General features: G+C 43.0%; 3 protein-coding genes across 7 annotated transcripts; 2 read left to right on the forward strand and 1 right to left on the reverse strand.

The window, feature by feature from the left end:
• The first annotated feature begins 5,537 nt into the window (after positions 1–5,537).
• On the forward strand, positions 5,538–30,555 carry ARPC5 (actin related protein 2/3 complex subunit 5). The gene is made up of 4 exons (XM_089683973.1): positions 5,538–5,777; positions 11,912–11,984; positions 21,980–22,156; positions 27,832–30,555. The coding sequence occupies exons 1-4, from the start codon at positions 5,584–5,586 to the stop codon at positions 27,892–27,894; spliced, it is 507 nt and encodes a 168-aa protein (XP_089540099.1). The 5' UTR covers positions 5,538–5,583; the 3' UTR covers positions 27,895–30,555.
• Positions 30,556–55,213: 24,658 nt separating this feature from the next.
• NCF2 (neutrophil cytosolic factor 2) lies at positions 55,214–100,477 on the forward strand. Its single transcript, XM_089683974.1, has 15 exons — positions 55,214–55,519; positions 60,557–60,639; positions 66,267–66,375; positions 69,865–70,002; positions 71,549–71,656; positions 71,923–71,982; positions 72,679–72,722; positions 79,499–79,640; positions 82,678–82,740; positions 83,511–83,619; positions 85,252–85,295; positions 87,270–87,424; positions 91,437–91,542; positions 97,229–97,385; positions 100,064–100,477. Exons 1-15 carry the CDS (start codon positions 55,346–55,348, stop codon positions 100,147–100,149), a joined length of 1,578 nt encoding a protein of 525 aa, XP_089540100.1. The 5' UTR covers positions 55,214–55,345; the 3' UTR covers positions 100,150–100,477.
• A 3,914-nt stretch (positions 100,478–104,391) lies between these two features.
• Positions 104,392–226,218, reverse strand: SMG7 (SMG7 nonsense mediated mRNA decay factor). 5 transcript variants are annotated; one of them, XM_089683976.1, is made up of 23 exons: positions 226,042–226,218; positions 194,939–194,970; positions 187,714–187,831; positions 169,896–170,028; positions 169,649–169,820; positions 167,803–167,874; positions 165,710–165,860; positions 165,493–165,628; positions 163,083–163,245; positions 156,588–156,744; positions 154,742–154,812; positions 147,241–147,301; positions 146,081–146,200; positions 143,808–144,243; positions 139,559–139,682; positions 139,064–139,455; positions 129,464–129,856; positions 122,491–122,640; positions 119,009–119,086; positions 118,742–118,901; positions 114,560–114,730; positions 114,323–114,474; positions 104,392–106,059 (listed from the first exon to the last, which is right to left on the reverse strand). In XM_089683976.1, exons 1-23 carry the CDS (start codon positions 226,068–226,070, stop codon positions 105,946–105,948), a joined length of 3,585 nt encoding a protein of 1,194 aa, XP_089540102.1. In that variant the 5' UTR covers positions 226,071–226,218; the 3' UTR covers positions 104,392–105,945. The 5 variants fall into 5 exon arrangements, with proteins under 5 accessions (XP_089540102.1, XP_089540101.1, XP_089540104.1 ...); XM_089683975.1 differs by having other exon boundaries at positions 119,009–119,089; XM_089683978.1 differs by lacking the exon at positions 122,491–122,640.
• Positions 226,219–288,358: the final 62,140 nt, after the last annotated feature.

Raw genomic sequence — 288,358 nt, forward strand, 5'->3', positions numbered from 1 at the left:
AAAAAAAATCCAGACAATCACATTGGCTGATTTGGAAAGAATTTATTTGCAAATTATGGTGGAAAATAAGTATTTGGTGAATATGAAAAGTTCATGTCAATACTTTGTTATATATCCTTTGTTGGCAATGACAGAGGTCAGACGTTTCCTGTAAGTCTTCACAAGGTTGGCACACACTGTTGCTGGTATGTTGGCCCATTCCTCCATGCAGATCTCCTCTAGAGCAGTGATGTTTTGGGGCTGTTGATGGGCAACACGAACTTTCAACTCCCTCCAAAGGTTTTCTATGGGGTTGAGATCTGGAGACTGGCTAGGCCACTCCAGGACCTTGAAATGCTTCTTACGAAGCCACTCCTTCGTTGCCCGGGCGGTATGTTTGGGATCATTGTCATGTTGGAAGACCCAGCCACGTTTCATCTTCAATGCCCTTGCTGATGGAAGGAGGTTTGCATTCAAAATCTCACGATACATGGCCCCATTCATTCTGTCCTGTACATGGATCAGTCATCCTGGTCCCTTTGCAGAGAAACAGCCCCAAAGCATGATGTTGCCACCCCCATGCTTCACAATAGGTATGGTGTTCTTTGGATGCAACTCAGCATTCTCTCTCCTCCAAACACGAAGAGTTGTGTTTCTACCAAACAGTTCTATTTTGGTTTCATCTGACCATATGACATTCTCCCAATCCTCTTCTGGATCATCCAAATGCTCTCTAACAAACTTCAGATGGGCCCGGACATGTACTGGCTTAAGCAGGGGGACACGTCTGGCACTGCAGGATCTGAGTCCCTGGCGGCGTAGTGTGTTACTGATGGCAGCCTTTGTTACGTTGGTCCCAGCTCTCTGCAGGTCATTCACTAGGTCCCCCCGTGTGGTCCTGGGATTTTTGCTCACCGTTATTGTGTTCATTTTGACCCCACGGGGTGAGATCTTGCGTGGAGCCCCAGATCGAGGGAGATTATCAGTGGTCTTGTATGTCTTCCATTTTCTAATTATTGCTCCCACAGTTGATTTGTTCACACCATGCTGCTTGCCTATTGCAGATTCAGTCTTCCCAGCCTGGTGCAGGTCTACAATTTTGTTTCTGGTGTCCTTCAACAGCTCTTTGGTCTTCACCATAGTGGAGTTTGGAGTGTGACTGTTTGAGGTTGTGGACAGGTGTCTTTTATACTGATAACAAGTTCAAACAGGTGCCATTGATACAGGTAATGAGTGCAGGACAGAGGAGCCTCTTAAAGAAAAAGGTGCAGGTCTGTGAGAACCAGAAATCTTGCTTGTTTATAGGTGACCTAATACTTATTTTCCAACATAATTTGCAAATAAATTCTTTCCAGATCAGCCAATGTGATTGTCTGGATTTTTTTTTCTCATTTTGTCTCTCATAGTTGAGGTCTACCTATGATGCCAATTACAGGCCTCTCTCATCTTTTTAAGTGGGAGAACTTGCACAGTTGGTGGCTGACTAAATACTTTTTTGCCCCACTGTATATGGGTAAATAAAAACCAAGAGTTAAGTATGAGGTTCTGTGTAATGATAAAGTAAAAGTTAGTCTAAATGTGCCAGAGATTTTATTACTCTGTGTTAATAACAAGAATATCAGATTGGATATATACCTCACGGGGGAAAAATTGGGTAAAAATGGAAGGTACACTAAGTGAGCCACAGTTAGGTAGGATTATTTGGCTCCCACAACAGTTTTGTACGGTTGCTGAAAATACAAGTACTTTAACACGGAATGTAATTAGGGTTTGGGATGTAATTCATAAGCAAAGGGGAGTGGGAGTATAACTGTTAAAACCTTTGCTGGGAACATGTTTTTTTCCAACTGGGGAAAGATAATATTTCAGGAAAATGGATAAAAGATAGAAATGCACGGTTAAAAGATATTATGGAAAATGGGGAAAATGTTCTTTTCAAGATTTAAAAAACAAAAAGATTTATTTTTTGTCTTGGGTGAATGGCATTACTATCAATTAAGACACTTTGTTGCAACGCTCCCACAGCCATTAAGGGCAGTGGAGGACATGTATCCATTTAAGCATATGTTTAGTTCAGATATAATACAAAAACCTGCTACCTCTAGCATTTATAAGACTCTTAGTACAATATCTGGATCTGTTTCGCCACCGTTCTTGGAACAAAATTGAATGGGCAGAAAAGAAAGAAAACATTTAAATAAACACATGGTGCTATGGATATGAATACAGTAGAAATTAATTATAAATGTTTAGTAAGATGGTATATTACACCTAGTGTGGCACATAAGCAACAATTATAGAGTTCACTTTTATGTTAGAGGGGATGCGGGATTAAGGGAACAATGGCACACATATGGTGGGATTGCCCCAAAATACAAGAGTTTTGGCAAGTAATAATTCAACAAATACAGGAGATACTGGAGTGTAGTATATTTAAAGATCCTTGGGTTTGTTTATTCCATAATACTGAGTTTACAGTGAAACAACATAAGAATATGACGCTATTTCATTTAATAAATGCAGCTAAAGGACTGATCCTTAGATTTTGTCAAGCGCAGGAGACCTCAAAAATAAAAGATTGGATATATAGAGTGGAATATATGTACAGGATGGAGGAACTATACCATATTGGAGAGGACAACATTGAAAATTAAAAAAAAAACATGGGAAAGATGGTGTGAGTTTAAAGCATGGTGTGACTTTGGCTTTGGCCAAGGATGATTGTTTCTGCTGTAAAAAGTTGCACACAAGTCGCATGTGTATCATTCAGGTGTGACTTTCATGCAACTTTGGAGGGTTTACTTTGAGGTCTATGGCCCTCAAGTCGCATGAAAGTTGGAATAAAGTAGTGCAGGAACTACTTTCAAGTAGCACAGATATGAATGGGGTGTGACTTGTCATGAGTCTTTAGACCCCAAAGTCGCATGACAAGTCAAACAAGTGTGAATGGGCTCTTGCTGTTATAATTGAAAGTAGTGAAAGTAAAAGAAAATCCCAAATGGTGGGTTGCCCCTGAGAAAGTAGGTCCCCTGTCATACCTGCGCGATTTCAGGTGTGATTTGCGAATTGAAATTGCACCTGGAATTGCATCTAATGAATGTGAATGTCAGTGTCTTAACATGTGTGATTTGCTGCAACGTGATTTCTAAAGTAGTTCTTGCATTACTTTTTCTGTAGTTTTGTTGCGATCTCACATACATAGAATACAATGGAAGCTACACTGCAAATTGCAAGAAATTGTTGAAAATCTTCACAAGTAGCAATAAAGTCTTCAGAAATCGCACCTAAAATTGCGCTAAAATTGCACACAAATCGAGCGATTTTAAATTGCATGGTGTGACTGGTGACTAAGCCCTGGTTCACAGCTGTGTGGTCATGCAGGTGCAGGCACAAGAGCCCACTTGGGAAAGAAATCCCTGCACTACTTTGGAAATCGCATCCCGCACGGGAACTGAGGTTCCCAGTACAGCTGCGATCTCCAGTGTGGACGGCATGCAATTAGAATTAATGACACCTACCTGCGGGTCCCGCATTCCTCTGTGTGGGTGGTGCGGCTGCAGGTATTTGTGCGGGTCCTGCAGCGGCACCACCCGCACAGATGTGAACCAGGGGTAAGTCGCCAGTCACACCGTTGTGATTTAAATTTGTGCAATTTGTGTGTGATTTCAGAAGCGTTTTCTGAAGACTTCTGAAGATTTTCAATGATTTCTTGCAATTTGCTGTGCGGTTTCCATTATATTCTATGTATGTGAAATCTCAATAAACTGCAGAAAAAGTGATACAAGAACTACTTTAGAAATCGCACTGGTATGACCGGACACTAAGGCTTCTTTCACATGAGCGGACTTCACCAGCAGGTCCACCTGCTCAGCAGGGGATGTGTCCACTGATGCCCACTGAGCAGGTGGATGACAGGCATCAGCAGAACGGACACAGCCCATATTCCTCAATGGTTGGTTGGATAAGGGGGTACCATCAGTCCTCCTGTACGGGGCCCAGGCCAGCAAGGGGGCCCAGGTAGCTGGGTAAATTGGTTCAGGGAGGGTGATTGGCATGGCGGGGGGAAGGACAGTTACTAGTACCGATCCCTACATCTCGTGCCCCCACCCCCACAGTGCTACCAGCTTCCCTCATTTCCTTTCCACTGGCAGATGCAAGAACACAATGGTATCCTTCAGAATGGAGAATGGGGGAAGGTCACATTTACCAGCCCCTTCCTTTCCTGAATGAGCACAATGAGCGATTGGTACTGATCACTTGCTGTGTTCATTCATAACTGAAGCCTAGTAAACTGTGTTTTATTGGGGGGATCCTGTCAGGTTGGCTGTATGGGGCCCAATGGTCTCTAACAGCAGCCCTGCATGGAACTGCCAATCCATTTATATCCAACTGTCATTTCATCTGATTTGCTAGACCAGTTGTCTCCAAACTGTGGCCTGGGGGCCAAGGGCGGACTGACCATTCGGGTACTCTGGCACTGCCAGAGGGCCCAGGTTCAGTAGGGGGCCCCATGAGATGTCGCTGGTACCTTTCATAGGCTTTTTTGGGTGTGGTTTGAGTATGGGCGAGGATACAGTTGCCCCAAGATTTACTATTGCCCGGGGGCCCCATGAATTGTCAGTCCTCCCCTGCCAGGAGCCAGATGTGGCCCATTGCTTGCCCTTGGGGCACTCTTCCACCAACTGATACCGATCATGGAGCACCATTCCCTCTACTGACACCATCAATGGGGCACTATTCTTCTCATTGATATGAACAAGGGACTACTATTCCTCCCCTTTAAAACCAATGATGGGGCGCTGATGCCGGGGCATTTTCTACTCCCACTGACCACAGTCCGGCCCCACCTAAAGCCTGAAGGACAGTAAACTGGCCCTTTGCTTAGAAAGTTTGGTCTTGGAGACCCCTGGCTTAGAAAGTTTGGAGACCTCTGTGCTAGATGGGTGGGAAATGGATCCCCCACCTGTCAATTTATATCCGCCACTCCATAGAGGGCAATTGATGGTCCGATTGGGTCCTCCTGAAAAATAAACAGGCAGATCCTATCAGTCCGCCCACGTGGAAGGGGCCTGATAAAGGGGAAATATTCCAACGGGGAAAACCAGGTATTCTCTTACTTTGGAGAGATTTCCTGTCACTTCTTGTTTCGGCTCTGGGACAGGAAGTGAAGGGAAATCTCCCCAATGGGACACAGAAGGCAAAAAAACTTGACAGGTTATAATCCTTCTTTATCCAAATTGCAATAATAGCGTTTCCTTTAGTTGTACTTTCATGTCGCTGGGACAGGGAGGACATCTGTCATGGTGCTTGGATATCAGTAAACCACAGAGGGGTTCTAACCCTCCACACCCTGAAAAGCACACAATAAAGGCAGCAGTGTTCTCTGACTGTGCACTGTAAGAGGTGTTCTGATGTGACATAAATCAGATCGGCTGTGCCATGGTCATGTGATGAGGATGAATAATCTACTACAAGCGGGCTGGAGCTCCCCTTTATGAAGCCCCGCCCACTCCCCCCCTCACGGCAGGGCGGCGGGTGTCAGCCCATACACATCACACACAGCCAGACACAGGAAGCCGGCAGTCAGAGCGGAAGCCGCTGCGCATGCGCACTGAGCCTGACCGCTCCCTGCCTGCTTCACGGCGTTCCCGGTACAGGATGTCGAAGAACACGGTGTCTGCCCGCTTCCGGAAGGTGGACGTGGACGAATATGATGAGAACAAGTTCGTGGACGAGGAGGAGGCCGGAGAGGGGCAGCAAGGACCGGATGAGGGGGAGGTGGACGGAGCTATCCGGGGATATCCTTTTGTGTGTGTCCCGTGAGAGAGGTGGACTGTGCCCAGGTGAGAGGGCAGAGGAGGCCCCGTACCCGTGTACACGGAGCAGGGCTGTCTGTAGGTGTGCGCTGTGTGTGATCGTTCTGTACGGGTGTGTGTGATCGTTCTGTACGGGTGTGTGTGATCGTTCTGTACGGGTGTGTGTGATCGGTGTGTGTGTGATTGGTCTGTAGGGGTGTGTGTGTGTGTGATCGGTGTGTGTGTAGGTAGGTGTGTGTGTGATCGGTCTGTATGTCTGTGTGTGTGATCGGTGTGTGTGTGTGTGTGTGTGTAGGTAGGTAGGTGTGTGTGTGTGATCGGTCTGTAGGGGTGTGTGTGTGAGATCGGTGTGTGTGTGATCGGTCTGTATGTCTGTGTGTAGGTAGGTGTGTGTGTGATCGGTGTGTGTGTAATCGGTCTGTATGTCTGTGTGTGTGTAATCGGTCTGTATGTCTGTGTGTGTGATCGGTGTAGGGGTGTGTGATCGGTGTAGGGGTGTGTGATCGGTCTGTAGGTGTGCGGGTGTGTGTGTGATCGGTCTGTCGGTGTGTGTGGGTGCAGACCAGGGGACACTTCAGTGGGGAAACTACAAGTCCCATCATGCCTCTGGGAGTTGTCCCTTTAGCTTTCAGAATCTTGCAATGTCTCATGGGAGTTGAAGTTCCACAATGGCTGGAGAGCCAGGGTTGCCTACCCATTGGTGTAGGACATTGCTTTAGGCAATTCTTGCATACAGATGACTTACCTAGTTTGTATACTAGACACCGGTGTCAGTCCTACACTTATTAGAGGCTAATGCCATCCTTTGCACCACGTTACATTTTATACCCGTATTTAAGGTGTAACATGGTGCAAATGCCCCCCTCTCCTTCCTGTGACAGCATACAGGGGGTTCTTCTTCACCACAGCTGTGCTTTTTGAAATAGGCAAGGGTGTGTGGTGCTCTTCCTGCACAGCTCCATGATTTATGCATAGAGCAGAATGACCTACAAGACCCATCTGCTCCTTGGACCTGCAGTTCACAGTGGACCATGAGTGCAGCGATGAGCTTTTCTTCTGAAAGCCTGTACCTTTGTATGGACAGGGAGCTGGAGGAAAGCCTGTACCTTTGTATGGACAGGGAGCTGGAGGAAAGCCTGTACCTTTGTATGGACAGGGAGCTGGAGGAAAGCCTGTACCTTTTTGTACGGACAGGGAGCTGGAGGAAAGCCTGTACCTTTTTGTACGGACAGGGAGCTGGAGGAAAGCCTGTACCTTTTTGTACGGACAGGGAGCTGGAGGAAAGCCTGTACCTTTTTGTACGGACAGGGAGCTGGAGGAAAGCCTGTACCTTTTTGTATGGACAGGGAGCTGGAGGAAAGCCTGTACCTTTTTGTATGGACAGGGAGCTGGAGGAAAGCCTGTACCTTTTTGTATGGACAGGGAGCTGGAGGAAAGCCTGTACCTTTTTGTATGGACAGGGAGCTGGAGGAAAGCCTGTACCTTTTTGTATGGACAGGGAGCTGGAGGAAAGCCTGTACCTTTTTGTATGGACAGGGAGCTGGAGGAAAGCCTGTACCTTTTTGTATGGACAGGGAGCTGGAGGATAGCCTGTACCTTTGTATGGACAGGGAGCTGGAGGAAAGCCTGTACCTTTGTATGGACAGGAACGCCTGTACCTTTTTGTACGGACAGGGAGCTGGAGGAAAGGCTGTACCTTTTTGTATGGACAGGGAGCTGGAGGAAGAGTGCAGGAGCCTGGCCATGATGCATTTCTTTAGGATGGGCTTATCCTTTAAAGGTAAAATCCCTTTGGTTTTTAAGGGTTACTGCCCTTTGTACATCAAGTGTCGACCTTCTAAAGAGAAGTTGCGTGCACCGTGTAGAGGAAGCATTGTGTGACTGATGCATACTTCTGCTTTCTTTACTTCTCTACATGTTGCGGGAAAACCCCCCCCAAACCTCAGTATTTCAGACTGGTAATGAATGTTTACACCCATTCGCAGTGCAGACTACAATATTCCTCTTGTGTTGGTATAGTGTATACAACTGTTGTTATAATGTGTGCTTGCCTTCTGCAGAGTATTGAACAATAGGTGGAATGTGTGCTCCCAGGACGTGTTGTGCTCTGTAACTCTCCACACCTTGCTGAGACCTGGTAGTGTGTCCTATGGATGAGTACAGGGTGTTCCAGCCACTGGGAAGAAGGCATGCTGTGTCTTGCTCGCAGTTTCGGAATGCAGGAAGTGGGTGCTTCAGACTTCAGGAAGATGGAAATTTAGCCATGTTTAGCATTTTCCAGTTGGCTCCTTCCCTGTTTGCTGGCAGAAATGATAGTACCACTTCTACGCCTCATTTTCTAAAAATAGTACAGAAAAGGAGCTTGTTCATTGCGGAGCGTGTGTAGGTTCAGCTGCTGTGTTCTTAAAGATCCGGCATTCAAGTAATCTGCTTGGAATGAGAACCAAATGTGAAGTATCCAGTCTGCAGATTAGAGCATAGTTGTGATTTCCTAAGCAGCGTAGTCGGGGTACGGCCTCATACTCGCAGCAGCTGGGGTACACTTTGTGCTTGTGTGCTGACTGATTTGTCATGGTGTCTGGGCCTGGGGAGACTATAGCTCTGGTATATGTTTGCTCGTTTGGACTATGAGAGTGGAGTGACCCTCATTCCCCCCCAATCTACCCCTTTATGCTCTAGTTTCTGTAGTTACTTACAGGTATGAGCCTTTTCAATGCTTCTATTGTTTGTCAGTGTTTATATAGCTTTAATGAGCATTGCTAACCACTAGCCTACCGGGCACTTATACCCCCTTCCTGCCCAGGCCAAATTTCAGCTTTCAGCGCTGTCGCACTTTGAATGACAATTGTGCGTTCATGCAACACTGTTCTTTTGGTGGTATTTAATCAGCTCTGGGTTTTTTATTTTTTGCTAAACAAACCAAAAACAACAAAGTTTTGAAAAAGGAAAAAAAAAGTTTTTTCTTAGTTTTTGTTATAAAATTTTGTAAATAAGTGATTTTTCTCCTTCACTGATGTGCGCTAATGAGGCTGCAGTTATGGGCACTGAAAGGCATCACTGATGGGCACTGAAAGGCAGCACTCATATGGCACTGATAGGCAGCACTGACTGGCACTAATAGGTGGCACTGAAAGGCAGCTCAGGTGGGCACTATGTGGCATTGATGTGCACTGGTAAACACTGATGTGGAATTGATTAGGCACTGGCAGGTGGCATTGATGAGCACTGACAGCTGGTGTTGATGGACACTGACAGGTGGCACTGATGGGGCTACATTGATCATCGGGGCACACTGATGATCAGTGTACATGTCCCCTCTGAGGAATGCGGATTACCGGCTCTCTTCTCTCCTCTTGAGCTGTCAGCGTGACAGCTCGTGAGGAGAGAAATACCGATAACCGGCATTTCCTTATTTACATGTGATCGGCTGTGATTGGACACATCTGATCACATGACCGAGCCAACATCTTCGGCTCTTTCCGTTGAATGGTGATCCGCTGTGTCCAAGGGACACAGCGCACCACCGATTGCCCTGGAGCCGAGCCCATGCGGTTAGAGTGGGAGGACGTCAGATGACATCCTCCTGGAACGAGAGGACCACCTTGCGCCCGTTGTTTCCTTATATGGCGGGCGGGAGGCGGTTAAAGTATTATTTAGCTCTCATGTGTAAGAGCATATAGTGTTACTAACCTTAGTACCTACTGTGTTTAAATGATAAGTTCACCTTTTGGACAAAAAATAATAAATGTACATTTTTTTTTTCTGCAGAAAAAAAAAAGTGCATTTATTATTTTTGTCCAAAGGGGTCTGTAAATCGTTGCACCAGCAATCGGTAGATCTGTAAATCGTTGCACCAGCAATCGGTAGATCGCTGATGCCATGCAGGTCTCTTGCAGACCCGTCAGAATATCTGTTTGCCATATGGGATGTACAGCCAAGCAGCTATACTGACAGAAAGCTTCAATGAACTACCACAGCACCCTGGTATTTCATGGAAAACTACAAGCTCACAGCCACTAAGGCTATCAGGACTTGCAGTTCATTCATTCACGGAAGTCTATGAATGAATGACACAGCCGTGTGGCTGGAGCCCCACGTTGTTTTCAAATATGACAGATAATACATGGAGACGTTTCCCCCTGCAATTTGTCGTCGGGGGGGCGGCTTCAGCTATGGGAACATGTTCCCAAAGGAAAAACCTATTCCTTTTAAAGTGAAACTTTTTTTTTTTTTTTTTTAGTAACAAACATGATATACTTACCTGCTCTGTGTAATGAGATTGCACAGAGTGGCCCAATCGTCCTGTTTTTTGGTCCCCCGTCGGTTCTTTTGGCCCCCTCCTGTTCTTGGTGTGCTACCATGGGAAGCCGCTTCCTATTGTGCAACACTTGCAGGCTCGATCCTGAGCTGTGCTGCTTGCGTCCATAGACAGCACAGCTTGGCCCCACTTTTTGGCCCAAAAAAAAACATCTGAAAAACACAAAACATTGGCTGTAAAAAAAACAAAACACAAAAAACACTTCAATACATGCTCACGTGTGAATCTAGGCTTAGGGTGGCCTTGCAGAGTCAGGGTGGAGCCACCCTTTCATGCACACTTTCCAAATTTGACTATAGCTATGTGCCCCATACTGCTGCTTATCTACTGTAACCAAATGACTGCAGTTCCTGAGTTTGGCTCTAGGAGGAGGGGTAGGGCATGGCGAAAGGAATAATGAGATATGTAGTCACAAAGAGAGTGATCATGTGACCTGTCCAGTGTTCACTTCCTGGCCGGAAGTTCAGGAAAGAGCTGTTGAGCAATCCAGAGTTAGTGGTGGAAAAAAGTTTGTGTAATGCTTTGCACCGTATTTTATTATCATTTAAGAATATATGGAAGTAAAAAAAGGTAACTTTAAATAGGAACTACACTGTACCTGAGCAACATAAATCAAAATAGCAATTTTTATTTTTAATATACAGCGCTAACTCCCCCATCCATCCCTGTCTCTGTGCTTTATTTTACTGAAAAATCACTTTTAAAAACACCCCACGAGCATTTGGCAATCTTGAGTAAGGGCAGATGATTCGTGTAGCATTTACTACTCTGCCCTTAGCTCAGGCATGCAGTTAGGAGGGTGTGTTTAGCTGAGAAAACCTTTTCTTCCTCCTGAAGATGCTTGGGATGTATGACATAATTTGCCAAGGTCTGGAAACATGGAAGTAACTGAAGAAATGTAAAAAAAAAACAGTTTAAAACAAGTAAATTGGATATACTTTCCTGTTTTCTAATGCTAGCAACATAAGGATTAAAAATAGTCAATGTTGATTGAGAGTGTTATACTCACTGTGGAATCTAAGGGGTTAATCCTCCACATTATGTAAAAAGGCTGTTTGATCCTGTCTTCTCTGATCCTCCTTTTTCTTTTATTGTCCCCAATCCATCTGCTGATAGTACAGAGCCTTGGGGGCACTCTGAACATGCTCAGTTTGTTGTATATTGCTAGAGGGTGCATCTGATCAGCACGGGGCCAATCAGCACTGTCCAAACAGAGGGTCAAGAGTCATGCAGCCCCATAGGACAATCAGGAGAATGAAAACTTCTCCTACAAGATTTACCAGTGCTCGGTCGGACTCTGGTAGAAGTCACAAAACTGCTATATAATGCTAATGAGAAAAGCTATTTAACAGTTTACATTTGCTAAAATAATTGCATTTCCATGTCCTCTGTTCTATGGGAGACCAGATATAGTCACACCTGGACATTTGCATTGCTAAAGCTCAAAAAACACTCAGTTGATATCCATATGTATAAGCCCTGAAAGTCAGGTGGGTAAAGAATATGGCTGCCTACTGAATAGCTAAGGTAGCCAGTCCCCATGGATGGTAATTAAACTGTACGTGTGAATGTTTGGTATACAAATACAACAGCTACCAGAGGTGAGCCAATCAAACGTCCTGATTACAGATCTAGGTTATTAATAAATAATACAAGGCAGATGACAGAATAGGATTATGAATTCTATTTGTCATGCATGGAGTGTACATCAAAGTTGCATGTACATAGAAGACACACCCAGTGATTTTCCTCTTTTTACTGTGTTTTTCTCCTTTGATTTCCTTAACCCCCTGTGCACAGGGAACATGGTAGGTGCTCTACATGCTGCTTTAAAGAATCCACCTATTAATACGAAGAATCAGTCTGCAAAGGTAAGATCTCTCCAATAATTGTATATACAGAATATGCACCTGTCTTACTGGAGGATTGTTTCAATTATTGACTAATAAAGTCACAAATGAATGTACTCACAAACTGAGTAGGCCATGTGACGCAACACTGCTGAAATATAACGAATATTCAGACTTAAACCATGCTAATGTGCCTACATGTGACAACCTTTTGGCGATTGGCTGTTCAGTCTCTGATGCACTTCACCAGAGATTACCTTCTATGCGGCAGTGGAAGGAGGATCACTTTGGGGGTTTCATTTTAAATGCAGGTTTACCTTGTAACTACCAAGAGTTCATTGTATAAACACCACAGCTGCTGAAAGTTCACATCAGTCTGACAGTGGTGTGCATGCACTGGCTGCTGCAGTGAGATACAAAAGGCAAAGAACATGACTAAATCTAGTTTGGTTTTCCCTTGTTCAGTCCATGGGATGAATGAGAGAAAATCAAGCATTTGTGTTCAGCAGCTGTAGTACCTGAACAAAGCGGCACAGCCAAACATTCATTGCATCTGATTGGATGCATTCACAGTTTGCCTGATAATTTTCTACCTGACTCTAGATTTTTTTTTTTTTTCTGTAGTTTTTATAGGTTTTGGTAAAATACTCTACAAAACAGATCCTTTGGGCATTCCCCAGCTCAAAGAAAACATAACATAAAAGAACAATCCCAACTGTAGTCACAACTTCCGTACCGCTTGATCAACAAGGGTAGGAGCACCCACATTACCAAGGTGGGCAATCAGGCGGTAGAAGTTAGGCACTATCATAGTGTTTTCAGAAATATAAGCAAGAACATTAGGAGTAGAACACCATAAATAATAAAGTGCAGTATGAGCAATGTATAGTCCCAGGGAGATGCTAAAAGGTGAAAAGGGGGTACACGAGGGGGACCACCAACTCAACCCCTGTATAATCCCTCCACCTCAAGGAACATAGAATTCACTCACCATTCACTTTAGTCAAGCACAGTATCATCTGTAGCATTAGTAGTAGAGGGAGATTCGATCCAAATATCCCAGACCTTATGGAATTTTTTGTTGCAACCTCAGGAGAGATATGTCAATTTAGACATTGGGATCACTAAATCGACCAATTTCTTCCTGCTCTCTACAGTAGCGGGTCTATCTGATTTTCCACACCACAACAATTTTTCTATCATAGAACAGAAGTAGACCCAGAAGTGTTCTAGATGTCCTAGAAAAGGCTAGATGGTTGACCAAGCCCAGTAGATAAACGGCCACTATTTTGAGGGACAGGAATTGTGGTTACTGAGCAAATAAACTGTAAGATATTGGCCCAAAATACGTGTATGCGAGAACAGGACCAAAATACATGAAAAAAGTCTGCAGGCATGTCTCCACACTGCCAACAGTTAGGTTCTACAGTGGGGTAAATACGGTGTAGTCTGTGCGGTGTAAGGTAGGCCATGTGAAGAATTCTGCATTGAATTAGCCTATCTCGTGTGGTCACCAGTTGAGTAAAGGTGTAATCCCAGGCATCCTCTCTGTCCAGATCTGGCACTTCCACCTGCCGCTGGGGTTGGAAAAGCTCAAGACCAACATGCACTGATGGCTGGAAAGCCCTGTAAGTTGTGAATAAAGGCTTTGCCAGGTCACCTGCTTCAAAATGATGTAGAATCTTTACTACACAATGAAGTGTAGAGTCCAAATTGGGAGAAGTAGGCATGGCGCAGTCTGTAAAAATCGGAAGAATAAGGAATTAGGGAGCTTATGGTTTTGTTTTAGTTTATCAAAGGTAATTGGGGAACCCCTGTCACAGATGTTAGTCAAATATTTTATACCATGTGATGCCCATATAGAGGGATCAGGGATAGTCAAGAATTCTGGATGTTTTGGGTTAAACCAGAGCACAGTAAGTGGGGACCAAAAAGCAGAAGTCGAGGTGCCTGCGGGCATGATGATCTGTCAAGCTTTGATTACTGTCCTCATCGAAAGAGTGAGAGTCAAGAAGGGGAACCAAGTGCCAGGATATGGAAGATTACAAAGCGCTTCATAGGAGCATAATTGAGCGACTTGGTGGATTTATAAATTAAAGTAGACCTATAGGCAAACCCTTCTTCTTTTTTTTTTTTTTCATTTTGGATAGAGTAAGGAAGGGTTATAACTCCAGTCAGATTTTTTTTTCCCCTCCGTCTTTGTCTTAATGGGGAGATTTCCCTTCACTTCCTGTCCCATAGCCAAACAGGAAGTGAAACAAAATCCCTGCAAATTGAAAAATTGAAGGCACAGAGCAGAAAATTGTCAGTTGAACTGAAGCTACATTCATTCAGATGCAGCTGCTGTTCAGATATTCTGGCAGGTGCCAGCTATGGTTGCCAGAATACAATAGACACAGTAGGAGATTCCTCCATCCCCACTGTATAGGTTGAACGAAAATAATCCATGCTTGTACTGCACTGTCTGATTCCTATACTCCCCCTTTTTTCCTTTTTTTTTTTTTTTGCGCCATGAACAGGGTTACTGTGGGGTCAATTCACTAAAGGTTGCCGCATGCACGTGACTCGTGCATAAATTATCACATAATATAACGAGTCAGTTCATCAAAGTAAAATATTGAATGTGCGGTAAATACTGCACATTTGTTAAATTAGATAAATACCACAAAAAAATTAGATAAATCATTAAAGTCAATTCATTAAAAAAAACAGATTTGTTATTTATCACTAGGTGTTTGCTGGCGGTATTTTAGAAATGTACAAAATAACAATTCGAGGAACTCTGCACTGGCCAGAAAGTGAAAAGTATACAATGTATCAGTGTACAATGTTCTCCTCTGAGCTCAGGAATGAAAATAAATTGTAGTGTGCTTTCATTCAAAAATGATCTTTCTCTGATGAAATGTTACAATGTTTTCATAGTTTCACCGTATTGCTGTGTGCATACTAGTGTAATGTTAGTCTGCAAAAACAATTCTGAAAAAAAACACCAAAAATAATGCAAAATTGAAGTGCTAAATATCGCAGAACATAAATATTTAACGCATCCGGTAAATAACACGTTTTTTAAGTAAGTTGACTACTTTTGCAATAAATAGCGCATGAGTTATTATAACTCAAAAAACCATGCAGTATTTATCTCATACCCCTGGTTCACATATCCATGTTCTTGCAGTCTGCGTTTTGCGTGGGCACGAGAGCCCATTCATTTGATTGGACTCCCAGGACACACAGGGAAGAAGTCCCTGCACTTCTTCTGAAAATGCAGCCCGCACAGGAACTTCGGTTCCCAGTACAGTTGTGATTTCCAGTGCGGGCGGCGTGCCATTAGAATTAATGGCACCCGCCCGCGGGTCCGCATTCTTCTCTGCGGGTGGTGCGGCTGCATGGATTTTTGTGTGGGTCCACAGCGGCACCACCACCACAGATGTGAACCTAGCCTTAGTGAACTGACCCCTGTGCGTCTTATGTGATGCCAAATTCAGGTGTATGCTGTTTGCAAATTCCAACCTGGAGAGAAGTCACAGCTGTTTCCTATCCCTCAATACAATGTAATTACCTCTGATCCAGTGAAAGTATGAATTGCACAGTTGAATGGAAGGGGTGGCCAGAGTTTGCATACACCTGGATCATACAGATATACTGAACCCATTGTTTCACAGAAAAAAGTACGTTCAGGTTTGTAAAGATGCATTCAGAGCAGAAGCTTCTGCCAGTGAGAAAGTGTCCCATAGAAGCCTGTGAAGTGTATAGACGTGAATGTGATTCATGTGCGTTTTATTCAAAGGAGGCTTGGCAGTTAGTCAGAGGAGGATGGAGCCAAGCCACAGCTCTGTGTCCCATGGACACATTGAGTGGGGACTCGGTAGCGACCATGCACCAGTGCCCCCATAACAAACAGCTTGCTGTTGGGGGCACTGGTCAAAATGGAGGAGCTAGGAGTGCCAGCAGGGGACCTGAGTAGAAGAGGATCGGGGCTGCTGTGTGTGCAAAACCATTGCACAGAGCAGGCAAGTAATACATGTTTGTATTTAAAAAAAAAAAAAAAAAAAGAAAAGCTTTAATATCACTTTAGTTTAATGATTTAACATGAAACTTAACTTTATCTGAGCACCACAAACTGAAAACTCTCTATTTTAATTCATTTTTATTATTCAAAGCAAGCTCGCCCATCTGTTCACGTCTCCGTGTTTTACTTTGTTGAGAAATCACTTTGAAAAACACCACCTAATATTTCTGGCCATGGCTATCTTGATTAAGGGCAAATGACTAATGTAACATTTACTTACTGGAATCCATCTGTCCTTAGCTCAGGCATGCAGACAGGAGGGTGTGCTTAGCTGAGAAAACCCCTCCTCCAGATGATCAGAAAAAAATGCCATGAAGAGACTCCTGGAATGTTGGACATAATTTTGGCCAGAAACGAAGAAGAAACTGAAACAAAATGGGAAATTTTTTTTTTCCAATGTGTAAATCTACCTTCCTATATATTTACTAATGCTAGCAGCATACGGCTTACAAATAGCTCATGTTGATTGTATCTACTGTTAAAATCTAAAAAACCCAACTGTTCACATCTGTGCGCTTTTTTCACCGATGCACCTTCCCTGCATGTCAAAAGCGCGTGTAAAATAGTCTCCCTTAACCCTTTGACGCCGACGTCGCACAAATATGCGGCCTTACGGAACTGGGCTTTTTTCTGTGAAGCCGCATATTTGCGTACCTGTCTGTTTTGGGGGCGCGCTCCCAGCACAAAGACCGCAGTATCACTGAGAGACCTGGGTCCCGTTCTAATGATCGGGACCCGGGACTCCCAATTTCGGGTCAAATGAACGCTGTGATAGCCTCTGATTGGCTATCACAGTGATCAGTCACTGTGCAGCCCGGCCCCCTTGCTTTTTTTCTCTCTCTATGAATGGAGGAGAGAGATACATTGTATCTTTAACTCCTGGCATAGAGAGGGAAAAAAAAATTGGAAAAAAAAGATAAATATTAAAGAATAAAGAAAAATACCTAGATCAAGGTTTGATCTAGTTCAGTGCCAGGGTTAGTGTTTGGGTCAGGATCAAGGACAAAGGTCATGATTTAAAAAAAAAAATTGGTGTTCGTGTCAGTGTGTTTTTAGGTAAAAAAAAAAAAAAAAAAAAAAAGACAAAAACAAAATGCGCACTATTGTTTCTGGGCAGTATTATGGGTACAAACAACAAATAACATACACATATATGGTATCGCTGTGATCGTCAAGAGCTGGAGAACTTCTTTTTTGTTGTTTTTTGGTGGTAGATTATGGTCGTAACAAGAAACACACAGCTAAATAAAAATAAATTATATTTTATTACTATTTTGGGCCAATTTTCCTTTGATAATAAAAAAAAATCAGGAGCTATCCATTACCATTTACCACCAAATGAAAACCCAATTTGTCCTGAAAAAATCAAGGTATAATCCACCTGGATGTACAAAGTAGTTGTGATGATATGTACGGTTTTACTAACACATGTCAACGTTGCAGAATTGTGCTTAGGCATTTAGATTTGTTTTACCCTTAGGCGTGAAGGGGTTAAATGATAAGCAGCTATTCACTGTTCACATCTGTGCGCTGCGATTTTATACAGTGCACTGTGCTTTTGGAATAGTTTTGCTTGCTGCATCTTCTGTGCGTTTTCTGAAAAATACACCTTCCGTGTTAGATGTCACATGTCCATTTTTCCTAGGTGTTAGAGGGGGATTGTAATCTAGAAGTGCAGTGGTTGAGGTGCAGGGAATGAAGCACCTTGGGGCTCAGTACTCCCAGGTTCATTGTGGTAAGAAGGAAAGAGGAGGAAGGGGGATGGCTTGAGGGTATGGGTTTGGTTTTTTTAATGAAATATTAGATTGGTTTATATGTGGTATTTCAGCCTATGTTGTTAAAACCTACTGGCTGTCTTACCTTCAGACTACAGCATTTTTTTTTGCAGTGGTTTAGTTTGTGGCTAATGAGCATCCTACTTAGTCATGTCAGACTACTGGACATTTCCTTCCTTTTCATGAGCATCTCATACTTGCTCTTATATTGTTATAGACCAAAATGGCCAACTATGTGAAAACTCATTTGCTGAAAAGAGTTCATTAAATGTTTCTATTTTATTATTTCCTTAAATCTTGGCACATGCCTCATGTTGTTGTTTTTGGGGAGTTGTGTGAACAGGAGATGCAGCAATAGAACACAGTGCAGAGGGACAGTCCACGGTGTAACAATATGGCACAGCCAGGGTTAACAGTCCACACAGTGAAACTAGGGCATGGCAAGGTGAGCTGATCCACAGGGCAATAGAATGGCACAGCAAGGGTTAACAGTCCATGGAGTGGAAATATAGCACAGTCCACAGGGCAACAATAAGGCTCAGCAAGGGGAAATGATCATCAGGGAGGTAGTTTGGCACAACAAGGGGAGAGACAGGAGGGTTCAAGTGCTCATGCTGAGGATGCTGGATGACCCTGGGCCATGGGTGACACATGACTGGTTAAAGATGGTCTGTGGAGGCAGGTCCTAGGCCAGGTGTCTGCTGGGTCCAGAGAAAGGGAGAGGAACGATGGGTACCCTGGCCATGGATTGGAAGCTGAGGAGAGCAGTGGACACTGGCAGAGAGACGGTTGGGTAATGGGAGGCAGGGGCAGCTCCTGGAGGCTCAACCTCTGTCTGAGGTCCTCACAGGCCTATGGTGGCATCCAGGGGGACTGGCAGAAGAATTAACCACTGTTCCCCAGGCTGGGTAGATATACCTGAGCCTGGGTGTGATCCTGCGGCGCAGGCAACCTCATGCTTAGCATCAGATTGCCCAGGAAGCAGGCTCCGTCCCCTTTCTGTGCAGCTACATTAGGCATGTGGCCAGGGACGAACTGTTTGTCTCCAGCAGGGCACAGCGCAGGAAGAGGAGCATGCTCTGCCTGCTTGATCCTGGCACCTGGGGGAACGAAGTCTGCGGACAGTATGAGGGAATACACATATTGGCTTCAGCATGGGGCCTGGTGCCTCGCACACAGGAGGTATGAGGGGCAGGTGTTGGCTGCATGTCTCCTCACACATGTATGTGGTATATCGAGGGGGTAGACAGGCACTGTGACAACCATTGTAAGTGCAAACTGTATCTATCAGTAGCCCATTTAAAAGGTATATTACAGATTAAAGCTGACCTCTGGGAAGTAGACAAAATCTACCTTTGCAGTGCTCTGTCCCTGCAAGGGTTAAATGCTCACCGCAGCGTCCCCCATGTGCTTGGGCTGCATTTGGTTGTTTGCTCCCCACATACATTGCAAGGTAATGGGCCTTCCCTGTGTGTGATGACACAGAGCGACTGCGCACAGCCCACTAAAGCCTACTGGATAGAGGATAAGGTAAGAAATACACCCCTATACTAAACAAGCATTTACCGAAATTGGGGGCCCCACTGCAAGGATAGATTTAGTCAAATTCCCAGAGTTCAACCCTAAAGTACTCTTGAGTTCCAGAATGGTGCCTACAGGCTCCAAGACAAAATACTGCCTGTGCATTCTTCTCAAGCCAGGGTGCCCCAAATCCCAGCAAGTGTTGAGACTTCAACATAGGGGTACATTTACTAAAGGCAAATATACTGTGCACCTGCTCCAGAGCTTAGTAAATGAGGTAAAGCTTTGCTTTGCAAATCATACCCAAACACATACAAGGAAATCGGCAGAGCATCCCTTCAGATCTAGAGCAACTGCACTTCCAGTGCACAGTATGTTTGCCTTTAGTAAATCAACCCCATAGTATCACATGCTGGCCCCTCCACCTCCCTCTATTATTTATTGGCTTATTATTGTGGGGTGCTTTATTGGTATGAGGGGGTAGAACCAACCCAGACTGCTACCCGTGTACATGTCAGTTGCAGCAGCTTGTGATTTGTGGCACCCAGCCTATGTTACTAGAAGTGTGTAGGGTACAAACAGACCTATTCTAATAGAAAGGAATGTACAGTAGAAGCTACTTTGCAGGCCAAGACATGACAGACTGAAAAATGTTGTTCCTGTGGCCAACTTCTCCCCAGCAATATGCTGCTAATTGATAGTGCAGCTTACATGGCGCTAGATAATGTAACTGCACATGCTCCTATTGCCTCTTCTTCTCAGCAGCCCTGCACGCCCAGCAGCCCTGCACGCCCAGCAGCCCTGTTCACCCGACTTGCTCAGAGTAGTGGTAGCCATGTACAGATACCATTCTTGTTATTTATCCATGCATGCTCTACTATAAGAAGTATGGGACTCTTATGGCTGTTTTGTATTTCAAAATATGTTGCTGTTTTCTAAAATTGCATTGTTCTATGACATCAGTTTAGTTTAAAGTGACAGTAAACTCTGTTTTAACAAAAGAAAATTCTATTCAAGTCTTAACTCAAAAAATATTTTTCTAATGCTGTCAGCTGCCTCCTCAATTTTGTGATCCCAATTGCTGTTAGAGAATGGCTATGTTCCTTCTCTATGGCCTTACTGTATGTAAGAACATAACCACCCTCTCTTACTTGTCACCGAGATGGACTAGAGACTACGGGGTGAGCACTGTAGTGTTAGAGCAGTGCACATGACCACAACTATGGTGGTACTGCTTGTTCCAAACAGAAGTGAAGAGGAAAAGGGGAGGTTTGAGAGTTCACAGAAGACATTACAAGGAGGCTGAAAAACATATTTAATGACAATTTGATTACAGGGCCATTAAGTAATGGATGTGTATGTAATATTTTTTAGATAATAAGGATAAAGTTTAGTGACACTTTACTAGTGAAGGTATTTTTAGGACCTAGTTGTTGTGGCCTCTGCATCAAGTGATTTGGATTATTCAGTTTTAAATATACACGCCTAGGGGCGGACTGACCATTCGAGCACTCGGGCACTGCCCGAGGGCCCAGGGTCAGTAGGGGGCCCCATGAAATGCCCCTAGTACCTTTTTTTTTTTTTTTTTTTTTTTTTATTTTTTTAATAGGCATTTTTGGGTGTGCTTTGAGTGTGGGCAAGGACACGGGCCCTATGATCCCCTATTGCCCGGGGGCCACATGAATTGTCAGTCCGCCCCTGTACATGCCTAAAGTGTAAGCTGAATTTGGGCCTAAGCCATGGTACAATTTCAATTCTTTTTCTTTCCAAATCCTCTCCAGGGCTCTGACCCTTCTTAAGATAATTCAAAGGGTTCTCCCTTTTGCGCTCTCTGGAACCAGAACCCAAGCTAGAATTCTGCTTGATGATGAAGTTTGGTATTGCCCGTCTTCCAGTTTATAACTGGTGGGTACGTTTTTGTATGATAAAGACTACACATCAGTAGTCCCAACTGTAGGCCAGCAGCTAGGTCTATTAGTGGAAGGTAAAATTAGAAATAATCACACTTTATTTCCGCAGGAAATTTATGTAATGTGAAAGTTAGCTTTAAAGTGGTTCTGAAGGCTGAAGATTTTTTACCTTCATGCATTCTATGCATGAAAGTAAGAAACCCTCTCTGTGCAGCAGCAGCCCCCCCAATACACACCTTAGCCCCCTCTCAATCCAGTGATGTGCGCTGGAGTCTTGGCTCTCCCGGGACTCCCTCTTCTCGTTTGCTGAGAAAGAAGCAGGAGCCATTGGCTCCCACTGCTGTCAATAACAGCCAGTGAGCCAATGAGAAGTGGGAGGTGGCAGGGCCGACTCACGGCTCGGTGTTTGAATGGACGCATGGAGCAGTAGCTGCCCCATAGCAAGCTGCTGGCAGGAGGCAGGGAACAGGAGCGTTGATGGAGGATCCAGGCTGCTATATGCAAAACCACTGCACACAGCAGGTCAGTATATCATGTTCATTTTATTTTTTTAAAAATAAGCCTTTAGAATCACTTCAATTTTTGTTGTTAATACCAAGATGCTGCTTTCGATCACTATGTGTTGGACAGTAGGAGTTTGATCAAGAACTTCCAAATACTTAATACCTACATATAGATGTATACTAAGGGGACACTTCAGAATACATATTTTCTAACTTCTGTTGCTTTTCTTTATGACAGGATCGAGCGGAGAGTCTTGTGCTGAAAGTGCTTGTCTTGTTCAAAACAAATGAGATAGAGAAAGCAGTTCAGTCACTAGAAAAGAATGATGTGGACATGCTAATGAAATACATCTACAAGGGCTTCGAGTCTCCATCTGACAACAGCAGTGCAGTCCTACTGCAATGGCATGAAAAGGTGAGACTCCAGCAATTAAAGAACCATATATATCTATAAACTGTTATGACTACAGCCAGGACCGGAACGAGGGATGGCAGGAGGGGCGGCTGCCCTGGCCGCAATGGTTTATTGCAGGGATTGGGCACCCTGTGCTGAGTTCCTTCTGTTACAAAGCTGACAGGAGTAGTGACAGCGGCATCACTTCTCCTGTCAGCTCAGCGCTGGGAGCAACCAGGAGAGTGCTGGGAGGAGGTGTGGTGTGTGCACCCCCAAACGAATCCCCTAAGCTAGCACATCATGACCTGGAAGGAAGAGGGGCACAGTTTAGTGTCTTTAGTATCCTGGGTGCTGGATGACTTTGTACCAATACTGACTTAAGCAACAGTCTTTCACTGTTCTGATTTGTCTAAATTTGACAGAAGTGACATGCTAATTGGCACTTAAGGGTTAGCATTGCTCTTTGCACATACTTTTACATTTTAGGACGATTTTACACATGGGACGATTACATGTGTGCCCTGTGCAGGGCTGTGTTTTAGCAACACAGGGATGCACATGTGTTGGGAGCATCCCTGTGCTGGCAGCCCTATTGTGGTCTATTGAGACACAGCTGCTGTGTCCCAATATAACGTTCACTGAAGCCCGCCTCACCACCTGCCCCCTGGACCCTATCCCCTCACAGCTCCTCCAGTCACCCCCACCCCCTCATCATTCGCTCTCTCACCCACATCTTCAATCTCTCCCTCTCCACCTTCCCCTCCCCTCTAAAGCACGTACACATCACCCCGATACTCAAAAAACCCTCCCTTGACCCCACTAACTTTAACAACCTTAGACCAATCTCCCTCCTGGCCTACAATCGCCTAAGCACCCACCTCACTGATAACAACCTCCTTGACCCCCTACAGTCTGGCTTCTGTCCCCTGCACTCCACCGAAACCGCCCTACTTAAAATCACCAACGACCTGCTAACCGCCAAAGCCAATGGCCACTATTCTATCCTGCTCCTCGACCTCTCCGTGGCCTTCGACACTGTTGACCACCCTCTCCTCCTTGCCAAACTGCACTCCCTTGGCATCAGGGACGCTGCTCTCTCCTGGTTCTCCTCCTACCTTTCCCAACGCTCCTTCAGCGTCACCTACAACACTGCCACCTCCCCCCCCTCTCCGTTGGGGTCCCCCAAGGCTCTGTCCTTGGGCCCCTCCTCTTCTCCATCTATACCTCCTCCCTTGGCAAACTTATTCACTCCCACGGCTTCAGTTACCACCTCTATACCAACGACACCCAAATCTACCTCTCCACCCCCCACCTCACCCCCTCACTCTCTGCCGGCATCGCCCATCTCCTAAACGACATATCAGACTGGATGTCGCTCCATTTCCTCAAACTTAACATATCCAAAACCGAGCTCCTGGTCTTCCCCCCACCCCGTGCCCCCCCCCCATCCTCTCCATCACTACTAACAATGCCACCATATCTCCCACCCCACACGCCAATGTCCTGGTTGTCACCCTGGACTCCCACCTCTCCTTCCTACCCCACATCCAACTGCTATCTAGATCTTGCAGGCTGCACCTCCGCAACATCTCCAAGATACGCACATTCCTCACCCCAGACACCACCAAACAACTCGTACACTCCCTCATCATCTCACGTCTGGACTATTGCAATTCCCTTCTCACTGGCCTACCCAAACGAACGCTATCCCCACTCCAGTTGATCCTAAACTCAGCGGCTAGACTCATCCACCTCACCAACCGCTCCACATCTGCCTCCCCCCTCTGCCAATCCCTTCATTGGCTCCTGATTGCCCAATGCATAAAATTCAAACTTCTAACTCTGACCTACAAAGCCATTCACAACGCCGCCCCAAACTACATAACTGACCTGATACCCAAATACTACCCTACCCGTGCCTCCGCTCCTCACAGGACCTCCTACTCTCTAGCTCCCTGGTCTCCTCCTCCCACGCCCGATTGCAGGACTTCTCTAGGACTTCCCCATCCTCTGGAACTCCCTACCCCAATCCATCAGACTGTCACCTACCCTCCTCACCTTCAGGCGCACCCTGAAAACCCTCCTCTTCAGGGAAGCCTACCCCAACCTCACCTAACAACTAACCTCCTCCACTCCTCCCGCCACTCCATCCCCCACCGCCATTTCCTCCTCTACCACCTTCCCCTCCCTCCTAGATTGTAAGCTCGAAAGAGCAGGGCCCTCGAACCCTCGTGTATTGTATTGTTACTGTCTTGTCTCATGTTCTGTCCCCCCTTCTAATGTACAGCGCTGAGCAAACCCTTTGGCGCTATATAAATACTGTATAATAATAAGATGCCTATTGCTCAAATAGTACATGAACTTCTTTCCAAGCATATTTGGGAGTTTTGGACCTCCATAGAGTTCACTGGGAGTGCCTGAAAAAAGGCATGTTGTGCCAAAGATTCTTCTGTATAGCAAATCACTCCTAAAGCATACAAAAAAAACTTAAAATTGACAGAATACGTTCCATTCCAGTGTGAATGTAGCCTGAAACCTGTAGTGGGTGGTCTGATATGGGAAAAGTGACCAGTTCCTATAGTAGTGAGCCCCCCCCCCCCCATCCCTTACTATATATTTTTTTTTGTATGGATTACAGCTTCTCCACCTTCCAGATTACACCTCTCAGAGCTTGAGCTACCAAGGCAATATCAAGTTAGGAGGGTTGTGGGATGTGCTTACCCTTATACAGTATTTTCTATTAAGTTTGGGGGGTACATCAGGGTAGTGTGAAGTAGGGTTAAGGTACAGTGGGGCACCTTGAGGAGGGGAAAAAAAAAAGTGGTGTACCTGCCCTACAAAGAAAGTGTTACTTGCATTTCTTTCTTCAGGTATAGTTTTAAAGCAGTTGTAAAGGCTCAAGGTTTTTACCTTCATGCATTCAAACCTTCTGTGTGCAACAGTGCCCCCAACCCCTTCAGTACTTACCTGAACCCCATCGAGATCCATCGTTCTGCACAACAGCCTCGGCTGTCCCTGGTTTCTGCCTCCTCCTTGACAGACAGCAAGCGGGAGCCATCGGCTTCAGCTGCTATCAATCACAGCCAGTCAGCCAATGAAGAGAGGGGGTGGGGCCAAGCCACAGCTCCATGTCTGTGTGAATGGACAGCAGGTGCACCTACAGCAAGCTGCTTCCTGTGGGGGCACCCGACAGAAAGGAGGAGCCAGGAGAGCCTGCGGGGGACCCGAGAAGAGGAGGAAAAAGCAAAAACACTACACACAGCAGGTAAGTATAACATGTTTGTTATTTTATTTTTAAAAATATATGAACGTTTAATATTGCTTTAAGATAATATTCCTAGTTTTGGGAAGTAATCCTGATTGCCAAAAGCCACCTTTTTAGGTGTGAATGCCTTTATGTGTAGTTGACACTGGTCGATAATCTATTGCTTCCTGCGAGATGAGAATGTTTCAAACAAATTAAACCCAGCCCAATTATCTGTTGTCCTATAGGTGCAATCATTCATTTTTGCTGATTTAACCAGCAAGAGGCAAAAGTTCTCAGAATCCAACCTGTTTGTGCATTGAGGGATCCGAAGGTTTATGCAAAAATAACAAGTTGGACCATAACTGCATCTGAGCTTGTGCAGCCAATTTGGCACCGATTTACAGTTCTTAATTTGAACAGATGGATTTCCGTTTTATGGACGGTTTAGTCATTGTGAATAAATATCTCCATAGTGATGAAATGTAAAAGGCTCATTCCATATTTTAATGTGGTTATTTCTGTTATAACTAAAGTCTGGTGAACTAATTTGCCCATTAGCTTTCTTTATCTCTTGGGGACTCAAGCTGTGAGGTTTCCAGGCTGTAGTTCCTGGCTGTGTTCTGCCAACTTTGATGTTCCAAGGAAAATTGTGCTGCAACAAAAACAAGCTTACTACATAGAGAAAGAAAGATGATCTGCAATGGCGACTAATATAAATCTCTCCAGTCAACGTTTTGTTATGGCATGGCATACTGGAACAGCCATTGGTGATCTCTGGTGACAGAGATCAACAATGGCAACCCCCATATTTTCTTTAATGACAAGCTTCCTCTCAATCCTTTTTGCCTCTGTAGGAATTTTCCTAATCCAACATGGAGAGCAGGATCACTCTTAAATGAGCATGACATAGGTGCAGACCCTGGGACCTTGGAGAGATCGTACTATTGCAATTATTACTATACTATGAGGGACCTAAAAAAAAGCTCAGGCTTCTTGCTGATTGCCTAGCTCTGATTCTGCAATGGGGTGTACACCAATGCGAAGGGACTGCTGATTCCACGGATAGCAGCGATCCTTTCTTAGCCTCTTGCCTAGCCATGTAATATGCACTTGGTGCTTACTAATGTTCAATTAAGTGAATAAAATAAGGAATAATTGCAAAATTTCGTTTTCCTACAAAATGCAATGTAATTTTTGAGGTAGGTACAGCTGGGCATAAACTTGTCTGGCCTAATAAACCATGTTCACTTGCTGTAAAGCCGCATACAGTCATGTGGGAAAAAAAAATAAGAACACCCCATGGAAATTGTTGAATTTTTCAACTTGACTGGCAAACTTTAGATCGTTAGAACAGTGTCTACAGATAAAGGTGATTCTTGAACAAATTACATGTGAAGTGGACATGGTGTATTTATTTTCGTGATTAAGTTAACAAAATGCAGATTTGTCATATGGAAAGAGGACTCAGATCAACAATTCCACCGAATGGAAAAACATGACCTAGATTTCCAGCAACTGCTGGATGGTCCAGGACTGGCCAGCTCTGTAAGTCCAACCCTGGAGCTGACAGTTTGATGCTAAGTTATCTGTAAGTACCCCACAATTTCATTGTGAGGTAACCCTTGCAACAGTTTGGGTCAAAGTGCTTGCATCCACAATGCACAACCCTTTTAACCTGCATGGGAGGTGTGTTAAGAGAGCTTTTGCTGTCCAAACAACACTGCAGCAAGATTGATTTCCACACACAGATTTTAAATCATGGGAAATTATTTGGAGCCCATTTATGGTGCCTGCAAGGTAGCAATGGACGTTTGCTGAGAACTGAACATGGCATTTTAGGAGAGAAACCTCATAACAACTGTGAAGCATGATGATGGAAATGTTGTGGTCTGGAGTTGCATGCTGATCCAGAGCCTGGGCAGCTTTCAGTCATTGAGTCCGCTATATAAATTCTACATCATATGAAAGTGTGCTTGATGAGAATGTGGTGCCATTTCTTCAAAAGGTGAAGTTGAATCAGAAATGAGGCTTTCAACATAATCTGAAGTACTCTAGAAACTCACAAACATCTTGCAGCGGAAAGAATTTTGCATGGAGAGAGTGGGGGGCAGTTACACAAAATACCTACAAGAAGTAATTTCTGCTAGAGGGCAATATTTGTTTTTGATGCCAAGGAGGTACTTGCTTTTTCCAAAGTAAACATTTACATATATGGATATTTTTGTTGAATAAATGATTGAAAAGGCATATTTTTGTATCTTACCTGTATGGATAAAGATATATAATGCTTTCTTGATAACATGTTGAGAAAAATCGACAATGTTCATTGGCTGTGCCTGATTTTTCACATAACTGCAAGTCTTGCATGTATTGATTTCTCATTAAATAATATGAAGTGACTTCCCTATTTAAGACTGTTGTCTTAATTTTCGAATTGTTTTCTTTGCAGGCTTTGGCCGTGGGTGGAGTGGGTTCTATAGTCCGGGTTCTGACTGCCAGGAAGACGGTTTGAATGTTCAGCTGGTTACGATCTATTGAAGAGCTGGTGCCAAGACCAAAACCCTGAACCGCAGCAGCCTTGCTGTGGCCGACCAACCCTCTATCACTGCCCATATTTTTTCTTTCTCCCTCGCCCTATTTCATTTTTGATACACTTTTGAAGTCTGCAGTACCTGTGAGAGTGTGCTGTGAGTGCAGTGCTTTGTTGATATGAGTGTTAAGTTATCAGTACACGCCCTCAATGAGCTGGGCTCTATTGAACAACCATCACCCTTCTTATTTGTACAGGTTGCAGTGATATCTGCTTCTTGGTGAATTGTATTGCGCCTTATAACCTCATTCTTGTCAGGGCTAATTCCCCACAGCTTGGCTCCCAAAGCTAGCTGAAACCCTCTTCCTTTACCTCCCTGCTTCTGCCACACCTCTACCCCCCCACTATTTGGATAGTTTTCTCAGGGGTGGCATTTTGCAATCTAAGGATTTTATACCATGGAACATCTTCCAGAGACGTAGCTAGGGTCACCCAATGCCTATTTGGCAACACCTGGATTGCATCCAACTCCCTCAGGTCCTAGGTGTATAAAGGGATAAATTTATGCAGTAAACCTTCTCACTCTGCTGCTGTGACATCTTGGGTTCCTTTCTTTAACCAACAAAATGAGGTATTGTCTACTTCAAGTTCACCAGTCACACACACAGTGGTGGAGCCATTTAGTGGGTCAAGTCAACCACAGACTGGCATTGTGCATTGATATAGCAGTGCGGCGTTGCTGGTTTCTGACAAATTGTTGGACTGGATAATATGCATTTAGCCATTACTTGCAAAATGGCCACCTCCTCTGTGTGTAGGGGACATATGCCTTCTTTAAAGAAAAAGTACTGTGTAATTTAAAAGAAAAATGGTTTGCACTTATTATAGATTTTGGTAGACTATAGATCAAATTCTAAACTTTTATGTGACTCTGGGCATATTTCAGATTGCAGAAAAGTGTCAGCATATGCTTGTACTGCTCCTCCACCTATGACCTTGGTCATTATCTGCTTCAGTAGAAAAATGAAAGGCAAGACAGAAGCCCTCTAGCATCCAGTCGGCTTTTACTCTTTCCCTTTTTATAGGGCTGATTAGAAAATGAAAAGATAACTCTAAACAGTTGTGAAGGTACAAAATATATATTTTATCAGGCACTTTTGATTATTAGACTCACTGAGGTTGGGGTTTCTAAGGACAAGTGAACTTTTAGTACACTTGTCCTTTAATCCATTCCCCACCACCCCCCTGAGTGCAGGCTGCCTGTTAAAATACTTGCCTTCCTCCTTGTTCCAGTGATATTCACTGTACATCCTGCTCAGAATCCCACAGTCTTTGCTCAAAAATGTTCACACTGTGTATGCTTAATGAGAAACCCAGCTTTACATTTTCTGAGCGATTGCTTTGCAGTCCCAGGATTGGCTGCACAGTGAATTTAGCTGGACCAGGGAGGAAAGATATATGCAAAAGTCCACCTTTCCTGTAAAAGTTGAACTTGGCATCTGAAAAGGGGTAGACTGACCATTTGGAAACTCGGGCACTGCCCGGGGTCAGTAGGGGGCCCCATGAGATACCTCTGGTACCTTTTTCATAGGCTTTTTTGAGTTTGGGCAAGGACACAGGGGCCCCATGATCCCTTATTGCCCGGGGGCCCCAAGAGTTGTCAGTCCGCCCCTGCATCTGAAGCCAAGTTCAGCTAAACTGGATCTTGAAAGAAAAGTGTGACTTTAAAAAAACCTATAGGGAGATGGTGGGGCCAAGCTCAACGTTTACAGGAAAATTTGGCTTTGCGTTTAACCTTAGCTGCCTGTGTCTGAATCCTACTGATCATTTTGACCTTTTTTTGCACTGAAAGTAACCTCTGTTGTTAACCAAATACTATGTTATAAGTAGGTAATATTGTTACAGGTTTACTTAAGATCTTGGAAAAGCCTCTTTTTCCTTTGTCTTGCTGATCTTCCAAGGCTTAGCTGGATTTGGTTAACAAGCATTTAAAGCTAAAGTCCATCTCTAGTATTACAATTTACAGGGTTTGATTAGTATTTAAAATGACTAATAAGCCAGACTAATGTACCAGACACAGCAATGGGGCTGGGTATTTTTTGGCATCTCCATCAGCTGTTTTCCCAGGATACTCTACCCACAAATACTTGATGAACAGTCATATGGATAAGCATGAATGCTGGAGGATGTCAGTCCCTGAAGCAATTAAGAAGCAGCTGCTATAGACCGCTACATGTCCTACCAAGAAACCTCACATGTTGGTGTTTTGACAATCTGAAAGTACCCAAGTGCAGAGTTGGCTTTAGGGCCTCTGCCTCTCTTCCAACAGGCTCACGGTTGTAAGGGTTAGGGAAATTGCTGGGAAAGTAATCCATGTAGCAGATAGTCATGCAGGTCCCCTGTATTCTGCAGAGCAGAGCTTACAAATGGACTTGCTGCAGTACTGTCATGGGTATGTTAGCGTGATTATGAAATGGAAAGCACCTTGCAACCACATACCCACAGAGGTTGAAGCCTTATTCCCATATTTGCTGCAGGGGCCTGTAATGTTGACACTTTCATGGCCAGGCCCTTCGCACTGATGTAATGATACTTTGCTTTTTTTTTTTCTTTTTTTTTTTACAAATTAAATATTGATTTGGATATTTGTGTTCATGTGTTTTCATTGAATTTGTTCAAAATTATATATATTTTCACATAATGTATTTTTCCCGTAAAGAAAGTATTCCGGATTATTTCAAAGAAAAATATGGGAATTGTTTGTGGGTTTTTTTTTTTTTGTTTTTTTTTTTAAATCATGTTTACCTAGGTGGATGCAGCATCAATCTGTTGCTGCATCTGCCCCCTGCCAGCTGTAAGGGTGAGAACTTGAGTTATCACAGCCATTCTGAGCAGAGCAGTGACTGTCAGTATTGTGCTTGTGTGCTCTAAAATTAAGTGAATTAAATCTATTTTTTTAGACAGAAAATTTAGATTTAATAAGTGTTATTTTGTGATATAAAATATTGCAACTGCCCCCATTTAATTGCATAGCGTCTCTGCTTTTGCTGTGCAACCACCATCACTTGAGCAAGTTGAACTGCGCATTGTGAATGGACCCGCAGCCTCCTGGGAGCTGTGATGTGTCCCAGGAGGGTGGGGGGGGGCAAACTTCCACTGGACTTGCCTAGGTGCGTTAGAGTGGGTACCTGCAAGAACTAGGTTCCTGAGGAACCTAGCTGAAGGTCCACTGTAATAACCTCTCCTGAAAGGCCAGAAGCGACTGGGCAGTCTGAGCCACTGCATTTATCTGGCATTGTGGCTACTACTGGGGCATCTGCCTCGGCATATGTAACCAAGGACAATTTTGCTTCAGCCTTAGCGGGGTTAGAATATAAGATCACTGGGATGATTGCAACGGTTTCTCAGGGAACTAAGCGGGATAGATCCCCACCACTAGAACCACCAATCCTGGAGCAGGAGTGGGTGGAGGATGAGGAAGAACTAGATGAAGGTCAGGTAGGAGAATCTCTATCTGAGGAGTCACTGAGGAGAAGCAGGGGGTCTCTGCCTCCCAGTCTCCGATTTTTAGTCCAGGACCTCACTGATATGGTGCGATCTGGATTCAAGCTACCTCTGAGGTTACTTATTCTCTGGGCAACTAAGAGTACTCAGGCTTTTCCGGTGCATCCTCTTCTGGAGCAAATTATGCTGACTGAGATCATCCAGACAGGGTATTTGTTCCACCAAAGAGGTTTTCTTTTTTGTACCCCATGGAAGAAATGTTTAAGAAATGGGGTTTGCCTATAGTGGGTGCAGCTGGTTCATCCCTGAATAAATCTTTAACATGTCCTGTGACTAATGTCTAGGTTTTCAAGGATCCAGCAGATAAGAAGCTGGAGTCTCTCCTTGAGGCCTTCTTCTCTATGGCAGGTTCTGCCGCACAGCCAACAGTGGCAGCTATTGGTATTTGCCAGAGTCTTTCTGACCGTGTCAAGTGAAGGCTTGATAGATAGTTGGTACAGGGGCAGTACTCAGCCGAGAATTTGGAGAATGTTCCGCATGCTTGGTTTTGCAGTTGATGCTCTTAAGGATTCAATTCAGCAAATTTCTTGCTTGGCCCTCTTATCAGTGCACATGTGCAGGGTTTTGTGGCTGAAGAGTTGGTTGGCAGAACTGCCATGCAAAAAATTGTTGGCAGGTATTCCTTTTCATGGAGAACGACTGGGGAAGATTTGGACAAATATATCCAAAAGATTTCAGGGGGAATGAGTTTTCTTCTACCCTTTATGTATTTATTGGAAAGATCAAATGTACAAACCAACAGTACCAAAAGATGAAAGATTGAGCTCCTAGGACAATATTCACGTATGAACCTAGATAACATTGGCATTGTAAAGAGAGATTGAGGAATCGAACATTGCATACATGTGGGACCAGAAACTCCCTCTGATGTAATCTACAAATAAAAATGGTAAAGCGTGACAATGGACAGAATTCCAGTACATATTTCACTAAGAAAAGCGATTAATAATGAGCATGACCAAACAGTAGTCAGATACTAAAGTCAGATACATCAAAAGGTGATATTGGAAACAGAATGAGAGAAAATGAGGGAAAGAGTGAAGTAAAAGAAGGCCAGCCATGGTCCTGCTAAGGGACGGAGAGTTATTGAATCCACGGATCCCAAGTTTTGTTGAATTTTGAAATATTGTTATTGAGAATGCAGGTGAGTTTGTCATTAACCATGATTTAATTCAGTTTATTTTTAACATAGTCAAGTGGTATCGCCAATCGTTCCCAATGTTTAGCAGTAGTGATTCTTGCAACCAGGATCCTATAATTTGGTTGATTCCTGAAGGTAACTCTTGAAAAAGGGCTGTCTCTGGGGAGCTGTGGATATTCACTCCCATCAGTAACTAGAGTTAAACAAACATTTGGATCCAGACACCACAGGGCATTACCACCAGATGTGGCACATGTTTCCCTCCTGTCCACAGCGCCAAAAACAGGAAGGCGATGTGGTAAGGTGTGTGGGAACCAAGTACCATTTTAAAAGTATTTTATAGTTAGATTCTATTAGTGTTGTATTGATAGAAATCTTGGACAAAGTGTAAGCAGTGTCCTGCCAATCAGCTAATTCTAGGGAGATATTTAAGTCCTGTTCCCAATGAACCATGTAAGGGAGCTTGGTTTTTGGATCAGTAAGGGAAGTATATGTAGTGGATATTTGACCTTTCAATGTACCAGTAGCTTGACAGGATAGTTCAAAGGAAGTGAGCGTTAGGGGTTCGTTCAACAATTTAAGTTTGGATCATATAAAGGACACAATTTGATTAAATCGAAAAGTCTAACTGGATGGGAGGTGATGTTTATCTCGAAAGTGTTGTAAAAAGTACAGCTGATCCCCATCTAAGCAATCCCTGATACAGAGAAGGCCCTTATTAATCTACAACTGTAATAAAGGCAGCGTAAGCCCAGGTATGAATTTAGGATTACAGAAGATGGGCTAAAGGGGTATGGGGAGAAGATAGAGATTTATGGATGTGCAGCCTGTCCCAGACAGCTAAGGAGTAAGATAATGTACAGTATAAAATGGGAGGATGTAATCAATTGGGAAGCCACATCAGAGAGCCACTGGCATAAGGATGACAAGACTGGGCTTCAATAATAACCCATTGGGATTTAGGGCCTTTGGCTGTAGTGTAAGAGAGCTGTGTCATCTGGGATGCTTTAAAATGAGCCAGGAGGCTGGGAAGTCCCAAGCTGCTATGTGTTTACTTAGGGTATAATATTGATTTATCCAGGGGCATTTATTCTAACCTTTAAAAGGAAATCCCACCGCCCTTATTTTAACCACCTCCCGCCCGCCATATAGTCCAATGACGGGTGCAAGTTGGCTCTCTCGTTCTGAGAGGACATCATATGACGTCCTCCCATTCTCACCGTGCATGCGCGGCTCAGGGAGCGCGAACAGCGGATCACCGATCACGGAAAGAGCCGAAGATGTCGGCTCGGTCATGTGATCAGCTGTCTCCAATCACAGCTGATCACATGTAAACACGGAAATGCCGGTTATCGGCATTTCTTTTCTATCGAGCTGTCACGCTGACCGCTCAAGAGGAGAGCCGATGATCAGCTTTCCGCGGAGGGGACATGTACACTGATCATCGGCACTGATGATCAGTGTGCCCTGATGATCAGTGTAGCCCCAGCAGTGCCACCTGTCAAAGTCCATCAGTGGCACGTGCCAGTGCCGATCAGTGCCACATATCAGTGCATACCAGTGCACATCAATGCCACATGTCAGTGCCCATCTAAGCTGCCTTTCAGTGTCATCCATGAGTGCCACCTATCAGTGTGCATCAGTGCTGCCTAACAGTGCCATATATCAGTGTCCATCAGTGCCCATCACTGCAGCCTCATTAGCGCACATCAGTGAAGGAGAAAAATCACTTATTTACACAATTTTATAACAAAAACTAAGAAAAATTTTTTTTTTTCAAAATTTTCAGTGGTTTTTGGTTTAAGAAAAAATAAAAAACCCAAGGTGATTAAATACCACCAAAAGAAAGCTCTATCTGTCACAAAAAAATTTCATATGGGTACAGTGTTGCATGACTGCGCAATTGTCATTCAAAGTTCGACAGCGCTGAAAGCTGGAAATTGGCCTGAGCAGGAAGGGGGGTATACGTGCCCAGTAGGCTAGTGGTTAAGGTGTCTGGCTTCAGTTGCTGGCCCTTCATCTACCAGTCAGTCATTTCTCCACACACGTCCCAGCCTCCAGAGGTAGAACTCAGAATCAAAACCCAAAGAGTGTTGGGGCTACTAGGTTATCTAGATGATCTCTTGCTCAGAAGTTGGTTTGAAGCAGGATGTGGTCCTTATGATGCAGATCCTGGAACAGCTGGGCTGGGTGCTCAACTTCAAGAAGTCTACCCTGGAACCAGTGCAGAGCCTGAAGTATTTGGGATTGGCCCTAGACACAGTTCAGGCAAAGGTATTTCTTCCTCCAGGGAAACGTTGCGCCCTGAGGCAGGAGATTTGAAGTTTAAAAGCCAAGTGGTATCCTTCAATTCGCTTCTGTATGAGGTTGCTAGGGAAGATGGTGTCCTTGTTCGAGGTTATTCCTTATGCCCAATTCCACTCCAGACCACTGCAAAGGTACATTTTGACTGTTTGGAAAAAGAAGATTCCAGCCCTGGATTACTGCATATCTCTGTGTCCAGTGGTACTGCGAAGCCTGAATTGGTTGATGACTCACAATTTGGAGAGAGGGAGATCCTTTCGGCCAATGGTGTGGAAGTTGGTAACACCAATGTCACCCTTTCAGGTTGGGGGGCTGTCTTGGAGAAGGCTACAGTTCAGGGAATGTGGCTTCCACAGGAAAGGGTTCTACCCATCAATGTCCTGGAACTTTGGGCAGTGAGACTGGCTCTGAGGTATTGGACATCCAGGCTTCAGGGTTGGCCTGTAAGGATTCGGTCTGACAATGCCACAGCAGTCGCATACATAAACCACCAGGATGGTACCAGGAGTCAAGGTACTCAGAAGGAGGTGAACTACATTCTGACCTGGGAAGAGCGATATGTTCCAAGTTTGTCAGCAGTGTTCACTCCAGGTGTAGAAAATTACCAGCAGTTGATTTCAGGGGAATGGGCTTTGCATTCCGATGTTTTCAAGGGAATCTGCCAGCGATGGGGTTGATTCGGGAGGAGTCTATCCCGGTGATACTGATTGCTCCGGCCTGGTCCAGGAGGGTCTGGTACGCGGACATAGTGAAGATGGCAGTAGATGGTCTGTGGTCCCTGCCATATCGGCCAGACCTGTTGTCTCAAGGTCCTATATTGCACCCAGCTTTATGATCACTAAATTTGATTGCTTGGATATTGAAACCCAGATCCTGAAGGATAGGGGAGTGTCAGATCTGTCATCCCCATCATGTTGGGTACTAGAAAGGTAGTTTCTAGCAACATTGATTACAGAACCTGGAAGGCTTACATTTGCTGGTGTGAGGTCCACAAATGGCACCCACAAAAGTATGTGATTGGTAGGGTCCTGTTGTTTCTTCTTGCAGAAGCATTTGGCTGTTGGTACCATTAAGGGCCAGGTTTCAGCATTAGCCATTTTTTCTCCAGAGGCCCATTGCTTCTCACTCTTTAGTTCGCACATTTTTACAGGGAGTAATGTGTACTGCTCCTCCTGTCAGGATGCCTTTGTGTCTTTGGGACCTGAACTTGGTTTTAGAAGTTTTGCAGATAACACTGTTTGAACCTATTGGAGAGATTTCACTGGTCCTACTGTTTCTAGTGGCAATCACTTCTGCAAGAAGGGTGTTGGAGCTGGCAGCTCTATCTTGCAGAGAACCATTTCTGATTTTGCAGCATGATAAAATGGTGTTGCGATCTCAACCGCCTTTTTTACCAAAGGCGGTTTCTTGTATTCATCTCAATCAGGATATAGTTCTGCCTTCATTCTTTCCTATTTTGTCTGTGCTGAAGACTGCACTGGACTGACTGGATCAATCACTGGTCATAGGTGGGTGGTTGCTTGGGTGGGTAGGGAGAAGTCCCTCCAGTCAACTGTACCCAATGGTGGATATTAGCGGTAAACCCTCTTAAGGGTATGGGCTGCTGCCTTTCTGGTACGGCCTTGAGGTCATTTCCACGCGTATACTTGGAATAGTAGAAAGGAAAGAGCGCCTGATCTCCAAAAGAATGCACTTTTGTTGGTAGACTAGAAGGCATTTATTGAGAGTATCAACAAATAAATGCCTCCTATTCTACCATCAAAAGTGCAGGCATTCTTTCCTCAGTCAGCAAGAGAAAGTTCTCTGCATAGCTTGGATGTGGTACACGCTGTAAGGGTCTTTTTGAAGGTGACAGCACAGGTCAGGTCAGATCAGATGCTCTGTTTGTGCTTCTAGAGAGGCCTAGGAAGAGGCAGGCGGCATCCAAGGCGACTATTTTACATTGAATCCGCCAGTTGATCATTCAAGCCTATGGTTTGAAAGGTAAGGTCCCACCCTTTCGGGTGAAAGCACACTCTACCAGGAGTGTGGGGGCATCTTGGGCAATTTGCCATCAGGCGTCAGTAGCTCAGGTTTGCAAGGCCGCTACATGATCTTCGGTTCACACATTCACAAGGTTCTACCACATGGATGTCAGAGCCACAGAGGATTCTGCCTTTGGCCGCAGTGTTTTGCGGGAGGCTGATTAGGTCCTGAGGGATTATTGATGGGGGCTAGCATGGTGACACCCTCCACTCAAATTTCTTATTGCCTTGGGACATACCACATAGTTATGTATAGCCTGGTTTGTGTCCTGTGATGTATGATACAGAAAACTGGATTTTTTTCTACATACTTACCTGTAAAATCCATTTCTTGGCGTACATCACAAGACACAGAGGTCCCCCCCTATTTCTGAAATGTCATTATTTGGTGCAAAAACTGAAGTACTTCCTGTGTAGGAGGGGTTATATAGGGGAGGACCTCCTCTCTGACTGGTCGGCCATTGTCCATTCACCTATAGGTGGCATATAACTCACATACAGTTGCAAGAAAAAGTATGTGAAGCCCTTGGGATTACGTGGAGTTTTGCATGAATTGGGCATAAAATGTGCTCTGAACGTCATCTAAGTCACAACAATAGAAGAACACAGTCTGCTGAACATAATACTACTTAAACATTAGATGTTGCCATGGTTTAATTGCACATAACATGTAAACATTCACAGTGCAGGGAGAAAAAAAGTATGTGAACCTTTGGACTTAATAACTGGTTGACCCTCCTTTGGCAGCAATAACCTCAACCAAACATTTCCTGTAGTTGCAGATCAGACCTGCACAACGATCTGGAGTAATTTTGGACCACTCCTCTTCACAAACTGTTTCAGTGTAGCAATATTCTTGGGATGTCTGGTGTGAATCGCTCTCTTAAGGTCATGCCACAGCATTTCAATCGGGTTGAGGTCAGGACTCTGACTGGGCCACTCCAGAAGGCGTATTCTGTGCTGTTGCAGCCATTGTTTTGTTGAATTACTTGTATGCTTTGGGTCATTGTCCTGTTGCATCACCCATCCTCTGCGGAGCTTCAGTTGGAGGACAGATGGTCGTACGTTTTCCTGCAAAATGTCTTGATAAACTCTGGAATTCATTTTCCCATCAATGACAACAATCCGTCCAGGCCCCGAGGCAGCAAAGCAGCCCCAAACCATGATGCTCCCTCCGCCATGTTTTACAGTGGGGATGAGGTTTTGATGTTGGTGTGCTGTGCCTTTTTTTCTCTACACATAGTGTTGTGTGTTCTTCCCAAACAACTCAATCTTGGTTTCATCTGTCCACAGTATATTTTGCCAGTAGTGCTGTGGAACATCCAGGTGCTCTTTTGCAAACTTCAAACGTGCTGCAATATTCTTTTTGGACAGCAATGGCTTCCTCCGTGGTGTCTTCCCATGTACTCCATTTTTGTTTAATGTTTTCCTTATTGTAGATGTGTCAACAAAAATGTTAGCATGTGCCCGAGATTTCTGTAGGTCTTTAGCTGACACTCTGGGATTCTTCTTTACCTCATGCAGCATTCTGCGCTGTGCTCTTGCAGTCATTTTTACAGGACGACCACGCCCAGGGAGAGTAGCAACAGTGCTAAACTTTCTCCATTTGTAGACAGTCTGTCTTACCGTGGACACATGAACATCAAGGCTTTTGGAGATACGTTTGTAACCCTTTCCAGCTTCATGCAAGTCAACAATTCTTGATGGTAGGTCTTCTGAGAGCTCTTTTCTGCGAGGCATGGTTCACATCAGACAGTGCTTCTTGAAACCAGTAAACCCAAAACAGGTGTGTGTTTTTTAAGGGCAGGACAGCTGTCAGCAACACATCCAATATCATCACACTGATTGGAGTCAAGGTTGGCTCACTCCTGGCTCCAATTAGCTCTGGGAGAAGTCATTAAGCTAGGGCCTCACATACTTTTTCCTCCCTGCACTGTGAATGTTTACATGTTATGTGCAATTAAACCATGGCAACATCTAATGTTTGTGTAGTGTTATGTTCAGCAGACTGTGTTCTTCTATTGTTGTGACTTAGATTACGTCTAGAGCACATTTTATGCCCAATTCAAGCAAAACTCCATGTAATCCCAAGGGGTTCACATACTTTTTCTTGCAACTGTAGTCATGAATAGCCTGCTCTGTGTCCTGTGATGTACTCCCAGAAATAGATTTTACAGGTAAGTACCGTATATACTCGAGTATAAGCCGACCCGAATATAAGCCGAGGTACCTAATTTTACCACAAAAAACTGGGAAAAACTATTGACTCGAGTATAAGCCGAGGGTGGGAACACCAGTGGGAAGAATCGTGCCTCATCATTGGTGTCAGTGGGAGGAATAGTGCCCCATCATTGGTATCAGTGGGAGGAATAGTGCCCCATCATTGGTGTCAGTGGGAGGAATAGTGCCCCATCATTGGTGTCAGTGGGAGGAATAGTGCCCCATCATTGGTATCAGTGGGAGGAATAGTGCCCCATCATTGGTGTCAGTGGGAGGAATAGCGCCCCATCATTGGTATCAGTGGCAGGAATAGTGCCCCATCATTAGTATCAGTGGGGGGGAATAGCACCCCATTATTGGTGTCAGTGGGAGGAATAGTGTCCCATCATTGGTGTCAGTGGGAGGAATAGTGTCCCAACATTGGTGTCAGTGGGAGGAATAGTATCCCATCATTGGTGTCAGTGGGGGGGTGGAGGAATAGTGCCCCATCGTTGGTGTCAGTGGGGGGGAGGAAAAGTGCCCCATCGTTGGTGTCAGTGGGGGGGAGGAATAGTATCCCATGATTGGTGTCAGTGGGGGGTGGAATAGTGCTCCATGATTGGTGTCAGTGGGGGGTGGAATAGTGCCCCATCATTGGTGTCAGTGGGGGAGGAATAGTGCCCAATCGTTGGTATCAGTGGGAGGGAGGAAAAGTGCCCCATCGTTGGTGTCAGTGGGAGGAATAATGCCCCATCATTGGTATCAGTGACACCAATGATGGGGCACTATTCCTCCCACTGACACTTGCTGACCCCTGTTCCAGTATGGTGCTGCTGCAGCCAGCATATGTGGTTGCAGCAGCACCTAAGCACAGCACACTTACCTGCATCTCCTTCACTCGATTTTTGCGGGGTCGCTCAGCTCCGCCTCCTCGCCGGTGATTGGCCGCCTGTGTGCCTTTCCTGAGCTACAGTTCTGACGGCCAATCACCGGTGAGAAGGCGGAGCCGAGCAGCCGCGCGAACATCCAGTGGATGAACCGAATGAAGGAGCAGCCGCGCTTCCTGGACTGGATCGTTGTGGGACCGGAGCCAGGTAAGAGACAGCAGCCCCCTGCCCACCCCTGTACTTACCGTAGTTTCCCTTCTGTTGGAAGGGGGGGGGAGCCATCTGCAGATGTTGACTCGAGTATAAGCCGAGGGGGCCGTTTTTCAGCAAAAAAAATGTGCTGAAAAACTTGGCTTATACTCGAGTATATACGGTATGTAGAAAAAAAATCCAGTTTTTCCTGTTTTGAGGCCCTGCATTTGTGTAGGGCTCTATATACATAGTACTGCCATGTGGTGAATAAATGCTGGGTATGTAAGAATTTTCTATGTTAAAGGGAGCCTTTACGTTCTCCATTAACACAAAGATGAGTACCTTTTAAAGTCCACATGATTTGTATAGACCCCCATACCTTTTGATTAAAAAAAAAAGAACAGCAAAACCAATATATCCAGAGAAGCAGCTGCTGCTAAGTTATGCAAATATTGACTTATTCACAAATGTCGACACAGCATCCTGTTGCTAATGCCACATTCCTACATCCTCTGCACCAAGGTCTGTGTTCCTGTTTTCATCTTCCAAATTGCAAATGACAGCTTTGCCCCTTGACTTTGATGTGATTGTGAAAACTTAATTGTCTTTTAAATAGTTGATATTTGCCATCAAATTTCTGGGATTAAAAAAAAATATATAGATACCTAGGTGGATGCAGCATCGGTCTAATGCTGCATCTGCCCCTGCCCCTGCCACCACTTAGACTGAGAACTGAGCGTCCAAAACTGCTAATCACTCAGTGCAGAAAGACGGTGACTGTCAGTCCCTGGCTCTCTGCTTTACCCCTTCAGAGCTCACTGGAGCGCTGGGTTGTGGAGGGGGTGGGAACGGCTGGCTCAGGCTCTCAGTGGGACACCAAGAGGTTAAGCCAGCTGCCGTTCAGGAATCTAGGTGGCTGACAGTGGGCTTTAGCCTGCTGTCTCAGCTGAATACATGTCACAGGAGTGCAGAAGTAAGTGCTTTGCTGTCACCCACAGGAGAAGTAGGGCCAAAACAGCTTGGTTAAAGGATAAGTTCACCTTTGTAAAAAAAAAAAAAGTTATAAATGGACATCTTTTTGCAGGTAAAAAAATGTATATACAGTTGTGTTCAAAATAATAGCAGTCAGACATCACTAACCGGATCAATCACTGTTTTTGGTAGAAATTATATTTCTACATGGCAAATAATTTACTAGCAGTGTAGTAGAGTAATAGAAATCCAACCGACCCAACAGTCATGACATGCATGCTGCTGATTCTGTGTAATTGAATCACTAATTGAAAGGGGCATGTTCAAAATAATAGCAGTGTGGAGTTCTATTAGTGAGGTCATTCATTCTTTGAAAAACAGGTGGCAATTATTGCCCTTATTTAAGGAAGGAAGGCAGCAAATGTTGTACATGCTGCTTACAGTGCATTTCTCTTTGAAATTCTGAGGAAAACGGGTCGTTCCAGACATTGTTCAGAAGAATAGCGTACCTTGATTAAAAAGTTGATTGGAGAAGGGAAACATATAAAGAAGTGCCAAAATTGATAGGCTGCTCAGCTAAAATGATCGCAAATGCTTTAAAATGGCAACCAAAACCTGAAAGACGTGGAAGAAAGCGAAAAACTACCATTCAAATGGATAGAAGAATAGCCAAAATGGCAAGGACTCAGCCAACAATCAGCTCCAGGACGATCAAAGAAGGTCTAAAGTTACCTGTGAGTACTGTTACAATTAGAAGACGTCTATGTGAAGCCAAGCTATCTGCAAGAAGCCCCCGCAAAGTCCCACTGTTGAAAAAAAGATGTGCTGAAGAGGTTACAATTTGCCAAAGAGCACATTGACTGGCCTAAAGAGAAATGGCGCAACATTTTGTGGACTGATGAAAGTAAGATTGTTCTTTTTGGGCCTAGTGGCCGGAGACAGTGTGTCAGACGACCCCCAAACACTGAATTAAAGCCACAGTACACTGTGAAGACAGTGAAGCATGGTTGTGCAAGCATCATGATATGGGGATGTTTCTCATACTACGGTGTTGGGCCTATTTATCGCACACCAGGGATCATGGATCAGTTTGAATACATCAGAATACTTGAAGAGGTCATGCTGCCTTATGCTGAAGAGGAAATGCCCTTAAAATGGGTGTTCCAACAAGACAACGACCCCAAACACACCAGTAAACATGAACATCTTGGTTCCAGACCAACAAGATTGACGTTATGGAGTGGCCAGCCCAATCCCCGGATCTTAATCCAATAGAAAACTTGTGGGGTGACATCAAAAATGCAGTTTCTGAGGCAAAACCAAGAAATAGAGAAGAACTGTGGAATGTAGTCCAATCATCCTGGGCTGGAATACCTGTTCACAGGTGCCAGAAGTTGGTTGTCTCCATGCAACACAGATGTACAGCAGTTCTCAGAAACAGTGCTTATACAACTAAATATTCATTAAGTGATTCAAAGGAAAGCAAAATCTTCAAACATTTTTCAGTTTATATAGTGAATGTTTGAGTTTGTAAAGAAGAATACAAACACTGCTATTTTTTTTGAACAGTCTAATATTCACTTTTCTTTAATTTTTTTAGAGGAACAACACAAATTTGATATATTTTTCTTCATGTTTTGATTTGGAATAGAATGTGTAGTGTTCCCAATGCATTTGTGTGTATGGAAATAAAAGCTATTAGAAGGATTTTGAGCTTTATTCACTTTTTTCAACACACTGCTATTATTTTGAACACAACTGTATAATTTTTTTTGTACATTTCAGCCTGTAAGGCATTGCACTTGCAAACATAAATATCGGGTGCCATGCCAGAATCCTGCAGACTCTCAGTATACTATCTGCCCATACATCGTACAGGTAGGCACTCACTGAATGACAGGAAGGATCAACAAACTAGAATGCTCACCAGAGCCCTGGTAGTTCACTGAGAACTACAAGCCATCCACTATATAAACGGGTGGAACATGTAACATATTCCCAAAAGTGAACTGATCCTTTAAGCCATCAGGTTTGTGTCCAGGGCAGGCATCCCCTGGCTGGTGCTGTGAATGCCCTAGCGATTCCTTGGTTTTTGTTCAGACTGGTGAAGAATGGATTCTGTTGATCCTCATCCCCCCAAATTGGCCCATGAAAACTTGGTACGCAGACATGCACAGACTCCTGGAAGACAAGCCTTGGCCTCTTTCAAACAGGCCAGACCTGTCAGAAGGTCCTGTGTTCCACCTTGCTTCTCAGTGGATGGCTTTAACAGCATGGATCATAAACATCAGGTCCTAAAATATAGGGGCATTTCTGCCTCTGATTCTCACCTTACTCAAAAAAATCTGGTAGGATCAACTATCACGCCTGGAAGGCATCTCACCATTAAGGATCTCATCATTAAGGTGGCCTTTTGGTGGCCACTAGGCTTGTCTCCGAGTTAGCAGCTGTCTTCTAAGGAGACTTATCTTACAATAGAAACAACTGAGACCCAGACGCTCTTTCCTGCAAATGGTGGTCTCTTCTTTTCACCTCAGTGTGAATATTATCCTTCCATTATCCTTCCTTTTCTATGTCCAACCCTGAAGCACACCATAGAGATTTCAACATCTTCCTTCAGAAAGTCTTCTCTGAATATCCCAAAAGGGACATTTTGCTTCCTCCATTGCTAAGTGGCTGAAGCAGATCATTTCCAGGGCTTATACCCTCACGGAAAGGGTTACTCCATTCCTTTAAACACAAAAATTGCAGAAGGGAAAGTTTGCACCACATAAAACAACTATGAACAAAATATGTAGTCATGGACTTCGTGTGGACATATAGAAGAGAAATTGAGTACCGTAAAAAAACAACTTTATTATGTACCAATAAAAATCTATAGCACAACATTAAAAATTACTCTCCACTTGGGGGGTTCACAACGCAAAGATTCCGATTATAGTTAGCATGTGGACTCGATGCATTTTGTGAATCCTTCCTCGGGAGCACATGTGACAGAATCAGTACACTGGACCTTCCTAATCTTTAAAGGAGTAATATCAGCTAATAAGGTAGACTGTATTTCATAGCATGTGCATATTGCCTATAGAGGTGCAAATGAGTAAGCCATGGTGAAGTCACTGACTCTTGGGTGGGAATGGCAGGTACATTCAGTAAACAGCCAATGGTCTTATACATATAATCTTAAAATAGAAGGACCAACTTCCCAATGGGGAACCATCCAGACCGAATGTAAGTAAGTCACCATAAAGACAGCATGGTAATCAAAGTCAAGGTGCATACACTATATTGCCAAATGTCTTGGGACGCCTGCCTTTACACACACATGAACTTTAATGGTATCCCAGTCTTAGTCCATAGGGTTCAATATTGAGTTGGCCCACCCTTTGCAGCTATAACAGCTTCAACTCTTCTGGGAAGGCTGTCCACAAGGTTTAGGAGTGTGTCTATGGGAATGTTTGACCATTCTTCCAGAAGCGCATTTGTGAGATCAGGCACTTGCTCATCCATGTCTTTATGGACCTTGCTTTGTGCACTGGTGCGCAGTCATGTTGAAACAGGAAGGGGCCATCCCCAAACTGTTCCTGCAAAGCTGGGAGCATGAAATTGTCCAAGATGTCTTGGTATGCTGATACCTTAAGAGTTCCCTTCACTGGAACAAAGGGGCCAAGCCCAAACCCTGAAAAACAAACCCACACCATAATCCCCACCCCAGCAAACTTTACACTTGGCACAGTGCAGTCAGACAAGTACCGTTCTCCTGGCAATCGCCAAATCCAGACACATCCATTGGATTTCCAGACAGAGAAGCGTGATTCATCACTCCAGAGAACACGGCTCCTTTGCTCTAGAATCCAGTGGTGGTGTGCTTCACTCCACTGCATGTGTTGCTTTGCATTGCAAACGTTCAGTGTCCAGCTCCCCCCTCACCCCCCCTTATACTAACCTGAGCCCGATCCCAATCCGGCAATTTGCATGAAAGCAGATGCTTTCCTGAGTGTCTAACAACAAAGATAAAGTAGCACGGGATCCTCATTAGAATGATAAATAAATGTATAACATAAAAACAACAGGGGCCACAGACCAGGATGCCCCACAAGGATGCTTGCTCAAAGTTGATTCTGCCTTGTATGTGGAATTTGTGAACAAAATTGGAATATTGAACTAAAGTGGAGAGTTAAAAACCAGGCGTTGAAAACAGGAGTTAAGACAGGAGTCTTCTAGCCTGTAAGTAACATCTTAAATTTCCTATGGGTAATTATATTGTAACAGGGATAATGGGTGCTAGCAAGGTTGGAGGTCTTGCTCAGTGCACAGTGTATCATATGTATACCAAAATTGTGCACCAGTTCCAGGATACATACCGCTGTGACAGATGTGAGCAGGTTGCTATTCTAGAAGCTCACATTGGAGATCTGGAAGAGCAAGTTGCACCACTGAGCAAAAAGGACAAACTTGAAAGAAGCCTTCTGCTCACCGAGTAGGTAGTTAATGGGGCTGATGTGGAAGGGTAAGTCAGGATTATCAGGTAGGAAGATGGGATAATGTAGCTAGGGGGAGAGGTAGGGGCTCACAGAAAAGGAAGGCCAGTCCTGGGTTTGAGCACAGATTTGCCAAGTTAGTTGAAGATGTGAAGGTGGCAAACACAGAGGTGGCAGCCCTGGATGTCACTGCTACCCCTAACAGCTGGGAGAGCAACCCATCTAGAAAGTACAGAGAAGGGCAACCAAACTGATAAGAGGCATGGAGGAGATCAGCTATGAGGAAAGATTAGAGGAACTGAATGTATTCTCTCTTGAGAAGAGGAGATTAAGGGGGGATATAATCAACATGTAGAAATACATCAGTGGTTCATATAGTGAACTCGGTGTAGAGCTATTCACCCTGAGGTCATGACAAAGGACAAGGGGGCACTCTTTACGTTTGGAGGAAAATAAATTTAATCTCCAAATACGGAAAGATTTTTTTTACAATAACAGTTGTGAAAATGTGGAATAGACTCCCTTAAAAGCTGGTTCTGGCCTGCTCATTGGATTGCTTTAAAAATGCCTGGATTCTTTCCTAAATGTACACAATAAAACTGATACTGTTATTTGTACATAAAGTTGATCCAGGGAATATCCAGTTGCCTCTTGGGGGATCAGGAAGGAATTTGGATTATGCTTTATTGGCGTATTTTGCCTTCCTCTGGATCAACTGTGGGTATAGGATTGTGTATAAAGGATTGTATATTTTTTTCCCTTTTAATGGTTGAACTAAATGTGTCTTTTTTAAACGAGACTAACTATGTAACTGTAACAAATAGCACACTTACATGTTCTAATCTTGACAATCAGCATAGATAGAAGGTTTTGAACATGTAAGTGTGCTATTTGTTTTTATGGAATGCATTTATTTATCATTCTAAAGGGGATCCCGCACTGCTTTCTCTCTGTTGTTTGAGCTCCTTGGATCTTCCGGGATCTTCTCCTGGCAAGCTGCAGGATCCTTGTGAATTGGAATTGACCTTTGTCCACATTATGCTGACATTATAGGCTGCTGATTTGTGGAAACTGGACCTTGCAGTGCGCTATAGTGGTTTGAGCTTTCTTCTGGTTCTCTACCTCCTCGTTGGCTGAGACACAGCAGCCGCAGCCATTGGTCAGGCAGGACTGAGCAGCACTCTGTGTGTCTCATAAACACACAGAGGCAGCTCAGGAGCAAGCACACACAAGTGCCCCCAGAACAAGCAGCTTGGTCTGGGGGCACTCTGAAGGGGGAGGGGCCTGGAGAGCCAGCAGGGGACCCAAGAAGAGAAGGATCGTTTATGCTCTGTACAAAACCACTGCACAGAGCAGGTAAATATGACATGTTTGTTATTAAAAAAATAATAATTGGAGTCTTTACAGTCACTTTAAGGACATCCCATGGCCTATGAATATAAGTCCCGTGTCCTGTACCTACAATTAAGATAATGGGAATGTTAGCTTATCTGTAAATTCAATATATTGAAGTTCAGCTTGCTATGAAACTGGAGTCCCATGGAGTGGGTTGGGTTATATGAGATTGCACTGGGGACATTCCCAGCAAGACATTTACCAGTGGCCATTCACTGCAGCATAGCGGAGTTCCACTCACGCTGTCAAAAAATAAAAGTCAGGAGCTACAAAAACTGTAGCTGCTGACTTTTAAAAAACAGCCACTTACCTGCCCCTCTGCCCCGCGGTATGTCCCCTGCATTCCGTTTCACCGGCCGTCCTGTATTCCAGGAGGCCAGCATCTTCAGTGTGGGCACCCGGCTATGACAGCTTGTGGCTTCACAGCCGGATACCCACTGCACATGCGGGAGTAGCGCTGCGCTTCATGAATGGCCCCATCGTCTTCTGGGACCTGTCATGTGTCCCAAAAGACTATAGGGAGGGAGGGAGGGAGGACACCTTCCACTTCCGATTGCCTAGGCGATCGGACCAGAAGTGAGAGCGGGTACCTGTCAAATTCAGGTACCCACTCCCCCCCGCCCTCCAAAGGTGCCAATCCTTAATGGGGAGCGGGAGAGCAGTCCTTAAAGAGTAACTTCACCTTTTGGGTGGAGCTCCGCTTTAAACAGCACAAACCCCGAATGTGTGCAGATGGATTTGAAATAAAACCAGCATAATATGGAAAGTGCAACAACAGAACTCACACTCTCAGGCCTCATGTATACATGAACTCCCCTAGACGTTTAGCTCTTCTGGTAGCAGAAAAATGCCCAATATGGCAAAAACACGTGTAAATGCGGAGCCATGTTTAGCGCTTGGATATTCTTTCATTTGATTGGTCACAGTATTTTCAATTGACATGAATAAACACCCATTCGCTAAACACAGCTAGAATTTAGATGCATTTAAACATGTTTTTGCAGTGATTTTTGGCCAAAACATTCCTCTGCTCTGCGTTCAGGAGCAGAACATTTAACTGCCCCTAAACTCTGCTGCTCGTAAACTCTGGTAAAAGCCTGTGTGTACAAGGACACATAGTGGTTTTCCGACTAAAGCTGGAGAGTGCAAAATCAGGCTCAGTTCTGCATAGAAACCAATCAGCTTCTAACTTCAGCTTGTTCAATTAAAGTGTTACTAAACCCACAACAGTAAAATCAGTCTGTATATGCAGTAAAGCATTCTTGCTATACTCTCTGTGGAACCTAAGGGGTTAATCCTCTACATTGTGTAAAAACGCTGTTTGATCCTGTCCTCTCTGATCCTCCCCTTCTTCCAGTGTCCCCCTCTTATCTCCTGATAAGACATATTATGTGGAGACACTCTGCACATGCTCATTTTAGTGTGTATTGCTAGAGAGGTTTTTATTTTTCTTGGGAGAGTGCATGTGATCAACACAGGGCCAATCAGCACTGTCCAGACAGAGGTTAGGGGTTCTGCATCCTCCTAGAACAGAATGAAAACTCCTCCTACAAGCTTTAATCAGTGCCCAGCTGAACACTGATAGAAGTCACAAGACTGGTCTAACTGCTGATGAGAAAAGGTATTTAGCAGTTTATATTTACTAAAATAATTTCATTTCCATGTCTAGTGTACTGTGTGAGACCAGACAGAGTGAATGCGGGGTCCTGGGTTTAGTAACACTTTAAGCTTTGGCAATAAAACCTGGAAGCTGATTGGTTTCTATGCAGAAATTAACCTGATTTTGCAATCTCCAGCTTTAGTAAATAAACCCCATAGGCTTGTATTGAGTTGAGTTCAGGGGCTTTGGCAAAAAAACACCACAAGCTCCTAAACACTCTTAGGAGGAGCAGTATACATGAGGCCTAAATATATCGATCTCTGTGGTTTAATTCAAACTTTATCTTTGCTCTTTCTATTGCTTTACTGAATAAGCTGCAATGTATTTAACAACTTGATATTGTAAAATGCAAACTTGGAGTTACATTGTTTCCATTAGGCAAGATCTTGTGGTACTGCAATATAAATGTTTCTCCATTAAGTGTTGCAATAATGTAAAGGGAAGAAAAGATTTCCTCACTGAGTTTTATTGCTAATGACCTTTCAAATAAACCATTTGTGTTCCTTTTTATTAGGCTTAAATCATATTGAGAGAAGGCCATATAAAGTAAGAAACATTTTTAGAAATAGGACGTTTTCAGAACTTTCTTAAAACTATTCAGAAATAAAAGTGTTAACAGTTTATTTATTTTTTTTTATCAATTAACAAAATGGAAAGTAAATGAACAGAAGAGAAATCCAAATCAAATCAATATTTGGTGTGACCAGTGGTGTATTTAGGTTTCATGCTGCCCTAGGCAACACAAAAATTGGCTCCCCTCCCCATGGGGAGACCCTGACACTGACCAACCCCCGCCCCTCCCCAACGAAGAAAGCCTGACGTTAACCAACAACACCCCAGCTCCACCCCTACCAAAGAGAGCCTTCCACTACCACTGCCCCCCATACACTGGCAACCTCCCCCCCACCCCAGCAAGAGATAAGACACTCACCTTTACAGCTCCGGACATCCCCGGGAACAAGAGTCAGGCTCTGCATACACCATCAAGCAGCCCGCAGCCTCTCTCAGATCCCACCTAGTCTCCATGCTGTGTGTGTCCCTTCTTTCTTTCCTTCTTTTGGGGGGGACGCTGCCCCCCTGAAAAATGCTGCTGCCCCCCCCCTGAAAAATGCCACCCTAGGCAAATGCCTTGTTTGCCTTGTGGTAAATACACCCCTGGGTGTGACGACACTTTGCCTTCAAAACAGCATCAATTCTTCTAGGTTCACTTGCACACAGTTTTTGAAGAAACTCAGCAGGTAGGTTGTTCCAAACATCTTGGAGAGCTAACCAGAGCTCTTCTATGGATGTAGGCTGCTTCACATCCTTCTGTCTCCTCATGTAATTCAAGACAGACTTGATGATGTTGAGATCAGGGCACTGTGGAGGCCAAATCATCACTTCCAGGCAGGGGCGGACTGACAACTCATGGGCCCCCGGGCAATTGGGGATCATGGGGCCCCTGTGTCCTTGCCCACACTCAAAACACACCCAAAAAGCCTATAAAAAAGGTACCAGGGGCATTTTATGAGTCCCCCTACTGACCTCGGGCCCTCGGGCAGTGCCTGAGTGCTCGAATGGTCAGTCCGCCCCTGCTTCCAGGACTCCTTGTTCTTCTTTACAATGAAGATAGTTCTTAATAACATTGGCCGTATGTTTGGGGTTGTTGAATAAATTTGGGGCCAATCACACACCTCTGTGATGGCATGATGGATAAGTATCTGCCTGCATTTCTCAGCAGTGAGGACACCATTGATCCTGACCAAATCACCTCAATGTGAAGAAATGCAACCCCAAACATAGAAGGAACCTCCACCATGCTTCACTGTTACCTGCAGACACTCATTGTTGTATCACTCTCCAGCCCTTCAGCTATAAAAATTTGACTTTTGCTACAGCCACATATTTAAAAATTTGACTCATCAGTCCAGAGCACTTTCTGCCATTTTCTGCACCCCAGTTCCTATGTTTTTGTGCATTGTTGAGTTGCTTGGCCTTGTTTCCTTGACAAAGGCAAGGTATTTTGGCAGAAATTCTTCCATGAAGACCCCTTCTGGCCGGACTTCTCCGGACAGTAGATGGGTGTACCTGGGTCCAATGGTTCCCTCCAGTTCTTTGCTGATGGCACTGCTGCACATCTTCTGATGATGAAGGGAAGTAAGCAGGATGTGTCTTTCATCAGCTGTATTACATTTCCTTGGCTGACCACAGCATCTACCGTCCTCATTGTTGCCCATTTCTTTGTACTTCAAAAGAGCTTTATGAACTGAATTGATGCTGGTTTGAAGCCAAAGGGTAATCACACCAAATATTGATTTGATTTAGATTTATCTTCTGCTTGTTCACTTTGCATTTTGTAAATTGATAAATATAAACAATTAAAAAATATATTTTTAAAAGCATTCTTACTTTACAGCATTTCTTCACACCTGCCTATAGAACTGTACATATTTATATACCTCTTTGAAAAATTTAATTTTGTGATAGATGGACACTGTTATATTTAGCTCTGTAAATAGTATTTAAAACGGATTTATAATGGGATACATTTAGGTCTTTTCAGGCTGTTGAAATAACCAGAGCTTAAAGTAATTGTAAACCCTCACTTTGAAAAACAACCCATTCAGTTTAAAATACAAATGAATGGCTGGGGTGAGTGTGAGAATATTTATGTGAACACATTTTAGGGATAATTGTAGTTCAGCTTTAACCACCTTCCGCCTGCCACATAGTCCAATGACGGACGCAAGGTAATTCTCTCGTTCTGGGAGGACATCATATGACGTCCTCCCATTCTCATCGCGCATGCACGGCTCAGGGAGTGCGCAGCGTGGTGATCGGCGGTGCGCTGTGTCCCTCGGACACAGCGGATCACCGATCTATGGAAAGAGCCGAAGATGTCGGCTCGGTCATGTGATCAGCTGTGTCCAATCACAGCTGATCACATGTAAACAGGGAAATGCCGGTTATTGGCATTTCTCTCCTCACGAGCTGTCACGCTGACAGCTCAAGAGGAGAGGAGAGCCGGTAATCAGCATTTCGTGGAGGGGACATGTACACTGATCATCAGGGCACTGATGATCAGTGTGGCCCCAGAAGTGCCACCTGTCAGTGTCCATCAGTGCCAGCTGCCAGTGCTGAACAGTGCCACGTGCAAGTGCCACATCAATGCCATATATCAGTGCCTACCAGTGCACATCAATGCCACATATCAGTGCCCATCTGAGCTGCCTTTCAGTGTCACCCATCAGTGCCAGTCAGTGCCACCTATCAATGCCAATCAGTGCCACCTATCAGTACTGCCAATCAGTGCCACCTATCAGTGCCAGTCAGTGCCGCCTATCAGTGTGCATCAGTGCCACCTATCAGTGCCCATCAGTGCCGCCTATCAGTGCCCGCCAGTGTCTCCTATCAGTGCCAGTCAGTGCCACCTAACAGTGCCGCCTATCAGTGCCATATATCAATGCTGCCTTTCAGTGCCCATCAGTGATGCCTGTCAATGCCCATCAGTGCCACCTACCAGTGCCTCCTCATCAGTGCCCATCAGTGCCACCTATCAGTGTCCATCAGTGCAGCCTATCATTGCCCATCACTGCAGCCTCATTAGCGCACATCAGTGAAGGACAAAAATCACATAATTACAAATTTTAAAACAAAAACTAAGAAAAAACATTTTTTTTTCAAAATTTTCAGCGGTTTTTGGTTTGTTTAAGAAAAAATAAAAAACCCAGAGGTGATTAAATACCACCAAAATAAAGCTCTGTCACAAAAAAATGATAAAAATATCATATGGGTACAGTGTTGCATGACCGCGCAATTGTCATTCAAAGTGTGAGAGTGCTGAGAGCTGGAAAATGGCCTGGGCAGGAAGGGGGTATAAGTGCCCTATAGGCTTGTGGTTAATGTCTCTTCTGTTTTTCTGTGGGGTTTTTTTGTGTTTATTTTTTTGCAATTATTATCTTCATTTTAAATACAGTTTTTAAATATCTGTCACTATTGTTTTTTCTTTTACCAGGAGGTATTGTTTTAACCTCTTCGCACCGGCAGCACGCAAATGTGCAGCCTCCCGGTGTCTGGGCCTTGACGCCAAGCGGCAGCACATGTGTGTGCAATTAAGAAAAACATATGTGCTGAGAGTTCACCCTGCGTGCTCCCAGCACACATGTCCGGTACTCAAGGAAAGGTCCTGATCTCCTCTTTCGATTGGGACCTTTCCCGATCATGTGACCGCAGTGACAGCAAATCACGGCGGTCACATGACCCTAAAACCCCACCCCGCCTCCCGGTTTCTGAAACCCTTAAAGGGCCAGGAGGCTCTGGCGTCAAGAGGTTAAGCTGAAGTTGAATCTGCTTTTATTTTACCCTTCCTGCTTCCTACTTTCCCCTTTCAATATGAAAATTAACATTTTGAAATAAACCCTTTCAGATTGCATTACATACCTTATTTTAGACCCAGTGATGTTATCACTAGGTCTCTGTGCTTCTCTGTACAATGCAGGCAGATAATGTCTGATGGGAGGGGCTATGTATAAGGCCCTGAAAAAATCACAACATGCTGCCTCAGTACTCCTCTCAAGAAGGAGTTAAGCAAATATCAAAATGACTTAATGGGTGGATGTCAATCTGGAGGACTAGAAGTACCTAGACACGGTGCATTTTACTGCAAACCAACCTAGGTAACATCCACATGTAATGCTGAGACTCTGTAATTGAAAGAATTGAAATCCAATTAATGAAAGGCTGGGAAAGAAATGGTACATGATTCTGGACGTCTTTAACCACTTGCCCTCCTGAGGATTTACCCCCCTTCCTGACCAGGCCACATTACGGCGCTGCATTACTTTAACTGACAATTGCGTGGTCATGCAACACTGCACTCAAATTAAATGTACATCCTTTTTTTACCCATGATTAGAGCTTTATTTTTGCGCTATAAAAAAAAGACTGACAATTTTGAGAAAAAAACTATATTTTTGACTTTTTGCTATTAACCACCTCCTGTCCAGCCAAACGGTGGCAGTGGAGGGTCGGGTGGCCATTTATAAACAGCCTCCCCGCCCCTTGCTTGTGCGCACTCCCTGGGAGCACGCAGTACCGCGATCTGGTGCCCGCTGTGTCCTCCGGACACAGTGGAACACTGATCGCCATACGGGACCTCTGTGCAAGCTCCCGATCATGTGATCATTGATTGGCCAATCAGTGATCACATGCAGAGTAGTAAGCAAGATGTTACTTCTGACATCATTGCTTACTACATGTGAAATCTGTGAATGAGCACAGAGGTCACATGGTACAAGGCTATTCACAACAGCCTTGTACCATGTGACAAGCTGTGACCAATCACAGCTCACACTGTAGTTCTCAATGGCTGCAAGAATGCAGCCAGAGAGGAGAAATGATTGCTTTTACAGCCTTTATGGGTGTAAAAGCAATCAGTGTAAAAAAAAAAAAAGAAAAAATCTTCATCACCCCCCACAAGTAGTGGTGACACTGTACTGCTAGGGTGACAGTATGTAAAAAAAATAATAATAATAATAATAATATAAAAAAAATAAATAAAAATGTAAAAAAAAGTTTAAAAATTATAATTTTTGGTTATAAACTAATTTTTTTTTTTTTGTTTACTAAAAAGATAACGGAATACATTTTGCCCAAGATTTACAATGAAAAATTATTTATTTGCAAAATTTTATAAGAAAAACACTATTTTTCAAAATTTTTGGACTTTTTCATTTACATAGCAAAAAAAATAAAAATCCCAGTGATGAATAAATAGCACAAAAATAAAGCTTTGACTGTACTTTTCCTGTGGATCACAGGAGTGCAGTTCGTTCTGCACTCCTATGACCCATTTCCAGCTGACAGCTGGTTTAAGCCCACTGTTGGCTGAAGTCACTCAGCCGGTCCAGGCTGGGGAAAGATCCCGACTTTAAAGTCGGGATCCACCCCAGAGCCTGGAGTGGCACCTGGCTCAGCCTCTCAGCAAGCCAATGAGAGCCTGAGCCAGCTGCTCCCTCCCCCTCCACAGCCCAGCTCTCCATTGTAAATGCAATGGGGTTGATTTACTAAAATAAAATAAACTGTTCACTTTATAAGGAAAGTCGCACTTTGTATAAGAATTTTGTATTGTTTGGGAAATTCACTTTGCAAAAACTACCCATTCACTTGCAAGGAAAATTAAAAAACACCACATTTACTTGGCTCGATGATGGAAAATTCCCTTGCAAAGTGGACAGTCTATTTGCCTTTAGTACACCAACCCCAATGTGTGAATGTGCCCATGCCATTGTTATTGTCATTCATTCAACATACAAGATTGTTCAATTGTCACTTTGCAATCATTTCAGGTTATTTGTTCTATAGCATTGAGAGCACTGAGTTGACACGCAGGGTTAGCTCTAATGAGCGTTGAATGAGGAAGACAAATAATTGAGGAAGTCGTTACGTAGTCCAGTAAAGCAGTTTCAGAATCTCTTTCTAAAAACTACAGAGAGTTACGTTGCTTCCTCTTGTGTCATCAACACATTCTGACAACACCACACATGACCGAGGGCTGTGGGTGCTGAAAAGGCACCAACAGTTGTGTGGAGTATTCAAGTTTTGGAAGGACCTCTGATATCAGGGTAACCTCAGAGATGGCTCTTGTGGAAATTATGCGGCTTTGGAGTGAAGGAGTGGCTGCAGCAGACAAAGGGGACTGGACAGGAGCCCTGAAATCCTTCACCATCATCACAGAACCTAGAGCCAAGATCTGCTTCAACATCGGCTGTTGCCACCTTGTGATGGGAAATTTACAGGGGGCAGAAAAGGTGAGTAATGTTGAAGGAGAAATACCATTCATGTGTCATGGGGCTTAATGAGATACTAAAGACTCATTTACAATTGTGGTTGTGAACTAGGGAAGGGGGGGGGGTAGTAAAAACAAACGATTGGGCCCCCTACTCTTTGAGCTGCAAAGGTAGTGGACATGGCCAGTACCACTTGTGGAATGCGAGCCATTCAAGAAAGGGCCACGCTGCAACCACCCTGCAACTGTGTGCAATGCACTTGGTCATGGTGTAGCATTTAAAGGGTTAAAATAGATGGGTTAACACAGGCGGTGAGGAGGAAAGAGATCATGACGTGTAAAAATGGCCTTAGGGTAGATATTTATAAGGTCAGATTGCTTCATGATCTAAATCAGTGGTCTTCAAACTGCAGCCCCTGCAGTGAAACCCCTGATCCAAATAACTCAGTACTATGGCTATCCTAGTAACATGGAAGAGTCCATGCTCTCCATCTTTTTTGTGGAATTGAAGAAATTGGTGAACACAGACTATTCCTTCCACTGACACCAGCAGTGGGGCACTATTCTTCCCACTAACACCAATGATGGGGCACTATTCCTTCCACTGACCCCAACAATGGGGCACATTCATCCCACTAATACCAATGATGGGGCACTATTATTCCCACTAACACTGAAGATGGGGCATTATTCCTTCCACTGACCTCAATAATGGGGTACTATTCCTCCTACTAATACCAATGATGGGGCACTATTCCTCCTGTAATACCAATGATTGGGCACTATTCCTCTCGCTAATACCAATAATGGGGCACTATTACTTTCATGTATACTACTGATGGGGCACCAATCCTCCCACTAATACCTTTGAAGAGCCACTATTCTTCCCACTAATAGAGTTGATGGGGCACTATTCCTCCCACTTATACCATTGATGGGGCACTATTCCTCCCACTAATACCATTGATGAGGCAGTATTCCTCCCACTGATACCAATGATGGGGCACTATTCCCCCACTAATACCAATGATGGGGCACTATTCCTCCCACTAATACCATTGATGAGGCACTATTCCCCCACTAATACCAATGATGGGGCACTATTCCCTCACTAATACCAATGATGGGGCACTATTCCCCTACTAATACCAATGATGGGGCACTTTTCCTCCCACTAATACCATTGATGAGGCACTATTCCTCCCACTGATACCAATGATGGGGCACTATTCCCTCACTAGTACCAATGATGGGGCACTATTCCTCCCACTAATACCAATGATGGGGCACTATTCCCCCACTAATACCAATGATGGGGCACTATTCCCTCACTAATACCAATGATGGGGCACTATTCCCCCACTAATACCAATGATGGGGCACTTTTCCTCCCACTAATACCAATTATGGAACACTATTACCCTCACTAATATCAATGACGGGGCACTATTCTTTCCACTAACCACCACCTTGAGACTTTGTTTACTCCAACTGACTCTGGGACATTTCCTACTCCCTCTAATCCAACAATGGGCAAACTACGGCCCGCGGGCCGTATACAGCCCGGCGGACCTTTTAATCCGGCCCGCGGAGCTAGGCTCCGGCTAGGCTCCTCTCACAGTCCGCCCTGAAGACCGGTGTAGCATGAAAATCTGTCTCCTATGAGGATCTGTCCCCCTCGACGTATCTGCGCATGTGCCGGAGATCGCCGATCGGCTGCTAATGCCTGAAACTGGCACATGCGCAGATACGTCGAGGGGGACAGATCCTCATAGGAGACAGATTTTCATGCTACACCGGAACGGCGCGGGAACACGGCGAGAGGAACGCGCGGAGCAAAGGTAAGTGAATTGACACAGGGGGGACTTGGGGACTTAATATGGGGGATGAATAAATATGGGGAATGAATTACTATATGGGGGATGAATTACTATGGGGGATTAATTACTATATGGGGGATGAATTACTATGGGGGATGAATTACTATATGGGGGATGAATTACTATATGGGGGATGAATTACTATATGGGGGATGAATTACTATGGGGGATGAATTACTATATGGGGGATGAATTACTATATGAGGGATGAATTACTATGGGGGATGAATTACTATATGGGGGATGAATTACTATATGGGGGATGAATTACTATGGGGGATGAATTACTATATGGGGGATGAATTACTATGGGGGATGAATTACTATATGGGGGATGAATTACTATATGAGGGATGAATTACTATGGGGGATGAATTACTATATGGGGGATGAATTACTATATGGGGGATGAATTACTATGGGGGATGAATTACTATATGGGGGATGAATTACTATGGGGGATGAATTACTATGGGGGATGAATTACTATATGGGGGATTAATTACTATGCTTACTATGGGGGAATATTACTATACTTACTATGGATGACACATACACATCATTCATCTACTCTTGGTCCGGCCCCCGGGTCCAATATATGAACCCATTGCGGCCCTCAAGTCAAAAAGTTTCCCCACCCCTGCTCTAATCCCATAACATTTGAAATATAGTAAACTGGCCCTTTGTTTAGAAAGTTTGGAGACCCCTGATCTAAATAATTCAGATCACATAAGGCTATCCTGGTAACATAGAAGAGTCCATGCTCTCCGTCCTTTTACAGATTGGAAGAAAATGCTGAACACAGACCTCCCATTATATAAACTTACCTATGAAGAAACCACTGAAATTTTAGCTTATCCACGCCCCCCCGGATCAAATCTGATTGTATCTTCTCTATGCAAGACTCTGGTGTTGCATGATTTCCACCTTTTTGTTAACATGTAGAGGTCATTGCTGGTTTACCCTTTTGCTGACTGAGCCATTTTTGCATTTTTTTTGCACACAGGTTAAAAAAATAATTTTAGGCCTGAAGATTTAGTTAAAAACATTATATGTTTTCTGAAAGCGGAGACCCTGGAGAATAAAATTGCGGTAGTTCTAACATTTCCATAGGCAATACTTTAAAAGCCCCTACAAGTCATTTGTTTAGGGTTGATCATGAATAATGGCCCTAACATTTTTGCCTTCACCCTGGTGTGGATGGTGATATGTAATGTGTAGCACAATCAATATTTTTGTACACAGACACACCTAGCTTGTGTATTTATATTCATATGTGTGTATATATGTGGATGGACTCCAATTTTTTTTTTTTTTTGGGGGGGGGGGATGGGTAGTTGGGTGTAACTTTATTTTTTTTACACTAAAACTTTATTTATATCACAAAGCAGACCAGACATCTCCCATTGGATACATATTTGTTGTGACAGATACTCTTTATTAAGACTTCAGAGGCCTATTTGACCCCTAATGTACCAGAGGTGAAAGGAAGTGATTGGAAGAGCTGTACAGCTGGGGGTGTGTTTTCAAATCCCTGCTACTGCTGACATATGACATACGTCAGTGAAAGGGTAAACTTTATACCATCCTTGTTTGCTACAACTGTGGCCATATTGACTTCGACAATTTTGTAAATGAGACACAATAAGGATTGTTTCATTTTACAAATTGTTTGACTTGTTTCTGTATTGCTATTAAACTCAATAAAAATAATAACTCAATACAACAGTATTGGCAGTATTCAGGAATTAATTGTTCATCAAGTTCTACATTCATAAAAAAAGTGCACCATTAGTTGCATTAAGTGCAAAAAGTATAAAGCCAATCACATGGGAAGGAAATTACATTTCCAATGGTACTCAAGGGTGTACAAAAGCATAATTAAGAGTTAAAGACCAACTACAACCAAAATGTTTTTCTGTTGGGATATTTTGTCTGTCTGTGACTCCATTGGGGAGTTTTTTCATCACTCTTTGTCCTTGTATCCTCAAGTGGAAAAGCAATTGTCATCAGGAAACAAAATTAAAAATCTAAGAGAGAGTCTATTCCTTCCCCACAATATACAAAACAAAGTAAAACATTTTGGATAAAGTTTTAATAGTTATCCATGGTTTTCAGAAGAGTCGTAGATGAGATTATGTTTAATTCTACCTCCATAATACTGTTGGTTTTGTTATATATAATATATATATATATATATATATATATATATATATATATACATACATACATACATACTGTACACTATATGTTGCATGTTTCAAAAGTTATTTAAAAAGAGGAATTGGCCTGTCTGGTACACAACTGTTAAACATAAATCACCAATATATACAGTATATTTTCCAGGGAAGGCCATAAATTAAATTAATTTAGAAGGGTAATAATCAGAAAACAATTGAAGCTGTTACCTTACTAAAAAAAATAAAATGGCTTTATTGATTGCAACATTTTTTAGTCAGCTGCTTGAGTTTGCTGTAGTTTTAGTAAGTTAGGCCCACTGAGTCACATCTAAACAAATCTGAAATGTAGAATACCTAGCCCAGCACTATTAACACGTAGCTCGTACATTAGGTCCATCTTGGTAATGCCGAGGTGTCCAGAATAACCGCATGTTCTGATCTGCAGAAACTTCCTAGGTAATATGGGTCAAGCACCTTCCCCCTGCCAAATCCTAGGCTTTACTATTTTTATTTATTTCAGGTACTTATATAGCACCATCAATTTACACAGTTCTTTACATGTATATTGTGCATTCACATCAGTCCCTAACCTTCAAGGGGCGCACAATATGAGGTCCCTCACATTCATATATACACATAATAGGGCCAATTTAGACAGGAGCCAATTAACCTACCAGCATGTCTTCGGAGTGTGGGAGGAAACCAGAATACCCGGAGGAAACCCACACAGGCACAGGGAGAACATGCAAACTCCAGGCAAGTGGTGCCAAGGTTGAGATTCGAACCAACAACCCTAGTACTGCCAGATGGAAGTGCTAACCATTTACCCTATAGGTCTGTTGCTTTTATGGGAGTCTTCACTGGCCAATAGTGAGGCATAAGATGATCTAGAAAGCAGGGCCACTACAGGTTTGTTTAAAAAACTACAAGGTTCAACTTTAAAGCACAACATTAAATAATGATTATTTTATAACACGTACAAACATTGCTGTCTTTTAGGCCTTCACTAGTACTGTTGAGAAAGACAAACATTTGGCTGTGGGGTATTTCCAGCGCGGCTCCGTCTTCTTCAAAGAGGGAAAGTAAGTAATAGTACAGGCTACAATATGTTTTATCCATAAAAGTACCTTGCTGTGGGTCAAGAACTCTTCTTCTTCAGATGCATTCATGCTTGAATTTCTGTACTATTGCCAGCATTTGAAGGGTTAGTTCACCTTTACCAAAACACTGCCTAGGTGGATAAGGGTTGTCTGTACATCAAAAGCTGTGCAGCTTTGAGTAGATAACTGGGTCAAAATAACTCTAAAACTGCAGTTGTTGTAGGATCTTCCTGGTCTGCAGTGGTCAGAAAAGTACCAAAAGTGGTCCAACTAAAGAAATGAGTGAACCACCGACAGGGTCACGGACAGCCAAGGCTCATTGATGCACATGGGGAGTAAAGGCTAGCTAATAATCTGATCTAATAGAAGATATACTGTAGCTCAAATCTTTGAAAAAGCTGGTTGGAAAATGCTGATTCCGATAGAAAGGTGTCAGAACACACACAGTGCATTAGTTGCGTATGTGGCTGTGTAGCCGCAGACTGATCAGGGTGCCCATGCTGACCCATGTCTACAGCCAAAAGAGCTTACAATGGGCATGTGAGCATCAGAGCTGGACCACTGAGCAATAGAAGAAGGTGGCCTGGTCTGATGAATTCAAGAATGGTTTAAGGAACACAAGAAGTTTGATGTGTTGAAGTGGCCCCAAATTCTCTAAATCTCAATCCAATCAAGCATCAGTGGGATGTATTGGAAAACCAAGTCCAATCCATAGAGGCCCTATCTCACACCTTACAGGACGTAAAGTGTTACTAAATTCAGGACCCTGCATTCACTATATCTGGTCTCCCACAGTACAGAGAATATGGAAGTGCAATTATTTTAGTAAATATAAACTGCTAAATACCTTTTCTCATCAGCAGTTGGAGCAGTCCTGTGACTTCTATCAGTGTCCAGCCGAGTACTGGTTAAAGCTTGTAGGAGGAATTTTCATTTTGCTCTGAGAGGATGCAGAACCCCTGACCTCTGTCTGGACAGCACTGATTGGCCCTGTGCTGATCACATGCACGCTCCCAAGAAAAAAGAAAACACCTCTCTAGCAATACACACCAAACTGAGCATATGTAGAGTGTCTCCATACGATATGTCTTATCAGGAGATAAGAGGGGAGCACTGGAAGGAGAGGATCAGAGAAGTCAGGATCAAACAGTGTTTTTACACAATGCAGAGGATTAACCCCTTAGGTTCCACAATAAGTATAACAAGCATGCCTCACTACACTTCAAGAATCTACTACTGATGACTTGGTGCCAGATAACACAGCATACCTTTTAGAGATCAAGTGGAGTCCATGCTTGGATGGGTTATCTTGAGTGGTCACAATGTTATGGCTGATCAGTGTAAAGAACAAGCTGGGTTGATTTATAGAACAAGCAAGGTGCAAACTATATATGGAACAAACAGCTGCAAGCGATTTAAAGAACAAGCAAGTTCAAATCTATCTATAGAACCCACTGGATGCAATCTATTTATAGTACAAGCTGCCTGCAATCTATTTATAGGACAAGTTGCATGCAGTCTATTTATAGAACACACAGGTACATATTATTTATAGAACAAACTGGGTGTAATCTATTTAGAGATGGTGCCACCCCATCCTGTCTTGATGCTAGGACGTTGTTAATACACTCCCAGTTGATTCAAATCCCCGCACATGTGCTCTCTCCCTCTCCTGCCACAAGAGCTGAGGTCAGCAATAATGCAATGGAGGAGATAGTGGACTACGTATGTTCAAGGGTTTGAGAGCTTGCTCCTATGAGGATGGAGGTGAGCAGTAATGGCTGGGAGTGTCTTAGCCATGTCATAGCAACAAGGCAAGATGGGATGATGCTATCTGTGGGAGTTTTTCAGTCAGACTTCTGGAAGTATGTAAAAGGCCTACACCTATAGCAAGGGCATTATCCAACTTTAGTCAAAGCTGCACAGTTTGATTTTACCTACAAGTGTCCATTACCTGTATAGGCAGTTTTCTGGTAAAGAGGAACTAATCCTTTAAAAACAAGAATATACATTCTTTTATTACGCAAGACCCTATTTTTACTAGCCTTCAGCATTCTGAATATAATATATACACTATATTGCCAAAAGTATTGGGACGCCTGCCTTTACACGCACATGAACTTTAATGATATCCCAGTCTTAGTCCGTAGGGTTCAGTATTGAGTTGGCCCGCCCTTTGCAGCTATAACAGCTTCAACTCTTCTGGGAAGACTGTCCACAAGGTTTAGGAGTGTGTCTATGGGAATGTTTGACCATTCTTCCAGAAGTGCATTTGTGAGGTCAGGCACTGATGTCAGACGAGAAGACCTGGCTCACAGTCTCCACTCTAATTCATCTCAAAGGTGTTCTATCAGGTTGAGGTGCAGGCCAGTCAAATTCCTCCACCCCAAACTCGTTCATCTATGCTTTGCTTTGTTCATCTATGCTTTGCCTTGCTTTGTGCGCTGGTGTGCAGTCATGTTGGAACAGGAAGGGGCCATCCCCAAACTTCCCACAAAGGTGGGAGCATAAAATTGTCCAAAATGTCTTGGTATGCTGATGCCTTAAGAGTTCCCTTCACTGGAACTAAGGGGCCAAGCCCAATCCCTGAAAAACAACTCCACACCATAATCCCCCCTCCACCAAACTTTACAGTCAGGCAAGTACCGTTCTCCTGGCAACCACCAAACCCAGACACGTCCATCGGATTTCCAGACAGAGAAGCGTGGTTCATCACTGCAGAGAACACATCTCCACTGTTCTAGAGTCCAGTGGCAGCGTGCTTTACACCACTGCATTCAACTCTTTGCATTGCACTTGATGATGTAAGGCTTGGATGCAGCTGCTCGGCCATGGAAACCCATTCCATGAAGCTTTCTTTGCACTGTTGTTGTGCTAATCTGAAGGCCACACGATGTTTGGAGGTCTTTAACTATTGATTGCAAACAGTTGACAACTTCTACACACTGAGTGCTTCAGTATGCGCTTACCCCGCTCTGTCATTTTATGTGGCCTACCACTTCGTGGCTGAGTTACTGTTGTTCCCAGTTGCTTCCACTTTATTATAATACCACTAACAGTTGACTGTGGAGTATTTAGTAGCAAATAAATTTCACAGATTGGCTTATTGCACAGGTGGCAAGAGCAACCCATTTTTTCAAAAATGTTTATACTAGTATGGAAGTGATTGGAACACCTGGATCCAATGATTTGGAGGGGTGTCTCAATACTTCTGGCAATATAGTATATACAGTTGTGTTCAAATTAATAGCAGTCAGACATCACTAACCTGATCAATCACTGTTTTTGGTAGAAATGATATTTCTACATGGCAAATAATTTACTAGCAGGTGTAGTAGAGTAATAGAAATCCAATAAACCCAACAGTCATGACATGCATGCTGCTGATTCTGTGTAATTGAATCACTAATTGAAAGGGGCATGTTCAAAATATTAGCAGTGTGGAGTTCTATTAGTGAGGTCATTCATTCTTTGAAAAACAGGTGGCAATTATTGCCCTTATTTAAGGAAGGAAGGCAGCAAATGTTGTACATGCTGGTTACAGTGCATTTCTCTCTGAAATTCTGAGGAAAATGGGTCGTTCCAGACATTGTTCAGAAGAACAGCGTACCTTGATTAAAAAGTTGATTGGAGAGGGGAAAACATATAAAGAAGTGCAGAAAATGATAGGCTGCTCAGCTAAAATGATCGCAAATGCTTTAAAATGGCAACCAAAACCTGAAAGACGTGGAAGAAAGCGAAAAACTACCATTCCAATGAATAGAAGAATAGCCAAAATGGCAAGGACTCAGCCAACAATCAGCTCCAGGAAGATCAAAGACGGTCTAAAGTTACCTGTGAGTACTGTTACAATTAGAAGACGCCTATGTGAAGCCAAGCTATCTGCAAGAAGCCCCCACAAAGTCCCACTGTTGAAAAAAAGATGTGCTGAAGAGGTTACAATTTGCCAAAGAGCACATTGACTGGCCTAAAGAGAAATGGCGCAACATTTTGTGGACTGATGAAAGTAAGATTGTTCTTTTTGGGTCTAGTGGCCGGAGACAGTTTGTCAGACGACCCCCAAACACTGAATTCAAGCCACAGTACACTGTGAAGACAGTGAAGTATGGTTGCGCAAGCATCATGATATGGGGATGTTTCTCATACTACGGTGTTGGGCCTATTTATCGCATACCAGGGATCATGGATCAGTTTGAATACATCAGAATACTTGAAGAGGTCATGCTGCTTTATGATGAAGAGGAAATGCCCTTGAAATGGGTGTTCTAACAAGACAACGACCCCAAACACACCAGCAAACGTGCAACATCTTGGTTCCAGACCAACAAGATTGACGTTATGGAGTGGCCAGCCCAATCCCCGGATCTTAATCCAATAGAAAACTTGTGGGGTGACATCAAAAATGCAGTTTCTGAGGCAAAACCAAGAAATAGAGAACTGTGGAATGTAGCCCAATCATCCTGGGCTGGAATACCTGGTGCCGGAAGTTGGTTGACTCCATGCAACACAGATGTACAGCAGTTCTCAGAAGCAGTGCTTATACAACTAAATATTAATCAGTGATTCAAAGGAAAGCAAAATCTTCAAACATTTTTCAGTTTATATAGTGAATGTTTGAGTCTGTAAAGAAGAATACAAACACTGCTATTTTTTTTTAACAGTCTAATATTCACTTTTCTTCATTTTTTTTTTAGAGGAACAACACAAATTTGATATATTTTTCTTCATGTTTTGATTTGGAATAGAATGTGTAGTGTTCCCAATGCATTTGTGTGTATGGAAATAAAAGCTATTAGAAGGATTTTGAGCTTTATTCACTTTTTTCAACACACTGCTATTATTTTGAACACAATTGTATATTCATATACACGCAAATCTCACTTTTAATAGGGCAATAGCAGCACTGATGTCATATGTGTTTTTGAGTTGAGCTCAATATTTAATGATTGGTCTTCACAGATAAGCTTTTCTTCTCTGGCAATAAGAATTTGAAAAAAAAAAAGAAATTTACTTTTGGTACCCATTGCATGATTCTTAAACATTACAGCAGAATGATCCAAAAACCTAAAATTTGTTTGTTGATCCAAACATTAGTGCAAGTCTACATCAGAAGCTCACTCTGAATTTTAGGTAAAAGTCCTGACCTAATGCCATTGAGATGTTGTGGTGGGATATGAAGAAGGGGTTGCAGGCAAATATGCAAAAATATCTATGGACTGAAACTATTTTGTATACTGGAAAAAGCCATTAATACTCCTAGGTTCCAACAGTGCCAATAGGTTAAGGTTATTGTCAATAGAGGAGGTTTCACTAGTTGTAAGTGGCCTTGATTGTTTAATCTATTTCTCAAATAAAGATATGAGCATATAAAATGTTGTGTGCATTGTTTGTTGAAAGACATCTCTATATTTTTCCTAGTTTTTACAAATTACATTTTAAGAGCCTTCCATGCCATAAAATTGTAGAATACTTAAACTGAAAACTATATTTTAAAAGGCTTATGTATGGTATCATCAATCATTGTCATACAAACATAATTCAAGCTGATCCATGACTCCAAATACAAAGATTGCATATCCAGCTTACATTTAGGTGTAATTTGCAATCAGGTATCAAGAAGCTCTTCAGGACTTTGTTCGCTGCTTCACTGAATTAAGAGGAAATCAACTGATTGACTACAAGATTCTGGGCTCGGCATTTAAACTCTACAGCTGTGAGGTGAGATACCGTAATACTGCAGAATCGTTGGTGTGCAGCAGTCATCATGCACAGTAAGAAGGCATATGTTTGCCTTCTGCAAGCTTCACCTGGTTTTATTGGGTCAATAGGGTTGGGCTGAGACATTTATCCTGAAAAAATTCTGCTTCAAACTTTGGTCACGTACTGCCTACAGACCAGAAGCCTTGGCATTTGTTCACATGATCTCTTGGAGATCTTAGAATAGTGGACTGTCTCGCACTCCTATGTATATTATAAAATACCTTGATTCTTGAGTAAGTATATTAACCACTTGCCTACCGGACACTTATACCCCCTTCCTGCCCAGGCCAATTTTCAGCTTTCAGTGCTGTCGCACTTTGAATGACAATTGCACGGTCATGCAACACTGTACCCATATGACATTTTTTTCACACAAATAGAGCTTTCTTTTGGTGGTATTTAGTCACCACTGGGTGTTTTATTTTCTCCTCTATCAACAAAAAAAGAGCAAACATTTGAAAAAAAAAGTTTTTCTTTGTTTCTATTATAACATTTTGCAAAAAGGTAATTTTTCTCCTGCACTGATGTGCGTTGATGAGGCTTCACTGATAGGTAGCACTGATAAGCTGGCACTGATGAGGCAGCACTGATATGCAACAATGATGGGCACTGATAGGAAGCACTGACTGATGGCACAGGTGGGTGGCACTATAAGGCACTGATGGGCACAGGTGGGTGGCACTGCTGGGCAAAGGTGGTCGGCACTGCTGGGCACTGATCATCAGGGCACTGATGATCAGTGCCCTGATGATCGGTGCCAATCCGTCCTCTGATAATTGCCAGTTATCGGCAGTACTTTCCTCACGCTGTGATAGCGTGAGGAAAGTGGAGCCCATAACTGGCAAGTGCATTTATCGGTATTTATTGGACACAGCTGATCACGTGGTAAAAGGGCGCTGTGATTTGCCTTTTACCACATCACGTGATTAGCTGTGTCCTTAGGACACAGCGATCACAGAGATCGCCGGGGGCACACAGGAGGGTGCGTTCTGGGAGGACGTCATATGATGCCCCCCCTGAATTGGACAACCGCACTGTAGCTGTCATTCGGCTATAGCGCGGTTGGCCAGTGATTAAAGTGGTAGTAAACTGCGTTCTTTGACTTTTGCCTACAGGTAAGCCTATAATAAATCTTACCGGTAGGTAAAATGAATATCTCCTAAACTTGCACTGTTTGGGAGATATTCCAAGGGGCAGTAGCCAGAGACATCACTGACGCATGCGCTCTGAAGGAACGGCATACCTGTACTGTTCCTTCAGAGCTGTGTGCCATGCATGGGAGTGAAGTCATTGCGGCTTGGCCAGTCAGGCAGCTGGAGCTTGGGAACCCAGAAGGAAGACCAGTTAAAGCGTGAAGCCCTGTCAGCGGTGACAGTGCCCCACTGGAGAGCTTCGTTTTAAGGTATTTCATAATGTGCTAGTATGCAATGCATACTAGCATGTTATGATATTATCCTGCAGGGGGAAATCTTTTTTTTCTCCCAAATTTTGTTCAGCACTCCTGAGTCAGTATTCATTCATTCCTTGGTTCCACTTCGCAGTGTCTTCCCAGGTGGAGGTTTCTCTTCTGCACACCAGAAGAGGAACCTGGAGGTGGATAGCAGTGTGGATGAGGTCCATCATGTGTGAAAATTCTACGTGTGATCAGCAGTTAAACAACCTCAGAAGAATTGATGGATCTTCATAGTTGCATAGTTAGTTTGGCTGAAAAAACACCCAAGTCCATCTAGTTCAACCAATAAAAAGGAAAAAAAATGTATACAATCCTATATACACAGTCCTATATCCACAGTTGATCCAGGGAAGACAAACATCCCCAGCAAAGGATGATTCAATTTGCTCCAGTAGAGGTAAAAAATCCTTCCTGATCTCCCAAGAGGCAATTAGACATTCCCTGGATCAACTTTACCTTGAAATGTTAGTATCCAGTTATATTATGTGCATTTAGGAAATAATCCAGGCCTTTTTTTAAAGCAATATACTGAGCTAGCCAGAACCATCTCGTGAGGGAGTCTATTCCACATTTTAACAGCTCTTACTGTGAAGAAACCTTTCCGTGTTTGGAGATTAAATCTCTTTTCCTCCAGACATAAAGAGTGCCCCCTTGTCCTCTGTGATGACCTCAGGGTGAATAACTCTACACCGAGTTCACTATATGAACCACTGATGTATTTATACATGTTGATCATATCCCCCCTTAATCTCCTCTTCTCAAGAGAGAATAAATTCAGTTCCTCTAATCTTTCCTCATAGCTGAGCTCCTCCATGCCTCTTATCAGTTTGTTTGCCCTTCTCTGTACTTTCTCCAGTTCCCCAATGTTCTTTTTGTGAATTGGTGCCCAAAACTGAATTGCATATTCCAGATGAGGTCTTACTAATGATTTGTACAGGGGTAATATGATATCTCTCTCTCTGGAGCCTATACCTCTCTTAACCACTTGCCAATCGTGCTATAGCCAAATGATGGCTACAGTGCGGTTGTCCAGTTCTGGGAGGGCGTCATATGATGTCCTCTCAGAACACACCCTCCTGCACGCCCACAGCGGCGCTTACCCGATGCTCTCCATGATCGCTGTGTCCTACGGACACAGCTGATCACTTGATGAGGCAAAAGGCCAATCACAGCGGCCTTTTACCACGTGATCAACTGTGTCCAATGACACAGCCGATCACTATGTAAATACAGTTGCTGCTTATCAGCAACAGTTTCCTCACACTGTTACAGTGTGAGGAAAGTACTGCTGATAACCGGCAAATGACAGAGGACATCTGCACCGATCATCAGAGCACTGATGATCAGTGCCCAGCAGTGCCACCCCCCAGTGCCCAGTAGTTCCTCCCATCAGTGCCCAGCAATGCCACCCATCAGTGCTAACCAGCAGTTACACCCATCAGTGCCAAGCAGTACTGCCAGTCAGTGCCATCAGTCAGTACTGCCCGTCAGCATGTTGTCAATCAGTGCTGCCCATCAGTGCCCATCATTGCTGCATATCAGTGCAGCATCATCAGCACCTCATCATCAATGCCCACTAGTGCAGTCTATCAGTGCCCATCAGTGCTGCCTATCCATGCCACTTCATCAGTGCTGCCTGAGTTTTGTGACAGGTGTCAGAAAGCACGTATTATATGTTTTGGAGAACCATTGAGTTGTTTTAGAGTTGTGACTGTGCTCTATGCACTTGCTGCCATCCACATATATATTTGATATGCTGTGATAATTTTTTTTATATGTGTGGACATTGTACAGCCTGCCGGTTGACTAACTTAGTTCCCTGTGACACTCACAGAATCTAATACACTATGTAAGCCAAGCAAAATTACTAGCAACTCTACCAACAGACAAGAGTGGCTTGACGTAAGGAGAACCCATTGACTGTTCTATGAAAAGTATTTTTGTGTAATTGCTTTTCTCAGAGTCATAATGAATTGGTGACATTTATTTTCCAGATCCTATATAATGTTGCACTAGCACACGCGAAAGTGGGGAACTGGGCAAAAGCAGAAGAGAATCTCATTCTGGCCCTCAGTCAGAAGGTAGAACCAAGGCATGGCACCAAGATAGAGAAAGCAATGCAAGAAATCCTGGTATGTATTATTTTGCAGGAGATATAAGTATAGATCACAGCAGGGGTGGACTGACAATTCATGGGGCCCCCGGGCAATAGGGGACCATGGGGCACCTGTGTCCTTGCCCACACTCAAACCACAACCAAAAAAGCCTATGAAAAGTACTAGGGGCATCTCAAGGGCCCCCTACTTACCCCGGGCCCTCATGCAGTGCCCGAGAGCCCAAATGGTCAGTCCACCCCTGGTTCAGAATGTAGAGAAGAGCTGGGAACCTGACTTATTCCATTATAGTTATCATTTTACATCAGCTGCATCCAATGTGGGCATTGTAAGAGGTGGTAAGCAGGTTTTAACCATCCCACCACAGAGGAAGCGGTAATGATTGTACATGTAGTCCAGGGCAGCGACACACATCAAAGCCGTGTGACATGTGGCCAGGTCAAGGTTGTGTAGAAGCAGGTAAGATCTCCCTTGGTCCTGTGATTGGTATTTCACTAGTCCTTTAATGTATTTTGGACCACATAATAATATTGATAGAAAAGAAAATAGCTAGCTGTGCATCTAGTGTTTATATACAGTATGTGGTTAGTTTAAGGTTGAATTCCAGGATGTATAGTCAGAATTGCATCCAAAAGTGGTTATAAAGCCAAAAGATTTTGTTTACCTTAATACATTGTAATACTATTGCACAGAGCAGGTAAGTGTAACATGTTTATTATTTCAAAAAAAATTAACCTTTACAATTTCACTTTAAGTGAAAAGACAGTAAAAGGTACTGTATATAAATCCACAATCCACTAAACCATTTTTAATTTAAAAAAATTGAGATTTACACTGACTTTAAGTAGTGTAACATTGTTACATGAGATTTAAACATACATCTCTAGTCTTCACCAGATTATTTTTGCAGTTTAAAGTGAAACTTCACCCTCTCAATCAACATGGACTATGTTTAATCCTTATGCTGCCAGCATTAGTAAATAGATAGGCAGGTATATTATATTTACTTGTTTTAAACTTTTTTTTTTACATTTCTTCAGTTACTTCCTGGTTTCCATGCCTAGGCAAATGATGTCATACATTCCAGGAGTCTCCAGAAAAGGAGGGAGGGTTCTTAGCTCAGCCTATCCCTGAGCTAAGGATAGATGAATTCCAGGAAGCAAATGACACGCGAATCATCTGCCCTTACTCAAGATAGCCACTGCCAGAAATGCCAGGGGGTGTTTTTCAAAATGATTTCTCAGCCAAATAAAGCATGGAGACATGGATGGATGGGGGAGTTTTCTCTAAATATTAAAAATAAATGAAATAGCATTTTTAGTTTGTGTGCTCAGATGCAGTGTGTTCCAGTTTAAGGTTCTATAATATCTTTGGCTTATTTAAAAATGTCTATGATTATTGCATGGGGATACTAGATTCCGGAATTTGCCTCTTTCGTAGACTTTTGAAGGGTGCCTGGCTAGTTAGAACAGCCTAAAATAAATTATTAAATCAGCATACTGTAGCAACATTATCAGTGAACTGCAGAATATTTTCTACTATCCATTTATTATTTATACTACAGAAACAAAAAGATTTTCCACTAACAGAAATGCCAAAAGGTCGCCTATTTCAACCGAATGAGAGGCTTGTGGAACAGTTGGAGAAGAAGGACTATTTGGGTAAAGCTACGGTATGCTTATTACCATTCACACTATTCAAATGGTGTAAATGTTCATTTTCATTTCCTCAGGTTCTCCTCTCTTTTTAATGTCTTACTTGATAGTATGGAGATCTTTTAAAATATTACTGGTTTATGGTCCATGTGAATGTCCCTTACTTCTGTTGTGATGATTTCTGTGTATGAATGGTGCTGTTACCTGTACATTATTATATTATAAATTCTATATATTACCTGTATCTATGGAGGACTTAGTGCTGTATGTTATTATTTCATAGGTTGTGGCCTCGGTGGTTGACAAAGACAGTTTCTCTGGTTTTGCACCCCTACAGCCCCAGGTATAGGTGAATTGTTTTTGTTTTAGTGAATATTGTGCCATGCAAATGGTGCCTGTGTTGGAGATGGAACATGGCAACTTGCCAGTTTGTATGTCCTGAGGAGGGGTGAGATTCATAAGGTGTGAATGGCATCTAGGTGAGATAAATATCAGCTCTTCTATGTTTATCCACCTACCCTCCATTAGAGTTGTGCCAATTTTCAGACTAAACTCGTATGCATAAAATATTAAATAACTCAAGAAATAAAATGCTAGATGGGAGAATCAGCCAGCTGAAACTTCCTAACAAGGTGTCATATAAAGAACAGCTATGGAATAATTATGAATCATAGTGACTCAGCATATGAATAACAGAAAAACACCACTTTTCCTGAAAAAAAAAATAAATAATGAAAATTGTATGACTTACCGCTATAATAATCAATTGTAACAACGCAACTACAGTTTTTTAAAGGCATAAATAAATTCAAGCTTTGCATCCTTTCAAGCATTGTAATGGGTTTATGGGAGTGCTGTGAACACAATTCTGTAAAGAAAACCCTCCAGAAATCCCATTCTTACTTGTTTTATTGTTTCACTGATTTAAAGTGGAAACAAGTGACAGTTATTTAAAATCAGGGTTGGTTTTCTAATTTATTTGTGATCAAGCGGTATAAAGTTTTGGGTATATTTTTCATGCTGTGTTTTCATTTTACAGAGTGACAACCCACCACTTCGTCCAAAGACCCCTGAAATACTTAGGTAAATAATATCTATAGCTTTTTTTTCCATTCTGTTTTGGATAGAGCATGGGAGGATAGGAGCCCTATCAGAATTTTATTGCGGACTGTTTGAGGTTTTTTTTGACTGACATTTTTACCTCTAGCTGTACTGGTGACCTTTGCAACTGGGACTAAAAGTGATGGCATAAGCCAAAAATGTTCAGTTGGCACCAGACGAGAAACAGAATGAACATCCTCCAGGGGACCCTTGTTTTAGTGACAACTGTCTAAAGCAGTGGTTCTCAACCTTCCTAATGCCGCACCCTTTTAATACAGTTCCTCATGTTGTGGTGACCCCCAATCATAAAATTATTTACCCAGTAATTATAATTCATGAAGTGTCGTTTTACCTCCAATACTGCTGCTTTTAACACAGTAGCTGCTTTCAACACAGTAGCTTCTCTTTACACATTGGAAATGTGTTTTCCGATGGTCTTAGGCGACCCCTGTGAAAGGGTTGTTCGACCCCCAAAGGGGTCGCGACCCACAGGTTGAGAACCACTGGTCTAAAGGTTCACCCCCCACCATTTTGAAAGGTTTAATTATTTCTTGTTGTGTCCAATACAGGAAGTGTATAGGAATTATTATTATTACACAGGATTTGTATAGCAGCAACAGTCTGTGCAGTGCTTTGCACCACAAGCAAGACAGTACATTTACAATACAATTCAGTACAAGCGGTTTAAAAGCCGTCTGAGAGCTTACAATCTAAAAGGAAGCAGTATTCGGTACAAAAAGGTAATAACTGAAGAATGAGTTGATGGGAGAAATAAAAATATTCAGTTGTTAGACAAATTTGGGATAGAATTCCCTGAAGAGATGAGTTTTCGGAGATCAGCTAAAAGGTAGACAGAGTAGGAAATAGCTGGGCAGATTGAGGTAGAGAGTTTCCAGAGGATGGGAGAGGCTGAAGATGTCCTGGAGATGAGCATGTGAGGAGGAGACAAGGGAGATAGAAAGCAGGAGGTCTTGGGAGGAGCAGAGAGGACAGTTTGGCTTATAGAGTTGTAAATGACTTTGTATGTTGTAAATATTTAGAATTGTATTTGTTGGGCAATGGAAAGACAGTGGAGGGACTGGCAGAGAGGGTTGAAGGACATGGAGCAGTTCGTAAGATGGAGTCTGGCAGCAGCATTCAAGATAAACTGAAGGGGGATAAATCCTATGAAGAGGTAGGCCTATGAGGAGGGAGTTGCGATAGTCAAGATAAGAGATAACAAGGGAATGAATGAGTTGCTTGGTGGTTGCATTAGTTAAAAGGAGACGTATTTTGGAGATGTTACAGAAGTGAAGCCTACAGGGTTTGGACAGCGATTGGATTTGGGGCTGAAAGGACAGGGCAAACTCCAGGATTACACTCTGGCATTATTAACCACTTTCCCCTCTGGAAGATTTACCTCCCCTTCATGACTAGGCCATTTTTGCTATACGGCGCTGCATTTTTTAGCTGACAATTGAGCTGTCATGCAACGCTGTATATAAATTAAATTTATGTAATTTTTTTCCCCACAAATAGAGCTTTCTTTTGGTTGTATTCGGTCACCTCTGGATTTTTTTTATTGTTTGCACTGTAAACAAAAAAAAACAAGACTGAAAAAAAACTATATTTTTTGCTTTCTGCTATAAGACATATCCAATAAAAAAATTAGAACATCTAATTACTTCATAAATGTAGGCCAATATGTATTCTGCTACATATATTTGGTAAAAAAAAAAATCCCAAAAGGCGTATATTGATTGGTTTATGCAAAAATAGAGTCTACAAACTATGGTATATATATATACTGGAATTTTTCTTTTATACTTGTAATGACGGCGATCAGTGATTTATAGCAGGACTTTGATATTGTGGCAGAAAGTCTGAAACTGACACTTTGTGGGAATCAGTGACACTAATACAGTGCTCAGTCCAAAAAATATACACTGTCAGGGGGTTAAATATCTAGGGTGATCAATGGGTTAACAGTGTGGCTAACCAGTGTTTTTGTGTACACAGTGTGGTGATTTTACTAGGCAATGTGGTGGATTTTATTCCCTGCTTGGTAGGGAAAGAAAAATCCAGCAGATCCCCACTGACAGGACACAGCTCTGCCTTAATTACATAGCCAGAGCTGTATCCTGTCATTATCTTCACTGATCAACGGGTGCCGACAGTCATCCATTATCTGGCACCCGTTGATCGGCTTCTGCTGTGACTAATCACAACAGAAGCGGCATGCATGCCTCCCCTACAACTGGAAGTGCAAAATCACACACACACACACACACATACATATATATATATATATATATATATATATATATATATATATATATATACACACACATTTATATGATTTTGCACAGAACAGCCACCCTGTAGCAGTACATCTGCTATAGGGAGGTTGGGAAGTGGTAAATCTCGATGGAAAAGTCAGGAAGAAGGGCATGGGCAGGGGGCAATATTAAGAGCAAAGTATTGATTTAAGCATCTTTATTACAGATAGATAATAGGTAGTATTATATATTGAGAGATGCAACATATCTATAGAGTGTATAGAGTTATGTCGTTTGTATATGGAACAGCAGAGTGAAGGGTTAAAGAAAGCAACCCCTGTAACGCAATATAAGAAAGAAGGAAGGTGGTACTGGTATGCTCCCAGCTGAAGTCACATAACAAATTTAACGTGCAGGGTGGATTTAAAAAAAAAATGTTTTAATACAGTCAATCTACTCGCACTATATGATACAACATTTATATTGTAGTTAATGTGTATTTTTCTGTCTACTATTGCTCGTGGTACTCTGCATCTGTACACCACGTATTTTTTTATATACATCCATCTGTAGTAAGGAGGTTGAGAAAGACTGCTCTAGACCCAATCCCTTTTCAGGTGTATCTTTTTCCACTGATTTAAACTTCTCCTGTGACTCTCTATACTCTCTGTACTCCATACAGGATATGGAAATCAGACACATATAGCTTAAAACTGTTTTTATTAAAATAAGTATTAAGATACTGGAGAAGTTTAATTGAAGTGTATGAATAATAGCACAGCTGATATTTTTATTGGCTTTAATTATGGCAGTGTTTGTGAACCCCAGGTTTACCGCACACACACTTTAAAGTGCTGCAATAATGGCGGATGTTACATTAATTCAATGAAATTATGATAGCTTTATTGTTATTAGCTTATTATAAGTTGGCATGTATGCAGGGCCAGTGCTAGATTCCACATGGAAATATATGTAAATATATTGAATACAGCCAAAACTGTAGTATTTCAAATATATGTCAATATATTTGGGAAGAATATTTTTTAAATATATTTTTCTTCCATGTGAGCTATTTTGCGCCCTAGGCAAGAGCAGATACTTGCCCCCCCCCCGCGCCACTTGCCCTGCTCCTCATTGACTGAATACCTCTTCTTCATTCACGGGTTGGCATGGGTATGATGAGCGATGTTTGGGTGGTATGTGGGGTCTATGAGGAGCAGTGTCCGGGTGGTATGTGGGGTCTAAGAGGAGCGGTGTCTGGATGGTATGTAGGATCTATGAGGAGCGGTATGTAGGGTCTATGAGGAGCAGTGACTGGGGGCGGTATGTGGGGTCTATGAGGAGCAGTGATTGGGGGAGGTATGTGAGGTCCATGAGGAGAGATGTCTGGGCAGGCAGTATGTGGGGTCTATGAGGAGCAGTGATTGGGGAGGTATGTGGGGTCTATGGGGAGAGATGTCAGGGCAGGCAGTATGTGGGGTCTATGAGGAGCAGTGATTGGGGGAGGTATGTGGAGTCTATGAGGAGAGATGTCTTGGTGCCGCGGTATGTGGGGGTCTATGAGGAGCGGTGACTGTATGCTGTATGTGGGGGTCTATGAAGAGCGTTGTATGGGGAATATGAGGAGCGGTGTTGGTGAGGTGAGGTCTATGAGGAGCGGTGTTGGGGCAGTATGTCAGGGGTATGAAGAGCAGTGCGGGGGTGGTATATAGAGCATGAGTAGTGGTATGTAGGGGGTATGAGGTGTCCAGGTGGTATATGGGGAGTATGAGGATTGGTGCAACATTATGACTGGGTGAGCTCTCCCTGGTAAGGTGAGGAGGGGAGTGTGGGAAGCTCCCAGTAGGGTGTTGGATGGAGCAGGTTTATGTTAATGAGGGGTGCGGGGAGCAACTCATGGTGAGGATGGAGGTGTTGTAGCCATTTTGGAGTCAGTGCTTAAAATTGCTGGAGGAGAGTTCAGTATAGCCAGGATGCAGCCCTCCAGCCCATAGTGAGGGCTCTGTGATGGCTTAGAGTGCTCGTAGTCCTGTTGGTTGGGGGTGTCGGTCCTAGTGGGACAGTGAAGGTATACAGCTAGAGGGGTCCTATTCCGATGAACAGGGATGTGGAGCAGGCAGAGAGTGGGGAGCTCTGTCTACAGCGCAGGACTGGCTGTGAACAGTGGTTGGGGGATCTGGTGTTTGTCCAGCTCCAGTCCAGACGTTGTTGGTGTGGATGAGGATGGAGGACAGACACAGAGTAGACTACAACTCCAAGAACCAGAGGAAGAGCCTGGTTGGCTGAGCCCAATGTGGATGTGATGTACAGTAATCGGTTAGGCTATGTGCCACAGCTTTGGATCCGTAGCCAGGATCTATTGGTATCGGTGCTGGGATTATAGGACTGTCAGGTGTGGTGGCCAGCTTGCTGCATTGGCCCAGTTACCCTGCTGTACCAGGCCAGTGATGAGGGGGATTGAGCCTCCCGGAGCCTTGTGGTGTGGGTCAGGCATGAACAGCAGCCCTCAGTTCCACAACTACCAGGCTTCCATTCCTGAGAACGAGCCAGGGATGTGGGTGATCTCCATGACAGTCACCGATCAGGACCTGGGCGAGGTGGGCTGGCTGGAGTACTTCATGGTGGCTTTGCTGCTTCATGTGTATGGGCTGTCCCCCCCCTGTATGCATGTATGCATCCCCTACAATAGAAATACATTTTTGGTGAGATATTCTTTTAAAGGTTGAGGACATGGAAAGGGATGCTGGGCATACAGCATCTCTTATTACAACATTAAGAGTGATCATGGGGTGTTAATGAAGGCAGTTTTGCATACTTACCCAGAAGTACCAGATATGTCCTTTGCTCTTGGCACTGAATAATGTGGCAAGGGAGCAAAGGAAAGATAAGCGTATGCAGGTGGGGGAATTAAAGCACATGTGCGCATTGCAAACAGGTTTGCTGTAAAGTAGCCACATTTGGGTTGATTGGATTGCCAGAAATTTAAATTTTTGGCTGTGGTTTCAGTTCTCTGATGTGTCTTCGAACCTGTCCATTCAATATCAGTGGATAGTTTTTGAAAGGTCCTGAAGGATGTATATGGGGGTTGGGTACCAGTGGAAAATGTTATAGAACAACCTTTAATCACTAGTACTATTTCTGTATCTGGTCACCTCTAGTATACAGGGGTGTAGTATAAGGGTGAGAACAATGGGGTTCAAACCCTTCCCAGAGCATCTCTCAGCAACACAGGAGCAGCAGCTAGGCTACAACGCGTTTCTAAAGCATTCTTTACATTTTTTTCCCAATGAACTGAAGTAGGTAACCTCAATGAAGAACCCATTTGATTCTTAGTTTATTCATTATGAGCAGGCTAAGCTTCCATCATTACACAATCAAGGTGAGGACTGGGTCGTGGGAACTCAGTGTAAACAAACCTGAGGTCACCTCAGTCACAATATGACTCCAATAATGTATAAGATCTCGAAGATAATACTATCACCATCATTAAAAGGCATATAAATAGAAAGCAAAGTAACCTATAGGGATGTGATCAAATATAAAACAATATTATTATTATACTGGATTTATATAGCACCAACAGTTTGCTCAGCGCTTTACATTATAACGGGAGACAATACAGTTCAATACAAGAGGGTTAGGAGGGCCCTGCTCCTTGGAGCTTACAATCTAGGAGGGAGGGGCTGGTGGTACAAAAGGTAATAACTGTGGGGGATGGACTGGTAGAAAGAGAAAATTCCATTATTAGCTGAGGGCAGGATAGGCTTCCCTGCAGAGATAGGTTTTCAGAGATCGCCAAAAAGTGGGCAGAGTAGGCGATAGTCTGATAAATTGGGGTAGAGAGTTCCAGAGGATGGGGGAGGATCTGGAGAAGTCCTGGAGAGAAGCATGGGAGGAGGAGACAAGGGAGCTAGAGAGCAGGAGGTCATGGGAGGAGTGGAGAGGACGGTTTGGGTGATATTTGGAGTCAAGATTGGTGATGTAATGTGGGGCAGAGTTATAAATACTTTAGTGTCTATACATTTAAGTTAAAGAGTGTATGTCTAGTGACTCTCTATGTATAAAGATAAAATAGAGGGCTAGGGGAACAAATACTATACAGACTAAAGCTCCATGCACACAAGCGGTTTTTTAAGCTAAAAAAAATACTGAGAAAACCACTGGATAAAAAACCCCCCCACAGGTAATAGCATGTTTTAGTAGTGTTTAGGAGTGTTAGCGTTTTATTAGCATTTTTACAGTACATGTAGAGGGGGAAAAAAAGTTATTAGGAGTGTTTTAGTAATGTTTTTATTTCTGCTGGAAAAACAAAAAACTCAACAAAAACAATTTTTTTCTGCTCCTAGACGCTGAAGCTCAAAAATGCATTTTTCCAGCAGAGAAAAAAAAAAGCTATATTCTTCTAAACGCTGCTAAGTGCCCAAAGCTGAATATTTTCCTCTTCCTGCCCCTGGCCCTTCTACTGTATACATGGTTTTGATGGTGTTTACTGTCTCCAAGGACTTTGCAGGGAGAGCCTCATCGCGTTCTGTTTGAATTTACTCCAGAGACCATAGAAGAGATGGAAGTCATGCCAGGGAATATCGTCTTTGTGCTTAAAAAAGGGAATGACAACTGGGCTACTGTGCTGTTTAATGGAAAGGTAATCAAAGCTTAGAGGGTTTTCATACAATTGTCCATGTTCATATAATGCAGATTAGGGAGCCCCGTTCTAGATATTTAAAGAGCAACTCCACTTTCGTGGGAATGCAATATGGCTACCTGGAGTGGTTCTGGACACAGATAGAGAACAGAACACCCCTTGGAGATGTCATTTCCTGCTTGAGCGATTGGCTCACTGATTTTCCCAGAAGTCTGCACTAAGATACAAGTCATATTTTGAGCATCCCCTGCAACAAAAATGTCATTTTTGGTGAGATACTCTTAAAGGGAAAATCACATCTAAAGAGATGCAGACCCTGCCCCTTTGCTCAGAGCCCTGCAGATGCAGTAGCTGATTATTATAAAACCACTCCCATACAGATTCACTCTGCACATGGACACAGTCAACTATTTCTTCATACTAACAAATGGTAGGAATCTTCAACAAAGTGTGTTAAAAACTCTGCAATGTACATAGATCAGGGCTTAAAATGTCAAGTCCTGAGCTACTAGCCAGGCCTTAAGAGTTACTCGCCACCAACAAACACACACAGAGACACATATATACACACACAGGCACATACAGACACGCATACACACAGATACATGTACATACACAGAAATACACACGCACAGACATGTACGTACAGACACAAACATGTACACACAGACACATGTACGTACATACACACAAACATGTACACATACACATGTACACAAACATACATGTACAGATACACACATGTACATACACACAGACACATGTACATGCATACACAGACACACACACACACAAGTACACACACGAATGCTGTGAAGTGCTCTCTTCTCTCCCATGAAGCCACCACTGGCTGACATAGAGGATCATGTGACCAGAGTGAGCTGACACACACACACCCTATAAAAAGTTGCAGTACTTCGTTGTTCACTCACAGATCCGGGTACTGCACTCTAGGGGGAGGCAGAGAGCACAGCACACACTCCTTGCTTTGCTTTCACTGTGCTCAGCTATTGAGCAGTCTGACGGCTCCCAGTACCAGTGACAGATCCGGCCTGAGCTCCGAGCCTGCTCAGCAAGACAGCTCTGGGGGACTCACTCGCCCCCATCATAATTTCCACTCGCCATTGGCGAGCAGGCAAGTGGAAATTTCAAGGCCTGACATAGATCACCCAGAGGGGAATTTTTTTTTTCCTCAACAAAAGTGGAGTTACTCTGTAGAGGCTTTGGGATAATGTCAAAGACAATAAACTTTCATTCCAACTTGGAATCACTTAAACTGAACATGTGCTTTGCGCATACATGCCAAGCAACAAGTTAGACAGAGCATGCAAAACAACAGGTTAAATTTTAAGCTGGCCCCACCAGTTGCACAACCTACTTTCTCTATTTCCACTCAGTTTGGCAAAGAGTATGGAGAGCGAACCATGTATTTATAGTGACAATTCCCAGCTTGGAATTGAAGACTAAGGGCTAAAGACTTTCCCCCTGCTGCATGTGACGGCCCTCTGTGCATGAGTGCCGATCACTAATCACCAGTTCTGCCACGTGGAAGGGGAGTGAGGGACACTCTTCCATAACCAGGTATATTTCTTTGCATCTGAATGGACCAGTGGAGAAGTGAAGGAAAGGCAGGCATGTTGTGCTGGTGGAGCCACTATTAAAGTGAACCTGTTGCTTTGCCCTGTATAGGAAAACTCAAATACCCATTTATGTGCTGTATATACACACACACACACACACACACACACGTATGCATCAGGGCCATTTTATCAGTAATTCAACTGCATTTGTGAAATTGGACCGAATGCTCACATCTGTTTCTCAAATTATTATTATTATACAGTATTTATATAGCACCAATAGTTTGCTCAGCGCTGTACATAACAATGGGAGACAGTACACGAGACAGTACAGTAACAATACAATTTGATACACAAGGGGTTAGAGGGCCCTGCGATTTGGAGCTTACAATCTAGGAAATAATTAATAGATGCAGTTATATAATAACCTCATCCAAGCACAGATTTTGTTATTGCTAATCTGGGTTTTCCATCCTAACCATCTGACATCAGATATTGATTAAATGTGTCACTCCTTTTCATTTGCAGAGTTAATCATGAACAAGCTAGGGCTTAGGTTATGAACACACCTAAATGTTTTAATGACCACGGTCCTTGGCAGAAACTAAATACCCATTCTGTCTCTCTCCCTTTTTGCACTTTTTTTTTTTTTTTTTTTAAATCTACAGGTGCTATAAAGCATTGCACCCATGATCAGCAGATTGTGGATGCAATGTCAGTCTCCTGCAAAGTACCTCCAATATGGGCAGGCAGTTACTTGAGAGCAGGACGATCAATGAACTGCAAAAAAGAAGTGAACAAAAGGACCCAGCAATCCATCCTCTACCCATGCTTTTGAAGTTTCACATAAAATAACTACACATATAAGGATTTAGGACTTCACGGTCTATACTCAGGACATTGACTCAAAAGTATTGAGTATTGTATCACCATGACAGACAAGCAAGTAGAATTTTTGGAAGAGAACAAAAGACGTCCATGCTAAAGACAGCGCTTATTCATTGCCCAGGGTAATGAATAAGTGCTGTCTTTAGTGTGAAAAGCTTTTACCTGCCAGTCCCTCACTTTATTTCCATGGTCTGTATTGATTTTATCTTGGTTCAATAAAGTGGATTGTTTGGAGTGCAGACGAGCGAACGTCTTTTGTTCTCATCTATGCAGAACACGAGTTGGGTTAGCACCTACAGGAGGAAATATGCTTGGATATTGGGAGTCTCTCTACCTTGAGCAGCGGTAATACATATAGAATTTTTGGAAGGTCACAATCACATACTACCTTTATCTCTCAGCACACACTTCCTTTTGTATTCCTTTTACATTAGCAATCCTGAGGGCATAGATATTACACATGTATCAGTGTACCATTTTTTGTGTTTCAGTGCAGAGAAAAATTATAAATTACTTCTATTAAAATATTTTATTCTTGTTTCTTTTCTGTGCTTCTCATATGTGTTTAGAAAGGGATAGTCCCATGCAATTACCTGGAGCCAGTTGAGTTGAAATTTCAGTCCCAAATTCAGGTAAGCATATGTTACCTCTTAGTAAAAACTAAAACTTTCAGGATCCTAGAACTCATGGCTTTAAATTGGTTGTAAACCTCAAATATGACAAAGCATATCCCTCTATATTGTGTGCCTATCTCAATCCAGAGCACTAAGTGTTCCTCTGCTATCTGCATGAATCATTTCTGATGAGTTTTCCTGACACCAAGAGAACAATGGTGGCAGGAGAGGGAGCTCCAGCAAATTGACAGCATTGACTCTGTGCCTGTGAGCCTTGTGAAGGGGGGAGTGTGTTTCTTCCCTCCAATCAGCTCTCTCTGACAGTCCCAGCTCCATGTACAGAGTGGTGGGGAGAACTGTACAATCAATGGTGTTTGAGCACTCAGTTCTCAGCCTTAGAGCTGGCGGGGGGCAGATGCAGCATTGGTAAATACGATTAAAAAAAAACAAAAAACAAAAAAAAAACAACTCAATACTTCTCTTTTAATTAAATTTAAGCAAGGAAGATGAAGTATACATAGCTGCTATGTTGAAAATTCTATTATGTCAGGGCATGCAGACTAGTCAGTGGACTTTCATAGGAGGAAGTTCTAGTTTGCCTAGCAATTTAACTAAGAAATGACTCGCCTGCCTAAGTCAGATCCCAAGATTGGTATGTGGGGAATGCTGCAAGACCTCAAAACACGTTGATTCATTGCCTTGTATGGAATCTGCTCTATCTTCATCTCTATGTGGAGCAAATGAAGGTGAAGATGAGAAGTTTTTTTCATGGTTAACTTGTTTTACAGGCAGCAGAATCAAAACAAGATGAAGGATCAGCCAATGGTGGTTCAAAAGAGGCTGACATTCCAGCACCACCAACTACTTCTGCCCCTAATGTACCTAGGAATCACCAAGGTAAGGCTCTTTGAAAGTTGCTTAGTTACTCTAACTTTTAGATCTTGTTTGTTAATATAAAGATGACGAATGCTGAGAGTTGTAGGAAACCAATAGCAGGTAACCTATTATCTGGTGTGACCACATATAAAGATTACACAAGAAAATATACCACCATTTAAGTGAAAAAAAAATCAATTTCTTGTGAACACACCAACACAATCAACATAAAACATACTGCATGTAAATCCACAATCCAATAAACCAACCAATGAAACACACATACAGTGAAAACGAACCCAACATATATTATAGTGCAAAGATCAGTAATGTAATGGGCAGCTAGCAGTCCTCTAAAACTGAGATTTTCGTTTTTGGTAGATGCTGAAGAGATTTACCACGTTCTGATCTCTTATAGCTCTTGAAGACTATTAGTTAGAAGTCTGCATTTGATATCCTGGGTCTGCAAATCTGCTACGGTCATTATGAGGGATTAAAACTCTCTGTAGGATTTTGTATGTAATGAAGAATGCAGCTTGAGAAGCTGAGACACACAAAATGGAGTGGAAGCACGTAACACTCTTTGGTGAGCAGGAACAGTTGGGAAATACGGCTTGCTGTTGAAGTATCCAAGACATACAAGAAGACAGGGACTGAGCTAGCCAATTAGCCCCTAACTATAACTAAAATATGACTTTCAGGAAACTAAGACTTTAACTTTATGAAAGACTTGCTGGCATATGTATGACTGACACATTCAGGCCTCTGAACTGTATAACTAAGAGAAGACCTAATTCATTATGTGTGTTTTACGAGAACATCAGGGGCGGACTGACAACTCATGGGGCCCCTGGGCAATAGAGGATCATGGGGCCCCTGTGTCCTTGCCCAAAGTCAAAAAAGCCTATGAAAAAGGTAGCAGGGGAATCTCATGGGGCCCCCTACTGACCCTGGGCCCTTGGGCAGTGCCAAGTTTCCAAATGGTCAGTCCGCCCCTGGCGAACACACATATATTTTATTAATATAGGAACAGTGGTAACTATTGTTAGAACTATTTCAGTTAATCGCAATTCAGAAAAAAAGGTAGCAAACAGCTGAAGATGTATTAAGGGGTTAAACTAGGGTGTTCTGGCTTAGTATAGCAAACAATGGTACATCACAATCACTATGAATTACAATGCAATTTCCAATTCTTTATAAGGTCTTCCTCATTTTATATTATGTAAGAAATGTTTTGATTATAACCATGTTCCTATTTTGAATAAATATTCTGTAAATTGTAAGATACTTATATGAGCAGATGATCTTAACTTCCATTTTTAATATGTTTGGTAAACCTTTGCACAAGCAGAATTTGTGTTTATTCCAATCACAAAGCTGAACTTTTGCACTGGTCTGGTGGTACATGCTCATTTGGCTCACCTCAAGTGTTACACTGTTGTACATGTATCACCAGACTGTTACTCTTAGTTTAGCTCCAATTTTGCCTATGTAAAAGAGTATGGAAAGCCAAGGATTCCCCTAGGCTGAGGAAAAAGTAAGTATTTTACTAGGAATTTGAGGGTTATAAAAGTAGTGCGAGTCATATTTTGTGTACTCAAGTTCAGCTTGTAGGGTTTGTGCCATCACTGACAACCATGTCTTTCTTTCTAGATAAACAAGCCACACCTAGCACCAGAGAGAAGTCATCCTCAGCTGTATGTTCATTAAGAGGTTAATTTGGTTTTGAAACCGCAAGCTACATTTTTTGTAACAAAATCAAAAGGAATATACCACCACATTGTATATTTAGGGATTGAAACTCTCTTCTCAGCCAATCAAGTTACATTTGTCACTCTGTGAGATTACGACAAAGTCTGGTTGATTGCTATGGGCCTTTTATTATACAAAGGCTGGCTTTCTTGACAATCAATACAAACATGTAGTCATGTTAATTCCTTACCAGTATCTGTTAATGTTAATTTATTACCAATTGTTTTACACAATTAAACACAATACCAACATTAAAAACAAATGTATAGGAAATACTGGAAGGCTGGTGGCGTGCAGTTTATAGTACTGCCATTGATACCCAGTGCACAGGAGAATATGGTTACCTGATACTGCACTATTTTGTGGTTACGGTGGAAGTATGGAAAAAAAAAAATCAAACCTAGCCTCCTGAATAGAAGGCAGCTTTTTCTTACTTCTGGACAGCCATATGACTGATCTAAAACAATGTTGTGAAATTTGTCAAATGGTTATTGATATGGGCCAATGTTGAGCACAGTGACTGTGTATTGCTTTACTAAAGTGTGTATTATCAAAATCACATGGGTTACCACAATGTAGGAAACAAGACAAGAGGTAAGAGGTTTGCCAACCAAACATGCAATGTGCCTTGGAATTTATTAGCATAGACTTAAATAAATCCACCAAACATTGATAGACCACTGTTAGATGGCCAATGTTGGTTTGCACCATCTCCTGATATCTTATACATCTTAGAGACACCAGGAGTAAATGGTAAATCATTGGTCAGGGTTATTACATAGCCAAGTGAAAGAGTCTATCTATCTCCTACAACTCATTTTCTCGAACATGTAAAAAAAAAAAAAAAAAAAAAATTATATATCTACTACAGTCAGGGACATTATCCATTACATATAAAGGAAGGTTGGTGTCACAATGTGATGATAATGGGGGAGATTTACTAAAACCGGAGCAATCAAAATCTGGTGCAGCTGAGCATGGTAGCCAATCAGCTTCTAACGTCAGCTTTTTCAGTTAAGCTTTGACAATAAAACCTGGAAGGGAATTGGTTTCTATACAGAGCTGCACCAGATTTTGCACAGTGCAGTTTTAGTAAAATTACCCCCAATACCTTAAGGTAGCCAATAAAAGGGCATCATTTCAACTGAAAACCTCCCTATTCACCAAATATAGAAATCTTTGTTCTGGGTGAACTTAAAACACTTAGAGGCATATTTAGAAAGCCATGAATGTGACTGTCACCAAACATTCACTAGTGGTGAATCAGTCACTATCATTTAAAACACATGCACAAGGAAAATTCACCTGCAGTTAATATTTGGTGAATGTTAGATTCACTGCTTTGTAAATACTGTATGTACTTAACTTCTAGAACCTGAAGACAGTATTTGGACGAGGGACTTGGTTGTTCAAATGGAGTTATAAAACAAAAAAAAAAAAGCCTCGAGTGAGATATGTCCCTTGTGCTGTTGAGTCTTGTTTAGCAGAAATCTTACCCCTCCAACGCTACCCCAACTCCCCCCCAGCCCAAGAAAATCACAGCAGCAGGGGTTGATACAAAGGAAGCTGTAGAAGGCACTCCACAAAGAATAACTGACTGTGTCTGCCCTTTCCACCCAGTTCTTCTCAATAGAAGATGTCACTATAGCTTCTATGAATGAATTGTGATCTATGAATGGAGGGGACAGACCTTTCCATCATTCGCCCATCCATTCATAGGAGCTGTTATCACCACACCAGAAGATAATGGCAGCGGGGGTAAGGTGGAAGGCAGGAGAATGATTTTTACTAAATGAAGACACAACAGCACAAGGGACACATCTCACCGAGGTATGTAATGTCCCTTTTGTTTATCTTTTTATATAAATTTAGGCTAAGTCTTTGTAGATTCTCAAATAATTTTTCTCTCTTGTCCATAGGAAAAAGCTGCAACAACAGCAGCAGCATCATATCTTGTAAAAGTGTATTACAAGTACACAATAGCCATACAGGTATCTCACCAGCTTTGCTATGGAGATCTGCTGATTCTTGTCAGCAGCAAACTGAAGTTGACGCCTTCTACTATCATACTCAGGTAAGCTCTTATTAGAGAATAGTAAAAGAATCAAAATGAAGAATACTAAAAATCCATTAAACAGATTGACATCCATTATAACACAGACTTTTAACATTTAAATTCTCACTTAAATATTATTGAGCACAAAACGTATCAGAGTTGCAGTCAGTCTTTCTGTATAACTCAGTCAACTAAAACATCACTTGGAGGCTTGAATTATTGGAAAGCTTTGCTAGACTGTCATAGTTACATAGTTAGTCTGGCTGAAAAAAAGACAAAAGTCCATCCAGTTCAACCAAAAAAAAAAAAAAAAAGTTATAATCCTATACCCACAGTTGATCCAGAGGAAGGCAACCCCCCCACAGCAAACCATGATCCTATTTGCTCTTGCAGGGGAAATAATTCCTTCCTGATCCCCCGAGAGGCAATCGGATATTCCCTGGATCAGCTTACCTATAAATGTTAGTATCCAGTTATATTCTGTGTATCCTGGAAAGAAGTCAACAAAGATCCATTATCCCCTGCACTCAAAGACTCATATCAAACGGGTGTTAGTAACAAACCGTGTGTTCATCCACTGGTGATCAGAGGCTGTGCAGCTCCATCATGAAGCTGGGGAAGCTTGACAAAACTGTAGAAGGAGATGAAAGAAATAACGCACAAACCTTGCGCATTACCTCAATAAATAGTGACTAATTTTATTTAGGAAATATACTCACAAAAGTGATGGTAAAACAGGCATTAGTAAACCATAATCCACACAGGATTACAGGTAAATCCAAAGGGGGAGGGGGGGAATACAAGCTAACGCGTTTTTGTGCGCGCTTTCATCTCCTTCTACTATCCTGGAAAGAATCCAGGCCTTTTTTTTAAGCAATCCACTGAGCTGGCCAGAACCAATTCTTAAGGGAGTCTATTCCACATGTTCACAGCTCACTGTGAAGAAACCTGTTTTTGGAGATTAAATCTCTTTTCCTCCAGCCAAAAAAAGTGCCCCCTTGTCAATTAAAAAAAAAAAATCTACATACTGAAATTTAGTTGTGTTTTATGTTTCACTGCTCTTTAAAACAGACTATTTAACCTGAAGTGGTATGTGAGGTAGATGGTACATTTATCCTATACTCATTCACCTATACATAGTCATAGACCTAAGGGTACAAGCATGCAAGGAAAACACAAGAAATTATTACAGAATAATGTACACCATAGAAGGCTTGTGCACGTTTCAAAAAATAAAACACATAAGGATGATATACTAGAAGCAGATTTCCCATATGACTTCATAATCGCAAGAGGGTCCAGAGCTTCCGTTCTTGAAAGAACTAGGGTTTAGAAACAGAGTAGAGTTTCTGTAAATCACAGATTCAGTCAGGTTGACAGATCCTAAGATTTTAAATGTGGGATGGTGTGGTAAACATAGACTGCTTGAATGCTGGGCAGTTCAGATAGCTAAAAGCTGGCACACTCCATACAGTGTAGCAAGCATGAAGAATATATATAGATTTTTTTGCTTATTGCTGAATATTCTGGCTTGTCTACCATCAATTACACATTTTACCACCAAGCACATCTTTATTAACAACTTGCCCTCCTGAGGATTTACCCCCCTTCCTGACCAGGCCCACTTTTTGCGTTACGGTGCTGCATTACTTTAACTGACAATTGGGCGGTCATGCAATGCTGCACCCAAATGAAATGTACGTCCTTTTTTTTCCCCCACGAATAGAGCTTGGTGGTATTTGATCACCTGTGCATATTTTATTATTTACTACTATTATTTTAGAGATTGCAATTTTGGGACTGTTACCTATACCCTGAGTGCTAGCTGCTATACTTTTACTCATATTGATATATATATATTTATTTTTTAATATTGTATAATGGCCTTTAGCGCTCGCTCTATTATCTTTTTGCATACGCTGACACTGTACTAATAGCCATGGGCAGGAAGGGGTTAACATGTGGGGCAATCAAAGGGTTAACTGTGTGCTGTTTTACTGTAAGCTGTGTGTGCACTTTCAACTGTAAGCACATTGCTTTGTATGGCTCTGCTATGCACAGCCATACAAGACAGTGTGCAGGAGCTGATAGGGGAGAGAACTATATTGTTTACATACAGTTCCCTCCCCTGTCGGTAATTCTCAGCAATCATCGTGCACCGACGAGTAATCACCGGCCAGGACCTGGTGATTGACAGCTGAGGCTGGGAATAGCGGTGCGGGTATGCGCCCCCTACCTGGAAATGCAAAATCACGTATATACAGGTGAAACTCGAAAAATTAGAATATCGTGCAAAAGTTTATTTATTTCAGTAATGCAACTTAAAAGGTGAAACTAATATATGAGATAGACTCATTACATGCAAAGCAAGATAGTTCACGCCGTGATTTGTCATAATTGTGTTGATTATGGCTTACAGCTCATGAAAACCCCAAATCCACAATCTCAGAAAATTAGAATATTGTGAAAAGGTGCAATATTCTAGGCTCAAAGTGTCCCACTCTAATCAGCTAATTAAGCCATAATACCTGCAAAGGGTTCCTGAGCCCTTAAATGGTCTCTCAGTCTGGTTCAGTAGGAATCACAATCATGGGAAGACTGCTGACCTGACAGTTGTGCAGAAAACCATCATTGACACCCTCCATAAGGAGGGAAAGCCTCAAAAGGTAATTGCAAAAGAGGATGGATGTTCCAAAAAAACCATATCAAAGCACGTTAATAGAAAGTTACTGTATGTGGAAGGGAAAAGTGTGGAAGAAAAAGGTGCACAAGCAGCAGGGATGACCGCAGCCTGGGGAGGATTGTCAGGAAAAGGCCATTCAAAAGTGTTGGGGACTTTCACAAGGAGTGGACTGAGGCTGGAGTCAGTGCATCAAGAGCCACGACACACAGACGGATCCTGGACATGGGCTTCAAATGTCGTATTCCTCTTATCAAGCTGCTCCTGAACAACAAACAACGTCAGAAGCGTCTTACCTTGGCTAAAGAAAAACAGACCTGGTCTGTTGCTCAGTGGTCCAAAGTCCTCTTTTCTGATGAGAGCAACTTGTGCATCTCATTTGGAAACCAAGGACCCAGAGTATGGAGGAAGAATGGAGAGGCATACACTGCAAGTTGCTTGAAGTTCCAGTTTGAAATTTCCACAGTCTGTGTTGATTTGGGGAGCCATGTCATCTGCTGGTGTTGGTCCACTGTGCCTCATTAAGTCCAGGGTCAATGCAGCCGTCTACCAGGAGATTTTGGAGAACTTCATGCTTCCTTCAACAGACTAGCTTTATGGGGATGCTGACTTCATTTTCCAGCAGGACTTGGCACCTGTCCACACTGCCAAAAGCACCAAAACCTGGTTCAATGACCGTGGAATTACTGTGCTTGATTGGCCAGCAAACTCGCCTGACCTGAACCCCATAGAGAATCTATGGGGCATTGCCAAGAGAAAGATGAGAGACATGAGACCGAATGATGCAGAAGAGCTGAAGGCCGTTATTGAAGCATCCTGGTCTTCCATAACACCTCAGCAGTGCCACAGGCTGATAGCTTCCATGCCGCGCCGCATTGAGGCAGTAATTGCTGCAAAAGGGGCCAAAACCAGGTACTGAGTACATATGCATGCTTATACTTTTCAGAGGTCCGATATTGTTCTATGTACAGTACTTGTTTTATTGATTGCATGTAATATTCTAATTTTCTGAGATTGCGGATTTGGGTTTTTCATGAGCTGTAAGCCATAATCATCACAATTATGACAAATCACAGCTTGAACTATCTTGCTTTGCATGTAATGAGTCTATCTCATATATTAGTTTCACCTTTTATGTTGCATTACTGAAATAAATGAACTTTTGCACGATATTCTAATTTTTCGAGTTTCACCTGTATACACGTGATTTTGTGCATCCCTGCCGCCCTGTAGCGGTATATGTGCTATAGGGGGGCGGGAAAGCGGTTAATGGCCGACTTTCTACACCAAATCCACTCATGTATAACTTGTTCTGCAAAGGATTAGTAAACCAAACTGTCATCTGTTTAGTTTCAGAGATGGAGAAACAGACGTACCACTAACTACAGATAATGTGGAAAGAGCATGGGAGCTAAGCACAGACAATTGCCTAAAACTCAAGTGCACGGATGTATATGTAAGAATGACTGTGTGTGTCCTATTGTGGGATAGGGTACATGGGTAACATGCAGGAGTATCCTGTACCAATCATTTTCACAGGAATGGAGCATTGTGTAATGAAGTGAGAATGATCACTACTACAACCCCTGGCAAAAAGTATGGAATCTCCACTCTTGGAAAATGTTCATTCAATTAATTGTGTATAAAAAAAAACAAAAAAAAAAAAAACAAACAATCACAGACATGCCTCAAAACTATTTCAATTTAACATTCCATCCTTCTGGCTTTAAGGAACACTTAAGGGAAAAAAAAAAAGAGAAAGAAGGAAAACTGTAGTCGGTTGCAACTGTTTTTGCAGATCATGCAGAGGAAAAAAATATGGAACCACTCAATTCTGAGGAAAATATTATGGAATCATGAAATAAAAACAAAAACCCTACAGTACACCACTAGTACTTTGTTGCACCACCTCTGGCTTTGATAACAGCTTGAATTCTCTGAGGCATAGATTTAACTATCGACAAACAGTATTCTTCATCAATATGGATCCAACTTAATCCTATTGCAGTTGCCAGATCAGCTTTGCAGGTTGGAGCCTTGTCGTGGACCATTTTATTTCCACAATAGATTTTTAATTGGATTGAGGTCCGGACTATTTGCAGGCCATGCTATTGACATTACATGTCTTTCTTGAAGGATAGTTTTCATGGCTTATGCCCTATGGCAAGATTCATTATCATCCTGAAAAATGTCATCGTCACCAAACATCCTTTCAATTGATGGAATAAGAAAGGTGTCCGAAATCTCAATATAAACTTGTGCATTTATTGACAACTTAATGACTGTCATCTCCCCCGTACCATTACCTGACATGCAACCCTACATCTTCGATTGTGGAAATTTGCATGTTTTCTTCAGGCAGTCATCTTTATACATTTCATTAGAAAGGCACCAAAGTTCCAGCATAATCACCCTGCCCAATGCAGATTCGTGATTCATCACTGAATATCATTTTCGTTCAGTCATCCACAGTCCATGATTGCTTTTCTTTAGCCCACTGTAACTTTTGTTTTTTCTGTTTACGTGTTATTGAAGGTTTTTGTTTGCCTTTTCTGTATGTAAATTCCATTTCCTTTAGGCGAGGTCTTACAGTTCGGTCACAGACATTAACTCCAGTTTCTGCCCATTTTCTCCTCATTTGTTTTGTTGTGCATTTTCTGTTTTCAAGGCATATTGCTTTAAGCTTTCTATCTTGACGCTTTGATGTCTTTGTATTTGGTCCAGATTTTTAACACAGCTGACTGGGAACAACCAACATCTTTTGCAACATTTCGTGATGATTTACCTTTTTGAAGAAGTTTTATAATCCTCTTCTTGATTTCAACAGACATCTCTCATGTTGGAGCCATGATTCATATCAATCAGCTTGGTGCAACAGCTCACCAAGGTGTGCAAGCACTCTTTTCTGACAAATCCATGTCAGCACAACTGGGTAAGGGCCTCATGGTCTTTCAAGGCAAGCATCTCAGGCCATACTTGGGAGATCTTTCATCCTTCACACCTCAGATTGGGCTACATAAATTGCCTCCTTCCAGCAGGTCAGGTAGTCTCAGTTGAACTCTCACCCAATTTCAAGTTGGGTTTCTGGACTGGTAGCAGTCAGAGGGCCTAGGTCAGAAGATATGGATTAGCCCTGTATGAAAGGGAGCCTAAATTTGTGGTTGGAGAACTAGAATCTTCTGCGATGTCATTCCCATCTGACAACCTAGTGGCTGGGGGTGCAGTCAGACACCAGCACAGTAGTTGGAGAGCCCTAATTCAGGAGCAATGGGTTGAGGACCAGTGGTCTTTTTCAAGGGTCCAAGATGGTGTCCAACATCCTGGAGTTAAGAATGGAATTTCAGGCTCTTAGCCTTCAGTCACCTCATTCAGGGTGGACCTGTCCTGGTGAAGTTAGACAGCACAAAGACTGTGGCCTACATCCAGAAACAAGGGGCACTCAGTTTCTCCCTCCTGAAGGTGGTTTCTCAGATTCTATAGTAGGCCCAAGTCAATGTCTTGCAGCTATCTGTGGCCTATGTGCCCTGTCAGAAGAATCTTTAGGCAAACTATTTGTCCAGGAACAACCTAGCGATAATGAATGGTCCAGACGGCCGCAAGTCTTTCGAGAACCAACGGGCTTGCTAATTTCTACCAGAGGTAGACCTGTGCACATCCCCAGTCAACAATAAGTTGCTGAAGTTCTATTCCATGGTCCACCATCCACAAGCAATTGGGGTGGAGGTGTTGATTGCAGAGTGGATTCTCCAGGACAGCTTATAACTTTCTGCCTCTCCCTCTGATTTGCAGCTTCCTGCTGAGGCTGTGGTAGGGGAAGGTGATAGTTCTGGAGGTGATCCCAGATCGGTCGAATGGGCCTTGGTATCCTTTGCCCCTCCTAATGTGTGTCAAGGATCCACTACCTCTGCTGGTAAGATCGAATCTTCCCCAAAGTCCCATTCGTCCAACACCTGACAGGCTCCAGCTCATGGCTTGGTTTTTGAGGCAGAGGCTAGTAGTTCTCGGGTACTATGTAAAGGTTGTGGATACTATTATGAAATCAAAGAACCACACTAACCATGCCTATAGTAGAATATGACAAATTCACAGGATTGCTGCTGATCAAGGTTTTACACTGGGCTCTTCACAAGTCTGTCACATTCTGACATTTCTGCAGGCAGGGCTTGATTTAGGTTTATGCATATGTACGCTATAGGCCCACATTTCAGCTATCTCTGCCTTCACCAGCATGCAGTGGGCATCCAACACTCAATTATACTGTTCTTCAAGCTGTAACTTGGTTGAAACCTACCTAAGAGATTGCCTGGGGGTTTAAATAACCCTTTCTTACATTCATCATTCAGACTGGGTGTTACTTAGGCAGATGCTCAAGATGGTGTCTAAGTGGCTTTCAGAGTCCATATCACACAAAAAGTTGTCCTTCATATGTCCCTCTTGGGGAGTACCAAGAAGTTAACCCATCAAATGTGGGCCAAGTTTTAAAATGTTACATCACAGCAACATCTGGCCTCAGGAAGTCTGAGCACTTGTTTGTCATTCCAGGTGGAGTATGTAATGATTTCACGGCTTCCAATAAAATTATTGCCTCTTCGTTGGTGAAGCTCATTACTTTGGCCTACAATTTGAAAGGGTTGGCTGTGCAAGGGGGGACCGCCTCACTGTCTACTCAAAAGGGCCTCAACCTTGTGAGTGGCAGTAGGTTGAGTGTTCCCAGACACTATCTACAAGACAGGAACGTGGGCATCAATATACATATATTCATGGCTCATTACTGTATAGAAGCAGTCTTAATGACAGTTGACTGAGGCATCCTGGCTTCAGCCAGAATTCAGGAGTGTGTAGCATTATCCCTCCCCTGTGTGGCTAGTTAGTTCCCAGCTGGGCTGACATGGAGCTGTCAGAAAACGGAATGACAGATACTTACCGTAATTTTCCTTTCCTGATGAGCTCCATGTCAGCACAATTCCCACCCAGCTTGGTAGGACTAGTTACAGAACGCTGAGGCTGCAGGTTAGCTCAAATGTATGAGTTAGATCCTTGAAGCATTGGGCAGGTTCCTTACCCAGCTGTGCTGACATGGAGCTAGCAAGAAAGGAAACTTGCTGTAAGTATCTGTCATTCCATTTTTAGTTTTAACTGCAGAACAATTAGCAGATGCAATCTGATGCAGATTTTTGTTTTAGAACTGCAAAGTACATTCCATAATGGTGATTCCATATTTTCCTCAGAATTGAGCGATTCCATATTTTTTTCCTCTGCTTGATCTGCATAAAGAGTTGCAATTGACTACAAGTTTTCTTTATTTTAAGTGTTTCTTAAAGCCAGAGGTTGGAATATTAAATGAAAATAGTTTTGAGGTATGTCGAATTGTTTTTTTTCTATGCAATTAAATAATTGAATGAACATTTTCCAAGAGTAGTGATTCCATACTTTTTACCAGGGGTTGTATATGCTACCTGTGTAGCCTGCTCCAAAGGGAGTCATTGTTTAGCAGTCATCTGCTACACCTAGCATTTATAGTAGAATTCCAAGTTAGGACTATCTAAGCTTAAAACTGCTCTCATCCCCATTCTGACAGCTTTTCTAACTACTCTGTAGATGGAAGATGCAATACTTATCTATTCTCAGGGTCCGAGCTTATTTACTGCGAGGCAATCAAGACGTTTGCCTAGGGCAGCATTTTTAATCCCCCCCGAAGAAAGGACGCATAAAGCAGGTGCCCAAGTCCAGTCTGGAGGGAGACAGGGCAGGTAGCCAGGCGAGGGGCGATCATCTGATAGACAGCTGACCCAGCAGGGAGAACTCACATACACACTTGCAGCGAGATCACCAAGGAGTCGGACAGCAGACATCCTGGCACAGCACAGGTCCTATGACAGGAGTTTAAGAAGAGGCTGTGGCTGCAGGAGTGGATCCTGGCAGCTCATCCTTCTCTGTGACTGCCAGGTGAGGGTAACAAATCGTACAACATCCCTCTCCCCTTCTGTCTTTTTTCTCCCTTTTTTTTCTCTCATCTGGGGGTGGGGGGTGTGAGCCCAATTTTGGCTCAGGGTGCCCCAGTCTGGTCCCTTGATCTCCCCAGCAGCCAGCTATAGCTGAGAGAACACCAACAATGGATGAACTGCCTGGGCGATGACATTTCCCTTATATTTACTATGGTAAATCTGTTGTTGGCTGTCTATCCTGGAGCCGGCCACTGGGAGACAATCAAGTGACTGGAGCACCCTGAGGACAGGTAAATATATGCATCTTCCTTCTACAAGGTAGTTGGTATATAATGTTAGAAGGGGAATAAGAGCAGCTTTCGGCTTTGTTGGTTCTAGCTTGGAATTCCACTTTAACTCACTATCAAATTTAGTAGCAGGATTGAGCCACTAAATATCTCCTGTGTAGTTTTGGCCAATTCAGGTGGCTACCCGTAAATAGTTACATCTTAAGCTGACCATGTATTGTAAGATTTTCATTTGAATGCCTGTAGAAAATTTGTCAGAACATTCTTTTTTGCGATCATGAAGTCAACTGATTTCATCCAGACCTGCTGTTTGCATGGAACCCCAACCATAATAAACAGGTTTCACAAAATATATGATTTTTTCCGAACACAACTCACCTTCATTGAATTTTGAAAATAAATTTTTTGAATACTCCTTCAAAAGATCTTGTTACTACGCTCAAAAATGATTGTCAATTTGATCCTTGTAACCATTAGCAAATCGAATGGTTATTCCAAAAATCCATTTCAAACAAAATTCTGCTGGTGTTACATTAGCTGGCATAGCAAAATAATAAAACTGCTAGCATAGCTCTAGCCTGGAACTAAAATAAAGCATGGGAGTTTCATTATTTTCTCTGTTCTGCCCCCAAGAAAAAAATCTTTTAACATAGAAACATTACATATACTGGCACTTTTATTTATTTATTTTTTTTAAATGACAATTAAGTGAACTGTTACTTAATATGCAAAGTTCCAAATACAGCCATAAAACGGTGTTGTGGATTTGTTTTTTTTGGCCATTTCTACTACATATTGAAATGCAAAGATAATTGGGACATAAGTATGGGAGTAAAAATTAGAGATATGTTTGAGAGTGCATCTTCCTGACAGGTTTCTGTGGCAGAAATGATCATGTTTTGACACCTAGGTAGAAGAACCTCTGGTAAGAATGGAGAATGCAGAAAATCCTGTTCAGTCGCAAGAGAAAGCAGGGAAGGTGGTAACAGCCCTCTTCGATTATGAGGCCTCCCAACCAGAAGATCTACCATTTAAAAAAGGAGATATAATAAATGTCTTGAATAAAGGTGAGTAATATCTACAAGGGTCAATAAATTCCATAGACAGCCGATAACTTGAACCTTATTGAGGATTTCCACATTTGTTTAGTAATTGGATGGGGTATGAGGTAAAATAAAACAACAACGGATAACCTAGTTCCTAAGCTGGATGCCTTTTTTTTTTTAGTTTGTTAGCACAAATACAGGCTGGTGCCAAGTACAATATGAATTTTGTCACATTTAAAGATATTTCAGAGAAAGCATACCTAAAATGTATTTGTGAAAACTGGTGTAAGGGAAGAAGGTAGATGAAAATGTAGCGATACGGTGTTCTTCCATCACTAAAAGACTGTGGCTGGATTCACACTTACAAGTGCCTTGAAAAAGTATTCATAGCCCTTGAAATGTTTGACATTTTGTCATGTTACAACCAAAAACAGAAATGTATTTATTGGGAGTTTATGTGATAGATCAACACAAAGTGGCACATAATTTGAAGTGGCAGGAAAATGATAAATGGTTTTCAAAATAATGCCAATCACTAGTCAAAAAACAAACCATTAAAAAGACAAGTTAAAGGCTATGTTCTTCTCTTGAAACATGCTACACCTGTGTTTAGGGTGTAAACTGTTCCAGCTCCTGTCCCCCTTCTCCTCCTAACCACTTTTCCTGGGACAGCAGGTAGGTGGGTCTCTCTTCCCTGCAGCCGATGCCACACATTCATTCCATACCTAGAAGACTTGGTGCTGTCCTTACAAAAATGAATACACCCCACAACAAAAACTACTACATCTAGTATTTTGTATGACCTCCATGATTTGCATCAACTAATTTGAGTAAAACTGAAGATTTTGTAATCTAAGCTATATTACTAACCTTACTTTCATGTAATTAGCTAAACAAATTTTCTATAAAACTAAGTTTTGTCAAAATTTTGGAAATTGTTCTTGTGTTCATTGATATATTAATTAAAAACTTACTTTTCAAAAGGGGTGTACTCATTTATGCTGAGCACTGTCCTTCTCAATGGACTGCAAGGGTGTTGATGAGCGCCCTTGTAGTTCATTGACAGTTCCTACAGCTCTTAAACTGACAGCCTGGAAGGAGTTGAAGGACAGGAAGGCAGTGTCTGCAGGAGCCTGACATTGCACCCACAATCCACTGATCAAAAGGTGCAATGCTCTGCAGGCTCCTGTGAAAAAAAATAAAATAAATAAATTCACAATTTTTTCCTGCAACAAAATCTGTGCATTAATATTTTTTTTTTTAAAAAAAGGTCAATTTATCCTTTCATGAAAAATTGATAAAAATATTCCAGCCTCCATCCCTATAAATAACCCTCTCCACCTCCCCAGGTGCATACCTGCCTCATCTGACACTAGAGACCCCTCCTCATCAATTGCCGAGAGAGAGACCATCTTAACATCTAGCAGCCAGGGGGCAGTTTTTAGCCTTCACATTAAATTTTCCTTTGACTTTTACAAACTGTGCACTGCCTAGATGTAAACTAGCACCACTTAAACCAATGCAGATGCATTAAGCACATGTTAAAATGCATAGGCGTGAATGGGCTCTTAAAGTATATGTAAACCCTCACCTTGTAAAACAACCCATTCAGTTTAAAATAGAAATGAAAGGCAAAACATTTGTGTTTAGATATAGAAAAACATTATAAACACCCCCCCCTTTTTTTTTTTTTTCTATAAGCGATCACATCCCTTCTGTTCTCAAATGCATAAGAGCTGGGGAGGAGAAACAGCAGTACACTGATCTTCCCATTGAAACTGAAAGTTGTGTGTCAGGACAAGTCTGACCATTGGAGGAGAACAGGCTGAATTCCCAGTGTTCTCCTGCTTTGTGTGAAATCCCTGGTGTACTGGCCAGTCCCTCTGCTTTACTATTAAAAACCAACCACATTAAGCAATACAAAGAGAAAAGCATACTTTTTCATACAGGTACATGGTACACCAGGCACATATCAGGAATATGAAATGTTGGGTTTACATACCCTTTAAACTTATTTTGAAAGCATCAGGCCTCCACTCCACCATTGGCATTTCGAGGCTGTACTCGACAAAAAAAAAAAACCCCTTAAAAACACCCTCCTGCCAACCCTGTTACCACAGTGTTTATGAATGCCATCTTTATGCACTGCTGCCAGTCCAGAGTCATCTCAATCTTGTACAGACAGGCTCACATAGCCTGGCACAGGTAACAGGGTGATGCTAGAGAATGGGGCAGCTCCTATCTGCAGCTTGGTGTATGGTACAGCAGTGAGCCATTTGACCAGAAGTTTAGGCTGTGACATCTCTAGGCTGACCAAGCAAAAAAAAAAGGGGACACTAAAAACACTATGGCAGGGGGGGCCTATGAAAGCTTTTGTTGCAGATACAAAGGGAAGCTCATTTATTCTTCAGGATCTTTGGCTTTCTGCATCTAGCATTTGAAGCCAATCCCAGAGCAGCTGATATAAAGAGGGGTATATACTAAAACAAACAACCAAATCACAGTAAGCTATAGCAATAGTTTTTCATCATGCTAACTGCAGCAAAGAAACTGACTAGTTACCATGGGTTACTACACTCCGCACGCACTTTTGTTATTGCATTGTTTTAGTGACTAGTAAAGCTCACCATTTACAGCTAATTTTACAGTACTAAAATAAATATAAGATTACATTGGCAAATTTATTTTTTCTCTTGCAGTGTCTGAGGAGTGGTGGGAAGGAGAATGTCACGATAAGTTTGGAATTTTCCCATCAGCCTTTGTAGACACAAAGTCCAGTATGTGAATTCCTGCAGCTGCTGGTGCACACTGCAACGGCTGTATTTCAACTATGCAAAGTTTCCATATTCAGCATAATATTGCTTCCTCTTGAAGGTCTGGACAGAATTCGCATATGTAGGATGACATCCATTTGTTCTTCAAACACAGGCATAGTTAGTGCAATTATAGTCATTTAAAGTTCACATATTGTAAACACTTATTACAATTTTCCATATTCTTCCAACCTTTTGTAGATTCGAACAACTACTTTAAATACTTTAAACATAAAGAAAGTGTTGCGTGTATTCTTGTATTCAAACGCTGCAGTCATAAATAAATGTAATTATGTGGAATTTAAAGTGTTCTCCTTTTCAGAAAAGAAAGGTGAACTCACACCCTACACCTTCCAATACTTACCTCCATGGGTGAGGAGTGCTAGCACAGAGAAACACGCTGATTCGTCCCAAAAGCCCAACTAAAAGAAAAGGGAGAAGAGCGGGGGATTTCAAATTCTCAGACCGCTACACGGCCACAGAGTGCAGGTTCAAATGCAGGTGCATCTCAAAATATCATCAAAAAGTTAATTTATTTCAATAATTCAATTCAAAAAGTAAAACTCATTATACAGATTCATTACACACAGAGTGATATATTTCACGCATTTTTGTTTTAATTTTGATGATTATGGCTTACAGCTAGTGAAACCCCAAATTTCAGTATCTCAGAAAATTAGAATATTGTGAAAATGTTCAATATTGTAGACTCATGGTGTCACACTGTAATCAGCTAATTAACTCAAAACAACTGTAAAGGTTTCCTGAGCCTTTAAATGGTCTCTCAGTCTGGTTCAGTAGGTTACACAATCATGGGGAAGACTGCTGACTTGACAGTTGTCCAGAAGTCATTGACACCCTCCACAAAAAGGGTAAGTTACAAAAAGTAATTGCTAAAGAAGCTGGCTGTTCACAGAGTGCTGTATGTGAGCATAATAATGAGTTGAGTGGAAGGTAAAAGTGTGGTAGAAAAAGGTGCACAAGCAACAGGGATAACTACAGCCTTGAGAGGATTGTGAAGCAAAGGCCATTCAAGAATTTGGGGGAGATTCACAAGGAGTGGACTACGGCTGGTGTCAGTGCTTCAAGAGCCGCCACACACAGAAGTATCCAGGACATGGGCTACAACTGTCGCATTCTTTGTGTCAAGCCACTCCTGAACCACAGACAACATCCTAAGTGTCTTACCTGGGCTAAGGAGAAAAAGGACTGTACTGTTGCTCAGTGGTCCAAAGTCCTCTTTTTAGGTGAGAGTAAATTTTGCATTTCATTTGAAAATCAAGGTCCCAGAGTCTTGAGGAACAGTGGAGAGGCACAGAATTCAAGTTACTTGGGGTCCAGTGTGAAGTTTCCACAGTCCATGAAGATTTGGGGAGCCATGTCATCTGCTGGTGTTGGTCCACTGTGTTTTATCAAATCCAAAGTCAGGAAATTCTAGTGCAAGTCATGCTTCCCTCTGCTGATCAGCTTAATGAAGATGCTGATTTCATTTTCCAGCAGGACTTGGCACCTGCCCACACTACCAAAAGTACCAATACCTGGTTTAAATGATCATGGTATCACTGTGCTTGACTGGCCAGCAAACCCGCCTGACCTAAACCACATAGAGAATCTGTGGTGTATTTTCGAGAGGAAGATGAGAGACACCAGACCCAACAATTCAGATGAGCTGAAGGCTGCTATCAGAGCAACCTGGGCTTCCATAACACCTTAGCAGTACTACAAGCTGATCGCCTCCATGCCACGCCACATTGATGCAGTAATTCATGCAAAAGGAGCCCCAACCAAATATTGAGTGCACACTATACTGTACATGGACATACTTTTCAGTAAGCCAACATTTTGGTATTAAAAATCCTTTTTTTATTGGTCTTATGAAATATTCTACTTTTCTGATATACTGAATTTTGGGTTTTCACTGGCTGTAAGCCATAATCAAAATAAAAGAAATAAATGCTTGAAATATTTCACTGAGTGTGTAATGAACCTATATATTATACGAGTTTAATTTTTTGAATTGCATCACTGAAATAAATTAACTTTTTGATGATAATTCTAATTTATTGGGATGCAACTGTATATGCAGGTTGGATGCATTTTAAACTGTGAATAGAAAGAACATAGTTTCCTATTGTGCCTGTTCACATATGTCCAGTGCACTGATAGTGCAGATTGAAAAAGAGCCCTGTATGATTTCTGAGCAGTGCAGTCCGGTTCAGATGCAGATTACAGGCTATTGACTTCTATGGGAACCGTTTCTAAACTGCATGTCATCAGTTGTGAACAGGATAAAATCCTGACCTGAACCTGATCTATACCTGTGTTGAAACTAATGTAAACCTGACCTGAACTGCTGAACAACTACTTTATCAATAAGCTGTGAAACCTGAGCTTCAATCCGCACCACACATGTGTGAATCAGCACTAACAGTTCACCTATCAAGTTAAGTAAACAGCGGAGGAAAGTGGATTGAGGGCGCTCATTCATCTTTACATTTTTTTCTGAAAGATGAACTAAGCAGTTGCTTCGACTACAAGTCTGAGGAGCTAGAGTGCATGTTCTTTGATTTACAGTCACAAATATGCCCCCAAAATGTAAGTACTTGCTGTATTTTTGAGGGGGCTGCATTGCACATCTGGTCTCAGGATTTGCCGAACCTGAGGCAAAGAACTGCAGCACATTTCACATTGCTATAGCTTTCAGTTGTTACCTCATACAAAAGTGGTTATTTTAGACATGGTATTTGCTGTTGAGCTAAATTATCAACCAATATCACATATAAACGATGGATTTTGAAGATTCTCCAGGCATCAATTTCTCTTAATTAAGGTGGAGATCAGTGCAAGAGGTGAGCATTTTCTTTGCAGGGGATACTTTAGTTCACCTTTTTGTTTTAAAATACTAACGTTTCACAGGCTGTGCTTGTGACCCTCTTCTCCCTCCCTTTCAACATAAACAGGAGGAAAGGTAACGAGACACCATGGGGTTTATTTACTAATGCTAGAGAGTGCAAAATCAGACACGCTTCTGCATAGAAACCAATCAGCTTCTAACCTCAGCTTGTTCAGTTAAGGTTTGGCAATGAAACCTGGAAGCGGACTGGTTTCTTTGCAGAAGTGAGCCTGATTTTGCACTCTGCAGCTTTGGTAAAATCCCATGTGTCTAGGACCTTACATTTTAAACAGCAGTGCTATTTTAAAACAGAAATTTTAGAAGTCTACTTCTACAAAACCAGTATCCCTGCATTAGGCAGACAAAACTGCAGATGGGTAGGAGGTCTTTCCTGTCGCATTATCTCTTTTAAATGGTGTTTTATCACAACAAACCTGTCAATTTCAGAAGATGCTCCAATATATTATGTTTAAACCAACGTGATATAATGTATACGAAGTTACTAATCCAAATCAATCAGCCCCTTTATAACAGACCTATACCAAAACGATAATATTTTGGTCAAGCAATCTCTCCTGAAGGGAAAAATCAGATTACAGACTGGCAAAATATACTTTTTTTTACAGGGATTACAAGACCAAATGTCTATGCTTTCAGTCACATGAGCAGCAAAGAAGAGAGATTGGATCAACATTTTCTTTAGGAATGGAAGAATCTCATTTCTTACATTTACTCTTTGATCTTTAAAGTGGTTGTAAAGGCTGTACAATAATAATAATAAATAATAATAAAGGCTCAATGTTTTTTACCTTCATGCATGCTATGTATAAAGGTAAAAAACCTTCAGTGTGCAGCAGCCCCCCTTAATACTTAACTGAGCTTCGTCGTGATCCAGCAATGTGCATATGAGCCTCGGTTCCCCGGGGGCTCTCCCTCCTTATTGGCTCCCACTGCTGTCAATCGCAGCCAGTGACCTAGTGAGGAGAGAGAGGGAGCGGGGCCAAGCCACAGCTATGCATGTGAATTGACATGGAGAACAACGGCTTGGGAGTGAGCCTGCTTGGTTGGCCCAATAGCAAGCTGCTTGATCTGGGGTCACTCGGCAGGGAGGAGGGGCCAGGAGCACCAGCAGAGGACCCGAGAAGACGAGAATCGGGGCTGCGCTGTGCAAAACCACTGCACAGAGTAGGCAAGTATAACTTTTTTTTTTTTTTTTTTTTAATTGCCTTTACTATCACTTTAAGTTACCATCAGAATATACGTATGCCTTGAATGAAACAAAACCTTGTCAGGAAGTAAAAACACAAGTCATACCAGTAGCTGTAGAGAAGTTGAGTTTATTAATGGTAAAGCAGATCCGAGCAGACGGTGCTCACACAAGAACACGAGGGAAAGGTGGGAGTGAATAGAAGTCTCCACACTCGCTAGACCCTGCTACAGGAAGGATCGCCTGAAGGGTACCTTACCACCTGCTATTTCTCTTACCAGTCAGAGAGACCTGGCTACTTCCAGGAGAATCAAACTGTGGACAAGACGTCCGGCCCCGAACAGTGTGTAACATGTATGTTCCATGTATGTAGTGCTGAGGGCACCAGAAGTTACCCGTGGCATACAACAATACGCACTCACACTTATAGGGGGATCTCTATGACAATTCTGCTTAGAAGAACCATTCCTACTTCCTTCTAGATTGACACTTGAGGAAACTCTTGCTCTTTCACGTCATGTTTCTACCCTATCACTTGTATATCTTGCTCACTCATAAACCTCCTAGTTCTCCCACTGCTAGTGTGCAATGCTCTTCAAGATGCTAAGTAATGAAGAGGACAGAACAGTTCATGTTCATATTTTGTGCTATGAGCTTTAGCTCCTCTACCCAGCATTGCAACTTGATCCAATACTTCTGTCACCTCTCTCTAGATGGAAGGGACTTCCCCAAGAGGCAGAGTAAAAAGGAAAGGGGGAAAAAATGAAATTAAAAAAAAAAAAAAAAAAAACCCTACAGCTGCAGTCTAGCTGCAAGAACGTTGAGGCTGTACAGCCAGCCTCATCTTGCCCCTAAGTGCCCCACATTAAAAGCACCTCCCCAACTATCCCAGCACCCATCCTGCAACAAACAGCTTTAGGGGACATTGAGCGTGCACGCGCACACACACACACGCACACACACAAACACACATGACAATTAAGCAGGCAGGGAAAGACAGACACCAAAAGTAGATTAAGGACACTCAATGGGGACAAGCAAGCATCCATAACTGTGGCATAGACACTCAACCCCTCACCCATTTCCCACAGAGGGGAAAGAAAAATTAAAGCCACCCAGTCAATCACACCTCCCTCAGCCAGCACAAGCTGGTGGATGAGAGGGGACCAGATCCTCTGCCTTCTCTGATGGAGAGAGTTCCTGACATTCGACTGAAAATTGGATATGGGGGTGTTCTTTGTGCACCCGCTACTAAGAAATAAAAACTCAGATCCTGAAGGGAGGGTTCTTCCTGTATTCCCTCGCCTGCCTTCACTGCTGGGGAATATTTGCTCTCCGTGTGTTAGGCAGAGGTTTGGGGGGTGCTGTGAGAGGCATGCACAAATAACGAGAAGGATGGGGGCACGATACCCCATTTTCCCCAAACTCAAGAAGTCCCAAACTTCCTCTGGATGGGAACTTCCTGCTGTGTCCGTCAGGTAACTGTCGCCTGCGGGGCAGGGGGGTTTCAGATTTGGTGGGATATGCTGGACGCTCCCCCACACGCACTCCCCCCCAGATCGGTGAGGGGGGAGAGAGGGCTGCCCTCCTCAGGGCTCAGGACATTATCTTGTCCTGTGCTGCTAACCCGTCATGCCATAAGTCGCTGGGTTCGTCTCCCCTTCTCTCTCAGTGTGGAGGGTTCAAGGATCCCTGCCCTCTCTGCTGCTTTTCCTTTTGCTGCATCAGGAGCTGCTCAAGGGCTGACGGGCCAGGGTGCATCATTGTGGTTGACCAGATGGACTGGGGAGTAGAAAAACAAAAAACAAATAATTTTAAACTAATAAAGTAGCATAAATAAACAATCAAAATCTACAATCACAAATAAAAAATGCTTGTGCCCATAACAAAACCTTGCAGTCTCAAGCTATAATCTTTGTAGTATACTTGGGAATTAAACATAATCTTAGGCCTCATGCACACAGTAATAACAAAGACTTTTACAGGCATCCAACATTGGTTATGCCTTTGTGTATGTCTAAAACAACAAACACCTGTGAAAGTGTGTAATTGCACACCAAAATTCACATTTTTATGCTATCTCCTGGCAGAAAGATCCAGGAGTATTTAATACACCCATGTGCAAGAAGCCTCAAAGTAGTTGTTACAGTTTAAGATGGACCGGTCATTAAAATGTACTCTTCACATGAATTAATACAGCACATGGCAGCATCACTAAATCACATGATCTTGGGTGACGTGTACCTCTTGCCATGAATAAAAAAAAATTCTGCTCCTAAGCTCCCTTATGTAATCTAGAGTCTAGGCAGACTGGACGACCAGGTCTTTGGCTACTAGGTGAATTGTAGGTGTATTACAACATTAAAGACTTACAATCACAATGTCACACCATCTTTCTGAGAACTCAGAGGACCAGTAAATAACAATATTAAACTGCCAAGCAGGAAGCAGAACCGGAGTATGCAACAGGCAAAAAAAGCTTATAAAGACTAGAATCTACAGTTATGTTAAAAATAATAGCAGTGTGTTTAAAAAGTGAGCAATGTTCAAAATCCTTATAATAGCTTTTATTTTCATACACGCAAATGGATTGGGAACACTGCACAGTCTATTCCAAATCAAAACGAAGAAAAATGTTTTAAATTTGTTATGTTACAGAAAGTGAAGAAAAAGGAATATTAGGAGGATCAAAAAAATAGCAGTGACTGTATTCTTCTTTACAAACTTAAACATTTACTGTATAGACTGAAGGTCATTGTAGCCGTGTATCAGTATATTTTATATATATATATATATATATATATATATATATATATTATACAGTATATATTAGTACTGCTTGGACCTTGAAGAAGGGGACATACCCCGAAAGCTTGTCCTCAAAATTGTATGTTAGTGCAAATAAAAAAAGTATCACGAACAGTACTCAATTGTTTCTGTATAAACTGAAAAATGCTTGAAAATTGAGCTTTCCTGTGAATCACTGACTATTTAGTTGAATAACCACTGTTTCAGAGAACTGTTTCGCATCTGTGTTGCATGGAGTCCACCAACTTCTGGCACCTGTGAACAGGTATTCCAGCCCAGGACGATGGCACTACATTCCACAATTCTTCTGCATTTCTTAGTTTTACCGAAGAAACAGCATTTTTGATGTCACCCCAGAAGTTTTCGATTGGATTAAGATCCGGGGATTGGGCTGGCCACTCCATAACGCTAATCTTGTTTGTCTGGAACCAAAATGCTGCTCACTTACTGCTGTGTTTGGGGTCGTTGTCTTGTTGAAACACCCATTTTCAGGGGCATTTCCTCTTCGGCTTAAGGCAACATGACCTCTTCAAGTATTTTGATGTATTGAAACTGATCCATGATCCCTGGTATGCAACAAATAGGCCCAACACCATAGTATGAGCAACATCCCCATATCATGGTGCTTGCGCCACCATGCTTCACGGTCTTCACAGTGTACTGTGGCTTGAATTCAGTGTTCAGAGGTCGTCTGACAAACTGTCTACGGCCCCTAGACCCAAAAAGAACAATCTTGCATTCATCAGTTCACAAAATGTTGAGCCACTTCTCTTCAGGCCAGTAAATGTACTCTTTGGCAAACTAACCTCTTCAGCACATGCCATTTTTTAAGCAATGGGACTTTGCGGGGGCTTCACATAGGAGTCTTCTAATTATTACAGTACTCACAGGTAACCTTCTTAGACCTTCTTTGATCACCCTGGAGCTGATAATTGGCCGAGTCTTTGCCAATCTGGCTATTCTTCGATCCATTCGAATGGTAGTTTTCCGTTTTCTTCTACGTCTTTCTAGTTTTGGTTGCCATTTTAAAGCATTTGAGATTATTTTAGCTGAGCAGCTTATCAGGTTCTGCACCTCTTTATATGTTTTCCTATCTCCAATCAGCTTTTTAATCAAACTATGCTGTTCTGAACAATGTCTGGAATTACCCATTTTACTCAGATTTTCAGGGAGAAATGCACTATACCCAGCATGTACACCTGTTTTTTTCATAGACTGAATGACCTACTAATTTAACTCCACACTGCTATTATTTTGAACGCACCCATTTCAATTAATTATTCAATTACACATAATCAGCAGCATGCATGTCATGACTGTTGGGTCTGTTGGTTTTATATTACTCTACTACACCTGCTAGTAAATTATTTGCCATGTAGAAATATAAATTTATTCCCAAAACAAGGATTGATCTGGTTAGTGATGTTGGACTGCTATTATTTTGGACACAACTGTACCTCTCAGCATTTACATTATATAAAAACAAATAAAACAAACTATAACTATCCTTTCAGCATTTTTATGCTTTTTACACAGCGATGACTACCATCAAACTAAAAAGAGTATCAATATGAAAATTCAATAAAGAAAATAGTCAAAACAAGGAAAAAGAGGCTATTAGTTTCAGCGACTTTGAAAAGCTGGCTTGGATATTATATGATGTCCTTCAAAGGGTTCTGCTGAAACCATTTTAAGCCTTTTTTTTTTTTTTCTTAAACAGGGAAGAGATACCAAAGGAACCCTGAGGAAATATAATTGCAACACTACTCAGGGAACCCCCCTTCCAAATTTACCCCTTTTTTGGTTTAGAAGATTATTCTTGTTTACAATTGTGTCAACAAGACCAGATATGAGAGGAAATCTCTCAGAAGGACATTTAAAAAAAAACAAAAAGGCAAGCAAAAGAATTAAGAATTTTTCTGAAAGGACACACCCTTGGATGCTTCTCCTATAAACCTACCAAGCACTGCGAGCCCTCAGTTTTGTAACAAGCAATACAGGGTAAGGAATGGAAGAAGTTGTGGGTTGTATCCTGTACTCCAAAATATGCAGTTTACATGTATGTCAAATTCATAGACCCTGGGTTATAAGACTGTACCTTCAGGTGGTTGGACACTGGCAAGGCTTTTGAGAATATGACCCCAGGGCACCTCCCTATAACCCTATCCCGCTCAGTCCTCAGTTTTTTACTACTGTAGTGTCTTCTTCCTTACAAAGAAAGTACTCTTGGCCCAATTTATTATGTAATCTTTGAATTCTTCAACCAAAGCTTCATCAACTCTTCAACTAATACAACAATGGAAGCAGTGATCCGGATTGGCACAACCTTGGTAAAACATTGTGAGCCCTACCCTGACGTCCCCAAAAAATGAATGAGAAGGGTGGGCAAAAACTAGGCAAAACAGAACTGTGCCAACAGGCTCAACAACAAGAAGGGTCTATAGATCCAAACCAGGGTGCCGCTAAAAGAACCTTACAGATGAAGGCTGCATCTGCAGAAGATTGGACATCCACCTTGAAGAACATTAAAAAGGTACAAACAGCAGACCAGGTAGCTGCCTTACAAGGCTGGGCTACAGATGTCTTGTACTGGAATTTTGATCTACATGTAGATATAGTGGTAAAGATACTGGAATGCCCAGGAAACTCCCACCAATCTGGTGGAATGGGCACATAAAATCACAGGAGGAGAATTGACCTTGAGAGTGTGAGCTCTAGCGATCAGATTTATTATCCATCTTGTGATGGTGGACTTGGAAGCAGGGTGGTCCTGAGGGCAGGACAAAGAGAAATAGTCTTCCTGATCAAAGCTGCTGCCTTGAGATAGACTTATAGCTCCAACTACAATCAGGCAGTGAAGTGAAATTTCCTTTGGGTGCTTTGAGGCAGGGAACAAGGAAGGACAATGTCTTCATTGAGGTGGAAGACTGATACTACTTTAGGAAGAAAGGATGGCTTCAGGAAAGAATACTTTAAAGAGAGCCACCAACTGAAAGACATGTCTGACAGATGTGATAGCAAACTTTTTGGCCACTTTGCAGGAGGTGCCATCTAAGGGGATATCCCTGATGGGTTCAAAGGGTGGTTTCTGTAAGGAAGAGAAAACCAAGTTAAGATCCCAAGGAACACAGGGTGCTGCATGCCTTTAAAACCAGAGACTGAGAAGCAGGATAGAACAGAAGGACCTAGGACAGCAGGTCTGGCCTGTTGGGAGGAGGGCAGGGGTCATCTAGTAGTCTGAGTAAGTTGGTTTACCAGGCTTTTTCTCTTGCTCTATCTTGTGGAGCAGATGAAGTAGAATTTGCACTAAGGGGGTAGCCAGTGCTAAAAGTCTTGGGCCTGGCCACAAACAGGCAGTATGTTGTTGAATTTGGAGAGGCCAGGATGTCAATATGCAAGATCTCCATCTTTGACATATGTTGAAGATGTCTGGGTGAAATGCCCATTCCCTCTAATCCAGGCTGTGGAAACTGAGGTAATCTGCTTTCCAGTTATTCACTCCGCTGTCCAATCCCTTTAACCTTCTGCAGAATATCAGTCTGTCCCTGATGTTTTTCCTGGAGAGAAGTGGCTTCTTTGCTGCCCTTCATGACACCAGGCCATCCTCCAAATGTCTTTGCCTCACTGTACGTGCAGATGCACGCACACCTGCCTGCTGCTATTCCCGAGCAAGCTCTGCAAAGGCGGTGCCCCGATCCCGTAGCTGAATCAACTTTACAAGACGGTCCTGGCACTTACTGGACTTTATTGGGCACCCTAAAGCCTCCTTTAAAACAACTGAACCTCTGTTCTTGAAGTTCACGATGATCCAATAAATGGTTGATTTAGGTGCAATATTAGTAGCAGCAATATCCTGTTGATTCCCTTTTTGTGCAAATCAATGATGACTGCACGTGTTTCCTTGCAGGCAAATTAATGTGTGTGTCATTCTTAAAGCTTGTGGCCAAGGCTGTAGGTCCAGGGTAAGACAAGTACCCCCGCTAGCCTTTGGTAACCGGTTTGAAGAGAATCCTCTGAACCTGTCCTATAGGTGTACTGGCACAATTACTCCCTGGACAAGAGATGGCTCAGGGCATTCTGTAAATGTTACTGTCCTTTGGCAGATTTTGGTTGATTTAAGAGAAGAAAGCGTTGAAGAGGTAGAGTTTTGAACTCTATTTTGTACCCCTTTGAAACCACCAATTGAATCCACAGGTCTGGGACATCTGTGACCCAGAGTGAAGAAAACTGCAATAAAAGTCTCACCGTCTTGAAGAGTGAGGGATGAGGGCTTTGGGAAAGACTCTGTGGGTTTTGTGGCCCAAGTCTTAGGCTGAAAGAAGGTGCTGAGCTTACGGTTAGATTTTTAAACCTGATAAAGCAGTGAGATGCTGTGTGTTTTTAAAAGGTAAAAGGGGAAGGGGGGGGAGGTATGGGAGGTTGAATTTTACATGGTTGGGAAGAATTTTCCCTCTTCTCTCTGACATCTTTGATGAATTTGCCAAGTGCCTCACCAAAGAGACATCAATTGGCACACATATGAAGTGTCTTTTTACAGACAGCTTTAGGTGACCAGGCTTTGAGCCTCAAGATTATGCATGTGTGAATGTAGATTGGAGCCATTGAAATTGTTCTGCTGTTTTGTGGATGCCCCACAACTAGTAATGACCCACATTTTTAGACAGATAGTAATTGCTCAGCTAAAGCACGGCCCTGAAATACAGGATTGCATTGGTTGTTCATTGCACTAGTCCAGTTAGCTGCAGTTTGACAAACTGCAGTGATACTTAGTTGCAATGCTGGGTCTGCAAAGTGTAAAGAGAGCCTTTAAGTGTATCTCAAACCTCCTATCTGCAGAAACTTTATATGAAGCAACATGCTTGAGACTGAAAGGACAGGATCAACTACCATAATAGATGACTTTTTAGTGAACTTTTTCCACTGGACAGAGCTCTACAATGATTTTCAGAGAGGAGTGAGCATCTTTTCTGGATTGATTCAACTGTCATAAATTGCCCATACAATGTTTCATGCAAAGGGGATGTCTTTAGATTTAGAAGGTCTCTTTTTACACAGAGATATAGCAAGACATAGGATTAAGCTTGGCTTTTGTGCACAGCATATCCATACTGGCATATTGCATGAAGCTGCAAGCTCAGGCGTATAAGAGGCAGAAGAGGCTCTAACACTACCTCCGGGTTCTCTTTATTCCCTCTTTTATCTCCACCTCTCCTAGGCAGGGCATATTGGGATGCAAAGGATTCTGGTGTTTTGGAGCCCTAGACAGTGATGAATGCATTAAAGCAGCTGGCTGTCTGAGAAATTGTGACACAGATGCGGAAAAACTGGCCTTAGTCAGGTAGGCAGCTTAATGCATGCTATAAATAGAATTAGAATCAAATGCAGAGACCAGAGTTAAAATCAGATGCTGCTCCAAGGGAAAAGGCTCTAAAGAAAGCAACATCACTCTAAGGCTGAGTGTTGTGCAGGCCTTCGCCAGAGTGAATGTTTGTCTGAGTTTTTGCTGTGGCTCCCTTTCAGCTAGTCTCAACGATAGCCAACGGTGAGGGTATACGGAGTGTGGAATATAGGGTAGGCATATCCAAGAAACAATACGCAGCGAACTGGGTGCAGACTATCCTCTAGCAAAGACCTCATGGCAAAAAGGGTGGGAGAAAGTCCTGAGTACCTCATAAGGGGTCTAGGCAGAAAATGCGGTAACGTGTGCAAGATGTGGTGTGATGCAACACCTGGTCATCCACATAAGACTATGTGTGGTTAGTTTTAGCACCAAGTTTGAAAAGTGTACACTGCAAAGTGAATACGTTTCAAACATAGAATTGTTTTTTTAGAATAACGGTCAAAGATACAGGGTGACCCTGCCTTACTGGTCCAATACACTGGTCCCTATATAGGGTCCAGGCTTCGACTGTCACAGTGGGCATACCCCTGAAGGGGTCCTAAGGGTCAGTGTTTCATAGGGATGCACCACGACCCTGGACCAGCATAGAACCCTGCAGCTAACTATGCACGTTGCACAAAGTGCAGAGGTGACCCCCCCTGAAGGATCCAGTGCCTGAAGCAATATTACAGGCCATTACCACAGTGTGGGATCTTGGTACAGCTCCGAAAGTTTTACCAAGGTTGCAACAATCTGGATCACAGCTTCCATTGTTGTATTAGTAGGCAGTGAAGTGTTGACTGAAGCATTGATTGAAGAGTTAAAAGAAAAAATAATAAAGCAATTAAGCTAAGAGTAATTTGTACGGGAGATGAGAGCCATCACCTTAGGATATCAGCAAAAAAACCCCAAAAAAAACCAGAAGACAGACAGCGTGGGGTAAGGTTATAGAGAGGTGCCCAGGGGCATGTCCTAAAAAGCTTTGCTAGTGTCCAATCATCTGAAGTTACGAGCCTACAACCCAGAGTCTATGAATATCAAGCCTGAGTCCTGTACTGAATGCTTATAAATATACCAGTGTGATGTAATTGCAGACCTAGCAAGTTTTGTATATAACCTATGGACTATGAACACAATTCCTGTACTGTTGGATTAATATAAGATTTATACAAAAAATTTACTAATACAACATCAAATAATATGTTTTGACATCTTGCATTTCTGAGATAGCTTGATAGCAACTTTCTTTACTTCACGTGCCTTAAAACGATAGCCAGGGTAAAAGAAATAGAAGACCTAGTCTAATCACATCTTCAGAGGCCCGTGCTCCTACTTCCACTGCCGTCCAGTGCTGCAGCCACTGTAACTCTCTTCAGCATTCAACACTTTGAGGAGTGCCTGGTGCTTGTGTCCCCTACACTGTACTGTGGTTCCATCCTCTGACCCCCTACATCACCACATACGGGTTAAAGGTTGAACCACCTCAAATTCTGGAGAGACTGCAGTGCTTAACAGAGAAATGGTAAAAGACAAAGCCCCCTGGAGTAGTGAGTATAGTAGCTCTATCACAAACTTTCCTATAGGCCCAACAGAATTTCTTTAAGGGGATGCTGGATGATGTTACATCATCTTGAACAGAAATAGTAGCAACTCTACTGCAATTTCAGCAGCAGTTCTACATCACTCTTAGCCCTCTCCAGGAAGTGAGGTGGAACCAGAAACATTGTTCAGGTCACCAGATATAAAGAGAGGCAAGTAAAAGGAGAATAGCACTGATATCATAGAAATGGGAACATGGAGGAGTGCACAATTTACTGTCCAAAAATGCTTTTTGCCTGGAGATCAACTTTAACTAACCTTCAAGCTTTCCATCAGGGCAGCAGATGAGTCCTCTCTTGCATTACCCTGGACTGCCCAGGCATTAGCACTGCTGGAATTATTTACTTGGCGCCAACTGTTCTCTGTGGATGGAGCCACAGATAGGTAGTCTAGTCCAAAGCCACCCATTGCTGGAAAACAAGGGTGAAGACACATTTAGCAAAGGTAACAACATAATTATCTTTCAACAGTGTGTCATAACGAACAGATATTTACCTGGTTTGTCGCTCTTCCACCGGTCAGCTGCTCTTCGATCTCGGCTGTCTGGGGTTCCAATAGGCCCAAAGTTGGAAAAGGGCTGGGAGGTGTGATTATGGGTGGGTGGAGAGCTGGGCAAGCTGCTTGGATTAGAGGAGTGAGGTGATTGGCTGGCTGGTGTAGAGTGATCTGTTGGAGAAAGGAATAAGCTATTTATTACGCAGCAACAAGTACTACATTTGTATTGCATTTTTAATTCCCTTGACCTCCCCTCAGATAATAAAATTGTGCTTTAAAGTGTTACTAAACCCAAGACCCTGCATTCACTATATCTGGTCTTCCACAGAACATAGAACATGGACACATGCAATTATTTTAGTATATATAAACTGCTAAACACCTTTTCTCATCAGCATTTAGAGCAGTCTTGTGACTTCAACTGAGCACTGGTTAAAGCTTGTTAAAGTTTTCTTTTCACATTAGGAGGATGCAAAACCCCTGACCTCTGTCTGGACAGTGATGATTGGCCCTGTGCTGATCACATGCACTTTCCAAAAAAAAACCTCCTCTCTAGAAATACACACTAAACTGAGCATGTGCAGAAGGGCTACAGGTTCAGTCTGTCTTAGCAACGTGGACATTTGAACAAGAGGAGGGGCAGAGAAGTCAAGATCAAACAGCCTTTTTACACAATGCAGAGGATTAACCCCTTGGGTTCCACAGTGAGAACAAGCATGCTTTACTGCATATACAGACTGATTTTACTGTTGTGGGTTTAGTAACACTTTAAAGAGAAAACATTCATTAACAGGGCAACAAAAGCAAGCAATTGTCACAAAGAACAGTAATAAACTGTTAAACTCTGGCTGAAAAGAAAGGGGGTGATGTGCATAATGGTTTAGGCCAGGGGTCCTCAAACTTTTTAAACAGGGGGCCAGTTCACTGTTCCTCAGACCGTTGGAGGGCCGGACTATAGTTAAAAAAACAAAAAAAACAAAAACAAAAAAAAACTATGAACAAATGCGGACACAGTACAGGAGATGACCAGAGACTGCGGACATACAACGGCGGCGGGAATACTGCGCCGGACGCTCCATAAGACGCACAGACATTTCCCCCGAAGTGTGTCTTATGGAGCGAAATATATGGTAAATGCAGGACACCTTGTTGGTTCAGATCTGTGTACAATGTAAAGAGGGGGGAGGGGGGGAGAGAGGAGGGGGGGGGGAGAGAGGAGGGGGGAGAGAGGAGGGGGGGGGAGAGAGGAGGGGGGAGAGAGGAGGGGGGAGAGAGGAGGGGGGGGGAGAGAGGGGGGGGGAGAGAGAGGGGGGGTAGAGGGGGAGAGAGAGGGGGGGGTAGAGGGGGGGAGAGAGGGGGGGGAGAGAGGGGGGGGGAGAGGGGGGGAAGAGAGGAAGGGGGGAGAGAGAGGAAGGGGGGGGGAGAGAGAGGAAGGGGGGGGGGAGAGAGAGGAAGGGGGGGGGAGAGAGAGGAAGGGGGGGGGAGAGAGAGAGGAAGGGGGGGGGGGAGAGAGAGGAAGGGGGGGAGAGAGGAAGGGGGGGGAGAGAGGAAGGGGGGGGGAGAGAGGAAGGGGGGGGAGAGAGGAAGGGGGGGGAGAGAGGAAGGGGGGGGGAGAGAGAGGAAGGGGGGAGAGAGAGGAAGGGGGGAGAGAGGAAGGGGGGGGAGAGAGGAAGGGGGAGAGAGAGAGGAAGGGGGGAGAGAGAGGAAGGGGGAGAGAGAGAGGAAGGGGGGAGAGAGAGAGGAAGGGGGAGAGAGAGAGGAAGGGGGGAGAGAGAGAGGAAGGGGGGAGAGAGAGAGGAAGGGGGGAGAGAGAGAGGAAGGGGGGAGAGAGAGAGGAAGGGGGAGAGAGAGAGAGGAAGGGGGAGAGAGAGAGAGGAAGGGGGAGAGAGAGAGAGGAAGGGGGAGAGAGAGAGAGGAAGGGGGAGAGAGAGAGAGGAAGGGGGAGAGAGAGAGAGGAAGGGGGAGAGAGGGAGGGAGGAGATTGATCATCTATTGCACTTATCTAGGGTCCGTGGCCGTGATACCAAACATGCAGCGATGGAGTCTCCTCTCTTGCTCCCCCTCTTCATGGTCAGCTCTAGGTTTCGCCCTCTGGCCGTGATGGTTGCATGCACTGATCAGAATAGATGGCTGGCTGGCTGCAGAGAGGCCAGGTGAGTGGTGCGGGTTCATAACCCGAGCCCACGTTCCCCTGTTCTAGAATTGCTGATCCCGCCCTCCTGCCTCCCGCCCGAGCTCTCCCGACCTGCCAAACCCTAGTCCCTTGCTTCGCGGCAGATACGCCCCTGTCCAGCGGGCCGGATAAATGTCCTTGGCGGGCCGCATGTGGCCCGTAGGCCGTAGTTTGAGGACTCCTGGTTTAGGCCTTTCATATTTACTTGCTACAGATATTTGTGAAGCAAAATAGTGCATGGGCTTTGCTGTTCCTTTCTAAGTCTGACCAGACAGAGATGTACTCTGTGGACAGATTCTCTATGTGGCTTACCCTGTCTTCTCAGCAGCTTTTGTGCCAACATAAATGAGATCTGATATTTCGGCACTAGATACAGAATCTACAAATCTGTATTTGAATTCAGCAAGGAACAAATGGAAACGTAAAAATCCAATGTGTCAAAAATTACTTTTAGGGAAGTGATACATTTTATGTATAGTGATAAACACATTCAGACACATGCAGTAAGTGATATCCCTTGTCCAATGACTGTAGTAAGGTCACATTTTCTAGTAGGGATGCACCAAAATTTTGGTGGTCGAAACGTTTAGGCTGAAAACATCCCTTTTGGCCGTCAGCCGAAATTAAAAAAAAAAAAGAAAAAAAAAAGAGCACTGATACAGGTGCTGAAAAAAAACCCCGCCCCTCCCCCCTTGGTAGTTCTCAGCCTTACTTGAGAAACCAACGAGCGATCCCGGTGCTGGGCATAGAGGTGAGTGAAGGAAAGATGGCCTCCACTCATCTCTATGCCCTTGGAAGACCAAAGTGATGTCACTTCCGGTTCCAGCCAATGTTTTTTTTTTTTTAAAGCACCAGATCAATGCTTTTTTTTTTTTGATCCAATGCTTTACATTACAGAGGAAACCCCATATCTCTCCATGAAGAGGACCTGTCACTAATTATTTCTATCACAAGCGATGCATGCATTTTTTGTGATGAGAAAAGTGATTTTTTTTTTTTTTTTAAAGGGACAGTGCAAAAAAACAAAAAGCAAAAAACCCCCATTAAATAAATAATACAAAAAAAAGTTTAAAGTGCCCCCGTTCCCCCCCCGTGCTCGCACTTAGTGCTGAATGCATACGTAGGCCATGCCCACGTATGTAAATGGTGTTCAAACCATACACGCGAGGCATCGCCACGAACATCAGAGCAAGAGCAATAGTTCTTGCACTAGACCTCCTCTGTAACTTTACACTGCTAACCTGTAGACATTTTCAAAGCATCACCCATGCAGATTTTTAAGTACAGCAGTTTCACGCCATTCCATGAGCGTGCGCAATTTTAAAGCGTGACATGTTGGGTATCTATTTACTCGCCGTAACATCCTTTCATATTTTCCAAAAAATTGGAGTATATAGTTTTTTTTAATCAAAGTGTATTTTTTTCCCAAAAATATATATTTATTTTTAAAAACTGCGCATTTCGGTTTTCGGCCAAATGCATTTTGAATTTTCGTTTTCGGCAACAGAATTTTCATATAAGTGCACCACTACTTTCTAGCACTGCTTTTATAAGATTTCTAGATTGTAAGCTCTAACGAGCAGAGCCAACAGTTTCCTCTTGTACCAAATTGTATTGTAACTGTAATGTCTACCTTCATTTTGTAAAGCGTTGTGCAAACGGTTGGCGCTATATAACTCCTGTATAATAATAATTTAATTACATATTCTTAGTTATTTAAGATTTGATTAGATAGAGACAGAAAATATACCAAAAACAAAGGAGTCATGAACAAAATGTGGAATCTGCCACTGCTACCATCTACTTGGTCATTATCAGGCTGTTAAGATGCCATTCCTCTTTGAATATTTGGCGTCATTGTCCCACAATAAGTAAGCAGATGATTTACCTTTTTAATCTATACAAAGCAAAAATTGCTAAGCATCAAAACACAAAAATAAATTACTATTTATGAATTAATTTTTCTTGCACCATTGTCAGGGTAACTAAGTTAATCTCTGTCCACTTACCTGAGCTGGCTGGAAGCGATGGAGACCAAGGTTTACCCTCAAACAGGGAGTAAAGAGATGTCTCCTGTTGTCCAAAAGGTGGACATGACTCTGGCTTTGTGCTGCTGCATGGTGGTTTGCCATACACCTCGTTAAACACGCTGTTACTTGGGAACCTCTCCTGCAGAAGTCAGATTACAAAAAGGTTAAAGTACTAGATACAAAACCTGGATAAGTCTAAACATCTCCTGACTCCTCTAACACATGTCTCCAAATGCCCTCCCTTACCTGGCTCAGTGAAAATCCAGTAAGTGAGAGGAAAGAGGGGGGCTGGGATATCAGCTCAGATGGCTTTTCCAGAAGAGACTTCTCCAAAAGAAAGAGAAAGAGAATTCACTGCCAGATCCAATTATAGTGGCATGAAAAATGCAATCTGGTATTATTGCATAATCTGGGTGGGATTTAGTGGAAAAATGGACTTCACTTAAGACCATCAAATCTTGCCAAGGTGTCAGGCACTCACGATATAGAGGATACCTGACCGTTTTCATAGGTCATCGTTGAAAACTAACATAGGTTGACTAAATGTAACAGTCCTACATTTATGCACACATTTACAGTACATATCTTTTTGGCAAAAATAGGTAACAAAGCAAAAAACTGAGGTAGAAAAATTCATTTTTGACTTACCAGAAAATTCCATATTTTGGAGTACAGAACACAAAATGTGTAGTCAGACCACAGGTTTCATACAGTTAACTTCAAGTGATTGGACATGGGCAAAAGCTTTGCTAGGAATGCCTCCCTCCCAGTTTGTACCAAGCAATAAGAAGGAACAGAGAAGAAAGGGACCTGTGTCCTGTACTGTACGCCAAGATATGGAATTTACAGAAAAATGTCCCATTACCTTAATCCTACAGTACAGGACGCAAGAAGTGTAATCATACTGAGCCATCCCCAAATCTGGAGGCCATGATGTCCACCCCATTTCTACCAGAGCACCAGGAATATAGGAGGGTAAAAGGACCCCTACCCAGAGTCCAGGCCTTGGCAATTCATAAAGTCTGCCTGCCAATTTTGCACTCCTGGTATATAGATGGCCAATAGCGTTGAAACGTGGTTCTCCACTTAACAGAGAATCAGGCATGCCTTGTTGAACGCTGCCTAACTTATGGTTCCCCCTAATTGAGTCTGGAATGAAACTGAGGGAAGGGGCCACCTCAAAAGGAGATCACTATGAGATCTAGAACCAACATGCAAAATTGAGTCAAGGAATGCCTTCGTTCAGTTTTGGGGACGTGAATAGGTTTAAGTAAGGCCGTTGTGCCTGATGTTGATTCAGGGAAGCCCACAAGTCTACCTGTCTATGAGGTGAAGCTGGTAGATTGGAGGTTATGAATCAAGGAGAGAGCAGGGATATTTAATTTAGTAGAATCCACTACTGGAACAGATTGGAAGAAAACTCAGTAAAGAGTTTGGAAGCAAAAAATATTGTCGTTATTTGGCCAATCCTCATGCAAGCCACAGATAACTTACATGTGAAGATTAAAGGTCATTTTAGACTTCATCAGGAGTTTAAATCCTGTAGAATAATAATTAAGGCCTATAAGAGCTTATTTTGGCTGATTCTGGTGTTGTTAGACTAGGATGCACTGCATCATAAAATGCAGACGGTGAACAGTCCGTAGGATCCTGCATCCTTATCCTCAATTACTTCTTCAAAAAAGGTTAGGAGGATCAAGGTCATATTCCTGAAAAGATTCAGGTGGCTGAGAGGCAGAAGGGTGCTTTTTGGCTTTGGACAGCGAAGGTTTCAGAAAGGCAGCGTTTCCAAAAGAAATCCGACAGCTGTAATAAAATCTGCTGTAGACAGATAAGCAATTTGCCACATGCCTGAAAGGGAGCTAGAATTAGAGCAAGAGAGCTGTGTTAATATTGGGCTTTGCTCAGGGCAGGAAATCAGCTATCACCTTGATCATTTTCTGGTTTCCTCTGTGCTGTCTACAGTCCAAATTCTTTTAGGCCCCTTTTTTCCATCTCCTCTGTGCTTTGTCTCTGCCACTGCTAAGTGAGTGGACCCCCTGTGGAGTTCTGGATGCAGAATTAAAGGTATTTGAATGTACGGGAAAGGATCCGGTATAACCCAGGCGCTGATAGATGTCCTGTGTCTGCATCTCTGGAGAAGATGGTACCGAGAGGCAAACGTACTTCTTTTGTTTTCAGCTAAAATGCACCAGTAGGAAGGCGATAACAACTACATAACCACTCAAGCGGCAATGTGTGTGGGAAAACACTTGCCAAAGTCAAAAAGGGAAACAATTCTTTGGGACATTTACCAGAGGGGGATATAACACACTAAGTGAAATAACATCCCACAAGTAAAATAGGACACGATCACAAATACAGGAAAACCCTATCTAACCATATCCATGCCGCAGGTTCCCGAAGGGGACCAAACTTCAGCCTTCACAATGGCCATACCCCTGAAGGGGTCTTCAGGGTCTAGGTGCCATAGGAATGGACCACGGCCAAGGACTTATGCAATAAGCAGTTGGATCTTGATAGAAGTATCATTCGAAGTAGTGAAGAAAAATAACAGAATCGGTCAAGAAAAGAATAAGAGGTCCATCACCTAAGGATACTAATAAAAAAAACAAAAAACTAAAGTCCGATGGATTGGTTGGAATTATAGGAGGGTGCACTAAGGGGAATGTACCCAGCAAAGGTTTTGCCATTGTCCAAATAGCTTGAAGGTAGCTGCATATAACCCATGGCCTCTGAATACACATCCTATGATTGTACACCTCACAGACAAGACTAGGCTCAGAGCTTGAACACCACTGGACTAGACTGTGTTGAATTTCCTACACCTTTGACATCAGTAACACATTCTAACTTGTGAAGATCAAAGCAATTTGTTTTTATTTTAAAATGGTCTTTATTTATGAAAGTCTTGTTGGAGGAGAGGTTTTTTTTCTCATTTCCCACTGAAGTGCTGTTAACCTTTCTTTCCTACAATACTGGAAAACAAAAATTCCGCTGTTTTTCAAATGGAACCCAAAAATAAAAGGTCAGATTTGCCCAAGGCAACTGAATTACAGCGATCAGTTTCTCTTCTGACTATATTATGAGTGGGTATTACTCTGAGCTACACAAAAATGTTTACCTTTCAGAAACTTCTGGAAAATAAAGTCTAATGTGTATTATTCCACTTAGAAAATGTACTGTCTTGTGGAATTTGGTTTATTATATAAACCTGGATTATTAAATTGACCTCAGTTTAGATGTTTAATCCCCATGCCTGAACAGCCAAGTTACTGCTACCACCACAGGCCCAAGTTAGACACTACTATAAAAATAGAGGGATGCACTGAACAACTTATAAATGCCCCCATAATGTGAACCAATGAAGGAGAGAACTACAGAGAGTTTGTACAAAATCCTGTTAGGGGTATAAAAGCTGTCCACAAGGCAAAAAGGTTTCTTTTTAGGAGGCAGAAAACCATGTAAAAAGAAGAGGCATCAGCTTAGAGGACCGTGTGGGATCCAATTCAATTGGAGCTAGAGACACAGCAGTGTGACCATGGTATACATGTGTATGTGTCCATTTTATATTACCTCATCTATTATAAAATAAAAAAGCAGTACTTTAATATTCAAAATTATGTAGGAACACCAAGAATATCTACTGTAGCAACATATTTAAAAAAAGACAAAGATAGGAAGACACTAAGCAGCAGAGGAGAGAGTCCACCACATTGAATACATACAAAGAGGCTTCGTCCAGGAAGAGTGGCCAGAGGGCCGAGCAGAGCTGGGTACAGATCAGGAGGAGGGGAGAAAGCCAGCTCTTCCTCCTCCTCTAGAGCAGCCAGACTCTTTAACAGGTCCGGGGGCAGGAGAGGGGAACGCTTGGGTTCCTAGTAAGAGACAGGCAGAAAAAAAGGAAGGGAGAAAAAAGGAGAGAAAGCAGAAAAATAAAATGGAGAAAGTACGATAGAAAAAGTTATATAAAACAATAAAGAATATTTATGAAAGGAAGGGCACATTCTCGGGATAGAGGAAAATGGCAGCACAGTACAACTCCAAAAATAATACTTTCTATACATCAACTTGGAATCACCCTTAACTTCTAATATGGTAGCTGTCCAAGGTTCTTTGTACTACAAAGACTAAGATGCATCATATAAAGAAGCTGTTCAGCTCCACAAAAACCAGTCCAAGACAAGTATAACTTTATACAAGTCATCTTGCATTTTAACAGTCATTAAAATTGAAATTTTGACTTACCTATAAATTCATTTTCTTGGAGAACAGTACAGGAATTGTATTCTTAGAGCATTGGTTATATGCAGCTACCTTCAGCGGATGGGGCACTGGCAAAAAAAAAAAAAGGGCCACCCCCAAAGCACACCATTTAACGCTGACCACTTCATGAAGCTTCTTTTTTTTTTTTAGCAAGCAATAAGGAATGATGAAGAGACATATGGAATAGGGGCCTGTATTCTGTACTGTACTCAAATATAAGGAATTTGTAGGCAAGTCAAAATTCCTATTATCTTAATCATACAGTACACAACATTGTATTTTATGATCATAGGACGTACACAACCAATAAACTGTGGGGTGGGCAACAAACTAGGAAACAGAAGTGCCAACAGCTGAAGTACAGAGAGCATCCGGTTGAGTTCCTAAGGTGACACAGGTCATTAAATTGGAGGAGTATTTGTATATGTAACTCCCTGAAGAAAAATCCTGATGGGGAATTGCAAGGCAAGAGGTTTCTGGAATAAAATAGATAAAGCATATACCTGTCCCTTGAGGCTACTCAGGGCCAGATGCTGGTCAGGGAGAGAAAAAAGAAAGGCCAAAATAAGAGCGAGTATTCCTTGAAACTTTGCTTACTGCCCTTGCACCAAGCATTCTATGTGCGATGGTAAATCTTATGAAAGTTGGATTTTCTTGCTCTGAGTATTTTGGGAATAACAGAGTCAGACATACCCCTATCCTTTAGGACGTGGGCTTTAACAGCCATACTGTTAAAGCCAGCAACTAAGAAGTGCAATAGGGGGTCTTAGAACAGTAGATCTGGAAGAGGCCAAGACTAGACTATTCTGCCCAAAGTACAAGTACGTCTGTGTATGACATTCTTCTGGGCCAATTACGTGTGATGAGAATCACAAGAAAACTTTCCTCTATCTTGCACAGCAGTAAATGTAGGATCTTCATTAAAGGGAAGGAGAAAATCAGCTTGAATTGAACCCAAGGAATCCCCAGAACATCTAGTGCAAAGCTTCAAGGGTCCCTGGCCTTGGCTACAAATTTCTTCAGTCTGCTATTGAACCAGGAGCCCAGGATAAACATCTGGTTTTCACCAACTTTGACAGATTTTGAAAGATCTCTGGGAGATCACTCCCCTGGATCTGGGCTTTGGTGGCTTAGGAAGTCCACCAGTCAACTGCCCACTTTAGGGATGTGGACATCAGAGAGCTGAAATGTGAGCTTGCACCCAGGACAGCATCAAACGTGTTCCTTTTAGGGCAGCTTGACCACTGGTGCCTCCTTGATGGTTTATGTAGGCAAAGGCAGTGGCCTTGACTGACTAGACCCTGACTAGGAAGTCTAATATTGTAGACATAATTGGATGGCTCTCAGTTCCAGGATGTTGATGGGAAGACTTGAATCCTGTGGGGACCAGGTTCCCTGGACAGTCAACTGTACTGTTTAAGGGTACTGTAAACTCCTCCCAAAATGTAAGGCTGGCATCAGTTGTCATCACCTTCCAGGATGTGTGAAGAAGACGGCTTTCTTAATTCTAGGGCAGGACTGAAAATCCACCAGGTCAGGGAGAGCTTTGGCTGGCTGGCCAGAAGCGTGCTCCACATTGTGAGTACGTTTGATTAAAGAGTGAAATGGGAATGGGAAAAAAGAAACTGCCCTGAAGAAGGCTACCCTCAACCCTAGAACCATCATGCAGAGGCTAATTCAATGGTGGTGTTTTGACCTGAGGGTCCTTGTGTGGGACCCTTAGGGAGGCAACTTTCCCTGCGAGAAGGAAAATTCTGGCTTGAGCTTTATCCAAGTTTAGACTAAAATACTCCAGATCGTGAGAGGCCTTGAGTGCAGAATTTGGAAAGCTGAACCAGTGAAAGGATTGAAAAAGTGAATTGTCCTCTGGGTGTTGGTAGCCAAGGCTGAGTCAGTAGACGATTGTCCTGATAACCTTTGACATGAATACCCTAGGTTCACAGAAGAACAAGAAATGGGGCATGCACTTTTGTGAACACTTAGGGTACAGAGGAGAGCCCAAATGGTGGTGCTACAAATTGAAAAATGCAGAAAACAGTGATATCGGAAATATGTGAATAGGCATTTTGGATGTCTACTGATGCCAGAAATTCCTCTGGTCTTAAAGAGGCAATGACAAATCTTATCCATTTCAGAATTTTGGATCATAATGACAATCAATTTAGAGATGTAAGTTCAGTATTTGGCAGATGCCCTCATTTGATTTTGGAACTATGAATGGGTTTAAACAGCAACCTTGAAACCTCTCTCCATCATATCTAATTATTGTCTCCATCTATAAAATACCTGATGGCTTTCCAATAGCACCTTCCCTAGTCACAGCAATGTACCAGGGGAGTTTGAAGGCGATCAAGCGCCTATACAGCTTGGCATTTAACAGGTGGCTTGTTAGATTTACACCCATCCCCGGCTGCTATAGCTGTATGGCATATGTCAGTGGCAGAGAAAGGGTTAAGAGGGATTTCAAACATCTATCAACAGAATCCCTTTAAGAGGAAACATCCTTAATTAGGAACTGTAACTGTTTTTATTGAGAACTGAAATGGCAAAATCCAGCAATGGAACAATCCATTTCTTATTAAAATCTTTTTCCAAAGGATTAATAGCAGCAAAAAAATTAGGAGTGAATACATTTTCAGGATTTGGCCAGTCTTCATAAAGTGCACAAATCAGTGAGTGTATGGGAAAACAATCTTTGTGCAGCCTCTGGTCAATTAGTGTGTCCACAGTTGAGAGCATTTGGCTTTATGCCATAGCTTGTTCCTCACAAAACGCAAGGAAAAATTCCCTGCAAACGTTGCTTAAAAATCAGGGTTTTCAATACCTTCCTCCATCATATCCTCAAGGAAAGCAGGTTCTGCTTCTGAACCCTGAACATGATCAGGTCGAATAGAAGAGGTATGAGTTTCTGGCTTCAGGAAACCAAAGGTTCTAGACATGATGAGAAAATGGAAGCAGTGTCATGATAGGACATTGCTCCGGGATAAGGGAACCCTGAGCGGTGGTTAAAGTTTCCAGTAGGCCTTCTGACAAACGCATGCTATTCAACCCTTTTGACTCAGTGCTCCCTTGCCAATTTAGAGGATCACCAGAAGGGTGTCATAGTTAAGAGTGCTGAATAGATAGGGCTGTGCGTGTCTACATATAGCAGCCACTGTAACTTAGCCCCTACAGTGTTCCAGTGGTTGCGTCTGTAGAAAATGGCAGGAGTGCAACAACAGGCTGTGTGTGCTTTCATCAGAAGCACCACGCAGGATTAGCATCCTCCAAGAAGATGCATGCAGTTACCACATTCTCCTGAGACTATGGACAAAAGGAGAGAAACTGCCAAGTTTAAATTGTTTGTGCTGAAAAATGGCAGACAAAATGGAAGGGGTTACCATAAATGAAAAGCACCTAAATCCTGTCTATAGAACTATATTATACACTATGTTATACACTGTGACTGAGTTAGTAAAACCCAGAAAATGGTGTAAATACACAAAGAAATGTAGGTCCAGGCTTCCCCCGTCATGGGCATACTTCTGAAGGGGTCAGGGAACAACAGAAATGGACCACAGCCCTGGACCTGTAGAACACCCTGCGGTTAACCGTACATGTTGTGCTAAGTGCAAAGGTGAGTGCCTAACACAGGATCTAATGCCTGAAGCAAACATAACAGACTGGCCACAAACAGTGTGGTCTAAAACTACTAGATAGCCTAGGGAAGAAGATCTTGGTAGAAGCTCCAAAGAAAAAAAAAACTCATTTTCTAGAGAAAAAAAAAAAAAAAATCATTCTCCAGAGAAGATGTCCCTCACCTAAGGACACTTCACGGAGTGGATGGGGTTATATGGAGTGTTCAGGGGATGGCCCAAGCAATACTTTTGCCAATGTTCTATCACCTTAAGAGAGCTGCATATAACCCAGGGTTTAAAAAAAGGAAAAAAAAAAAAAAAGTCCTGTACTGTAAAGGAAGTGTTTTCTTGACATATTAAGCCTATTTACACTTGTCTGTTGTTCATGCAAAAAAAAACACATGGGTATTAGTGTTTTATTCCTAGCCACGCGCGGTCTCCTGCATGGTAGGGGTTGGGGAAAGACCTGGCAACCTACCCTGTAAAATAATTGCTAAAGGAATTCATGGAAAAAGTCGCTTACGAGTGACAGTCCATGCAATCGCCGAGGGTCGGATATGACTGAATGGATAGATAGAGATTAGTGTTTTACAACTAGAAATCCCATTCTTTCCCACGTGACTGGTTTATATGTATGCACTGCCGTTTGGTGTGAAACAAAACTATGGGCCCCATTCACACCTGTGTGTGCGCACATTATTTTGTGCACTGCAGGGCACACGGAACAATGTGAATCTAGCCTTAGACCCTTCACCTCATCTTAAACTGGAACTCCAGCCTGCTTTTTTTCTATGTTTGGATAGTGTGGGGAGGTGTTGGCAAAATCTCATTGCAATCTGCTTACTGTTGAGGAAATGTTCCATTTCCTGTTCCAGTGATGGTGATCAATGAGGCAGAAAATGAAAGGAAATCTCCCCAGTGGGGATACAGACAGTAGTAAAAACTACTCCCAAACCCCCTTCAAGAGTGTGGAAAGGTTTAAAGTGATTGCAAAGTTGTCATACTTATCTGATCTGTGCAATGGTTTTGCAAACAGCAGCCCCGGATCCTCCTTTTTGGAAGGAAGCCGCTTCCTATGGTGGAACACATGCAGGCTCGATCCCTACCTGTGTCCACTGGCACACAGTGATGCTTGGCCCCACTCCCTGGTCACTGGATTTAAGTGACAGCAGCAGGAGCCAATGGCTACTCGCCATGAGGAAGGAAAGAACAGCAACACTGCTCTCGGGCACAGCGCTGGATTGAGATCAGGCTCAGGTAAGTATTTGGGGGAGCTGACAACAGAAGGTATTTTACTGAATGCAGGAAATGTATTAAAAGCAAAAAGACCTTCAGCCTTTTACAACCACTTTAAACCTCAAGAATTGAGAATTGGAGAGATTTAATAGATTTAATGCCTGTTCTGGTGACCACTGCAACAGAAAGTGGCAGGAATCTCCCCAAAAAGAGAGTTCACAGTCAATCAACTAAAAAGTTTTTACTGCAGTAAATTTTAAGTCTCATGCATGGCAGGATAACAGTCTGCTCCTAATAAGGATAAAGGATAAGACTGCGGACATTCTTTTGGTTCATAATTCTGGGATATAGCTAGTTGATATCAAGACATGGTTTAAAGTTGAAATTCAGGCAAATGAGAAAGGAAACTCGTTAATGCAATTATGTATTTGTTAAAAATCCTTTCATTTTTAAATGCAGCTATTTGAATTTGTTTTGATATGAGTCACCTGTAACCCCCTGTATCACACGTCTGAGACTGGGAAAAAGCGAGATGACACTAGCAGCCAATCAGGCCCAAATTAAAGTGCAAACAGTATTCTTGTGCTGTTCTTGTGTAACAACTGTGCTGTTGCAATCAATGTGCAGAGCAGTGCCTTCACGATCACAGGACTGGCTGCTTCTACATACATAACTACAGACCTGGAGTTCAGCTTTCAAAGGTTGACAACCTTTCATAAAAATTAATCAGGTTTGTGCAAGCATCCACAATTTAGCTCATGCATGAAGAAAGGTTTCAGCCAATTAGAGGTAAGAACAGTTTATACACTTTCTTCAGATGTAGACACTGAAGACGAGTACACACTTCCTTAGTTTGTGTCAGACTTAGGCCAGGGTAACAGAAGTCTGGCTTTTATACACTAGATGGCAAAATGTTTGTGGACACTTATACGAGCTTGTTGGACATCCCATTTCAAAATCAAACATTAACGCTCTTCTGGGAAGGCTTGAGAAGACCTGACTCGAAACTGGCATTCCAATTCATCCCAAAGGTGTTCAGTACCATTAAAATCAAGATTCTCTGCAGTCCACTCCACACACCCAACACATCAAACCCCTCTTTGGACCTGGCTTTGTGCACAGGGGCACAATCATGCAGGAACAGAAAAGGGCCTTCTCAAAAGGTTGGAAGTACAACATTGTCTTAAATGTTACTGAATTCTATGCTGTTCCCTTCACTGAAAACATCTGAACTCAATCATTTGTAGAGCATTCCACATACGTTGGCCATATAATATAAGGGATGGTCAAATGTCCACAAGCATTTGGCCACATAGTGTAAATCTTATTCTGCCATTATGAATTTATTTCGTACAAACGATTTAATCAAATCAGCCAGAAAAACATGTCAGAGAGTGTGAAAGTCCTGCCCTTGCATTACCAAACCCGGTTCTGTGCATGTAGGGAAGATAGAGAAATAAAGGAAAATTCACAGACATAAACTTAGAAAAAAAAAAAAAAAGGAGGAAGGTTAGGATGGAGAACGGCAGCGAGGAGTTTGATGGATCATGAAAGTTTTTCAGGACATGTACACATTTCTTACCTCAAACGGCAATCTAGTCACTGCATCCTGGCCTGTACGATAGCCAGTAGGCTGGCGATGGCTCCTTTGGTTATTAACAGACTGCTGTGTCATGAGGCTCCGGTTGTCATTTAGACTGTAAGAACTTTGGTCCCCCCAGTAGAAGTCTGAAATCTTCATTTCGGCAGAGCCCTGGTTATACGTATCCATGGGAAAAGGCTTCACCTTCTTCTCCAGTGGCTGCTGCATGACTGGGTGCTGCAGGCACTGCTCCAGCATGCTCATAGGCTCAGTGGGCAAACGGCCGTCCATGAAGTAGTTCTGCTTCATGGTTGGTGGCATCAGTTTTCCCAGTGAGTTGGAGACTTGAGGATTGTTCCATAGCTGCTTGGAAGTGTCTGCTGCCTGTGGGTACTAAGAATAAGAAAGACTTAAAAGACGAAAGCAGACATTCAACCGCATGCAGATAGACTATACATACACATTATTTATATATATATATATATATATATATATATATTTATTATGTCCAATTCATGCAAAACTCCAGGTAATCCAAAGGGGTCCACATACTTTTTCTTGCAACTGTATATATACAGTTGCAAGAAAAAGTATGTGAACCCCTTGGGATTACGTGGAGTTTTTGCATGAACTGGGCATAAAATGTGCTCTGAACGTCATCTAAGTCACAACAATAGAAGAACACAGTCTGCTGAACATAATACTACGCAAACATTAGATGTTGCCATGGTTTAATTGCACATAACATGTAAACATTCACAGTGCAGGGAGGAAAAAGTATGTGAGGCCCTAGCTTAATGACTTCTTCCAGAGCTAATTGGAGCCAGGAGTGAGCCAACCTTGACTCCAATCAGTGTGATGATATTGGATGTGTTGCTGACAGCTTTCCTGCCCTTAAAAAACACACACCTGTTTTGGGTTTACTGGTTTCAAGAAGCACTGTCTGATGTGAACCATGCCTCGCAGAAAAGAGCTCTCAGAAGACCTACGATCAAGAATTGTTGACTTGCATGAAGCTGGAAAGGGTTACAAAAGTATCTCCAAAAGCCTTGATGTTCACGTGTCCATGGTAAGACAGACTGTCTACAAATGGAGAAAGTTTAGCACTGTTGCTACTCTCCCTAGGCGTGGTCGTCCTGTAAAAATGACTGCAAGAGCACAGCGCAGAATGCTGCATGAGGTAAAGAAGAATCCCAGAGTGTCAGCTAAAGACCTACAGAAATCTCTGGCACATGCTAACATTTTTGTTGACACATCTACAATAAGGAAAACATTAAACAAGAATGGAGTACATGGGAGGACACCACGGAGGAAGCCATTGCTGTCCAAAAAGAATATTACAGCACCTTTGAAGTTTGCAAAAGAGCACCTGGATGTTCCACAGCACTACTGGCAAAATATACTGTGGACAGATGAAACCAAGATTGAGTTGTTTGGGAAGAACACACAACACTATGTGTGGAGAAAAAAAGGCACAGCACACCAACATCAAAACCTCATCCCCACTGTAAAACATGGCGGAGGGAGCATCATGATTTGGGGCTGCTTTGCTGCCTCAGGACCTGGACGGATTGTTGTCATTGATGGGAAAATGAATTCCAGAGTTTATCAAGACATTTTGCAGGAAAACGTACGACCATCTGTCCGCCAACTGAAGGTCCGCAGAGGATGGGTGATGCAACAGGACAATGACCCAAAGCATACAAGTAATTCAACAAAACAATGGCTGCAACAGCACAGAATACGCCTTCTGGAGTGGCCCAGTCAGAGTCCTGACCTCAACCCGATTGAAATGCTGTGGCATGACCTTAAGAGAGCGATTCACACCAGACATCCCAAGAATATTGCTACACTGAAACAGTTTTGTGAAGAGGAGTGGTCCAAAATTACTCCAGATCGTTGTGCAGGTCTGATCTGCAACTACGGGAAACGTTTGGTTGAGGTTATTGCTGCCAAAGGAGGGTCAACCAGTTATTAAGTCCAAAGGTTCACATACTTTTTCCTCCCTGCACTGTGAATGTTTACATGTTATGTGCAATTAAACCATGGCAACATCTAATGTTTGTGTAGTATTATGTTCAGCAGACTGTGTTCTTCTATTGTTGTGACTTAGGTGACGTTCAGAGCACATTTTATGCCCAATTCATGCTAAACTCCACGTAATCCCAAGGGGTTCACATACTTTTTCTTGCAACTGTACATACATATACACATACATATATACATACATATACACACGCAAATATATACACTGCTAAAAAAATTATTAAAAGGAACACTTTTTAATCAGAGTATATATAGTATCAAGTCAATTAAACCCCTGGGATAATGATCTGGTCAGTTAAGTAGCAGAGGGGGTCGATCAGTTTCAGCTGCTTTGGTGTTAATGAAATTAACAACAGGTGCACTAGATGGGCAACAATGAGATGACCCCCAAAACAGGAAAGGTTTTACAGGTGGAGGTCACCTTTTTTTCCTACTCATCTTTTCTGTTTTTCACTAGTTTTGCATTTAACTAGGGTCAATGTCACTACTGGTAGCATGAGGCAATACCTGGACCCTACAGAGCTTGCACAGGCAGTCAGGATGGCACATCAATACATGCCATTGCCAGAAGGTTTGCGGTGTCTCCCAGCACAGTCTCAAGAGCAAGGAGGAGATTTCAGAAGACAGGCAGTTACTCCAGGAGAGCTGGACAGGGCCGTAGAAGGTCCTTAACTCATCAGCAGGACCGATATCTGCTCCTTTGCGCAAGGAGGTACAGTGGCTCTGAGGAAGAGGCAAGTCCTCGAAACGCGTCAGCCTTTTGGATGTCTAAACTCCCTATTGTGGACTGTTACTCAGCGCGGTGTTGATCCAGCTGTTCTTCTATGATGTGCCTTGACTATATTGTCGTTTGTGAGTACAACACCTACTTTATTTTTTATTAAACATTTTTTATGGTAATGCACTAGGCCTGTGCGCCCTCTTTTTGTTCTTTCCCCATACAGAATGAGCACTGCCAGAACCCTACAAAATGACCTTCAGTAGACCACTGGAATGAATGTCTCTGACCAAACAATCAGAAACAGACTTCATGAGGGTGGCCTGAGGGTCCGACGTCCTCTAGTGGGTCCTGTGCTCACTGCCCGGCACCATAGAGCTTGACTGGCATTTGCCATTGAATACCAGAATTGGCAGGCCCGCCAATGGCGCCACTCACAGATGAGAGCAGGTTCACCCTGAGCACATGTGACAAACGTAAAAGGGTCTGGTGAAGCCATGGAGAACATTATGTTGCCTGTAACATTGTTCAGCATGACCGTTTTGGTGGTGGGTCAGTGATGGTCTGAGGAGGCATATCCATGCAGGGATGCACAACCACTACAGGCTAGACAATGGCAACCTGACTGCCATTAGGTATCGGGATGAAATCCTTGGACCCACTGTCAGACCCTATGCTGGTGTAGTGGGTCCTGGGTTCCTCTTGGTGCATGACAATGCCCGGCCTCATGTGGAGAGAGTATGCAGGCAGTTCCTGGAGGATGAAGGAATTAACATTGAATGGCCCCCGCGCTCGCCTGACCTAAATCAAATAGAACATCTCTGGGATAGAATGTTTCGGTCCATCCGACGCCACCAGGTTGAACCTCAGACTGTCCAGGAGCTCAGTAATGCCCTGGTCCAGATCTGGGAGGAAATACCCCAGGATACTATCCGTCGTCACATTAGGAGCATGCCTTGACGTTGTCAGGCATGCATACAAGCACGTGGAGGCCATACAAACCATTTTGAGTAGCTGCAATGAAATTTCAGCAAAATGGACTAGCCAGCTGCATCATTTATTCACTTCGGTTTTCGGAGTGACTTTGAATTCAGTCCTCTGTAGGTGGATAATTTTCATTTCCATTAAACGATGGGGAATCCTTACATTCCTAACACATTACCCAGTCCATATCAGTATAGAAATCCAACATGATATTTTTCCCCATTGAGATCTGATGTGTTTTCAAAGTGTTCCTTTAATTTTTTTGAGCAGTGTATATTACATAATTTACCAAAGAGTATGGTCAGCATTAGAACAACTACTACTATAAAGCACTACTAACTAGAAAGTAGTGCTGTCATAACAAACAAGCTTCTTATATACTGCTAAATACTTTGACATTATATCTAGTAAAAAGAAAAAAAAATGGTTCTCTTTTTTAGTAACTTTAAAAAAGGGCAACTTCAGCTAACTTTTTTTTTTGTGGGCATGTGTATAATATATAATTTAAATATATATATATTTAAATATCTATCTCACACACACACTTGTATCATATGTTTTTTTTTCTGGCGTTTTGGTTGACATTCTGTCTTGATGATTTAAAATAAACCTATAATAAAAATTATAGGCCCTTCATTTCTTTGTAAGTGGGCAAACTTACAAAATACGCAGGGGATCAAATAATTATTTACCCACTGTATGCGCGCACACACACACACACACACACACAGTTGTGCAAAATTATGGAAACACCAGGTAAGAACGAAATCGCTACCCAATATGGTGTTGGACCGCCTTTGGCATCCAGGATGGCCTGAATTCTCCTGGGAATTGACAAATAGAAGTCTTGGATTGTGGATAATGGAATATGACACCACTTTTCATACAAAAATTGTTCAAGTTCTTGCAGAGATGCCGGAGGCAGAAATTGAGCCCTAATCTTGTTTACCAAAATTGATCATAGTGGCTCTATTATATTGAGGTCCAGCGACTGCAGCAGCCAGGGAAGGTGTGAGACGTCATCTCCATGCTCGTCAAACCATGATCTGACAACACCAGCTTTGTGAATCAGAGCATTATCTTCTTTGTAAAATAATGTCTGCAAATGCAGAATATCAAGATATGGCTGCCCAAGCCATGATTGCGCCACCACCACGCTTTACCATTGGCACAAGACAGTCCTGGTTGTAAGCTCGGGACAGTGTTCTCCACACATAAACACGTCCGGTGGTTGGGAAGAGTATGAAGCTCGATAGCTTGGACCATATTACTGTCTTCCATTGATCGACAGTCCACGATTTATGGGTGTTGCACCACTTGCCCCTCTTCTGAGCATGAATATCATTCACTAGTGGTCTGGCAATTGCAGCTCGCCCATGAATGTTTTGCTTATAGAATTCCCTCTACAAAGTTTTTGTGGACATGGGCTTTGGAAGACTCAGATTGCGTTCTGCAGTCACTTTTGCAGCAGTTGTGTTCTTATTTCAGGTCACAATCCTTTGCAATGTCCTTTTGTCTCTTTTGCTCAGTTGACTATGTCGACCGCGTTTATGCTTATCAGACGACGGAAACTGTATATGTCGTCATAAACTTTGATACTGTACCTCGCAACACAGCAAATAAATTGGTAACTTTAGTCACAGAAGCACCAGCTAAGTGGGCACCAACAATTTACCCTCTTTGAAACTCAGTAAGCTCTTTTTTTTTATTAATCTTTTATTAAATTTTATTTCAATACATAAAACACCAGTATGCAATTTATCAAAACACAAACAATCCAACTAAACATTTTTAACCCTCATTCCATCCCCCCATATCCCTCCCTACCCACTAAGTTACCCCTGTCCAGATAGTTCTTTCTTAACCTGTCTACTAATCACATTCAAAGCCCTATATTCTCTATTCACATAACAACTTTCCATTTATTCAGTTTAGTTCTCCAACTCTACCATCGGGGCACCCATTATTTCGAGATATTTTTCAGATGTTTTAAAAAAAATGTACCACCTGCTCCATTCTCTAAGTTTTTCCATTCTAGCTTCATCTATGTGGTATAACTCCTCCATCTTATTTATATACTCAATCCTCTCTATCCAACCTCTCATTGTTGGGGGGGGGGGGGTCCCGTGCCTGCCAAAATTTGGGGATTAAGCCTTTTGAAGCACTGATTAAATGGTATAATAAACTATTTTTGTATTGTTTCACTGATACCTCTTGTCCTATAAAACAGGCACACCCACAGATATTTTTGCATAGTTATCCCCCAAATCTCCTGTTTATAATGAATTACCTCTTTCCAATACCTCTTGATTTTTAACACTCCCACCAAATATGAGCCAGTCCCTCTCCCCCCCCCCCAACCCCTCTTATAATTCATTATTTTTCCGAGCACTTCTTGGAGAAATATTTCAGGATTCTTGTTTGGGCAGTAAATATTAACTGGCGTATATTAATATTAACCAGCGTGTATTTTTGTCCCTGTATTTCCCCTCTAAGGCCCAAATATCGACCCTCTGGATCTACCAGTTTTTCCTCAACCTTAAAACCCATATTTTTTGAAAATCCAATTGTGACTCCTTTGGCCCTCTTTATTGGTGAATCCGCATAATGCCAGTGTGGATAGTTCCTTGAATATAACTTGACGTTGGTACCATAAGATAGGTGTGCCTCTAAACAGACCACATCTATAGAATATTGGTGTACTTCCCTCAAAACTCTATGTCTTTTAATTGGAGAGTTTAAACCTTTCACGTTGTAGGCTATAATATTAATTCAAGCTCATATCTTTTTACTATTTCTCTTCTCCACCACTCCTACATTTACATGTAGTCAGGCAAAAAATATTCATTTCATGGACAGCTACCCAACCCCATCTCCTCCCGCACCTCTCCTCCTCGTGTCCCTCCCAGCCCCCCTTTCCCATCCTCCACCCCCTCCCTACCCATCTTGCCCATAAAAACTCCCTGGCCTATATACTGCCCTGGAATCTGATGCAGGTTTCCCCCACTAACGATTCCTATTTTAGAGTATGACTCTGAACATGTAAGCCTAACCTAATCCCTCCCTTTCCCATAGGAGATTTTAATATCATATCCTACTAAGCCTCCAGACATCCGGCCCTATCTGAAATCTCTTACTCTGGTCTCCTCACGGAAACCCTACAAGGGGACAGCAGAGAGGGCAGACAACGGGAGGGACGAGAGGAAAAAAAAAAAAAAAAAAAAAAAGGGGGAGAAATATTTATTTCATAGATACAGGGAACCAAGTCCCCAAAATATATATCGACCTTATGACTTTGATTTCCCCCTCCTAGTACCTCTCTTCCCTCTACCCCAACTCCTTCTCTCACTATTTACTTGCTGCCAGTATTCATTTCTTAGTTCCAATCTATCATTAGACCCTTCCGACCACCCCACAATTTCCACAAAAGTCTCTCAGATCTTATGGGAATCTTAGCCTAGCCAATTTCCCATCTTTCCACCCGATCAAGCATGCCGGAAACCCCCAGTTATACCAAACTTTTTTTTTCTCTCATCTGATCCAGTAACGGTTTCAATGTTCTCCTTCTGGACAGTCTCATAGGCTACATCCACAAAAACTTGCAACTTCGTTTCCCCAAATTTTATTTTGGATCTCTCTTGCAATTTTTTCCATATTCTCTCTCTGTCCCCATGATAATTAAAGCAGACAATCACAACTCTTGGGGAATTCTGATGTAATTCCTGGTGGACGTCTAATTCTATGCACTCCCTCTAGTTTTTAGAGGGTCTGTATCTGATCTTCCAATCAATGGATTGAACACACTCCTTATTTTTTCCCTCAGGTCCTCTTCTCTTGGAACTTCTGGTAGGCCCCGTATCCTCAAATTATTTCTTCTGTCTCTATTCTATTGATCCTCTAATTTATATGATAGTTTCTTATGTTCCCTTTTCATCTCTTCTACCTGCATTTCCAATTTGATAATCTGCTAGGCCTGGGTTTCCATTTCCCCTTCTACTTCTTCCATGAAGAATCACCGACATTTAATTTTTCAGAAACCGTTCCAGTTTTGCGAACATTTCCGCCATCTCAGTTTTTGTGGGGATTTGAGATATAGCTCCCTGTTGATCCGCCATATTTTGCTCTATTACGTTGTCAATATTTATAGATTTGTCGAATTTCCCTCCCACATTCCAAATGACAGTTTAGTCTGCTCCCCGTCATGCTTTCTGCTTCCTTCCTGTTGTTTCCCAGAGCCTGTTTCTCTGGACTTTTTTCCTGTATTGGCATATATTTCTTAATTGTTTGCGTTCGACTGCAGGGTTTTTACCCCTCCTCCCTTAGCGGATCTACTCTTCATATTGATTGGGCTCATCTACTGATTGTCTCTTTACTGCTCACAAATGATATTATCGAACCTATGGGAAGCCCATATACAGTCCCGAATAACTTTACGAGGGTATGCGATGTTAGTACCTTCCCTTACCCTCTGAGAACATCCAGCACCTTAATATTCTGACCTCCTGGTCCCACCTCTCATGTATACATTTTACTTATAATAGGCACAAAACAATTTTAAAGAAAAACATCTTGCTGTTGCCCATGGCAACTCACCAACACCATCCGCACCCGGTACACTGGCTCCATTTTCTGTATATATTCTTCTGTCTCTTTCGTAGCCTCTTGGCCCTATATACAGTCACTTGGTGGGGGGATCTGGGCGGGAATTCAATATGTCCAGTGTATCTTGTGCGTTCGGGTGTCTCAGGGTCTCCTGCTCCCCCTGGAACAGGTCGGTGATCCCTCCTAGGTCGATCCTCCCTGGGGATTCCTCCTTCCTCTTCACTCCATACTCCCCAGGTCTCCAGTGACAGGCACCGTATCCCACCCAGAGCTCCAAGGACCGGTGCCCTTCTTCACCATGCAGCTTCCCAGGCAGTGCTCACCATCAGCCACCTCTCAGCCTCACACCCACCGCATGTCTCCTCCACAGCCCCGGTGGTGTGTTACAGCTGGCGGGATGGAGCGGTCCCGGGAACTTCTCCAGCGATCAGGAGCGGGAACACAGCAGGACTAGACTCCGCGGACACTCCCACGGCTGTCAGGATCAGGTAGGCCCGGTTGTGGGGTGTCAGGCGGTCTCAGCTAGGCAGCCTCCACATAGTTGGAGTCTGGAGCTCCTTCTCCTCCCATGGTCAGAGCTCCATGTTCAGGCCCCTCCCCCATCTGAAACTCATTAAGCTCTGACATGACTCTGTATTAATAGAAGCACACGCAGTGAATGACGAAAGTGAGGCTTCCCACCTGTTAGCTAGGTGTCTCATCGCATAGTGGAAACAAAAGAATGTTACATCACTTACCCCTTCAACATGAAGCATGTTGTCGCTTTTACACCTGCAAATCATGTAGTGTTTCCATATTTTTGTCCAACCCCTGTATACAAACAGGTCTCGTATTGAACTTAACAAAAATATTCAAGTTTTTCTGATGGCATACTACTGAATTACCAAATGATGGTCACCAAAGGTGACATTGATAGGACTAAGGCATGAAGCAAAGTTGAATGCTTGTTTGGTTCAATGTCTGTCTATAGTGCAAGCTAAAATGTACACACCAGTGAGATAGACAGCACAAGCATGGGGCATGCCTTAACAACTGTACATTTAAAACAAAAACAACTCCTTCGTTAATTAGTTATTTGCACATCACTGTTAAAATCTAAAAATGCAAGCCAGTTAAACTCATGCATACCTAGGAAAAAAACAAACAAAAAAAAAAAACCACGAAAACAAAACAGTACAACCCTTGGTTGTCATTTAAGTCACTGTTTAGACTAGCATCAGCTTCAATATAGATCAAGTTTTAGTAAATACCTGCTGAAGATTGGGGTGATGTGGGGGATTCTTGCCCAGTGCTTGTATAGGTTTAGTAGGAGACTGCTGCTGCTGTTGCTGTTGCTGAGCCATTACTTGAATCTGTAGCTGTGCTGCAGTCTGATTGCTGGGCTGAGTAGGAGAACTGGACGGAGCCTGTGGTTGTGGCTGATTGCTAAGTGTTCCTTGGTTTGCTGTCCCTGGACCCGATGGACGCTGCTGACTGTAAGGAATGTGGGACTGTTTCCCAGGAGGACCCTGGTTTCCAGCAGCTGAATGAGATGAAGGTTGCAAGAAGGATCCTGGAACATTGACCCCAGGAGGGAAGGTATAGCCAGAACTCATGGTGAATGCCACAGGTGGTGGGATGACATAGGCAGGAGGAGGAAAACCTGAAAAGGGGAAACGTTTGTAATAAGTGAATAGTGGGAGAACTTGCCGGCTGCGTAACTAAAACACACAAAAGAAAAATGTATTCACAGCATATGAACTGACCAGGCCGGCTAGGCAGGGGTGGGAAGGCTCCAGGATGGTGGATAGGTATGAACTGGGTGTTGGTGCTAGGACTAGATGTTGGAGTCACTGGCGTCTTTCTTGCCTCAGAGACTGGCGTTTTCACCTGAAGCAAAACAGAAAGCAATTTTAAATTAGTGAACGTAAAAAAAAACCAAAACAAAAAAAAAACCAAAATAAAAAACCTCTCGCAACCCCTTGGTAAACACAGGTTTTTGACTTGTACATGCAACCTTTCAGTGCAATTCCAGGCAACGCAATGCATAGGTGTGAACACCACAGATTTAAACCAATGTTATTTCCCTTGCTGCTGCAATGTGGATATGTTTGGCAACACCATCCAATGCGCCACAACAGCTCTGGTGTGACCCGGCCCGAAAACTATTTTTCTGTTGTGTTACAATGCCAGATTTTATCAGCAGGTGGCACTGCAAGCAAAAATTATAATATGAGCCTTCTGTGGGAACTGTGCGAGATTAACGTACCCTCAGCTTTACGGCACAAGAAAGAAGAAAAAAAAAAAGAAAAAGAAAAGGCCTTTCATGATTTCTTGGAAATCACCTTTGAAAATTCACATGTGAAAACAAATACAGGAACAGACACTGCCAAATCATTTTTAAAGAGACAGGCTCAAGGGTGGTTTCCTGGCTTCAAAAATTTTCCCTAAACCTTCTAGTAATTTATTTTTGGACTTTTCTTCTGCTTCTACCCTTTTAATGCCAAAGCTATTGTTCCCCAATTTACGCACAGATTAAAAAGCACATTTTTTCTAAAGAGATTCTAGAAAGATCTTACCTGCTTTGTGCAATGGTTTTGCACACAGCAGTCCTAATTCTCTTCTCGGGTCCCCAGCTGAGGCTCCTGGCTCCACCCCCTTGACCAGTGCCCCAAAAGCAAGCTGCTTGCTATGGGGGCACTGGTGTGTGCTCACTCCTGAGCCCCGCTCTATGATTCCATAAAACACAGAGCCGCAGCTCAGCCCCGCCCCCAAATCTCTCCTCATTGGCTCACTGGCTGTGATTGACAGAAGTGGGAGCCAATGGCTCGAGCTGCTGTGTCTCAGCCAATGAGGAAAGAGAGAGACCTGAAACATCCGAGGCTGCCACTGGATCAAGAGAGATCTCAGGTAAGTATTATTGGGTGCTGGGGGAGGGGGGGATGCTGCACACAGAAGGTTTTTTACCTTTGTGCATAGAATGCATGAAGGTAAAAAACCTTCAGCCTTTACAACCACTTTAAAGTATATGTAAACTCTCACCTTATGAAACAACCCATTCAGTTTAGAATAGAAATGAAAGGTAAAACATTTGTGTATAGATATAAAAAAGACATTATAAATACTTTTTTTTTTAATAAGTGATCACATCCCTCTGTTCTCAGCTGCATAAAAACTAGGGGAGGAGAAACAGCAGGAAATAGAATGGCTGTGCGGGGGCGGGGGCTGGGGTAGAGGGTGTTAGCATAAGTCTGATCATTACAGGACAGCAAGCAGAGTTCCCAGCATAACTAGGTAGCTGATAGCATTCTCTCCTGCTTAGTGCGGACAGTTTTTATTAGGAAAGCAAAGGGACTGGCAGGGACACCAGGGATTTGGGTTTGCATATTCTGTAATGAAAAAGCACTTGACCCTCCAAACATTTTTTATTTTCTGAAAGCAGCAGCCCTGTAAAATAAAATGAAGGATGCTGCAATTTTTTATGTCCCACGATATTTTCTACTGAAAGTATAGGTTTAATAAACAGCAGTGCAAAAAAAAATTTGTTTTTAGGGCACACAAGTATGCTATCACACCATTTTTTGTAAAATATTAAAGATGAGGTTGTGTTGGGTAAAATAAAATATAAAAATATGTCAAGATTCAAAACTGCTAGTTTCAGTGCTAGACTAGAATACCCAAGAATTGCCCATAGGTGACACTCTAAAGCCTCATCCACAATGGGCATTACAAATGCTGCTTATACAGGTGTTTTGTTCTTTCAGCCCGTAGAAGCAACTCTATGTTAGCCTATGTGTCAATGCACATTTGGGCGTTTACAGGCTGAAAATAAGATCCTATCACAAGTGCATTGAAAGGAGCTTTTAGGCAGAAAAAAAAGAAATTGTTAGTGAAATTTAACCACTTGCTATCCACAGGCCAAATATAAATGACAAAAAATATAGTCCATAGGGCGCTCCTGCTAGAGACCAACCTCTGTGGCTATTGGAAAGAGGTGCCAGATGGATGTCAGGGATGGAAGAAAGCAATAACACTGGGGCAGCTCTTTATAGAGTGGAAGAAAAGCTCTAATGCAAGTAAACATAAAAAGAAGGAAGGCGCCTCTAAGTTTAGTATTGGTGATTTATGAATTCACAAATTAAAATTGCACTTACAGGAATAAAAGACTCATCGTAGTAGCAACCAATATTCCTGATGTTAAAGAAAGGGACATCCAGCTGTCCAGCGGCAGCGCGTCCATCAGAGCAGAGATGGATGTGACTCCAAAACGAGGCGTGGAGCGCATACGTTGGATATGACATGGAATGGAGGCGGTAACACATTTCGGAGAATGCGCAGTAAGCTCCTTCATCAGACCTAAGCCCCAGGGTAGCGCTGACAGTTATATAGTGGTGAAATGGGAAGGTGGGGGCGGATAAGTAGAGCAAGTAGCTCCTAGGTCCTAGAGACCTATTCATTTGGACATTAATAGTCCCAGAATTGTCCAACGCATAGCCCAGGTTGCATGCCCTGTCGCAGGAAGGAGTCCCACCTCTCCCCAGGGCCAAAGGCACTGCGACAACTATCTCTCAACTTGGATGAAACTATCCGAGGAGCTACCATATTGTTAAAGAAGCTGAAGAAATACACCATCGACTACTTGTTCTATAGGGTAGGACCATTGGCCTGCACAAAATCCAAATCCTTGGCAGCTGAAAAAGGGACTGAAGTGCTAGGATACAATAGCAGAGGGGGAGACTGCCCAGAGGTGGTTTCTCCAATGCCCTATACTCCTGAGATGTAGAAGGAAGGGATGGACTACGTTCTCTGGTAACTGGAGGTACATAGGAGAGGTACACAATTGATGGACCTTTTTAGAGAGGGCTTGAGCTGAAAAACCTTACCTACAGGAGACAGGAAACTGACAAAACCCGATCTGGCCAAATCTTGCAGGTGCGCTTCAGGAATGTGCTAACAACAAGGATGAAAAATGCTGATTCTCTTCACAAGAGGTAGCTTGAGCATCCCACAATGTGAATGCCAGAAAAGAGAAATAAATTGAATACAAGAATCGAGGTGTCAAAAAGCATGTGTGTCTGAGCGACTATGAGGATCCAGGTCCTTCTCAAGATAGGAGAGGAGGAACACTGAAGATTATCATGTACTTGTGAGGGACTTTTCATGTCCCAAGAACAGGGCATTTCTCTGAGGAAGCTGTTGCAGGCCCTGGGTGTGGCACAGATCTTAAAATCAAAACATATGGACTGGTGCAAGAGGTCCACAGGTGGTAAGAGCCCAAGGAGACTAGGAAACACACAGGAACCTCCTGTGATTGTCATCACTTGGCCCACAGGGCTCAAAGTAAGCGACTGCCTCTCTCGAAGGCCCAGTAAGTTACATGCTTCTTGGATTTGGCATCAGCAACCCAGAAGAGTCACCAGCACTTCTGCTAAAAGACAAGTTCAAGCACTGCGGCAATGCTGCAGATTTGGACCTGGAAAGCAGTCCAGTTAAAAAAAAAAACTAGTGAAACAAAGACCCCTTGATGTGCTGGTGACTAAATTATATATGTATGCATGCATGAATAAGCTTGCTTTTGACTGACTTGCTTTTGAAGGACAAAGTTCCAGGGCTGTAGCCCTCATGCTTGCTTTAGTACAAAATCACTGATCCAAACAAGCATGCAGTCAGTGAAGCACCATGATACCAGAAATGCGCATAAAAGATTGTGCATGCATTTGCAAAAGCAAGCAACCACTGGCAGCTTCCATACTTCTATCCTTTAACTGCAGTTGAAGTCCAGAACCTGGATATGCTGTTTGTCAAGGATAAAAATCTTATGGCAGTAGATACTATAGTTTACACATATTTAAACTGCAGATGTAGCTGTTTTCTTTGAGGAGTCAGCCAAAAGCTTCCATAGAGGAGTAAACAAACAAATGTTATATGCCATTCCTTTGCATGCGGTGTCTCAGTAATTCTGTCAGTCCTGCTACTACATAATTTTCAGGGCTTGTCACCATATGGGACACATACCTGTACAGCAATGCTTTGCTTTGCAGGTTCCTGGTTTTTTTCAGCAACAGATGTCTTCTTGGGATCATTCTTCCTTTTATTGTTATTTTCCTTCTTGTTACCTGCAGCATTCATGCCCTTGTTATAGTCTCTTTGCTCCTTGCCAGCATTCACTGTTCTGGTGTAGCTTCGTGCTGGCAATTCCCGATTTACTTCTTGTGGTTTAATGTTCTCTTTGAAAGTCACCACTGGTTTTTCAGAGGATTCACAGCTCAGGCTACGCCCAGTGGACAGTACCGATTTTAAACCAGGGCTCCCTTCAGATCTTTGAGTTTCAGCGTGCTTGTTGTCCTGTGGAGAGGACCTGTCTTCCGCATCAACTGCATCTTCAATCATCAATTCTGGGATATCCGTGGAAAAAGTAATTTCTCCATCAACGCTGCGACACTGCATAAGCCTGTCGAGGAAAAACAATATTTAATCAATGGGGAATACATATCTAATGTTTTTTTTTTGAACAGACATCAAAAGGAGATTTTAGGGAAAACTCAAAAATCTTATCTTGGTAATGTATCCATGCAACACAGAGAGATTACTCTCCAAAATATCTCTTGGATTTTAGACAAACTCCAAGCAATCTCCAGTTCTGAGATCTTGTGTTGCAGTGCAATAATAAAACAGTGATTCCAGACGAACCTTTAGGCTGATTTTACATAGCTGCAGGATGGTTTCTGCCTGCTGTGTAAGGGGACCGAAGGATAACTAGCATTTTTACAAGAATGTCAGCAAAGGCAGCTTCCATATTCATCTCTGTACAGGCTTTCCTTAAAAGTGTTCTAGAAGTCTAAAAATATATTGAATATATATTCAATGTATCAGTTCTTAAATGTGCTGATTGCATTGGTTTCCTTTTTCCAGACTTCTCCCCCCCCCCCCCTTTATTTCCACAACTAGTCAGCTTGCAAAATTACATACTTCCTGTTTTAGGGCTGCAATGCTCACTTACTGCGCTGTATTTATAGAGAAAGCAGTGTCCTCAAATCTAGGCAGCTCTACTTATTTGGGAAATAATTTCATGTCCATTTCCATTATACGGGTGGTGGGGTAATTTGTAGTTTACAGTACAAATTCTTCTCCATCTTCATTATATAAAGTAGGTGGGGAAGTTATTCATAGTTTACATTAGGGAATTGGCAGGGAAGAGGGGGTTGGGGGTGGGAGACCCTAGCTAAAATGAACTCAAAAGCAAAGTGTAAAACATCCCTTCCAGTTTCCTGGCCCCCAGAAGCTAATGGAGCCATTATCTATACTCCATTATTTTCAATGGACCCTTGATGTCTCACTAAAGAGAACCTGTCTTAAAAATATCACATAGGAGACTTTTACCTATGTTATATAAATACAATTTTAGTAAAAAAAAATTAAAATAAAGTTACACTCAAGAACATAAAAACATCAACCCCCCCCCCCAAAAAAAATGTAAGCCCGCCCTGTCAGGGGTGCCTATATGAGAAAACGTCCAGAGAGAGCAATATTTCTAGGACCATTGTTTGCAGTTAACTCTAAACTGGTGATCTGTATGCTTTTTAAAGCATTGCTATGGAAAATATAGCGTATCTAAGTTTGCTGTCATTTTACAGGTGGCCCATAGTTTAGATATCTATTTAAATCAGTGCAACATCATCTTTTATGAAAAAAAAAAAAAAAAACATGGGTAATGGATTGTGTTTTTGCGCCCCAAAATTAACGTGAATTTATTTTACTGAATTTACTGTAATTTAATTTTTTATAGTCAAATTTTGATCTTGATATTGCGCAAACATAGTGTGACATAAAAAATGCAAAAACGGCTGTAAGTGAAAGAGGTTAAAGCAGTAGCAATGTTTAAAAATATCAAAATTTAAACTTATTTTTTGAAAATCTTACATTTTTCTTAAAACACTTTGGCGGCACATGAATGTTTTTAGCACATTTGAAAACTTCAAAAAAAGAGCAGAAAGAGCCTTAAGGCCTCATTCACAGCAGTGTGCAGAGATGTCAGTTTTTCTGCACGTGTTCTACAAGGGTACAACAAAATCAATTGTTCTCTATGTGCCATGTTCATACCACAACACTGGTATCATGTGCAGATTTTTTTTTTTGCACAGGAATCTGCAATGTATATAAAACTCATTGAAGCACGCATGAAAACTGATGTCTCTGCAAGTGAAATCTGTGTGTTTTTTCCATCAGTTTTTCTTCACGTACATTGTGAAAAAGGCCTAAGGTAACAGACAGGTGTTAAAGGAAATCACCTTGGCTGGTTCTCACAGATCCATTTTCCCAATGACACAAGACGTACTGGTCGCATTCGACGATGTTGGGTCTCCCGATCTCCAATAATGGATTGATGACCTCTAGAGAAATCAAGGTTCCTAAAGAGGACACAAAGAAAGAGCTGAACATGTATTCTATCCAGGTAAGCTATATTCATATACCCTGGACAAACTATTCCACTGAGACCAAACTGAAGCAACAGTTTCCGGTTTCAGGTTTTGCAGAAATCACCATCATATATAAACCATTCACCAAGATTTCATTGGTGCTTAAAGATTTCCCACAAGACCAAGTTATTTCACTGGGTGCTGACATCTTGCCTCTCACACAGCAAAGAAAGGTGAATCCAGACTGTCAGTCACAGTCCTTACATTAAGGACACCTGACTTACCAGTTGTGGACCCTAAAAAAACTTAATTGAAGTACATACTGTCCTCCTTTCCCTTTGTCACTGATAAAAAGTAGAAAAAAAAAAAAAGTTTTGTTACTTTTGCTGGCCATACACTAGTAGATTTTTGGATGAGAATTCTTTGCGAATTTGAGGATTAGACAAATGTTGTTTGAAAATTTCACTTTTGTTTAACATTCTCCTTTAAAATGAATGCATGTATGAACAAAAACCACACACACTGTCAGCAAATTCTTTTGATCAAGAAAAGTTTTCCATCCTGGTCCTTTGTATTGTCCATTCACTGTGGTCTAAAACAAACCTCGATTTGACCCCACTGACAATTAGAAAATCGAACAAACATTCTTAAATCTTCTAATAAAAATCTATACAAGTATGGCAAGCATTTGTCTGCACACAAAAAAAATAAAAAAAAAATTTTTTTTTTTGCAAGACTATATCACCAAAAGCAAACTTAGTTATTGTTGAATAAACATGTCCATAGAAAAAATGTAAGCATTGTGAAGAATGTGAAAGCTGAACTGGTTAAATATGTCAGTAGCCATTGGGAGAGGTTAGAGGCAATGAAAAGAGCACAACTACTAGGACTTTTGAAAAAAAAAAAAAACTGGATATTTTAAGCATTTCGAGAAAGTTGTTAGTGTTCATGTTTGACAGTAACATTGTTTTTCCATGGTTGGAGAATGGAAAACTTCACTTTCCAGCATGTAATAAGAGATGCACACTTACCTGAATGCAGGTCGAAGAGCCAAGAATCCCTGCAGTTCAAATTCCTCTGGAAGTGGCAACACTGGTGGCACAAAAAAAGAAAAATTTAATTTACATAAACATTACCACACCACACACACACATTAATAAAATACTAAAGATTTCAGTACAGCCTTGGGACAACGTCATGTTAGTGATTCTGTTGTTAGTGAGAACATGCCAGAGACAGGATCTCCAGAAAAATTAGGAGGGCACATGCCGGCTTTTGTATATGTTGCTCCCTGGTGTTTTTTTAACATCCTTAAATTCTGCTAAACCAAAAGATACCAGCGAGAGAGCGCCTTGTTCCTCCAGGAGTGACACATGTAAGCAGGTTTCCACTGCCCACTGTGTCCTTCCAAAGCAATGATGCTGTTAGCAAATTCTTTCCAGTGACAAGATCTCCAGTGCTACATGGCGCTTGCAAGGGTGTAAATGAGTTTTCATGACATACAACTATCTTTGTACATAATATACCATCATACAACCTTACCTTACTGCATGATGTTGACTGATGGAATAACTTACATAGACTGGAATAGTGGGTAACAAGAAGGCAAGACCTTTCCAGGTTCAGACAGATTTCCATTAAGTCATACTCAGGTGGAAGTAACTGTGGGCATTGTGGAGTAATTCATCCACAAATCTAACAGCAGAAACACTAGAGTAGTTCTGTCAAGCATAACTAACTTCATCCCAAGCAAGGGTTCAGCAGTCTTCCAGCCTCTAATCTCTAGTTTAAAAAGAGAAGGAGCTCGGGGACAGGGAGCAGGATAAGACAAGCTGCTAAGAGAATAAGTTAACTAGTGGTGCACCAAAATAAAAATTCTGGTGCTAAAACCGATGCACTTGGCAGAAAACCGAAAAGCGCAGGTTTTAAAAATGCATATATATGTTTTGGAAAAAAATACACTTTGATTAAAACAAAAAAAACAAAAAAAAAACAAAAAAAAAACAAAAAAAAAGTATAAGGAAAAAAGAAAACAAAACAAATTAAGGAGTTGGGAAATGAAAGGAAAGAAATAGGAAAAAGAAAAGGAGGGGAAACCGTAAGATAGATCAACAAACTAAGAACAGGAAGTAAATGGAAGGACCTAGAAGACAAAGGGAGAGTGGGGGTGGAGGGGTGGGAGGATAAATACGAGTAAGGGGATAGTAATTAAATATGGATTTTTATACTGTATGTTGTTGGTTTAAAATGGATTTGTATAATATTATTAAAAAATAAGTAAAAGTTTAAAGTAGTGGTGCACCGTAATGAAAATTCTGGTAACGAAAACGAAAATTCAAATGCACTTGGCTGACAACCAAAATTCAAAGTTTTTAAAAATGAATATATATTTTTTGGGGAAAAAAATACTTTGATTACAAAAAAAAAAAAATATTATATACCCCAATTTGTTTGTAAAATTTGTTAGTAAAATATGAAAGAGGATGTCACGGCAAGTAAACAGATACCCAACTTGGCACGCTTTAAAATTGCGCAGGCTCGTGGAATGGCGTGAAACTGCGGTACTTCAAAATCTCCATGGGAGATGATTTAAAAATTTGTAAAGGTTAGCAGTGTAAAATTACAGAGGAGGTCTAGTGTGAGAATTACTGCTCTTGCTCTGAGGTTCGTGGCGATACCTCACATGTCTAGTTTGAACACCATTTACATATGTGGGCATGGCCTATGTATGTGTTCACCACTACGTGAGAGCACGGGGGGGACAGGGACACTTTAAACTTTCTTTTATATTTAATTTTTTTTTTTTTGGCACTGTCCCTTTAAAAAAAAATTTTAATCACTTTTATTCTTATCACAAGAAATGCATGCATCCCTTGTGATAGAAATAATTAGTGACAGGTCCTCTTTATAGAGATGTGGGGTCAATAAGACCCCACATCTCTCCTCTGCAATGTAAAGCATTGTTAAAAAAAAAAAAAAAAGCATCGATCTAGTGACATTGCTCCGGTCCTCCAAGGGCATAGAGATGAGTGGAGGTCATCTTTCCTTCCCGCATCTCTATGCCCAGTGCCGGGATCTTTCGATGGTTTCTCAGGTAATGCTTTTATTTTTCGTTTTGGCCACCAAAAAATTTCGGTGCATTCCTATTATTAACACTAAACAAACCTTAGCAGCCTTACAGCTTTCTAATATAAAACAACCAGCAGGTTTCTCTAAACTGTAAGAAACCAACTGAAACCCGATTTATAGACTATGTTGTAGATGAATAATTTCACATTAAAAGCAATTAGAAAGTCAGAGATAGTTTGTTTTAAAGCTCTATTACTGCTTGTTAATAATGCAAACAGTTTAATATCCATAGCCTGGGCACTTTACGTTTCTTCTTGTGTGGAGGACTCAGAGAAACATCGAGCCCCAGTACACCAGGCTAAACACAAATCGTGCTTAAATTAGAACTAAAGCTTTTTCCATGTTTGGATAGAGTAAGGGAGGGTCATAACCCTGCTAGGGTTGTGTTTGCCAACTCTGTCCCATTGGGGAAATTTCCTTTCACTTCCTGTCTAAACCAAAACAGTAAGTGGGAGGAAATCCCTTCAAAGTGAGGGAATCCCTGGTTGTCACCAGATCTAGCGTCCCCACTGGAAGATTTTCCGTCCTACTATTCTGGGTTGTCCCTAGAATGTAGGAGGTTTTATTTACTTTCACTTTCAATGTAATAGTAAACATGACAAATAGGGAGGGTGAATCTCTCTAATGGGGGCTCAGACAGTGATAAAAACCTTACAGGTGTTCTAATCCCTCTCCACTATATTCAAATAGAAAAAAAAAAAAAAAGTTCTGCCGTTCATTATACTTTAAGGAACAGTCTGGCTTTTAAAATAATTCAAAGCTTTTAGTAACATGTAGGTAGGTGCAGCCATAAACAGTGCAGTGTACAGGCTGTAAATAACCACCTGATTTAGCTGCAATAACACCGGTGCCATATTTTCGCCGGACACATTATCATTAAATGTCACTGTTAAAATGATTATTCTGATCCCATGGCATAAAGCAACACTAACGCAGGCCATAGACGGTTTGTTTATCGGACGCATTTTTGTCTGAAAGAATAATCGGCCGATATTCGCACTTTTAGTGGGGCAATGTCGTCGGACGATTTTCGCGGTTCCTCCTCGTTTCTTTTATCGGTTATGCTGGAAAATTTACGAAAAACGGCCAATTTTCGTAAGCATTGGTGGCAACAGAATGACCGATTTTTCGTTTTTCGGTCAAACATTGGGCCGATAAATGAACCGTCTATGGCCGGCATAAGATGTTAAGAACGCTCAAAACCTCTCCAGTTCTACTGCTAATGGGTACCAAGTTCTCAGAATTCAACTTTAAGGACTTCCCCCAGGTGCACTGAGATGGGTTGACTCTCAGTCCTCATGCACACTGGACGTTTTTACAGTGGCTGTTTTTGGCTTTAGACATTTTTTTCTACAGCCAATAGACTTGCCAGCATGTTATCCTATGTGTCCATGTACACATAGGCTTTAATCAGCGGTTTTTGGCAGAGGCATTTTTCTTGCTGGAAAAAAAACCCAGAACTAGTGGGTTTCTACAAGAGTTTTTTTTAGCTGTAAAAACGCTATAATGCTGAAAAATGTGGTAAAAAAAAAAAAAAAAACACGGCAAAATGCTAATGCAAAAATGGTAAAAACTGCTGAAAAACTTGCGTTTTTAACATGACTTTACACAACTAATGCCCAGTGTACAAGGAGCCTTATTGCTCAAAGCAGGCTCAACACAAAGAAAACAATTATCACCTGTGTTATCTGTATACAACACATATGTTCAGTAGTGTGTGGTGCGTAAAAATATCTACTTTTGCATTTCTATGCAGTGCAATGCATGCCACCACCATGTTGTCACAACACGTTGCAGTACACAGTGAAGTGAGAAAAGTAAGAAGTGTTTTATATGGAGCATAATGTGCTCCCGCTGGTGTGAGCAGGTCCTACCACCATTTCAAGTCAGCACATCTATTCAGACATCTCCTCATCAAAAAGAATATTGTAAATTATTAAAACCTGTAAACAATCACTAATCTGCCAATAGGCTGATGCACAGCAAGCTTGTCCATTCTGACTGCTTGGTCTGGCTAGTGAGTCTCAGAAAACACTTAATTTCAGATAACTACAATTTAGGGGGTCACCTTGCCCACACAGCTCCTTACAAGTATGTTCATTAAAAGGAAATGGTTTTAGGTCCAACCTTCATAAAATGCTAGCTGCTTGGCTTCCTGTGCCATAAATACTTCCGAGTCACTCATATGACTTGAAAAGACAGTATTATGTTTGTTTGCTTCTGAGTCACTGGCACAGAGCAAGCAAGCACATGCTGTCACCCACTCAAAGTCCTGAAGTCATTGGATTGGCAGCACAGCCAAGTATCTAGCATTTTCAGAAGTCAGGTGTTTCAGTTCATATAATTCTTTTAGCGAAGGTTTTTTACTGCTTAAAAAAGGTAAAGTGATTTTAAATTGATACCATTTCTATATAAAGAGGCACAGCAAATTCATTTGTGAAAAACTATACTGAGGTTGCCAACAATTTAAAATGTAGTTCATGAGGAAGAGACTTGCCTGGCTCAATTATCCAATACTGAGGCAAAAGAACCTGGACATGTGGCTGCTGAATAGTTAAAGTGTTCCTAAACCCACAAGATCAGTCAGTATATGCAGTAAAGCATGCTTCTTTTACTCACTGTAGAAGCTAAGGTGTTAAAGCAGAACTCCAGTCGTTTAAAAATTAAAAGTCAGCAGTTACAAAAACTTTAGCTGCTGACTTAATAAACAGACACTTACCCATCCCCAGATCCACGGGTGCACTGTGTATCGTCTTCAATCCCCGGCACCTTAGCTGTGGGCACCCAGCTGTGACAGCTTGCGGCTTCACAGCCGGGTGCCCACTGTGCATGTGTAGGCCACACTGTGCACTGAGATTGGTCCCTCTGTCTTCTAGGACCTGTGTTGTGTCCCAGAAGACTGCAGGGAGGGAAGGGGGAAGGAGCACTTCTACTCAAAGTGAAAGCGGGTACCTGTCAAAATCAGGTACCCGCTCCCTCCCCTCCCCTCTGAAAATAACTGCCAAATGTGAAAGAGGAGGGGGGGAGGCCTTAATGCGGAACTTCCCCTTTTGGGTGGAGTTCTGCTTTAATCCACCAGATTATGTAAAAAGGCCATTTGAGCCTGTCTTCTCAGATTCTCCCCATGCATGTGATCGGCACAGGCCCAATTAGCACTGTCTAGACCAGCAATGGGCAAACTACGGCCCGGCGGACCTTTTAATCCGGCCCGCGGAGCGTGGCAAACATTGGCTGTCAGGATGTAGGCGGGGCAGCGTGATGAACTCCTCTCCTCTACTCCTCTCCTCTCACAGTCCGCCCTGAAGACCGGAACGGCGCGGGAACACGGCAAGAGGAACGCGCGGAGCAAAGGTAAGTGAATTGACACAATATGGGGAATGAATTACTATAGGGGGGATGAATTACTATATGGGGGATGAATTACTATAGGGGGGATGAATTACTATAGGGGGGATGAATTACTATATGGGGGATGAATTACTATATGGGGGATGAATTACTATATGGGGGAATAATTACTATGCTTACTATGGGGGAATATTACTATACTTACTATGGATGGCATGGTAGTGGCTGGGCCAGCCAGCAGCTAGTCCGGCCCCCGGGTCCAATATATGAACCCATTGCGGCCCTCAAGTCAAAAAGTTTGCCCACCTCTGGTCTAGACAGAGGGTCAAGGGCTCATGCAGCCCCATGGGACAGTTGGAGGAGAATGAAAACTCCTGCAAGCTTTAACCAGTTCTCGGCCAGACACAGATAGAAGTCACAAGACTGCTACATACTGCTGATAAGAAAAGGTATTTAGCATTTTATATTTACTAAAATAATTGCATTTCCATGTTGTGTGTACTGTGGGAGACCAGAGATAGAGTGAATTGGAGGGTCCTGGGATTAGTAACACTATAAAAAGTGTTACTAAACCCACAACAGTAAAATCAGTCTGTATATGCAGACAAGCATGCTTGTTATACTCACTGTGGAACCTAAGGGGTTAATCATCTGCATTGTGTAAAAAGGCTGTTTGATCCTTTCTTCTCTGCCCCTCGTCTTGTTGAAATGTCCACCTGATACAGACTGAATCCGTAGTCACATGCACATGTTCAGTTTGGTGTGTATTGCTAGAAAGGTTTTTTTTTTCTTGGGAGAGTGCATGTGATCAGCACAGGGCCAATCAGCACTGTCCAGACAGAGGTTCAGGGGTTTCACATCCTCCTAGAGCAGAAAGAAAACTCCTCCTACAAGCTTTAACCAGTGCTCTGCTGAAGTCACAAGATTGCTCTAACTGCTGATGAGAAAATGTATTTAACAGTTTCTATTTACTAAAATAATTGGATTTCCACGTTGTGTGTACTGTGGGAGACCAGATATAGTGAATACAGGGTCCTGGGTTTAGTATCACTTTAAGTCACTAATTGCTATGCAGCCTGAATGGTGATAACCTATAAATGCACAATGGTTAACTGCCACTGTTCCTTATGAAGATGTGTATAAGACATCTGCTGCAGCAGGCAAGTGATCTTCCCCTGCTGTTCAAGTCCACAGGGAAAGATCTGTGGAACAAACCTCTATCAATGTGATGGCCTATGTTCTATAGGTCATCTAAGGAACACTGTAGCAGAAGGGGCTGCCCTGCCAATTACAGCATTAGACACACCCCTCCTGCCTATGTATATTGTGTGTATTTGAGGGGGGACTAATTGGGAGGGGGTGCCTCAATCATTCATCCTTGTTAGTTTTGCTTCCCCTGTGACTAGAAAACCTTGGGATGGAAGAGGAGGGGGGGCTCGAGTCACACTGACTGTGTGAGTGCCCACTATTAAGACTCTACAGTCACATGGGCTGATTAGGATGGACAAAAAAAGGAGGAATTGAATGGCTTCCCAGTTCACTGAAAGCAGAGCATGAGCACTAAAGGTGGCATCAGCTGCTCTATACGATCTCACTCTGGTGTCACAGGCAAGGAGGCAGCACCAGCAAACGACAAGATCAACCAGGTATTTACTAAACATAAAACTAATTACATGAGGATTAGTCTGTATGTATACAATGCAATATAGCATATAAAGCCGGTTTTCCCAATTTGGGGTTAACACTTTATGGGCATAAAGATAATTCACATGTAAAACCGTGCAACAAGCATGCTTAGATCCATCTCTACCCCAATATCTGGAATGGCAAGCAGGAACACAAGTGAGAAGCCTGCAAGATCATTGATCATTCTTTCATGTACACTATCCATAAGAACAGATTAAACACTATCCCAACAATGTGAGAACAAGGCTGCTATGCATGGCAAGGCACCCACTGCCTCTTTACAACACTTTCAAAACTAAAAAAACAAAAAACAAAACAAAAATCAGAGCCCTCTATAGGCAATTTGACAGGGAAATGCACACTACTTACTGTTGGCACTGGCTAGGTGTTCCTCAAGTACATGGAAACTGTTTAGCAGAGAAATTAGCCACGGCCACACACTGCAAAAAAAAAGACAAATAGTAAAGTATAACTTAACACTAAAAATGTAACGTTATTCTTTTCCAACCCTCCGCTCTCCGCTGCACAAAAACCGACCCTTTTTAATTTTTTGTTCATCTGTTTTTTTCTATGTCCTGGTCCGCCATCTCTTCATTCTGGCCTAGGCCAAAATGGCGTGCAGCACTTCCGGGGCCTCCTGGGATATGCATATCACAAATCCCAGGAGGCATCTTTTCCCCACATTCATAAAAGTAGAAGAGGGAGGGGCCTGGCAGCACGTAATTGGAAGACAGCTGCCTAAACCTGGAGGATACAGGCACCTCCAGACGATGTCAGGAAAAAAAAATGGTGGTGCGGGACGAGAGCAGTGGAAGTGGAGAAGTGTATCACAGCAGGACAAGTCTGTATCCGCAGGGTAAGTATCTGAATTGAGGACAACCCAGCATCCAGGTAAGTGGGGGTTTAAAAAAAAAAAAAAAAAACAATATCCTCTAAAGGAACAATGAGTTAAAAAAATGAACAAATCACTCCTCATTCAAGTAAATGGGGCCACTCTGCACGACCCCAGCAACTGCATGCTTCTGCAGGGTCCATGGGGTTAAAGCAGGTGGTGAGAAAGCAGCATAACACTGCCTGCTTTAACCCCTTGTTTGCTGTACTGCACAGCACTTGCAGAGCGGCCTTTTTCACTTGTATGAGTCATGCTTGGCAGGTTCTACACCCAATCTTGACAGCGCGTATAACTCCTGCTGCGTTTGCAACATGTGTACACACCTGGCCACTGCAGCTAAATTGGGGTGCAGTTGGGGTAGGGGTGGTAAAAACACATCTTAACTATGGGGATTTCCCACCCCCCCCCTGTACTGCAAATGTGATTGAACCCTTACTGTTCTGAGCCCCCTATAAAGCGGCTTTCACACTGATGTGCTGTGGTTTACCTGCATCGTGGGTGCAGCGCAGTGTATCTGCAACTTTCCTGGCTGTGCTTTGCCATAGACTTCTATTATATCCTGCAGGTGTGGTGCATGTTCTGAAAGAGCACCAAAACTCCTGCATTCAGGAGTTTCCTGTACTGGCTTATGCAGCTCTTGCTCCCTACTACAGCTCCAACTTTACTAGTAGTTCCTCTGCATTGCACTCTGTTTGATGCTCTGGGATGGTGGGTCAGCAAGCCCAGATCACAATCTACCAGTCACCTGGCCACAATCTACTGGTGGATTGCGATCTATGGGTTGCTGACCACGGCTTTATATCATACTTCCATTTTCAATAGAGTGCAGATGCAGATGAAAAAGCACAAACTTTTGCTACATCTAGAATTCTGACATGACTCCTATGCAGCAAAACATGACATCATCATATGCAAAAAGTGACCCATCTGTTTATACGCATCCCTGGGGTTATTGTGGATGTCTGTTTTTGATCCAGCCAATATGGTTTTAACATTTTCTGTTTGGCTGATAAACATTATTTGAAATTCACTCTAACTTACCTCTGTGTAGGGCAGCACTTTAAAATGAATGGGCTGCCCCAAATATAACGCACCTAAACAAGAAAATATGTGACTGCACATTTGTACCTGCATCGGGGTAAATGGTGTCTAAGGCAAAGAACAATGTAAAACATTTAACAACCTACAGCAGAACTCTTTAACCTTAGATGGACTGTTACAGGTCATTAGATTTTGTGCAGTTTAATAAAATGCTGTCTGGAAAAAAGAAGTAACTGCTGAGCGGTATCAGAGAGGAATGCCCACATCAATATTATCACTCACTACTGTCTTTCTTCCACAGCAGCCTCTTGGAATACACTGGGACGCAGTTTCATCCAGTCAAGTGACACCTTGATAGCGGGAAGTGGATCGGCACAGGATGTATCATCACAGTGGTGGGTCTTTAACGGGCTTCTGCAAAGGATACCCAGGAACGACACTGTGGACAGAGAATGTGAAGCTTAAACCAGAGAACACACAACTCACAAAAGTAGAAATAAAAAAATACTAAAAATACTAGAAAATGAATTTCATTAGTTTTAGCATATCTACTTCCTACCACCATAAACTAAAATTGATTTACCAAAGTATCTGAAATGGGAAACACAGGGGATGGGGAGAAGAAACTTTTTTTCTTGTGTCCAGCTATACACTAGACTAATACCTTAAGGGCTTGTTCACACGTGTTCATTATGAAGCCCTGAGCAATGCTCACCAACGCCCCTATAGCATTTATGATGGTGTTTATGACGTGTTTGTTGTGTTTATGAAGCGTTAAAAACTCTTCAAGAATGTTTGATAAATGCTCACAAAAGTGTTGCTTTTCTAGTGGGAAGTGATGAAGAAAACCTGATCTACTCTGAAATATGGTTCGGTTGTGTGATAGCAGACATTTTTGTGACTTCTCTGCAAGATGTATTTGTATACCTTGATCTCTGACACTTGGCTTTGTCCTGTTCAACTATGTTGACACAAAGTTTTGCAACTGGCAATAATGCTCATTACCTCTTCTCTTACCTGGCACTGAAGTATTGCGGTTTAGCTTGATGCATTTGGCTACACACAGAAGCAAATGGAGGTAGCACATGGCTGCTCTGTACATATTAGAAGTGGCTGGAGCTGCTCTGTCCTAGTTCTCCATTTTGTTCAGTGCATTCTGGGATACTGGATCCTCCACTGTCTCCCCAACCCGTGCCCAGTTAAAGCTTTATAATTGCTTCACTAGCACACCAAAAATGCTCCAGGTGCTGTTGAGGTGTGGTTACAGAGCATCACCATTGAAATCAATGGAGGCAGCTAACAAGTGACACGCTGCTTAACCGCTTCCCTCCATGCAGGCTTTCATATGTTTTGCACTGAGAAGAGGCTTCTGTCTAGCTACTCTGCCATAAAACTGAGATCGTTGGGAGGGCTGCAGTGGTGGTTGACCTTCGGGAACTTTGTCTCATCTCCACACTGGATCTCTGGAGCTCAGTCAGAGTGACCAACAGATTCTTGGTCACCTCTCTTACCAAGACCCTTCCTCCTCAGATTGCTCAGTTTGGCCAGGCGACCAGCTCTTAGAAGAGTCCCGATTGTGCCAAACTTTTTCCATTTAAAAATTATGGAGGCCACTGTGCTCTTGGGAACCTTCAGGGCAGCAGATTTTTTTTGGTAGCCTTCCCCAGATCTGTGCTTTTTAGTAATCCTGTCTCTGAGCTCTTCAGGCAGGGCATTTGACTTCATGGCTTTTACTCTGATACAGTATGCATTGTCAGCCGAGAGTCGTTTTATAGAGATGAGTGTGCCTTTCCAAATCACATCCAATCAATTTAATTTACCACAAGTGAACTCAAATCATCTCAGCAACGATCAAGAGAAATGGGAGGCAAATTAACTAAATTTCAAGTGTTGCTGCAAAGGGTCACACTACTTATGCCAATGTGATATTTCAGTTTTTCCTTTTTCATAAATTTGGAAACATTTATAAAATTCTGTTTTCACTTTGTCATTTTGGGGTGCTGAGTGTAGATTGAGAAAAAAAAATAATTTAAACAATTGTAGTATAAGGCTACAACAATAAAACAAAAAAGTGAAGGGTGTCTGAATACTTTATGAATGCACTGTACACTGATTTGGGATATATTTACCAAAGAAATGTAGCAAAATACCTATTGGCCTAAATTGAAGAAAGAGTATTTAGTTGCAAAACGAAGAAAACATGTTTTCTTTCAAATGTTGTGGTCTTTGTTTATTTTACAAAAAATAAACCCAGTGGTGATTAAATACAACTAAAATAAAGCTGTGTCTTAAGAAAAAAAAAAAAAAAAAAAGATACAAATTTCATTTGAGTACAGTGTTGGATGACTAATTGTTCAAAATATGACAGCACTGAAAGCTGAAAATTGGCCTGGGCAGGAAGGGGGTGAAAGTGTCTATTGCTGAAGTGGTTAATTTAACACGACACAACACAATGCTCCTGTGTGAACTGCACTGTGCAGTGCCATTGTAATATTCATGGCAGGCATTGACAGGCGGTTATAAGGTTTTCAAAATGCTGACTGCTGCATAAACATAGGGTATTGATGCATGTGTGAATGAGCCCTAACTATGCAGTCTCATACAGTACCAGAAATTACATTTCTTGTCGGGAAAACACTATAAATTTGATTCAAGAAAAAAACAAAAAGCAAAAAAAAAACAAAAACAAAACACATTTGAAAGTCAAAGAACTGCAGTTTAAAAAAACAAAAACAGATTTATCTCTGTAAGAAGCAAACTGAGCTGCTAAACTGTAAAATAGCAAAGCTTTGCACTGCAGATGTAGGTCACATCATCCAAGAGGTGATGTCTACATCAGTTTGGTTTGTAGCAAATGACAGTCCACCTGACACAAAATGCTTCTCATTATTTGTTAGCGTGAGCCGATAAAAAGTTTGAAGTTCAGCTAGAGATGAGTTTTTAGGACACCCAAGCTTGTCTGTACTGAGGAAACACCTGCCTATAGAGAGCAGCAATACGTAACACACACACTTTTTTTTCTTGTTGCTAGGCAGATTTAAAACACAATGCCAAAAAAAAGCAATACATGCTTTTTTGAAGTGTTTCCATTGAAGTCTATAGAACAAAAATGCAACTTTTTGCTTTCAAAAAATTCCCTGCCCCTTTCTAAAAAACGCACTGGGTGAAAACACACAGATGTAAACATGTCCCATAGGAAATCATGTTAACTGGACTGTACTGCGTTTCTACAAAACGCTGAAGAAAACGCTTAGGTGTGAACCTAGGGTAAGGATGTTTTTCTTCATGTCCATGGCTGGGAATGAAGATGACAGATGGTCGAAACCTCTGCTCAACTTTATCTTTGGGAAAGGCAGCAAAGAGAATTTCACTAAGGGCATAGAGAAAGCAAAAAGAGGGCCTAAAATAAGAAATCGCATTGCCCAGTAATATTTGCATTCATAGGAAATATATGTACTTAATATCTTTTTAAGGGATTAACAAGATATTTGTAATACATAGTAAGAGGACACACCACAGGACAAGATTGCCTGCTGTTTCTCAACAGAACTAGTCTTCGCTGCCATCATTAGTATGTCAAATCATATGAAAAATACCGCTTTCAAAGCAATTGTACGAGAATCTGATTGTTAGCAGCTTTCGTCCAAAATTATTCGAAAGGACAAGCACAAACATTTTTCTGGTATTATACTAGATCATATGATTTTTGTTTAACCAGTACAGTTTATGTTCAAATATACAATACATTACATCACTTTCGAATTTTCGTAAATCTTTCGATATGAGACTAGCATTGCCTTAAAGCCTAGTACACACGAACAGAAAATCGTACAAAAAATACCACTTTCAAAGCAATCGTACGTCGTACAAGAATCAAAACTTTTCGGAAGTTTAGCAAAAGGAAAAAAAAAAGAAGAAGAAGGACGATCATTCGTCTGATATACTCATCAAGTGTATGGGGCCCTAGAGGGCTGGTGACAAAAAGGTAAAAAAGGGGTGGCCAGTTACCAGACACTGCATCTTCATTTGATTATATGGCTTTAGTATGCTAATATGGAGGCTGTTTATTCAAAAATCTAGGCTGATTGGAGACTTAAACCTATACATGCTGTAGGCATTGGATCACCAAATAGTAAGGAGAGATTGTAATTATTATGGAAAAGCATCATAGCAGAGAGGACTTCTATCCAAATGCTTTCATGAGAAAGGAATGACTGTGCAGTTTGGACCAGAGATTCCTCAAAGTTAGCGAAAGAAATAACTAGTATAATAATTCCACCCAGACAGAGGACACTCAGTGGGGGGGGGTATGGGTTCTTGACTGAAGTCTAGATGGAGAGAACTTGACTGGAGAATGGTAACTTCGGATGCCTTTGCTGGCTAGATATCTTTCCAGTTTATAATTGCTTGAATATTTGTCTTCTTTGGTACAGAGGTTCTATTATTTGCTAACACCTGTGTTGCTGGTAAAGTACATATATAATTTTATGCCTTAGACTTGGTCATTGTTTCTATGTAATTAAAGTAATATTTCCTTATCTCTAACAAAGATATTCATATTAATTCTTTGTGCAATATAATCCTTTTCACCTACAATGTGTGTTTTGTGTTTCATTGCTGAACTACCTCTAACAAACAGTGAGAAATGGGAGTGGATTAATATTACTGATATTTATTTTTGTCTGTATTATTAGTTTAACCACTTCCCATTTCCTTATAGAATTGGCGAGCCAGGCAGGAGGGGCTTGGTGTGCTTGGAATAAATATTCCTAACTGTGGTGTATTGTATTTTAGAATTCTCTAACCAGTTTTGTTTGCTGATAAAGGTTTGTTGAGTGCCGCTAGTAATTTTTGCTCAATTATTGTGAACCTTAGTGGCTAGCGTGGTTATTAATTGTGCAAGATGCATATCTGTGGCTCCCATATTTGGTTTTTGAAAGGTTTTGTGGGCTGTTGTTGCTTTTGCTGCAGTGTATGAGTATTGTTCTCTGTAACTTGGTGTTCTATTGCACTGTGTAATAAGCAACAGCATTTGGTGGCATTAATCTTGCATTGGTGACTGTGTTATAGATTGAATATACTTTAATTATCTAAATAGAGAGATTATTTAAAAATGGCGGCAGAAGTAAAGAACACTGAGGTTATTATTCAGGCCATGCAAGGATCTACTGACCCATTTCTGCAAGCCCAGAAATGGGAAGATTAAATGATTTGTGGCAAAAGGTTAAATAAGCATAAGGTGAAGAGCATATACTTATTTCTGCTGCTGGCTGGATAGCAGAGCAATACAAATAGGTGTCTCAGCACAAGCAAAAACTGGGAAAAGAGGTGGTGTAGTTTTTTTTTTTTTTTTAATGCTGAAGTTAAACACTTGAATATCATTTCCCAGCAGGTTGCTGCATTTAATGTTCAAAATAAACATAATGCTAATGATAATACGGAATTACACGAGGTTACATTTCTTATGGAATGTTTGAAGTATGCCCAGGTGGCCATATGGGAGACATGCTCCAAATGTGCATGATCATTCTCAATGTTTCTCAGAGATAGCATCTCTGAAAGCACAGTACTGTTGTCGCTGCAAATCCCAGCCGGGAGAACACAGAGATTATTGCTATAGCTGCTGGCAACAATTGCACAAAAAATGTGACAGGATGGCTGTACCCAAGTCGTACAACAAACTAGTTGGGTACAAACAGTCTGTCCACAGAGGATTCTAATCTCGGCCAGTCCCTGCTGAACCGGCCGAGATTCTAAACATTTATGACCAGCTTTAGGCATGAAAGTAGAGAATGTTTCCGACCATGGATAAGGGCACATTCAATGAGTCTGTTGTTGGCAAATGTTCCTCTGACAAGAAGGGTGTGAAGATTTGAGATTTCAGCCATTGTAATATGTCTCAGTCGTCATGTGCTCAGAGAAAGGCTTATTGCAGAGAAGCCAGCTCTGAAGTGTTTTGCTTGCATAAGGCTGGAGCACATTGAAAGATATTGTTTTGTAGTTAACATGTGAAATAGCTGTTAATAGATGTGTTCATTTTCTTTTTTTTAGGCTTTGTTCCTTTATTTTCACCTGGTGATCCAGCCAGTAAGTCTGTTCTTTTTCAACTTACTGGACAGACCAAGCTGTCCAGACAAATATAGCTGTTAAGCGGGTTGAGACAAACCATTTAACTCTGACAAGGATGCTTACAATGGTCAACTTTTATGTAAAACCTTTAAAGGAAAAAAAAAAAAAAGGTTTTTGCTGTAACTGCTTATAAAGTGTTAATTGGTATTTCACTTTAGTTTGTTAGTCAAATCAATCTAAATCAGCTAGCACATCTAACACCACCCTCACCCCAGACTGACAATGCTGCTGGGATCTGCTTTACTAATACATCCTGGATGCAGATACCTTATGAAAGGAAGTGTGTTACTGTCTAGATCACCAGATGAAGTAATGGGAAAAGTAAAACCAATGCAGCCACCACATCCAAGAATTGGTAAGCTGCAGTATATATTTTCATTTTTGGGTTTAATATCACTTTAAGGTAGAAGATCCATTTTAAAACTGAACTGATCCTTTAAATGCCACACAAACTGCATATTTTTGCCTTTTAGATTATAGTAAAATAAATCTCACAAACACATTTAAGATTTTTAATATCCAACACTGTTGTGATATTCAACAATGCTGTGATATCTTGATACCCTACTATGCCCTGACAACCCATTAAAGATGCAGACCTCTCCGTGCAAAATGGTAGAGTAGCACATTGTCAACATCAACACTTACTGAAGAGAGTCAGAAGCTGAGACCAGCAAAGTTCCTCTTCTGCGCTAAAGCTCGGTTGCTCAGCCTCTGTGCCGAAACTCCGCAAGTGGTGCAGCTGAAACAGGTTTATCACTGTGATGTGAACCAGCTGCTGCGCATTAAAGGCCTTTTGAAAGAGCATATTCTGAAAGGAAAAGCAGAAGCTGTTTAATCATTTTGATAAGGAGATGGTTATGGCGGCAATTTTGTAATCAAGGACATAATTTAGGGGAGCATTCACAATTGCAAATGCACTCCACTTGGTGATAAGATGCAAGAACCCTAGGGTTCCGGCAATTATCTGCAAGAAGCAGCTCCACTAAAACCAATGGGAGGCTGCTGGCTCCTGCAGCTAATCATACTCTCTTGTATGTAAACTCGCATGCAGAGATCACATGCTCTCTATCAGCCCTCGATGTAGACAATCTGCATTCTGCATGAGAGATTACATGTGATTGGCTGCAATTAGCTGCAGGAGCTGGCAGCCTTCCATTGTTTTCAATGGGTGTGCCTTTTGCAACCAATTGCAGGGATCCCCTCTGGGGTTCTGGCATCTAAATAGCTGACTGGGTGAATTTGCAAGTGTGTATAGACCCTAGGGCATACAAAACAACCATTGCGCATCTTTGTAATAACTATTCAGTTTTATTCCCTGGTGACAGCAGGGGATATTAGAGCATGTCTCAGACGTGCGCCATAAGCTCCATTTTTAAGAATCCAATATGCTTACATTGCATCTTTGTAATAATTCAGTTTTAAGCTTTGTGCACAATGGTATCAGTAGGGAAGCGAAGGACATGGACCTGATATCGAAATACCACCCAAAACGCACTCTCCGCTCCTCACAAGACCTCCTCTCTAGTTCCCTGGTCTCCTCCTCCCATGCCCGCCTCCAGGACTTCTCTAGAGCATCACCCATCCTCTGGAACTCCTTACCCCAATCCAACAGACTATCACCTACTCTCCTCTTTTTTAGGAAAACCCACCTCTTCAGGGAAGCCTACTCCGCCCCCTGCTAATTGCCGATCTCCTCCACTCTTCCTACCACTCCATCCCCCACAGCCATTTCCTCCTGTACCACTATCCCCTCCCTCCTAGATTGTAAGCTCCAAGGAACAGGGCCCCCGAACCCCTCGTGTATTGCATTGTATTGTTATTGTACGGTCTCATGTATTGTCTCCCATTATAATGTACAGCGCTGAGCGAACTATTGGCGCTATATAAATACTGTATAATAATAATAATGTCTCTGATGTGCACCAAGCATTCACAAATGCTTGTATTAGAAGAGGGGGGATACACCAAATAAACACAGAGCAAAGTATCTGTATTGCGACACAGCATGGTAAAAATGAAAATGGACCACAACTTCACTTGATACATTATTACATTACTACAGACCCTGATTATTTGTATTTCAGGCTGACCAGGTTTTTCAAGTACATCTACATCCAGCAGAGTAAGCAAAGGTAACAATGTTGCCAGCTGTACAGAATTGAAAATCCTTTAGCAGTTACAATAAGCAGCAAATGCATTTCAACTGTATATTTAAACATTTGCCTTATGTTTTACTTTAAAGGATAAGTTCACCGTTAGGAACATGTTACATGTTCCACCCGTTTTTTTGGGTGGAACAGGTAACAGGTTCCCACTGCCCGCTCCACTGCATCTAGTGGCAGCTAATGGGGGAATCTTTTACCCCTGCTTGCTGTCTCCATTTAAAAAACAAAACAAAACAACGCGGCCATGTCATTCATTCACAGGATTTATAGCTGTCGGCTTGCAGTTCGTCTCTTCTTTTCAATGTGTATCTGTCCGTTTCCCCATATGAAGTATGAGCACTGTTGTGCTAATATGAAGGCCACACGAAGTTTGGAGGTCTTTAGCTATTGACTCTGCAGAAAATTGGCGACTTCTGCACACTGTGCACTTCAGCATGCGCTGACCCCACTCTGCCATTTTACGTGGCCTAACACTTCGTGGTTGAGTTGTTGTTGTTCCCAGTTGCTTCCACTTTGTTATAATACCACTAGCAGTTGATTGTGGAATATTTAGCAGCAAGGAAATTTCACGGATGGACTTATTGCACAGGTGGCAACCTATCACGGTACCACGCTTGAATTCACTGAGCTCGAGAGCGACCCATTCTTTCACAAATATTTGTAGAAGCAGTCTGCATGCCTAGGTGCTTTATTTTATACACCTGTTGCCATGGAGGTGATTGAAACACCTGAATACAATGACTTGGAGGAGTGTCCGAACACTTTTGGCAATATATTGTACCAGTTTTCAACAGGCATGCTTTCATCAATTGTCAAAGCCATGCGTTGGTCTGGAAAACTGGCTGAATAATTGTTTCTGATGACCACCCACAGTTTTACTTGCTACTCACCTTGAACTGCTCCTCCAGCTGCTCTCGCAAAGGACTCACTTTATCCAGATTCTTTGTTAAATACACATGTCCGTGGAATTTGATGAAGGCTTTGATAAAATCAGAGACACCCCAGCGTTTCTTCACCTCTTCACGACTAGAAAATACCAAGAAATGAAAATCAGCACAGTGAAAGCAAACAGAACAACAGAAAATTGTGGCCAATTTAAAAATATACCTCTCCAGAGCTTTAGAAAGTGCCTTCTGCAGGTTGGTGGAAGCCGCTGGGAAAGGAAATTTAACAGCGATGCTGCGGCAGTAGTAAAAAATAGTGGTCAGGTGATCCCCCTTTGAGGAGGCCAAAATAGCCAACTGATTATACGGCTGACCTATAGATTAAAAAAAAAAAAAATCCTGTTACAGCAAGAGAAAGGTTTGTCCGGAAATAAAGGTGACGACCATAACATGTAGACATTTCCACTTGTATACTGAAAATGGAAAACCAAGAGGATACAGCGAATGAAAACATTTTTCAGCCTGAGCATCAGGTAGTGTAAATCAGCCATAAAAATACTACAGAAAACATCAGTTGCTACTAATATCCACAGAGGAATCTGTTAAATGCAACCTTATCTCTGTCTGCTGCATTATCAGTTTTAAAATCTGACTGCACTGAATAACCGTGATGTGTCAGAGTCTGTAATTTCAGTGGAGTTCACTGAAATTACAGACTCTGACACATCATGGTTATCCTGGTGAGGAAAAAAATGGGATTTTCCACATCAGTAACAAAGCTGTCTGTCAGTATTTTCTGATAACATGCTGCATTCATCTTACCATCAATTTTCTCAAGATTCACAAGACACCCCCAAAAACCATCAATGAGCCACCACCATGCTTCAAAGTGGAGATGGTATTCTTGTCACTTTTGACCCCCCTACAAACACAGCATTTGTGGCTGTGACCATAAAGCTCCATTTTGGTCTCATCATTCCAGATTACAGTGTGCCAGAAGCTGTAACAGGGCTTTTTTTGTGGCACAGGCACAGTAAAGGCTTCTCTCTGGCAACCTGACTATGTGGCTCATTTTTGTTTAAGTATCATCATATTGTGCTCCTTAAAACCACCACATCGTCTTTTTCCAGTGCAGCCTGTATTTCTCCTGACGTTCCCTGGGTTTTTCTTTGAATCCTGAACAATCCTTCTAGCAGTTGTGGCTACAATCTTTTTCGGTCTACCTGACCTTGGCATCAAGAGATCCCCACATTTTCCATTTCTTATTAAGTAATTGAACACTAGTGACTGACATATTCAAGGTTTTGGATAACTTTTTAAATCCTTTTCCATCTTTATAAAAGTTCCATTATCTTGTTACACAAGTCTTTTGACAGTTGTTTTCTGCTCCCCATGGCTCAGTGCATCCATGTGAGAGCTGACAAACTCATTGACTATTTATACACAGACATGAAGTGCAATTTAAAAATCCACAGATGTGGGAAATTAACTTTTAATTGCCTTGTATGTCTATATGAAGGACAAACATTTCAGGGTATGTAAACTTTTGATCAGGGCCATTTGGGTAATTTCTGTTATTATGATTTAAAAAGGAGCGAAACAAATGGATTCATATGATTACTATCCTTAAAAAAAAAAAAAAAGACCGTTTTTTGGCATGATCAGTCATATTTTCAATATCAATGCCAAAATTACATGATTTCTGCCATGGTATGCAAACTTTTGAGCATAATTGTGTGTGTGTGTGTGTATATAAATATATATTAAAATAAATAAATATATATACACACACAGTTGTGCTCAAAAGTTTGATTACCATGGCAGAAATCGTGTAATTTTGACATTGATAATGAAAAGAAAAAAAACACACATATATACATACATATACACATACATATACATACACATACGTACATAAACACACACACACACATACATGTACAGAAACACACATGTACATACACACACACAGACACATGTACATGCATACAGACACCCCCCCAGAAAAAGTTGCAGTACTTCGTTGTTCACTCACAGAGCCGGGTACTGCACTCTAGGAGGAGGCAGAGAGCACAGCACACACTCCTTCCTTTGCTTTCACTGCGCTCAGCTATTGAGCAGTCTGACGGCTCCCAGTGCCAATGACAGATCTGGCCTGAGCTCCGAGCCTGCTCAGCAAGATGGCCCTGGGGGACACATTCGCTCCCACCATAATTTCAACTCGCCATGGGCGAGCGGAAATTTCAAGATAGATATATATATATACACACACACACACACACACGAGCCAAAATCAAATTATGGTTCTCCACTTACCATTGGAAGGGACGAGTTGAGCAGCATGTCTATAATATGATTCAGCCTGGCTTGTCTGGTTCCTATAGCGAGCTGGAAAGAAACCCTTATATTAAATTTGACTTCAGACAAGATTTGACACAAATCTAAAACTGGCATGTCAAACTGGAGTTTTCACAGCTGGTTTTTACGGGATTAGACAACATGTACTTACCTGCTCAGTGCAGTGGTTTTACACAGAGCAGCCCTGATCCTCTTCTTCTCTGGTCCCCTGCCGGTGCTCCTCCCCCTTGACCAATGCCCCCAATAGCAAGCCACTTACTATGGGGGCACTGGTGCTTGTTTGCTCCCGAGCCCTGCTCTATGCGTCCATAAGACACAAAGCCGAGTTCTCAGTCCTGCACCCCACTTTCTCCTCACTGGCTTACTGGCTGTGATTGACAGCAGTGGGAGACAATGGACACTGCCCTTCAGCCTTTACAATCACTTTAAACTGAATGAAGCCCTAGCTGTTCACTAGTTGACAGAGGTTTTGCTTCCTTGCATAATGTTTAAGCCGAATACTAGGAGAAATGTCCTATGGTCCCTTTCTCTCGGAAATATGGAGAGTTGCAAATATTACTACATTGTTGTTTAGAAAAGCGCTAATATCTTTCGGAATGAAGTATGTGTTTTTAGTAAATATTATTTGGCCCTAAGAAAATGTACGCTACCTAATTCAGCCCAGAAGTGTCCTTAGAGTTTGATATGCCTACACTAGATAGTGAGGGCTAGCTCAGGGTAACAATCCTGAAACCAGTATCTTTAAAGCCCAACTCCGGACTGCAGGCTAGCACCTCTTCCCCAAAAGTATTTCGTTTTTTTCTGGCTATTCACGTGACATGCTGGGCTCTTGTCTGTCTTCTCCTGGTGGTGTGCCATCCTGGCTGATGCAGAGCACAGCGCAGATTTGACAAAAGTGCCACTTTCTACATTAACACACTTAGCAAAGGGTGCCATGCTCATGAGGCAGAGCCATGATTTCTTGCACTTTCCTTAGTCCTCTGGATTGAGCAACACTGGGTGTCATTCAACCCAGGAGAGTAAGGACATTCTGTGGTGAAGAAAAGGTACCACGGGGAATTGCTATGGTTTAAAAAAAAAGAGTATTGCAGCCAAAGCCTGACTTCAATAGATTGGGTCACTAAACTGGAATAAGGATGCAGAAAGAGTACTGAAAACAGAATGGCACATCTGCAAAACGCAATGCAGAAATGGCAACCTGCATAGGCGTGAACCTAGCCTTAACCACTTCTTATGTTTATAAACAGCATGGTAGACAAGTAGTTACATCAAGCTGCTACATCTGTGATTTTGATACCAGCTTTAAAAGCTAGATAAGGGCTGTTCGAATAAAGTCATCTGCGCGGTTCTAGAGCCACCCAATCACTTTTATGGAGCCAACAATCTCAAGGGCCTCTAATTTCAGAAAACATACTACTTTTTGTGCAAAAAAAAGTTAAAAAAAATTGCCCCAGAAGACAAGGGGTTAAAGATGAGTCAGAAATAGCAGAAAAAATGCAAACTGTCCTGAATGCAATTCGAGTTGATGATGCCGTGAGCTGCAATATGCACTGCTGGCAAATTTCAAGTAGACACAGAGAGACTCTGGTGCCATGGATGATCTGTACAGTATATTTGCAAAACATGGACTTGCCAATAGGCAAGAACATGAAATACCACAAAGTGGGAGGAAAAGAAGGTAACTGAAAATAAACAAAGAATATACATATTACTTAGGGAAAATCTGAAAGATGAACTTGGATGGTACGGTAATTAGGAATTTCTAAAAAATACCAACTTATGACAAATTTCCTGAGAGTCTCACCAATGTCTCCAAGGTGTACCAGGCAGTGCTGGCATATATAAGCGCAGGAACTAGACTGAGGCTTCACCACCGTCCCACAGTGCATCTGCTTATTGCTGATGATCCCCAGCTGGGAGGACTTGACACGGCATGGCAAATCCACGTTAAACACAGTGCATAACTCCTGCAAAAGCTTTACAAGAAGAGGATATGTAAAGTAAGATATCCATAGCAAGTACAAGGTAGGGTCATCTAAAATGTAGCTTACCTGTGTATAAAATCCACTAGCTGCCTCCAGGAACAGTGAAAGATTGGCCTGCACCTCGCTACGGTTTGGGTTCGCCCGGTTTTTGGCCTGTCCTTGCAGTGTTGTGATCTGATTTTTGAAGGCATGATTCCAACTGTGGGCAGAATATAGGGTTGTAGATATGCGATGAACCAGAAAACAAACTTAACGATATAAAATGACACTTTGTAGTGTATCTTATAGCAAAACATTAAATTATATATGCAAATAAACACTTGTAAGTCTTTAGACATTGCTGCCTGGAAGTGGGTAAGTAACCAGGGTTTTCTTGTTCACACTGGATTCACACATGTGCGGTGTGGTTTTGAAGGTCCATTTTTACAGCGAATTACAAAGCAGTTGTTCGCCAGTTCAGGACTGGTTCATATGCGGTTCAGGACAGGATTTGAAGAGAAAAAAAACCTGCTGAAATTGTTTTAAAAAAATGATGACATGTTAGATTCAGAGGCGGTTCCCACAGAAGTCAATGAGACTAAATTTGCACCTGAACTGGACCGCACTGCTCAGAAAACTGACAGACTCTTTTTGAATTGGCACTGAATCCGCATTCCGGCTGCACTGGACAAATGTGAACAGGCACAATAGAAAGCAATGGTATTTCACGTCATGCAAATTGGATGCGGTTCAAAAGGCATTCAATTCGCATATATGTGAGCTGGCTCTCATAGGATAAATGAGGGAAAAAAAAAAGGTTACCCCAGCAAGTTTAACCACTTGAAGACCAGGCCTATTCTGATACTACTCTCCCATGTGTAAAAATCTGGATTTTTTTTTGCTAGAAAATTAATAACCCCAAACACACACACACATACATATTTATTTATTTTAAGCAGAGACTCTAGGGAATAAAATGGTTGATTTTGCAATTTTTTTGTCATATAATATTTGCACAAAGGTTTTTCAAACGCAGTTTTGGTAAAAAATACACTAATGAATTTCAATGAACAAAACCACACTGTAATACCCAATATAAAAGAATGTTATATTGAATAAATAGATACCCAATATGTCATGCTCGTGGAATGGCACCAAACTACAGTACTTAAAAATCTCCATAGTCGACGAAGGTCTTGTGCTAGAATTATTGCTTTTGCTCTGACATTTGTGGCGATACCTCACGTGTGGTGTAATCGCCGTGGGATGGGCACAAGCACACAGGAGCCCTTTAAAAAAAAGTTTGCCATTTTATTTATTTTTTTTCATTTTTACACGCGCTTTACATTTTTGTATCACTTTTATTGCTATTACAAGGGATGAACAACATCCCCTGTGATAGCATGGACAGTGACAGGTCCTCTTTATGGAGAGATGTGGGGTCTAATAGACCCCAGATCTCTCCTCTGCCCTTAAAAGCATCTTAATCAAACAAGATGTATTTGATCAGATGCTTTTTACAAGCAAAACATTGCTTGCTTACATGCTGGGGAAACCGGAAGTGACCGGAAAGTGACTGGTAAGTGACCATAGAGATGATCGGGGAAGATCAAGTCCCCAATCACTTATATGGTAAGCCAGCAAAAATGCCAGCTGCTGTCTGGTGGAACGGGAGAGCCCGGAAAGGCACCAGAGGGTGAGGGGATGGGGGTGGGACATTTGATCTGAAAGCCTAGTACACACGATTAGAAAATCATGCGATGAATTCCGCTATTGCCATATGTTGATCTGATGGTTAGTACACAGCTTGCGTACAAAATTATTTGAAGGGACAAGTTTAAAAAATTTTTCTCGTACGATTTTTGTTTAATCAGTACAGTTTCCGTCTAAAAATACAATACATTACATCACTTCAGAATTTTCTCTCTTTCTGTCGTACAATAATTTTCGTAACTTTAGAAACCTTTAGTAACCTTTAGAAACCTCTTCACCAAAGGTGCCAAATCTTAACGGGGAGAGGGGGACTAGTCCTTAAAGTGGAACTTCCCCCTTTTGGGTGGAGCTCTGCTTTAAGTTATAGGAAGCCAAGGACAGCCCACATCATGATCCCAGCTTTGGAACACAGCTCCTGTTTAGACCCAGCATCCAGCTTCCAGAGTTACAAAACTCCAACAAGCAATATCAATCACTACTGAAAGGAGGTCCACCAGATTATTTTGAAATTCATTAAATGCTCTTTTGAGGTTTGGCATTTTTTCTCCTTTATGTTACCAATATACTACCCTATAAAAATCAAAAAGATCAATCCTGCATCACCTTCTGAATGCTACCAAATCATGTATTTCACCTAGATGAAGGAAGCACAGCCTCCGTCCATTGGGCTCTGGCTCCACAAGGTCAAGGAGCCAAATCTAATGAAGGATCTTGTACTGATGAATCAACATAAAAGGAGGGGAAGTCTCTTCTCAAGGTTAGTCCTTGAGAAGAGACACGGGTTTCCCTTTCGGTCTGGATGTGTTTGTGAGCCTTGTTACACCCCCTCCCCCTCTTTTTTTCTCCTTTCTCTTCTTTCTTTTCCTACTCATCCTCTCTCTACATGACTTTTCGTCTATCTTTTCTAGTCTTGTCTAAGAAAGGAGAAAATTGGCAAGGCAGTGTCCTCCTGGCTTCTGGGGACACCAGATTTCTTCAGGGCCTTCATGTGTGCGACCGGGTGTCTGGCACAACCGCCAGGTGGGTCTACAGATTACATTTGCACTCTGGTTGTACTCTGTTTGATTACAATGTTTTATGTTGTTGGAGACTGCTGTCTTCATGTACTCAATGAAGTATTCATTCATAAAAAGTCACGTGACCCAGACCACGCATGCTCTGAAAAGAAAGAATAGATTACATCATTTCCAAAAGTTTGATTTTATGAGAATTTTCCTAACTTTAGTAACAGTAACCTCTTAATTTTTGATATGAGACCATGAGACCAGCAATGGAAAAAGAAAAAAAAAAAAGCGGACGATCATTCGTCTGAGATTCTCAATATTCTCATCGTATGTACCAGGCTCAATGTGAGCAAACATATATAGATTTTCGGTCGAGAATATTCGTACGAAAATTCTTTGTACATTTGCCGAACATTCAATTTTAAAATGAATGTAATTTCTGAACAAAAACCACATACACTGTCCGAACATTCATTTGATTGAGAAAAGTCTTCTATTTTGCTCCTTCAAAATGTTCCCTTCACCGTGGTCGAAGACGAAAACCGATTTGACCCCACTAACCGTTATAAAATTCAACGAATGTTCTTAGAATGGAAATTTTCAAACAAAAATCTAAACGTGTACAGCCAGCATTACTATCCTGCCACTACAGTGAAGCTGGAACCTGTTCACGTGACTGTACTGCAGTGCCCTTAGATTAGGTAAGTATACACATCTTTCCTTTACAGGGTAGATAGAATAGGGCATAGAATGGGGGAGAGAGTAGCTTCAACACCTCCCCTATTATCCTAGGACGACATCATATAAAGTCATCCCAGGATCGGGCCATGTTCCAGCACAATCTGTCAGCGGCTGTGTCCACCAGACACGGCCTCTGAAAGATCACTGTATCGGCCTGCTGCCAGTACAATGTGGTCGCAGTAACCAATCACTGCAGATCACATGACAATTGTACACAATGAAAGGCTGTGTTTCATGCCATTTATTGTGTACTATTGTGATGAGCTCCATGACTGGCCCTGTTTGTACCATGTGACTAATCACAGCCCATCTGCACCTTGTGATTAGCTGTGACCAATAATAGCTAATCACAAGAGTAAACACTGAAATAATAGTTTTCATTCAGAAAAAATGGTTGCTTATAACTGTATAATTCAGTTCTAAACAATCATAGTTTATAAAAAAAAATAAAAAAAAAAAATAAAAAAAACAATCCCAATCACTTCCCCAGAGTAGTACAATGTTACTGTGGCAACTGTATTGCTCTGGTCGATGTATGTAAAAAAAAAAAAAAAAAAAAAAAAAAGGTTTTCAATTTAATTTTTATTTTTTTTTTCAAATACCGTCACCAACAGGCTAGATATTTTGTGTTCCTATTGAGGTGGTCCACACAGATGCGATCCACACACATTGTGTTTTGAGTGCCATTATGAAAAAGGTCCTGTGCGAGTTTGTAGCGGTGCATTCCAGACTCGCAAGTGACCAGTCAGTGTCCCTGATCACCGCAACACCAGTTATATGATGGCGTGGTTGACTGGTGCCAATATGTGAAACATTTTAAAAATTGTAAAAAAAAAAAAAAACTCTCTATAATTATATATATATGTATCTATATATAGATATATATATAAAAAACTCGCAATGCCTCTTACCTCAGTCATTTGGGGGGTATTTGTACTGTACTAGCAATTTTGGGCCCCAAGAAATGAGATAGGACATCAGTACATCAGGATTGATTGATTTTCAGATACTGTATATGTGTGTATATTGTAGAAGGCGCCAAGGATGCATCCTGGAGGGGCGTTATTTTTGTTCCATTTGAGAGGTTCTCAGCCATAGCTGAGAGATTGCAGGGAAATGCCATCAAGAGGGGAATATGGTTAGCAGTTTCTCCTGTGTTTTTTAGTTTGTTGTGGGTCCCTGGAATCTGGAGACATTAAGAGTTAATGGGAGGGATGAGTCTCCAACCTCTCACCCCGGGAGACAAAGGGTTAAGGGTCTCATGTGGGAGGAGAGATATGTTAAGGGTGTAACCCTCACCTAGCAGGGGGGCTGTGTGAAGGCAGACACATGGCTGAGGAACAGTGTCTGCTCCTAAACTACTGAGCCATTTTTGCTGAAGTGGCCAAGCGCTGTGTTTGACCCTCAGGGGAGGGAGAGCACACAGCCCTGGAATGGCAGTGCGGTGAAATGACCTACTATGTGGATGGCAATAAGCCACAAAGATTATTTTTGTGTCCTGCTGCTGGGACAGTTTTATTTCTTTTTGCTGCCAGAAAGCTGTATTTGTTTTTATTTGAAAAATAAAGACTGACCTTGATTTCACATGCCGCCAGTGTGAGCATAATCCTCCAGAATATCACAGTTTGTGGAGGATGCGGGCAGTATACTCTTCCAGATATTGCTGTGAATGAACTGGACAGTTAAAAGAAAAAAAGTGCGGTTTGAAGTCCTGGGGTTAAGGCTGCACAATCGGTGCAACCCATAGACCACAAAATGGGGGAGCCTATAAAACAGTTGGTTGCTGCCAGGTTGCAAACGCGGCAAGCGATAGCAGTGCAGCAGCACACTAGTGCAGAGGCTCAAGGTCGACACGAACAGGCGATAGCACTACAACAGCAAGCCATGTCGATGCAGTAGGAAACCAATATGCGCCTCGCTGGCCAGCTTGAGGCACACAAGGAGGCGGTGATGCGATAGATGCTTTAGCCAAAACAAGTAAAAGTGTCGGTTGTCCCTAGCAACCAAATTACCTCAAAGGCAAGCCATTTCCTACAGAAGTTGACCCCTCATGATGATGTGGAGGTGTTTCTGGTAACCTTTAAGAAGACTGCCGAACGAGAGGGGTGGCTTAATGATCAGTAGGCTGGCCTCTTCTCATTGGGGACCACCAAAAGGCTTACTTTGATTTGCCGGCTGCAGAGGCCAATACATATGAGAAGCTGAAGGAGGCCAACCTTGCACGCCTTGGGTTGACCACCACTGTGTTGGCACACAGGATGCATACTTCGTGTTCCGCAGCGGCCAGTCACCCAGGGGGCAGATGCAGGAACTGATGCAGCTGGCAAAGAAATGGCTGCAGCCAGAGAAATTAACTGCACTGCAGATTGTGGAGCGGGTTGTCCAGGACCGGTACCTGAGAGCGCTCCCAGAGGAGTTACAACAGTGGGTCAGCCTTGGAAACCCATAGTTCCCTGGTCAGCTGGTGCAGATGGTGGAATGGTACCTGGTGACAGCTGAGACCTGTGGAGTGGGAAAACCCCGGAGGAGTGAACCAACATGGAGGACACGTCTGGTCATAAATCAGGGAAAGAGCGATGGGAAGAACCCCGGAATCAGCATGCAGGAGAGCCAAGCTGCTACTGCCCCAGCATCCCAGAGCTCTGCTCCGGCACCCAGGAGTGAACAGGTGCTGTGCTGGCGGTGTCATAACCGGGGCCATATCCAGGCCCAGTGTCCCTTGCGGGAGGAGCCCATGGACTGTGGGGCTGTTCAGAGGATGTCCTTTTTCTCCCGCAGTGTCTGTGTCACCCACCTAGACTTGATGGAGGGACGCTTTGAGTGTGATGTCTGGGTAAACCAATACCCTGCCAATGCACTACTGGACTCAGGTAGCATGGTGACCCTGGTTAATCCCAGAGTAGTGGGGAGAGTGGGTCCAGTACATAGGACCCTCAAGGTAGTGTGCATTCATGGGGATACTAGGAAATATGCCATGGTGCCTGTAGCCCTAACTACCGCGTGTGGAGTGGTGTCACAGGACATTGGAGTGGTCCAGAACTTGATCCTCGATGATATTGTGGGGCGGGACTGTCCCCTCTTTGTTGAACTGTGGGACTACATAAGTCAGAGACTGCTGGGACTAACCAATGGGGTAGAGAACCCCATTGGTTAGTCCCAGCTAACCAATGGGGTTCTCCAGCCTTTTGGTCTGCTGCAACACATAGTCTGACTCACAGCCGCACTACCGCCCATTATACCTAATGCCCTGCACATCATCACCTCCCCAACACTCCGCTCCTTCAGCCCAACTACCCCCGAGGAGGTCTCTAAGGTCTTCACTGTAGCCCGCCTCACCACCTGCCCCCTGGACCCTATCCCCTCACAGCTCCTCCAGTCACCCCCCCCCCTCCATCATTCGCTCCCTCACCCACATCTTCAATCTCTCCCTCTCCACTGGCACCTTCCCCTCCCCTCTAAAGCACGCACACATCACTCCCATACTCAAAAAACCCTCTCTTGACCCCACTAACCTTAACAACCTTAGACCCATCTCCTTGTTGCCCTTCACTTCCAAGCTCCTTGAGCGCCTGGCCTACAATCGCCTAAGCGCCCACCTCACTGATAACCTCCTTGACCCCCTACAGTCTGGCTTCCGTCCCCTGCACTCCACCGAAACTGCCCTACTTAAAATCACTAATGACCTGCTAACCTCCAAAGCCAATGGCCACTATTCTATCCTCCTGCTCCTCGACCTCTCCGCGGCCTTCGACACTGTTGACCACCCTCTCCTCCTTGCCAAACTGCACTCCCTTGGCATCAAGGATGCTGCTCTCTCCTGGTTCTCCTACCTTTCCCAACACTCCTTCAGCGGCACCTACAACACTGCCACCTCCCCCTCCCTCCCCCTCTCTGTTGGGGTCCCCCAAGGCTCTGTCCTCGGGACCCTCCTCTTCTCCATCTATACCTCCTCCCTTAGCAAACTTATTCACTCCCACGGCTTCAACTACCACCTCTATGCCGACGACACCCAAATTTACCTCTCCACCCCTCCACCTCACCCCCTGCCCGCATCGCCCACCTCTGGAACTCCCTACCCCAATCCATCAGACTGTCGCCTACCCTCCTCACCTTCAGGCGCACCCTGAAAACCCTCCTCTTCAGGGAAGCCTACCCCAACCTCACCTAACACCCGACCTCACCTAACAACTAACCTCCTCCACTCCTCCCGCCACTCCATCCCCCACAGCCATCTCCTCCTGTGCCACCTTCCCCTCCCTCCTAGATTGTAAGCTCGAAAGAGCAGGGCCCTCGAACCCCTCGTGTATTGTATTGTTACGGTCTTGTCTCATGTTCTGTCCCCCCTGCTACTGTACAGCGCTGAGCATACCCATTGGCCTAAATTTAAGAAGAAAGATTTGCAAAATAGTATAACAGAAATAAAGAAAAATGCATTTTTATAAAACATTTACAGCCTTTTTTCATTTATTTAGCAAAACATTTAAAAAACAGTGGTGATTAAATGCCACCAAAAGAAAGCTCAACTTGTGTGAAAAAGATGATAAACATTTCATAATGGTACAGTGTTGTATGACCACGGAATTGTCATTCAAAGTGTGACAGCGCTGAAAGCTGAAAATTAGTATGGGCAGGAAGGGTTGAAAGTATCTGGTATTGAAGTGGTTAAGTTTAGTTAGCTTTTGACCGGACTTTAACATAAATCTGCAGTTAGAAAAGGCATCTGTCTTCTCCATTGGCTCTGAGAATAAAATGAAAGCCCTTTAGTCTAATAAGTGTATGTTCCAAACAGACAGTCTTTTCGGAAGCAAGGTGTCACAATGCTGGATAGATGGACAACATAAGACCAATTTTAAAATCACAAAGAATGACTCATTATACAGGATTTATATAGCGCCAACAGTTTGCTCAGTGCTTTACAATATAACGGGAGACAATACCACAACAATACAGTTCAATACAAGAGGGATAGGAGGACTCATAAAAGCGATCTTCAAGAGCTATATATATATATATATATATATATATATATATATATATATTTTATAATACTGGAGGGAGGAGCCATCACATTCAACCCATTTGTTACAATCACAGCTATTACCTTCTTATCTCGATTGCCATTGGTTAATGTTTAGTTAAAAGTAAAACTAAAGACAAAACCTTTTTTATTTTGGAAAGTGTAAGGGAGAATTCAAACCCTTGTCAGTTTTTTTGTCATTTGTTCCATTGGGCAGATTCCCTCCCACTTCCTGTCCCACAGCCACAACAAGAAGTGTGAGGAAATCCCTTTAAAATGAATCTGTCCCTGCCATCATCTGTGTTGGCTTCAAATTTACCTCTGAAGCACCTTGCATTCAAACCAGATACTATATATAGGACCTTTACTTTTCTCTAAGCCAAGATTACAGTGGTGCTGAAGGCATTTTACTTTCATGCATTCAGTGTGTAGCTCCCCACACAGCCTCCCCCTAATACTTACCTGAACCCAATCTCAATCCAGCGATGTGCACGAGAGCAGCATCTCTCCCGGATCTCTCCATCCTTATTGGCTGAGGCACAGCAGCAGGAGACATTGGTTACTGCTGCGGTCAATCATCGCCAGTGAGGAAGGAATGAGGTGGCGTGGCCAAACCAAGCTCCGTGTGGCAGGGGGCTCAGGAGAGCATGCAAGAGTGCTTGATCTAGGGGCACTCAGCAAGGGGGAGTAGCCAGTAGCGCTGGCGGGTGACCTGAGAAGATGAGGATTGGGGCTGCTCTGTGTAAAACCATTGTACAGAGCAGGTAAAAAAAAAAAAAGAAAAAACAACCCCCCCATTCCTCCCATCCCTGCCATTCAGCTATCAAGTGTCAGAGCTTCAACTGGGAGTGCTATAAGGGGGCAGGGACTAATCTGCACTTGGTAAGAAGTTTTAGCTGAACCATTACTTTCTAGGGTTACTTTAGGAAATAACTATTTTATGTTGCCCACATCTAATTAGGTTCACACCTGCACATTTAGGGCTATGAGCTTTCAGAAAATAAATGAAATGAAAGTGCTTTAAGGGAGGAAAGATTCAGAAACGCAGCTGGCTTCCTGTCATGAAATCCCACCTTTGTGTACAGAAATGGGTTTTTCTACAACTATAGGTATTAAAGAGCATACTTTTTTTTTTTTTTTTATAGAAACAGGGACTTTCCAAGCACCACAATTAAAAAAAAAATTCTTAAAAAATTACATTTTATTGAACTCAATCTTTAAAAACCATGAGAGGTTCTTTCTACATAGTCTGACAATATGGTATCAGCAAGTAAAACTGACAAACAGAAAAGCTTAAGCAGTTATCAAGAAAGCAGTGTAACCCCACTACCCCACGAGGGATTATACTGCTTTCTTGAATACAGCTTAAACTTTTCTGTTTGTCAATTATACTTGCTGATACCATATTGGCAGACTATGTAGAAAGAACCTCTAAAGATTGAATGCAATAAAATGTAGATTTAATTGTGGTGCTGGGAAAGTCCCTGTTTCTAAAAAATTAAAACATATGCCCTTTAATGCCTTGACAATTGAGAAATGAGCACCATAATTTTCTCATTATGACTGACCAGTAACAAATATTTTTCTATAGCTATAGCTGTAAATGTTTTCAGATCTCAGTGTGTAGAAAATCATTTTTGTTTTGGGTATAGTGCTTTTTCTTTTGGTAAAGGTAAAATCTTTATTTAGCAGACATTTAATACAGGGTGCTTCCATAGCATTTAATTCGTAAAGCAATCCTGGGCCAATAAGAACACACGGGGAGATTTACTAAACTGCAAAGTGCAAAATCTGGTGCAGGTCTACATAGAAACCAATCAGCTTCCAGGTTTTATTGTCAAAACCTAATTGAGCAAGCTGAAGTTACAAGCTGATTGGCTGCCAAGCACATCTGCACCTAATTCTGAGTGCTCCAGGTTTAGTAAAATCGACCCCTTATTATCTACATGCTTAGAAGCACCCTGTGTATAATGCGTTCTCTAACAACAACCATGCAGTCTCTTTAACCACCTTCCACCCGCCATATAGTAATATGATGGGCGCAAGGTGGTTCTCTCATTCTGGAAGGACATCATATGACATCCTCCCATTCTCACTGCGCATGCACGGCTCAGGGAGCGCGCAGCACGGTGATCGGCGGTGCGCTGTGTCCGGATCACCGATCACGGAAAGAGACGAAGATATCGGCTCGGTCATGTGATCAGCTATGTCCAATCACAGCTGATCACATGTAAACAGCGAAATGCCGGTTATCGGCATTTCTCTCCTCTCGAGCTGTCACGCTGACAAATCGAGAGGAGAGCCGGTAATCGGCTTTCCGCGGAGGAGACATGTACACTGATCATCAGGGCACTGATGATCAGTGTAGCCCCAGCAGTGCCACCTGTCAGTGTCCATCAGTGCCTTATGTCAGTGCTCATCAGTGCCACATATCAGTGCCTACCAGTGCACATCAATGCCACATATCAGTGCCCATCTGAGCTGCCTTTCAGTATTACCTAACAGTGCCGCCTAACAGTGCCGCCTAACAGTGCCGCCTAACAGTGCCGCCTAACAGTGCCGCCTAACAGTGCCGCCTAACAGTGCCGCCTAACAGTGCCGCCTAACAGTGCCGCCTAACAGTGCCGCCTAACAGTGCCGCCTAACAGTGCCGCCTAACAGTGCCGCCTAACAGTGCCGCCTAACAGTGCCGCCTAACAGTGCCGCCTAACAGTGCCGCCTAACAGTGCCGCCTAACAGTGCCCGCCAGTGCCGCCTAACAGTGCCCGCCAGTGCCGCCTAACAGTGCCCACCAGTGCCGCCTAACAGTGCCATGTATCAGTGCTACCTATCAGTGCCCATCAGTGATGTCTGTCAATGCCCATCAGTGCCACCTACCAGTGCAGCCTATCAGTGCCCATCAGTGCAGCCTCATTAGCGCACATCAGTGAAGGAGAAAAATCACTTATTTACACTTAAACCAAAAACCACTGAAAATTTTGAAAAAAAAGTTTTTTTGTAGTGATTTTAAGAAAAAATAAAAAACCCAGGTTAGATTAAATACCACCAAAATAAAGCTCTGTTACAAAAAAAATGATAAAAATTTCATATGGCTACAGTGTTGTTTGACCACACAATTGTCATTCAAAGTGCGACAGCGCTGAAAGATGGAAATTGGCCTGGGCAAGAAGGGGGTATAAGTGCCCTGTAGGCAAGTGGTTAAAGTGCCTGTAAATGCAATTGAAAGGAAAAAAAAAAACAACAAAAAACAAACTAGGGATGCACCGAAATTTCGGTGGCCGAAACATTTCAGCTGAAAAACACCCCTTTCGGCTGTCGGCCGAAATGAGAGAAAAAAAAAAGCACCGATACAGGTGCCAAAAAACCCCCGCCCCTTGCCACTCAGTAGTTCTCAGCCTTACCTGAGAAGCCATCGAACAATCCCGGCGCTGGGCATAGAGATGAGGGAAGGAAAGATGGCCTTCACTCATCTCTATGCTCTAGGAGGACCAGAGCAACGTCACTTCCGGTTCCAGCCATTTTTTTTTCTTTCCCTGTTTAAAAGCACTAGATCAATGGTTTTTTTGATCCAATGCTTTACATTGAAGAGGAGAGATGTGGGGTCTTATTGACCCCACATCTCTCCATAAAAAGGACCTGTCACTAATTATTTATATCACAAGGGATGCATGCATTTTTTTTGATAAGAATAAAAGTGATTAAATTTTTTTAAAAAAAGGGACAGTGCAAAAACAAAAAAGAAAAAAAAACACAACAAAAAACAAAACATTAAAAAAATCTGGCATATTTAATCACCCTCTTTTTTTTTTTTTTTATTATTGCACAAAACGTCATACTGGATTCTTGTTTTTTTGTTAGTCCACACATATCTAAGCCATTATCGCATTATATAATTTTTTTGAGAAACCTGAAAAAAGACCCTGGAAGATGTATTACAAGCATATTAAATTTATAGAACACTTTTGGTACTATAATCATCTTAATCATATTTATCTGACCTATCGAAGACGGCTTTCCCATAGAGGCTTTTCTCAGTTCATGCTTTATCTCGTTTATTAGTGGGATATAATTTGCCTGACACAGATTTTTTTTATAGGCGATGTTGGTTTTATTCCTAAATACTTTAGTTCTTTTTCTCTCCATTTAAAGGGGAACTCATTTTGTAGAATTTGTTTCTCAGCCTTTGAAAGGTTTATATTTAACATCTCACTTTTTTTTTTGTTTACAAATGATTTTATTTTTCAAGAAATAGACTGTAAAATGTCATTACAGCTTCAAACAGTATGTAAAACAGAAACATGGTACAAGTGAAGTGTACATTTCAAAAAGGTGCAATCATGTAGAGTAAAGAAAGAGAAAAGAGAAGAGAAAAAGAGAGAAAAGAATTTAAGTACATGAGCAATATAAATAGAGAGGTAGGCAGAGTTACAGCTACCAACAGAGTAAGTCCATCAATCCAAACATGGGTGTTCCTTAGTCATATAGCAAATGTCTATGAGTTCTCCAAATTTCCCATTTTCTATCAAATAAGTGCATCTTGTCCAGTAAACTATAATGAATTCTTTCCATGAGTATCACAGCATCAGCTCTATGCAGAACAGAGGCCAATGGTACCGTGAGAGATTTCGAGTGTAGGGCAATAGCTCATAGGGTGGATGTACAAATGGTATGGATTAGCCTCATAACCTCAGTCTGAACTCCCAGATATGAGCTCCCAATAGGCAGGACTGCATAGTCTGATGCACCGGGTCTCCCGCCAGTGCAGAAGCCACCTCAGAGATCCTGCGCCACACCAAGGAGAGGCCTGGGCAGGCCCAAAATGTATGCACCAGAGTACCGGCAAGGCCACAGCCCCGGAAACATAGGTGGGACATCCCTGGATACAGGACATGTAGTCTAGATGGGGTATAATACCATCTGGTTAATACTTTGATGGCTGTCTCACGGACAGAAAGATCTAGAGCTCTTATGTATGTTATCCACCATGGTATATCCAACAATGGAATTATGGATCCATAACAAGCGGGGGGGGGGGGGGGGGAATTTGGACCACAATATGCCTCCTGGTAGATAGAATGGACGTATAGACTGAGAATAAAATCTGATCCACGGGATTTGGGAATTAATAGTCGTGCATTGTGATAATTGTGCGAAACGGGCCAACAAGTAGTAAAGCCAGAAATTGGGAAGACCGAAGCCTCCTGCCCGTTGCGACCGGTATAGGACTGATGAAGTAAAACGAGGACGTTTGTTACGCCAAATAAAATTATTAATCATCCGTTGAAAGCGATCTAGGAACGTTTTCGAGACAGGGATTGGGAGTGCTCTAAACAAAGTAATTTAGGCAAGAGATTCATTTACATCTCACTTTCTGAGGGATTCATTTTCAAGCTGGATAGCTCTCCATATTCTTTCAATTTTCTCATTAAATTCAGTAATGTTAATCTGGGGTTTTTGATCGAAAACAGCATATCAACTGCACATGCTGCCACTTTATGTTCAATATCCCCTGTCCACATTCCCTTGTCATCTACGCTATTTCTAACAGTTGCTAATAGCGGTTCCAAGGAGATAAACATCAACGTGGACAGGGGACATTCCTGTCTTGTTCCATTATATAGCCTAAAAAATTTTGATAGCGAACAGTTTATTTAACTGCAGATGATGGACTGCTATATAACTCTTTTATCCACTGCATCTTTCTAGGTCCAATTCCTAATGTTCTTAGCGTATAGATCATAAATCCCCAATATACTCTGTCGAAAGCCTTTTCAGCATCAACTGACAGAATAATTCCCAGTACCCCTCCTCTTTCATTCTTTTGCAGGATAAGCAATGTTCTTAAACCATTATCCTTTCCCTCTCTGCCCGGTATAAATCCCACTTGGTCCAAGTGTAACCAGTTAAACGTCAAATCTTTCACCCTGGTAGCTAATACCTTCACATACAATGTTGTATCGGTATTGAACAAAGATGTGGGTCTATAGCTGGTACACTGAGACCAGAGATCAATCTTTCCCCTCTTTGGGTATTATTGTTGTATATGCCTGTAGTGATTCCTCCCTCATCTTTGTCTTCTCTCCTAGTGCGTTCATATATAAACACAGTGTAGGGACTAAACGATCTTTAAACTTCTTATAGTATCCCACGATAAACCCATCAGGTCTGGGACTCTTTCCTACAGCTGTATCCTTTAATGCTAAGTTGACTTCTTTTATTGCTATTGGGTTATCTAAAGCTGCTAGTCTAGTTTTATCCAATCTAGGTTAACTGGCCTCATTCAGGTAAATCTGCCTCTTCCTCTGATTCCTTCTGGTTCTTCTCTTTTGCTCCATATAGACCGCTATAGTACCTCTGGAATATGTTAACGATAAACGGTGGTTGAATAAACCATTTCACCTTTTTCATTTTTTATTTTATCTATAAAATTCCTTGATTTCTTTTCCTTCAACTTCATCAGGTATTTCCCTGGCCTATTCCTCCACCGATATCTTTCCTTCGAAACCCCATTAAAAATCTTCCTGGTTTCTTGTTCCATAAAATCCTTTAGCTCATCTCTTTTTAATATTATCTTTTGTTGTAACTATAGTTATTTTCTTTTTGTGTAATTGTTCCATCTGATATAGTTCTTCCATTTAAACTTTATTTTAGCATTTACTTCAAACCTAATGCAAGTTCAATTAAATGGTAACAGTAAAGGGTGCTCAGTGACTGGCAGTTTCTGGGGTTACAGATATTTAAAGTCAAATGACAAAATCATCTGGGAGGTTAATATAAATGGAGCACATATATCGATATCAGTTATACTCTGCTAGAGAACGGAGCCATTAATTTTGTGCATACACATGCAAAAAAAAATATCACAACACACCCAAATACATGTTTACAGTGAGGAACAGCAGTATTTGAACACTCTGCGATTTTGCAAGTTCTCCCACTTAGAAATCATGGAGGGGTCTGAAATTTACATTGTAGGTGCATTCGCACTCAGAGAGAGAATTAAAAAAATAATTCAGGAAATCACATTGTATGATTTTTAAAGAATTTATTTGTCTTGCACTGCTGAACATAAGTATTTGAACACCTAAGAAACAGCAAGGCTCTGGCTCTCAAAGACCTGTTACTGTGCCTTTAAAAAGTCCACCTCTACTCCACTCATATATCCAACTTAGTAGCACCTGTCTGAGCTCTTTAAAGACACCTGTCCACCCCACAGTCAGTCAGACGCCAACTACTACCATGGGCAAGACCAAAGAGCTGTCAAAAGACACCAGAGACAAAATTGTGGACCTCCACAAGGCTAGAAAGGGCTACGGGGCAATTGCCAAGCAGCTTGGTGAAAATAGATCAACTGTTGGAGCAATTGTTAGAAAATGGAAGAGGCTAAAGACGACTGTCAGTCTCCCTCGGACTGGGGCTCCATGCAAGATCTCACCTCGTGGGGTATCACTGATAAGAAAGTTGAGGAATCAGCCCAAAACTACAAGGGAGGAGCTGATCAATGACATGAAGAGAGCTGGGACCACAGTTTCAAAGGTCACTGTCGGTAGAACACTACGCCATCATGGTTTCAAATCATGCATTGCACAGAAGGTTCCCCTGCTCAAGTCATCACATGTCCAGGCCCGTCTGCAGTTTGCCAATGACCATCTGGATGATCCAGAGGAGGCATGGGAGAAAGTCATGTGGTCAGATGAGACCAAAGTAGAACTTTTTGGTCTAAACTTCACTCGTCGTGTTTGGAGGAAAATTGCATCCTTGCAAAGGAAGAACACCATCCCTACTGTGAAGCATGGGGGTGGTAACATCATGCTTTGGGGGTGCTTTTCTGCGAAGGGGACAGGACGACTGCACTGTATTAAGGAGAGGATGAATGGGGCCATTTACTGTGAGATTTTGAGCAACAACCTCCTTCCCGCAGTCAGAGCATTGAAGATGGGTTGTGACTGGGTCTTCCAACATGACAACGACCCGAAGCACACAGCCAGGATAACCAAGGAGTGGCTCCATAAGAAGCATATCAAGGTTCTGGAGTGGCCTAGCCAGTCTCCAGACCTAAATCCAATAGAACATCTTTGGAGGGAGCTGAAACAACGTGTTGCTCAGTGACAGCCCCGAAACCTGACAGATCTAGAGGAGATCTGTGTGGAGGTGTGGGCCAAAATCCCTGATTTTCTCAGGTGTTCAAATACTTATGTTCAGCAGTGCAAGACAAATAAATTCTTTAAAACTCATACAATGTCATTTCCTTTTTTAAATTCTGTCTCTCAGAGTGGGAATGCACCTACAATTTGAATTTCAGACCCCTCCAGAATTTCTAAGTGGGAGAACTTGCAAAATCGCAGGGTGTTCAAATACTTCTGTTCCTCACTGTATGCTACATATCCTTCATTAGAATAAAGCTAGAAGTTTTATACTTGTATGCGAGGATACTCGCAAATAGGTGCAAATGATTTACAGCCCATCTTTGAAGAGTATGGCCCCTTTCACACGGGTGGACCAATTGGGTCCGCCTTTCAGTTTTTCAGGTGGACCCAATCAGACCATTGCCCTCTATGGAGCCAAAAAAGTAAATGGACATGTGTCCGTTTACACTCACCTGCATGTGATCCGGTTCGCTAAAACAGACGGATGGGGATCAGATTGGATAACAGTCAGATGTGAATGGGCAGGCGGTCAGTTTACTTCCAATCGCCCATATAGGACAGCAGGCTATGTCTGTAGCCACTTTGCATAAGTGGCATTGACATGGACTTGTCACCCTCCTGCTCAGCGGCGACAAGCTGACAGGTCTCCCACTGATCAGGCGGATCTGCTGGCAAAGTCTGCCAGTGTAAAAGGGGCCTAGCTGTCACATGCCATTTGGTGCAAGATCCTTATGCTTGTATAAGCTTCCAGCAAGAAGCCCATTTCTCAGGACTCTAGCTATCAAATGGGGTAAAGAGACTGCAAAGAGAAAATTCACATGTTCGCTTTAAGGTAGTTTTTCACTTTTAGCAAATTAGATGGGAAAACTCCCTCTAGGTGACATAAGGGGTCCCTGTCTAAAAGCCAACTGTTTTTTTTTTCTTAGAAGCAGTTGAGGTAGCATTCTTAACTGCTTGATGCAATTAAAATGCTAATCAGTCTTCTGAACTGCTTTTTTTATTTTTTTTTAAAAATTAGAAGTGCCAGATTATATTGGCTCCAATTGTGGAATCCTTCAGTACGCTACACTGGAGTTGACATTTATTCACTTCCGTGTTGACAGCACATAAACACCAATTTATTGTGGTCGTTTTGGCATTTAAATAGGGGAAAATATCTACTACAAATGAACCAGGAGTCTAAAAATTATAAAACCTAAAATGTAAACAGATTTTAGATTCGCTTTAAAAATACAGAGCTATAGAAGCGGGCTTCCTAAAACATATCACCACAAAGAACTTACAGGTCCTGTTCCACCTTCTTGTCCAGTGCATACTCAAGGTCTGTCACCAGCATCTTCTGATACAAGTCCTGCAGAGCTTGACGTGACGTCCACGCCTCTGCTGTACCAGGCTTGGACTCTGGCCAAAAAAAAAAAATCACAATGAGATGAAGATATGCACTTCCATTATGAAATGATTGTATGTACACAAGCATGAAGCAGTGAGGGGAATTTCCAAGATTCAATCAAACTATATGCAAGGTGTCACACCCCACTCTCCCACTCCCCATTCTCCACAAGATTTTGTACTGAGTGAAGAAAAAAATAAAAGCAATTTGTTCAAATCTAAAAACATTTCTTCATTTCCTTTTTGTTTGAGGCAGCAAAGGAGATCTAAAATAGTTTAGAATAATGCACAATCAAATGAGAATAGCAGACGTTTTAATCTGCAATAGCGGTGATATTTGGAATAGAACTGTCAGATCAAAGTCACATTTGTTATAATTAAAGCTTGATAAGAAAAAAAAGGAAAACAATCAAAGCACTCACAGGTCAGGAAATCAGATTCTGAAAATTGTAACAAGGGAGAAATGCTTAAGGAGAAAGAGCCTAATTTTAGATTAATGTAAACATGTTCAATCACAACTGCAGTTTTATTAATTCAGTCTTTTGTAGAGAAGACTGGATGGCTGTCTGCCAGAAGGTCTATATAAATGAACATTGCCAGCAAAGACAAGTGTGATTGGGTCATTTGGCGTGGTATTTCAGACGTGTGGATAACTATATACTCGATGGGAATTTGGGGTAATTTTAAAAGCCTAGTGAGCTCAGTGAAGGACTCTAAAAATTGGATCCCTCACCAATGTTCACTCAGGACTGCTTTTGGTGGTAGAGAGCCTGCTAGGGATACACCAATACTGAGTATTTTCACAAGTACTCATGAAAATGCTCCTGATATCTGAATCTGATACTTTGTGGTGTGATTTGAATCAATACAAAATGTACAGATGCAAATTGCACCGCAAAGAATAGCATGCAATTTGAATGGGAATGCAATTCCTGTCCAAAATTGTATCAGTTTCCCCACTGCTCCTGTGTGAATCCAGGCTTGTCATAGCCTTCACACAGGAGCAGTGAGGGAAAACCACCCTGCACTGATCCCATGCTGTTACAGAAGGAAAAGCCGGGCATTTGAAATCCCCGTGGCTTTATTTCCTCCTAGTAAAGGGATAACAGTACGGGCTAGACGGCTTTTGATTGGTCAGCACCGTGACAATCAAAAGACATCTAGCCTGTACGGTCATTCCTACACATAGAAGGAAAAGCCTGGGGATTTGAAATCCCAGCAACTTTCTCTTCTCTTATGACAGCATAGGATCCGTGCAGGAAGGTTTCCCGCACCACTCCTGTGTGACAAGCCTGGGTTCACACAGGAGCAGTGGGGAAACCACATGCGATTTGGACAGGAATTGTATTCCTTTTCAAATCACATGCCATTCTTTGCTATGCAATTTTCATCCATACATTCTGTATAGACGCAAACCGCACCACAAAGTATCGGTACACGGTATCGGCGAGTACTTTACCAAAAGTATTGGTACTCATACTCGCTTATCAAAAAAGGATATCGGTACATCCCTAGAGCCAGCCATGCTGGATGTGGGGCAAAATTTTTTCAAGTGGCAAGTGTAAGAAGGTAGCTCATCTATTAATCAATCCTATTAGAGGGATGGGGGTCTCCGTAGGCATCTTCCATATAAAAGGAGAAGCCTGAATTTAGTCTCTGAACTTCTGTGTCTCATACAAAGAAAGACTGCCTGTAGGGGGTGGAGTGACCCCAGCTTTTATGCAAACAATAAAGAGTGACCACAGAACACAGGGGAGGGGCCTGTGTCCTGTACCGTATTCCATGAAAAGGAGTTTACAGGCAAGTCAAATTCCTATTACTGGAGAGTTTGCATTCATTGATCATGGGCCGTCCCAAAGCAAACTAAGGGGTAGGCCACAACTAAGCAAACAGACCTATCAACAGACCCACAAAAAACAAGGGTTAAAGAACCTGAAAAACACTCATCGATAGCTTGAAGCACCTTAAGGCCAAAACTTGCATCAGTTGAAGCCTTAACATCCCACCTGGTAAAAGCTGGAGAACATGTAAACAGAAAACATGTGGCGGCCTAGCAAATCTGAGATACAGATGCTTGAAGCTGTAAAACCCAAGAGACACCAACAGACCTGGTGGAAAAAGCCATCTGATCCACCTGGCAATTGGAAGATCAAGGGCAGGATGTTCTCTATGAAAAGCTACAGGTAACACAAAAAAGAACTCATTTTTGTGAACAAAAACAGTGACTGCCTTGTAGACCCCGAGAGCCACCTAGCAAGTGTAATGTCCACCAGAAACTTTACATGTAAGGCTTCCCAACCAAGGAGCTCAAGGTACAAAGACCTTTGGAGTACAGAGGGCACCAGGCTGGGATCCCAAGGCAATACAGGGGGAGAATTGGAATATTTATATGAACACCTCCCTGAATGTGTGTCTTGATTAAGGCCCCTCTACGGGCTAGAGACTAAACTGGATTCTCTTAGGGCAGCTTTACTTCTGGTACCTACCTGACCCCCCCCCGCATATTTATTTAGGCCACTGCTGTGGTATTGTCATAGTGCTCAAGAGTTAATTTGATGGCTCTCAGTTCTAGAATGTTAATGGGGAATCAAGTCCTCAGAGGACCAGGTCAATTAGGGAGTTATAAACCCTAACACCAGCCTGTAAGGGCTTGTGAAAGAAATTACTTTCTAGACTCCAGGGCAGATTTGGAGATCCACCATGCCAAGGACAGATTTGTCTGGTGGCTGGACAGACTAATAGGATGATCCATAGAGTAGATCTGTTTGCTCAATGATGTGAGGATGTTGAGCTGAAGTGACCTGGAGTAAAACTGGGCAAAGGAAATTGCCTAAAAAGGAGGATACCTTTTAGTCCTAAAACCCCCATGCAGAAGTCAGCTGATGGGTGCCTTTTGGACCCGAGGAGTTCCTCTGCAGAAGGTAGTCCAAGTACCAGGAAACATACAGTTAGGTCCATATATATTTGGACACAGGCATAATTTTCATTCTTTTGGCTCCATGCCACCAGAATAAATTAAAATGAAACAATCCAAATGAATTTGAAGTGCAGACTTTCAGCTTTAATTCAAGGGGTTGAACATAAATATAAAGTACAAATTTTAGGAACTGCAACCATTTTTATACACAGTCCCTCCATTTTCAGGGGCTCAAATGCAAATGGACAAATGAATATGATCATAAATAAAATGTGCATTTTTAATATTTTGTTGAGAATCCTTTACTGGCAATGACTACCTGAAGTCTGGAACCCATGGACATTACCAGAGACTGGGTTTCCACCTGATGCTTTGCCAGGCTCTAACTGCAGCTCTCTTCAGTTCTTTTTTTGTTGGTCTTTCTGCCTTTAGTTTTGCCTTCAGTAAGTGAAATGCATGCTCAATTGGGTTGAGGTCAGGTGATTGACTCGGCCATTGCAGAATATTCCACTTCTTTTCCTTCTCCTGGGTTGCTTTTGCAGTGTGTTTTGGATCACTGTCCATCTGTACTGTGAAGACCATCCAATCAATTTTGCAGCATTTGACTGAATCTGGGCTGACAGTATCTCTCTTAACACTGCAGAATTCATCCGGCAGCTTCTGTCACATCATCAATAAACACCAATGACCTAGTGACACTGGAAGCCATGCATGCCCATGCCATCACACTGCCGCCACCATGTTTTACAGATGACATTGTATGCTTTGGATCATGAGCTGTTCCAGGAGGAGGAGGAGGGGAAGGAGGAAAGAAGAAGAATTCCAGTCCGCTATTATATTTGACATGAAAAAGTAGTGCAGTTGCAACAATGTATCTATTTGTATCCGAAAAACCATCTGTATCCGAAATGGATACAAATAGATACAATGTTGCAACCGCAATACTTTTTAATGTCAAATATAATAGCGGGGCTCTCTGCAGGGACAGAAGTAATTAAATGCCGGCCGTAGACGGGAAGAAAATCGGCCGATTTTTTTTACTGTTGGTGGTAACGTCGGCCTATTGAACGACCGATTTTTCGTTTTTTTTGTTAAAAAACCAGCCGGTTTTTTCCCCGTCTATGGCCTGCATTACATTTTCTGTTTGCTCACTTTGCATTTTGTAAATTTATAAAAACAAACAAAATATATAATTTTTGAAAGCATTTCTTTACACCAGTCAAACATTTGCACAGTAATGTATACACAGTATAGTTACATAGATGGTAAGCCTGAAGAAAGACACCTGTCCATCCAGTTCAACCACAGTATGTGTTTGTGTCACTACCGTTTTCAGTACTCGAAACCACTGAGAGACAACCCACCACCCTGAGCAGGCTTGGTGGACATAGTAGTGCAAGGCTTCCGACAAAAGTACTAATCCTTAATTTTGAGGTTAAAGCCTGGGGAGAGTGAAAACAGCCCTTTCGCTGAGTAGAGGAAGTAGCCATTTAGTAGGACACTACCTTGTGGGTAAGAGCACCCTTCCCTTAATGACTTCCTTGAGGAATTTGCTTGTTTTGGGAATCCCTTGACATTCATGTCAAAAAGGCATGCATATAAAGCGCCTCTTACAAACAAGTTCAGCAGACCAAGCTTTTAGAGACCATTCGCACTTGTACAACTTGCCGTGCGACTTTGGGGTCCAAAGTTGCATGACAAGTTGCACTCCATGTTTCTCAATGAGTACCATTCAAATCTGTGCAACTTCAAGTTGCAGCAACTTGAAAGTCGTTTCTGCACTACTTTGGTACAACTTTTGATGCAACTTTAGTCCAGTAAATGTAAAGTTGGATCAAAGTCGCACTGGAAATTGCACGGCTTTGATGCGACTTGTGGTACGACTTTGATCCGAATTTACATTCAAATGGATCAAAAGTCATACCAAAGTAATGTAGGAACTACTATCAAGTCGCTGCGACTTCAGCCATTTTCAAGACAGGCACTAATGTGAATGGAGCCTAAACAACAAAAGCCTACACTTATGCAGAGAAACTATGTTCTAGAGCGGGGTGGGCAAACTTTTTGACTTGAGGGCCACAATGGGTTCATATATTGGACCCGGGGGCCGGACCAAGAGTAGATGAATGATGTGTATGTGTCATCCATAGTAAGTATAGTAATATTCCCCCATAGTAATTAATCCCCCATATAGTAATTCATCCCCCATAGTAATTCATCCCCCATATAGTAATTCATCCCCCATAGTAATTCATCCCCCCTATAGTAATTCATCCCCCCTATAGTAATTCATCCCCCATAGAGTAATTAATCCCCCATAGAGTAATTAATCCCCCATAGAGTAATTAATCCCCCATATAGTAATTAATCCCCCATATAGTAATTCATTCCCCCTATAGTAATTAATTCCCCATATTAATTTATCCCCCATATTAAGTCCCCAAATCCCCCCTGTGTCAATTCACTTACCTTTGCTCCGCGCGTTCCTCTCGCCATGTTCCCGCGCCGTTCCGGTGTAGCATGAAAATCTGTCTCCTATGAGGATCTGTCCCCCTCGACGTATCTGCGCATGTGCCAGTTTCAGGCATTAGCAGCCGATCGGCGATCTCCGACACATGCGCAGATACGTCGAGGGGGACAGATCTTCATAGGAGACAGATTTTCATGCTACACCGGTCTTCAGGGCGGACTGTGAGAGGAGCCTAGCTCCCCTCACGTTCTCCACGGGCCGGATTAAAAGGTCTGCCGGGCCGTATACGGCCCGCGGGCCGTAGTTTGCCCATTCTAGAGACTTGGCAAAATACATTCTCTAGAATGTCAACACAAAACAATAGGCCTGAGCATAAGCATAAGCTGCAATTGTTCTAAGAACAAGGTAATCAAAGACAGGTTCATTTATCTTGTCCCATTAGCAAAAGTCTGGCAAACAAACATGGCAACAATTGCTGGCTTCAGAGCTGGACCTGAAGGTACAAAGGAGACCTTTAAGTGGGCTTCAAAATGCCTATCAACAGAATCCTTAAAAAGGGAACATCCTCAATAGAAACTAATGTGCACTGAGGACTTAAATAGCAGGAACCTCTACGGGGGCAGAATTTTTTCCCCTAAATTACTGTTCCATAGGATAAATTAAAAAAAAAAAAAAAAGCTTGAAATGTACCTAAAGGCAACGTTTTTTTTTTTTCCCTACTAGAAGTTTTGGACACAATGCAGATGAATTAGAACACCTGTTAGGTTTGTATTGTCATCTGTGCCACACTTAGGGAGATTCACCCACCCTATTTGTCCTGTTTACTGTTATCAAAAGTGAAAGTAAAAGAAACCCCAAATTTTGGGCTGTCCTCAAAAGTAATAGAGGGGAAATTTTCCAACGGGCACACTAGTTCTGTTGACCTGGAGGTCCCCAATAAATTCTCTTAATTTTCAGAGAATTTCTTACTTCCTGTTCTGGCTATGGGACAGGAAGTGAAGATAAATCTCCCCAATAGAACACAGATGGCAAAGAAAAAAAAAATAAAATAAAGGTTTTGCCTTTAGTTCTACTTTAACAGGATATCAGGATATGACCAATCTTCATGTAGTGCACATTCAATCTCTGCATGTATGGTAAAAGGTTTGCTTTTGCCATCCTCTTAGCACCCATAGTGGCTTGTTTTGGCTATCAAGAAACAGGTGCTGCCAGACAAAGTCTAGTTCACACTTTGTCAACTGTGGAGAGCATAGCTTATGGCTCATAAAATGCAGGGGTTGAAAAACGTGCAACTCCCACTACAACATCTGCATCCCCATCACCTTACTACATTTAATCCTCAAGAGATTGATTGATCCTCAACCTGGTGATACGATGGCTGTTCTCTCTTGCATGTATTAAATATTTAATAATCATGTGCAATATTTTCATATTTATTTGAAAAGAATTGTTACATTTTATTTTTATCCCTGAAAAGAATAAAGTTGCATGCAAAAACACCAAAAGATTTCTTTTGCACACAAGATGAAGGTTTTGCATTCATTTGTAGTACAGGATGGATAATAATAACATCCACATCTATTCAGCTTCTTAATTTACTGATACGTTAATCTATAGAAGATCCTGTTGTCTGAACAAAGAAGCAGACTTGGTAATGTCCATATTATAGCAGTACCACTTATTAAACACAAAAGTGATATTTGTGGTAAATACACATCATAATTATGCTTACCTGTCATATCTGCTTTCAGGACTTCTGCCTGCCTGTAATGAAAAACAGAAGAACAGTTAGTTATGGCTAAACTGAAGAACAACATAAAAGCAAACACAGACAACCTAAATTTGTTGGACAATTGTTGGTTCTGTATATTGGCATCATTAAATCATGACATTTTCCCTCACTTCCTGTTACACCTGACACATTTCCTAGACAGAAAGTGAAGAGAAATCTCTCCAACATGAACAGATTGGTAACAGAGAGGCTCTGACTCTTTTCCACCAGCATTTATTCTGTGTGTGCCGTATGGGAAATCTTCCCTCACTTCCTTTTCCATCTCATGCTTGTCAAAAACAGAGAGCAAAGTCTCCCTTATAAGAGATACTGCAATAAAAAGAGAAGTGGAAGTTCTTCTCATGCTTAACCGTTGTATCGAGAAAAAAAAAACAAAAAAAACAAAAACAAAAACAGGTTTTTACTGGAATCAGGTTTTAAAGAGGTAATTGATTTATAGGCACAAAATCTACAAATTAGATCCAATTTCTGCTGTTTTTTTAAGCTCAGCATTTACTAAATGACAATTTCAAATCAAAGAATATGATCAGGGCCAAGTAGGCCATACATGGATTGAAATTCAGATGGCTCAGCAGGGACCAGCTGAATTCCAATCCACGTATGGGCAAGAAGATTGTACAGAAGTTGGCTTACTGATCGATTTCTGTACAACTGCCTTGTTGGAGTTTCCCCACTCGATCAGAGCTGCAGGCTATAGCCTGCAACGCTGATCAGAGTATTCTGACAGTGGGGAAGTCTCTTCGCTGTCAGAATACAATAGCTCAGTGGGGAGGGTTTCTCCACCCTCATGGAATGTGCGGATAGGACAATTGGGTCAGTTTTTTGTTTTTTTTTTCCCCCCAACCCGCTGGTTATACAAAAAAAAAAAAAGAAAGTTTACCATAATAATGAAAGCCAAGCATAAATCAAAAATAATTGAGCATTTGTGGGATTTGTTACAGTTAGCGGAAAGATCTTCCAATCCACAAACGCAAGGTCAGGACAACCGTTTAGTATGGCTACATCCAGCACACCATCATCCAAACTATTGTACACCAATGATCACAAGTGGCATTCCAGTATACAAAATGCAAAAGAATAGATTTATAAAACACATACCTATACATACCAAGCAAACATAAGCAATTTATGTGACTAGCGGAACAGAAGTGAACATTTATGTGGATATCTTAATGTTAACCATACATGTAATCTAAGATGTGGAAGTTTTGAATAACTTTTCACTCAAAAAGAAAAGGTTCCATTCCCTCAGGACTGATTACGGCCTTTGAATAAAAATGATCATTTATACTGATGAAAAACTATTGTTTCATGCAAGTGTAGTAGTAGCTACCAAATAAGCAAATGTGTATAAAAACCTACAGTAGGTCAGTATACTCCTCTAATCTGAAGGTCACGTACCAACTAAAAGAAAAAGCTGACTCGATATGACCTGAGACTTTCAGGAGAATCAAATTCTATTATCTCAATAAATGAGATCATAATAAGAAAGACTGTACCACAGCTAGTGCATGCATTCAATCGACATGCCATGGTGCCAAGCCGGTGAGGAAATGGGAGTTGTTTCTCCCGGCATCAACAAAACTCATCTGTCAGTTTAATTGCTACCTCCCATCTACATGTGCCTTGTGCGAGACAAAGTCAGATTTGTGGTGCATGCATGACAGACAGAGCTTTTTAGTGAGGAAGGGAGGAGGGAGACAGGATACAAGGGGCAGACAATATAAATGAAAAAAATTTAACCCCAGAGACCTGTACCACTGAAACAAAATGAATGGCTACCTGAATCTTTACTATGGCATTCCACAACAGTAATAAACTTTATTCTTTACATGGTATTTTTCTAATTACTTTAACAAAACAAACAGGAATATAATTGAAGAGGTTATAACAAAAAAGGTTTATACTTACCTGCTGTGCACAGAGTGATCCTGAACCTCCTCTTCTGGGGTCTCCACTAGCACTCTAGGGTACTCCTCTTTTGCGTGCATCACCATAGCAAGCCCCTTGCTATGGGGGCGCACATGCAAACTTGCTTCCAAGCTGGGCTGTGTGCATCCATAAGCACACACAGCCCAGCTCGGCTCCACCCCCACTTCAGAGTATTTGTTTGACAGCAGCAGAAGCGAATGGCACCCACTGCTGCCTCTGTGTTCTGTGAGCAAAGATAGACCAGCACTGGATCGAGAGAGGGCTCAGGAAAGTATAAGAGGTGGGCAATAACACCTATTGATCTGGCCAACAACACATCTACTGTTTTTTTTTTATACTGTTTGCCTCCTGTATTACAGTGCCCCCACTATGGATGAATTAGCACTGGGGGCACATTTAGACAGCAGTATTGTCAGTGTGGGAGGAGGGGAGTGTTAGATGTACAAGCAGATTTACACACACTAACAAACTAAAGTTGAATTCCAGCTAATACATTTATAAGCAACTGACATCAATCAGCAAAATTTTTTTTATCCATTTTTAGGAGGAATGACCCACTATCTCAGGAATAAACTTGCCAGTGACCACCAACGTAAGGAGGGAACATTGTTCCCACTGACCACCAACGTAAGGAGGGAACATTGTTCCCACTGACCACCAACGTAAGGAGGGAAAAGTGTTCCCACTGACCACCAACGTAAGGAGGGAAAAGTGTTCCCACTGACCACCAACGTAAGGAGGGAAAAGTGTTCCCACTGACCACCAACGTAAGGAGGGAAAAGTGTTCCCACTGACCACCAACGTAAGGAGGGAACATTGTTCCCACTGACCACCAACGTAAGGAGGGAACATTGTTCCCACTGACCACCAACGTAAGGAGGGAACATTGTTCCCACTGACCACCAACGTAAGGAGGGAACATTGTTCCCACTGACCACCAACGTAAGGAGGGAACATTGTTCCCACTGACCACCAACGTAAGGAGGTAACATTGTTCCCACTGACCACCAATGTAAGGAGGGAACATTGTTCCCACTGACCACCAACGTAAGGAGGGAACATTGTTCCCACTGACCACCAACGTAAGGAGGGAACATTGTTCCCACTGACCACCAACGTAAGGAGGAAACATTGTTCCCACTGACCACCAACGTAAGGAGGGAAAAGTGTTCCCACTGACCACCAACGTAAGGAGGGAAAAGTGTTCCCACTGACCACCAACGTAAGGAGGGAAAAGTGTTCCCACTGACCACCAACGTAAGGAAGGAACATTGTTCCCACTGACCACCAACGTAAGGAGGGAACATTGTTCCCACTGACCACCAACGTAAGGAGGGAACATTGTTCCCACTGACCACCAACGTAAGGAGGGAACATTGTTCCCACTGACCACCAACGTAAGGAGGGAACATTGTTCCCACTGACCACCAACGTAAGGAGGGAACATTGTTCCCACTGACCACCAACGTAAGGAGGGAACATTGTTCCCAGTGACCACCAACGTAAGGAGGGAACATTGTTCCCAGTGACCACCAACGTAAGGAGGGAACATTGTTCCCAGTGACCACCAACGTAAGGAGGGAACATTGTTCCCAGTGACCACCAACGTAAGGAGGGAACATTGTTCCCAGTGACCACCAACGTAAGGAGGAAACATTGTTCCCAGTGACCACCAATGTAAGGAGGGAACATTGTTCCCAGTGACCACCAATGTAAGGAGGGAACATTGTTCCCAGTGACCACCAACGTAAGGAGGGAACATTGTTCCCAGTGACCACCAACGTAAGGAGGGAACATTGTTCCCAGTGACCACCAACGTAAGGAGGGAACATTGTTCCCAGTGACCACCAACGTAAGGAGGGAACATTGTTCCCAGTGACCACCAACGTAAGGAGGGAACATTGTTCCCAGTGACCACCAACGTAAGGAGGGAACATTGTTCCCAGTGACCACTATGTAAGGAGGGAACATTGTTCCCACTGACCACCAATGTAAGGAGGGAACATTGTTCCCACTGACCACCAATGTAAGGAGGGAACACTGTTCCCACTGACCACCAATGTAAGGAGGGAACACTGTTCCCACTGACCACCAATGTAAGGAGGGAACACTGTTCCCACTGACCACCAATGTAAGGAGGGAACACTGTTCCCACTGACCACCAATGTAAGGAGGGAACACTGTTCCCACTGACCACCAATGTAAGGAGGGAACATTGTTCCCACTGACCACCAATGTAAGGAGGGAACATTGTTCCCACTGACCACCAATGTAAGGAGGGAACATTGTTCCCACTGACCACCAATGTAAGGAGGGAAAATTGTTCCCACTGACCACCAATGTAAGGAGGGAAAATTGTTCCCACTGACCACCAATGTAACAAGGGAGCATTCTTCCCATTGTTTAGCAGTGGGACAAGATAATTTAGAGATTTAACAAAATAATGATTTTTTTTAATGCTCACTACAATGTTTATGCAAGCTCGACAATAAATACAGAGCCCATTGAAATGATTTTACCAATGTACACTTTTTCTTACAAAAAAAAGCCAGCCCAACAAGTCTCCTGCCTCATCTGGTGAAGAAAATGTTAATCATTTACATTACACTACATGCCTACCATAGCTGAACGCACACAGTTTCAAAACAGGTTCAAATTGCATTAGGATCAAGTGCAAAGCACCAGCCTGCAGAGAGTGGAGGGTGCAGAAACATGTCAGAAATGTGATCCGTCACTGCCGGCGCTGACAATAAAAGCACAGACAGATGAGGACATGACTAACAGCTCTAGGAAACATCTACCTATAAGGTGTGTCTGCTCACACGAGGCGAGTGTGCCAGACTGGTGCACAACTGAGCTGCAAACTGCACAGATAACAATGGGGAACCTTTTGAGTCTAAGCAAAAACACACCAGTACCCAAAAGAGGTAGTGAGATAGTTGCCACAGAAAATGGAAACCAAGATAGTGACTATTTTGTGGATATAATAGTTTACTATAAAATAATATTAGCCCTGTTCCAGAATCCACAAAAACTATACAGCTCAAGTCAAGATGAATTCAAAACCTTAATTGTTTTACTGTTCATTCTTTGTGTCACGCCCCTCAGATCAAACTCCATTCTGCTTTCAGCACTATAGTTGTGACAAGGCCAGCGTGTGTTAGACTGTTAAACATAGCAGCCTTTAGTTGCAGCTTCTTGCCTGGAATCGGGGTTTTCTGCTGGGAAGCATCAAAGAGTAAACAGTGACATAACGGACACCTACTCTTTGGCTCCAAACTGACAATTTCTGTAGGATCACCAATTGGGCTTTGATTCAATTCGACACCCCCACCCCTAAAAATGGAATAGCTTTACAGATCCTGGTACCATAATCTTCCAAGTTATATGCGTCCCAGTCAATGAATTTGGAGGCCAAGTCTCCAATGTTTCAAGCACTGCCCTGATTATGAATAACGTGGTGTCATCCGCACACACTGTAGCATAAGGAAGTGTGAAAGCAGCCAACTGTGTCACACTTCTCCTCCCTTCCTTGCAGGCTCTATGAAAAAACATTCTTAAAGTGGAACTTCACTCGCTTAATCAACACGGACTAATTTTAATCCTTATGCTGTTACCATTAGTAAATAGATAGGAAATTAGATCATATTTACTTGTTTTAAACATTTTTCTTTTTACATTTCTTCAGTTACTTCCTGGTTTCCACGCCTAGGCAAATGATGTCACACATCCCAGCAGTCTTCAAGAGGGTCTTCAGCTAAGCACACCCTCCTGCCTGCATGCCTAAGCTAAGGACAGAGGGATTCCAGGAAGTAAATGCTTCATGAATCGTGCCCTTACTCAAGATGACTACTGCCAGAAATGCCAAGGGTCATTTTTAAAAATGATTTCTCAGCAAAATAAAGCAGAGAGACATGGATGGGTGGGGGAGTTTGCTTTGAATATTAACAATGAATTAAATAGCATTTTTGGTTTGTGGTGCTCAGATGCAGTGCAGTTCCACTTTAAGTTTATTGCAGTACACACGATGAGAAAATCGGACAGAAAGAAACACTTTTGGAGTGATGATCTGACAACCTAATCATTAGCACACAGCTTTCAAGCGCTAATCATGACAGTTTATGCAAAATTAACCGAAGGGACAATCACGAAAATTGTTCTCGTAAGCTAATAGAACAAATAATTTTTATGTAATTAATATAGTATTTGTATGAAGAAAATTGAGTGACCAAAACCGTGCATGCTCGGAAATGAAAGAATACATTACATCACTTGTGAAGTTGTATTCTGTCTTACAAGAATTTTTGCAACTTTAGTAACCCATTAGTTTTCTAAAGGCGAGTAGCATTGAGAAAAAAAAAAAAAACGATCATCTGTCTGATATTCTCATCATGTGTACAAGGCATTACTCTAGCTACTCTAGATTATAGGAGTCTGCCTAAAGTATACCAAGACCATCAAATCTTGGAAGAGTGGCTCAATTTGTAAATGAAGGGTTGATACCATTATAGATTTAGAGGGGGGGAAAAAAAAAAAAAGACTAAAAGGTTTGGCTATGTTTTTCACCAAACAAAAACAACTTTTTTTTTGTTCCAGCTTCCTATATATTTAATGCGAAAGTAGAATACAGGAAGCAAAAATGGTTTTAGTTCTCCCCTTAGGTCCAGCCTGATGTACTGTGACAACATTCACATAAACACATGTTGCCACAACATGTGACAACGTACTTGCTCTATGTGTGGTGTATATAGTGAATGGCACATCAACACATTGTACAACAGAGCCTAATAGACATATATAGACTGTTAGATAGAGATTATATATATATATATATACTTTTGCCACCAAAACAGCCTTGACCCATTGAGGCATGGTCTCCACTAGACCTCAGTTCATAGTAGATCTTTAAGCCTCCACCAGCTTGCCTTCTTCCATAGTGCATCTTGGTGCCATCTCTCCCCCAAGTAAGCAATGCACATGCACTCATCCCCATTATTCATCAGTTTAGGCCACCTTCTTCCATTGCTCTGTGGTCCAGTTCTGATGCTCAATTGCCTATTGTAAGTGCCTTTGGCTGTGGACACAGCTCAGTATGGGTGCCTGATTAGGCTGTGACTACACAGCCTCATACTCAACAGACCGCAATGAGCTGTGTGTTCTAGCACTATTCTATGTGAACCAGCATTAACTTTTTCAGCGATCTGAGCTACAGCGCCTCTTCTATTGGACTGGACTACATGGGCCGGTCTTCACTCCCCACATGCATGAATGAGCCTTGGCCGCCCATGACCCAGGTCGTTGGTTTTCCTTCCTTGGACCACATTTGGGAGAACCTGACCACTGGGAATATCCCACAAGAGATGCAGTTTTGAAGTTGCTCTGACCCAGCCGTCTAGCCATTACAATTTGGAACTTGTCAAAGTAGTTTAATGATCCTTACACTTGGCCATTTTTTTTGTATTCAAAACATCAACTTTAGAGATAACAAGTTCATATGTGGTTTTGAGTGTGTGTTATACACCGAAGAGTCTAAATGACTTCAGAAGGAGAACTGGGTAACAAGCAAAGGTACAATGTTATAAATGAAGGCTATCGCAATAAGGTTTATCCACACAAGTGATGGGTCTATCCAAGAAAGGGCGAGGATCATGGTTGTTTGGGTGTTTCCCTTTTCCCAAAGTTGTTCCTTTGTAAAGACATTCTAGTTGAGGTGGTCTGGGCATTTTAAAAGGATAGATCATGGGCTGAACAAGCTACATCCAACTGGTAGTGGGCCACAGTCATACCTAGAAAGTAATGTTTTGAAGTACCCTGAAAGAGTTTTAAGCCCAACTGTGGGCAAAAAATAACACTTCCACACAGCACCAAGTGCACTCACAATAAAAATTCCATGTTCTAAAGGATGGGGATTTTTTTGTTTATTTCACACAATGTATACTAGGAACCATAGCTACATAAAAATATTCCAAGTGTCCCAAGCAAACAGGTGGTACAGAAGGCTGACATTTGGTTCACACTGCTTCTATTGTTTCAAAAATAGAAAATCTGAAACAAAAAACACACAGAGATGTAGCTACCCTTACAGCATATTTATTGCTGAATCGTGTTTTTCCTGTAGTCTAACATACAGTAAGGGCCTGTTTAGATTTGGTTATGTGGTAATGCACATTAAGTGGAATGTCATTTGTTTTCAATGGTACCCCAACGTATTAGTGGAGCAAGAGTCAACGGGGCCACCAAGTTCAGCCACCTGTGCAATAGCAGACAGCCCCACCTCCAGTCAACCACAACAACCAGGCGGACATCTGGCGGAGCCACTGATGGACAGGCGAGAGCTGTCCCACTGCCCCCTCCAGTGACGTTGCCCCCAACTGACTTGCTGCAACCCAACTGCCCCCCCATCTGTCCCATTGCCCCCCACCTATGACACTGTACTCCACTGCCCCCCTCGTATGACACTGCCCCCTCTTATGGTGCATGCTTCTTCCCACCTGTGATGCTGCCCCACCAACATATTCTGCTGCCCCCCTTCTGCCCCATTGCCCCCTCCCATGACCTTTCCCCCTCCTATCCCACTGGCCCCCACCGGTCTTGCTGTCCCCCGTCCTGTGAAGCTGCCCCCCCATCCCGCTGCCTTCCTTCTGTCCTGCTGCCCCCCTCCTGTCCTTTTGCCCCCTCCACCTGGCTCCTAACTTTTTTAGCTAGCTCCTAGATTCAAAGCAAATTTGTCAAGCCCCATTGAGCCTGATCTCAATCCAGTGCTGTGCATGAGAACAGAGGCTCTCTCCTGCCTCACAGGGCAGACTGATAGCAGTGGGAGCCATTGCCTCTTGCTGCTGTCAATCAATTTCTGTGACCAGGAAGGTTGCATGCTTGTCAACAGAACACAGCAAGTACAGAAAGACAGCCAGGAAAAAGCAATGTTAACTTATGTATTGCTCTCATTACATGCCTACTTCAAGACCTTGAAAGAGTAAAAATTCTAGTGGTTACAAAACATGATTTGCTCATCTCCTGGCACTCTATTATTCAGCTATGTCGTGAGAGGAATTAATTTTGCTGAAGCGATCTGCCAGCACAAAAACCCACGAAATTTCTATATTTGAAATTTTCCTGATTACACCATTATTTTGAAGTAGTCCAAAAAAACAAAAACCTAACAAAGTATAAATGAAAAAAAAAAATACATTTTTGTTTTCCTTTTTTACTGGAATAGATTGACAAGTAGGGTTTTTTAACCCGGTCTGTGTTCTTGTGAGAGATTCACTTTCCACAAAGCTGTCCCAATTAACCAATGTCACCAAGAATGAAAGAGGGTCAATCCAAAATTTTGAGTTGACATAAAAAATAGGAAAAGGAATCTTATGGAGGACATTTGTCTGGATTACAATTCTAAGGGCTAATCCACACTAGTGGTTGAGGGGTGGTAAAACCCTGCAGTTGAGCTGCATTTTTACTAGGCACCAAACGCTCCCCTTTAGCTGAAGAGGCAGCAGCCAGGGGTATTACACATGCTGCTGCAGGAATTATAGCCCTGTTGCTTCAAGTGAATGGAACCACTTTGCAAGCATAATAGTGCGGGGTTCAGACAGGTAGTGAGGAGTCATTGTACCATTCTAGCCGGTCAAATGCTCTCTGAAGATCCGACCGTGAATCTGCCAAGCGGGGATCAAGTTTGCTTACCTTAGAGCATCAAGGCTTCTGGTGCATCCATGACCACCGATGTAGGCCGTGTCTGAATTCTCACTGGATCGGATGTCCTTGCATTGGGCGTTTGCTCACATTTTTATATACTGCAACTCTGTACAATTTGAGCTTGATCATATTATTTGATTCTGGCTTACATGTGGAATTGTTGATTAAAAGGGGAATTTTTACTAAATTGGAGAGTTAAGTTGTGGAGGTAGATATGTGCAGAGATGGGTGCATTGGTCAGAACTCAGGAGGAGAGGTGGAAATGATAGTGTAACACACTCCTGAAACCTGCACTCCCCAATCAAGTTTCTTGTAGAAGATATCAGCGGTGCGAGACCCTCCTTTTAAAAATTGGATCAGAAATAGTCACTGGATTGCTACTGCAAGTGGTGGCGGCAGGAGGGATGCTCCCCCCTGCTGCTTTCCGTTGCCCTCCCATGCTCTCCTGTCCCACCGGGGAGCCTGGGACTGCAGCCAGCATTTTGAAGTGGTAAAAATATAAAAAAAAATGAAATAAAACTATCATTTAATAGTTAAAGGATTAAACAGAATATGTAAAAATGTAATCAAGGCTGCAAAAATTGAAGTTGCAAACGAGTAGGACAAGCCCCCCCCCCCCCCAAAAAAAAACAAAAAACTAATATTAACAGTAAAAAGCCAGGTCTCAGCATATAGGACCTATACTGGATAATAGGGGTGCACCGAAAAGAAAATTCTGGTGCCAAATCCGAGAACAAAAGTTCAGGATGCACTTGGCCGAAAACCGAAATGGACACTGACAGTGGTCTGTGGGCTGGTGTAGTGATCTGTCATCGGTCGTGTCCTGTGGGCACAGCCAGTGACAGATCACGCTGGAGGGTTGCCGCTTGCCCGTCAATGTACAATAGCCCAGATGTGGAAGAAGTTAAAGGGTGTCAGGTGCTCGGGCTGTGCACGACCCACGACACCCATTTTATGAATAACCTGCTTCCCTCACTGTGTAGTAAACTTAAAAGAAGCCCAGTTAGGTCCATCTAGTGGTACAGCCACTAACACTGGGCATGCGCCAAGGCGCCACTAACACTAACGTAGCCACGCCTCTCTCCCCTGTAGGAGGGGTCAGCGCAAACCACATCTCTCCCCGGTCAGAATGGAGCAAGGTGGAACCAAGATGCAGCGGCACTCTCAATCTCCTCTAATGCACTGGCCAAAGGACACTTTCAGCACCTGTATCGGTTCATTTTTTATATTGGCAAAATACTGATAGAGCTTATTTTGGCCGCAACAATTCGGCAACCGAAATTTCAGTGCATCCCTACTGGATAATTTTGAGTTGGTTACTGGGGGACACAGAAGACAAATGTATTAAATACCTTTTTCAGCTATGTGTATACATATGAAAATGGAGAAGCTCAAGTGCATAATGGGGATAGTATGACCCACAAGGGCTCAAAATTGACATGGTCCAGAAACATTTAGACAAAATAAAGGTGAATAAAGCATCTGGATCAGATGTCTTACACCAAGGGGTCCTCAAAAAGCTGAGGTCTGTTAATTCCAAGCCATTGTTTCTAATCTTTAAAGACTAATGACTAATGTGGTACTTCTGGATTGGCTTAAGCCCCGTATACACGATCAGAAAATCACACAAAAAATACTGCATCCGATGCAATCATTCAATAATCTGGATCTTTAGTACACAGCAATCGTGCAAAATTATTTAAAGGGAAAAGCATGAAAAGGTTTGGCAAATGGTACCAGATTGTACGATTTTTGTTTAACCAGTACAGTTTTTGGCAGAAAACACAATACTAAATACCTTACATCACTTCTGAATTTTTAATCTGTCGAAGTAGAATTTTCATAACTTTAGTAACCTCTTCACTTTCGATATGAGCATGTAAAAAACCTCCCAAAAATACGGGGCTTTAAGGACAATGTGGTGCCTATATTAAAAGAGGGATCAAAGTCTTTACCAAGTAACTACAGATTGATTAGGCTAACTTCTATGCTGGAAAGATAATGGAGAGTTTAATAAAAGAGCATATAGAGGAGTTTTTGCTAGAAAATATTTTAAGCAATACCCAGCATGGATTCATGCTCTGTGCAGTGGTTTTGAACAGAGCAGCCCAGATCTTACTCTTCTCGGGTCTCCTGCTGGCGATTCTGGCTCCTTCCCCCTGAGCAGTGCCCCCATAGCAAGCCGCTTGCATATTTAAGGTTTCTTAGCTTCATGCATACAATGCATGAAGGTAAAAAACCTTAAGCCTTTAGAACCACATTAAAAATACCATATCAATGTTTGCAGATGGCATCAAGCTATGAAGTGGAATTACATCCTTAAAGGATGTCTCCAACTTACACGCCAACCTCAATGCACTATTGGGCAACTACAGGTGCATCTCAATAAATTAGAATATCATTAAAAATTTATTTCAGTAAAAACAATTCTAAATGTGAAACTCATATTATATAGATTCATTACACACAGAGATACATTTCAAGCATTTCTTTTAATGATGATTACGGCTTACAGCTAGCAAAAACCCAAAATTCAGTAACTCAGAAAATTAGAATACTATATAAGACCAATAAAAAGGATTTTTAATACAGAAACGTTGGCTTACTGAAAAGCATGTCCATGTACAGTATAAGATGTACTCAATACTTGGTCGGGGCTCCTTTGCATGAATTAATGCGGCGTATTATGGAGGCGGTCAGCCTGTGGTACTGTCGAGGTGTTATGGAAGCCCAGGTTGCTTTAATAGCAGCATTCAGCTCATTTGCATTGTTTGGTCTGGTGTCACTCATCTTCCTCTTGACAATACCCCACAGATTCTCTAAGGTCTTTAGGTCAGGCGAGTTTGCTGGCCAACCAAGCACAGTAATACCATGATCATTCAACCAGGTATTGGTACTTTTGTCAGTGTGCAAAGGTGCCAAATCCTGCTGGAAAATAAAATCAGCATCTCCATAAAGCTGTTCAGCAGAGGGAAGAATGAAGTGCTCTACAATTTCCTGGTAGAGGGCTGCGCTGACTTCGGACTCGATACAACATAGTGGACCAACACCAGCAGATGACATGGCTCCCCAAATCATCACTGACTGTGAAAACTTAACACTTGACCTCAGGCAACTTGGATTCTGTGCCTCTCCACTCTTCCTTCAGACTCTGGGACCTTGATTTCCAAATGAAATGCAAAATTTACTTTTGGAAGGGGATTGTCGTGCACCAGGAGAGACCCAGGACCCACTGCACCTGCACAGGGTCTGACAATGGGTCCAAGGATTTCATCCCGATACCTAATGTCAGTCAGGGTGCCATTGTTTAGCCTGTAGAGGTCTGTGCGTCCCTTCATGGATATGTCTCCCCAGACCATCACTGACCCACCACCAAAACAGTCATGCTGAACAATGTTACAGGAAGCATAACATTCTCCATAGCTTCTTCAGACCCTTTCATTATTATTATACAGTATTTATATAGCGCTAGAAGGTTTGTTCAGCGCTGTACATTATAGTGCGGGACAGAACATGAGACAATACAGTAACAAAACAATACACGAGGGGTTCGAGGGCCCTGCTCTTTCGAGCTTACAATCTAGAAGGGAAGGGATAGTGGTATAGGAGGAAGTGGCTGTGGGGGATGGAGTGGTAGGAGGAGTGGAGGAGATCGGCTGTTAAGTGAGGGTGGGGTAGGCTTTCCTTAAGAGATGGGTTTTCAGGGTGCGCCTAAAAGGTGAGGAGGGTAGGTGACAGTCTGATGGATTGGGGTAGTGAGTTCCAGAGGATGAGCGAAGTCCTGGAGAAGTCCTGCAGTCGGGCTTTGGAGGAGGAGACCAGGGAGCTAGAAAGTAGGTCTTGTGAGGAGCGAAGAGTACGGGTTTGGTGGTATTTGGGTATCAGGTCGTTGAGGTAGTTTGGGGCAGTGTTATGGATAGCTTTGTATGTCATTGTTAGTATTTTGAATTTAATGCGTTGGGCAATTGGAAGTCAGTGGAGGGAATGACTGAGGGGGGTGGTAGAAGCAGAGCGGTTGGTAAGGTGGATTAGTCTGGCCGCTGAGTTCAGGATAGACTGAAGTGGGGATAGCCTGTGTTGGGGTAGGCCGGTGAGAAGGGAGTTGCAGTAGTCCAGGCATGGAATAATGAGGGAGTGAACGAGTTATTTAGTAGTGTCTGGGGTTAGGAACGTACGTGTTTTGGGGATGTTGCAGAGGTGGAGCCTGCATGAGTTTCCCAGCGATTGGACATGGGGTTGGAAGGACAGGTTTAAGTCTAGAGTGACACCTAGGACTTTGGCTTGCAGGGTGGGACTGATGGTGGAGTTGTTGGTCGTGATGGAGAGGAAGGGGGGGGGGGCGCGGGCTGGGGGGAAAATTAGGAGCTCGGTTTTGGAAAGGTTCAATTTGAGGAAATGGAGCGACATCCAGTCTGATATGTCGTTCAGTAGGTGGGTGATACGGGAGGAGACTGAAGGGGTGAGGTGAGGGGTGGAGAGGTAAATTTGCGTCATCGGCATAGAGGTGATAGTTGAAGCCGTGGGAGTGTATCCGTTTGCCGAGGGAGGAGGTGTAGATGGAGAAGAGAAGGGGCCCGAGGACAGAGCCTTGGGGGACCTCAACAGAGAGGGGGGGTGGTAGCGTTATAGGCAATGCTGAAGGAGCGTTGGGATAGATAGGAGGAGAGCCAGGAGAGAGAGGATTCTCTGATGCCAAGGTAGTGTAGTTTATTAAGGAGGAGGGGGTGGTCAACTGTGTCGAAGGCCGCGGAAAGGTCGAGGAGTAGGAGGACTGAGTAGTGGCCATTAGCTTTCGCGGTTAGCAGGTCATTAGTGATTTTGAGTAGGGCGGTCTGGTTTTGCGCCATAATCGCTCCAGCGCAAGACTGCGTCATTTAAGATTTTTAGTGTGGTCGTTCTGCCAGGGTTGAAGCGGTCTGGGTCTAATGCTACGTGTGGTTAGGGGTGCTAAGGAGTCTAAGGCAGCTGACAGCAAGTCATTGTACGCAGTAGTGGCCAGGTCAGGGCATGACAGTGGAAGGATACTGTCGTACAGACGGTCAGCTGCAGAGTGGAGAGGGGCCGGGTTCAGGTTGTGGAGGTTACGGCCGGTGATGGTTTGACATTTGGGGGGGAGGTGTTAAGAGGACGGGAGACGGAGAACGTAATGAGGTTGTGGTCAGAGAGAGGGAAAGGGGTGTTCGCGAGGTTGTGGAGGGTGCAGAGATGGGAGAAAACGAGGTCCAGGGTGTTCCTGTCGGTGTGGGTGGAGGACTGTGTGCACTGTGTGAGTGCAAAAGAAGAGGTTACATGGAGGAGTTGGGATGTAGCCGGATTGTTGACATTGATAGGGATACTGAAGTCTCCAAGGATGATGGTGCTTAGCTCAGAGGAGAATAAGAAGGGTAGCCAGGCGGAAAAGTCTTCAAGGAAGCGGGATACAGGTCCAGGAGGCCGATAGATTACTACAATACTCAGAGGGGTGGGAGAGAAGAGCTGGATGCAGTGGGCCTCAAAGGAGGAGAAGGATAGAGAGGTGGGGTTAGGGAGGACCTGGAAGGTGCTCAGCGGTGACAAGAGCATGCCGTCCCCACCACCTCTACGACCGCTCGGTCTGGGTGAATGGGATCAGACGAGACCTCCATAGGAGAGTGCCGCAGGGGAGGTGGAGTCAGTGGCTTGGATCCAGATTTCCGTGACTGCTAGGAGGTTGAGGGAGCGGGAGATAAAGAGGTCATGGATGGCGGTGAGCTTGTTGCAAACCGATCGGGTGTTCAGGAGTGCAACAAAGAGTGGAGGGGTTGCGGCGGTTTGTGGGAGTAGGAGGATGCCTAGTGGGTGAGGTGGTGAGGGGCCAGGGTTCGGGGAGATATCCCCGGCGGTTAGAAGGAGAAGGGTGAGAAAGGTGGCATGGAAGCGGAATGTGCAAGAGCGTGTGGGTCCGTTAGTGGTGGCGTGTGGGTCGGTGGGAGAGTGGAGTATCAGGAGGAGGTGGTGAGAGCCGTAGTGGGGAGATGGAAGTAGTGAGGGTCCAATGTAAAGTTGTTTTGGGGGAATAGGGGGGTAGAGGGAGGAGATTTTGGAAATGGAGATGAGCACGAGGAGGAGGAGTACAGGTGGCATATTAGGAGGGTGCTGGCCAATTGAGGGAGGTGAAAGGTTTCACATCAGGGCGTATAGATGTGGAGAGTCTGTTGCTCAGTGGTGGAGGCAGAGTTGGGTCTCGTAGGCCGGGTTCATCTTCGGGAGGAGAGGGAGAGTGGTGGACAGCTGGGTCCACTGCTGGCTAGTCGCGGCGGTCTTTCATGTCTGTCACATGTGCTCAGGATGAACCTGCTCTCATCTGTGAAATGCACAGGGCGCCAGTGGCGGACCTGCCAATTCTGGTGTTCAATGGCAAATGCCAATCGAGCTATACGGTGCCAGGCAGGGCAGTGAACACAGGGCCCACTAGAGGATGTTGGGCCCTCAGGCCACTCTCATGAAGTCTGTTTCTGATTGTTTGGTCAGAGACATTTACACCAATTGTCTGCTGGAGGTAATTTTGTAGGGCTCTGGCAGTGCTCATCCTGTTCCTCCTTGCACAAAAGGAGCAGATACCAGTCCTACTAATGGGTTAAGGACCTTTTACGGAACTGTTCCAGCTCTCCTAGAGTAACTGCCTGTCTGCTGAAATCTCTTCCATGCTCTTGAGTCAGTGCTGGAAGACACAGCAAACCTTCTGGCAATAGCACGTATTGCTGTGCCTTCCTGGAGGAGTTTGACTGCCTGTGCAACCTCTCCAGGTATTGCCTCATGCTATCAGTAGTGACTCTGACCCTAGCCAAAAGCAAAACTAGTGAAAAACAGTCAGAGAAGACGAGTAGGGAAAAAAATGCCAGTGGCCTCCACCTGTAAAACCATTCCTGTTTTGGGGTTCATCTCATTGTTGCACATCTAGTGCACCTGTTCATTTCATTAACACCAAAGCAGCTGAAACTGATTAATAACCCCCTCTGCTACTTAACTGACCAGATCAATATCCCAGGAGTTTAATTGACTTGATGTTATACTCTGATATTAAAAAGTGTTCCTTCAATTTTTGGAGCAGTGTATATAATATATGAGTTTCACTTTTTTAATTTAAATTACTGAAATAAAATTAACTTAATGATATTCTCATTTATTGAGATGCACCTGTATGTGGCAAATGAGGTTTAATGTTGATAAATGTAAAGTTAAGCACTTGGGGGCCAAAAACATGCATAATTCATATAACAACTGGGGAAGTCAGTGGTGGAGAAGAATCTGGGTATTCAGTAGATCGTAGCCTTAACAGAATGCAATGCCAAGTAGAGGGAGAGAGACAGATGGAGAGAGTACAAGTTATTAAGACCTCATCTGGAATATGCAGTTTAATATTGGGCACCAGTTAACAAAAAGGATATCAGAGAACTGGAGAAGGGGCAGGATAGGAGAAGGGGCAAAGTGAGAAGGGGCAGGAGAAGGGGCAAAGTGATAAGAGACGTTGAGAAGCTCAGCTATGAAGAAAGATTAGCTTCACTGAATGTACAGTGAAGGAACTAAGTATTTGAGCCCCTGCTAATTTTGAATGTTTGCCCACTCACAAAGAAATGATCAGTCTAAAAATCGAATGGTAGGTGTATTGTAACACAGAGACAGAATAGCAACAAAAAATTCTAAAGAAATGCATGTCTAACAAATTATGCACTGATCTGAAAGTTCGTGAGGGAAATAAGTATTTGATCCCCTTCACAAAACATGACTTAGTACTTGGCGGCAAATCCCTTGTTGGCAATCACAGAGGTCAGATACTTCCTGTAGTTGGCCACCAGGTTTTCATACATCTCAGGAGGGATTTTGGCCCACTACTCTTGGCAGATCCTCTCCAAGTCATTAAGGTTTGGTGGCTGATGTTTGAAAATCTGTGCAGCGAGCTGAAAGTTCGAGTTGCCAATCGGATTAAGGTCTGGAGACTGGCTAGGCCACTCCAGGACCTTAATGTGCTTCTTCTTGAGCCACTCCTTTGTTGCCTTGGCCGTGTGTTTTGGGTCATTGTCATGCTGGAACACCCGTCCATGACCCATTTTCAATGCCCTGGCTGAGGAAAGAAGGTTCTCACACAAGATTTGACAGTGCATTGCCCCGTCCATCGTCCTTTGATGCGGTGCAGTTGTCCTGTCCCCTTAGCAGAAAAACATCCCCAAAGCAGAATGTTTCCACCACGTTTGACAGTTGGGTAATAGGCAGCATTCCTCCTCCTCCAAACACGGTGAGTTGAGTTCATGCCAAAGAGCTCGATTTTGCTCTCATCTGACCACAACACTTACAACAGATGTTCAGTGGCAAACGTCAGACGGGCCAGGACATGTGCTTTATGAGCAGAAGGACCTTGCGGGCACTGCAGGATTTCAATCCTTCTCGCGTAGTGTGTTACCAATTGTTATCATGGTGACTGTGGTCCCAGCTGCCTGGAGATCATTGACAAGATCCTCACGTGTAGTTCTGGGATGATTCCTCACTGTTCTCATGATCATTGACAATCCATGAGGTGAGATCTTGCATGGTGCACCAGAACGAGGGAGACTAACATTTGTTTTGTGTTTCTTCCATTTGCGAATGATTTCACCAACTGTTGTCACCTTCTCCTTACCAAGCTGCTTGGCGATAGTTTGGTAGCCCAGTCCAGCCTTGTGTAGGTCTACAATCTTGTCCCCGACATCCTTGGACAGCTCTTTGGTCTTTGCTATGGTGGAGAGTTTGGAATCTGATTGCTCCTGTGGACAGATGTCTTTTATACAGTTAACAAAATGAGATTAGCAGCACTCCCTTTAAGAGATTGCTTGTAATATCAGCTTGTTACCTGTATGAAAGACACCTGGTAGCCAGAAATCCTGCTGAATGATAGGGTATCAAATACTTATTTCCCTCATGAACATGAAAGGGGGATATTATTAACATGTATAAAATAGGTGGTCCACGTATTGAAGAGTTATTCACTTTTAGGTCATTACAGAAGATAAGAGGGCACGCTATGTCTGGAAGAAAAGAGATTTAACCTTAACATACGGAGAGGCTTCTTTATAGTAAGGGTTGTGAAAATGTGGAGTAGTCTCCCTCAAGAATCGATTCTGGTCAGCAAGCACTGTCTGTTCCAATGCTAAAAACAAGAGTGTACAGTTTCAATCAGTGTGACAATAGTCTCCTTGAGTTTAGGAGGAATGTGTGTAGCAGGTGTACCATCTTAATTTGATGCCTGTGAAGGAGAGGAGTTTTCCCTCATCCAATGCCTCCTCCACCTTGTCTGGCTCAAAGGCAAAGTCAAAGACTGACTTTGAGGGAAAGTCCAAGGGGCATGGTTGTGATCCTGCTGTCCAATGCCTCCATAAGGCCAGAAATTCTGTAATTAACAGAGATTGTGGTAGAAAATTACTTCCTAAAATGAAAGTGTGAGGCAGGTGTGGCCAATAGCCCAGCTGACTGATCAGAGAAAGGAAGATAATCAGTACCGGGGCAACCATCAGGATGGACCTGGAGCCTTTTTTGTTGCAGACACCAAGTAAACAAAATTACATTAGGACTATTATCCTGTTACAAAAGAAATATTGCAAGTTTTGCAAAAGTGCAGCAAAATTTGCTTGTCACAATAGGAATAAATGGTGGGGAAACCAGTATTGCACTTAGATACTGCCATCTACAAACTGTCTGCTGTCAATAGAGACAACATTAGCACTTTGTGAATTTTACAGATTGCCATAGGTCACTGAAAGCCACCCTTAGTTGTTCAGTGAGAAAATGCTCTATATACTGTAAAAAGAAGGAAGCACAATATTTTAATGTTTTATATACTGCAATGGGTAAGCAGTCCATATTATAATAAAGTGGGCTCAGCAATGTTTATGCAAACATCAGAAAAGCAAAGACTGAAAATGATGCATTAGAGCTTGTTCACACATGTCTACTGCAACCACCACATCCAGGGACTGCAAGCTGCAACATATTGCATGTTTGTTAATCTTTTAAAGCAGTAGAAAAGTAGTACTACTTTAGTAAGAGCTAAAAAGATACTGTTTTATTTACATATTGTAGCATTAAAAAACATAATTAAAAAAAACAAAAAAAAAAACAGTTTGTATCACATGGTCTATTTCTTTTTTTTGTTGTGTTTAATACTACAATTTGCCTGCCTGATGCAACTTCAAAATCCTGCATCTTTTCTAGTCTAATGTGCCAGTGAAGTCAGCAGTTCCTATACAATGAAATATCTCCTAAAGGCTGCAAACTTATTGTGGTGGTTTTAGTTAATCAAGCGTCCCGCTCCAAATACAAAGAACATCTTTGTCACACGAAAAAGCAGAATATGAGGTGTGTCTAAAAAGTTTGGTGAATGGCATCAGAAAAAACAAACAAACCAGAAGATACAAACAAATTACCTTTATTAGGATTCAAAATGATTGCCATACTGCTCAACACACTTTTGGTAACATTCATAAAGCTTCTGGAAACTGTCAAAGGCCTCTATAGGAATCAACCGCAGTACCGCTGTCACATTCTTGGATATCCGCTAAATATGCCCCTTTCATGATGCTCTTCAGATGGGGAAACAGAAAGACGTCTGCAGGCGCCAGATCAGGGGAGTACGATGAATGCCTGAGAACATGTACGCTGCACTAAGCCAAGAATTGGTGCACATAGATTGCACAGTGCACAGGCGCGTTATCACGCAGTGACATCCACTGTCCAGTCCTGTGTAACTCTGGCCGAACATGCATCGTAGCATCAAACCGGGAACAATTCTTTAGCTTATCCAAATCTTCAGGGATGATGGTGCACACCATTCATAGAGTCATTCGCTGATCTCGTGCCAGCATTTGTCACACTCGCTCTATTACGTATGGGGATCTGCTTGTCGACAGCCAACCCCAATGTAGCTCATCCTCAGTGTTTCCTTCCCATCTCAAAAGCGTTTGAACCAGTCGGAAACACATTTTCTGCTCACAGTCCCATACACTTGCACCAACATTTCACGTGTCTCCAATTTCCACAATTTCCACAAACTATTCTGCAGGACAGGGCATAGATATTTCTACTGGCACCATAGTGCCCAAGAAGGAGTTTGTACTCAACCCTCATATTTGTCACTCTCTCCTTCGGGAGCTAGATCTCTCATCTCAGGGTAGAGTGCTACACTCAAGTCCTCAGCTCTGTCATCTGGAAGCTTAGAGATTAAGGGGAGAGTTTCAAGAAACCGAGTGTCCTGGAAAAGTAATGGATACCCATCTTTGTAGTAACAAGGGTATCCATTACTTAGATTTATGGTAAAGTGTGGAAGTCACTTTATTCTTGACAATTTGTTAAATACCCACAATCCTAGGCTTTCTTCATGTTGGGGTAAAGTTTGTCACTTAGTACCCTTAATGTGGTATTAAACCCAAAAGCAAACAACTATATTGCAGCTTACCGACAACTCTTAGTTGTGATGACTGCATTCATTTTTTTTTTAGGCTTTTTGTTCTAGTTTCATCTGGTGATCCTAACAGTAAGTCTGTTTTTCAAAAGCACAACCTCTCCAGCTGAAAGTATTAGTTTACATGGATGAAACAAACCAGTTAACACTAACTGGGATGTATAAAAATTATCAGCTTTTATTCATGTAAAACTTTTATCCCAAAAGAAAAAAAAACTGCTTGCTATAACGAATTACAAAGGGTGAGCTGGAGTTTTGCTTTAATTTGTTAATGTATTTAAATCTAATACATTTAAAATTACCCTGCCCCCAGACTGATAATGCTGCTGTCTGCTGTGCCTCCTTTGCTCATTCATCTAGAGTGGCGCCCAACTAACACAGGAGGTGTGTTACCAGCCAGATCATCAGGTGAAAACAGAGGGAAAAAGCCAAAGAAAACTGATGCAGCCATTACCCAATGATTTCAATATAATACATTTTTTGTTTTGGGTTTAATACTGTTTTAAAGTACAAACAGTAGATTTTCTTACTTTTCTTTGGAAGCTAGCTTGGTAGAGCATCCCATTTTTCAAGAGATTCTTTTTTATCCAGAGAACACTATAGATCACAGATTATCAACACTACAACTACCTTGAATTTAACTTTAGTTTTGTATGAACTGACCAAGGATCCCTTGTGAGTATTCTATAAAAAACTGTCAAAGCTGTATGAACGTCCACCAAAAAAGTGCCCCGTGCAGGTTTATGCCATAATGTGCCAATATGAAACATATACTAACACATTATGACATACTTATATGTCAAATGGAGCTCTCCAGCACTGCCGTATAGCTGCTGCCGCCGTTGCTTTCATCTTCACTAATCTTCTCCCTTCTGGGTTCCATCTCTTCGGCTCGCTGAATAGTTGGGCTGGGATGACATCACTCCTGTGCACAGGAGTCACATCACCACGGCACAGAACAGGTGCTATACATTTGGTTTGAGCTGCGCATAGGTGGTTTTTCAATTAAAAAAAAAAAAGACTTCAACACTACTTCAAAATTAAAGATTACACCAGGGGTAGGCAACCTTAAAGAGGTGGAGATCTACCTGAACAACATGGAAGAAGTCAGCGCACTGGGCAGTGTCACCTCTTCACACCTGATTTAAACCTCTAATTGCTGTACTACTGTGTTGCAGTCCCCATCCTAGAAAATGGGGTAATCCTGAAGCCAGTCCCCTGTGCATATCTTCAAGGTATTTTTAACTTTCCATAGATTACAAGAAGTGACTGCCCCAACTTTCTGCAGTACCCAAATAAACTGAACAGAGAAGTTCCGGTTTTTTGAAAATGGAAGGTCGTTTCTTGAAATATTTGGAACTCAACAAGAAATTTCAAAGGTCTAATCACCTTCTAGTTCTACTTGGTGGCCCTAAGTCAGGGGCTTAAAGCCTGTAAGGTTCCATAGCCAGACAGTTTCAAGAAACTATCCTCTCCACATATAATAACACTGGCCATCACATTCCAGCTACAATAAAGGCGCATTCCACAAGATCTTTGGCTTTTCTGTGGGCCATAAGTACAGAAGCCTTTCTGGAAGAAATCTTCAGAGCTACAGTGTGGTCTACAAACTGTGTCCACCATACTGCCCCGAACTACATCACTGACCTAATATCCAAGTACCGCCCAGCACGCACACTCCGCTCCTCACAAGACCTCCTTCTCTCTAGTTCCCTGGTCTCCTCCTCCCATGCCCGCCTCCAGGACTTCTCCAGGGTGTCACCCATACTCTGGAACTCCCTGCCCCAACCCATCAGATTATCACCTACTCTCCTCTCCTTTAGGTGCATCCCGAAAACCCATCTCTTCAGGGAAGCCTACCCCACCCCCTGCTAACTTGCCGACCTCCTCCACTCTTCCTACCACTCCATCCCCCACAGCTATCTCCTCCTGTGCCACCATCCCCTCCCTCCTAGATTGTAAGCTCGAAAGAGCAGGGCCCTCAATCCCCTTATGTTTTGCGTTGTATTGGTATTGTTCTGTCACATGTTCTGTCCCCCTTTGTAATGTGCAGCGCTGAGCGAACTATTGGCGCTTTATAAATACTGTATAATAATAATAATATTTGTGAAGCAGTACCAAGTGGAACTGTTATCCAGTCAAGGTTTGACCTTCAGTTGAACATCTTACTGGCAGTATTTCCCTCCCTAGGGTAGAAGTTTCTTTTGTATCCTCTCAAGTAACGGTCCCCAAAAACTTGGAAATTCTGTTACCAGTAAATCTTTTTTTTTTTTTTTCAAACAAGCTTCAAGCGAATGAGCATCAACAGGAACACGCATCCATGAATATAATGGATAGCCTAGTGTCAAGCATTGAACAACTTCTAGTGAAGCTGCAAATCATGCTTCAAAGCACTCAGGTGTGAACGAGGCCTAAAAAACCCCATGCTTTTCTTGCTCATTCCAAAATGGAAAAAAACGATTGGCTTTAGAAGCTCTTTAAATATTATAATGTGTGCGCAATACAGTTTAAAAGGGGATAACAATATATGCTATAAATCAACTTATGAACAAAGCAATTTTTTTTTTACCATAATGTGATTTGTCCAAACATGTTACGTTATGTGAGCAATAAACATGTATACACATACAGAACCACCACATTCATTCAAGAGTCAGCAAACAAAGGAAACTCGTCAGGAAACAAAAGGTAGGCTGTCATTGCTGACCCACATCTGAAAATGCTATCTGTTTGGCTTTGAAGCCTGTCCTCTGGCTTAAATGCTTGGGAGTTGCTCTCCTGTTATAAGTAGCCATTAATCAGAACTAAATTCTCCATAGTTGCCAAAATGCCCTCAGGAGAGCAATCTGAATACAGATCACTTTTCAGAGGGCACCACATGTGCAAAAAAGCTCCAAGGCTGAGCAGATTGCTGGATGCTCCAATACAAAATGCCCAGTCACCTGGAGAAGTGTCCACACCAACAAATAGTATATTTTTCAAGCACTAAATCTGACATTAACCCCACATATAGGCACCAATCACACTTGTGAGTGGAGCCATTTGCAATTAACAGCAGGAGACTCTGTGGGGGTTCCCTGCAAATAGGTGCTGACAAGAAGTCCCATTTAAAGTAACGCCAGGCTGAGAATGCCTGCAGCTATTCACGGGTGTTCACGTGCAAAGATTACCTGCAGATGATCGGCGGTGGATGCAGTCTGCCTCTTCTGTCAAGCTCCCATTGCTTTGAATGAGGCTTGCCATCTGCAGGGATCCCCACTGAGTCTCCAGTGGTTAATCGCAAGTAGCCCCATTCACAAGTATGAATGGACCCTTGGTTCACACTTGTGCGGTGCGGCATATCGCATGTGATTCGCACAGGAACCGCAACACATTCCTGTGCAAATCACATGCGAATTTTGTATGGCTCAGAATCGCACCAAAAAAGTGGAGGACCCTTTTTTTTTGGTCCGTACTAGAATCGGATCACAAGGGTATTCACACCTACAGTATGCGATCCGATTCTGAACATCGCACCACATTTTGGGGACCAATTTCGGGGTGTTAACTCAACATACTCACCCGTATTGTTTGCATGAATGGGGTGCAACTGTAATGCGGTGCAGAAATCGCACAGAAACTGCTGCGAATTCTGCACCGCATCAGTGTGAACCCAGGCTCACTGCAGGTGAATCTTACTAGAGAATGTATTTTCAATGACAGTGATTGATTCACCACCTTTCAATGTTCAATAATAGTCACACTTACGGCTTTATAAATTTTCCACTACAGATTAGAAGAATCAACTCACTGCAGAATACCACTGAGCAGTAAATTAGTATGTGAGTGGTCAGTTTAAGATGACAGAACACACAAATATATATTTTTTGAACCATATAAAAGACACTATATACACTATAATATATAAACATACTATATCTTATGATGATTGAGAAGCATATTATAAAATAGTAGTGGATATACAGTGCCTTGAAAAAGTATTCCTACCCCTTGAACTTTTCCACATTTTATCATGTTATTTATTGGGATTTATGTGATAGACCAACACAAAAGTGGCACATAATTGTGAAGTGGAAGGAAAATGATAAATGGTTTTCAACATTTTTTACAAATAAAAATATCTTAAAAGTGTGACCTGCATTCGTATTCAGCCCCCTTTACTCTGATACCTCTAACTAAAATCTAGTAGAACCAAGTCCCTTCAGAAGTCACCTAATTAGTAAACAGAGTCCATATGTGTGTAATTTAATCTCAGTATAAATACAGCAGTTCTGTGAAGACCTAGGACATTTGTTAGAGAACATTAGTGAACAAACAGTATCATAAAGGCCAAGGAACACACCAGACAGGTCAAGGATAAAGTTGTGGAGAAGTTTAAAGCAGGGTTAGATTATAAAAAAAATATCCCAAGCTTTAAACATCTCATGGAGCACTGTTCAATCCATCATTCGAAAATGGAAAGAGTATGGCACAAGTGCAAACCTACCAAGACATGGCAGTCCACCTAAACTGACAGGCCGGGCAAGGACAGCATTAATCAGAGAAGCAGACAAGAGGCCCATGGTAACTCTGGAGGAGCTGCAGAGATCCACAGCTCAGGTAGGAGAATCTGTCCACAGGACAACTATTAGTCATGCACTCCACAACTCTGGCCTTTATGGAAGAGTGATAAGAAGAAAGACATTATTGAAAGAAAGCCATTTGTTTGCTGTTTGTGAGAAGCCATGTGGGGGACACAGCAAACATGTGGAAGAAGGTGCTCTGGTCAGATGAGATCAAAATTGAACTTTTTGGCCTAAAAGCAAAATGCTATGCGTGGCAGAAAACACTGCACATCACCGTGAACACATCATCCCCAACGTGAAAAATGGTGGTGGCAGCATCATGTTGTCAGATGCTTTTCTTCAGCAGGGACAGGGAAGCTGGTCAGAGTTGATGGGAAGATAAATGGAGCCAAATACAGGGCAATCTTAGAAGAAAACCTGTTAGAGTCTGCAAAAGAATTGAGATTGGGGTGGAGGTTCAGCTTCCAGCAGGACGACCCTAAACATACAGCCAGAGCTACAATAGAATGGTTTAGATCAGGGCTCTCCAAACTATGGCCCTGCAGGTGTTGAGGAACTGCAAGTCCCATGAGGCCAAGACTGACAGCTACAGGCAAGACTCGCAGAGGCATGATGGGACTTGTAGTAATTCAACAGCTGGAGGGCCATAGTTTGGACACCCCTGGTTTAGATCAAAGCATAGCCACGTTTTAGAATGGCCCAAAGTCCAGACCTAATTCTAATTGAGAATCTGTGGCAAGACTTGAAAATTGCTCTCCATCCAATCTGACAGAGCTTGAGCTATTCTGCAAAGAAGAATGGGCAAAAATGTCCCTCTCTAGATGTATAAAGCTGGTAGAGACATCCCCAAAAAGACTTGCAGCTGTAATTGCAGCAAAAGGTGGTTCTACCAAGTATTGACTCCGGGGGGCTGAATACAAATGCACGCCACACTTTTCACATATTTATTTGTATAAAATTTTGAAAACCATTTATCACTTTCCTTCCACTTCACAATTATGTGCCATTTTGTGTTGGTCTATCACATAAAATCCCAATAAAATACATTTACGTTTTTGGTTGTAACATGACAAAATGTGGAAAATTCAAGGAGGTATGAATACTTTTTCAAGGCACTGTAGATAAGAAGGTTGGTGGTTAGTATGCTGTACATTATATCACTGAACACACTCTAAATCATAAAGGAAAAGCAGTGCAGAGCAGGAAGTGATACAGGTTTGAAACTGCTTACATAGTATCAGGCTAGAGTTCACCTTTAATTTGTTTGTCAAGCCCATCTAACAAAGCTGCTATCAAAATATGTCTCCTGTGCTCCTCCATCCAGAGTGGAGACAACCCAAGACGGAGTGTGCTACTGACTAGACCACTCGGTAAAATGGAAGGAATAATGATGCTAGTTCAGCAGCATACTATAAACTAGGAGGTAACACTGCTATGAAGGTTGGTGCTTAGCATATGTGTTATACGACTGAACACACTATATAGTTATCATGATGATGGAGTATACTATGCATTGGGAGGTGATGTACTAAATAACAATAAGGGATGAGCAGCATACTGTGATCTTTAAGGTGATGCACCTGTAACAATGTGTGCTTTCCACATGATGAATTATCACTGAACACACACTGTGCATTAATGCTGGTTGAGCAGTATACTATATATTAGGGGGTTATGTTCTATAAAGCAGAGATGGGTGAGAAGTATACTACAGGAGTTCTTTCACACAGGCATTGAATTTCAAATCAGCCTTTAACACACATTAGCGCACCTATTGGAAACAAACGCCCCTTGAGATCTGTGTTTTCTCTGTATATTGGGCATTCAGTATATTCTGTATATTGGGTGCGCCATGTATATTATGTATACTGGGTGCTCGGTACATTGGGAGCCCAGTGTATTCTGTACATTGGGTGCACCGTGTATATTATGTATACTGGGTGCTCGGTACATTGGGAGCCCAGTGTATTCTGTACATTGGGTGCACCGTGTATATTATGTATACTGGGTGCTCGGTACATTGGGAGCCCAGTGTATTCTGTATATTGGGTCTCCGTGTATATTCTGTATACTGGGTGCACCGTGTATATTCTGTATATTGGGTGCTCGGTACATTGAGAGCCCAGTGTATTTTGTATATTGGGCGCTCAGTATATTCTGTATACTGGGTGCTCGGTACATTGGGAGCCCAGTGTATTCTGTACATTGGGTGCACCGTGTTTATTTATACTGGGTGCTCGGTACATTAGGAGCCCAGTGTATTCTGTATATTGGGCGCTCAGTATATTCTGTATATTGGGTGCTCCGTGTATATTATGTATACTGGGTGCTCAGTACATTGGGAGCCCAGTGTATTCTGTATATTGGGCGATCGGTATATTCTGCATATTGGGCGCTCGGTAAATTGGGAGCCCAGTGTATTCTGTATATTGGGCGCTCAGTATATTCTGCATATTGGGTGCTCAGTAAATTGGGAGCCGTGTATTCTGTATATTGGGCGCTCGGTAAATTGGGAGCCAGTGTATTCTGTATATTGGGCGCTCAGCATATTCTGTATATTGGGCGCTCAGTATATTCTGTATACTGGGTGCTCAGTACATTGGGAGCCAGTGTATTCTGTATATTGGGCGCTCAGTATATTCTGTATATTGGGTGCTCAGTAAATTGGGAGCCGTGTATTCTGTATATTGGGCGCTCTGTATATTCTGTATATTGGGCACTCGGTATATTCTGTATATTGGGCGCTCGGTAAATTGGGAGCCAGTGTATTCTGTATATTGGGTGCTCTGCAGAAAAGCACTATACTATGATCTAGGAGTGGATGTACCTCTACCTGTGTGTGCTTGCCATAAAATGTTATCAGTGAACATACAATGTAAAAGGATGCTGTGATTCAGGAGGTGAACACACACACCAGTGACTGTTGGTGCTCAGTGTACTGTGTATTGCTTGATCAGTGTGTACTTGGTGTGCACAGCCATACTGGCTGCCCAGAGTACTCTCTGTATTGAGTGCTCAGTGTATTTTGTGCTCTGCATATTCTCTATATATTGGGGGCTCCGTGTATTCTCTGTGTATTGGGTGTTTGATATATTCTGCACTCCGTGTATTCTCTATATTTTGGGTGCTCAGTGTATTCTGCTCTCAGTGTATTGTATGTTGGATGCACAGTGTATATTGCGTGATCGGCATGTATTCTCTGTATATTGGGTGCTCGGCGTGTATTCTCTGTATATTGGGTGCTCAGTGTGTATTCTCTGTATATTGGGTGCTCAGTATATATTCTCTGTATATTGGGTTGTGTATTCTCTGTATATTGGGTGATCGGCGTGTATGCTCTGTATATTGGGTGCTCGGTATATATTCTCTGTATATTGGGTGATCGGCATGTATGCTCTGTATATTGGGTGCTCAGTATATGTTCTCTGTATATTGGGTGATCGGCATGTATTCTCTGTATATTGGGTGATCGGCGTGTATTCTCTGTATATTGGGTGATCGGCGTGTATTCTCTGTATATTGGGTGATCGGCGTGTATTCTCTGTATATTGGGTGATCGGCGTGTATTCTCTGTATATTGGGTGATCGGCGTGTATTCTCTGTATATTGGGTGATCGGCGTGTATTCTCTGTATATTGGGTGATCGGCGTGTATTCTCTGTATATTGGGTGATCGGCATGTATTCTCTGTATATTGGGTGATCGGCATGTATTCTCTGTATATTGGGTGATCGGCGTGTATTCTCTGTATATTGGGCGCTCAGTGTGTATTCTCTGTATATTGGGCGCTCAGTGTGTATTCTCTGTATATTGGGCGCTCAGTGTGTATTCTCTGTATATTGGGCGCTCAGTGTGTATTCTCTGTATATTGGGCGCTCAGTGTGTATTCTCTGTATATTGGGCGCTCGGTGTGTATTCTCTGTATATTGGGTGCTCGGTATGTATTCTCTGTATATTAGGTGCTCGGTATGTATTCTCTGTATATTGGGTGATCGGTGTGTATTCTCTGTATATTTGGTGATCGGTGTGTATTCTCTGTATATTGGGTGATCGGTGTGTATTCTCTGTATATTGGGTGATCGGTGTGTATTCTCTGTATATTGGGTGCTCGGTATATATTCTCTGTATATTGGGGGCTCAGTATATATTCTCTGTATATTGGGGGCTCAGTATATATTCTCTGTATATTGGGGGCTCAGTATATATTCTCTGTATATTGGGGGCTCAGTATATATTCTCTGTATATTGGGTGCTCAGTATATATTCTCTGTATATTGGGTGCTCAGTATGTATTCTCTGTATATTGGGTGCTCAGTATGCATTCTCTGTATATTGGGTGCTCAGTATGTATTCTCCGTATATTGGGTGCTCAGTGTGTATTCTCCGTATATTAGGTGCTCGGTATATATTCTCTGTATAATGGGTGATCGGCATGTATTCTCTGTATAATGGGTGATCGGCGTGTATTCTCTGTATAATGGGTGATCGGCGTGTATTCTCTGTATAATGGGTGATCGGCGTGTATTCTCTGTATAATGGGTGATCGGCGTGTATTCTCTGTATAATGGGTGATCGGTGTGTATTCTCTGTATAATGGGTGCTCAGTATATATTCTCTGTATATTGGGTGCTCAGTATGTATTCTCTGTATAATGGGTGCTCAGTATATATTCTCTGTATATTGGGTGCTCAGTATATATTCTCTGTATAATGGGTGCTCAGTATATATTCTCTGTATAATGGGTGCTCAGTATATATTCTCTGTATATTGGGTGCTCAGTATATATTCTCTGTATATTGGGTGCTCAGTATATATTCTCTGTATATTGGGTGCTCAGTATGTATTCTCTGTATATTGGGTGCTCAGTATGTATTCTCTGTATATTGGGTGCTCAGTATGTATTCTCTGTATATTGGGTGCTCAGTATGTATTCTCTGTATATTGGGTGCTCAGTATGTATTCTCCGTATATTAGGTGCTCGGTATATATTCTCTGTATAATGGGTGATCGGTGTGTATTCTCTGTATATTGGGTGCTCAGTATGTATTCTTTGTATATTGGGTGCTCAGTATGTATTCTCTGTATATTGGGTGCTCAGTGTGTATTCTCTGTATATTGGGTGCTCAGTATGTATTCTCCGTATATTAGGTGCTCGGTATATATTCTCCGTATAATGGGTGATCGGCGTGTATTCTCTGTATAATGGGTGATCGGCGTGTATTCTCTGTATAATGGGTGATCGGCGTGTATTCTCTGTATAATGGGTGCTCGGTGAGTATTCTGTATTAGGAGGACTGTAGAGCACACATCAGGACCAGCATGGTCCCCCACCTAGGAATCCCCCCGGCCTCCTCCCCCCGTATCATCCCTGGCTCTGCAATGTGACAGCTGACAGAGTGCCCTCACCGGAGATACTGCGCACACAGCAGGCTCATCCTCCTCCGGGGCTCTCTCAGTCCGTCTATATCCGCACGGCTTCAATTTCTCGGCGCTCGAGACTCGGCCATCTTCTCCGGGCCCCCACCGCCTGAGAGCTCGGGGCCCCGGGCCTGCAACCCCCCCGTCCCCCTGACAACCAACCCCCCGGAGAGTCCCACTGAACGCTTTCCCCTCCGGAAACAGCTCTGCGAACGGCACTTCCGGCCTGTGCGTCCGCTATATCCCTCCGGCTGAAGCTTAGCAAGCGCACTCTATAGCCACGCCCACTCTACCTGAGCGCGCTTGCGTGAATCGGTCGGCCATGAGAGTGACGTCAGGACTGGGTAGGCGGCAAGGTAGAGAGGAAGAGATGACTCGGTTGTTATAGCAACCGGGCCTCTACTGCTGAGCGATCACCAAGGCAACTATGTGCGCCGGCGCTGGGCCTGCTTAGTGCGTCAGAGGCTGCCCTGTGCCGTCCATGAGGTGACTCTTGTTTATGTGAATATTGGCTCTAAGCAGAGAACGGAACTTGGTGTTTAAGGCTCGTTATGGCGCTGAGGGCAAATGGCCATTTTTAAGCATTGCAGTTATTTGTAGCTTTTCAATGAAAAACCTGTGAGGGAAATGAACTCCTGTAGGCCCCAGTGCACACTGTGGTCAGGTATTGTATGGCATCTTGTATGAAGAGCACACGTCACACACAAGAGTCTACAGCCATGGTTTGTAAACACTTGCCTATGGGCAATTTGTTCATTTTTTGCTAGAAATGACTGTAAACTTAACAAAAAGTATATGTTTGCTGAAAGCAGAAGCCCTGGAGAAGAAAATGGAGGCAGCAATGTGACGGAAGCATCTTGCCAATATGTGACAATCCCACAATCGCTGTCACCAATATGTCACGTCCATGGCGTCAGACCCCAGCCCTTCTCACCAAACTCGTGACCGCGCTGTCACGTGTGTAACAATGCCACACTTAGCTGCACAACGATTTTCCAGCTAATTGGACCACAATGGATGCACCGGCAGCCTGAATGCGATTGTTACTGGGTCAGGTTAATTACGCAATTAACCCTTCACACTGCCACCACCTCCTTTTTGTACAGAGAAAGAGGAAACTCGGCGATATCAGTTATAACACTATAATGGTTTAGGTAATCGTCTGTATAACACAGTTATACAGAGGGTTAAACAAACACAGTAGCGTTCTCTTTAGAGGCAGGAATTCGTAAATTGCAAATAAGCGCTATAGAAACAGTTCAACACTTTCAGAAGGAAAGATTTATTACTAAAAGGTCAAACGGGTGCAATAAAAATATTTACAGAAAAAGATGTAAGATATATATATAAATATACAGAGACCAACAGCACAGCAAAGAGATATCAGAGAGAGGTGAAAGGGTTAAGGTACTTGCCAAAGTCTTGGGTTAGCAGATCCAAGTTTCAGAGCGAAAGGGCATGGGTCTCCCCAGGTGGTACTGATGTTATAATGGGAGACGTCTTCAACTTTTTTTTTCTTAGGCCTGACAGCCCAATTTGTAGTTCCCCAGCAGGGGGTGTCTCTGAAGTCAAGGACCAATACCCCGTTTAGGGCTTGGAGGTCTGGGCGTGGACCTAAACTAGAGCCAAAATCTCCAGTAACTCATATTTTGGCCCATAACTTTCCATCTGCACAAGTGACGTTCCACCCGTGGGTAGATTATTATGCAGACACGTCTGAGGATTGGTTAGATATGAATTATGAAATTATACACTGAACTGTTCACGAGATCTACTTTTCCGGCTATCCTATGTATTCGAGACAAGTATTCGAGTGACCCATCAAATTGTTTGTCTCTTCTTAGCCAATCTGACGATATGTCTGGTTTTTACGTAAGTCTCTCATATTCCAAGATATGAGACATAGGGGAAAAATGGATTTTGAAAAGTGGTTATCTGATCATATTTCCTGGGAATGTTCTTTGAACTCCTGGGAAAGCTTGCCTTATCTTATACGAGGTGTTACATTTTACAGGTTCTTTGGACAGCTAGGCCCCAGCTCCCTTGGGGACTTTATAGCTCCTAGCCCCCTGCTGGGCCCTGGCCTCCTGTGACACTCCTAACACACATACACACTGGCCAAATGTCACTGTGACTCTCAGAAAGGGAGGAGGAGAATGAAGGGGAAATATGTTTGTCAAGATGGTTAACCCCTTTGCCAAGATGGAGGTTGAAGCCAAAATGGTTGAACCGCGTCCATCTCTGTGTGTACGCTGTTACAAGCAACATTTTTTTTAAGTTGTGTAATATTTGCACGGTTATTTTTTTCAGGAAAAAATACACTACAATTAATTGTAATGCAAACAAGCACAATATAATACCCATTTTTTGGTAAAATATAAAAGATGGGGTTGCGTCAAGTAAATAGGTTGTCAAGTCTGAAAATCAAGCCTTGGTGTGACTCCAGTGCAACTTCAGTCCCTAAGGCTGCTTTCAGGCTGAATTAAAAAAAGGCCAAGGACCAAGAGACATTATTGCCAATGTCAGATGGATGGAGTAAAAAAAGTAAAAAATATTGTTTTTTTTTTTCAAAATTGTCGGTCTTTATTTGTTTATAGCACAAAAAATAAAAAAAGTAGAGCTGATCAAATACCACCGAAAGAAAGTTCCAATTGTGGGAAGAACATTAATTTAATTTGGGTGCAGCGTTGCATGATCGAGGAAAATGGTAGCAACCTGTTGTGCACACTCTAGTGCATGGTGACAAGAAGTCGGCAATGAGCACATCTCTGTGTGCATGTATGCAATTGATTACATACTCAGGGTGGATGCATACTCCTGGCATTACAGTACACCAAAAAAAACAAAACAAAAAACAGAGCAACCAATGTTATACTCTAAAACTATCAGAGGTCTGAAGAAGAAGAAGCAAGCGCTTCGAAATGTGTCACCTGACTTCTCCTTGCTCTGCCATTGGTCGCCCGCCGGGTCTGGAATTTCCTTGTGGTCCACGCTGGTAAACGCTGCCATTTTCAAATCTGCTGCACCGCTGACAGCTGACGGCTCCATCCCCGTTCATCCTGATTGACCAGGACCCACAACCACATTGCTGGCTGACAAACAGCTTACCAAAGGATGACTTTTAACCATTCCTTACGTTTGTGAGTAGTTTTTACTCCTTTTGATACCATTAAAGTATTAACCCTCTATACTCAGATTGGCACTCCCTTCTGTTCGATTTGATACTCTAAAACTATGTGTAACCATTTTACTTCTGTTCACACTCTATGTTCCCACATGTGACCAAACATAAATACAATTGAAATAGCGCTGTGCAGTAAATATGCAAACAAATGTGACAAATGATCAAAATAATAAATGTGCAAAAATGCCAAATAAATTGAACAAATAAAGAAATAGTATGTACTCCCTTCACATAACGTGTTTTAATAAATAAATGTCCCAAAAAATATAAAGATTATTTAAATAAAAGTTCATATGCTGTCTTTCAAATTCTTGTGTCTGTGCCTTTATTTTTGTTAAAAAACTCAACTCAAAATTAAAGTGTTACTAAACCCAGGACCCTGCATTCACTATATCTGGTCTCCCACAGTACACAGAACATGGAAATAAAATTATTTTAGTAAATATAAACTGCTAAATACCTTTTCAGCAGTTGGAGCAGTCTTGTAACCTCTATCAGTGTCCAGCAGAGCACTGGTTAAAGTTTGTAGGAGGAGGGTTTTTTCTCTAGGAGCATGCAGGACCCTGACCTCTGGACAGTGCTGATTGTACCTGTGCTGTTCACTTGCACTCTCCCAAGAAAAATAAAAACCTCCCTAGCAATACATACCAATCTGAGCATGTGCAGCGTGATTCCAACCCTCTGTTCTATCATAAGATATTTAGGGGACAATGGAAGAAGGAGAGGATCAGAGAACAGAGGATCAAACAGCCTTTTTACACAATGTGGAGAAAGAACCCCTTAGGTTGCACAGTGAATATAACAAACATGCTTACTGCATATACAGACTGATTTTACTGTTGTGGGTTTAGTAACATTTTAATGAGCAATTGACTAGTATTCTTACTAATACCCAAGCAAAATTCCTTAGAATCTGGAGCCCATGGCTCACATACCAACATCCAACCATCTCTGTGGCAAGCTTGACAGTGCCATAAGTGGCCTCTCAGTGGGCTGGACACTTCCTGTGTCTCACCCCCCCCCCCCCTCCTGTTCCTCCCTCTTTTCTTTTACCTCTTTTTCTAACAGAACTTAAGTCTCCATTACCGGACAGATACCATGTCTGTTACCCAGGTCAATAAATAATATCAGCCTTATGACTAGTCATTGACAATGTTACCCTGCTGTTTGTACCATTGTTACAATGAACATTTATTTGTAAACTGATTTGTATCTCTACAACAAAACAAAATAAAACACATTGAAAAGAAAACTCAGCTTAAAATGTGTACTACGTCTGATGCACTGCAGTATACATGTATTTATTTGGTCTCACACCAATGGCGACTCACTTCAGGCCCATGCAGCGTGACATCATTGGCTCCTCCCTACGTGTTTTGTCACAGACTCACAAGACGTAATTGAGTTTTTTAACATTGGCAATTTTTTAAAATAAAAATTGGTACCTACAGTTTATGGAAAGCACTATGAACAGTATAGTCTTCTCTTTTGAGCTTTGTATGAATATTGCCTGGAGGATGGCCCAGGATGGAGGCAGATTGAAATTCATCTGGACACCATCCATGGTGTAAGCACCCTGCTTAAAGGAAAAGTGCATAACACCTAATTTCTGTTAGATCATAAGATCAGGTGAGAGTACTGGAATAACGGTGGTGGGATTGCACAATGTATGATAGATTGAATACCGGGAAGAACATCTCACAGCACAATATATAAAATAAAGACAAAGACACAGGAATTTGAAGGACAGCATATGAACTTCTGTTTAAATAATATTTACATACACTATATTGCCAAAAGTATTGGGACTCTTGACTTTACACGCACATGAACTTTAATGGCATCCCAGTCTTAGTCTGTAGGGTTCAATATTGAGTTGGCCCACCCTTTGCAGCTATAACAGCTTCAGATCTTCTTGGAAGGCTGTCCACAAGGTTTAGGGGTGTGTCAGTGGGAATGCTTGATCATTCTTTCAGAAGTGCATTTGTGAGGTCAGGCACTGATGTGAAGGCCTGGCTCGCAGTCTCGCTCTAATTCATTCCAAAGGTGTTCTAAAGGTCGAGGTCCGGACTGTGCAGGCCAGTCAAGTTCCTCCACCCCAAACTCGCTCATCCATGTCTTTATGAACCTTGCTTTGGACACTGGTGCGCAGTCATGTTGGAACAAGAAGGGGCCATCCCCAAACTGTTCCCACAAAGCTGGGATCATGAAATTGTCTAAAATGTCTTGGTATGCTGACGTCTTAAGAGTTCCTTTCACTGGAACTAAGGGGCCAAGCCCAACCCCTGAAAAACAATCCCACACCATAATCCCCTCTCCACCAAACTTTACATTTTGCACAATGCAGTCAGGCAAGTACCGTTCTCCTGGCAACCGGCAAACCCAGACATGTCCATCGCATTGCCAGAGAAACGTGATTTGTTACTCTAGAGAACACGTCTCCACTGCTCTAGAGTCTAGTGGCAGCGTGCTTTACACCACTGCATCAGATGCTTTTCTTTGCACTTGGTGATGTAAGGCTTATATGCAGCTGCTCCGCCATGGAAACCCATTCCAGGAACTTCTCTGCACACCGTTGTTGGAGGTCTGTTAGAGGTCTTTAGCTACTGACTCTGCAGACAGTTGGCGACTTTTGCGCACTGTGTGCTTCAGCATGCGCTGACCCCGCTTTGTCATTTTACGTGGCCTACCACTTCATGGCTGAGTTGCTGCTGTTCCCAGTTGCTTCCACTTTGTTATAACACCACTAACAGTTAACCGTGGAATATTTATTAGCAAGGAAATTTCACGGATCAACGTATTGCACAGGTGGCAACCTATCATGTTACCACGCTTGAATTCACTGAGCACCTGAGAGCGACCCATTCTTTCACAAATGTTTATAGAAGCAGTCTGCATGCCTAGGTGCTTGATTTTATACACCTGTGGCCATGGAGGTGATTGGAACACCTGAGTCCAATGATTTGGAGAGCTGGCCCAATACTTTTGGCGATATATTTTTAACAACATTTATTTATTGAAACACGTTGCGTGAAGGCACTTACAGTGGGGATCGAAAGTTTGGGCACCCCAGCTAAAAATTTGTATTAATGTGCATAAAGAAGCCAAGGAAAGATGGAAAAATCTCCAAAAGGCATCAAATTACAGGTTAGACATTCTTATAATATGTCAACAAAAGTTAGATTTTATTTCCATCATTTACACTTTCAAAATAACAGAAAACAAAAAAATGGCGTCTGCAAAAGTTTGGGCACCCTGCAGAATTTATAGCATGCACTGCCCCCTTGGCAAAGCTGAGACCTGCCAGTGTCATGGATTGTTCTCAATCATCGTCTGGGAAGACCAGGTGATGTAAATCTCAAAGGTTTTAAATGCCCAGATTCATCTGACCTTGCCCCAACAATCAGCACCATGGGATCTTCTAAGCAGTTGTCTAGAAAACTGAAACTGAAAATAGTTGACGCTCACAAAGCTGGAGAAGGCTATAAGAAGATAACAAAGCGTTTTCAGATGTCAATATCCTCTGTTCGGAATGTAATTAAGAAATGGCAGTCATCAGGAACAGTGGAAGTTAAAGCAAGATCTGGAAGACCAAGAAAAATATCAGACAGAACAGCTCGCAGGATTGTGAGAAAAACAATTCAAAACCCACGTTTGACCGCACGATCCCTCCAGAAAGATCTGGCAGACACTGGAATTGTGGTACACTATTCCACTATAAAGAGATACTTGTACAAATATGGTCTTCATGGAAGAGTCATCAGAAGAAAACCTCTTCTACGTCCTCACCACAAAAATCATCGTTTGAACTTTGCAAATGAACATATAGACAAGCCTGATGCATTTTGGAAACAAGTTCTGTGGACCGATGAGGTTAAAATTGAACTTTTTGGCCGGAATGAGCCAAGGTACGTTTGGAGAAGAAGAGGCACACAATTTAATGAAAAGAACCTCTGTCCAACTCTTAGGGTTGGATCAATCATTTGGGGTTGTGTTGCAGCCAGTGGCACAGGGAACATCTCACAAGCAGAAGGAAAAATGGATTCAATAAAATTTCAGCAAATTTTGGATGGTAACTTGATGCCATCTGTGAAAAAGCTGAAGTTAAAGAGAGGATGGCTTCTACAAATGGATAATGATCCTAAACACACCTAGAAATCCACGGGGGATTACATCAAGAGGCGTAAACTGAAGGTTTTGCCATGGCCTTCACAATCTCCTGACCTCAACATAATTGAAAATCTATGGATAGACCTTAAAAGAGCAGTGTGTGACAGACAGACCAGAAATCTCAACGAACTGGAAGACATTTGTAAGGAAGAATGGGCAAAGATACCTCAAACAAGAATTGAAAGACTCTTGGCTGGCTACAAAAAGCGTTTACAAGCTGTGATACTTGCCAAAGGGGGCAGTACAAGATATTAACTCTGCAGGGTGCCCAAACTTTTGCAGATGCCATTTTTTTGTTTTCTGTTATTTTGAAAGTGTAAATGATGGAAATAAAATCTAACTTTTGTTGATATATTATAAGAATGTCTAATCTGTAATTTGATGCCTTTTGGAGATTTTTCCATCTTTCCTTGGCTTCTTTATGCACATTAAAACAAATTTTTATCTGGGGTGCCCAAACTTTTGATCCCCACTGTATAATATTTCTTTATTTTTCCTTTTTTAGGCATTACTGAATATTTATCATTCTGGTAATTTATCACGTTTGCATATTTACTGTGCGGCATTATTTAAATTGTATTTATATTCCTGGCACTGGTGCCAGACAAGCCATTTAAGCCCAGACCTTAATGTTCTTCAAAAGTATTCCATGACCCACGAGCTATGAATTGATCCCATTTGACTCCTTTTTCTGACCTAGCTTGCTTTGTTACTTGCTTTTGCATTTTCCATTACTGGTTTCATTTGGACTTTTGCTCTATGTTTACATACCCCAACCTGCTCCTCTGACTAGGTTTCTGCATGCAGTATTATACCATGCCACCTGTCTGTTACCAATCCTATCTTGTCCTTCAATCCAGCATTTATCACTGATTTGATACCTTGCTGCTTATCTGTTGCTGACCCTAACCTGTATCCCTACTATGCTTTTGTTTTGTTATCTATTGTCTTCAACTTCTTGGTTGCTGTGTGCCTGCTATTACTAGTGCCAGCTTTTTCCAGTTGCAGCAGATTCGTTAACACATCATAGGCATTGCCTTTACCCTTCTTTCTTTTTTGGTCTCCCTGCGTGATTTAGGTTGCTGGTAGTTTTGATGTGTTGGCTTTCCTACCTGGTTGGTTTGTGATTTTTCTTTATTGGTGGCATCCCTGCCTGGTTGATATATGACACTACCATTGGAAATCCAATATGCTGTTGTGATACTTGGTGCATCTAGGGAAAAATCATTTAACAGAATATTTTCTTCATCATTATCTTTATGAGCCTTCCTAACAAGCAAACCTTTGGCACTGATACTGTAAGTGTGGTGCTGGAAAAAATGACAAAATATCTCCTGTAAAAGCACACACTGGCAAAGAAATGTGATTTTCTTCAAATAACCTTGATGTGAACTAGTTTTTTTTAGATGAAACCGACAGATCAATGAAAGAGCACATTTTAAAGTTTTTGCTCATCCCTTATATAATGTGTGGCAACTTCAAAAAAATACTATGACCCTGTAATAAACTACGTACCAAACTAAATATAGTAAATGTAACTGTAGAGAGGTACTGGACTACAGTAATATGAGACAAAGACATTGTTCCAAAATGCATCTGTCTTCTTGCCCCTTGCTGAGTTGTTATGTTATGGTTACATTCTCATCCAGCCAGCTACTCCAAGCTTAAGGACTTTAATACATGATGCCTAGAATTTGGGAAATGTAGTTTGGCCATAATAGGAGACAACTGTTTTTCAAAACTACAAATCCCTATGACCTGTGCATGGCAGGAGGAGTCAGGATGGCTTTATATTCTTTGTCTGGGAAAAACCCACTTTCTTGGCACCTTGGGGATCCAAGCAGACTGGACCTGCTGGAACGAACCAGCCTGGGAGTAGGCCTAAGCTGCCGGGGTTGAGAGCGTTACTTGCTGTTCAAAGACTGAGGTGGCCACTGTGAGATAGCTATTTACCAGACCCGCCGTCTCACCCTTAGCTGGGAGACCTGCACATCCTCCAGACCAGCTGAATTATCAAATGTGTAACTACCACCACATTGGAACCTACTCACAAGGGGGGCCACTGTCCATTGCAAGACATCATCTCCCGTGGAGTTGGTGAGTGGGCAACCAGTCCAGCTACATTTAACACCTGGCATACCACTGAGAGCAGAACATCAAGTGCTTTCTCCCCCTCCTTATAAGCAGATCCTTACTGTTGATGCCTTCATTTCTTGACTTCACTTCATAAATTGAAATTTCATGGTGCAGTCCTATCACAGTTCATCAAGCATCCCTCTGTCTAACAAGTGTTTGCACTGCATAGTGAAAAGAGAACACTACTACATTTTACTGTCTGCAGGATATAACCACCATCGTTAGCGCACCACGGTGTACAGGTCCCCAACGTTAGCTGGTGAAGACGTATTATAGAGACTGCCCCTCTTGCTCAGTTATAAACCCCCATTTTTTGGTTGTTTAAGCTGCTTTACTCTGATCAAATTCTCCTAAACAGTCCAGACCTAGCACAGCCACCATAAGGACAGGCAGGCAATATAGCCCTGTTTCCTTGTTAATTAAAACTCTCTTATTGCCTGCCAGGTACACAGGGTGGTATTGCTACTGTTTATGCTGATTTGAAGCTACTAGGCCACATATACCGCTCTTTGTTTTCCCCCATGATTGTTACCTACTCAGTGTGCTAAATTGTGTAAAAGATCATTGACTTTGGCCTTTATCTGTATAATACCCATCTTGCCAAATAATAATAAGTTCACTTTCTCTCATGTTTCTTGTCTCATTCAGGATAACTGTGTATAGAGTGTTAGGGAATTTTAGTGCATGTTTATTCTTTTATCTAGCAGCCTAATGTGGCAGTAGAGCTGAGGCCTGTGAAGGTTGGTGGCAGGGAACAGAGAATCCATCTTACCAGTGGCTCCTTTGTGGGTAGTGCTACATAACTCACATGTCTCAAGACTTTGGAGAAGATATTTTTTTTTTAGTTCCTGTTTCCACCCACATGCTGTGGCCATTACAACAAGATGTCACTCTTAGTCCTCTTTCATATGGACGTTCCGATCGGGTCCGCCTACCCGTTTTTCAGGCGGACCCGAATGGGACCTCCATACGCCTCTATGGAGCAGCGGGTGTAAATGGACAAGTGTCCATTTACACCCACCGACATCCAAAAAAGGGATGAATGGGGATCCAATTCTCCTTCCGTACATTGGATCGGGTCTGAAGGAAACGGACAGGCAGTCCGTTTTCATCCGACCACCCATTGAGGAGAGCGAGCTGCTCTGTGTCTGCTCTGCAGCAGTGGAGCAGACACAGACCTGTCATCTGCTTGCTCAGCGGAGAGATTCCCCACTGAGCAAGTTGATGCGCTAAATGGCATGTGAAAGGAGCTTTCCTGTTGGATTTTTCATTAGCATTACTAGGAGATTGCAACAGTATGACAGTGATTCTATCACAAACATTTTCTCTTCTCTTTTCTCTTTAGCCACAAGGGATATAAATCCACTTTGTGTGCACCAAATACCTTTGCAAACCAACTTTTTACCTTCTAAAAGTAGTAGTGATGTTATCTCTTGTGGTGTATATAAAAAGGGAGCAGAACTGTGAAAGAGACCCAGTTAGGTCACCCATTAAAGGTTGCCAGCAGAAAACTACAGGAGGGGGTTGATACAAGTGCATGTAGCATACTGTGTATCTTTTTACGTATTGGTGTTTAATAAAATATACTACACTATATACTTCTCTTCTGTTTTTTTAATTGTATACCTCTGGTGAATGAGAATCAGTAGTGAATCTTAGGAAGAAGATTGGCCTAAGTCTCCCCATGGTGTGGATTTAGTTGTTGAACGGTTGTAGGCTGCTTTGTCGGCCGCATTGGTCTGGTGAGGGTGGAATACACTTGCACGTGGTGAACTTTTGTGACACTTAAACAAGAATAATGTTACCCAACACTTTGATTTGTACACGGTGATTGGTGATATTTTAGTTGCACATTTGGACTTGCACATAATATATACATTGTGTGTATTTTAGTTTTGCCCTCTACGTTGAATAATGACATTGCCAGAGAGACTCTTGAAGTGCATAGCCTGCTTTAGATATAAAATGATTTGTGTTTTGTTCAGTACTACAAACTGGGCATTTTGCTTATATTAATAGCAACAAGAAATATTTTGTATTTATATCTTGTGATATTGTAGACCTTTCTGCTTCACAAGATATGACAAATGACTGATTTATAAAAGTACACAATTTGCCTTGGGGAATGTGTTTCAAAAAAAGATGAAAAACGTTATCCTTACTGTAGGCTGTGATGTTGGCAAAATGTTACTAAACTAAATTTTATTGTCAGATGAATTCATGGCATATTTCTAAATGCTTATAAATGTTTTCATAACAGTTTTCTAATTTTAAATTCTATTTTTAGCTTAAAAAAATGCCTGCTGCTCATATATTCTAAGTAGATCAATTGTGAAGATGCTTTTAGAATTAAAATATGTATAAACAGATAAAAATGTTGTATGGGTCACATATACACTGCTCAAAAACGTTAAAGGAACGCTTTGAAAACACATCAGATCTCAATGGGGAAAAATATCTATAATGATGTGGACTGGGTAATGTGTTAGGAACGTAAGGATGCTCTATCGTTTGATGGAAATTAAAATTATCAACTTACAGAGGACTGAATTCAAATATACCCCAAAAATCAAAATGAAAAAATGACGCAGCAGGCTAGTCCATTTTGCTGAAATTTCATTGCAGCAACTCAAAATAGTACTCAGTAGTTTGTATGGCCCCATGTGCTTGTATGCATCCCTGACAACATCAGGGCATACTCCTAATGAGACGACGGATGGTGTTCTGGAGTATTTCCTCCCAGATCTGGACAAGGGCATCACTGAGCTTCTAGACAGTCTGAGGTGCAACCTGGTGGCGTTGGATGGACCGAAACATGATATCCCAGAGGTGTTCTATTGGATTTAGGTCAGGCAAGCATGGGGGCCATTCAATGGTATCAATCCCTTCATCCTCTAGGAACTGCCTGCATGCTCTCACCACATAAGGCCAGGCATTGTTGTGCACCAGGAGGAACCCAGGACCCACTACACCAGCGTAGGGTCTGACAGTGGGTCCAAGGACTTCATCCCGATACCTAATGGTAGTCAGGGTGCCATTGTCTAGCCCAGGGGTCTGCAACCTTTAAGACATAAAGAGCCACTTGGACCCGTTTCCGAGAGGGAAAAAAAGACTGGGAGCCGCAAAACCATTGCAACATTTAAAACAAATCCGACACTGCATATATTGCGAAAAGCGCTCTGGTCATGAAGGGGGTTTAAGGGCCCAGTAAGCAAAGGGTTAACCAGGGCCACAGTGTATCGTCATAATCACAATCATAGCCTTAGGTCAGTGGTGGGCAACCTTTTTTTTCAACTGAGCCAAATCTCGCCAAAACCACGATTAAAATTTATTTTGAGAGCCACATTTTTAAAACTGAAAATACATCCCCCATATAGTAATTCATCCCCCATAGTAATTCATCCCCCCTATAGTAATTCCCCCCTATAGTAATTCATCCCCCATATAGTAATTCATCCCCCATAGTAATTCATCCCCCCTATAGTAATTCATCCCCCATATAGTAATTCATCCCCCATATAGTAATTCATCCCCCCTATAGTAATTCCCCCCTATAGTAATTCATCCCCCCTATAGTAATTCATCCCCCCTATAGTAATTCATCCCCCCTATAGTAATTCATTCCCATATTGTGTCAATTCACTTACCTGTACTCCGCGCGTTCCTCTCGCCGTGTTCCCGCGCAGTTCTGGTCTTCAGGGCGGACTGTGAGAGGAGAGGAGTTCGTCACGCTGCCCCGCCTACATCCTGACAGCCAATGTTTGCCACGCTCCGCGGGCCGGATTATAAGGTCCGCCGGGCCGTAGTTTGCCCATTGCTAGGCTAGCTGCAGAGTCCTGACTTTTGGGGCGGCCGCCCGAGAGGAGGGAGGGGAGCGGGCGCCCGGCACACAGAAGAGCTGCATTAACCTCCCTGGCGGTATGATTCCTTCCGATTTTTTGTGCTGAAAGCGGTACCATTTTTTCGCATGGAAATAGTTTTTTATTGTAGGCTGTAATTTTTAGGAAAATTTCCCCACAAATCATTATCACTCAATTCTGCAAGTGGTTCTGATTTACTATCGCTGTTCTCTAGCCGGTCTAAAACCGCTTTTGACCTAAAGGGACGCTTTTTGGACGCCATGGACTTTTCTAAGTTTCCAGGCAGAAAGAACAGACAAAATGCAGGCAGGGCACAGGACAAAGCACTAGGGACAATATGTATGTGAAATGGGATGAAACAGCAATGTTTTACTATTGAAAATTGAAAAAAAAAAAAAAGACATTTTTTAAATTTCCCGCCGCCGGCGGCGCCCGTATGTCCCGACGTCACGGGGACCGGAACACAGAAGCCGGATGCCGGCATCGGCCGGAGGAGATGGCCGGGGACGCTGCAGGGGACACATCGCGGGAACGAAGGACAAGGTAAGTGCTGCAGGGACCCCCAGAGTAGCGCCGCATGGTAAGCCTGAGTGTAGCTCGTGGTATAGAAATTCTACCACAAGCTACACTCGGGAAAACCGCCAGGGAGGTTAAAAGAGCCGCGGCTTGCCGACCACTGAGCTACGGCAACCCTATTGCCTGTCACCTGGTGGGCAGTGTGCTCCGGAGCCGCAGCAAAGGTGAAAAAGAGCCGCATGCGGCTCTGGAGCCGCGGGTTGCCGACACCCGGTCTAGCCTGTAGAGGTCTGTGCATCACTCCATGGATTTGCCTTCCCAGACCATCACTGACCCACCACCAAAACGGTCATACTGAATGATGTTACAGGCAGCATAACCTTCTCCATGGCTTCTCCAGACCCTTTCACGTCTGTCACATGTGCTCAGGGTGAACCTACTCTCCTCTGTGAAAAGCACATTGTGCCAGTGGTGGATCTGCCAATTCTGGTGTTCAATGGCAAATGCCAATTTAGCTCTGTGGTGCCGGGCAGTGAGTACAGGGCCCCCTAGAGGACGTTGGGCCCTCAGGCCATCCTCATGAAGTCTGTTTCTGATTGTTTGGTCAGAAACATTCACAGTGGCCTGCTGGAGGTCATTTTGTAGGGCTCTGGCAGTGCTCATCCTGTTCCTCCTTGCACAAAGGAGCAGATAATGGTCCTGCTGATGGGCTAAGGACCTTCTGTGAGGGACCACCGAGCGGCACCACTAGCACTCCACTGGTCAGGCGTGCCCAGAGCGCGGAGTCTAAGCCCCAGGGTACTTGTTCACCAGGGCCCCTTATGGTGGGGATGGATTTGTAGTACCCCGAGACCAGGTCGCCACTACTGAGCACACCTGTCAGTGGTAGGGGTGTTCGCCAGGGGCTCCAACCAGGGAGAGCCAGATGTGAGGAGGTCGGGTGACCCCGATGGGATGGATGGATGGATGGCTGAGTAAGTGCGTAGTCAGACAGGCCGAGTCGGTAACGTAGAGGACGGTAGGGTACAAGGGAGCAGGCAGAGAGTCGTCGGGTCACACGCCAGGTCAGCAACAGGAGGTCAGATCTAATGAGGGCCATCCAGGGAGAGAGGTCAGGCAAAGCAAGGGTCTGGGCAGGAGAAATCAGCAGGTCAAGAACAATCCGGGTCAATAAACTTACAAGGCACAGGTACAGAATCACAGGAAGCAGGTAAGACCAGAAGGCAACGAAATGACAGCTCAGGGACCTTTAAATATCCCGCCCTGCGCTGCCATTGGTGCCCAGCGGGCGGCCGCGGCTTCTACTGCGCATGCGCGAACTCGAACGCCGCGGCCGGCCCGGACCTAGTGCCCGTGTACAGGGCGGAGCAGTGCGCCTGCGCCGGGACCATCGCGGCAGGGATCGAGGAGATCCCTGACATTGCCCCCCCCCTACGGGCAACCTCCGGATGCCCACCCGATCTCTCCACCACGGGTGATCACAAAGAAACCTCCGGACAAGTCTAGGTGCATGGACATTATGGGCTGGTTCCCACGAATTGTCCTCAGGGCCGTAGCCCTTCCACTTGATGAGAAATTGGGTCTGGCCCCCCCTTCGTCGGCACTTCAGGATTGCCTCCACCTCGAATTCTTCTTCCTCTTCAACCGTTACTGCCTCCGGGGGCCTGGATTCCTGTTCCGGGAAGGCATCAGGGACTACCGGCTTCAACAGGGACACGTGGAAGACAGGGTGGATCTTGAGTGTCTCAGGGAGAACAAGTTCATAGGCCACTTCATTGACCATCCGTTTGATGCAAAAAGGGCCTATAAATTTAGGTCCCAACTTCCTTGACGGGCAGAGCATCTTCAAGTTTGATGTAGCCAGCCAAACCTTCTCTCCGGGGTGCAACACCAGATCCCCTCTTCGCTTCCTATTAAAAGCCCTCTTGTAGTCTTCTTGGGCTTGACGGACGGCTTCCTGTAGTTTCTTATTGTTGGAAGTGAAGAAGGTTAGTGCATCCTGTGTCGCTGGGATTGGGCATTCCGGGACTAAATCCGGGAGGAAGACAGGATGAAACCCATAGTTGGAGAAGAACGGGGACTGCCCAGTTGCTGAATGGCAAGCGTTGTTGTACGCGAATTCCGCCAAAGGGAGAAGTGGCACCCAGTCGTCCTGAGAGAATGAAGTGTAGCATCGCAGATATTGCTCTAGAGTCTGATTGGTCCTTTCGGTGTGACCATTGGTCTGAGGGTGAAATGCCGAGGAAAGGGATAGCTTGATGTCCAGGGCTTTGCACAATGCCCTCCAAAACCTCGAGGTAAACTGTACCCCTCGGTCCGAGACGATGTCTTCGGGGACCCCATGCAGTCTAACGACCTCTCGAATAAAAACTCGCGCCGTCTCGGCTGCTGATGGAGTCTTCCGTAAAGGAATGAAATGGGCCATCTTGGATAAGCGGTCCACGACCACGAGAATTGCTGTGTGGTCCAGTGAAGGTGGAAGCTCGACTATGAAGTCCATGGAGATTTTCTGCCAGGGCCGTTCAGGGATGGGTAATGGACGTAGCAGGCCCCACGCCTTATTTCTTGAAGGCTTGTTCCGCTGGCAGATGGCACAGGAGCCCACGTAATTCTTACAATCCTTGGCCATGTCCGGCCACCAGAAGGAACGTCGGAGAAGTTCCAGGGTCTTGACCGGGCCAAAATGTCCTGCCATTGGGTGGTCATGGCAATATCCCAAGACTAAGGTTCGGGCCTCCTCCGGCACCACAATTCGGTCCTCCCTCCATAGGAGTCCCTCCTTGTTCTGGAGGGGCACCCCATCGGAGGTAGACATCGCTGTGGACGCTCTCAGGATCTCGGAGCGAAGGTTCGTCTGGAGGGCCAAGAAATTTCCTGCAGGAAGAATAGTGTCGGGTACTGGGATCTCCTTGGTGTCCTCGTACATGCGCGACAACGCGTCCGGCTTCGTGTTTTTCGAGCCGGGCCTATATGTGATGTGGAACTGGAACCTCGAGAAAAACAATGCCCATCTTGCTTGTCGTGGGCGTAGACGTTTGGCTGTCCTCAGATATTCCAGGTTCTTATGGTCCGTGAATATCAGGATGGGATGGGAGGCACCTTCCAGCAGGTACCTCCATTCTTCTAATGCGGTCTTGATAGCCAGTAGTTCGCGATCCCCGATGTCGTAGTTCCTCTCCGCGGGGGTAAGTTTTTGTGAGAAAAATGCTACTGGGTGAAGTAATTCCTTGGCGCCCTTCCGCTGGGAAAGGATGGAGCCAACCGCGTTTTCTGACGCATCTACTTCTAAGATGTAGGGCAGGGAGGCGTCGGGATGACCCAGAATGGGTGCCGAGGTAAATAACTTCTTTAGTGCTTCAAAAGCTTCCTGTGCCTCTGGCGTCCATCTGAATCGCGTCCCAAGCTTGGTTAACTGAGTGATGGGGGAGACCAGACCCGAGAAGTTCTTGATGAACTTCCGGTAGAAGTTTGCGAACCCAATAAAACGTTGGACGCTTTTCCTGTCTGTGGGTTCAGGCCAATCTAGGATCGCAGAGACCTTCTGAGGGTCCATTGCGACCCCCGTGGTGGAGATAATCAGACCCAGAAATGTAACGCTAGCCTGTTCAAAGCAACATTTCTCTGCTTTAGCGTACAACCGGTGCTGCCGCAGCCGCCCCAACACCTTTGTTACATGTACCCTGTGCTCCCCCAGGGAGGATGAAAAAATCAAAATGTCGTCTAAGTAGACGATGACAAAGATGTCCAGGAAGTCCCTAAAGATGTCGTTTACAAAGTGCTGGAAGGTGGCCGGCGCATTGCACAACCCGAAAGGCATGACCAGGTACTCGAAATGGCCGAAACGGGTGCGGAAGGCCGTCTTCCACTCATCCCCCTCCCTTATGCGAACCAAATTGTAGGCTCCCCTTAAGTCCAGCTTGGTAAATACTACTGCAGCTTTTAAGCTCTGGAATAATTCAGGTACCAGTGGTAGTGGGTAACGATTTTTAATGGTGACCCTATTCAGCTCCCAATAGTCAATACATGGCCTCAAAGTCTTGTCCTTCTTTTCTACAAAGAAGATCCCCGCACCTGCTGGGGAAGTGGAGGGACGGATGAATCCCTTTCGGAGGCTGTCCTCAATATAATCCTTCAGGGCCCCTAATTCTAGCTCAGAAAGGGGAAAGATTCGCCCGAAAGGAATTTCAGAACCGGGTAACAGGTCAATAGGACAGTCATATGGGCGGTGGGGGGGTAGAGCATCAGCTCCCCATTCACTAAACACATCAAGAAACTTATGATAGGCTGCAGGAATCACTTGTCTCAGGCTGTCATCCCCTTCAGAGCACAGGAGGACCTGGGGGACCTCCGGGCCCGAAGTTCGACACAGTTCCCGACAGTATGGGGAAGGGAACGAGACAACCCCAGTTTCCCAGTCAATTTGGGGGTTATGGGCCCGCAACCAAGGGAGCCCCAGAATGACTGGGAAAAGGGGTGATGCAATAGCATCCAGGCGGAGGAGTTCCCGGTGCTGACCGGCAATGGAAGTCACAATGGAAGGGGTCTCCTGGTTAACCACCCCTGACTTTATCCGGGAACCATCAGCCAAAAAGATGTGAAACCCCTTCTCCTTTGGGCGGAGGGGGATACCCTGCTGGTGAGCAAAATTGATATCCACAAAACAGCTGCATGCCCCCGAATCAATTATGGCCGTCACCTCCACGGTCCTTTCTGAAAGCTGAAAGGAGAGGGGCACAACTAAGTATTGGGACGGATTCACATTGCCAATAGATAAAGAAGATGAGGTGAACTTACTCAGTTTCTGCGGGCAGGAACGTACCATGTGACCAGCTTCGCCGCAGTACAGACACAGATTCTGGGAGCGTCTGCGCTGGCGTTCCTCAGGCGATAGTTTAGGCCGTGCCAGGCCTAACTGCATGGGTTCGGAGCATCTTCAGACGGCAGGTTCTGGAAGTTTGGCCTAGTATGTTGACTGGATCCTTGGAATGACCCCCAGGTATTTCCGCGACCCTGACCAGACCTCTCCAATCTGCGCTCCCGTAGCCTACGGTCAATTTTAATGGTGAGTGCGTGCGATCAAGTCCTCTAATGTCTCGGGCACCTCCACCCGGGCGAGCTCGTCTTTCAGAGTCTCAGAAAGGCCCATACTGAACTGGTGCAAAAGTGCGAACTCGTTCCAACGAGTGTCACCCATCCAGCGCCTAAAGTCAGAGGCGTATTCCTCAGCCGCCCGCCGACCTTGTCGGAGTGTGTATAATGTGGCCTCGGCCGAGGCCGCCCGTTGTGGGTCATCGTATAAGATGGCCATAGCGTTAAAGAAGCTGTCAACCGTAACCAGATGAGGATCATTGTTTCCCCTTAGTCGGTGGGCCCAGTCTTGGGGTTCACCCTGCAACAGGGAGATAACAAACCCCACTTTCACCGATTCTGTCAAAAAGGTCCGTGGCTGCAGTTCAAAATAGAGCAGACAGGAGTCACGGAATGACCGAAAGCGTGTGTGATCCCCGTGGAAGCGCTCGGGTAAGGGTACTCGGGGTTCCGCCATAGGGAGTGATGCGGAAGGCCCAGGAGCCGGCTCGTGGCCTGCTGCGACCGGCGGTGCAGGAGCCGGGGCCTGTGAAACAGGAGCAGATATGGTGCAGGCCTGAAACCGATTCTCGATCTGCAGACATCTGTCCTGTAATGTGTTTACTGCTTGCGTCAGGGTAGCCAGGTGCCTGCAAACCTCCTCCAACGGGGAGGGTCCTCCTCGAGGCTCAGTCATGGCCTTCTGGTACTGTGTAAATGCTGCTGTGTGATCTCCACCTTAAACTGTCTCCATGCTACGCACTGACTTTCTGCAAACTTAGGGTAAATGCTGCTGTGAGGGACCGCCGAGCGGCACCACTAGCACTCCACTGGTCAGGCGTGCCCAGAGCGCGGAGTCTAAGCCCCAGGGTACTTGTTCACCAGGACCCCTGATGGTGGGGATGGACTTGTAGTACCCCGAGACCAGGTCGCCACTACTGAGCACACCTGTCAGTGGTAGGGGTGTTCGCCAGGGGCTCCAACCAGGGAGAGCCAGATGTGAGGAGGTCGGGTGACCCCGATGGGATGGATGGATGGATGGCTGAGTAAGTGCGTAGTCAGACAGGCCGAGTTGGTAACGTAGAGGATGGTAGGGTACAAGGGAGCAGGCAGAGAGTCGTCGGGTCACACGCCAGGTCAGCAACAGGAGGTCAGATCTAATGAGGGCCATCCAGGGAGAGAGGTCAGGCAAAGCAAGGGTCTGGGCAGGAGAAATCAGCAGGTCAAGAACAATCCGGGTCAATAAACTTACAAGGCACAGGTACAGAATCACAAGAAGCAGGTAAGACCAGAAGGCAACGAAATGACAGCTCAGGGACCTTTAAATATCCCGCCCTGCGCTGCCATTGGTGCCCAGCGGGCGGCCGCGGCTTCTACTGCGCATGCGCGGACTCGAACGCCGCGGCCGGCCCGGACCTAGTGCCCATGTACAGGGCGGAGCAGTGCGCCTGCGCCGGGACCATCGCGGCAGGGATCGAGGAGATCCCTGACACCTTCTATGGCCCTGTCCAGTTCTCCGAGAGTAACTGCTTGTGTACTGGAATCTCCTCCATGCTCTGGGAGATGCAGCAAACCTTCTGGCAATGGCAGGTATTTGTTTTTGTTTTTTTAATTATATCTTTTATTATGTTTTTTTATTACAATATCACCTTTATAATAAGCATTACAAAAACAAAAAACACAAATTTTCACATCCATCATAATTGGAATCAATTATATAATTAGCCACAAATTGAATGCACATCAGATGAACATCTTCTAATAAAGGTGGTGGTTTAAGAGTGAAAATTCTGTCAGGAAGAAATGTCCGCATATTAAAGATGTGGAATGTAGACTGCCTTGATTTTGAACACCCATTCTTATATACAAGATACTCAAGATTTTGTGAATAAAATTCAACATCTTATTTTACCCCCTGATTCAATATTGGTCACTTGGGATGTAGCAAATTTATATACAGCAATCCCACATGAACTGGGGATAGAAGCCTGCAGACGTTTGTTGTTTCATTCAAAAAGTTATGATTCTTTGCAGATTTCCTTCCTATTTCAACTTTTGACAGTTGTTTTGGAAGATAATTTATTTTTATTTAAGGAGAATTATTATTTACAGCTCATCAGGGTAGCAATGGGTTCTAATGTCGCTCCTCCATATGTGTATGCGTTTATGGATATGGTAGAGAATGCATTTATATATCTTTGTGATTTTTTACAAGACATTGTTTATGTTATTTCAGATTCATTGATTATGTCTTTGCAGTATGGATAGGTGACTTAGAATCCTTATCCTTGTTTAATACTTATTTGAATTGTTTAATACCAGGACTTAATTTTAATATGTCTATGAGCACAACGGAAATTTATTTTTTGGATACTCTTTTGAGAACATGTAATGAGCATATTGTTAGTGATTTATACATCAAGCCTACAGATCGTAACCATTTGTTGTTTTCATCCCCCTGGGGTTTTTAAATCTATACCCGTAGCCAATTAACCTGTGTTTCTAGGATTGTCAGTGACCCACAGGTTAGGGAGATTAGACTCAATGAGATGGAAGACAGGCTCTGTGTTTGGGGTTATCCCCCTGACATAGTTAAAAAAGAAAGGGATACTTTGTCTCGACAGAAAAATAGATGGTTTAATTCCTGCATACTGCCTTTCATCTCTCAGTTTCATCCCTACTCGAATCAGGTTTTAAATATAATTAAAAACATTGGTCAATTTTGATTTCTAATTATCCCTCTATACCAGAATTTAATCTTCCTCCGTTACCTTCTTATCGCCGGAAAAGGACATTACATGATAGATTAGTAAGATCAGATCAATATAATACACCTTTATTTCCTTTAACCTTTTTTGGGTCCTCGTAACTTTGGCTCTTATCCGTGCCTCAGTTGTATACAATGTAACAATATGATAAAGGGAAAATCTTTCTTTCATCCTCATTTAGGTTACAATATATCCATCAAGGAACACTATACCTGTCAGTCATCATTTGTGGTTTATATGATAAAATTTCCATGTGGTTTGTTATATATTGGCGACACCACCCAAAAGGTAAAGGACAGAATAGCTAGACATAAATACTCTATTAGAGATAAACTCACTAAGTTACCGCTAACAGGACATTTTGTAGAAAAGGGTCATACGGTTTCTCAAGTCAGATTTATGGTCATTGATGGAATTCCTAGAAATAGACGTGGAGGTAACAGGGAATTGCACCTTAGACAAACGGGAGGTTCAATGGATCCATCGTTTGGATACACTAACCCCTAAAGGGTTAAATTCGGATTGCATGGAGTCAACCAGCTTCTGGCACTTGTGAACAGGTATTCCAGCCCAGGATGATTGGACTACATTCCACAGTTCTTCTCTATTTCTTGGTTTTGCCTCAGAAACTGCATTTTTGATGTCACCCCACAAGTTTTCTATTGGATTAAGATCCGGGGATTGGGCTGGCCACTCCATAACGTCAATCTTGTTGGTCTGGAACCAAGATGTTGCACGTTTACTGGTGTGTTTGGGGTTGTTGTCTTGTTGGAACACCCATTTCAAGGGCATTTCCTCTTCAGCATAACGCAGCGTGACCTCTTCAAGTATTCTGATGTATTCAAACTGATCCATGATCCCTGGTATGCGATAAATAGGCCCAACACCATAGTATGAGAAACATCCCCATATCAGGATGCTTGCGCCACTATGCTTCACTGTCTTCACAGTGTACTGTGGCTTGAATTCAGTGTTTGGGGGTCGTCTGACAAACTGTCTCCGGCCACTAGACCCAAAAAGAACAATCTTACTTTTATCAGTCCACAAAATGTTGCGCCATTTCTCTCTAGGCCAGTCAATGTGCTCTTTGGCAAATTGTAACCTCTTCAGCACATGTCTTTTTTTCAACAGTGGGACTTTGCGGGGGCTTCTTGCAGATAGCTTGGCTTCACATAGGAGTCTTCTAATAGTAACAGTACTCACAGGTATCTTTAGACCTTCTTTGATCTTCCTGGAGCTGATTGTTGGCTGATTCCTTGCCATTTTGGCTATTCTTCTATCCATTGGAATGGTAGTTTTTCACTTTCTTCCACGTCTTTCAGGTTTTGGTTGCCATTTTAAAGCATTTGCGATCATTTTAGCTGAGCAGCCTATCATTTTCTGCACTTCTTTATATGTTTTCCCCTCTCCAATCAATCATCATTGGTGTCAGTGGGAGGAATAGTGCCCCATCATTGGTGTCAGAGCAAGGAATTGTGCCCCATCATTGGTGTCAGTGGAAGGAATTGCACCCCATCATTGGAATACCATACTGAAATACCATACCATATTGAAATCAAATCTGATGTTTTCTAATTTTTATTTGGTGTGCGTTGGAAGAGGGGTAGTCTTATACGGCGAGTATAACCCAAACCCTATATTTTAACAGGAAAAGTAGGGGGTCGTCTTATACGCCGGAAAATACGGTAAATTATTTGCCATGTAGAAATATAATTTCTACCAAAAACAGTGATTGATCAGGTTAGTGATGTCTGACTGCTATTATTTTGAACACAACTGTACATGTGTGTGTACTGTATATATATATATATATATATATATATATATATATACATATGTACTTTTTCATTTCTTCTTGTTTTTTCCTTAATATATATATATATGCTTTTTATAATAGGTATTTATGTTATATAAATGGGGATGTTCCTTCCTGACAGAATTTTTACTCTTAAACCACCACCTTTATTAGAAGATGTTCATCTGATGTGCATTAAATTTGTGGTTAATTATATAATTGATTCCAATTATGATGTATGTATATATTGATATACTGTAAGTAGCATTTTGTATTTCAATATGTGTTCTGATCTGAAGAAGGACGTTAACATAATAGCCCAAAACTGTTTGTTGAACACTATGATGTATGGCTTTGTCCATTTTTTTGGATCACCCTTCTGTATGGTGATTTTTCAAGAATAAAAGTGTTTTATGTGCAGCAATCCAATTTTCTTAAAGAAATTAATCCTCTTGCGCTTATACTTTAAGCTGCTATCACTAAATTTATACCAAAAGTGAATAAACAATATGTGTAATATAGTGAAGCGCTAAAATAAATATAATATCGACATAAACTTAACAGAGTACTATTAAAATAGTTATAAGATTAGAAATGTACTCATAAGTGACAAGCCAAGAATTACACACTGTGCTTTGATCACATTAGGATCCAGCAAAGTGCAATTTTAGTGATATCCACAATACACACTTGTGGTGACACTCCGTAATCCTAATCCCCCTTATATAAAAAATAGGTGATTCAATAACCGTTGTCCCTTATATAGAGGGAAAATATAATAGTACTTGTTGCCTTATTAACATATAAGTAATATTCTAGTGGTATCCACAATATACACTTGTGGTGACACTCCGTGATCCTAATCCCCCTTATATAAATCCTTAGTAGGATAAAATTGATGATTCAACAACCGTGGTCCCTTATATAAAGGGAAAATATAATAGTGTATGGTGCCTTATAAACATATAAATAATATTCAGTGTCTCCTAAAGAGACAGATTACCCAAAATATATGCATAAATAACAAAAATTCCACCCAAACAGTCCAATGAATTTATATACGTGATTCTTCAAAACAAAAAAATCATGCAAGTGATGCAGTGAACTGGTGATCTTCACTCTGGTGCCATCTCCTCAAATCAACAGAAATGCCCGCTCACCTCCAAACCTTGACCCTAGGGGCCAACACGCTTTTAGGATCACCTCAATCGATCCTTAAGGGTACTTTTTCCACCACAGGGACAGATGTCATATATAATCCTTAACGTTTAGACTCTTACTCCTCTCAGATTCCTTAAAGGCAATGGTACTGCAATACACTTAATACATATTAAGATCGACACTTGGCTGCCCATATAAGAGAATCTCGGTCACCAGAGGTCGTATACCCTGATGAAGTCACGTGGCACGTGACCCAACGCATTGGTACGCAACTATCGGTGACGTGGTGACGCACTTCGGGGCATAGAGGCCATATTGGTCCACCCAGCCCCATGCAGTACACCCATAGCTTGTGGTGGAAAAGCGTTTATACATGGCATTACATGTGAGTGTGCTATTTGGCTTATATTATGTATATTGAGCAATAAAAGCAGTATTGCACTGTGGAGGATATTGTTCTTTATATCTCACTAACATGATCCTGAGTGGAGAAGGTGGAGAGTGAGGTGTATTGCAGTGCCATTGCCTTTAAGGAATCTGAGAGGAGTAAGAGTCTAAACGTTAAGGAGTATATATGACATCTGTCCTTGTGGTGGAAAAAGTACCCTTAAGTATCGATTGAGGTGATCGTAAAAGCGTGTTGGCCCCTAGGATCAAGGTTTGGAGGTGTATAGCCACATGTCAAAAAGGAATTCTCAGCATTTAAAACCTCATGGTTTTGTTGGGTGTGCATGCATGGGTGTACCAAAATGGCGTCCATGCAGGATATGACATCACCACACTCTGTATGCTGTTCCAATGCGTTGCGTCATGAACCACATGACTTCCTCACTAGACGAGGCGCACTATTTCAGTGCATTCTTCAAGCGCATTGGCCCTGCGGGGTCTATGTGTGGAGGTGAAGGGGCAATCTAGCAGGTGACGGATTTATTTCCTGAGACCACCTGCATCTGCACAATCTAGGCAGCTGGAATCTGCACATATTCAGCATATTTCTTTAGGACTTGTCGTAATACGTGGACTTTTTCTGTTTGTTTGTTATTTAAATTACTACAATGCTATTATAAGATCATTTGGGATCTTTTGAGTTTGGGGCATTGCATTTGTACACATGATACATTAGTTGTCTATGCATTTACGTTTTTTCTTCTATATTAAGGGACTGACCGTATTGAAGGTCACTATAGCTGGGCACGTTTGTTTTCCAGCATTTCACTTTTAATATTGGAGGTCACTTTATCATGATTTATTATTATTATTTTTTTTGTAACAATACGTGGGAGATATTTAGGACTTTCTGGTCCCACCGTTAGTGGTATTATTGCACGCAGTTTGTGCACTAGCCATTTGGGTCACAATTTTGATACCACCACTTGGGCATCTGGGAGTTCACCATTTTCACTTATAGCCTTCTGCTTATAGGATGGCTTGAAACCATTCACGTTCTATTGTGCTCTAAATATATAACTGACCATTTTCTCTCGGTCATCACTTTTCTTCATTTTTTCCTTTTGCACATATTTTTCTCGCACTAGTCTTTTTAGGCACCATTTGGTATCAACATTTAGACATCTAGGAGCTCACTTATATCTTATGTGTAAAAGGACGTTTTTCAATTATTCACGTTTCATATTGCACGTAATACAATACTGACCAATTTTCCCTGGTCAGCACATTTTTCTCTTTCTTTCTTTTTTCCTCTCTGTTCTACTATTCGCTGTATATGTATGGTACAAATTTTACTTGTTATAACCATTGCCCGGTTGCATTGTTGATTATAGTTTAAATATGTGGATGAGGACAGAGGTCTCTGGGATAGCGCTACACCACTTTCTTTATATGCCTAGATAGAACATAATTGAATACAGTCAGGTAATAGCTGCTCCCTTTCTATAATCATAAGCAGGTAGCGTGGGAGGCTTATCCTTATATATTTTTTAAATTCCTGTCTTCATCAGAATTCCTTCCTTTCAGGCTCCTACCTGGTCCTCTAGTTTCCTCTCACCTCTTCTTCCCCTCCTTCTCCAACCCTTTTACCTATCCTCTGTCCCCTGTTTCAAATGCCAACCCCTCCAGATGAGAGGAAATCTATAACACCTGGGAGAAAGGAGAGGCGACAACTGAGAAGAATGGGAGATACAAAGGGGGGGAAAAAACCAAAACGTTGCACCTCGTCATCATTCTCTTTACGTTCTCTTTTTAGAAACTAGATGCTACCTCTCTTTCTCCACTACACTCTCCCTACCCCCCCCCCCCACCCCCGAACCAACCTAAAATGTCCACCATCTCTAAATCCAGTCTATTACAAAAGTCCTCTAAATCTTCTAGGAATCTTATTTTCAACGATTTTCCATCTTTCCATCCAGTCACGCTGGAAAGCCTGTTGTATCTGACATTTTTCTCCCTCATCTGATTCAGCAATGGTTTCAGTGATCATCTTCTAGCAATTTTCAGCTGCAATATCTGTAAAAAATTTCAGAGTTGTTTCTTTATATTTTAATTCTGGCATTCCACGCAGCTTCATCCAGATATGAACTTTTTCTTCATAATGGTCTCTAGGTGAATCTGATGTTACTCCTTGAGGTCTCCTTATCCTATGCACATTTATCCTATCTATTTTCAGTTGATCTGACACTGGTCTCTACACATTATTGGACTGAACACTTTTCTCATTTTATCCCGTAGATCTTCTTCTTAAGGTGCTTCTGGTAAACCTCAGAAACCTCAAATTACTCCATCTTACTCCATCTTTCTCTGTTCTCTTAGTCTTCCAATTTATATGAGAGCTTATTTTGTTCTCTCTGCATTTGTTCGAACTGCGGTTCAAGCCTAATAATTATTTGGGCATATTTCTCCATTTTTCCTTTGACCTTTTCAACTCGTGCTAGAAAATGTCCCAAAACACTGTGTTCTAGTTTCGCAAACATCTCTGCAATTTCCATTTTTATAGGCATTTGCACCATTGCTCCTTGCTCTTCTATATTTCCTCTTTTTGTTTCACTTTCCGTATTTTTGGGTTCTTTGGTGTATTTGATCCCCATTATGCCTTCCTTTTACTTCATGTTTCTCTGAGGATTTGTCATCTTTTCTCTTGAGGAGGCATATACTTTCTTATTGTACTTGTATTTGAACTTGATTGGGGAGTTTTTGAACCACCCCGTTTAACCGATCTACTCCTCATGCTGTTAGAATTTTACAGTTGATAACTCAAAGCAGATTCATTTTCCAAGTGTACTCCACTCTATACATAGAATCCAGTACAATTTTCCCCACTTTCGGATTACTGCCAGGAATTCCAGTTAGGCTTCAGATCTCCTTATCCTGTACCCAGTCCAATTTCCTCTTTTTCTGAGACTCTCTGGGTGACCACTTCTATCTTTTTGTAGAAAAATAGGTTTTTACAGTCCCACCTGCACCTCCGATAACCAACAAACGTCTTAGGACCTACATACTTACTGTACTTAGATAAATATATTATAATGTTTATGGCAGATCTTGCAGGTTTACCGCTAACTGCGGTAACTCACCATCCCTGGCTGTGCTCAGTGCTTGGTGTATGGGACCGCTTGTTCTTTCCTTCTCAGTCTGTTCTTCCGACCAGCACCACTTCCTTGTATTGTCTCCACCAGGTGTAACCAAGGGTCTCCAGTTAGTCTTAGATAGCAAGGCAGACTATAGAATATAGGGGGCCACCCTCCGTATATGCCGCCACACCGCTGCCTCATATCGGCTTCTTTCTAGCAGCATCACCCCAAGCTCACCAGCTCCCAGTGCTCCCGGTGTTCTCTGCTGCCGTCACGTGAACTGTCATGTGACCGCTTCTGGCCTCCTCCACTCCTCCGCTCCTCCACTGCCACCTCTCCCGCCCTACCTAAGCTCTGGACCACACCAGTCACCGAAAGCTCCTGGAACCCTGGGGCACACCGCACACCCAACACCGGGCCAGGTGAGGTCTGAATCAGATGCTTTCCTCCATAGCTTTGCATCTGGAGCTCCTAAGGCATGCAACCTCTTGGTTCCATGTTCAGGCCCCTACCCCCCTCCTGGCTATCGCATCCTGACAATGGCATGTATTGATGTGCCATCCTGGAGGCATTGGACTGCCTGTGCAACCTCTGTAGGATCCAGGTATCCCCTTATGCTACTAGTAGTGATACTGACCTTAGCCAATTGCAAAACTGGTAGAAAACAGTCAGAAAAGATGAGTAGGGAAACAAATGTCAGTGGCCTCCACCTGTAAAACCAGTCCTGTTTCGGGGGTCGTCTCATTGTTGCCCATCTAGTGCACCTGTTGTTAATTTCATTAACACCAAAGCAGCTGAAACTGATTAACAACCTCCTCTGCTACTTAACTGACCAGATCAATATCTCAGGAGTTTCATTGACTTGATGCTATACTCTGATTAACAGCGTTAGCCCACAGTACATTTACTGCTGCAGGGCGGACACTGTGCGCAAAATCACGTTTATATACATTACGTGATTCTGCATTTCTGGGTAGGGGGCACGCGCCCGCCCTACCCACGCCGCAGATTGCGGCCCCAGGTGTCAATCACCGGGTTCCAGCCAGTGATTACCCGCCAGCCCCTGATTACCGGCGATCGCCGACAGGGAGGAGGGCTGCATTGTTTACCAAGAGCCCTCCTCCCTGTCAGTTTGGGCACACTGCTTGGGATGGCTGAGCACAGCCATCCCAATCAGTGTGCTTTACAGTGAAGCACACCCCCCCTAGTAAAACACTCCCATCACACAGTTAACCCTTTGATTGCCCCCAAATGTTAACCCCTACCTGCCCAGTGCCATTAGTACAATGTCAGTGCTTTTTTTTAGCACTGATCACTGTATTGGTGTCACTGGGGATGTCCGTGACATCAAATCAGTTCCCCCAGTGTCAGAATGCCCACCGCAGTCCTGCTATAAGTCACTGATCACCGCCATAAGTTGTTGATTGCCGCCATTTTTAGTATGAAAAAAAAAATTCCAGTATTTGTACCTCCATTTGTAAATGCTATAATTTTCACGTAAACCAATTAATTTACACGTATTGGGATTTTTTTTTTAGCAAAGACATGTAGCAAAATACATTTTGACCTAAATTTCTGACGAAATTTGATTTTAAAAATTTTTTACTTGATATAGTTTTTTTCTCAAAATTGTCACCCAAAAAAAAAAACGACCAGGCGATCAAATACCACCGGAAGAAAGCTCAATTCGTGAGAAAAAAGGACTTAAATTTCATTTGGGTGCAGCGCTGCATGACCGCGCAATTATCAGTTAAAGTAACGCAGCGCTGTACCGCAAACTGCTTCCTAACCGCCCCATAACAGAAATACTGCTACAGGGCGGTACGGGTGTGCAAAATCTCGTATATATACATGATTCACGCTCCCGTGGTTTTAACGCCCCTCCCAGATAGCGTCAGATTGCCCTTCAGTACACCAGTAATCACATTTAACCCCTTAATTGCCAGGAACAGGCTCATACACAATAAACCTTCATTGCTAGTACAGTTTCTGAACGGATCAATATCTTTGATCAGATCAGCACTATACCAGCGTTCACATTAGTATAGTGTCCCAAAAAACGCAGCGTTAGCGGGATTAGCCGCAGCACTGTGAGAGGGCAACAGGCTATACATATAAGTTTCTGATTTATGAGGGAAAAGATAGTCACGTGGAGCCCCCCGGATGCCCAGACTACATGGGGAGTAGTGGCAAGATAGTTTGGGACTTGGTGTCATCCTTTTTCCATATGGGGTACCACTTATACGTGGACACTTTTTATTCAAGCGTGTCACTATTTAGACATTTGTACAATCTTGGAACTGGTGCATGTGGCACAGTGCGACCTAATGTGTACCCACCATTAGAAGTGGGTGGATACAGGACGGTATATTCTAATGGTGGGCATACCACAAACATTTTCTGCCAGAGATTTCTTCTCTGTTTTTCATTCAGCCCACAGGCTGCATACAAAAAGAAAAAGAACATAGCATATATACCCAACAAGGACCAGCGACGTACTGGTACATCACTGGACTTTGAATGGTTATGCCAGGATGATGCCAACAGCTGTAGGCATTATCCTGGTATAGTTTTTTTCAGTCGGCGATCGGCTTTCATGTAAAAGCAATCCTAGTGGCCAATTAGCTGCAGATTGCTTTTACAAGCAGCGGGAGATGATGCCCCCCCTCTCCCGCTCCCGCTGCCTTCCAAGGCCTTTTTGGGCAGTCCCGTGCCATCGGGGGAACCTGAGAATGCAGCCGTTGTTTCTGCCAGTTGACCATAGAGCTGATTGGAGACCGGAATAGAATAATCTCTATAGTCTAAGAAATCAGAAGCTATGAGCATTTCATCACTTCAGTTTCGCAGGATATAAATTGTAAATTGGGAAAGCATCTGATCACATGATCTTGGTGAGATTAGATAATGTAAGGGCAGAGGGGATATCTAGAGTTTGATAGACCCCAGATTTCTCAAAAAAGAATACATGACAATGCTTATTGAAGTTATAGGATATATTTGCATGCCCTGTGATAGCATTAAAGTGATTAAAAAAAATGAAAGGGACAGTGTAAAAATAATTAAAAAAATCAAAATAACATAAAAAAAGAAGGAAAAAAAGCACCCTCGCCCGACGCGCATACGCATCTGCGTGCGCGAGCGTTGACCCTGTGCCAGTATGTAAACAGCAATTGCACCATGCATGTGAGGTATTGCCACGTACGTCAGATCAAGGGCAGTAATTCTAGCACTAGACCTCTGTAAATCTAAAATGGTAGTTTGTAAAAATATATGCAGCTTGTTGCCATTGCACGGGGCATGCACAGTTTTAAAGCATGTCATGTTTGGTATCTATTTACTCGGCATACCATCATCTTTTATATATTACCAAATAATTTGCCAATATATTGCGTTTTTGTGCATGAAATGTAAAAAAAGTGTATTTTTTTTTTAAAAATTGTGTTTGAAAAATCGCTGCGCGAGAACTATGTGACATGAAAAATTGCAAGACCCACCATTTTATTCACTAGGGTGTCTGCTTTAAAAAAAATATATAATGTTTGGGGGTTCAAAGTAATTTCTTAGCAAACAATACAGATTTAATTTTTTCATGTGAACAAAAAGTTTCAGAAAAGGCTTAGTCTTCAGGTAGTTAGAAGAGTGAATGATGTGTGGCATAAACTTCTAATTCTGGGCATAAAATGCCCCCACCCCTCAAAACGACCCCTTTTTGGAAAGTAGACACCCCAAACTATTTGCTGATAGGCATGATGAGTTAATAGAAGAATTTATTTTTTTACTACAAGTTTTTGGAAAATGACAATTTTTTTTTTTACACAAAATTGTTACTTACATGATTTAGTGCTCACATATTCCATGGGTATATGTGGAATTACTCCCCAAAATACATTCTGCTACTTCTCCCGAGTATGGGGGTACCACATGTGAGATACTTTTTGGCAGTCTAGCCAAGTACAGGACCAAAAAATCCAATAATCACCTTCAGGCTTTTAAAGGGCTTTATTTCCTCATTATACTTCCTGACTACCTATCACAGTTTCGGAGGCCCTGAAATGGCAGGATAGCACCAGACCCCCCAAAATGACCCCTTTTTGGAAAGTAGACACCCCAAGGAATTTGATAAGAAGCATGGTGAGTACTTTTCAGATCTTGTTTGTAGCCACAAGTTTTTGGAAAATGAAGAAAGAAAACAAAAACATATTTTTTCTTTTTTTATATATATATATTTCAAAACCTTGTGAGAAAAAATTAGATCTGGAAAATACTCACCATGCCTCTTTTTAAATTACTTGGAGTGTCTACTTTCCAAAAAGGGGTCATTTGGGGAGGGTTTGGTGCTATCCTGGCATTTCAGGGCCTCCGAAACTGTGATAGGTAGTGAGGAAGTGAAATGAGGACATTATGCACCTTCAGGCTTTCAAAGTGGTCATTGGATTTCAGGCTCCTGTATATGGCTAGGCTCCCAAAACATTTCACACATGTGGTATCCTCATACTCAGTAGAAGTAGCAGAAGGTATTTTGGGGTGTAATTCCACATATACCCATGGCTTGCGTGCAAAATATGCAATTTAAATTACAACTTTGTGTAAAAAAAAAAATGTTTTTGTCATTTTCCAAAAACTTGTGGAAAAAAAATAAATCTTCCATGGACTCAATATGACTCTCAGCAGATAGCTTAGGGTGTCTACTTTCCAAAAAGGGGTCATTTGGGGGTGTTTGTACTGTCCTGGTATTTTAGCACCTCAAGAAATGTGATGGGCAGTCAGAAAGTAAAAGGTGTGTAAATTCCAGTATCTATACCATAGTTTGTAGACGCTATAACTTTCATACAAAGCAATCATTATACACTTATTGGGATTTTTTTTACCAAAAACATGTAGCAGAATACATTTTGGCCTAAATTTATAACTAACTTTGAGTTTACTACATATTTTTTATAGCCGAAAGTAAAAAACATCATTTAACATTTTTGGTCTTTTTTTCCGTTCCGTCCCCCGTACGTCCCGACGCTCGCAGGGGATGGAACCCCGAAGACAGATGCCGGCAGATGCCGGATTACATTGCCGAGGACACTGCAGGAGGGACATCGCAGGAGCGCAGGACAAGGTAAGTGCAGAAGTGATTGCGGAGCAGCGCCGCATGGTATTCCCGAGTGTAGCTCGGGGTTACCGCTTGTGGTACTGAAACTTTACCCTGAGCTACACTCAGGAATACCACCAGGGAGGCTATGGTGCTCTTCAATGACCCCCCCTGTCAAAACCATACTCACCAGATTTGCTGGAACCCTTGCTAGCGCAACAGTCTCATAACGCTTTATATGGTGGTGGATTTTCTTTCCTTCTTACTTTGCTTTCATTCTTCCAGCCATACACTTAGCTCATCCTCATACCTTGTGGAAACCAAAGGGAAAGAGGAGACCCTCACAGAGTAATACTGCTATTATTTTAAAATTATATATAAGTATTGCACTTACAAGAAATTGAAATCAAAAGGCTGTGTACACTTGCCGGGTAGCACAACACATGTGGAACATAGCTATTCGAGTGCGTTCCACCATAGAGGATGTGACGTTACCGGAAACCAGAAGCTCCATCTAACGTTTTGCCCCTCCCACTGGGTGCCCTCAAAGACAGGAAGTTCCGGTTTCTCAAACTTTTTTATGTGCCTCATATGCTCCTTCTCTTCCTATGACACAATTCCTTTTCCTGACTCAATTTCTGTTCCTGTCTATAGACTACTGGATGTATTTGCCTCATATCATAGATGATGACAGCACTTCCTGTCTACCCTCTATACTAGGTATTCAAGATACCAGATAAAAATGTATTCCATTAAAATCAGGAGTACAATGCAAAAAGTAGCTAACGAGTTTCAGGGTTCTAAGTGGCTTGGACAAGGACTTGACTGGCAACAAAGCAGGGTAGATTTTATTTAAATCAAGTTGATTTAAATCACTAGTGAAAAGGCTTGATTTAAATCATAATTTTTAAAGAGCAATTGTCATCTCTGTCCTGCAGCTGCTCCTCCTCTGACCCGCTGTTGACTCAACGACAGTCCCATTGACTTTAACGGGACGGCTGGTGATGTGGCAGTGACACAACAAGGTGAGGGACATGGCGGCAGCAGGTGAGTGGATGCCCGCTAACAGGCGCTGCCACGATGGATCTAAAATTACAGGTGCTCTTCAGATGTAAGGAATCTGACTTATTCTTGCTGGTAGTTAGAATCTTTAATATTTGCAAACCAAATGAAGGTTTCCTTTTTAGAATAATAAGCTGTCAGGTTAGTAAAACAGCAATATCAGACCTGATTTTAGGTTAATAGGTTAATCACACATATGGAGAACTACTCAAATTCTTTTATTTCATGTATTTTTCTCATGGTTACTGTGAAATTGTGAGAATGTATCAATGCAGTGCATGTTATCTCAGCTTGCAGAGCTTGGATTAATTGAATGAGTTTACTAAAAATGTAAATATTGCACAATATACAGCCTCATGCTACATAACTAAGCTCCATTTCATGCTGAATATACTAAATTATTAATGTATCTTAAATAGAAAACTATCTTTAGATAGATTTTTACTCCAAAAGCATTTTGTTAAAATACATTAGATAAAAATCAAAAACAATTGAGTACCGTCCGTGATACTTTTTTTATTTGCACTAAAATACTACAATCACCTCAAGCATAAAAATCTAAAAAATCCGATTTAACTTAAAATAATAAGCAGCTTGTTTGGTTGTTTGGCTGATTTGGCTGAAATAAAGTTGTATCTGGACCTCTTAGCAGTGGTTTTGCATTTCAGTTTAACTCTGTTTACATCAAATTACAAGCCAAGGAGACTGTGGAGATCCCGTTGGGTGTAGAAGCCGTCTGCCCAGGAACCAGCTGATTTACACCAACATTAATACTAATAATGTGTAACTAATGGCAAAACTTTTTTCAGGTTTTGGATAAAGTGCAGAGGGATTAGAATGCCTGTCAGTTTTTATTTCTGTCTGTGCTCCTATTAGGGAGATTTACCCTCTCTATTTGTCCTGTTTACCATTATCATTGAAAGTAAAAGAAAATCCCTAATTTTTAGCTTGTCCCCAGAAAAGTAATAGAGGGGAAATCTTCCGATGGGGACAATAGTTCTGGTGACCTGGGGGGTCCCCAAGGAATTCTCTTAATTTGCAGGGATTTCCTCTCAAATCCTGGTTGGCTGACTGGACAGGAAGTGAAGAGAAATCTCCACAATGGGAAACAGATGGTGAAAAAAAAAATTGACAGGGTTTACAACCCTCCCTTGTTCTATCCAAAAGGAAAAAAAAAAAAGTTTTGCCTATAGTTCTAGTTTAAGATATCAATACCAATAAAATAAACCTACGGGTCCAGCACTATCTTTTCACTTTTCTCAACTAAAAATATATTGAGCAGACATAGAAGGTTGTGCATAGAAAGTGCACATAGTGAATAGACAAAATAACATATACTGGTAGTAAGGCTGGCCATAGATGGATCGTTTTTTAACCACTTGCCTACCAGGCACTTATACCCCCTTCCTTACCAGGCCAATTTTCAGCTTTCAGCGCTGCCGCACTTTGATTGACAATTGCGCGGCCATGCAACATTGTACCCATATGAAATTTTGATCATTTTTTTCTCACAAATAGAGCTTTCTTTTGGTGGTATTTAATCGCCACTGGGCGCTTTACTTTTTGCGCTATAAATTAAAAAAAGTGCAAAAAATTTGAAAAAAAAAAAAAAGTTTATTTGTTTCTTTTATAAAATTTTTCAAACAGGTATTTTTTCTCCTTCACTGATTTGCGTTGATGAGGCGGCACTGATGGGCACTGATAGGCGGCACTGATGGGCACTGATAGGCAGCACTAAAGGGCACTGATAGGCAGTACTAATGAGGTGGCACGGATAGGCGGCACTGATAGACAGCACTAATTAGGGGTCACGGATAGGCGGCACTGATATGCAGCACTGATAGGCGGCACTGATAGGTGACACTGATGATGGGTACTGATAGACGGCACTGACTGGCATCACTTCTGGGCACTGACTGGCGGCACTGACTGGCACAACCCCTGGGCACTGACTGGTGGCACTGACTGGCAGCACTGCTGGGCTGCACTGGTGGGTGGCACTGGTGGGCAGCACTGGTGGGTGGGCACAGGTGGGTGGCACTGGTGGGCACAGGTGGGTGGCACTGGTGGGCACAGGTGGGTGGGCACAGGTGGGTGGCACTGCTGGGCACATGTAGGTGGCACTTCTGGGCACAGGTAGGTGGCACTGCAGAGTGGCACAGGTGGGTGCACTGCTGGGCACAGGTGGGGGCACTGCTGGGCACAGGTGGGGGCACTGCTGGGAACGGGTGGGCGGGGCTAGTGGGCGCACTGCTGGGCGGAACTTGCGGGGGTCACTGCTGGGCACCGATCATCAGGGCACTGATCATCAGTGCCCTGATGATCGGTGCCGATCCCCGCTCTGACAACTGCCGGTTCTCGGCAGTACTTTCCTCACGATCTGACAGCGTGAGGAAAGTGCAGCCGAGAACCGGCACTTGCATTTCCCTGTGATCAGCGTGTCATTGGACACCGCTGATCACGTGGTAAAAGGCCGGTGGGATCGGCCTTTCACCACATCACGTGATCAGCTGTGTCCGTAGGACACAGCGATCACGGAGATCGCCGGGTGCGCGCCCCCTGGGGCGCGCAGGAGAGCGCGTTCTGGGAGGACGTCATATGACGTCCACTCAGAACTGGCCGGCCGCGGTGAAGCCGTCATTCGGCTATGCGCGGTCGGCAAGAGGTTAATGAACAGATTCTTCCATCCAAACAGTGGGGTTGATTTGCTAAAGGCAATGAGACTGTGCACTTTGCAAGTGAACCTGTTCTAGAGCTCAGTAAATGAGGTGCTTCCCTTTACAAAGAATACCCAATCACATGCAAAGAAGATAAAAAAAAAGCTGCATTTTTGCTTGCATATGATTGGTTGATGGAAGCCAGCAGAGCTTCCTCTCATTTACTAAGCTCTGGAACAACTTCACTTGCAGAGTCCAAAGTATGTTTTCCTTAAGTTGTTTGGTTGTTTGGCTGATTTGGCTGAAATAAAGTTGTATCTGGACCTCTTAGCAGTGGTTTTGCATTTCAGTTTAACTCTGTTTACATCACATTACAAGCCAAGGAGACTGTGGAGATCCTGTTGGGTGTAGAAGCCGCCTGCCCAGGAACCAGATGATTTATACCAACATTAATACTAATAATGTGTAACTAATGGGAAAACTGTTTTCAAGTTTTGGATAAAGTGCAGAGGGATTAGAATGCCTGTCAGTTTTTATTGCTGTCTGTGCTCCCATTAGGGAGATTTACCCTCTATATTTGTCCTGTTTACCATTATCACTGAAAGTAAAAGAAAATCCCTAATTTTTAGCTTGTCCCCAGAAAAGTAATAGAGGGGAAATCTTCCGATGGGGACAATAGTTCTGGTGACCTGGGGGGTCCCCAGGGAGTTCCCTTAATTTGCAGGGATTTCCTCTCAATACCTGGTTGGCTGATTGGACAGGAAGTGAAGAGAAATCTCCACAATGGGAAACAGATGATGAAAAAAAAAATCTGACAGGGTTTACAACAATCCCTTGTTCTATCCAAAATGAAAAAAAAAAACAGTTTTGCCTATAGTTCTAGTTTAAGATATCAATACCAGTAAAATAAACCTACGGGTCCAGCACTATCTTTTCACTTTTCTCAACTAAAAATATATTGAGCAGACATAGAAGGTTGTGCATAGAAAGTGCAGATAGTGAATAGACAAAATATCATATACTGGTAGTAAGGCTGGCCATAGATGGATCATTTTTTAATGAACAGATTCTTCCATCCAAACAGTGGGGTTGATTTGCTAAAGGCAATGAGACTGTGCACTTTGCAAGTGAACCTGTTCTAGAGCTCAGTAAATGAGGTGCTTCCCTTTACAAAGAATACCCAATCACATGCAAAGAAGATAAAAAAAGCTGCATTTTTGCTTGCATATGATTGGTTGATGGAAGCCAGCAGAGCTTCCTCTTATTTACTAAGCTCTGGAACAACTTCACTTGCAGAGCCCAAAGTATGTTTTCCTTAAGTTAATCAACCCCATTGTGTTCTGACAGAGGGGGCTCCTCTGCTGTCAGAATACACTGATCAGCAGCTGAAGCCCATTGGCTGCAACCACTGATCAATACAAATTTTCCATCAAGCCCGCTCGACAGAAGTTAATCTAAAGATCATCGAATGGGAGTGCCCACACATGGGACAAAATTATACCGGTCCCTGCTGAACCAGCTAAATTTTGATCCATCTATTTCCATCTTTACACTAGGCATACAAAATAATGCTACGGAGCAGCACCTATACTTACAAAAAACAGATTTTGAGATCTACGCCCAGCATATAGATGAGAAGCACTATTAGGGCCCATTCACACCAGGTGCAGTGACACTGTGTTGGGTGGCTATTCCAGCACAGTCCCACTGCAAGAAAAGGCAAAATACCTGTTCTCCTATGTGCCTGGCAGGCGGTACTTTTTTCCTATGCGGCGAAGTACATGGCAATCCAATTTCCCCAACTGAATTTTTTGAAATGTTACTGTGACCTTTCAATAAAGTTCATTTTTTTAAAAAAGGAGCAGTGCGATGTGCTGTGATGCCTGCCGAATTGCACCTCACACCAGCTACAGTGGCTGGTGTGAATAGACCCTTACGTAACATTTACATACAATAAAATAAAGATACATTAGGAAATTATAACCATTGTGGATTACAAAAGTGTAGTACCATGCCATATGTCTATAAGTAAGGTATCAAACTTTTAAAAACATGAACCAAAAACTGCAACATACACATTTACTGAATTTTACACATATGAATATCAGTATGACACAATTCTAAGACAATTCAGAATTCACTGATGTGCATTTGGCCTGCAGTTGACCTCCTTCTGACAGCCTTCTGACCTGCTTAAGTGGGTTTTGCAATCCAATAGACTCACCTAGAGACAACCGAAAATTTGGGGTTTTCCTTCATTTTCTCTTCCGATGATAAAAACAGTAAACGGGGGGGAACATGGGGGACAGCAATAAAAACCTGACAGGTGTTGTTATCCCTCTCCACTATCCAAAACAAAAAAAAATGCCTCTAGTTGCCTCTAGTTATACTTTTGCATGTGCTTTAAAAATTAGAATTGTACAATTTCATTGGCTCTGTGACCTGTTTTTTGTTAGTTGTTGTTTCTGGCTAACAGAGGCTTAAAAAGAATGATAGACAAGATGGGGTTTATTTACTAAAGCTGGAGAGTCCAAAATCAGACTCCCTTCTGCATAGAAACCAATCAGCTTCTAACCTCAGCTTGTTCAATGAAGCTTTGGCAATGAAACCTGGAAGCTGATTGGTTTCTATACAGAAGGGAGTCTGATTTTGGACTCTCCAGCTTTAGTAAATAAACCCCGATCTGTCTGTGGTTATTGGACACAGAGTCAGCTACGTTTCGGAAAATATCACTCCATGTAGAGAGCAGTTAAAGCAATGCAGGGTAATTATGGTCACTTGTAGAGATGAGCGAAGTATTCAAAAATTCGATTCGACTGATTCGGCGAATTCGTAGAAAAAATTCGATTCGAGTCGAATATATTCGCTGTGAATTTAACTTAAAAAAGGGTGTTTCTAGGCTTCAGAGAGACTTAATATTAGTGCTGAACACTGTACCTTTAATTTAAATGCCCTTGGAGTCTGCTGGGGAAGAGAAATAATACTGTCAGGCAGTATGACATGCAGATGAGTGCCGTCGATCTTAGAATCACCGCACACTTCACTCATTTGGCCAGTCACGGGGCCAAAACCAGAGTGTGGAGCCACAGTGTGGCGGTGGAGGCAGCAGCAATGGGAGGCCATGCAGCACCCTATGACAAAAATGGAAACCACCAGCAGTGTGAGGAGACCTGAAAGTGGCACATGGCAGAGTGTGGCGATAGAGACAGCAGCAATGGGAGGCCGTACAGGGACCCATGACACACTCTGGACCTGGCAGCAGCATGAGGAGGCGGTACAGGGGCCCATGGCAGATTACGGGCCTGGCAGCAGCATGAGGAGTCGGTAGGGGGGCCCATGGCAGATTACAGGCCTGGCAGCAGCAATGGGAGGCCGTACAGGGACCCATGACACAATCTGGACCTGGCAACAGCATGGGGAGGCGGTACAGGGGCCCATGACAGATTACGGGCCTGGCAGCAGCATTTGGAGTCGGTACGGGGGCCCATGACACACTCTGGACCTGGCAGCAGCATGAGGAGGCGGTACAGGGGCGCATGACAGATTACAAGCCTGGCAGCAGCAACTTGGACAGGAGGACGTTCAGTTTCTGCACCGTCTGGTGCGTGCTCGCAAACTGTTGTCTCTTGGAAACGGATTCCAAGAAAGACTGCTGACGGAATCCGTGAAGAGGAGTAGCAGGAGAAGGAGCATCTGAACGAGCGGAATATGCCAACAAGCGACAACAGGGGCCCATGACAGATTACGGGCCTGGCAGCAGCATGAGGAGTCGGTACGGGGGCCCATGGCAGATTAGGGGCCTGGCAGCAGCTATGGGAGGCCCGTAATCTGCCAGCACCCTATGACAAAAAATGGAACCCACCAGCAGTGTGAGGAGACCTGAAAGTGGCACATGGCAGAGTGTGGCGATGGAGACAGCAGCAATGGGAGGCCGTACAGGGACCCATGACACACTCTGGACCTGGCAGCAGCATGAGGAGGCGGTATAGGGGCCCATGGCAGATTAGGGGCCTGGCAGCAGCTATGGGAGGCCCGTAATCTGCCAGCGCCCTATGACAAAAAATGGAATACACCAGCAGTGTGAGGAGACCTGAAAGTGGCACATGGCAGAGTGTGGCGATGGAGACAGCAGCAATGGGAGGCCGTACAGGGACCCATGAGAGACTCTGGACTTGGCAGCAGCATGAGGAGGCGGTATAGGGGCCCATGGCAGATTAGGGGCCTGGCAGCAGCTATGGGAGGCCCGTAATCTGCCAGCACCCTATGACAAAAAATGGAACACACCAGCAGTGTGAGGAGACCTGAAAGTGGCACATGTTTGGGGCATGATTCATGGCGGATTTAGTCAGTTGTGTCAGGAACTGGTGGTTTGAAATCCAGACTAATCCACGCCTGATTCATTTTCACAAACGTCAGTCTCTCCACACTTTGGGTGGACAGTCGTGTCCTCCGCGGAGTTGCAATACCTCCTGCCGCACTAAACACGCACTCCGATGCCACGCTACTGGCCGGGCATGACAGCCTTTCAAGGGCAAATTCAGCTAGTTGGGGCCAAAGGTCAAGTTTCGTTGCCCAGTAGTCAAGGGGATTGTCTACCTCGGTTGGCAGGGTGCTGTCCAAGTAGGCCTAAGCCTGTTGTTTGAGGTCCTGCTCCAGGTCTACCTGATGCTGCTGCTGCTGCTGCTGCTGCGGCTGGTTAGTAGTTTCCTCACTGCGCTGGTGAAGAAAGCTACTCATCATCGACTGCAGACTGAGGCAGCCGCTGCTGGTGGAGCTGCCACTGCTCCTACCACCCCACCCCTCCCCTGCTGCCATGGCAGCGGAACGCGAGCGCACAGGGCCCACAGTGTCTGAGGATGGACGTTGGCGCAGACAGGCAGAGACCAGCTGACTACATAGGTGGTTTTTATAGTACGTTATTTTGGCCTCCCTCTCAGCAGGTGTGAAAAAGGCCACCATTTTTGAACGGTAGCGAGGGTCCAACAAGGTGGACAGCCAAAAGTCATCCCTCTGTCTGATGGTTATTATTCGGCTGTCGCTACGCAAGCAAGCGAGCATGCTATGGGCCATTTGTGCCAAGGAATGCGAGGGACTCCCTGCCTCCATCTCCACAGCATACTGCCACGGTGCGTCTGGGTCCTCTGTCTCCTCCTCCTCCTCCTCTACCAGATGCTCCTGCTCCTCCACTCCTGTCCGCTGAGTGGAAAAACCACCCATTTCACTCAATAATTCCTGAGCACCAATGTCCTCCTCTACCTCCTCCTCTTCTTCCTGTCCTGCCCCCACAGGGGTCATGTGGCGTTGAGATCTGTGCGCCACGTCTACCGCACCCTGACCAGCCATTGTTAACAGCATTTGTTCCAGGACGTGCAACAGAGGAATGACGTCGTTCATCCCATAGTCCTGCCGACTCACGAATAGCGTGGCCTCCTCAAAGGGCCTGAGCAAGCGCAGGTGTCACGCATGAGCTGCCAATGGCTGACATCTAAGTTACACAGGGAATACCTTTATCCGCTTTTAACATCAGGAAATCTGTGATGGCCTTTTGCTGTTCGTAAAGGCGGTCTAACATATGTAGGGTTGAATTCCACCTTGTTGCAACGTCACAGCATGAGGAGTCGGTATAGGGGCCCATGGCAGATTAGGGGCCTGGCAGCAGCTATGGGAGGCCCGTAATCTGCCAGCACCCTATGTCAAAAAATTATACACACCAGCAGTGTGTGAGGAGACCTGAAAGTGGCACATGGCAGAGTGTGGCGATGGAGACAGCAGCAATGGGAGGCCGTACAGGGACCCATGACAGACTCTGGACCTGGCAGCAGCATGAGGAGGCGGTATATAGGGGCCTATGGCAGATTAGGGGCCTGGCAGCAGCTATAGGAGGCCCATAATCTGCCAGCACCCTATGTCAAAAAAATTCTACACACCAGCAGTGTGAGGAGACCTGAAAGTGGCACATGGCATGAGAGACTCTGGACCTGGCAGCAGCATGAGGAAGCGGTATATAGGGGCCTATGGCAGATTAGGGGCCTGGCAGCAGCTATAGGAGGCCTATAATCTGCCAGCACCCTATGTCAAAAAATTCAACACACCAGCAGTGTGAGGAGACCTGAAAGTGGCACATGGCAGAGTGTGGCGATGGAGACAGCAGCAATGGGAGGCCGTACAGGGACCCATGACAGACTCTGGACCTGGCAGCAGCATGAGGAGGCGGTATATAGGGGCCCATGGCAGATTAGGGGCCTGGCAGCAGCTATGGGAGGCCCTTAATCTGCCAGCACCCTATGTCAAAAAAATTCTACACACCAGCAGTGTGAGGAGACCTGAAAGTGGCACATGGCATGAGAGACTCTGGACCTGGCAGCAGCATGAGGAAGCGGTATATAGGGGCCTATGGCAGATTAGGGGCCTGGCAGCAGCAATGGGAGGCCCATAATCTGCCAGCACCCTATGTCAAAAAATTCTACACACCAGCAGTGTGTGAGGAGACCTGAAAGTGGCACATGGCAGAGTGTGGCGATGGAGACAGCAGCAATGGGAGGCCGTACAGGGACCCATGAGAGACTCTGGACCTGGCAGCAGCATGAGGAAGCGGTATATAGGGGCCTATGGCAGATTAGGGGCCTGGCAGCAGCTATGGGAGGCCCATAATCTGCCAGCACCCTATGTTAAAAAATTCTACACACCAGCAGTGTGTGAGGAGACCTGAAAGTGGCACATGGCAGAGTGTGGCGATGGAGACAGCAGCAATGGGAGGCCGTACAGGGACCCATGACAGACTCTGGACCTGGCAGCAGCATGAGGAGGCGGTATATAGGGGCCTATGGCAGATTAGGGGCCTGGCAGCAGCTATGGGAGGCCCTTAATCTGCCAGCACCCTATGTCAAAAAATTCTACACACCAGCAGTGTGAGGAGACCTGAAAGTGGCACATGGCAGAGTGTGGCGATGGAGACAGCAGCAATGGGAGGCCGTACAGGGACCCATGACAGACTCTGGACCTGGCAGCAGCATGAGGAGGCGGTATATAGGGGCCTATGGCAGATTAGGGGCCTGGCAGCAGCTATGGGAGGCCCTTAATCTGCCAGCACCCTATGTCAAAAAATTCTACACACCAGCAGTGTGAGGAGACCTGAAAGTGGCACATGGCAGAGTGTGGCGATGGAGACAGCAGCAATGGGAGGCCGTACAGGGACCCATGACAGACTCTGGACCTGGCAGCAGCATGAGGAGGCGGTATATAGGGGCCTATGGCAGATTAGGGGCCTGGCAGCAGCTATGGGAGGCCCTTAATCTGCCAGCACCCTATGTCAAAAAATTCTACACACCAGCAGTGTGAGGAGACCTGAAAGTGGCACATGGCATGAGAGACTCTGGACCTGGCAGCAGCATGAGGAAGCGGTATATAGGGGCCTATGGCAGATTTGGGGCCTGGCAGCAGCAATGGGAGGCCCATAATCTGCCAGCACCCTATGTCAAAAAATTCTACACACCAGCAGTGTGTGAGGAGACCTGAAAGTGGCACATGGCAGAGTGTGGCGATGGAGACAGCAGCAATGGGAGGCCGTACAGGGACCCATGAGAGACTCTGGACCTGGCAGCAGCATGAGGAAGCGGTATATAGGGGCCTATGGCAGATTAGGGGCCTGGCAGAAGCTATGGGAGGCCCATAATCTGCCAGCACCCTATGTCAAAAAATTCTACACACCAGCAGTGTGTGAGGAGACCTGAAAGTGGCACATGGCAGAGTGTGGCGATGGAGACAGCAGCAATGGGAGGCCGTACAGGGACCCATGAGAGACTCTGGACCTGGCAGCAGCATGAGGAAGCGGTATATAGGGGCCTATGGCAGATTAGGGGCCTGGCAGCAGCAATGGGAGGCCCGTAATCTGCCAGCACCCTATGTCAAAAAATTCTACACACCAGCAGTGTGTGAGGAGACCTGAAAGTGGCACATGGCAGAGTGTGGCGATGGAGACAGCAGCAATGGGAGGCCGTACAGGGACCCATGAGAGACTCTGGACCTGGCAGCAGCATGAGGAAGCGGTATATAGGGGCCTATGGCAGATTAGGGGCCTGGCAGCAGCTATGGGAGGCCCTTAATCTGCCAGCACCCTATGTCAAAAAATTCAACACACCAGCAGTGTGAGGAGACCTGAAAGTGGCACATGGCAGAGTGTGGCGATGGAGACAGCAGCAATGGCAGGCCGTACAGGGACCCATGAGAGACTCTGGACCTGGCAGCAGCATGAGGAGGCGGTATATAGGGGCCTATGGCAGATTAGGGGCCTGGCAGCAGCTATGGGAGGCCCTTAATCTGCCAGCACCCTATGTCAAAAAATTCAACACACCAGCAGTGTGAGGAGACCTGAAAGTGGCACATGGCAGAGTGTGGCGATGGAGACAGCAGCAATGGGAGGTCTCCCATTGTCCCAACATGGCCCAAATAGTCCCAACATGGGCCCCCTGGCCACGCTTGACTTTCTGGCCACATAGTCGACATACGGCTACGTTTACTTCCTCGGGCGGCTTGACGAAAAATTGCCACACCGCCGAGTAGGAAACTTTGCCCCCGATACTCCTCACTGGCTGACTGCTGCTTCCTCCGTGCACACCGGCACCACTACTGGCCGTGGTGGTAGGCTGCAGTGGAGCTGGTGCTCTACTCCGTGGCCGTTTGGCTCCACTGACACTGCTGCGACCCTGCTGCTGTCTCCTGGGCAACCCACCGACTGTTTTGCTCGCTGCCAAGCTGCCACCCTCTTCTCCTGATGATGCGGAAGAAATTGCCTGATGACGACGAGGCTGCCAAGTGCGATCAACCTCCTCATCATCAAGTAGGGTCTCCGCCTCACTACTAGCCCCCTCGGCTGCGTCTGGGTCAGGAGACAGACCTGTCTCTAGACCGGCTACCGAGCCACTCTCCTCGCCACTACTTCTTCGCCTGGCTGCTGAAAAGGCGGATGTCTCCCCCCGTTCCTGACCGCCCTCTGTTAGCTCTTCCTCACTGTACAGTGGGGCTGAGCCCACAGCATGCGATACTTCGCTTGGTGAGGGAACACCAAAGGACAGGGGCAGGTAGAGGACACGTGATTTCAGTGGGCTTGGTCCCGGGCCATGCCAACTAACGGTTGTGTCTGACGTACCCACCGACCGTTGGCTGTAGGTGTCAGAGGTGACCTGGGAAGAGGAAGACGACCGAGCCAACCAATCGACGACGGCAGGGTTGTCGGTGGAGACACGACCGCTGGATGACACCGGGAGCACTGGCCTCTGGCTGCGAATAGTGCTGCCTCGACCCCTTCCTCTGCTGCCACGTCTGCTCGCTCCTAAAACATTGCCTCCTCTGCCACTCCTCTGCATGTTGTCTGACATACTCTTTAATTAAACGATTATGTGTCCCTGAGTAACAATTCTGTGTCCCTGAGTAACAATTCTGTGTCTGTGCGAGTAACAATTCTGTGGCCCTAAGTAACAGTTCTGTGGCCCTCAGTAACAATTCTGTGTCCCTGATTAACGTTTCTGTGGCCCCAAGTAACAGTTCTGTGGCCCTCAGTAACAATTCTGTGTCTGTGCGAGTAACAATTCTGTGTCTGTGCGAGAAACAATTCTGTGGCCCTAAGTAAAGTTTCTGTGGCCCTAAGTAACAATTCTCTGGCACTCAGTAACAATTCTGTCTGTCCCTGAGTAACAATTCTCTGGCACTCAGTAACAATTCTGTCTGTCCCTGAGTAAAAATTCTGTGGCCCTAAGTAAAGTTTCTGGGGCCCTGAGTAACAATTATCTGGCACTCCGTAACAATTCTGTCTGTCCCTGAGTAACAATTCTCTGGCACTCAGTAACAATTCTGTCTGTCCCTGAGTAAAAATTCTGTGGCCCTAAGTAAAGTTTCTGTGGCCCTGAGTAACAATTCTCTGGCACTCCGTAACAATTCTGTCTGTCCCTGAGTAACAATTCTCTGGCACTCAGTAACAATTCTGTCTGTCCCTGAGTAAAAATTCTCTGGCCCTAAGTAAAGTTTCTGTGGCCCTGAGTAACAATTCTCTGGCACTCCGTAACAATTCTGTCTGTCCCTGAGTAACAATTCTCTGGCACTCAGTAACAATTCTGTCTGTCCCTGAGTAAAAATTCTGTGGCCCTAATTAAAGTTTCTGTGGCCCTAAGTAACAATTCTCTGGCACTCAGTAACAATTCTGTCTGTCCCTGAGTAACAATTCTCTGGCACTCCGTAACAATTCTGTCTGTCCCTGAGTAAAAATTCTGTGGCCCTAATTAAAGTTTCTGTGGCCCTAAGTAACAATTCTCTGGCACTCAGTAACAATTCTGTCTGTCCCTGAGTAACAATTCTCTGGCACTAGGTAACAATTCTGTCTGTCCCTGAGTAACAATTCTCTGGCACTCAGTAACAATTCTGTCTGTCCCTGAGTAAAAATTCTGTGGCCCTAATTAAAGTTTCTGTGGCCCTAAGTAACAATTCTCTGGCACTCAGTAACAATTCTGTCTGTCCCTGAGTAACAATTCTCTGGCACTCCGTAACAATTCTGTCTGTCCTTGAGTAACAATTCTCTGGCACTCAGTAACAATTCTGTCTGTCCCTGAGTAAAAATTCTGTGGCCCTAATTCAAGTTTCTGTGGCCCTAAGTAACAATTCTCTGGCACTCAGTAACAATTCTGTCTGTCCCTGAGTAACAATTCTCTGGCACTCAGTAACAATTCTGTCTGTCCCTGAGTAAAAATTCTGTGGCCCTAAGTAAAGTTTCTGGGGCCCTGAGTAACAATTATCTGGCACTCAGTAACAATTCTGTCTGTCCCTGAGTAACAATTCTCTGGCACTCAGTAACAATTCTGTCTGTCCCTGAGTAAAAATTCTGTGGCCCTAAGTAAAGTTTCTGGGGCCCTGAGTAACAATTATCTGGCACTCAGTAACAATTCTGTCTGTCCCTGAGTAACAATTCTCTGGCACTCAGTAACAATTCTGTCTGTCCCTGAGTAACAATTCTCTGGCACTCAGTAACAATTCTGTCTGTCCCTGAGTAAAAATTCTGTGGCCCTAAGTAAAGTTTCTGGGGCCCTGAGTAACAATTATCTGGCACTCCGTAACAATTCTGTCTGTCCCTGAGTAACAATTCTCTGGCACTCAGTAACAATTCTGTCTGTCCCTGAGTAAAAATTCTCTGGCCCTAAGTAAAGTTTCTGTGGCCCTGAGTAACAATTCTCTGGCACTCCGTAACAATTCTGTCTGTCCCTGAGTAACAATTCTCTGGCACTCAGTAACAATTCTGTCTGTCCCTGAGTAAAAATTCTGTGGCCCTAATTAAAGTTTCTGTGGCCCTAAGTAACAATTCTCTGGCACTCAGTAACAATTCTGTCTGTCCCTGAGTAACAATTCTCTGGCACTCGGTAACAATTCTGTCTGTCCCTGAGTAACAATTCTCTGGCACTCAGTAACAATTCTGTCTGTCCCTGAGTAAAAATTCTGTGGCCCTAATTAAAGTTTCTGTGGCCCTAAGTAACAATTCTCTGGCACTCAGTAACAATTCTGTCTGTCCCTGAGTAACAATTCTCTGGCACTCCGTAACAATTCTGTCTGTCCCTGAGTAACAATTCTCTGGCACTCAGTAACAATTCTGTCTGTCCCTGAGTAAAAATTCTGTGGCCCTAAGTAAAGTTTCTGTGGCCCTGAGTAACAATTCTCTGGCACTCCGTAACAATTCTGTCTGTCCCTGAGTAACAATTCTCTGGCACTCCGTAACAATTCTGTCTGTCCCTGAGTAAAAATTCTGTGGCCCTAATTAAAGTTTCTGTGGCCCTAAGTAACAATTCTCTGGCACTCAGTAACAATTCTGTCTGTCCCTGAGTAACAATTCTCTGGCACTCGGTAACAATTCTGTCTGTCCCTGAGTAACAATTCTCTGGCACTCAGTAACAATTCTGTCTGTCCCTGAGTAAAAATTCTGTGGGCCTAATTAAAGTTTCTGTGGCCCTAAGTAACAATTCTCTGGCACTCAGTAACAATTCTCTCTGTCCCTGAGTAACAATTCTCTGGCACTCAGTAACAATTCTGTCTGTCCCTGAGTAAAAATTCTGTGGCCCTAATGAAAGTTTCTGTGGCCCTAAGTAACAATTCTCTGGCACTCAGTAACAATTCTGTCTGTCCCTGAGTAACAATTCTCTGGCACTCGGTAACAATTCTGTCTGTCCCTGAGTAACAATTCTCTGGCACTCAGTAACAATTCTGTCTGTCCCTGAGTAAAAATTCTGTGGCCCTAATTAAAGTTTCTGTGGCCCTAAGTAACAATTCTCTGGCACTCATTAACAATTCTGTCTGTCCCTGAGTAACAATTCTCTGGCACTCGGTAACAATTCTGTCTGTCCCTGAGTAACAATTCTCTGGCACTCAGTAACAATTCTGTCTGTCCCTGAGTAAAAATTCTGTGGCCCTAATTAAAGTTTCTGTGGCCCTAAGTAACAATTCTCTGGCACTCAGTAACAATTCTGTCTGTCCCTGAGTAACAATTCTCTGGCACTCCGTAACAATTCTGTCTGTCCCTGAGTAACAATTCTCTGGCACTCCGTAACAATTCTGTCTGTCCCTGAGTATGAATTCTGTGGCCCTAACTAGCGTTTCTTTGTCCCTAAGTAACAGTTCTGTGGCCCTCAGTAACAGTTCTGTGTCTGTGCGAGTAACAATTCTGTGTCTGTGCGAGTAACAATTCTGTGGCCCTAAGTAACAGTTCTGTGGCCTTCAGTAACAATTCTGTGTCTGTGCGAGTAACAATTCTGTGTCTGTGCGAGTAACAATTCTGTGGCCCTAAGTAAAGTTTCTGTGGCCCTAAGTAACAATTCTCTGGCACTCAGTAACAATTCTGTCTGTCCCTGAGTAACAATTCTCTGGCACTCAGTAACAATTCTGTCTGTCCCTGAGTAAAAATTCTGTGGCCCTAAGTAAAGTTTCTGTGGCCCTGAGTAACAATTCTCTGGCACTCAGTAACAATTCTGTCTGTCCCTGAGTAACAATTCTCTGGCACTGAGTAACAATTCTGTCTGTCCCTGAGTAAAAATTCTGTGGCCCTAATTAAAGTTTCTGTGGCCCTAAGTAACAATTCTCTGGCACTCAGTAACAATTCTGTCTGTCCCTGAGTAACAATTCTCTGGCACTCAGTAACAATTCTGTCTGTCCCTGAGTAACAATTCTGTGGCCCTAACTAGCGTTTCTTTGTCCCTAAGTAACAGTTCTGTGGCCCTCAGTAACAGTTCTGTGTCTGTGCGAGTAACAATTCTGTGTCTGTGCGAGTAACAATTCTGTGGCCCTAAGTAACAGTTCTGTGGCCTTCAGTAACAATTCTGTGTCTGTGCGAGTAACAATTCTGTGTCTGTGCGAGTAACAATTCTGTGGCCCTAAGTAAAGTTTCTGTGGCCCTAAGTAACAATTCTCTGGCACTCAGTAACAATTCTGTCTGTCCCTGAGTAACAATTCTCTGGCACTCAGTAACAATTCTGTCTGTCCCTGAGTAAAAATTCTGTGGCCCTAAGTAAAGTTTCTGTGGCCCTGAGTAACAATTCTCTGGCACTCAGTAACAATTCTGTCTGTCCCTGAGTAACAATTCTCTGGCACTGAGTAACAATTCTGTCTGTCCCTGAGTAAAAATTCTGTGGCCCTAATTAAAGTTTCTGTGGCCCTAAGTAACAATTCTCTGGCACTCAGTAACAATTCTGTCTGTCCCTGAGTAACAATTCTCTGGCACTCAGTAACAATTCTGTCTGTCCCTGAGTAACAATTCTGTGGCCCTAATAACGTTTCTGTGGCCCTAAGTAACAATTCTCTGGCACTGAGTAACAATTCTGTCTGTCCCTGATTATGAATTCTGTGGCCCTAACTAGCGTTTCTTTGTCCCTAAATAACGATTCTGTGGCCCTCATTAACAAGTCTGTGTCCCTGAGTAATGGTTCTCTGTCCCTAAGTAACTTTTCTCTGTCCCCAATTATCGTTTCTGTGGCCCTAACTCTGTCCCTGTCCCTAGTACAGAGCGGTCTGCCTCTGTTCAATAACTGCAGGCAAATGAAGAATTCCAAAATGGCCGCTATTTATAGCTCGACCATTACACAGTGCTGGCTGGCTGGCTGCTGATAGGCTGATGCGATCACATGTAGTTGAGGCATGCATTATGGGTCAGCGCGCCTTGTCTGCGCGCCTTCCCAGACATCCCCGCTCCGTCGCCGCACATGTCAGCCGCCATTTTCTGAAAAATTTCGATTCGCGCGTCCGAATTAGGCTATTTTTCGGATTCGGCACGAATCGAAATTTTTCAGATATTCGACTCGAATTCCACTTCGGATACTTCGATTCGCTCATCTCTAGTCACTTGCTATGTAGCTTACTGCACTTTGTCTTTTTAAATTACCCCAGAAAGTGCTAAACGGAAGTTTATATAATGTTGCTTGTGTTGTAGGATACACTTTGCTGAAGATAATCTACTGTGCTTTTCTAAGCATACTGTGCTGGCTATAGTCCTGTGATATATGAGTGGGCAGTCTTCAATGTTTTAGATTTTATTCAGTGTCCAGATAGTGCAGTTAGTCCACAGACACAGGTTCAGTACAGCTGGAGATTGGTGATTTGCTTGTATGAGGATCTCTAGCAAACATTTTCATCAAAATGTGAGAGCTGCTGAAGGGAGAAATATGATAAGGAAACCTTTCACCTTTCCATTTAAATGGGAAGAAAGATGTTCCATTCAGCAGTCAGTTAAAGCTGAACTCCTGGCACAAAACTTTTCATTGAAATATTATCCTCAATAACCAAAAAGATTTTAAATCCACTTTGGGTGCACCAAATGCCTTTGCAAACATTAGTTATTATCTTGCAATAGTAGCAGTAACATCATCATTGTTTTGTATATTGCCTGTGCAGAGATCAGAGCTGTGGGAGGGAACCAGCAGACCTACCTACTACAGGCTGCCTACAGACAACTACAGGAGGGGAAGGAGACAAGACCAGACATGCTGCAGAAGAAAAGAGAGCAGCAATGACTTGTTTTAAAGGATAAGTTCACCTTTGGGAACATGTTACATGTTTTACTTGTTTTTAGGGTGGAACTTGTAATGTGTTCCCACTCCTGCAGCCAGTGGTGTATTTAGGTTTTGTGCTGCCCTAGGCAACACAAACATCATCTGTCCCCACCTGGACACCGACCAACACAACCCCCCCTTCCCCCTCCTGCTGAGAGAGAGCCTGACATTGACCCCTGCCCCCCACCTGGGAGAGAATTCCACTACCACCCCCCAGGTGATTGAGAGACACCCATCTTCACAGCTCCAACCATCCCCAGGAACAAAAGCCAGGCTCTACATACATGATCAAGCGGCCCGGAGCCTCTCTCGGATCCCACCTGGTTCCCATAGTGCGCTTGTCTCTCCTTTTATCCCTTCTTCTGGGGGGAGGTGCTGCCCCCTTGAAAAATGCTGCCCTAGGCAAGTGCCTTGTTTGCCTTGTGGTAAATACACCCCTGCCTGCAGCCACTCTCCAATCCCCCCCTCTCCCTGTGATAGTGGGCCTAGGGATCTTCTCTCCACACCCACTGTCACCATTTGAAAAGAGCGTGGGTTTGATGATCGCATGTACAATGCTTTCCAGGCTCCTACAAAAAGTAAAAGATAGTAAATGCATATTTTTCTAATTGCAAGGTGAACTTATCTTTTAATTACAGGAAGCTTCTGCACAGAGGAAAATTTCACAAGAATGCACATGCCTCTTTAGAAGTTATCCTAGCCAAACTGGATGTAGCGCTAAACCTGTATGTACTAAAGGGTGGGTTTGATAATAAAGCTGGAAGTGGCTCCACGCAGGACAAAGCATTTGTGAACAGAGGGGATTGCCTTTCTGGGAAATGAACTAGAAACCTAATCAAGTTAATTGAGGAACTACTTCAGTCAGCATATAACATTAACCATAATAAGGTATATGGGTGTACATTTGGAAATAATACGAGTTTTATACTGTATATTAAATATTAATAACAGTGCATACATCCAATGTACAAACAAGTAATATCAACAAAGGGCCCAACAAGAGTCCTGCTGGAATTGTGCACATATAATTGGGTATATTTAGTTATTAATAAAGATATCTCCAGATAAATGTTGCAACAAACTCCAGTTGTAGTGGCCTCTGAGGATGATCGAGATGTGGTGTGTGTCTTGGTGCCAAAGACTTAAAGACAAGAGCAGCAATGATCGAGAGATCCTCTAACCATTGTCCAACCAGCCTGGAATGCAGGTTTTTACCTGCAGAAACCGTGTTGGAACTCAGAATCAGCCTATCTGCTCTGCATCTTAGTCCATAATAGCTTCTAATCTACTGTACAACCAATCCACTAATTACCTAATGGGCCATAGGATGCCTAAATTGGCTCTAACCTATGCTGGATTTTGAGCCCTGATCTAAAACTAGCTGTAGAATACTAGACCAGAAGGGACAGGGTTATCTAGAATAGCAGGAGCTGCATATATACAGTACTCTATTGCATTAATGAGATACTTCTGGTACCAGTCTTTAGAGGTATATGTAGTATATACAACCAGAAGCTATGGGCAACAATAGTAAACTTTTAAACATAGAAACACTTGTCTAATAAATCTTGCTTTTGTCCTGGATTCGGCAGCAGCTCTGCCATGGACAGAAGATATAGTCACAGACTTTCCCCCTCTCTTCACTTCCTCCTGGGGTTTTCAACCCAACAACCCAGAGACAGTAAGTGCTATACAAAATAATTCTGTGATAAGCAGCACAGTTTTAAAGGATTCATACATGTTTAACACATTAATTGCTTTGATATGACGAAGCAAATAAATCAAGTTTATGAATACAGCCTTTCCCTTTCTCTGTTGCTCCCTCAGAGCTGAAATGGAAATCTCAACAGCTTTTTCATTTCAAATTTCTTGTTTGATGGAGGATAAAGAAATAAAACATGCTAAACATGAGATGACAGTTGCTATATTCAGAGAGATTTCTGGCAAATATTATCTGTATCATGTGTATTTGTGGTGATAGGCAGCCACCTCCCAGCGGAGAGCTCTAGGGAGGGACATCAAATGGACTGGATAGAAAACATGGTTGTTCTTTTACGGTTCTAGCAATTATTACATAAAGAATTATAATTTAACCACTTACCAACTGCGCTATAGCTGAATGACGGCTACAGCGCCGTTGTCCAGTTCTGGGAAGGCGTCATATGATGTCCTCCCAGAACGCGCTCTCCCGGTAGTGTGAACCAAGCCTTATAACACCTGTTAGGTTTGTACTGATGTCTGTCCCCATTTGGTCTGTTTGACCTGTTTGCCATTATCATTGAAAGTGAGATGGAAAGAAAATCCAAAATTTTGAGTTTTTCCTAGAATAGTAATAGAGGGGACATCTTTTAATAGGGACACATATGGCAAAAAAAAAAAAAAAACAGACGGGTTATAACTCTTCCTTACTCTATCCAAAATGGAAAATAAAGTTTTGTCTTTAGTTACACTCTCAAGCATCCTTTCTCAACCTTTTCAACACAGGGTAACCCTTGAAATATTTTTCCATTTTCAGGAAACCCCTGCTAAAAGTTACTATATTTACAACTCATTATACATTTGCGTGATGGTCAGTGGGAAGATTTACCCCCTTATAGATTGCTAAAAAGATCAATGGTGTCAGTGGGAACTTGTCAGTGGAAAGATATCTCTAAAAATAAAGTGTGAAAAAGTAACGTATCCCCACTACATGTGAAATATGTTCTAACAAGGAATTGGACCATTGTGATATGCATGTAGGTACATTGTATTGTGTTTGGGGGGTTTGTTTTGCAGCAAAATTGTGTACATGCTTGTATATTCCCTAAAAATCTCTACAAATCTGGCAAAATGATAGGAAAAAATAAGTATATATTACGACATGTAATGGTGTGGATTTATTAAATGAATGGGGTGGATTTACTAAAGGCACATAAAGTAAGCAGTTTGCAAGTGAAGGTACTCCAGAGATTAGTAAATAAGGGAGAGCCCTGCTGACTTCCATCATCAAATCATGTGCAAGCAAAAATGCTGCTTTCTTTTTCCTTGCATGCGATTGGGTATTCTTAGTAAAGTGAAGCTTTATGTCATGTGCTAAGCTCTGGGGCAACTTTCAAATTGCACAGTCTATTTGCCTTAAAGTAGAACTGTAGGCAAACTTTTTTTCTCCATTTTGAATAGAGTAAGGGAGGGTTATAACTCCTGTTAGTTTTCTTTTTATGCCATCTGTGTCCCCCATTAGAAGATGTCCCTTGTATTACTTTCCGGGGTCAACCCAAAATTTGGGATTTTAACTTTCAATGATAATGGTAAACAGGACAAATAGAGAAGGTGAATCTAATGGGAGCACAGGCAAGAATAAATTCTTTACCGGATATCGTATGTACGCTCCAGCGCCTCAGGATATGCACAGCCAAAAGGGAAGCCAAGGCTACCAGGACAGTGACAACCAAAGGAAATGCTTCAGGGGTGCAGCCCTCCTCAGACGGGGAAATCAGCCACTGGATAGAGAGAAAATGTGTGCGCCACCTGTTTTCTCTCTACTAAGAATAAATTCTTTGCAGGTGTTCTAATCCACCTCCACTCTATCCAAAATTAAAAAAAAAAAATGTTTTTCCTTTAGTAAATCAATCCCAATGATTTCCATATTTCCATATCACGTTTTCAATGCATTAGGTCTCTTTCACACGAGCAATTGTTCTGCCACTTGTAAATGCATGTTTTTTTAATTTTGAAATTCCAACATTCCTAGCACAGAGATCGCTTGCATTTGTACATTGCGTTTATCTGCGATTATGTGCATTTACATGCAGCTGCTGTAGTAAATTCTTGCCTTTTTTATAGCAACTGTTTACTTATTTTTCCTTTTACATAGCTGCGGTACATCGCTCCTGGGCGCTGTCAACTTTATTTTTCCTAAATGCATAAAACCGTATGTTGTGAAACCATTGCTAAATGCAGTGTGTGAATGGAGCCATAGGGATGCATTGTCTGCATTTAGCTGCAGTAAATAAGTTCCTCTAACCACAGCTAAAAATTGATATCTCACCACCCATGTGAAAGGGGGATTACTGTTGAGTTAACTGATCCAAAAATGACATAGTAAATTGACAGTTTCAGGATCACAAACCTGATATTCAGGGAAAATGTGTCTGGACACCTAAATACCAAATGCGATCTGCTTTAGTGAATGGAGCCCAAAGGCTTATAGTTCTAGTTTAAGTGTACGATAGCGTAAACTCTGTGGTGTCCCTTTCCTTGGTGCCTTAAGCACATGCCTATTTTGCTTAATGGTTTTTTGTTTTTTTAATTATTATTATATCTTTTATTTAGTTTTCCAGTACAAAAAGAAGAACAATTTATTTACAGAAAATATTTCACATATTCATACTTCCGTTTTACCCCAACATTAACCCCACCCCCACCAACTTACCCATCCTCCTCCCAACCCAACAACCCTATCGACATCCTCCTTCCTATTCTATATCTTCTCTCATGGTTATCTGTCTATATCTGAATCTACGTATTCTCAAATCCCCCATTAAGGCTCTCTCCTACCTTCCCCCTCAGCTCCAACCAGTTCCGTGTAACTTTTGGAGGTTTTAAATTTTGACCAGCTATACCAGATTTTCTTACATTTTTCTAATTTATTTTCCTCTAGGTGATATAGTCTTTATATCCTATAGATATTTTCTACTCTTTTTATCCATTCATTAATTCTTGGTGCTTCTGGAACCTGGCAAAACTTGGGAATCAGACCTCTAGCTGCACTGATTAGATGATAAAGTACCCTATTTTTATATTGTTTCACTGAGGGCTCAAAATTATAAAATAAACACCCCCACGGATCTCTCTGTACAATCATCCCACATATTTCCTGGGTGTGTTGAATTATTTCCTTCCAGTACTCCTGTATTTTCAGGCAGTCACGCCACAGATGTGCCATCGTTTCCTTTTTTCCACATCTTCTCCAGCACAAAGGTGTGGTGTCTACTTGTTGGGTATGTGCTATACTTGGTGTAATATACCATCTAGCCAGACATTTATAATTCATTTCCACTGTGCTCATATTTACCACCTCATGTGTTAACTTACAAATTGTATTCCTTTGTTGTGCGTTGAATTCTGTTCCAAGTTCCTTTTCCCATTTTTCCAAGAACCCCGGAGGATCACTTCCTTCCATCACCATAAGGATTTTATATATCCTAAAGGTGGTTCATTTTGGAGCCATACTCTCATTTAACAATTTTTCAAGTGGATGCATATCCTTCGTCATCCTCAATGGTTGTGGAAGCCTTGAAACAAAATGATTTAATTGACTATACTGCCACTCATCAAATGTGATAAATAAATCTTTTTTCTTCTTTAAATTTTGAAAAGTGTGCAATTTCCTATTATACAGTATATCCTTCAAACATGCATTCTTATCTTTTATCCATTTCTCAAAAATATTGTCCTTACCAGGGGGGAAATACTCCTTTCCCACCAATGGAATCAATATTGAATTATATTCCCAACCTTTTTGCCTATACATTCTATCCCATACACTCAGAACTTTCCTCATCAGTGAACTAGTATTTACATCCAATGTGCAAAATTTATGTGGTATCCATACAATCTTCTCCAACTGTGTCCCACTTAAAATCCTCTCCATATTTACCCATCTCTTCCCTTGTGAATTAAATGTCCAATCTACTATTCATGATAAAATCACAGCTAAATAATGGTTCCTCACATTAGGCAACCCCAACCCTCCATTCCCTTTTGCTCTACTCAGGACCTCATAACTAATTCTCGGTTTCTTGTTTGCCCAAATAAACATGAGAATCATTTTCTTTATTATCCCAAAATAAGAACCTGGAAGGTGGACTGGATTCATGTGGAACTCGTACAGAATTTTCAGCACTATTACCATCTTTAACAGATTTATACACCCTATCCAAGAGGCTCCTCCCTTTGAAAGTCTCCTCATCTCCTCCCTAATTTAATTTATTAAGGGGATATAGCTTGCCTGATATAGGCCTTTTATTGAGGGGGTTAATTTTACTCCCAAATAGCCTATTTCCTTTTCTCTCCATATAAATGGAAATTCTTTTTGTAAGCTCAACTTCTCTAATATTGAAAAATTGATATTTAAAATTTCTCAAATGTGATAACTCACCATACTGTTTTAATTCTCTCATTAAAGTTAGTCAATGTTATTCTAGGATTAACAATATAAAACAGCATATCATCTGGGTATGCAGCTACTTTATGTTCTACTTCTCCTATCTTTATTCCTACTATATCTACACATTTCCTTATCCTTGCCAGGACAGATTCCAAGGACAGAACAAACAATAAGGGAGAGAGAGGGCATCCTTGTCTAGTGCCATTATACATTCTAAAAAAACTGGGATAGGGATCCATTAACTTTAATCGCCGCTGACGGACTATTATACAACCCTTTTATCCATTTTAACATTTTAGGCCCTATTCCTAGTGCCTCTAGCGGGTCAAACATAAATCCCCAATTGACGCTATCAAATGCCTTTTCGGCATCAATCGATAAGAGTATTGCCAGTACTTTCTGTATCTTAGCTCTTTGTACAAGAATCCAGGATCTCAAACTATTATCTCTACCTTCTCTTCCTGGGATAAAACCCACCTGATCCAAATGTACCCATTCAAAACCTTCAGTCTCGTTGCCAATACTTTAGAATATAATTTTGTATTTACATTTAATAAAGATATAGGCCTGTAGCTAGCACACTGTGAGCTATCCTTCCCTTCTTTAAGGATAATCGATATATGGACTTGTCAAAAAGACTCCTCCCTCATTTCCAATCCCTCCCCCAGTGCGTTCATATAGCTGCATATTTTAGGCAGAAGAAGGTCTCTAAATCTTTTAAAGTATCCTACTGTATATCCATCCGGGCCTTGACTTTTACCTCCCACTGTGCTTTTTATGGCTAGGATAATTTCCTCCAGTGTAATAGTTCTCTCAAGGGCCTCTAGTTTTTCTTCTGCTAATTTTGGTAACTCCACCTCAGATAGATATTGCTGCCCACTCCTTTGAGACCCCATTAAGTATCCTTCTTGACTCTTGCTCCATAAGATCTTTTAACTCATCTCTCTTAAAGATTATCTTCTGATGTATGTCTATTTCTATCTTTTTTTTATGTAACTGTTCCAGTTTATAAAGTTCTTCCATCACCTTCTTTTTTTTTTTCCTCATTCTTTCTTTTATTCTGTTCCTATCTAAATCAGTATTCCCCTAATATATGCTTTATGTGCCTCCCAGACTGTGGTCATGGGAACCTCATTTGTATCATTGAGTTAAAAAAATTGTTCAATTTACAGCCTCAACCTTTTCTTTACTCCAGGGTCTTCTATAAGCATTTAATTTAGTCTCCACAGTTATTTTGTCCTGACCTCCTCCTACCCTTAGTCTCATCATGACAGGAGCATGATCAGAGATGGACACGACGTCTATATTGGAACTAACCAATGACTCCAACTGTTTATGTTCTATCATTATATAGTCCAGTCTTGAATACGAACCATGTACATGAAAGAAGAAAGTATAATCTCTTTCTCTTGGAAGTTTCACTCTCCAAGCATCCACCAATTGATATTGCTCTAATAACCTCTTTAATTATTTCAATTTTGTACCCTCCTCTCTCTGTGCTCATTTTGCTTAATGGTTAAAATAGCCCTGCCTGGGGGGGCGCTCGTGAGCAGCTTGAGGAATGGCTGCTCTTTAAACCTGGCTGCTTGACCACTGGCACATCGGGCAATTTTTAGTTCTTGGGGGGGGGTTTCTGGCCTTCCCTTCAGCCTCTCCTGGCCCCCTGTCCCCTGGGGGAAAAAAACAGCCACCTCCCGCGCTTCTAGCGCCCGGCAGACCACTTCAAATTTTGCGGTCTACCCGCCGGAGATCGCGGATGAAGTCGCGGCCTCGATTTTTGGCCTGCCGCCGGAGAGTTCCAGAGCCCCGACCGCGGGATCGTTTCTTCCACCGGAGGTCGCAATTGAAGCCCTGGCCTCGATTTTGGGTCCCCCGCTGCCACTACCCGCGAGTGGGCCGGATCCCACGGGTGAAGATGCTGCAGTCGGAACTGTCCTCCGCTACCTCCAAGCTGGCCGACCGACTTTTGCGTGAAATTCAAGAGTTGGGAAATCGGACGAATGATCTTGAGGATAAATTGGATGCTGCGGCCATGGTCATTGAAGGTCACGAGCAGGACTTGTGTGACCTCAAGAAAGAATTAGCGGACGCTGTTCCGACTTGAGAATTTTGAGAACCGTTCCCGCTGCGACAATTTGCGGTTAAGGGATATACCCGAAACGGTCACAGATCTCACCTCCACCGCTACTAATCTGTTTCAGGAGCTGACGCCCGCCATTCCCATCGACCGGCTTGAATTTGACCACATTCATCATGCATTGGGCCCCAGATGACCGGATGGGCCCCGAGGGAAGTTATCATCAAGTTCACTTACTTCTGCACTAAGGAAACTATCCTCTTGGCGGCCAGAAATAACCCAGACCTCAGATTCCAGGGACGTCGCTACCAGCTCTTCGTGGACCTCTCCCAGACCACTCTGCAGAAGCGATGTCAGTTGAAGCCCTTCACTTCAGTCCTGGTGAACCACGGAATTATATACGCTTGGGGCTTTCCGTTCCGCCTTGCCTTCAACTACCATGGCCGCAGTCACTCTGTTGTTATGCCGGAGGAGGCCCCCATTCTCTCCTGGAATCTTTGCACCTTCTTTCGCCGGAGGCCGCTGCTCAGAGCCCGGCTCACTCAAATGGACCCCCAGCGAGGCCGCTTCCACCGGGCCGCCTCTGGGAGCGGTTGTCGAACAGGAAGAGGGCCCTCCCTCAGACCCCTCAATGATCAAGTCCGTCCTGCTCTTCTCCGGGCTGAGGATGTGACTTGGATCTCCCACGTTGTGTTTCACCAGTGGACTTTCCTGATGGACTACGAGTTTGACACTTAGGGCCATTCCAGTTTGTTAGCGTTCCAGGTTAGGCCTGATCCGGCCCGTTCCCTTGGGTTCCATCAGGGAGGGTCTCCTCCTGGACTCTCAGGTTCTGACTTTTTGCTGTCCTGGCCTACCACGGGTCCGGATGCCGTTGTTCGGGTTCCCGTTTGGGTATGGGGTGGTGGTTCCCTCGGGCCCCAGGGTGGGAGGTTGGCCTGGTGGGCCTGATCGGTTGTTGGCCCTCATGGGAGGTGGGTAGGGGACCACTTGGGCTGTGTAGTGGTTCTACGGCGGCCTGTAGCCGTCCTCTTGGAGGGGGTTGGCCCCCTAGTTTAGCTGGGTTTTCTATCGGGAGGTTACTGCGGATGTGCTCACTTCTGGGATTCTTAGTTTACTACTTTGGTATTCCGTTATACTGTGTTTATTGCCTTTTTGCCCCCTGAGGGCTTTTGTTTTTCAGGTGTAGGAGGATGCATGTCACCATTGACATGACACATTTGTACTGCTGTATATATTTCTTGTTTCTTTTTTTTCTCCTTTCTCTTTTCTTTTCTGTTTTTTTTGTTTTATCCTGCTGCAGGGTTTCGAGATGCCATGGTCCGAACGCCATTGGGAGTGGTAATTGTTGGCCGACCTATGCTTACTTTGCTGAGCATGCTGTGCTGATACCGTCATGGCCTCACCCCTTCTGAAAGTATACTCACAAAATGTTCAAGGTTTCAATTCACCTCAGAAGCGGGCTAAAGTTTTTCATCACCTCAAATCGCAACAAATTAACGTGGTATGTTTACAGGAGACCAGGTTTTCTCAGTCCTCCACTCCACGGTATCTTTCGCCTCACTTTCCCACCTTTTACACGGCCTCGGCCCCTGAGAAACGCCGGGGTGTACTGATAGCTTTCAAGCGCAATCTTCCTTTTGTCTGTGCTCGGACTATAGCGGACCCCACGGGTAGGTACTTGGTTCTGCAGGGCACCCTCTGGGATCAGGAGGTTACCTTTGTCTCTTACTATGCACCCAATCTCTTTCAACATAAATTCTTTTCTCATCTTTGCACCATCGTCTCCCGACACTCCAAGGGTCTTCTTCTTCTTTTAGGAGACCCCTTCTCACGACTTAGTGCTAGAGGAATGTATGCACTCTCTCTTGCGGGCGGCGGGGCTGGTGGACGTCTGGAGGGAACTTCACCCAACTGAGCGCGACTTTACATTCTATTCCAACCCTCATGACAGTTTTTGTAGAATTGACCATATATTCATGCATGTTCAGCAGCTTCCTTTGGTCAGGCGGATAGCTATTCCCTCCTCGCC

The sequence above is a fragment of the Staurois parvus genome, unplaced genomic scaffold (assembly GCF_062004578.1).
Source record: "Staurois parvus isolate SC_StPar_1 unplaced genomic scaffold, SC_StPar_1.0 ptg000332l, whole genome shotgun sequence".
Lineage (NCBI taxonomy): Eukaryota > Metazoa > Chordata > Amphibia > Anura > Ranidae > Staurois > Staurois parvus.

What these genes read in the sequence shown, in the direction of transcription:
- NCF2 (XM_089683974.1), top strand. Translation starts at nt 55,346, where the DNA reads ATGGCTCTTGTGGAAATTATGCGGCTTTGGAGTGAAGGAGTGGCTGCA. An exon ending in ACTATTTGGGTAAAGCTACG is followed by an intron (nt 71,657 to 71,922) that starts GTATGCTTATTA and finishes ATTATTTCATAG; the next exon opens with GTTGTGGCCTCGGTGGTTGA. An exon ending in CTGTGCTGTTTAATGGAAAG is followed by an intron (nt 79,641 to 82,677) that starts GTAATCAAAGCT and finishes ATATGTGTTTAG; the next exon opens with AAAGGGATAGTCCCATGCAA.
- ARPC5 (XM_089683973.1), top strand. Translation starts at nt 5,584, where the DNA reads ATGCGCACTGAGCCTGACCGCTCCCTGCCTGCTTCACGGCGTTCCCGG. An exon ending in GTGGACGGAGCTATCCGGGG is followed by an intron (nt 5,778 to 11,911) that starts ATATCCTTTTGT and finishes CCCCCTGTGCAC; the next exon opens with AGGGAACATGGTAGGTGCTC. An exon ending in CGAAGAATCAGTCTGCAAAG is followed by an intron (nt 11,985 to 21,979) that starts GTAAGATCTCTC and finishes TCTTTATGACAG; the next exon opens with GATCGAGCGGAGAGTCTTGT.
- SMG7 (XM_089683975.1), bottom strand. Translation starts at nt 226,070, where the DNA reads ATGAGCCTGCTGTGTGCGCAGTATCTCCG. An exon ending in TCAGCTTCTGACTCTCTTCA is followed by an intron (nt 156,745 to 163,082) that starts GTAAGTGTTGAT and finishes CTCTGTCCACAG; the next exon opens with TGTCGTTCCTGGGTATCCTT. An exon ending in TTCCTGGACGAAGCCTCTTT is followed by an intron (nt 119,090 to 122,490) that starts GTATGTATTCAA and finishes TTTCTTTTGGAG; the next exon opens with AAGTCTCTTCTGGAAAAGCC.